General features: G+C 48.8%; 10 protein-coding genes, 1 long non-coding RNA gene and 2 pseudogenes across 29 annotated transcripts in view; 4 read left to right on the top strand and 9 right to left on the bottom strand.

Moving 5' to 3' along the window:
• Window positions 1–827, bottom strand: part of Trappc3 (trafficking protein particle complex subunit 3) — a 13,066-nt gene extending 12,239 nt beyond the window's left edge. Inside the window, exon 1 of the mRNA XM_006980074.4 lies at window positions 659–827. Coding sequence (XP_006980136.1) covers window positions 659–700 — 42 coding nt within the window. The 5' untranslated portion in view covers window positions 701–827. The remainder of the gene's footprint in view (window positions 1–658) is intronic.
• Window positions 828–7,475: 6,648 nt separating this feature from the next.
• On the top strand, window positions 7,476–32,457 carry Map7d1 (MAP7 domain containing 1). Of its 8 annotated transcripts, none has more exons than XM_042271869.2 (18): window positions 7,476–8,019; window positions 22,531–22,881; window positions 23,020–23,088; window positions 23,743–23,906; window positions 24,537–24,642; window positions 25,976–26,086; window positions 27,297–27,419; window positions 27,516–27,679; window positions 27,777–27,931; window positions 29,557–29,885; window positions 30,135–30,312; window positions 30,399–30,537; window positions 30,626–30,730; window positions 30,981–31,034; window positions 31,217–31,259; window positions 31,360–31,450; window positions 31,569–31,762; window positions 31,862–32,457. In XM_042271869.2, the coding sequence occupies exons 1-18, from the start codon at window positions 7,974–7,976 to the stop codon at window positions 31,870–31,872; spliced, it is 2,433 nt and encodes an 810-aa protein (XP_042127803.1). In that variant the 5' UTR covers window positions 7,476–7,973; the 3' UTR covers window positions 31,873–32,457. The 8 variants fall into 8 exon arrangements, with proteins under 8 accessions (XP_042127803.1, XP_015854141.1, XP_006980132.1 ...); XM_006980070.4 differs by having other exon boundaries at window positions 7,581–8,019; window positions 24,537–24,651; XM_015998655.3 differs by lacking the exon at window positions 25,976–26,086 and having other exon boundaries at window positions 24,537–24,651.
• A 3,803-nt stretch (window positions 32,458–36,260) lies between these two features.
• On the bottom strand, window positions 36,261–39,959 carry LOC121827363 (uncharacterized). The gene is made up of 3 exons (XR_013049328.1): window positions 39,721–39,959; window positions 37,620–37,697; window positions 36,261–37,431 (listed from the first exon to the last, which is right to left on the bottom strand). It is a non-coding gene; the product is annotated as an uncharacterized LOC121827363 (long non-coding RNA).
• Window positions 39,960–50,738: 10,779 nt separating this feature from the next.
• On the top strand, window positions 50,739–50,838 carry LOC121827693 (U6 spliceosomal RNA; annotated as a pseudogene).
• Window positions 50,839–54,024: 3,186 nt separating this feature from the next.
• Thrap3 (thyroid hormone receptor associated protein 3) lies at window positions 54,025–100,934 on the top strand. 3 transcript variants are annotated; one of them, XM_042271867.2, is made up of 11 exons: window positions 54,025–54,239; window positions 78,609–78,776; window positions 85,431–86,333; window positions 87,759–88,457; window positions 89,966–90,138; window positions 90,927–91,038; window positions 92,734–92,818; window positions 94,383–94,570; window positions 97,182–97,377; window positions 97,751–97,894; window positions 99,352–100,934. In XM_042271867.2, the coding sequence occupies exons 2-11, from the start codon at window positions 78,640–78,642 to the stop codon at window positions 99,571–99,573; spliced, it is 2,859 nt and encodes a 952-aa protein (XP_042127801.2). In that variant the 5' UTR covers window positions 54,025–54,239; window positions 78,609–78,639; the 3' UTR covers window positions 99,574–100,934. The 3 variants fall into 3 exon arrangements, with proteins under 3 accessions (XP_042127801.2, XP_006980129.3, XP_076421177.1); XM_006980067.4 differs by lacking the exon at window positions 54,025–54,239 and adding an exon at window positions 62,732–62,975; XM_076565062.1 differs by lacking the exon at window positions 54,025–54,239 and adding an exon at window positions 62,776–62,975 and having other exon boundaries at window positions 87,759–87,941.
• Window positions 84,533–84,651, bottom strand: LOC121827672 (5S ribosomal RNA; annotated as a pseudogene).
• A 617-nt stretch (window positions 100,935–101,551) lies between the features above and the next one.
• On the top strand, window positions 101,552–115,855 carry Sh3d21 (SH3 domain containing 21). Of its 4 annotated transcripts, none has more exons than XM_015998652.3 (16): window positions 101,552–101,816; window positions 101,901–102,058; window positions 102,151–102,211; window positions 102,452–102,570; window positions 102,743–102,833; window positions 102,990–103,045; window positions 103,133–103,178; window positions 103,311–103,411; window positions 103,511–103,597; window positions 105,410–105,452; window positions 114,029–114,122; window positions 114,211–114,260; window positions 114,351–114,445; window positions 114,598–115,451; window positions 115,534–115,597; window positions 115,677–115,855. In XM_015998652.3, the coding sequence occupies exons 1-16, from the start codon at window positions 101,813–101,815 to the stop codon at window positions 115,734–115,736; spliced, it is 1,983 nt and encodes a 660-aa protein (XP_015854138.3). In that variant the 5' UTR covers window positions 101,552–101,812; the 3' UTR covers window positions 115,737–115,855. The 4 variants fall into 4 exon arrangements, with proteins under 4 accessions (XP_015854138.3, XP_076421179.1, XP_076421178.1 ...); XM_076565063.1 differs by having other exon boundaries at window positions 101,798–101,816; window positions 101,901–101,977; XM_076565064.1 differs by lacking the exon at window positions 102,743–102,833.
• A 712-nt stretch (window positions 115,856–116,567) lies between these two features.
• Eva1b (eva-1 homolog B) lies at window positions 116,568–117,948 on the bottom strand. The gene is made up of 3 exons (XM_006980066.4): window positions 117,810–117,948; window positions 117,418–117,576; window positions 116,568–117,210 (listed from the first exon to the last, which is right to left on the bottom strand). Exons 2-3 carry the CDS (start codon window positions 117,482–117,484, stop codon window positions 116,780–116,782), a joined length of 498 nt encoding a protein of 165 aa, XP_006980128.1. The 5' UTR covers window positions 117,485–117,576; window positions 117,810–117,948; the 3' UTR covers window positions 116,568–116,779.
• Window positions 117,949–127,660: 9,712 nt separating this feature from the next.
• Window positions 127,661–169,453, bottom strand: Stk40 (serine/threonine kinase 40). The gene is made up of 11 exons (XM_006980065.4): window positions 169,318–169,453; window positions 144,411–144,530; window positions 143,094–143,179; window positions 142,628–142,771; window positions 139,933–140,160; window positions 139,215–139,267; window positions 133,145–133,260; window positions 131,543–131,687; window positions 131,301–131,420; window positions 130,849–130,933; window positions 127,661–129,912 (listed from the first exon to the last, which is right to left on the bottom strand). The coding sequence occupies exons 2-11, from the start codon at window positions 144,520–144,522 to the stop codon at window positions 129,694–129,696; spliced, it is 1,308 nt and encodes a 435-aa protein (XP_006980127.1). The 5' UTR covers window positions 144,523–144,530; window positions 169,318–169,453; the 3' UTR covers window positions 127,661–129,693.
• Window positions 169,454–175,334: 5,881 nt separating this feature from the next.
• On the bottom strand, window positions 175,335–177,679 carry Lsm10 (LSM10, U7 small nuclear RNA associated). Its single transcript, XM_006980061.4, has 2 exons — window positions 177,497–177,679; window positions 175,335–176,100 (listed from the first exon to the last, which is right to left on the bottom strand). The coding sequence occupies exon 2, from the start codon at window positions 176,074–176,076 to the stop codon at window positions 175,708–175,710; it is 369 nt and encodes a 122-aa protein (XP_006980123.1). The 5' UTR covers window positions 176,077–176,100; window positions 177,497–177,679; the 3' UTR covers window positions 175,335–175,707.
• Window positions 177,680–196,172: 18,493 nt separating this feature from the next.
• Oscp1 (organic solute carrier partner 1) lies at window positions 196,173–234,342 on the bottom strand. 2 transcript variants are annotated; one of them, XM_076565060.1, is made up of 11 exons: window positions 234,126–234,342; window positions 227,505–227,534; window positions 215,955–216,109; window positions 211,388–211,555; window positions 210,539–210,619; window positions 202,035–202,138; window positions 201,398–201,526; window positions 200,435–200,504; window positions 198,621–198,760; window positions 197,244–197,307; window positions 196,173–196,555 (listed from the first exon to the last, which is right to left on the bottom strand). In XM_076565060.1, exons 1-11 carry the CDS (start codon window positions 234,235–234,237, stop codon window positions 196,430–196,432), a joined length of 1,179 nt encoding a protein of 392 aa, XP_076421175.1. In that variant the 5' UTR covers window positions 234,238–234,342; the 3' UTR covers window positions 196,173–196,429. The 2 variants fall into 2 exon arrangements, with proteins under 2 accessions (XP_076421175.1, XP_076421174.1); XM_076565059.1 differs by lacking the exon at window positions 227,505–227,534 and having other exon boundaries at window positions 234,126–234,340.
• A 3,250-nt stretch (window positions 234,343–237,592) lies between these two features.
• Window positions 237,593–246,067, bottom strand: Mrps15 (mitochondrial ribosomal protein S15). Its single transcript, XM_006980060.4, has 8 exons — window positions 245,851–246,067; window positions 245,579–245,620; window positions 244,514–244,592; window positions 242,797–242,845; window positions 241,912–241,996; window positions 239,608–239,666; window positions 238,064–238,255; window positions 237,593–237,756 (listed from the first exon to the last, which is right to left on the bottom strand). The coding sequence occupies exons 1-8, from the start codon at window positions 245,978–245,980 to the stop codon at window positions 237,640–237,642; spliced, it is 753 nt and encodes a 250-aa protein (XP_006980122.2). The 5' UTR covers window positions 245,981–246,067; the 3' UTR covers window positions 237,593–237,639.
• A 3,387-nt stretch (window positions 246,068–249,454) lies between these two features.
• Window positions 249,455–271,256, bottom strand: Csf3r (colony stimulating factor 3 receptor). 6 transcript variants are annotated; one of them, XM_076565058.1, is made up of 18 exons: window positions 271,068–271,256; window positions 267,094–267,252; window positions 264,312–264,409; window positions 263,151–263,234; window positions 260,994–261,293; window positions 259,347–259,470; window positions 259,034–259,221; window positions 257,654–257,823; window positions 257,418–257,571; window positions 257,251–257,330; window positions 256,657–256,870; window positions 255,273–255,461; window positions 254,799–254,900; window positions 252,917–253,063; window positions 252,666–252,806; window positions 251,114–251,207; window positions 250,844–250,922; window positions 249,455–250,360 (listed from the first exon to the last, which is right to left on the bottom strand). In XM_076565058.1, exons 4-18 carry the CDS (start codon window positions 263,212–263,214, stop codon window positions 249,884–249,886), a joined length of 2,523 nt encoding a protein of 840 aa, XP_076421173.1. In that variant the 5' UTR covers window positions 263,215–263,234; window positions 264,312–264,409; window positions 267,094–267,252; window positions 271,068–271,256; the 3' UTR covers window positions 249,455–249,883. The 6 variants fall into 6 exon arrangements, with proteins under 6 accessions (XP_076421173.1, XP_076421172.1, XP_006980121.1 ...); XM_076565057.1 differs by lacking the exon at window positions 271,068–271,256 and having other exon boundaries at window positions 250,844–250,925; window positions 267,094–267,232; XM_006980059.4 differs by lacking the exons at window positions 267,094–267,252; window positions 271,068–271,256 and adding an exon at window positions 265,754–266,043 and having other exon boundaries at window positions 250,844–250,925.
• Between the last annotated feature and the right edge of the window lie 9,345 nt (window positions 271,257–280,601).

Here is a 280,601-nt window from a genome sequence, read left to right as displayed (position 1 = left end):
CCCACTACTCCCAGGATGGGAAAGAAACCACAGCAATCCTCCCTTATCCTCTCAACGATTAGAGGGACCGCTGAGTACTCAGGCTGGCTCACCACTTAATGTCGTAGGTGGAAAGTTCCCTTCTGACAAGACCACTATCTAAGCTCACAAAACCCACAGCACAGTGAGAGACTCTGTACTCAGTAGTCTGAAACATTCCCTCTGGAGGTGGAGAGGCATGAGTTCAAATCCTAACTCTTCCTGGGTGTAATATTAGGTATCACATAACCTCCTCCCCGAGCTGTAAAAGGCCATCACATTATCCACCTAGTAGGGTTACCTTGTGGGAATGACATAATGTAAGTAATGCCCTAGTACCAAACACACAGTGAGAGATCAGTAAGTGGTTGTTACTGTTATTGATTACCGTCGCTGTTGTTGGTCTAGTGCAGAGTTGCACCCGACCTCGAGAGACCCCGGCGTAGCGAGCAGGGGAGGAAACTCAGGGGTCCTCCAAGGTGCCCCAGCGCTGGACGCTTAGGGACAGACCCATCACGGGACCTCCCCAGCCCACAGCTCACAGCAGTACTCTTGACAATCACTCGGAGCGCCAGCACCAGGCCCTTTCCCAGGAAGCTTCAATTCCGCCCGGCCCGCCGGGTTACGCGCTCAGAGTTACCATTTTCTTGCTCTCGGTGCCACGGTTCGCCTGCCTCGACATGGTGCCCACCGTGCAATGCCGCCTCGCTTCACCTCTTCGTAGCCCTGGTTCCAGACCCCTGGAGACACCGATTCAACCCAGCCGCGGCCCCTCAGCCTCTGACCGGCCCCGCCTCACCGCGCCTGCGCAGTCTGGCGCGGAGCACCATGGGACGTGTAGTTCGGCCGACCAAAGTCAGACTACAGCACCCGACAGTCCCACCGGAAGTCCCGCCCTTGTTCAGCGAGCGCCGCGGCTCGCCGAGTGCCGCGACCGCCGGCCTGGCTGTGCCACTGTGGCCGCTAGGTGGCACCCGCACCTTGTGATAGCCCTGTATTGTCCACAGTGTCCTTACTTCCTCCCTCCCCCACGACTGGCTCCGAGAGGCTCTGCAAATTCCTCCGTCTCCCGGATTGGTTTTGGAAAGTCCCTGTTTTGAACTGGCTGCTTCTGTTGCGGCAGTTCAGCCCCAGAAGCTCCCAGGACGTCCTGGAAAACTGGCCATGGCCCACACAGAGATCTAAGTTCATCATAAAAAGTTTGAATGACCACATTCTCGGCAGCAGGCTAGTTAATGGCTTTCTCTTTAAACTGCCATCTGTTCCCAAAGCCCAAGCACAGCCAGCCCCTGCATCCCACCACCTGTGGCCTGATGATCCAGTCTTTTAAAATAAATTCCAAGTCGCTGGTCACTTTCTCACCCTCCCTTCTCTGAAACAGCAGACACTGCCTAGTTCCCAGAAAACAAAGATGCCAGCTGTGGTGGCCGTCAGTGCCGAGTTCTAATCCCAGGCCTGCCATCTGAGGGCAGGTGCTGGAGTGCCCTCAGTTGCTGCAAAGATTGATGCGATATTAGCACAGATACTGGGCACAGAAAAGGCACAGAGTAAGTGTGATTCCCTTCTAGCTGCGCTATCAAAACACAGTCTAACAAATCAAAACACAACCCAACAAACGTTGAGGAATGTGCTCGCCGACCAAACCCTCCTCCCCCATCACCCAGGCAAAATCCTATTCGCTGACCACAGACAACCCTTTGGGTTTGGCCCCAGCCACTCTCCTTAGTGGTCAACCCTGAAGGCACTGTGCTGGGGATCACTTCTGCCTGTTTGCCTGACTCCGCAGCAGCTGTATACTATGATGCTCCCCACCAACCGGCCTTCACCATGACAACTGGCCTGTCCAGATACCGAGCAAGCCAGGCTGGGAGAAGGCTGGAGGGGCCCAGGGTTCTTCCAGTGTCTCCTTGAGGGTATGGGGCCAGTCATTATTATACCCTTCTCCCTGTGGCACAGACATTCTGGGGCCTCCCTAGAGGCAGAGATCCCTGACTCTCCATCCTGTGCCAGGACCTCAGGAGGGGCTACAAAGTGAGGATCTGGGGACATGAGGGTCTGTGAACGGGGCAGAGGAAAGCGGGGGTCTCGAGCCTTGGGAGACCAGCACAGCTAGACAAGAGCCTCCTACATTCCCAGGAGAGAGGACAGCTGAGGTGAAGACTGCAGTTGGCCAGCCTGTCTGTTGGTCTGGGCTCCTCCCAGCAGGCTGCCTTGGCTGCCCACAGAAACCTGAGTCACAGTCACGGCCAGCCGCCTGACCCCACCCAGCCTGCTGTCAGGCAGGGCGGTTCTGGACAGGCTGGAGGTGGAGCCTCTCCCTGACTTCTGATTATTCGTCTCTCTGCTTGTGACTCCTGCACTTGGCCTTGCTTTCTCTTTGCCCCTCTTGGGACTCATCTCCTCAGAGTCATTAGTTTTGAATTAAGGGTGGGGGTGGGGCCTGTGTATTGATCTATAAGGTCTCATCTCTGCTCAGACTGAAACCTAAAAACCCCTTGGGAAAGGGGTACGGCTCAGGAGTAGAGTGCATGCTTTGTATGGACAAGGCCCTGGGTCTCATCTCCAGCGCAAACCAAACCAAACCAAACTCCCTACACAGCAGGTCCCAAGTTCTCAGTACCGTTTTCATTATTTTTGACTCCAACCCCTCCCCATCACCTCTAGGGAGTAGGATGTTTAGGAAACCAGATATCTCTTGTTCCCTGTTCCCTAGAAAAGAAGGCATCGGGAACATAAGAAACTCAAGGTCATCCTCAGCTACACAGCGTGTTCAAGGCTAGCCTGGGCTACAAGAGACCCAGTCTCGAAAAAAAAAGAAAAAGAAAAAGAAGAAAGAAAAGAGGAGAAAATAAAAAGAGGAGAAGGCTACAGAGCCGATTTCTCATCCCTAGTAGGCGCTTTGAAGAAAGATTTCCTCCAAGGCACCCAAAAGCTTGACCTCTGTAGTACTGAATGTTAGTTCCTCCTGACTCCAAACCTCTGCCCTTCCTCCTTCTCAAGAGCTGGAGGCAGAGAGGCAGCCAGCTGGTCACCACTACCCCAAGGACATTTCCCAGTCCCAGTCTCAAGCAGTGGGCCCCGGAGGCTAAGGATCCTTTGGAGAGGTCCTCTAAGACACAGCCGCTCCTCTTCTTTGTGCGCTGAGGTGGGGGTGGAGTGGGAGTGAGAATCTGGTAGCTGTTCTTTCCGCTGCCCCCCAAAAGGCTCCTCCCACTTCCTATTTTGTGGGGGTGGAGGCAACGTCCCAGGCCTCCGTCCTGAGATTTGTACTCTGAGTCAAATCTCCCAGCCATTTTCTTCGGTGCTCTCAGTCCTAGGAGATTGGGGGCGCTTTTGCTCCAGCCTCCCTACAAGGACGGACAACCTAGAAGGGGACATCATTCTGGTCTCCAATCAGATTTGCCCCAGCCCAGCCTCCTGGACATACTAATGACTCATTCACACTTGCCTGCTTCCGTGGAGAGGGAGGGGACTGCCCTGGGCAGCAGAGCCGACCAAATTCTCTGCCCCTCACTGATCAGGGTATCGTCCTCTTGGGGCTTCAGCCCCAAATGTTAAGATGTTACACATACCTGTGCTTACACCTTCTCTGAGAAGGCATGTGGAACCCCAAGACACCTAACCCCCAACATAAAGATAGCAGTCTTTGTTTTTGAGACAGACAGGGCTTCTGTTAGCACTGTAGATCAGGCTGGCCTCGGACTCACAGAGATCCACCCGTCTCTGCCTCCCGAGTGCTGGGATTAAAGACAAGTACCACCAAGCCCAGCAAGCCTTTACTTAACAAATAAGGAAATAAATCATTGTTAATCCTCAATTGCTGGGCTTGGGATCCTGGTCAGTTACAGGGAGAAAAGGGAAATGTCTACTCCACCTGCCTACCCCAACTGCACTACAGGACACTGGCACTGCTCCCCCAGGATCCCTATAGGCCCTGCAGACCTGCCAGAACCCTCTAGCTATTGGCTGGCCAGGAAACCTGCCCCTCCCATGGCCTAACTCCCAGATACCCTGCTGGTCTGAAGTACCAGAGATCTGAGGGGCAAGGGTGCCTCAACTTTGGTGCCCTGACATTCTGTGTCTGCTAAGTTTTTGTTGTTGTTGTGAGTGACGGACCATGTGTTGTAGGATTTTAAAGCCATATTCTTTTTTTTTTTAAAGTGATCAGAATTTATTTATATCAAATTATGAGAGAAAACAAGCCCATATCACCATCTTGTTAAGTATAATGGGGGGTGGCTTGTCTTTTTTTTTTTTCCTTTTATTTTATTTTACAATACCATTCAGTTCTACATATCAGCCACAGGTTCCCCTGTTCTCCCCACTCCCACGCCCTCTCTTTACCCCCAGCCCACCCCCCATTCCAATTCCTCCAGGGCAAAGCCTCCCCCGAGGACTGCGATCAACCTGGTAGACTCAGTCCAGGCAGGTCCAGTCCCCTCCTCCCAGGTTGAGCCAAGTGTCCCTGCATAAGCTCCAGGTTTCAAACAGCCAATTCATACAATGAGCACAGGACCCGGTCCCACTGCCTAGTTGCCTCCCAAACTGATCAAGCCAATCAACTGTCTCACTAAAGCCATATTCTTGTATTCCATTCCCTGGGTGCAGTAGCACCCTCAGTTGTTAGCAACCGAAAGTCAATTAAACATTGACAAATGCCCTCGAGAGTGTCTGGGCGTGTGCAGAGCTGCCTTTGGTGGAGGACCATTGATGTCGTCTTAACACGACGCACCCCAGCTGCCCGGTTCAGAGAACTCCCCAAAGTCATTCCTAGATGGTTAGATACAAATGCAGATTTCCAGTTCTCATACCTTCCCCAGCTTAGAGTGTCTTGATCTTCAACAGCTCCCCAGGATCTACCTGCCAGTCAGTGGTATTTACATCCTCCCTCAGTTCAAGTCCATTGCCCCTCATTTATTCTGGAACTCTCCACCGTGGGACTCTCACCACTCTCATCTTTACCCATGCGACAGCCTCAGGACCTGGGCTGAGAGGTAGAAGAAGAACCACCCCAGGGGGCTGGCCCCTTGCTGGGTTCTGCTCCTGAGTTACTCAGTGTAAACTCTTCAGGGCTCAGGCTGGAGAGATGGCTCGGTGGTTAAGAGCACTGTCTGCTTCTCCACAGGGCCTGGGTTCATTTCCCAGCACCCACATGGCAGCTCACAACTGTCTGTAACTTCAGTTCTAGGGGACCCAACACCCTTACAGACACACATGTAGGCAAAATACCAATGCATATTTAAAAACAAAAACACAAAACGAAACTACTCAGGGCCTCAGTGTGGGCTTATGTCCAGCTCCGAATGATGCAGACCTTTAGAACTCCCACCTCACAAAGGAAGTCATGGATTCCATCATCCATATGGTCACCTCCTCCAGCAGATGGGATGACTAACAGCAAATATGGAGGGTTATCCGAATCCTTTTACAGTTGAATTCCCGTCATCATCAAAGCCATCACCATTACCATCATATTTACTCAGCACTTCCTAGATACCAGGCTCTACCTATGTTAAATATTTCATTTGCATTGCCTTATTTAATTTTTACAATGACCCCCCAAAATACCTCATGGCACTCTTTTTAAAATTATTATTTATTTTTGATGAAGCAAGGCTCATGTATCCCAAGTTGCCCTTCAAAGTTGCCCCCTAGCCAAGGATTTTTATTTATTATAATACTCTTTTTTTTTTTTTTTTTTTTTTGAGACAGGGATTCTCTGCATAATCCTGGCTGTTCTGCAACTCACTCTGTAGACCAGGCTGGCCTCAAACTCAGAGATCTGCCTGCCTCTGCCTCTGGAGTGCTGGGATTAAAGGTGTGTGCCACCACTGCCTGCTATTATAATACTTTCTAAAGGAACTCTTCTTTATCATATTCCATACTTTTAAAAAATTGGTGGCATGTGCCTTTAATCCTAGCGCTAGGGGAGGAAGAGGAAGGTGGATCTCTGTGAGTTTGAGGCCAGCCTGGTCTACATAGTGAGTTCCAGGCCAGCCAGGGCTACATAGTGAGATCCTGTCCCCCAAATATATATATATATAATTTTCATTTCCACATACGAGTGTGGAGAACAGAGAACAACTTGCAGAGATTGGTTCTCTTCTTCTACCATGTGGGTCCCAGGGATCCGACTCATCCTCAGGTTTGGCTGAAAGTGCTTTTGCCCACCGGGCCATCTCCCAGAAACAGATCCTGCACTTCTGATCCTCCTGCCTCCACTTCCCAAGGGCTGAGATTACAGGCCTGTGCCGTCCATCATAAATGGTTTATGTGATGCCGGAGGTCAAACCCAGGGCTTTGTGCCTGCTAGGCAGACGCTATCAATAAGCTACACCCCCAAACCCCACTACTACTACTTTCTTGACTTTGGGGTTTCGGGAACCCCAAACAAGCTGTCACTTGTTTCAGATTAGCTCTAGATGCCAGCCTTTTAGCACCATCCTTTGTTAAGGTCACTCTCGGCCTCCAGTCCTCCCAACCCCCCACAGGGTTCAAGGCCCCAGCTACTGCACAGTTGTAGAGGCGACGGCTCCCGGGTTGCCTAAAACCTGTACCCCCTTATTCACCAGCCTCTGAATGAGTGCTCCTCGGAGGAGCTGCTTTAAGGAAGGAGGGTCCAGTGGGGAAGCGGGAGGAGGGGGAGGGAGACTGTGCTTCACTGGTCCTCATCTGTGGACAACTAGAGAGCTCGAGAGCTGACCTCCAGGTCAGGACAAAGAGCAGGGCTGGGATAGGCAGAGCCCCGCTGCCCCTCCTTCCTCCCTCCAGGCTGGTCCTATCTGCAGCAGCACCCCCACTATTGATCCGCTTTCCCAGCAAGCTCCCCGCACCCTGTCCCAGGCCAGGCCTGACTTGGCTTGAGTCCCTCACCTCAGCTGGCATAAACCAGGGGATAGGAGAGCCCACTCCAGCGCGTTGAGCAGGGAGATTTGGGGTGTGTGTGTGTGTGAAGAGAGGCTTACTATTCTTTATTGCAACGTGCCATGGGGGGGGGTCCTTTGGGGGAGATGCAGGGGGCTAAGGGTCTTCTGATGAAGGAAAGGGAAGGGAGGTTCGAGGCTAGGACCACCTAGTTTGGACCAGGGAGGGCCCCAGCAGATTAGAGACCTGAGTAAAGCAGGCGCGCAGGGCTGTAATTAGCCCAGAGAAGACACCAACCCTAGGGTGCAAGCGGAAAGGCGCCTTCGCAGCCATCGCCAGAAAAGAGGAAAAAGGGTAGCTCTTTGAGGGGGTCTCCTTGAAAACCGTTCTTCAGACCTTGCAACGCCCCCCGGCCAGGAAGATTTTGTCTGAAGCGGGCTTGGGGGAGAATTTAGACTTGATGCCGGAGCCTCCAGCATCCAGGGTGGGAATGGGAGATCCCAACCCCTCTCCCCACTCCCCCAGTCCCAGCGGCGGGTGAGTCACCGGAGAGCTCCCTACATAGTCTTCGGGCGCGCGGCGCGTACCAACGTGCGGCCGCAGGGGGAGTCAGCCTAGCCGGCATCGGTGCCCCCGCTCGGCGTCCGCCCTGCGGCGGCTACAGAAGGAGCGGAGTGAGCTTCCCCGCGCTGCGCTGCAGGGCGGAGTCGGAGCCCTCGAGTTGTGCCCGCGGTGGCTCCGTACTCCATCCCGGCGGGGGTGGCCGTCTCCCCCCCGCGCACTTGGTACGTGCGGAGAGGCCAGGCCCAGCCCGGGCTGTACAATAGGGTTGGGCCGCGACCAGGACTGGGCCGGCGCTGGGCAAAGGAGCAGGATCGCGATTGCGGAGGACCGACACCGGGTAGCCGGCAACTCATCGTTTCGCTGGCCGCCGGCCTCGACCTCTCCCACCCCGAGCGCGGCCGCCTCTAGTCGTTGCCCGCCGGGCGGGCCGGGCGGGATGCGCCGCGGGACCCCCGTCCTGGCCTCGGGCCGCCGCCGCCGCCGCTGCCGCTGAGACCCCCAAAAAAACCTCCAGTGACGCCGCAGCCATGGAGAACGGCCCGCGTGCGGAGCCCGGGCCGGGCGCACCCGCAGGTAAGCCGGGAGCCACGCCGGGGCGAGCCCGGAGGGAGGCCGAGCAGCCGCCGGGCGGCCAAGGATGAGGTTGGCGGCTGGGCGGGGACCCCTCCCCCGCCGCGCCCTCTGACCACTTAGAAGTTTAAAAATAAAGGCTGCGGCGGCCGCCGCGGCTCCGGGCCACGGACGCATCTTCTGACAGCTGCCTCCTCCCCCAGCCTCGGCGCTCGGACGCACGGGGCATCGGGATCCGCCGGGACCCGGCTAGGGAACCGATGGGGTGACCCTTCTGCCGCAGCCCTGGGCCATCCTCTTTTCCCCACCCCCACTCTCCTTCGAGATCCACCCAGGCTCTGAAGATCCTCTTTTAACTGAGCTGGAGCCGCTGTCCCTCTCTCCATCCTCCATGGGCACGTGTGACCTTAGCTTGACTGTGTGTGTTGGGGGGCCCCCAGATTCTCTGGCCTGGAACCCTGCATGCCGAAACTAGGCCCTTGTACCCCCACGCCCAGGCCCTGGCCCAGACCTCGCCCCCACCCCATCCGTCCAGCTGCCGCGCAAAGGGCCTGTTGCTGTTGCCGGCCGACCCGGAGGGGAGGGAGACGAGGGGGAGGTCTTTAGCGGTGGCTGCCAAGTAACCCGCCGGATAAAGGCGAGGGGGAGGGGGAGGCGGTATTGTTTGGGGCGCGGGCGGGAGCTGGGGAGTGGGCCGCCTTCTCTGAAGCCAGGCCTACTTCAGAGCCCACCCAGTCCGATCTGGGACAGGAGTGACAGAGGTGGATCCGCTGGCCCTGCCGGGGCCGGCACCGCTTCACTTCTGCGGGCCGGAGTCGCACTGTAGAATGAAGTGGAGGCTCAAGGATGGCACTCCCGACATGCCACATCATTCCCCAGACTGAGGTTTTTGGATGCTTACACACACACACACACACACACACACACACACACACACACACACAATTCCAAATTTCCAGGCCCTGGACCACCGAAGCTCTCCTTTCTACCCCTCACCCCACCAACCACCAGTGCCCTGGACTTCTGCAAATCCCATTCGATCTGGGAGCAGCTGATGAGGGGGTGGGGACAGAATTCTGGTTGGGCCTGGTGTCGGAGGGAGGACTCTTTCTTCCTGGAAGGGGAGGGAAAAGCATGACTACTGAGGACCCGAGTCCTGACCCACTTGACGCAGTGGGGGAGGTGGCCCCATCTCCCACACTCCCAGAGAGTCCCCAGACTAATCCTGCCACCTCCCTGCACCCCTGGGGTGTGGGCCCGGGATGAAAGAGTGTCCGTGGGTGCGGAGTGCGCCCGAGATGAGGTGCGGCTGCTTGGCCGTGGGTGGGTGGGCTCCTCCCCGTGTCAGCGTGGGTGCTTGGAGGGGACCGGGGATGGTGTAAGGGGACACAGGAGAATGGTGGGTTTCTGGAGGTTTAAAGGCTGTGCCGGCAACAAGGGTGGATGGGTTGGTGCTGGCTCCGCGGAGCCTGAGCGGGGACACCTAGGGAGGCCCAGCCTGGTCTAGCCATCTGCTTACTGGTACTCTGCACCTGGGAGTCCTTGGCACTGAGGTGGTGTGCCCAAAAGCCTGAATGGTGACGCAGCCTCGGCAGTGGTTGGTTTATAATTAGGGCACTTGGATGGGGGGCCCAGACTGAGGGTGAGGGCAGGGTGGGAGGCTTGGCTTTACTGAGGGCCTAGGTGAGGGTGGAGGGCCGCCTGCAGAGGCCTGGGTTGGGGAGGTGCTTCTATATGTAGGGGTCTAGATGGAGTTACATGAGAAGCTGGGTCGGGACTGTGACTTGTCCCTACACAGGGAGAGTCTAGAAGTGACCGTAGCAGTGGCTTCCTAGGAGTAAATGATGTGCCCAGAGTGTGTGCCGGGGAGAGTTTGGGGCGGTGGTCTAAGGCTCAGAGCGTGGGTGATATGACCCTGCTGTCTTCAGGTGCCTTTTGTGTACTTGTACCCTGGGCAGTAACCATCAACAGACAGCATGGGGTAGGGGACCAGGGTGGCACCCACTTTAGAGTCAGAAGACCCGGATGGAAATCCCAGGTAGCTGTTTCCTGACTCCTGCCGTGGAGCCCCTGGAAAACAGAGGACCGGGTTTGTGCTGTGAGCCCCATTTGGTTGATGTGAGGGTTAGAGATGATGAACCTGAAGGAACCTGGCACGCAGGCACCAGACACCCTCAATAAAGTGTGATTACCATTATTGTGGTTAGACTCATTAGAACTGGTGCCAGCAGGGAGGCATGAGCTCTGGGGGAGGGCAGGGAGAGAATCGGGAAGCAGTTTAGAGTGTAGACTCCAGAATCAATTTGAGCTCCACATCATAACCTTCACTGTATGATGGGGGCATTTCTTAACCCGAGTCTCAAGTTTTCCCATCTATAAAACAAAAATAATGCCAGAAATGATCCCTGAGAAGCATTAGGCTCTTTAAATGAGATGAACACATACACTCTTAGGCCCTGCTACCAGCCTAGGTTGGTTGGTTTGTTTTGGTTTTTCGAGACAGGATTTCTCTGTGTAGCCTTGGCTGCCCAGGAACTTCCTCTGTAGACCAGACTGGCTTCGAACTCACAGAGATCTGCCTGCCTCTGCCTTCTGAGTGCTAGGATTAAAGGCTGCCAATGCCTGGATTAGGTTTGCTTTTTATTGCTATCATTTCTAATTCTGTCAGAAGTCTGAGGCTCAGAGATGGAGCACCATTAGAATGGTGTGTGTGTGTGTGTGTGTGTGTGTGTGTGTGTGTGTGTGTGTGACAGAGAGAGAGAGAGAGAGAGAGAGAGAGAGAGAGAGAGAGAGAGAGAGAATACCAGGGAAAGGACTTCTAGACAGATGTGAGGCAGCTGAGGTGTGTCTGGAGAAGAGAAGGTGGGCTGCTCTGCTTGATGTAGGGCAGGGGCAGGAGGAGAGAAAACAGGAGTCAGGTCTCACACATTGTCCTCTGGCCCCACCATGTGACAGCAGGGAGCTGGTAGAGCTGAGGTGGTGAATGGTACCTACTGCTGTAGTTGGAGAAGCAGATGTGTTCTCTGAAGGGAGAGCATGGGATTTGTTTGTGGAAGGCCCCACCGAGCAGGAGGAAGCATCGGAGTGGATGGACCTAGAAGGCTGAGTCGAAATTGGGGGTAGTGGCTCCACAGGCCACAGGTGTACATGCAGCAGCCAGCATGGCTGACCCCTCCTGCTGACAGCCCCCCTCACTGGACTGGTGGGCTCAGTAATGAGGCCTCTAATGAGCCTCTAATGTGCAGTCACGCATGTGCAAACGAGGAGTGAGGGCTCCGGGCCAGCTTAGCCCTCTTCCCCCAAGGATGGCCACTAGCCATTAGTGGGACCCAGGGAAGGAGGAGTAGGAAGCTTACAGCAGGGCTCCCGACCAGACTGATGGCACTTGAGGGCTGCTGGGGCAGGCAGGTCTCAAGTCTGACGGAGGAGGAGCTTGACCGGAGGTCAGAAGCAGCTGGGAATCATGTCCTTGGGTCCCCTCTGGGCCAGGGAGGGCGGCAGGCTTGAATAATGCAGCTTTGTTGGCTGGTGGTGGCTCTGCCTGGCACCCCGGGGCACAGCCTCCAGTGTTTCCTCATCCCCTCTCAGCTGCAGCTCTTCCCCAAGGGGAGTGGGAGCTCGGGGCAGGGAACAGGTATTGCTGTTCGTCCCCAGATGTCAGGGGAGAGTGGACCTGGGTGGGGAAGGAAGTGACTCCTTGGCTCTCCAAATTGATTGTTATTGTCCCCAGACCCTCCCATCTGCTCATGACCTTCACTGTGCCGGAGTGTCATGTCTACTCTCTCAGTTGTTTCTTGTGACAATCCCATCAGCGGGGACTAATTTTCTGCCCATTTTATAGATGAGACCCAGAGAGGTGAGGTTGCTTGCCTAAAGCCACACCGCTAGGAACTGGCAGAGGCAAGGCACCAAATCTTTACACAGAATTCTGACCAAGCATGCCAGTGACAGGATCCGGCCCATCACTTTTCCAAAATTTACTTCAGGGGGCATCGTGGTCCAGGGGACCCCTGGCCATTTTTTCTTGCAGACACTGGTAGAACCAGCTAGCTAGCCCTTGGGCTCCCGGGGAATCCAATCAGCTTGGAGACAGAGCAAATTAGACTCGTGGTGATGACAGGCTAGCCAAAAGCCCGTTCTCCAGGCACTGGGTTGGGGCTGAGGGAGGGACGTGGTGGAGCCTGAGCTGCGGGATGGGGTCATTTCCTGCCGCCTAAAATAACAGGAAGTGGGTGCTCCTGATTGGAGGCTAGGAAACAATGGCCGCCGGTCCTGCCAGGGAGGCCTTCAGAGCCGGTCTCACTCAGGAAGCTTCAGCCAGCTTCAGGACCCTGTCTCCTACCTCGGGGGAGGCCGGCCTTTCCCAGCGAATTGCTTCTAACTGCTAAGTTCCTCCAGGCCAGGCCTAACGCTGCTCTGGGGAAACATTTAGAAACACCTGTCCTGGCCAGCCAGGTGTCCCTCAGGCTTTGTCCTTCCTCACCATCCCCACTCTCCCAACCCGGATCTCTCCAGGAGGAGACCGAGGAGACGGCCCCATCTGGTAGCAGAGTGAGGGTCCATGGAGACAGTTAAGCCGAGTCTGTGCAGACCTCACCTTTACCCTTCCTCAGCTGTGTGGCTTTAGCAAGTGTCTTGATCTCTCAGAATCTGTTTTCCTGATTTGTAAAGTGGGGTAACAGTATCCCCCTCTTAGGATCATATCAAAGAATGAATGAACAAATGAGGTTACAGACTTAGCTGGGCCGGCCATGAGCCTTAGCTGCTGTGATTCACCAGACTTCCTCTGGCCCCAGGTAAAGGAATGCCCTGAAGCGGGAGGGCGGAAGCGACAGGGAACAGGCTAGAGAAATGTGCAGGGGAGATTGGCTCGCTACGTGTGGGTTTCTGAGGCTTTGCCTGCGGTTGAGAGGGAGTACCTGGCTGCTTGTGGGCGTGTCTGTGTGGGCACATCTGTGTCTGTCTCAGAGTACGTGTGTGTTTTGTGCATGTGGAGTTATGAATCCAAGTCTGTTTCCTGAGAGAGACACAGGAATGTCCTGTCTCGTCATTGTGCATGCTCTTGTCTATGTTGTCTGCTTTCTCTCTTGGGTGCTCTCTGTCTGTCTGTATCTTTCTGTCTATCTATGTGTATATTTGTCTGTCTCCACGCGTCTTTGCTGTCTGTCTGTCTGTCCTCCTGTCTTCGTCTGGAAGGTCTAATGTTGACACCTCAGAAGCCATCGCGAGAGCAGGAGGTTCTTATCTCCTGTCCCGCCTCCCTTGTCTGCATCATGCCTTCGCTTCCCGGCTGCTCCCCTCAGCTCTCACCTGGACAAAGCTTCGCTCTGCCTTGGAGATGGACCTCCCTTCCCCTCTTTGGTCTGAGACTTCACTTCCGGCCTCCTGTTGGCCAGCCTGGGCAGGAGCCTGCCTATCCTGCATTCCTGAGCTCTTAGCTCAGGGCCTGTCTGCCCCACCTGCACCCTTCACTTTTGTGGGGGCACCTCCCTGGGGGAGCCACCGAATCACTTCCTTCTTAGGGATCAGGTAGGAGCCTGAGGGAATGATGACATGGTACCTGACTGGAACAGTGTGACATAAGATTTTGTCATCAAGCAACACTGGGGTTCAAACCCTGCCCCTGACATGAACAATCCACTTAATATGAGTAACAGTTACCTTACCTATGAAGGAGGCAGGGGATATATGGGACTTTCCCTTTAGGATAGTTATGAGAATTGAGTGACGTAAGAGAACATGGCTTAGGAGTTGGCAGAGGACATCGGGGTCTTGATACAGTCATGACATTTAGAATTTAGAGAAACATCTATGCCTGGGAGCACCTTGGAGTACTGTGTACTCTCTTTTTTAAGACAGAGTTTCATGTAGCCGAGGCTGGCCTTGAACACTTGATTATTCTGGCTTTACCTACCCAGTAGGTAAAGGGACTGGGACTACAGGTGTGTGTCATCATGCCTGGCTTGACTACACACTGTATAGGTGGTTTTCCACATATGTCCATCTGTCCATCTATCCATCCATCTGTTTAGGTGTTCATTGATCAAACACGGGTTCCTATTGTGTGTGATCTGGGCATGTCCTGTATGTGTGTGATCTGGGCATGTCCTGTATGTGTGTGATCTGGGTATGTCCTGTATGTGTGTGATCTGGGCATGTCCTGTATGTGTGTGATCTGGGCATGTCCTGTATGTGTGTGATCTGGGCATGTCCTGTATGTGTGTGATCTGGGTATGTCCTGTATGTGTGTGATCTGGGTATGTCCTGTATGTGTGTGATCTGGGTATGTCCTGTATGTGTGTGATCTGGGCATGTCCTGTATGTGTGTGATCTGGGCATGTCCTGTATGTGTGTGATCTGGGTATGTCCTGTATGTGTGTGATCTGGGCATGTCCTGTATGTGTGTGATCTGGGCATGTCCTGTATGTGTGTGATCTGGGCATGTCCTGTATGTGTGTGATCTGGGCATGTCCTGTATGTGTGTGATCTGGGCATGTCCTGTATGTGTGTGATCTGGGTATGTCCTGTATGTGTGTGATCTGGGTATGTCCTGTATGTGTGTGATCTGGGCATGTCCTGTATGTGTGTGATCTGGGCATGTCCTGTATGTGTGTGATCTGGGCATGTCCTGTATGTGTGTGATCTGGGCATGTCCTGTATGTGTGTGATCTGGGCATGTCCTGTATGTGTGTGATCTGGGCATGTCCTGTATGTGTGTGATCTGGGTATGTCCTGTATGTGTGTGATCTGGGTATGTCCTGTATGTGTGTGATCTGGGTATGTCCTGTATGTGTGTGATCTGGGTATGTCCTGTATGTGTGTGATCTGGGCATGTCCTGTAGGTGCTACAGAGAGGACTAAGGCTCAGTTTCTTCTCTCAGTGAGTTTTTCCACTGATGAGTCGGGCATGGCAGGCAGATACAGAGTGAGGCTGAATTATCAGTGCTGTGAGGGACCATTGGCCCAGTAGGAGCTGGGGTGGCAGAAGAGGGAAACATGCATGAGAGGGCTGCCGGGAGATAGCGCCCGTGTGGCAGGCCCACTTGGAACTTGACCCCTGTCTCTCGCCAGACCCCAGGTGCCAGCCTTTTAAGGGCTCTTGGGAAGACAGGACTGTCTGACACCACCCCATAACCAGTTTCTGCACCTTTGCCCTGCAAATGCTCTTGGTGCCAAGAATTAAATACAAATTATCTACTGCTTATCCAGTTCTTAGCAAATACTTCTGGCAGATAGCAAAATAGCAGGAGAAACCAGCAGTGACCGAAGCCTCCCCGGCTGGCACAGTCCAGAGCAAGATAAAATGAAGTGACCTAAGGATCATGTTTGGTTGAGGTGAATAACCAGAAAAGAATCAACCATATTGTATAGATAATTAACCAAGGAATTAATTTGGATTACCATACATTGTTCCAGATAATGCCATCCTGATGACATTTTGTCAGGGTTGGCGTAATTCTGAGGGAATATTTGTATTCCGGGGGTCAGAAGCCTGCCAGGTCACGAATGTAGTTCCAAGCGTCCTGTTTGCCTCTTGAGACGTTTTTCTTGTTCAGCCACTGGAGTAAACACTCATTATTATTTTTGTTAAAGTCTACCTGAGTACCTTTGTCCAGGGCACCGCCCAAACTCCGTTGAGATGGAGGTCCTTTTCTTCCTTTCAAGTGTTTAGCACTTCAAAATACATTGCCACACTGTTCTGTTCTGTTCTTTCCTTCCTTCTTTCTTTTTGGACAGGATCTCTCTATTATTTAGCTCTGGCTGTCCTGAACATGCTGTGTAGACCAGGCTGGCCTCGAACTCACAGAGATCCTCCTTAGTGCTGAGATGGAAGGCGTGTATCACCACACCCAGCAGATCTGTTCTTTATGAGAGGAAAATTTTCCTTCATATTGCACCTGCTTTAGGCTAGGGTGGCCTCACGGTTTGACATTTTATTGTCATTCAAAGCACATTTTGACTGTGTGAACGTGGCATTGTGGTAGCTGCTGCTGATGCAGCCCTGAGCAAAGCAGAGGTGGCCCAGCCCTTGCAGGGCTGTCTAGAAGGCAGGAAGTACACAAAGAAGCTTGACAATCTATGACAGTGCTCCAAAGAGAAGCTCCTGGAGCCGCAACTGTGTGTAATCATGGATTTTGTGCCGATCAGAGAAGCCAGGGAATGCTTCTCTGAGAGAATGGTGAGTAGAGCAAAGGAGAAGGAAGAGTTAACAAAGAAAAGAAGGGAAAGAGCACATGCAAAGGCCCTGTGGCAAGAGGAGCTTGGATCGTCATCGGAACTTAAAGGAAGACGGTAGAGGCAGAGTTCAGGCGACAAGCAGGGATCAGGGAAGGCAGAGATTTAAGACCGAGTGGTGGAGAGCGATTGGGCCTTTAGACTCTGCCAGACATGGAGACTCAGCTCCAGTGTCTCCTCTTCATCCTCAGAGCAGTGGGACACCATCGAAATTTCCAGTGTTCAGTGGAGAGCAGAGTGGAAATGGGTGTGGCAGAGAAGGACTATGAAGTCCTCCAGGTAAAAATGGCGATGCTCTCTGCCAGGGTGGGGCTTCTTCATTTCCCAAGTACTTACGGGGCATGTATGTCCCCATCTCTGTTGGGGCTAGAGATAAAATGAGACAGACAGACAGTTGTGCCTCTGGGAGCATAGGCTAGCAGCGGCGGGGGTATGTGAGATGGGTTTGTGAACCAAATGTGGTTGCACCCACCTGTCATCCCAGTTTTTCAGGAGACTAAGGCAGGATGGCTGGAGCTCTAGAGGTTGATGCCAGCCTAGGCAACATATCAGGACTCTGTATCTAAAATGAGGCGTTGGTGGTGACCAGTTCTAGAAGGTTCTGCTTTGCCAGGGATGTCAGATCCCATTGGCCTCCACCCCTCTCCAACCTCAAGCCTCGGAACAAGTGATTTTACCACCAAACAATAGACAAATACAAATAAAGAAAGCAAAGGGCTGGAGAGATGGCTCGGGGGAAGATTCCCTTCTAGAGGACCAGAGTTTGGTTCCCAGTACCCATGTCAGCTCGCCCACAATTGCTGGGAACTCCAGCTCCGGAGGACCTAATACCCTCTTCTGGCCTATGGACACATGTGGCGTGCACATGCGTGCTCAAACACACATGCAAATGAAAAAAAAAATCTCAAGAAGGAAAAGAAGAAAAGCTTGGTGTCACCAGTTTGTCAGCCCCGCTACTCAGGACAGGAGGACCAAGATTTCCAGGCCTGCTGGACTCTAGAGTGAGTTCTAAGTCAGGCTGGGCAAGTTACTGAGGCTCTGTCTCAAAGTGCAGAAGTGCAGAAGCTGAGGATACAGCTCGATGTAGAGTAGTCGCTTAGCAGGGCAGCGGCTCTGGGGTCGAACCCCAAGTACTGAAAAACAGACAAAAATGAGGTGGATGCTTGTATAGGGTAAAAGAAAACAGAAACAGAGGAGGGAGAGACTTCAATTATAGTTTTTGGTTTTAAATTTACTTTACGTGTGTGTGTGTGTGTGTGTGTGTGTGTGTGTGTGTGTGTGTGTGTGTGTATGTGTACAGGCGTGCATTGATACAGCATGCTGTGAGATCCAGGGATGAAACTCAGGTGATGCGGCTCACACAGCGGGTGTGTTGACCCACCGGGCCCTCTCACTGGCACTCCAGTTTGTAGTTTTAGATCAAGGCAGGCCTCACTGAGAAATGAGACCACAGAGGGTGGGTGAGGGGGTAAGACTAGCTGAAGCTGGCGACAAAGCTATTCCTCCAGAGGACTTGCACATTGCAGCCCAAGGCAGAGGGACATGAGGGACGGTGGCTGGAGGGGCTGAACTCCCGGAGAAGGGGAAAGGGGAGACGATGTCCAAGAAGGTGACAGGTGGAGAGGGAGGGAGGGTAGGGAGGGCCCTGGAGAGCCTGTGCACCCTTGGGTCCCTTTGGGTTCTCACCTTCATGAGATGGGGGAGATTCCGGGGATTTCAGGAAAGAGTGACGTGATATGACTCATTGTTACTTGATCTCTCCAGCTGTGGTGTTGAGAAAAGAGCAAGGTGATGGGCATGGTGAGGTGGTTGCCGGGCGGTGGTGGCGCACACCTTTAATCCCGCACTCGGGAAGCAGAGGCAGGTGGATCTCTGTGAGTTCAAGGCCAGCCTGGTCTACAGAGCGAGTTCCAGAACAGCCAGAGTTACTCAGAGAAACCCTGTCTTGAAAAACAAACAAACAAACAAAAAGAAATGGAAGTAGTGAAAAGTGATTGGATTTGGAGTATATTATGAAAATTAAACCCAAAAGATGGGCTCGGATTAGACACTCTGAAATGACTCCAAGGTCTGAGAGGCTGTGAGAGCTGGGAAAACCCGAGGTGGGAGGAGTGGTTAGGTTTGTGACCTCGGTGAGGCGTCTGGGGTGTCAGGTCGGGAGTTACAGGAGCGAAACTGGTCCTCCAGGGAGAAGTCCGGGCTGGAGAGACAAATTTGGTTGCTGTCAGCACAGGGATGAGTTTTAAAGCTGTGAGTCTGGATGACATCACCACAGAGTGTGGGGCCAGAGAAGAGGTGAACTCCTGAGGGCCCTGGGGCGCACAGCAGCATGGAGAGGCTAGGAAGCCAGGGAGCGACTGGCAGAGCGGCACAAGTCCCAGCCAGCAAAGCGAAGGAAAGCGTGACCTGAAGTGTGTTGTCGTCTCCACAGCGGAGCCAGACAAGAAGCATCACAGGGCCGACTGGGTCAGTGTGGCTGGTAGATCACGTCAGCGTGAGGCAAATAACCAGCTCTCGGACTTGACATCCTGGAGGTCCCTGCTGACCTTGCAGAGAACAGGGTCAAGGCCCAGGGTGAAGGCCTGGCCTGGAGGAGGTCAGGCAGAGGGGACATGGGTGGCTTCTTCAGGACAGGTGCTGCTTGAGGAGGCCAGAGACAGTGTCCCCAGTAACCGTCTATACCAGCAACTCGGTGAGGACTTGGAGGCTGAGATCCGTTCCCACACAGGATCAGCCTGTCCTCTCTACAGCCAGGCCTTGACCACATCTGAGGCTGTCCACCTCACTCCCCCCAGGTTCTCTTCATCTCCACAGTCGGCCCTACTTACACACTCACCCAGACACTCACCGTCTTACCTGGTGGGTGTGATTTGCCTGGGTGTAGACAAACACCCGCCTACCCGTTTCCTTGCAACACCTGTTAGCACACACAGGTGCTTGAGGAAGGGCACTACACAAGCCTCGCCCTCAGCCTTTATGCTGAGACTTACACACCCAAATTTTGGCCTCAGGCGGCCCTGGGTTCAAATCCTGCTCCACCAAATACTACTTTTATGACCCTGAACAAATCCTTTCATGAAAGGAAGCTTGGCTTCCCTCATCTATGGAATGGGGGAAGACTCTGTGTCCCCCAGTGAGTAGCAAGGCTTCACTGAGTGGGTACCACTAGTGTTGCCTGGTGAAGTTAGTTAAGGAGTTTGCACCTGGCTGGGAAGTGACTAGGCACAGTTCTGGCTGCTATGAAGAGCTGGGTTACCTGTTATGGGGCTGTCAGAGTTGAAGGTTGTTAGGAGGGAAGTCAAGGCCTCGGCTTGGGCTCTTGCCTGTCGCCCAGGAAGCTGGACAGGAAGGACTGAAGGGGAAAACAGAAACCTGGGGTGGTATAATTGCCTAACATCCATACTGTTTTACAGTAATGCTAGAGGTGGGTGGAGAAGGGCCTAGACCATGGTTCTCAGCCTTCCCAACGCTGTGACCCTTTAATACAGTTCCCCATGCTGGGGTGACCCCCAACCATAGCAAGATTCCATTGCTACATGGTAACTGTAATTTTGCTGTTGTTATGAATTGTAATGTAAATATCTGATATGTGACCCCTGCGGGGGTCTTCACTCACATCTTGAGAACCACTAGCCTAGACTCTGCTGGTGACACTGGGTTCCAATCCAGGTGATCTCAAAGCTGGGTGTGGTGGCACATGCTTGGAATCCCAGAACTCACAAGGAGGCAAGAGGACACCAGTTCTCACAAGGCCAGGCTAGCCCTTGCGGTGAGACCTTGTCTCAAAGAAAACAAAAAGGATTCTCCTTTGTCTGTGCTTTATTTTCCTGTCTTTGTGAACACGTCTTTATATGTCTTTTGTAGGTATAAGATGTCTTTATAACAGCTCCTTCATGAACAGTGGGGTTAGAACTAGAGCATGTGAAGAGCATGTAGCTTTATGTGTAGGGAGCACTCAGAAAAATATGAATGTCAGTGGTGGTGCATGCCTTTAGTTTTAGCACTTGGGAGGCAGAGGCAGGTGGGTTTCTTGTCAATTTGGGGCCAGCCTACTCTACACAGCAAGTTCCGTGACAGCCGGGGCTACTTAGAGACCCAGTCTTCATTCATATGTGTGTGAACATCAGTGGCTATATCTAATCTCACAGTGCTGTGACGTAGGTAGTATCCATGCTTTCAGAAGAGCAGCTGTAGCACAGAGCAGGTCTGCAACTATCCAAGGTCACCCACTCTGCAGGGAAAGTGGGGTCCATGCTTTCAGAAGAGCAGCTGTAGCACAGAGCAGGTCTGCCACTATCCAAGGTCACTCAGTCTGCAGGAAAACTGGAGTCCATGCTTGCACTGTCTGGCTTGGAGCCCAAACCATTAGAGACCTTCCTCCCAGAAGAGGGTATTTAGAGAACCAAAGACAGTTCCCTGGGGTGTCTGCTCCCTGCACACAGCTTGTCCCGGGGATGGGGAGTTTACATGTCCTGCGAGAGCCAGAGTTCCCAGAACAGAGGCCTTAGCATGGCAGCGGTCCCCAGGAAGAGTGAAAATGTCACCCATGATACTGCCTGTTCCCATCTGTCAGTGCTCTGTCCTCACTAACTCCCTAAGTGGCCAGAGGTCCCCTGCAGATGGCATAAAGGCTCAACATGAAAAGAATTCTCTCTACAGAGAGAGGGAGGTGGAAGCACTGTGCTAGGTTCTCTCTACCAATTTCACACGTGGGAAAACACAAGTTTGGAGTTTGAGGAGCTTGCCTGTCTTGAGATAGCGAAATTAGAACAGGGCCGTTAGCCTGACGTCTGTTTGTAACCTGTCCTTTGGTGTGAAATGCTCACACGTGCATACACATGTGTATTTAACAAGTTCTCTTTTTTTGAGACAAGCTAGTCTAGAATTCATTGTGGAGCTAGGTTGACCTTGAACTCACAGTGGTCCTTCTCCCTCAGCCTTCCAAGTGCTGGAATTACAGGTGTGTGCCACCATGTATGGGTGAATATTTGTGGGGGGTGGGGGCAGCAAAGGAGAGAGGTTCGGGTCTCACTATTTAGCACAGGCTTACTTCAAACTCATTACATCATCAGGCTGGCCTTGAACTCACAGCAGTCCTCCTGTCTTCGCTGTCCCAGGGCTAAAATTAGAGGTGTGTGCCACCACCATGTTTAGCAATATTCATATCTTTTTTTTTTTAAAGATTTGATTATTTTTATATGTGTGAGTATTTTGTCTGTATATGTGCATCACATACATGCCTGGTGGCGGCGGTGGAGACCAGAAGAGGGTGTCATATCCTCTGGGACTGGCGTTACAGATGGTTGTGAGCCAGCGTGTGAGTGCTGGGAACTGAACCTGGGTCCTCTGCAATAGTATCAAGTGCTCTTAGCCATTGAGGCATCTCTCCAGCCTCTACTGTTCATATCTTTAAAGACTAAACCCAAGGGTTACAAACAGACGTTTCTGTAGCTGGCTGCCGACCCCGTGATGACTTTGGCAGGGCAGATAGCCTACGGCTGCCATGCTTTTCCCTTCCCCTTGGTTGGCCCCATGTGCCCCGCCCTGACGTACTCTGTGAACCAACCAGCCTTTGGGTTGGACAGTGAGAGCCGAGGCAGAGCAGAAACACGACGAAGGGCCAACCAGGTGTCTCAGCGGCTAAATCACCAGCTCAGAGCCTGATGACCCGGGTTCTGTCCCCAGGGTCCACATGGTGAATGGAGAGAGCCGGTTCTCACAAGTTCTCTGACCTGCACATATACACCGTGGCATGTGTCTTCCCGTACACACACACACACCCAATACACATAAGTGAATACATGTCATTTATTTTTAAAGGGAAGAAAGAGAGGTAAGGGAGGCAGACATAGAAACCAGTGGTCACCATTTGGTGCTACAGCTTTGTTCTCGGTCATCCAGCATGTCATGCTCCAGCTGCCCCTTTGCACCCTGCCCCTCCCTGCCAGACCCTTTCTTTGCTTTGCCAACTCCGCTCATCCCTCAGTTGGCACTCGTTCATGTGCAGGTTAATCATGTCAGCTGTGCTGTGCTGTGCTGTGTGTGGCACTTCCTCTCTGCTGCCATTTGCCTGTGCCCTACTGGAGGGTGAGTTCCCTAGAGACAGGGATCCTGGCTAGCCTCTCTCCATAATGTCATTAGTGTCTGGAGTAGAGTAGGCCTGGCGCACGGATGGAGTATCCATGAATGAACGAATAAGTCCCTGGGCAGATTGCTGTGTGAATGGACGGGGCGTGTGTTCAGTCTGACCCTCCCACCTCGCTTTTACTTGTCTTTCAGCTGTGATAGCCAGGATTCCCGCAGAGCCAAGACCTTCTCCAGAAGGCGACCCTTCCCCTCCACCACCACCACCACCGATGTCAGCCTTGGTTCCTGACACTCCCCCAGACACCCCTCCTGCCATGAAGAATGCCGCCGGTCCTAAGCAGCTCCCGCTGGCACCAGAGACTCCCACTGGGCAGATCTCTCCTCGGCCAGCTCCACCCCAGGAAGAATCCCCATCCTCAGAAGCCAAGAGCAGGGGACCCACCCCACCAGCCACGGGCCCCCGGGATGCCAGGCCTTCTCGAAGGAGTAGCCAGCCATCCCCGACAGCAGTGCCGGCCTCGGAGAGCCCTCCCACCAAGCAAGGTATTTGTGACGTGCCCAGTGTTGGGCTGTGGGTTGGTCACATGGAGGATGAGGACAGGAAGCTGGGCTGAGGCTAGAGGGAACACTGAAGCCAGTTGCCCCAGGAGACCTTTTGACCCTCTTCTTCCCTCTCCTCAGATACGAAGAAGGCAGGAGAGAGACACAAGCTTGCCAAAGAGCGACGAGAAGAGCGAGCCAAGTACCTGGGTGAGTGTTTGGGTAACGTTATCATCTTCATTGACATTCCCCAGCCTCTTGTGAATAAATAATACAGACCCTTCTAGAATACTGTGGGTGTGCTGAACTCACTTAATCCTCAGCACATTTTGAGGAGGAATCGGGTTGGAAAATACGACATCACTTGCCTAAGAGCTGGTGAATAGCTGAGATCAGACCCAGACAGACCTCAGATCCAGGCTCTATACTAGTGGTTCTCAACGTGCAGGTCGCGACCTCCACAGGCGCATATCTGATATCCTGCACATCAGATATTTACATTATGATTCATGACAGTAGTAAAAGTACAGTTACGAAGTAGCAACAAAAGGATTTTCTGGTTGGGGGTCACCTCAACGTGAGGAACTGTTTTAAAGGGTCGCAGGATTAGGAAGGTTGAGAACCACCACTCAGTATGTACTGTCATACGTTGAATTCTGTCCAGTAGGCCCCCAAATCAGGAGGGTCTCACCCTAGTGGAGTCACTTGTCCTCCAGCCTGGGAGATGTTAGGTCAGTGGGGCAAACAGGTTCCCCCAGACCTACCTTCAGGAAGCCCTGGAATATGAACGGGGCATATGAGTGGAGGCCTCACAGAGGCCTGCCGCGGAACGCCTCGGGTCATGCCCCCTCATCCCTGTCCCAGCGGCCAAGAAGGCAGTGTGGCTGGAGAAGGAGGAGAAGGCCAAGGCGCTTCGGGAGAAGCAGCTCCAGGAGCGCCGCCGCCGGCTGGAGGAGCAGCGGCTCAAAGCCGAACAGCGCCGGGCTGCCCTGGAGGAGCGGCAGAGGCAGAAGCTTGAGAAAAACAAGGTACATTCTCATCAACCCTGCAGAGTTGACACAGACCTTCAGTCTGCATGCACATGTGCCCACCGCCTGTACAGTAGTGAAGCCATACACACATCCACACATGTCCCGGTGTGCTTCTGTGCCTAGGCAGACCCATCTGCATCCACCCCTGTGGCTCTGTCCCCGTGTGCCCATGCAGATGCCTTTGCTTCACATGTGACAGGTCCCAGGGTCTGTCCTATATATGCAGATACGTGTCTGGACAAACCTCCTTCCATCACATGGATATAGCCTAGTCTGAGCATTGTTGAAGTATGAAAGACACGATAGCCTAGTCCTGTCTGGTAGCCTCAGCCACAAAAGGAAAACAGACCCAAGATCGGGATCCTCAGTGCTAGGAGACATGACCCTGCCCAGGAACCCCAGGCAAGGAGAGTCCCACCCATCCCAGGAAGTGACTCAAGCCCCAGAAAAGCTCTCCAAGAACTGTGGATAGGATCTGTCTATCACACACGGGCTTGAATCACAGCAGACTCAGTAGCTTAGGTTGCCTGCAGTGAGTCAGGAAGAGCTTAGGATGGGAGAGGACCTTCTCCCAGGTATGGTGGCTGACTCTGAGCCCAAACCTCTCTTCTCCCCATGGGCCCCCAGGAGCGCTATGAAGCAGCCATCCAGCGGTCAGTGAAGAAGACATGGGCTGAGATCCGGCAGCAGCGCTGGTCCTGGGCAGGAGCCCTGCACCACAGCTCCCCCGGACGTAAGACCAGTGAGTGGGCTGGAGGTGCTGGTGGGTGGCTGGGCAGGGCTGAGGCCTGCTGAGGTGGGCAAAGAACATTTTACACACAAGGTGCTCGCTAATCCCGGCAGCAGGTATGTCTTGCTTCTTGTATCTTCTGGAATAGTCTGTAAACCAAATCATCCCTTCCTAAGGACTTCCACTACCAAATCAGAGATGGATTCTGTCACTCGGTTTGCGCCTCAAACCTCTGTCGTCTTAGGAGTTGTTTAACATGCTTTCCTCCTGTCAATTACTGTTAGTTGTTGATATGTAGAAAGAGGACTTTAATGCCTTGCAGACCCTGGATGCTTACAGAAAACTGTCATCCTCTGTTTTGGAAAGTAGTTTTTTGTCTGAGTTTTCTTCACCTAGGCACATTATGGACTTTGGTCTGACTTCTTGCTGGCATGTATGTACCACTGTGCTTGGATGTCTTTATGCAATGCAAGGTTCCGTATTTCGTGTACCTCGCCTGGTAGATGTGTTGTGTAGCCCACTCTGTGAGGCCATGTTTGAGGCTTTGTGTGCCTCGGTGAGGGCTCCTAAGTCAGACCTCTGATACCTCGTGTGACCTCTAACTTCTCAAATCTCACTTCCTTCATGTGTAAAATGGGGATAACAGTACTGCTTGCCTCCAAGGTTGTAGGTAGATGTTTGGAGGATCAGGTGAGGTAACATGTATGTGGTGCCCAGCACAGTGCCTGGCCCATGGTAAGCTGTCAAACTGCCATGGCTAGGTTCCTTCATTATGTTTCTGCCTGTGTGCATCTTACTTATGTTCCTCTGTCTGTGCATGTCTACACACACGTTACGTGCATGCCTAAGTATCCACCACCCTGTACGCCCGTGTTTGCATGTCTTTGTGTCTGGAGAAGTCTGTGGATCTGTGCAACCGTGGACTGTGTGGGTCTTCTGTTTAGGAACATCTTTGCCTTGTCCCAGGATGTGGGTGTTGTATCCATAGCGCCTTGGCTGGACAGTGTCAGCAAGTGCCAGTGTTGGGCGGTTGTGGGGAGGGGTTGCAGCCCCCGCCCTAGGCAATGGCTTCCTCTGGGCTGCCCAGGAAGGCTGTAGTTCTAGTTTTCCACCGTTTCTTCCCTCTGCTCCATCTCCATTGGCTCCCGAATCAAGGTTGTTTCCGATCATCTCCCTTGTCCCCTCCCTCTCCCAGGGCCAAGTCAAGGCTCCTCTTCCCCATCCTGCCCGCTCCTTCCTCTCCCACCCTGCCCTCAGAGCATCCTGCATGAAGGCCTCAGTGCCCCCCCTGGCTCCCGTCTGGCCCGGCCCTAATGCCGTGTCTTTTCCCCTCCAGGTGGGAGCAGGTGCTCCGTGTCGGCAGTAAACCTGCCCAAACACGTGGACTCTATAATCAACAAGCGGCTCTCAAAGTCCTCTGCCACGCTCTGGAACTCCCCCAGTAGAAGTAAGAGAAGGCCCAGCCTTCCCCCTCCAGAGCCCCTTGTAGCCAGCCAGCCCCCTCCAGAGCCCAGCAGGAATATTCATCCCTGGAGTCTTCATACTCCAGGTCCGGCCCTCCTCCATCCCACCCAGGGCTCTGTGTCCCTGGCGGGAGCCAGCATTTGGGCCTGGACCCTAGGACATAGTAGTGTCCTGTAGGAGAGAACAGAGACAAAGGACAATGGCCTCAAGAGAAGATTAGGCTAAGGGCTGGGGTGGTAATGGGCAATCAGCTTTTTCTCTAACCACAGCCAGCTGGCCCTGGCAGCCTTAGACAGGTGGTTTTGCCCCCATGTGTCAGGCTAGCCTGGATACTAGGGTGGGGGTATTCTGGCTCCGCCCTGGAGGACCATGCAACCTTGCCATCTCTGCCTCTAGAGCACCTGCTTTGGCCTTGGCTGGGTCCGAAGTTGGGACCAACCAAGGTGGCACAGTCCTGCGTTCCCACCCTGCCCTGGTGCTTACATATGAAAGAACCATGGTTAAAGTTATTTATAAGTTTCTCTAGCTTTTATTTGGTTGCTCTGTTGCCTAGCAACCAAATCAGCTGCTGCACCAACCCCACCTGACTGACGCTTAAAAATAACCCAGCAGCTGAAGGGACAGAGCAGGGTGGCCCAGGGCAGCCAGGCCCTCTAGCAGCCTCTCACACACTCCTAACGGCTGGTTGGAGGAGCACAAGGACCCTCACTACCCAAACCCAGGAAGCATGCCTCCCCCAGGCCAGCATGATGAGAGCAGGAGAGGCAGGCCCTACTTCGGGACCTGGGAGAGGGCAGTTGGGTCTTCCCTAGGTCCTTTTATGGCTCCTTCCTTTGCTCACAGTTTTGAGCCCTGTCACCTGGGGAGACGGGTAGGAGGCACTCCTAACGTGATGCAGGGTGTTGGCCTAGGATTTTTTTTTCCGGTTTTGGGAATTGAACCTAGGGCTTCTTGCATGACAGCCAAGCGCTCTACTTCTGAGATATATTCCCAGTCCCTTGCTCAGTGTGTTGTTGCCTGTGTCTGCAAAAGGAGGACCAGATCTCAGGAAGAAATGTGTGACCCCGCGTGATATGGGGTGGGGGTGGCGGCAACCCTCTGGAGAATTCCTGAGCTCATCGTGGGTTCAGTGCCTAGTCTCCACCCGTGCCTCCGCCTGCCCTGACCTGCTCTGCCTGGTGTTCTCCCCCCAGATCGCAGCCTGCAGCTGAGCGCATGGGAGAGCAGCATTGTGGATCGTCTGATGACGCCCACCCTCTCCTTCCTGGCTCGGAGTCGCAGCGCGGTCACACTGCCCCGAAACGGCCGGGACCAGGGTAGGAGCAGCGGCCCTGGGAGACGCCCCACAAGGGGCCGGGCAGGGGCCAGCCTGGCGCCTGGGCCACACCCCGACCGCACTCATCCCTCTGCAGCCGTGCCCGTGTGCCCGCGCTCAGCCTCCGCCAGCCCACTAACGCCTTGTAGCGCCCCTCGGAGCGCGCACCGCTGCACCCCGTCCGGGGAGCGCGCGGAGCGACGCAAGCCCAGTGCCGGCGGCAGCCCCGCGTTGGCTCGCCGCCGGCTGGAAGCCGCGCCGGTGAGTGGCCGCCGCTCGGGTGGGGACAGGTGCGGCTGGACTGGAGCGCGGGCGCCGCTGACCTCTCCTCCTCCTCGATCCTGTCCCGCGCCTCCAGGTGCAGAAGAAGGAGAAGAAGGACAAGGAACGGGAAAACGAGAAGGAAAAGAGTGCCCTGGCCCGCGAGCGCAGCCTCAAGGAGCGCAGCCTCAAGAAGCGCCAGTCGCTGCCGGCATCCGTGCGGCCCAGGCTCTCCACCGGTGCTGAGCTCAGGTGGGCGGGGCTCCGCGCCTCACCTGGACAGTGGCTGTCAATCATTCCCAAATACTTGAAGTTACTAAAGGGCAGGTTTTCCGTGTCTCTTGTCCCTCCTGTTTCTCCCTTTCTGCTCTTCCCCCACCGCACACTTTTTTTTTTTTTTTTTTTTTTTTTTTTTTTTTGAGACAGAGGCTACAACTCTTGAGCCGCCAGACACTTACTACGTGAGCTCAGTACTGGGAATAGAATCCCCAGCCTCCGGCATGACAGGCAGGCACCCCAGGCAGGCACCCCATCACTGAGCTATATACCCAGTACAGTTTGTATTTTGTTCATTTGTTTAGGATGTTTCACTAAGTTGCCCAACTTTAAACCTGTGATTCTTCTAAATTAGCTGGGTTATAGCAGACCTATGCCACCATACCTTCCCAGTGTGTGTGTGCGTATAGGCCAAAGGACAACTCTTGGAAATCAGTTCTCTCTCAACCATGCAGGTCCCAGGGATTGAACTCAGGTTGACAGACTTGGTGGCAAGCACCTCTACCTGCTGAGCCATCTCACCGGTCCCTTTTTTGTTGTTTGTTGGGCAAGAATGCCATATATCACCGGCCAGTGGTGGCGCACGCCTTTAGTCCCCGCACTTGGGAGGCAGAGGCAGGTGGATCTCAGTGAGTTCAAGGCCAGCCTAGTCTACAAAGCGAGTTACAGGACAGCTAGAACTGAGAAACCCTGTCTCAAAAAACAAACAACAACAACAAAAAAAAGAATGTCATGTAACCTAGACTGACCTTTAATGAGCTCTATAGCCAACGATGACCTTGAATTTGTGGTCCTTCTGCCTCTCAAGTGCTGGCATTTCAGGGCTGTGTGCATGCTCAGCGAGCATTCTGCCAACTAAACGCATCTCTAGCCCTTGTTCTGCTGTTTGGTTTTTGTGAGGCAGGGTCTCCTTAATTAGCTCAGGTGCCCTTGAACCCCAGCTGTCTTCCTGCCCTGGACTTTCACTCTTGGTCTTCTCTTCTCCCCTTCATCCTCCACCCCCTCTTTTTCTCTTTCAGTTTTTGATTATAGACGCCCCTCCCTCAGCTCCTAAAACAGTAACACCTGATAAGCAGCTCAGCACATACTTGATCAGTGAACAACTTGCCCTGTGGTGCTCTGGGTGCTGAGCACACTGGGCTAAGCCAGGCCTAGTTTTTGCTCTACTAAGTGTAGACGCTGTTGGGGAGGCCAATGTGAACCAGAACAACCGCTCACAGGTGAATTTGTAATTGTGAACTGAGATGGATATATGTGCTAAGAGGAAATGATAACGCTTTGTGAGTGAATAGATGGGGATGCCACCAGCCTGCAAAAGGCAACATTGGAGGCCAGTAAGATGGCCCGGGGAGTAGAGGCCTTTGCTATGCAAGCATTATGACCTGAGTTAAATCCCTGGAATCCATGGAAAGAAAGAACCACCTCACACAGTTGTCTTCTGACTTCCACGTGCATGCTCACACATGCACAGCCCACACAATAACAACAAATCTTTTTTTTTTTTTAAGGGAATACTTCTCCAAAGAAGTGACCTGCTTGGGGAGGGGAGTGCCCGCCCAGGTGCTCTGCCCTCCGGTTCTAACGTCTTTCTTCTCTCTCAGCCCTAAGTCCAAGGCCCGGCCATCCTCTCCCTCTACATCTTGGCATAGACCTGCCTCCCCCTGCCCCAGCCCAGGACCAGGCCATGCCCTTCCTCCAAAACCACCATCCCCCCGAGGCACCACTGCGTCACCCAAGGGGCGGGTTCGGAGGAAGGAGGAGGCAAAAGAGAGCCCCAGCCCCTCGGGGCCTGAGGACAAGAGCCACAGCAAGAGCAGAACCATCGAGGAGAAGGAGCCAGCGGCCCCAGCTTCTCCAGCGCCCTCACCAGTGCCCTCACCCACCCCAGCCCAGCCTCAGAAGGAGCAGCCCTCAACAGAGACCCCTGCAGGTGCACAGGAAGTGGGGTGGGCAGGGCAGAGGTGCCGTCTTTTCCTGTGTCTGGGAATCAGACCACCACAGACACTGGTGTTGAGGGACAGATCTCCTGCCCATGACAGGACCAAGTCTCAGACATAGTGATGGCAGCAATTGGGTTGAATGAGTGGGTCATTGAGGTCCTGGACACCCCGGGTGTACAGGGGTGATGGAGGTGCCTGTACCGGTGTGTGCTGACTCCTGGTCTTGGATCTTTCCCCAGACACCGCTGTCCCGACTGCCCCTCCTACCGCTGCTCCCCCGGTGACCCCTAGCAAACCTATGGCCGGCACCACAGACCGAGAAGAAGCCACACGGCTCCTGGCTGAGAAGCGGCGCCAGGCTCGGGAACAGAGGGAACGGGAAGAACAGGAGCGGAAGCTGCAGGCTGAAAGGGACAAGTAAGTGTGACCTCAGGGACTCTGAGGGCCCTTGTAGCCCCTGAAGAAGAGGCACAGACCAAGCTTGAGTTTTCTGCATCCTCCAGGCGAATGCGGGAGGAGCAGCTGGCACGGGAGGCCGAGGCCCGGGCCGAACGAGAGGCCGAGGCCCGGAGGCGGGAGGAGCAGGAGGCTCGAGAGAAGGCGCAGGCTGAGCAGGAGGAGCAGGAGCGGCTGCAGAAGCAGGTGCCCAGGCGGGTGGATGGGCAGATCTTGGCTGGCGCTAAGTGAGTTGACCAGGAGGGAGCCCAAAGCTTATGGAGGTCTTTGGCAGAAAGAGGAAGCCGAAGCTCGGTCCCGGGAAGAAGCTGAGCGCCAGCGCCTGGAGCGGGAAAAGCACTTCCAGAAGGAGGAGCAGGAGAGACAAGAGCGGAGAAAGGTGTGCAGGGCCGGTGGGCTCTGGGGGCGGGGCCTTGGTGGGGCGGGGCCCTGCTGGGGCGGGGCCTGGGTCTGACCCAGTTCCTGCAAAGAGTAGCTGGTGAAGCTGGGCCTGGGCTTGAATCTGTAGAAGATAGAACAAGGAAGTACTGGTGTGGGCTGAGGGGTACAGCTTTAGAATAGGGCCGGCTGGTGAGAAGTTGGGGATTAGGTCTGGGGGTGGGCCTAACTACTGTGGGACCTCCACACAGCGGCTGGAGGAGATAATGAAGAGGACTCGGAAGTCAGAAGCTGCTGAAGCCAAGGTCAGCATTCTCGGGTTGGGGGGGTGGGAGTTGAGGAAAGGAGGTTCCAGAAAAGCCTCCAGAGCCAAGGAAGAGCCTGATGGGGGAGGCTTCTGTGTCTGGGCTGAGAAGGAGGGGTCAGCAGAGCAGTAGACTGGGTCCACGTAGCCCTTGCACCTGATGTCTCTTCCTTTTCAAAACAGAAGCAGGATGGAAAGGAGACCACAGCCAACAATGCCAGCCCAGGTAAAGCCCTACTCCCCTCATTTCCTCTGCCCTGCACCCCTGAGATCCAGCCCCACCCTTAAACAGCCCCTAATTAATGGCGGTTTCTTTGATGTGATAGACCCTGTGAAGGCTGTAGAGACTCGGCCCTCTGGGTTACAGAAGGATTCTGTGCAGAAAGAGGAGCTGGCCCTTCAGGAGCCACAGTGGAGGTACCAGCTCCCAACCCCAGGGACTCTGAGCCAGGCAGGCAGCTGCAGGCTGGAGCTGTGGACTACTCTGGGCTTCTCAGGGAGGTGAGGCGCTAACTCTGAACCCCTGCATCCACAGTCTGCCAAGCAAGGAGATGCCAGGGTCCCTGGTGAATGGCCTGCAGTCCCTCCCAGCACACCAGGAGAACGGCTTCTCCCCAAAGGGAACTGCTGGAGAGAAGAGTTTGGGTCGAGCCCCAGAGGGGCTCCTCCCGTTTGCGGAGGCAGAAGCTTTTCTCAAGAAAGCAGTGGTGCAGCCCCCACAGGTCACAGGTAGGACTGCAGGGACCCTGGCCCTTGGATCCAGCTGCATCCCACCCATCCCTACCTGGGACTGCCCAGCCCTGACATTTTCCCTCTCCTTTTCCTCAGAAGTCCTTTAAGCAATTGCCTTGGACCCGGGTGCAGCTGTGAAGGTTCCTTTGTATCAGCTCTTGGGTGTCTGGAAGAGAAAGAGACGGAACAAAAGTGGAAGTGGCCCGGGCCCTCAGGCATGGGTCCTCTGTTGTTTTTAATCTGCACCTTACAGACTGACGTGTCTTTGGCGGGAAGCAGGCCCTGCCCCTCAGTGCATTTGTGTGCTCACACACTCAGACACCCATCTTCCCCACACACACATACACTCATAGCCTCTCTGGCCTCCCCCTGGGGGAAGGACCACTTGTAGTATTTGCCTTGGTTTGGTGGGGTACAGTGGATGTGAATACTGTAAATAGCTTCTGCTCAGACACCTCTACGTGGAGGAGGCGGGTACAGGAGGCAGTCCCTCCTCCCAGGGCCCCCTGGGAAAATCTTCCTCTATTTAACTGTAACTGAGGGGGAACCCAGGTCTGGGAATGGGGAGGGGGCACCTTGGGCCACAAAATACTGGTTGCTTCAGGGGCGATGCCCCCTGTCCTCGCCTGGAATCAGTGTTATTACATCTGATCAAAGTTCTCCAGAAATAAAGTGAGAATAATTCTGCCAAATTTGTGTGTCCTTGGAGCTGGGGGTGAGGGTAGGGACAGGTGACCTGAGTTCTGAGACTTTCAGGAGCCCTGGACTCCCTGCCCTATGGTCTTCTAGTTTGGTTATGAATTCATCCTTTTATTCTTCCAACAGATATTAGTTGCTGCACATAACCTATACTGGGCGTCACCCTGCCTGGAAGTACAGTAGTAGGAAAAGACATAGCCTTTGTGCTTGTGGAATTTCTGCTCAAACAGTGAGCATCATGGACACTGTGGGCTGTGCCGGGCATCCCTCCTTGTTGCCCCTTCCTCATTCCCGACAGAATCTCTAAATTGCCTAGAAACCTCCAGGTAACCAGGCTCTTCCCAGCACTGACCACGATTCATCAGAGGTGGCTCCTTGCCTCAGGGGCCGTGAATCACAATTGTGATAAGCCAAAAATGATGCTCCTGAGTTCCCTGGGTGATTGATTGGCTAATGTGTGCGCAGGTGGCACAGGTGTGTGGCAGATAGTTTTTGAGGTGACCTCCCAGTGACCCCTGAGTGTTGTAACCGGGTTGGACTGAGTAGCGAGTGGAACACAGGAGAGAGACTGATGTTTCGCTCAGTCCAGGCCTCCGGCTTGGTTGCTCTCTGCCCTTGGACCACTCCAGTGGAGGAAGGCTGGGTAAAAATAAGATCCTTATAAAAGACCTGTGTCTCCAGAAACTGCAGCTTCCTGACAGCAGTTAGGAGACTAAACTTGGAAACGGTGCTTCAGCCCCAGGCCAGCCTTCCGACCACTTTAAGCCTGGCTGACAATGTGACTGTCACCTCATGGGACACCTAGAGCTGGAACCAGCCAGCTTAGCCACCTCCAAAGACTGAGACAATGCTTTAAATTGGCAAGTTTTGTGACCATTTGCCACGCTGCAGTAGTGACAGGAGGAGAGAAACCCTGCTTATGTGATATGAGGTGGCATTGTGATGCCTGGAATTAGCGCACACCCACTAACCAACCTGGAAACAAAGCCCTCGTCAAGAGTGACAGTGTGGAGAACCGAAGCCCTTGAATGCTACGTCTGTTTTTGGTTTTTCTCTTTTGTCGTTGTTGGTTTTTTGTTTTGTTTTGTTTTTGTACTGGGGATTGGATCTGGGGCCTCGTGCATGCGTGTGAGGCAAGTGCTCTACTGCTGAGCTTATAGCCCCCAAAATCTAAGTCCTTGAGTGCGCCTCTAAATTAACCAACCACAAAACAGGCCCGTCTCAGGCTGGTGAAGTAGCTCGCTGGACAAATGTGCTTTCAGAACAAGCTTGACAGGAGAGGATTGACCCTGCAGAGTTGTCCTCCGACCTCCACACGCCCACACCTACAGCAGGCACACTCATAAACAATAATACATTCAAAGCCAAAACATTTTTAAGCAAGCCTGTCTCCAAAGTACTTCCCATATTGTCCAAGCCGATGCAAACTGAGTTTTCTGTGTGGCCCACAGCGTCTAACCCATCTGGGGACACATAACATAAACAAATGCATGAATTTGTTTTCCTTTTGAGAAACAGGAAAGGGAATGAGTTCTGGGCATGTTGGCATGGCCTTAATCCACTTAGGAAAGCAGAAGGAGACTTCAAAGTTCAGGGCAAGCATGGCCTCCCTAGGGGAGAGTTTCAGGTAAGAGTCAACATGTAGGAAGCTCTGAGGGTGCCTGCAGGAGCTGGCTTGTTGGAACTGTGAAAATGCCTCAGAGTAGCTACAAGGGATTGGGGAGGTGGACAGGATGCAAGGTGCAAGTCACAGGCATGTCATGGCCCGGGAGGCCAGGGAGAGGTGAGCCGTTCGGGGCCACAGTTGAAGTTCCTTCACACGCCCTTCCCAGCCCCACAGCTGAGGCAGAGGCACCAACATCTCCCTGAAAGGCAGTGTCCTCTGAGTACTCTTGGGAAAAGCACTTACCCATTTGTTCAGTCAATAAATTGTCTGTGGAGCACCCGCTAAATGCCAGAGGGACACCGTGGTAAACAGAAAGCAAGCTCTGAAGCTCCTGAGCCTCCTGAAAGCGAAGGCGGGCATTAACCACACAAACAAATGTGAGAGTAAAGCTTGTGGTCAGCACCGTGAGAGGTCCGGAGCAGTATGGCGCGTCCCAGGAGTGTGAGCAGGCTGGGAAGCCGGGCCAGGCAGCCTTCACCTGGGGGGTGTTGACTGGGCAAGTTCAGGGAGGTGGGAAGGGGAAAGACACTTGTTAGGCAAGGCCAGGGGAAGGGCTGTGTGGGGAAACAGCTGTGTGCCCATATCCAGAAGACCGGATAAATGTGACGGAGTCTGGGCTTCTGGAATGAAAGCCATGCCCACTGCCCAGCAGAACGGGCACTGGCTATTTGTTGAGTTAGACAAGATCCCTGAGACAGAGTTCCCATGAGGGGAACCCCACAGGCAAAGCCTGGGAAGGCTATGCTTAGGAACTTGGGTTTTATTCTCAGGGCCCTGGGGAACTGAAAGCCGTTAAATAGGGTGGTGATGTGATGAGGTTGGAATCCATTAGAACACTCTTGACTTCTGAGGGGGGACCTCATTGATTGGAGTCAGTTATACATACACTCGGAGGCAAGAAGTGGTTGCCAAGGTTTCCACAAAAAAATGACACAGGCCTAGATGGGAGATAGAGATGAAAAGAGGTGGGTTAATCAATGCAGTCAGTCCTTGAAGGAACAAGTGACTGGACCAGTGTGGTACACACACCTTTAATCCCAGCACTCAGAGGCAAGGCACGTGGACCTCTGAGCTCAGTACTAGCCTGGCATGCAGGAGTTCCAAGCCAACTGGAGCTACACAGTGAGACCCTGTCTCAGAAGATAAACATGGTCACACTGAGAGCTGGGGAGATGGTGTACCTGGTACCATGCAGCCCCAAGTTTGGACCCCAGCACGTGACCCACCAAGTCATTCACCTCACCTGCCCTGGAGATTGTTTTTAAGTGGGCAACACTTGATGTGGTCCTTACCGTAATAGAGGTCTATTAATAACTAAACAGTGTTACAAACACGTAATTACAGCTCTGCCGACCTGTAGGCAGCTAAGTATGTGGTGTTAGAAAGTGAGTAAGGCATCTGACCTGGTCGTGGAGATGAATTAGGACGTCCCTGGGAAAGAAGTGCTGGAGCTGAGATCCCGGAGAGTCCTAAGGCAAAGACATGGGTCCAGATAGAGGAAGCTAACCGTGCAAAGGCCCTGTGGTGAGCTTGGCCAGAGTAAATGGACCCTAGAAAGTGAGGGGAACATGGTCTCACAGAGCTGGGAAGGGCCAGCCCATTCGGGGAACCTGCCATGCAGGAGTCAGATGTTTATTGCAAGCACAATGGAAGCACTGTGTGATGGTTCATACCCGTGATTCCCACAATCCCTGGGCAGTCAGGCAGAAGAATCAGGAACTTGAGGCCAGCCTTGGCTACTTAGTGAGACTGTCTCAAAGAGCCCAAAAAGTAGCTGGTGATGGTGACGCTCGCCTTTAATCCCAGCACTGGGGAGGCAGCAGCAGGTGGATCTCTGTAAGTTTGAAGCCAGCCCTGTCTACAGAGCCGGTTCCGGGACAGCCAAGGCTACACACAGAAAAACCCTGTCTCAAAAAACAAACAAACAAAAAAGAACCAAATGTAAAACCCCTGGGGATGGGGACAGCATGATGACTCCTTGGTGAAGCCCTTGTTATGTGAGCTTGAGAGTTAGATCCACAGAACCCGTGTAAAGGTGCCGGGAAAGAAGAGATTCCAAAGCTGCCTCTGACCTCCCTGACACACACACACACACACACACACACACACACACACACACACACACACAATAATAATAAGTTATTTTTTATTAAAAGGAAACACCAGGAAGCTGCTGGGCAGGTTCAGCAGGTAGGGGACATACCCCGGTTATCAAGACTGCCACTTGGAAAAGGTTTTGGAGGAAGCCACGGTGGAGCTTCAGGCACTAACAGTGATCCTAGTGAAGAGATGCTGGGCACCTGGCCCAGTGCGGGGTGGAAAACCAAGAGGTGGAAACGCTCCCTGGACGTGGGGAGTGAAAAAGGAACGGGGACTAACGGTGAGTCCAAGCTTTTCAGGTTCCACCCTGCAGACGCAGGCGTTCACGAAGAAGGAACTGGAAGAGGACTTAAGGAGACACACTAATGTGTCCCACGGAGAAGCGTTCACTGTGCATGCTTAGAAGATGGATCTGACCCATGGCCAGGGAGAGGGAACCACACCGCAGTACATCTTAGAGGCCGCAGATTCGGGAAACTAAGGGTGGCTTCCCTGGCACAGCGGAGCTTTTCCGGGAAGTCCTGGGGCAAGGGCCTATTCGACAGAACTGGCTGGGCCTGAAAGGAGATTGGCTCAAGATCTGATTTCCTGGTTTCCTTGCCAGAAAACTTAGGAATGTCCGGTCTATTCCAGGCTCTGAACTTCTCTGAGGAGATCTGAGGTGGAGGCAGGGGCCCAGCCCTTTAGAGAACTCTGCTTTTCCCTAGAGCTGCCCTTTTCCCCCAACAGGGCCAGACGAGGCAGAACCAGGAGGCCACAGCATGCCCTCGGCTCCGATTCCAGCCGCCAACGTTCCTGAACCCTGGCTCTCTTACAACACCTCCCCCAACCCTTACACACGCTTTCTGTACCACGACTCCCCAGGCTCGCTGGATGTGCCCTCCCACCCAGTCCCCCAACTGCTCTCAAAAGACCATTCACTGTAGGCCCTTTGCGGGCACCCGCTCCTCCCCATCCACAGGCATCTGGCGCCTCCTGGTGGTCAAATGAGCTCGTACAGATGGAAGAATTGTCAGCGGCAGGCACTGTCCGTCCATCCGGCTTCTTGCCAGGCTCTTTTAGCCTAGCGTCCTGATTTTGTCAGCTTGTTTCCTCACCTGCAGATAGGGGCTTGTGATGGAGCAAAGCCATCCTTGAATTAACACATAGGAATCTTGACAGTCGAGCTGGGCATGGTGGCACATGACTACAACCTCAGAACCTGGAAAGTAAAAGCAGGAGTATTAAGGGCGCAGGGTGATCTGCTGCTGCTCTCGTGAGTTCGAGGCCAGTCTGAGCTATATTCGTCCTTGTTAGTTGTGAAGCCTCTCCCCCCTGTAGGGACTGTGACATCCTCAACCCCCCTGGTTACTACCAACCCCTTCCCCAGATCACTTCGGACAGCCTTACTAGAAATGCCCAGATTGGCCAGAACATTGGGCACGAATCTGGCATCAGTAGGACCAGGTTCTTGACTTCCTTTGCTGGCTAGAAATGGAAAGAAACACATAATTATGCTAGGGTGTGACAAAACGAGGCAAGAGGTGTTCTAGGACCTGAAAGAAAAATAGTTATCCAGGTTCCAGAGAGGAGATGGCACAGGAGGCCTACCACTGAAGCCTGAAAAGGTCCTTAGAACCAAGAGCTGAAGACTTGAATGCTTCCCAGGGGACAAATTCAGCATTCAGTTCTGGTCTACAGTTTCCAGGGCATATTAGATCCCAAACTCTAGGAGGTACCTCCCAAGGATAAGATAATGGGCAAACTCAGTGATAAAAGTCTATTAGCACATATACGGGGCTGGGGAGATGGCTCAGTGGTTAAGAAATCATTACTGCTTGTAACTCCAGCTCCAGGGGATGCCTCTGTCCTCTTCAGGTACATGCACACACACACACACACACACACACACACACACACACACACAAATAATAAAAATATTTTGTAAACAAAACCAGAGAAGCTGGGTGTTGGTGGCCCACGCCTTTAATCCCAGCACTCGGGAGGCAGAGCCAGGTGGATCTCTGTGAGTTCGAGGCCAGCCTGGGCTGCCAAGTGAGCTCCAGGAAAGGCGCAAAACTACACAGAGAAATCCTGTCTCGAAAAAAAAAAAAAAAAAAAAAAAGGGCTGGAGAGATGGCTCAGCAGTTCAGAGCACTGGCTGCTCTTCCAGAGGACCTGAGTTTAATTCCCAGCAACCACATGGTGGCTCACAAACATCTGTAATGAGATCTGGTGCCCTCTTCTGGCCTGCAAAGACACTTGCAGGCAGAACACTGTATACATAATAAATAAAATAAATCTTAAAAAAAATATTTTGTAAAAAAGAACATATATAGGGGATTGGAGAGATGGCTCAGTGGTTAAGAGTACTGACTGCTCTTCCAGAGGACCCGGGTTCAATTCCCAGCACCCACACATCAGCTCACAACTGTCTATAACTCCTGTTCTGGAGGATCCAACAACCTCACACAGACATACATGCAGGCCAAGCACCAATGTCCATAAAATAAAAATAAATAATTAATTAAAAAAGAACATACATAGAAATTACTAAATTTCTGGACAGTGGTGGCACAGGCCTTTTAATCCCAATACCCCATAGGCAGAGGCTGGCAGATCTCTGAGCTGAGTTCAAGGCTAGCCTGGTCTACAAATCGAGTTCCAGGACAGCCAGGGCTAAACAAACAAACAAACAAAAAACAAAACAAAACCCTAAATGTTGCTTTCTTTTTGACAATCACCTTGAACTAGCATGTTAAAAGGTGTCAGTTTTGTTGTTTTGTGTTTGTTTTTTGAGACAGGGTTTCTCTGCATAGCCCTGGCTATCCTGGAACTCCCTTTGTATACCAGGCTAGCCTTAAACTCATAGATCTGTATTTTAAAAATTAAAATAAAATAGCTGGACAGTGGTGTCGCACGCCTTTAATCCCAGCATTTGGGAGGCAGAGCCAGGCAGATCTCTGTGAGTTCAAGGCCTGGTCTGCAGAGCGAGATCCAGGACAGGCTCCAAAACAACACAGAGAAACCCTGTCTCAAAACAAATATAAAATAAAATAAAATAGTTTTAAAATACCTTTCTAAGTTCTGGGGACGTAACTCCCTTGGTAGAGTGTTTGCCTAGTATACATGAAACCCTGGATTTGGTCCCCAACACCACATAAAATGAGTGTGGGGTATACGCCTGTAATCCCAACATTCAGGAGGTAGAGGCAAGAGGATCAGGAATTTAAGATCATCCTTGACTACAAAGCCAGCCTAGGCTATATAGGATTATCTCAAATAAATAAATAAAATAGTAAAACTACATCTCTCTGAAAATAATGTTTTATTGTTCTGAGTTATAAATGGCTCTAGAAATTGGTGTGTGTGTGTGTGTGTGTGTGTGTGTGTGTGTGTGTGTTTGTGTGTGTGTTTCTGTCTGTTATGCACGTCTACACTTTGTGTGTGCAGGTATGAAGGGCAAATGTCACCTCTGGGTGTGGGTCTCTGCAGTGAATGGGGAACTTGCCTTTTGGTCAGTCTGGCCGGCCGGAGGGTCTGTTTGTCTCTGCTTCCCCACCTCTCCGTGCTGGAGTTACTGGTGAGCGCTGCCACTCCCGGCGTCCTGCATGGGTGCTGAGGATGAACTCAGGTCCTCGTCCTTGTGCAGAAAACACCTGTACCTGCTGAGCATCCCCACAGCCTTCCACCCTTGCTCTCAAAGTAATCTCTCTGTAGTTTGGAATCATTTGAGCACTTTGAACTCACCTGGTGTTTCAGAGAAACAGCATGAGGAGGGAAGAGTTAATATGTTCTGATTCTAAAATTCCGTGTGATGTTTGCATTAATTTAAAGCTTACTTATATGTTACTACAGCTTAATAGTAACACATTTTCTGTGAAACCTTTTTGGGAGAGGGGTTTCGAGACAGATTTCTCTGTGTAACAGCTCTGGCTGTCCTGGAACTCACTCTGTAGACCAGGCTGGCCTCAAACTCACAGAGATCTGCCAGTCTTTCCCAAGGGCTAGGATTAAAGGCGTGCATCACCACCACCTGGCTGGTTTGATTTTTTTGAGACAAGGTCTAACTGTGTATGCAGCTCTGGCTGGTCCAGAATTTGCTATGTAGACTAGGCTGGCCTCAAACTCACAGACATCTGTCTGCCTTCCCCCAACCCAAGTGCTGGGCTTAAAGGTATGAGTCACCACAATCTGCTTAAAATCTGCTTAAATAAGTACTTTTTTTTAAAAAAAAGTTGTTATTTGGAGAGAGGGAGAGAGAGAGAGAGAGAGAGAGAGAGAGAGAGAGAGAGAGAGAGAGAATGTGTGTGTGTGTGTGTGTGTCTGTGTGTCTGTGTGTCTGTGTGTGTCTGTTTCTGTGTGTTCTACAACTGAGCTGCATCCCAAGGACAGAATTTAAGTGTGTAGAACTTGGTCTGGGACGTGAAATCTTTCTACCCTCCCAAGCATTGAGCTTACAGATGTGTTCCACTCACACCTATTTTTCCAAATAACGTCTTTAAAATTTAGCTATGTTCTTTGCTACAGTGGTTAACATTTGTAATCCCAGCACTCAGGAGATTGAGCCACAATTGTGAGTTCAAGGCCAGCCTGGACTACATAGCTAGACCTCAAAAATTAATTAAAAAGAACAAAAATTAAGTAAGCTATCTATCTGAGATGTAGATTAGCTGTAGAGTATTTACTCAGCATGAGGTCCTGGTTACCATTTCTAGCACTGCAAATGAAGAAAAATGTACCAGTTTTACCCTTTTATCTCTCACCTCCTTTTAGGATAATATCTTGATATACTGTAGAGTGGGCTGGCCTCAAACTCACAATCCTCCTGCCTTGTGCCTCCTGGGTGCTCGGATTACAGGTATGAAACACTATACTTAGTTCATTTAATTTTTGTTTTTTTATTTTATTAAACGGGATTACATAAATACATAAGGTGTTTTGTTTCAGACAGGTTCCTCTATAGAACAGGTTGGGTTTGAACTCACGATATAGACAAGAATGACCTTTAACCTCTGATCCTTCAGCCTCCCATGACTGAGTACTGTGTGTGTGTGTGTATGCCACCACATCTAGATTTTTTGTTTTTATTTTATTTTATTATTTATTTATTGAGACAGGGTTTCTCTGTGTAGCTTTGGAGCCTGTCCTGGAACTCGCTTTGTAGACCAGGCTGGCCTCAAACTCATAGAGATCTGCCTGCCTCCGCTTCCAAAGTGCTTGGGTTAAAGGCATGCGCCACCACTGCCCAGCTTCATTTAAATTATTTTTGAGTGTACATTTGGTGGCATTAAATGTATTCATATTGTTGTGCAACTATGACCATCATCCAACCTTTCTATATTCCCAAACTGAAAATATCTATTGAACTGTATCTATTACTTTGTGTCTATATAAACCTGACTGATAGCTGGGCGATGGTGGTGCACACCTTTAATCCCAGCACTCTGAAAGCAGAGGCAGGAGGGTCTCTGTGATTTCAAGGCCAGCCTGGTCTACAGAGTGAGTTCCAGGACAGGCTGCAAAGGTACACAGAGAAAGCCTGTCTCATAAACAAACAACAAGCAAACAAACAAACCTGACTGATTTGATGTTGGTGGAGCTGGGGAAATAGCTCAGCTGGTAGAGTGAGGAATCCCTAGGTTTGATTCCCGCTACCACATAAACTAGGCATGGTAATTAATACATGCCTATAATCTCAGCATTTGAGATTATCCTCTGCTACATGGCAAATTTGAGACTAGCCTGGGCTACATAAGACTTGTCTAAAAAGATAGGCAATAGTATCTTTTTTTATTTATTTTATTTTTTTTTATTTTTGGTTTTTCGAGACTATAAATTCCTGGCTGTCCTGGAACTAGCTTTGTAGACCAGGCTGGCCTCAAACTCACAGAGATCCGCCTGGCTCTGCCTCCCGAATGCTGGGATTAAAGGCGTGCGCCACCACCGCCCGGCTCTTTATTTTTTACTTAGTTTTTTTGGGGGCGGGGGAGGCTTTTTCAAGACAGGGTTTTTCTGTGTAACTGTCCTGGCTGTCCTGGAGCTCACTTTGTAGACCAGGCTGGCCTCGAACTCACATAGATCCACCTGTCTCTGCCTCCCCAGAGCTGGGGTTAAAGGTATGCACCACCAACCCAGCTCCATCTTATTTTTTTCAGACTGTCCAGTAACTGAGAGCACACCCTTTCAATTAGAGTAGGTGGCTAGTCCCTGGGTTCCTCATATCTCTGCCCCCAAACTTGGGGTTACAGATGTGTGTCCTGCCGTTATGTCCAGCTTTTCCATGGGTGCTAGGCACCTGAGCTCAGGACCTCACGCTTCACCGTCTGAGCCGTCTTCATAGCCCTGATTGTTTCTGAGGAACTGTTTTTAAAAGTCAAGGTCTCCATGAAGTCTAGGCTAGACTCCAACTTTAAATCCACTAAATACTAGTCTGCCTAAATACTAGGATCACAGGCTTGAGCCATCATGCCTGGTAACTCTGGGTTCCTCCTCCTCTTCTTCTAACACAGGGTTTCACTGTGTAGCCCTGGCTGTTCTGGAACTCACTCTGTAGACCAGGCTGGCCTCGAACTCAGAGATCCCCCTGCCTCTTCCTCTCAAGTGCTGGGTTTAAAGGTGTGTGCACCCCTACCATCTGGCAACTCTGGCTTCTTAGACAAGTAGATTGACACAATATCTCATGACTGTTTAATCTCACTTAGGATAATATGCTCACACTTTGACCGTATTGTGGCTTATGTTGGAATTCCCTTACTTTATTATTATTAGTTTTAGTTTTTCAAGACAGGGTTTCTCCGTGTAGTTTTGGTGCCTGACCTGGATCTTGCTCTGTAGATCAGGCTGGCCTCAAACTCACAGAGATCTGCCTGGCTCTGCCTCCCGAGTGCTGGGATTAAAGGCGTGCGCCAACGCCACCACCACCGGCCTGGCTGGAATTCAGGTATGTGTGAGATAACGTCTTATTTACCCCCTCTGTGCTCCTCCCTTCTGGCTGCTGAGAACATCGATGCTGTGAACATGGGTATCCAAGTCTGTTTGAGTCCTTGGTCTTCAGGTCTTTTGGGCATACATCCAAAAGTGGAATTACCGGATCATATGGCAATACTATTTTTAATGTATTGAGGAACTGCCATACCTTTCTGCACACAGCTGTGCCACTTGATCCTCCTCCTTTGGCAATGGGCAAAGGCACTAACCTTTGCACATCCCTGTAAACACATTTTTTTTAAATATTGACAGATACCCCATTGAGCATGAAGAAGCAACTCACTGTGTTTTGTTTCACTGTGGTTTTTATTTGCATTTGGTGATGTTCAGCATCTATTTCTGCACACATGGATCATATTTTAGAGAAATGTCAAATCCTTTGCCCACTTTTAAATTAGGTTTTATAGCTGGGCATGGTGGCACATGTCTTTAATCACTCAGGAGGCAGAGGCAGGAAGGTTATTGTAAGTTCCAGGTCAGCCAGGGATATATAGCTGAGACTTTGTCTTAAAAAACTATTTACTGGGGCTGGAGAGGTGGCTCAGCAGTTAAGAGCATTGGCTGTTCTTCTAAAGGACCTGGATTTAATTCTCAGCATCCACATGGCTGCTTACAAACTGCCTATAACTCTACTTCCAGGGGATCTGACACCCTCACACAGACATCCATGCATGCAAAACACCAATGCACATAAAATAAAAATAAATAAATCATTAAAAAAAAGTATTTATTAAGCTGGGCAGTGGTGGCATACACCTTTTTTGGGGGGGGTGTTTCGAGACAGGGTTTCTCTGTGTAGCTTTGTGCCTTTCCTGGAACTCACTTGGTAGCCCAGGCTGGCCTCGAACTCACAGAGATCCGCCTGGCTCTGCCTCCCGAGTGCTGGGATTAAAGGTGTGCACCACCACCACCACCACCACCACCACCACCACCACCACCACCACCACCCTGCTTGGCATACACCTTTAACCCCAGCACTCGGGAGGCCGAGGCAGGCAGATCTCTTGTGAGATCAAGACCAGCCCAGTCTACAGAGTGAGTTCCAGGACAGCCAAGGCTACACAGAGAAAGCCTGTCTCAAAACATAACAAAATAAAAATTATTTATTACTCTGTGAGCATGTGTGCATGCATGCCGCATACACATGAGCATTCACATTTGCTAAGACACATGTATGGAGGGCAGAACAACTTCATGGAGAAAACTCTTGCTTCTCATCTTTACATGGGTTCTGAAGATCAAACTGAGGTCACCAGGCTTACTCAGCAAGCATTTTTATCTGCTGAGCCATCTTGCCAGCCCACAAATAGAATCCTGTTGTATAAGAACAGGCCAGACAGGTGTAGTGGCGCACGCCTTTAGTCCCAGCACTCAGGAGGCAGAGGCAGTTGGGTCTCTGTGAGTTTAAGGCCAGCTTGGTCTGTAAAGAGAGTTTCAGGCCACACAGTGAGACTCTGTCTCAACTGCCCCCCTCCCCAACAAAAAAAATACCCAGTCCATATAATAGGTCATCTCTGCCTGCTGGATGTCTGGACTTAAATGTCTCCTCTCCCCTTCTGAAAACAAGGTTTCTCTGTGTAGTCCTGACTGTCCCGGAACTCACTATGTAGACCAGGCTGGCCTTAAATTTAGAGATTGGCCTGCCTCTGCCTCCCAAGTCTGCGATTAAAGGCTAACTTGAATGTTTGGACTTAATTCAAGTCTGAACTTAGAAGTCCCTTCCTGAGCCGGGCGGTGGTGGCGCACGCCTTTAGTCCCAGCACTCGGGAGGCAGAGGCAGGCGGATCTTTGTGAGTTCGAGGCCAGCCTGGGCTACCAAGTGAGTTCCAGGAAAGGCGCAAATCTACACAGAGAAACCCTGTCTCGAAAAACCAAAAAAAAAAAAAAAAAGAAGTCCCTTCCTGAAAACAGGACCAGAAGCCACCAGCTGCCGAAGCCAGGGGGGGTGGGGGGTGGGGGGGCGGTCACCCTTACTCCTGCCTCAGCTCTGAGTCTGTCTCCAGTGTCTTCACTTACTCCAGACTCTCATCACGTCTACCACTCTAGAAAGAGCACTGGGGCTCCACCAGCCCAGCCTCTGCACTGCGCCCACAGGATGCCTGGATGCCCCCTCCTTAGGTCCTTCCCAGAATCCTCACTGCCCTCAGAAGAAAAGGCTGGATCAATGGAGTAGCATCCAGAAGGCTTCTTACCTGTGGCTCTTATGCTCATCCTTGTGTGTTTCCACCACGCTGGACTCAAGATCCCTGGACAGGGACTGGGAAGATAGCTCTGTGGGTAAAGTACTTGCCCTGAAAGTGTCAGATAACAGAGTTCAAACCCCCAGAACCCGTACAAAGGCTGGACACCATAGAGCACCCATCTAAAATCCTATCACTCTTATGGTGAGACTGGAGGCAGACAGGAAGATCCTGGAAACTCATGGCCAGCCAGTTACTCCGGAGTGTGCAGGAATGAACAATGAAGAGACCCTGTCTCAAACAAAGTGAATAGTGAGAACTGACACTTAAAATTGTCGTCTGACCTCCACATGTGCTACAACATGTGTCTGCACACATATGCACACACTGCACATCCTCACAAAGACTCCTCTCCAAGTCTCAGGGCCTTTGACAATCTGTCTGTGTGCCTGGGACACTACCTGCCTGTCCTCTGGTGGTTGGTTCAAATCTTTTTTTTTTTTTTTTTCAAAAACCCCCAGAAATATACTACATAATGCTCTATTAACTTTGAATTTTCTTTCTTTCTTTCTTTCTTTCTTTCTTTTTTTTTTTTTTTTTGGTTTTTCGAGACAGGGTTTCTCTGTGTAGCTTTGCGCCTTTCCTGGAGCTCACTTGGTAGCCCAGGCTGGCCTCGAACTCACAGAGATCCGCCTGGCTCTGCCTCCCGAGTGCTGGGACTAAAGGCGTGCGCCGCCACCACCGCCCGGCTTCTTTTTTTTTTTTTTTAAGATTTATTTATTACGTCTCTTATTACAGATGGTTGTGAGCCACCATGTGGGTGCTGGGAATTGAACTCAGGATCTCTGGAAGAACAGCCAGTGTTCTTAACCTCTGAGCCATCTCTCCAGCCCGGATGGTTCAAATCTTAATTCAGCCTTCTCCAGGAGGCTCCCTCTGACCCCAGCGTTCTGGACCACCCTAGGACTACAAGCACCTCCTTGTCACTGTTTGCCTTATAAGGCTCCTCTGCCAGAATGTGAGTCATAGCAGCCTAACTGATCCAGTCTGGCACTCCACAGCATCCTTCCCAGCCCAGTGTTGGCACGCAGTAGGCTCTGTCCATGTGCAGTAAGGACAGACAGGGCAACAGGAGCAACACAGTGGAAGCCAGAAGAGGCTGTAGAACATGGGCTGCTGGAGTTCCTGCTGTGCGCCGTGAAGAAGGGGAAGATGTTGCCATGTACCCTAGGAGTGAGGCAGGGATCATGGTAAGTCAGGAAGCCTGCTTTCTCTCCCACATGAAAACTACTGCTGTAAAACACTGACCATGGCTAAGGAGAGGTAGAAGCCAGTGTGGACCGGAGGTGGCCAGACTGGAGGCAGGAGGATAGGGAGGAAGCTGTGGCAAGAAAGTTCCCAGGCTCCACCCCAATCTGAAGTAATGCTTACTCCTATGTAAGAGGTTGAATTAAGTCACGATAGGGAGACGGCTCAGCAGGTCGAAGCTCTAGCCACGTGAGCACACCACAGCCTTTGTGTGGAGGTCAGAGAACAACTTTCTCGGTCCCCAGAACCCACATAAAAAGTCCAGTGCTGCTGGGCAGTGGTGGCGCACGCCTTGAATCCCAGCAGTTAGGAGGCAGAGGCAGGCAGATCTCTCTGAGTTCAAGGCCAGCCTGGTTTATAGGGTGAGTTCCAGGACAGTCAGGGCTACACAGAGAAACCCTGTCTCAAAAAACAAAACAAACAGAAAAAGCCAAGTGCAGCTGTGCGTATCTGTAACCTTGTCATTTCAAGGCAAGACTGGAGGCAGAGACACAATTTCCCAGGAGCTTTCAGGCCAGCTAGCCGGGAAAGCACACCACAGCAGCAGAAACACAAGAGGCCCTAGCTTAGCAAGATGCAGGGCGAGAACTGACTTCCACCCCAAACTGTGTAGTGCACCTGCACTCTCTCACACATAGTAAGTGAGTAAGTAAGTAAGCAAGTAAGTAAGTAAATAAATAAATAAATAAATAAATTCTTTTGAGACAGCGTCATACTCCAAGGCTAGCCTAACCCACCTCACAGAGAGAGATACACCTGCCTTTGCCTCACAACTGCTGGGATTAAAGGTGTGTCCCAGCATGCTGGGCACAAATAAATGTTTTTAAAGTAGAAATAAAGCTAATGAGAAGGCTCAGCTGGTAAAGATGAGCCATGAAACCCAGCAATCTGAGTTCTATGGACTCCGTAAGTTGTCCTCTGACCTCCACACACATGCCATGGCAGGCACACTCATGTACACACACGCACAATAATAAATAAAATAAAGGGTAGGGAGATGGCTCAGCAGTTTAGAGTCCTGGCTATGCTTCTAGGGGACCTGAGTTCCTTTCCTGATACCTAATTGGCAGCTCAGACTATCTGTTAACTCCAGTTCCAGAGGATCCAGTGCCCTCTTCTGGCTTCCTCTGGTATTGCATGCATGTGGTGTACAGACATACTTGCAGGCAAAAACATCCCTACACTCAAAAATTAAAAAAAAAAAAAAATTTAAAGTGAAAATGATAAAGGAAAACAGATCCTCTGAAGTTGTCCTTACCCCAATGCGAGCAGTGTTAGACACTTTTCCCGTGTCCACACCTATAGCTACTAGAAAAAAAAAAACATGGAAAGGATTAAGGGTTCCCCAGTGGTGCTGCGGAACTGAACACATTAAAATAAGTGCTCTGCTAGGCCATGGTGGTGTACTCCTTTAATCCCAGTACTCGGGAAGCAGAGCCAGGCAGATTTCTAAGTTTCTGGTCTACAGAGTGAGTTCCAGGACAGCCAGGACTACACAGAGAAGCCTTGTATCAAAAACAAAAACAAAATGAACAATAACACTCCAAGTGCCTCAGGCAGACATGATGGCACATAGAAGTGATCTTGGTAGTCAGAAGGCTGTGGAGAATCTTCAGGACAATTTCAAATTCAAGGCCAGTTTGGGTGTCTCTAGCTAATCTGGAACTCAATTTGTAGACCAGGCTAGCCTCAAACTTATAGAGATCTGCCTGCCTCTCCTTCCCACCTGGGTGCTAGGATAAAAGGTGTGTGCTACCATGCCTGGGCTTTTTTAAAATTTATTTTATTTTAAGATTTATTTATTTATTTTGTATACAGCATATATGACTGCAGGCCAGAAGAGGGCACCAGATCTCATTATGGATGGTTGTGAGCCACCATGTGGTTGCTGGGAATTGAACTCAGGTCCTCTGGAAGAGCAGTCAGTGCTCTTAACCTCTGAGCCATCTCTCCAGCCCCTATTTTATTTTATTTTTAAAATAGGGATTCTTGTGCCTCAGGCTGGCCGTGAATTTTAGATTTTGCCACCTCAGCTTCACAAGTTCGGATGTAGAGGCATACACCAGCATGGGCTGGGGCATACTTGAGCTAAAAAAATCTAAATTGAGCATGGTGCCTCATACCTTTAATACTAGAACTGGGGAGGCACAGGCAGGCTGACCTCTGTGAGTTTGAGGCCAGCCTGGTCTACACTATAAGTTCTGGGTCCAGAAAAGAGTATACACAGTGAGATCCCATCTCAAAAATCATTTGCTACTTTCTTTAAAAGTAAAAATAAATAATAAATAAATTCCTCGCCAAAAAAAGTTAAAAAAAAAAAGCATTTTCCTACTTTTCTGGACCTAGCATCTTATATTTTACTAAGCAACCCTACCCACTCCCAGTCCTCAATCTGCCCCCTCCTGATATATTGTGCACCCCAATAAACTTATCTGGGGACAGAGCCACTAGATAGACATAGAAGCCAGGCATGGTGGCACTCACACCTTTAATCCCAGGACTTGAGATCTCATGTCTTGCTTGGGAAAGACACATGCCTTTAATCCCAGGAAGTGGTGGCAGGAAGCAGAAAGGTATATAAGGCGTGAGGACCAGGAACTTGAGGTCTTTTTAAACTTTAAGGCTTTTGAGCAGCAGTTCAGCTGAGATCCATTTGGGTGAGGACTCAAAGGCTTCCAGTTTGAGGAAACAAGATCAACTGAGAAGTTGGCGAGGTGAGGTTGGATGTAGCTTGTTCTGTTTCTCTGATTTTTCTGTTCACCCCAATACCTGGCTCCAAGTTTTTTTGTTTTTGTTTTTGTTTTTGTTTTGTTTTTCGAGACAGGGTTTCTCTGTGTAGCTTTGCGCCTTTTCCTGGAACTCAAAAGTTTTTTTTTTTTTTTTTTTTTTTTTTAATAAGACCATCCAGTGTAGGGTGATGGTGGCACACGCCTTTAATCCCAGCACTTGGGAGGCAGAGGCAGGTGGATCTCTGTGAGTTTGAGGCCAGCCTGGTCTACAGAGTGAGATCCAGGAAAGGCGCAAAGCTACACAGAGAAACCCTGTCTCGAAAAAACAAAACAAAACAAAAAAGACCATCTAGCGATTCGCGTTACATCCTCCTGTTTACCTCACTAGCCCTTCCCTTCCTGCAGTGTGTACTTTTTATTCTCATTTGACTAAAATTGTACTTCAGAAGTCCTTAGGGGCTAGGGTATGACTCAGTAGTAGCCGGTGTACAGCATTGGCTGTAGGACCCTGGTCTTGCTGAGTACCTGGCCCTGGGCCACACTAGCCTGGCACACAGCAACCTAAGCCATTAGGGCCTGTCAGGTGATCTGAGTGGGAGGCCGAAGCATGCCACTCTGAAGGCAGGCCCTGGTGACAGGGACCAGTTACTAGGCTATGTGGTAAATTCTGAGAGTCAATACTTTGAACCACGTCCTGGCTCTGGACATTGCACTCCGGGTTCTGAAAACTAGGCCCAGGGCAGAGGTCACAGACCTCAGGTCTTTTGACCCTAGAGGGTACTAGGCTTGGTGGCAGTCCTGAGCTTGCTGTCACTTGCTTGAGGACCTACCCAGTTCCCAAACAGCTGTCCTACCCTCCCCAAATAGCTGTTTGTAACAGCTATTGAACTAGCCTAGAGGAGAAATTTAGGGAGCTTGGCAGGAGGGGGTCAATGGGGAGGGCACAGAGGGTCGGACACACAGACTTAGTCCTTGGTCCTGGGGTCATGAGCCTGGCTAGAGCTCCAAGCCTCTCAGGGGGCCCTCACAGTTAGGGAAAGATGGGGTGGGTGGGAAGAGTGGAGACCTTCCAGGTTCCCTGTCTTTTCATCCACCCCCTTGGCCTGCCTCGTGGCTCAGCTCCCCTGCAGAGGTAGCTGGAGTTCCTGTGGGTGAGGAGTACACATGTGCAAGGCTTGGGCTGGACTCAGAACATAAGGATCCTACCAGAACAGATGGCAAGATGCAGAATGAGGAACAGAGACCAGATAAACAGAGGGACAAACAGGGACATCACCAAAGAGACGACCACAGGAGTCGGTCAGAGGCTAAATAAGAGTTGGGTGCTCACTTCGGCAGCACAGATACTAAAACTGGAACGACGCAGAGAAGATTACCATGGCCCCTGCGCAAGGATAACATGCAAATTGGTGAAGCGTTTTTAAAAAAAAAAAAAGCCGGGTGGTGGTGGCACACGCCTTTAATCCCAGCACTCGGAGGCAGAGGCAGGCGGATCTCTGTGAGTTCAAGGCCAGCCTGGGCTACAGAGTGAGTTCCAGGAAAGGTGCAAAGATACACAGAGAAACCCTGTCTCAAAAAACAAAAAACAGGGGTTGGGGATTTAGCTCAGTGGTAGAGCGCTTGCCCAGCAAGCACAAGGCCCTGGGTTCAATCCTCAGCTAAAAAATAAAAAAAAATAAGAGTTGGAAGGCCAGCCAGGCAATGGTGGAGCACACCTTTAATCCCAGCACTCAGGAGGCAGAGGCAGGTGGATTTTTGTGAGTTCGAGACCAGCCTGGTCTACAGAGCTAGTTCCTGGCTGGGCTACACAGAGAAAGCCTGTCTTGAAAAACAAACAAAACCCCAAATTTTTTTTTCTTCTTTCTTTCCAGGACAGGTACACACCACCACTGCCGGGCCAAGTGCCTATTTTCATTCCATCTAGAAAGGATAGCAGTGTGTTCTGTGAGGTACTGGGACATGCTCTTTGAGAGGAGAAAGATGAGCCCTGGGGGGTGTGTGTGTGTACAAGGTACTAATAGCAACAAGCACACATTTAGTTTGTTGGCTTGGTTTTTTGAGACAAAGTATGTAGCCCTGGCTGGCTTAGACTTTACTATGCTTATCAAGCTGGCCTTGAACTTAATGCAATCATCTTGCCTCTGCCTTTCAAGTGCTGGGGTGTATCTCACCATGCCTTGAAAGCAGTTTGGTCCACAGAATTAGATGTAAGAAACGCCTCGTTTCTGGCTGTGGTCACACAGCCTGTAATTCTCAACACTGGGAGCTGGAGGTAAGAGGATGAGACGGTCCTGGTCAGCTTCGGCTGTGTTTTTAGTCTTCTTTAAGCATTCTAAATCAGCTTGTCTGCTGGAAACTGCTCTGCAGGCTGCTGGGAAACTCAGTCCCAGTGAGGTTTGGGGCTCTGCTGGTGGCTGCATACAGATGATGTGGGGGAGGGGTGCTTTCCCGAAGGACGAGGCTTGTAGGATTCTCCAGTTTCCACGGCCAGTGTCAAACTCTCAGGCTGAAGTTACCGAAGGTGGGCTAGGAGAGGTGGACATAGTTCAGGACCTATGTAGGGTTCACACCACCTCCGAGTGAACAACATCAGCAGCTCCGGTAATTCCAGGCTAGTGGTATACACATTATAATCCCTGAGACAGGAAGATCCTGGGTTCAAGGCCAGCCTGGGATATATAAGGAGATCCTGTCAATACAACAATAATTGATGACAGGAAAATCAAGGCGGGCCATTGGGATGGCTCTGGGGAAAGGAGCCCTGCTATTCAAGCCTTACTGCCCGAGTTTGACCCCCAGGACCCACGTGGTGAAAGGAGAGAACTGACTCCTGCACACTGTTCTCTGACCTCCATTCAGGACCTGAGTTCAGTTCCCAGTACCCGTCTTGGAATGGTAACTGGTAACTCCAGCTCCAGGAGATCCAACGCCCTCTTTTGACTTCCACAGGCATGCACACACACACACACACACACACACACACACACACACACCACAACAAACAGCATAGCAAAACTGTGTCAAAAATAAAACAAAATAAAATAGTAAACTAATTAAGAAGTGATGCACCAAATGTTATTATCTTTGGATATGTGTGTGTGTGTGTGTGTGTGTGTGTGTGTATTAGATTCAAGTGCTCTGTCTGCATGTACACCTTTATTCCAGAAGAGGGCACCAGATCTCATTACAGATGGTTGTGAGGCACCATGTGGTTGCTGAAAATTGAACCCAGGACCTCTGGAAGAGCAGCCAGTGCTCTTAACTGCTGAGCTATCTCCCCAGCCCCCTTTTGATATATTTTAATTAAGATTATTAGTTGATTTTTTTTGGTTCGTTGGTTATTTTGTTGTTGTGTTTTGCTTTGTTTTGTTTTGTTTTGAGACAGGGTTTCTTTTCTTTGTGTAATAGCCCTGGCTGTCCTGTAACTCAATCTGTAGACCAGGCTGGCCTCAAACTCAGAGATTTGACTGCCTCTGCCTCCTGAGTGCTGGGATTAAAGGCGTGCGCCACCACCGCCCAGCATGATTATAAGTTTATAATTTATTTACAGGTTTTGGTGTCAGATCTGAGTTTCTATCCATAGCCTTCTTCTCTCCTCATCCTTCTCCTTCCCGTTAGAAATTGAACAAAGCACCTCAAGCATGGCAGACAAGGGCTCCACCAGAGAACGCCCCATCCTCCCTTGACTGCTCTCTGTGTGGCTTCAGAAAGTGACTTTCTTCCTCGTCCTCGTCCTCCTCTTCCTCCTCCTCCTTCTTTTTGGTTTTTCCAGACAGGGTTTCTCTGTGTAGCCCTGGCTGTCCTGGCACTCACTCTGTAGACCAGGCTGGCCTCGAACTCACAGAGATCTGCCTGCTTCTGCCTCCTGGGTTAAAGGCCTGTGTCAACACCGTCCAGCGATCTCAGGCCATCTTTAGCCCCCATTCCTTGCTTACTTCTATGTCTGACCTAATATCCCGTGACTAGCAGATAAAACCTTTAGAAATGTACTAACCTAACAAAGTCTTTCCTTTCACTTATTAAAAGGCTAATAGTGTTAGAAAATAGCACCCGGGGACCTAGAGCCAATATGTCCCCATTTTTCTGTAACTGCCTACATAATATTTCCACCAATGTATTTGAAAAGTCTCTTGATTTGTGACTTTCTTTTGTGTTACTATAAAAACTTCAAACTGTTACCATGTTGGAACATAGAATTCAGGGTGATCTAAATCTTTTCCCTGTCCATGGTCATTTGTATTTGATTCCAGAATAAATAATAGCCATCCCCGTTGAAGAGAGAGCCGTTTCTTTCTCTGACAACGATGCAATGCCTCTATTGTTCAAGGATAGAGACAGTGACCAAGACAGCCAGATTCACGTTGGTTTTCTCAGATGGGTGTACTTAACTTCATACACACACACATACACACACACACACACACACACACACACACACACACACACACACACACCCCAATCTGGAAGCCCTGTGGCTCTGGAATAATCTAGCTCTGAGTCTCTTGGAGTCTGGCCTTAGCAAACAATAGTGCCTAGCTGGTAGAAGTCTTCTGTTGCCTAGCAACTTCTGGTTTTGGCCTGGCAACCCCTAAGCCTTCAGCAACCTCAGTCCCTACCCCGAGACAGGAAGGAGGAAACACCCACACCAAGGAGACCAGCATGCAAATTACAAATTAGAGATCACCCCTGAATGCATGTGCTGGCAACTGGCAGACCAGGCTCTGAACCAAGAAAATAGCTGAGGAGAGGAGAGACACTGGCCCTTAGACCTCAAGAAAGACTTCCTGGCCTACCTGGAGGGAAACCAAGCACAGCACATTGAGGTAAATAAGGAGTCCTGCTCTAGGCTACCCAAGTGACCGCCTCCTCTGAGCTCCTGTAATTTCCCATACTTCTTAACTGCTTTACAGTAAAGTCACTTGAGTAACTGGGGGCCAGGGTCTTGCACAGCAGTTGTTTGTTTGTTTTTTAAGATACGGTTTCCTTTTTTCCAAAACAGGGTTTCTCTGTGTAGTTTTGGAGCCTGTCCTGAAACTCACTCTGTAGACCAGGCTGGCCTTGGATCCTCCTGCCTCTGCCTCGAGTGCTGGGATTAAAGGCGTGCACCACCACCACCACCACCACCACCACCACCACCACCACCACCACCACCACCACCGCCGCCTGGCCATTTATTTATTTTTGAGACAAGGTCTTACTATACAGTCCTGGCTGGCCTGGAAATCACTATGTAGGTTAGGCTAACCTCAAACCTGCTATAACCCTCCTCCTACCTCAGTTTCTTTTCTTTTTTTTTTTCCTCTTTTTTTTTTTTGGGGGGGGGGGACAGTGTTTCTCTGTGTAGCCCTGGCTGTCCTGAGATTCTCTGTAGACCAGGCTTGGCCTTGAACTCACAGATCCCCCTGCCTCTGCCTCCTGAGTGTTAAGATTTAAAGGTGTGGGCCACCACCACCTGGCTGGAAAGTCCTTCTTTAAAAAAATTACTTTTAAACTTTATTTTTAAAAAGTTGACCCTTTTTTCTCTGAGCATCTCACATAAGGCCTGGCTGTGCTGATCTATTTTATGTTAACTTGACATAAGCCGGAGTCATTTGGGAAGAGGAAACCTCACTGGAACAAGTCCCCAGCAGACTGTCCTGTGGTACATTGCTGACTGATGGGGGAGGGCCCAGCTCACTGAGGGTAATACTGCCCCTGGTCAAGCTGTCTGGGAGTTATCAGAAAGCAGGATGAGAGAGCCACTAGGAGCGAGTCAGTAAGCAGCACCCTCCATGACTGTGCTTCAGCTCCTGCCTCCTCATCTCTGTACTGCTTGAGTTCCGATGTTGACTTCCTCACTGATGGAGTGTAACAGGAGTTATAAGTGGAAACAAACCCTTTCCTCCCCAAGTTCGGTTGTGGCCTTTATCACAGCAATAGAAACCCCAAGACACTAGCCCATGACACTTGTTTAAGAAATGAATGGAGCTGGGTGACAAGGTGCAACCTTGTAATCCCATCACTCAGGTGGTCAGGTGAATTCCTTTTTTGTCTGTTTGTTTTTGTTTTTTGAGACAGGGTTTCTCTCTGTAGAACAGGCTGGCCTCAAACTCAGAGGTGGCCACCGCCACCGCCACCACCACCTGGAGGTCGGGTGAATTCTACTTCCAGGTCAGCCTGGACTACATAGTAAGACTGTCTTCATTTTTATTTTATTTTAAGACAGGGTCTTTTGTAGCCCAGGCTTCTCAAACTCACTTTGCAGCTGAGGATGACCTTGAGTTTCTTCTGATCTCCCTGCCCCTAACTCTACCTCCAGAGTGTGTACCACCATGCCCAGGTTATGAGGTACTACACAGAGCTTTGTGCATGCTACCTAGGCACTCTACCAACTGAGCTACATCCCTATCCCTGAGACTCCACCTTTAAAGGAGAGGTGGGGCTAGTGAGAGGGCTCAGTGGTTGAGACCACTGGCTACTATTCCAGAGAACAAAGTTGTAAGTCCCAGTTCTAGGGAATCTCATTCTCTCTTGTGACATCCCCAGGCACTGCAACCCCATGGGGCTCAGACATTCATACACGGTGGAGGCAAAAACACCCAAATACATAAAATAAACGTAATTTAAAAAATTGAAGAGAAGGGTGGGTAGTGAGATGCCTTAGTGGGTAAAGGTGCTTTCTGAGACTGGTTACCTCTGGGAAAGGTCATGACTACCAGAGTTACAGAGAGCTTTATTTAGAAGGAATGAGGGGATAGGAGAGAGGAGAGCCAGGCCTGGAGAGAGAGGTGGCGGGAGCAGAGCAGAGCAGGAACAGAGAGAAAGAACAAAAAAGAGGGTGGGGGTCCGCATCCGGCTTTTTAAGGTGCAGACTGACCACACTGTGCATACATAGCCACACCATGTGTTTGTCGCCAGTGCCCGCTGATGACGTAAGACACAAGACCCTGAGCTGTGCATGTGCAGGAGTGAGGGCCGGATCCTAACATTCCAGGCTTTTTGCTTATTATAAAAAAGCGAGTGAATAGGAATAGAGGTGTCCTTTCTCCTGGAAAAACTGCTTCCAGCTGACTTGGTGGGCGTTGGTTGGCTCTTAGGGGGGTAGGGAAGGGGGCCTTCCAAGGTAGACAGGCGTGCTGGGACGGTGGGCTGCTCTGCTGCCCTGGAATCATCCATCCCTCTTGGCTGGGCACTCTGGCTGCTTTTGTGTCTGACAGGATGCTGGTGAGACAGAGAAAGCCTGAAGTAGATCCAACCTGTCCAGGTGGATTTAAGCTGGTTTTTGGATCTTGGGAAAAAATTTAAACATGTTAAGGAAGAGCCATGAGAAAATCAGTGACCACTGTACTCTGCTTATATTGGTTAGTGTTAATGAGAGATGGAGAGATTGGAACATGTTTTTTTTTTGTTTTTTTTTTTTTTTTGGTTTTTCGAGACAGGGTTTCTCTGCGTAGCTTTGCGCCTTTCCTGGAGCTCACTTGGTAGCCCAGGCTGGCCTCGAACTCACAGAGATCCGCCTGGCTCTGCCTCCCAAGTGCTGGGATTAAAGGCGTGCGCCACCACCGCCCGGCTGGAACATGTTTTTAAGCTTTATCAGAGACAGATTGTTTAAGGCACCTGTTTCCTTTACTAGTTTAGCATCCAGGAGACAGGTGATCAATTGTTGAGAGCATTTAACAGTAATAGATGGTTATATTAAAGTCTGTTTTTGCAGAGCCCAGACACTTTTGGGTCTGGGGGTGTAAATACCTTTTAGCTGTTACAGTTTCTTACTTGATGATCCCTGGATGAACTCTAGTTCTGTGGTGGTCCGAAGCAGCCATTAGTTGATCAGTTAATTAGAAGAGGGAACTGGGAAGAGAAAAGTTTGTGGTGCATGAGAACTTATTTCTTTGGATTTAGGGACAAGGCACAGATCAGGGCACTGTCTGTGTCCTTGCACAGAGTAGGAGAAGCACTTCTGACAGGTCTGCAGTGAGGCACATGGAAGAAGCAATGAAATGAAAGCTCCTACCTTAGCTGGAAAATCTTTTCCCATTAAGGAACCCTGAAAGTACAATTAAATCTGTGAGGTGGGTAAGGCTGTCCTCCCTACCCCAACAATAGGGAAAGGAAGAGAGGTGAGACCCCAAAACTGAGTAAGTGGCTCTGGTGTCCAGAAGGAAAGAAATGGATTGCTTCCATGCTGCATTCTGGGTTCCCTGCAAGCAAGCCTGTGGCCAAGCCGAGGTTTGTCCCCATGCCACTTGAGGCCTGGGTGCAGTCAGTGAGTGGTTGTCTCTCTAGGTGGCACTTTCAACAAGGCTCAACTGATAGCCTGGCAGGGCATGCACTAGCCCGCGTGGCCTTTTTTTTTGGGACCCAGAGGCTTTTGGGAACCAGTTGGACAGCGTGTGCCAGCACTTGGCAATTCTGTTCTTGGGCTTTTTCATCTCTTCCCTGGTACACTTTAAATGCCACAGATGAAACTTCTGCCTGGGGGGTCAGGAGTCTTTCTCTCCAGATGTTTAAGTTTTAGCCCTGATGTCAGGGAGACAAGAGATGGATTTTACTCCGTGTCTTGAATTTTTTTTTGATGTCTGCTGGCTTGGGGACAGCTTAAGGAAGACCCACCAGGAGGCAGGCTATAAACTGATCTCTGGCTAAAGAGACATCCTGATTATTGTAAACGTATTTGCATGGATCCTAGCCCGTCTGTGTTTCTCAGGGCAGCTTGAGAATGAGTGGGAGGAGTTAAGGTGAGTTAAAGCCCGCCCAATTCTGGAGAGCAGAAAGCGGAAGCCAGATAGACAGTAGTGGTTGCACACGGCAGAGAAATAATCAGAGATGGAGAAGGAGAAGGGTTCAGAGCTTCTGTAGAAAGCTTGGGGATAAGGTAACTTTTTTCGTTTGCCTGTTTGCTAGCAGAAGTTAGATAATCCCCTTGAAGCCATTATGTGGCCAGATTTACTGGTATTAGCCCCTATGTCCTATGGCTGCAGTGCTGAGTGAGAAAAATAAAAAATTAAAATAACTAACGGGATCCCAGGCTCCTATTTCAAATATCCTTGAGAATAGGCAGTCTGTGAACTGGCATTAACAGCACAAATTACCTGAACTGTTGTCATGATAAGGGTGAGGGCTGGGGCCCCAGGGGATGCCCCCAGGGGCCCGGACAGCATCCTATATTTCCTCAAGATAGATGTGTCGTGGTATGTAGCAGAGGAACGCCCGGGGGTCCGGTACAAGGAATATAGCTCAGGCTGCAGTCTCGGGAAATGGCAGGGGACTCACCAATCTCAGCAGCACATGTGACAGCGGTGGCAGCTGGGCAAATGCGTCTCATAGCAGGCAGTTGCAGGTCCTCGGTATAGGTTTCCAACAACACTCAGCCCCGGATGCTGAGTGAGCAGAATCTCCTATCCGAGTCCACGGCACCAATGAAAGGATGAACAGAGCTGGTGGTGGCACTGGTTACGGCGGGGAAAGGTCATGAGCCACAGCCACGACTACAGAGTTACAGAGAGCTTTATTAGAGGAAGGAAGGGATAGGAGAGAGAAGAGCCAGGCCTGGGGAGAGAGAAAGGTGGCGAAGCAGAGCAGGAACAGAGACAGAGTAGAGAACAAAAAGAGGGTAGGGGTCTGTGTCCGGCTTTTTAAGGTACAGATTGTGACCACGTCACACATACTAGTCACCAGTGCCCACTGATGACTTAAGACGAAAGATCCCAAGCTGCGCATGTGCAGGAGTGAGGGCAGGATCCTAACACTTTCTGCCAAGTTGATGACCTGAGTTTGATCCCTGGAACCATGTGACGGAAGGAGAGCGCTGTGGAACAATCCTCTTCTACATTATGAATAGGTATTATTCTCATTGGTTAATAAAAAGCTGACAGGCCAGTGGCTGGGCAGGAAGTCAGGCAGGAAAGCCACATTGAGAATGATGGGAAGGATGAGGATGGAGTCAGAAGAGATGCCAGCCAGCCCCCCCAGGAAGCAACATACTAGAGGACAGGTAAAGCCATGAGCCACGTGCCAATACATAGATTAATAGACATGGGTCAATTTAAATGTAAGAGTTAGCTAGGAACAAGCCTAAGCTATCAGCCAAACATTTATAAGTAATATTAAGTCTCTGTGTGGTAATTTGGAAACAGCTACCAGGATGGGGAGTGGACGCTCAGGACGGAAAACTCCGTCTATCGGAGAGAAGTGACTCTGACTCTCACAGGTTGTCCTGACCTCTAATGTGTGCTGTGATATGGGTGCATTTGCTCCATATATAAATACATGTAAATAAAAGGAGTGCTAACTTTTTCTCTCCCTTGTGGGAAGCACAGAACCTAGTAAAGAATACAGACATAAGAGCTGTGTGGTGGCCCATGCCTTAAACTTGGCAGTCGGGGAGGCAGTTCTCTGAATTCAAGGCTGGCCTGGTCAACAGAGTGAGTTTCAGAACATCAGAGCTACACAGAGAAATCCTGTCTTGAAAAACAAAAACAAAATAACAACCACCAACCAACCAAAGAACGCAAACACACAAATAACTACATCAATTAGAAAATGCTCTATTGGGGGGAAAGAGAGCTCAGTAACAGACTGAGTTTGACATTCCTGTAGGAAACCAGGGTGCATGATGGCTCCCAAACATTTAGAGTGAGTTAAATGGCTCAAAGGACTGAGTGATGTAAAGGCCACATGAACTTACTGATCAGTGGAGGAGGAGAGGGGACTCGATGGAACTGACTGGCTGAGAAGAAAGGGTAAAACCTGGACCATGGGATAGTCTCTGGGCTGGAGAGGAGGCAGATGGCACTCATTTAGTTCATCATTGTGTCTGCAGTATTTTGCCCTGGTCATGGCATGATGTAGACGACTTCCGGAAAACCTGTGAACTGGAAATTAAATTGAAACTGAGTGTCTCAAGAGGTATTACATAGTATGCTGCTGGAAGGAAGTACTCCAGGAGGAGGAAGAGAATGTGAGTTAGGTGGAAAAATACTGCTGAGAACAGAGAGCTTCGGTGTTGACTTGTACTTGACATTTCTCTCATGACAAGCAGATTACACGTGTATATTTTGTTTCCTGTGACCTGGTGTGTGCAAAAATCCATCAAAACTCATCTCTGTTCTCAAAGAGTTCACAGTCTGGTGGGGGACAAACACATGCTTTAGTAATTATACGTGATAGGAATTCCACCACGCTCCCATGATCGCGCATGCCCCGGTGGTACACTTAGTCATTTCTGCCTAGTCATTTCCGGGTCCTACGTCCTACATAAACCATGCGCTGCATGGTCATGTAAACTGCACACAGTGTGACCACATGATCTATGCGCATGTGTTGAGTAGCCATGTGGGCCCATGTGTGCATGGGTGTAGTCTTTAGAAGGCAGATCCCATGTTCTCCTCTTCTCTTGTCTTTCCAACAGGTCTGATCTTACCCTGTTCCTTTTTTCCTTTTCTTAATAAACCTCTTGTTAGTGGGTTTTGTTGTGTCCCATGACTTTTCCTCTCAGGGTAGGAGTGCCGCTAAAACCAACATTTGGTGCCTAGAGAGATAACTGGTCAGCTGACTGCCCTGGTGCACCTCGTGGCTTGGGGACATCAGAAAAAGACCTCCAGCAGACCTCCTAGGCTTGGCCACGGGCTCACAGGGAACCAAGGATGCACCATGGGGCGATCTGTTTCCTTCCTGTTGGACACTGAGCCACTTACTCAGTCCTGAGGGAGTTTTGGGATCCCACCTCTCCTTCTGGTTTCCCTATTGTCGGGGAAGGGGGACAGCCTTACTCGCCTACCAGACCCCACCACTTTTTCAGGGGTACCTAATGGGAAGAGATTTCCCAGTTAAGGTAGGAACTTTCATTTGCCTTGCTCCCTCCATGTGCCTCCCTCCAGACCGGTCAGCGGCACTTCTCCTCCTCATGCACAGTGACACACAGACAGGGCCCTGCTCTCTCTCAAGTTCCAGAGGACATCAGGATCCACTGCCTTGTCCCAATTCCAGAAAAATGAGGTCTCACCCCACAAGCTTTTCTCTTCTTGGTTCCCTCTTCTAATTAACTACTCAGCTGTTACAGGATCACCCTAGAGCTGGAGTCCAAGGACCAGCAAGTATATACCCGCTCATCCACCACCTTTTATAAAAACCAACAGTATGCAGAGATTGGAGTAGCTAGTAAATGCACTTCAGAAAAGGCAACATTTGAACTGTTACATGTACAGTGTTCGCTTGGGCAGCAACTGCAGAGGAAACCAGCCTGCTGTAAAACCCAGATCAAACTGGTAGGCAAGATTATGAGAAACAGCTTGGTGGCTAACATCTGAGATCTCAGAAATCAGGAAGCTGAGATAGGAAAGGCTGCCTCAGGTTTAGTGATTTCCAGGATAGACTGGGATATAGAAGAAGATTCTAAAAATAAAAGTTAAAACGGGGTGGCACATGTTTTTAATTCCAGCCCTCGGGAGGCAGAGGCAGGTGGATCTCGGAGTTCAAGGCCATCCTGGTCTACAGAGTGAATTCCAGGACAACCAAGGCTACACAAAGAAACCCTGTCTCGAAAAACAAAACAAAACAAAAATAATCTGAGAGGTTTGTTTGAAACGCACATTCCAGGGGTTCACTTTCCAAGACATTTGTGGTTCAACAGGTACTAACACACTTCCTGGGCTCATGATCTCCTCTCTGGGCCAAACCAGGTGGTGGTTGCACATGCCTTTAATTCCAGCATTGGAACCAGAAGCAGGCAGATTTCTTTTGAGTTCGAGGTGAGCCTGGTTTACAGGGCTAGTTCCAGGCCACCCGGGGCTACACAGAGAAACCCTGCCTTTGAAACAACAAAAAAAAGAAGCCCTCTGGGCTCACACTGTCATGAAACGGGATGGGAGGCGCCTGCTGGGGAGAGCGCTGTGCATCCGGGCTTCTGGGTCCCCCGAGGTCACATTATCAAAACAAGAACTCTTTCTTCCATTTTCCGTTGTGCTTAAGGGATTCCTGGTGCTCCTTAAGTGCCTCCCAACAACTTTGTGAGTTGCAAATTACGAACCTCGCTTTATATATAAACGATTTGCTCAAGGTCACAAAGCGGGAGGAGGGCATGGCGGAGAATGGAAACCAAGCCGCCGGGCGGCCGCCAGCCTGGAGAAGTTCCGAGGACGCAGGAAGGCGGGCGAGTGGGTGGGGCTCAGGGCCTCCTTCAGCCTCCGGAGAAGCCGCTCCAAAATGGTGGGGGCGGCGTCGTCGTCAGCTACGCCCCCGCCCCTTCCGTCCACCTCCCTCCTTCTTCCTCAGGCCACCCAGGCCGGGGGGGAGGGGAGGGGACGCAACGCAGCCGCCCACGTGACCGTCGATCAGCGGGCGCGTGACGCAAGGCGGCGGGCCCAACGTTCGCTTGGCTTTGTGGGAAATAGAGTTCGAGAGGCCGTCCGGTGGGTCAGGAGAGGTGACTCTCGGACTACATTTCCCAGAAGGCAGAGGACCGAGGCGGTAGCCGTCGTCGTCGGAGAGCGGGGACGCGGGGCGCGCTGTCGGGCGGGGGTGAGGTTCGGGCCGGTTGTGCCGTTGCGAGACTGCTGCTGTAGTCGCTTCGGCGGGTCCAGGTGAGTGGACGTAGCCGATGGGAGTTAGGGCATCTCGACTGGTGTGTGTGTTGTTGGGTTTTTTCTCTCTTCTCCGCGGCGGCTGGTCCCCGGCGAGGGTGAGGCCTAGCGTGCGGCGGCTCCCCCGCGCTCTGCTAGGGCCTGCTCCGAGCGGGCCTGCTGGCTCGGCTCCTCCCCCTCCCCGCCCTTCATCGCTTCCCTCCGCTCCGGCCTAGTTCGCCAGGCCCCGGCCGTCTGCTCCCTGGAGCCGCTCGCAAACTTCTTTGCACTCGGCGGGACGGTCGCCTTCCACCGACCCACCTTCCCCCCTCCCCTGGCCGGACGAACCCCATTATTTGAATTGTTTTTTTTTCCGGGAACTCTTAAACGCCCTTCCCCCACCGGGTCTCGATTGGCCTGATTCTGGCTTCTAGGGCGCATGTGGCCCTAGAATACACTAAATATTAATGTTTCCGCTTCTTGTTTTGTTTTTCCCTCCCCTCCTGCCTTCTGGCCCAGAGGCGTAATCCAAATTTATTTCCTGTCGGAAAAAGATTGTTCCCACTTTTTTTCCGTGGGTTGCAAGTGAGGCTGACTTGCATTCCAGTGGTAATTGGCTTGTGTCCTGCTTATGAGAAGCAGTTGTCTTCCACACTTAAGCAGCTTTTCTCTCTTTTCTTTGCCCTTCTGGATCTTAACGGGTGGAGCATGGCGGCCGTAGTTGGCGGCAACACTGGTGGCCCAGAAGTTGGAAGCCATCAGTGTGTGTACAGTGTTAACGGGGTGGGGGGATGGGGGGGGTGTTAAATGCCTTGAAGGAAAAACTGCTGGGAATATGGCAAGGCCGTAGTAGGAGAGAGCCAATAAAGTCGGCTTTACCAGCTTTTGATTTTAAATTTCGGTTTTCACTTCCAGGTACTTATTTTTTTCTTTTTCTAAAATGGCAGCGCGCAGCACTGGCAACGGTAGTGGGTTTTTGTAACATTTTTCAGTGAGATTAACTGAAGATCGCTTCGTCTTTGTTACCCGTGTACAGTTTTCCTGAGTGGAAAGGCATACTGTCGTTTTTCAGATCTTTCCTAGTTTTGTTTGTGGAACTACTGTCGTAGTCGGTCCCGGTCGACATCATGATGTGTATATTCTGTATAACTCTTTGTTAAAGATGGGTGGTGCCTTGAAACTTGTGGAAAAAGGCTTAGTCCTTTGTTTGCAGACGTGTGTCCTGAACTTAAGTGACTGAACTTAGTACTCTTAGTACTTAAGTGACATAAGGTGGGGGGAGAATGCAGTGGTGGCGCTCGCCTTTAATCCCAGCACTCGGGAGGCAGAGGCAGGCTGATCTCGGGATCTCGGTGAGTTCGAGGTCAACCTGGTCTACAGAGTGAGTTTGAGGACAGCCAGGACTCCACAGAGAAACACCGTCCTGAAAAACAAAACAAAACAAAACAAAAAAAGCCGGGCCGTGGTGGCGCAAGCCTTTAATTCCAGCACTCGGGAAGCAAAGGCAGGTGGATCTCTGTGAGTTCGAGGCCAGCCTGGACTACAGAGCGAGATCCAGGAAAGGCGCAAAGCTACACAGAGAAACCATGTCTCGAAAAACCAAAAAAAAAAAAAAAAAAAGCAACCATTTAGTTGTGATCCCTTTTTTTCCCCCAAATTTTGTTTTTGCCTGAGACAAGGTCCAGACTGATCTCTAAACTCTGTAAGTAGTTGAGACTGGCCTTGAACTCCTGACCCTCCTCCCTCTGCTTCAGTGTGGATTTGACAGGACAGGCTTTTGCCACCATGCCCAGCTTGGTTGCTCTTTTAAGACAGGGTCTCTGTGTATCTCTGGCTGGCCTGGGACTGGAGAATAGGCTAGCCTTCCTCTGCCTCCCAAAGGTGAGCTCCATCACCCTGACTTGATTACATTTGTAAAAAGAACTGTTTGAGGGTTACTACATGACTGAGTTGTAGCACTCCAAGACAAGTGGCAGGCAGATCTCTTAAGTTCCAGGCCAGCTAGAACTACATAGTGAAAACCTGTCTCAGAAAAGAGAGAGAGAAAGATACTTATTGAAAATACCATTTCTTTGTTTTTCAATTCTTTTTTTCTGGAGACAGGGTTTTTCTGTGTAGTTTTGTGCCTTTCCTGGATCTCGCTCTCTAGACTAGGCTGGCCTCGAACTCACAGAGATCCGCCTGCCTCTGCCTCCCGAGTGCTGGGATTAAAGACATGCCCGGCTCAGGCAACTGTTTTGAGGACAGTAGAAGACAATGTGAGTGGGTAAATTACAAATTGAGAAAAAGGGCATGGAGGTATTAAGCAGAGTATCTTTCCTGTAGACACTTAAGAAAGACCTAATAACTGTGATCAGAGTGGGGTTTTGTGTGTGTGGTTTTGTTTTTGAGACAGAATCTCACTGTGTCTTTGGCCTGGAATTTGATGTATAGAATAGGCTGCCTTGAATGCAGAGATCCACCTGTCTCTGCCTCTTCTTCCTGAGTGCTGGGACCAGAGGTTTTTTGAGGGAAGTCAGGAACCAGTTTTGGGGGGTATTGGAGAGAGAGTACTCAGGTGGAAGGAATAACAGGTGTGCAACAGGAATTGATTCATCCCTCCCTTCTCTCTCTCTCTCCCTCTCTCTCTCTCTCTGTCTCTCTGTCTCTCTCTCTCTCCCTTTCTAAGAAAGCCAAGTGTGGCTGACAGGCATGACTGTTTAAGGTGAGTTAGAGGTCTGGTAGGTTGGTGAAGGGATTTTTCACTAGTACAAATGAAGATAGGAAAGCCTTGTGACTTTGGTTGGGGGAAGAGGTACATACGTTGGCTGACTTTTGCAGAGCTTGGAAACACTATAGGGGGTGTAATGAACAGGCTAGTGTAGGCTAGAAATGGTCCTGGAGATGTAGAATGATGGATAGAGGTTTACAAAGAAGCTTAGAGTTTGGGGATTAGCTTCCTGCTCTCTAGTCAGGACAGGATTGCTGTATGATTCACAGAGTTCAAGAGGCTCAGGATCTCTGTAATTGTACAGTGTGCACATTTTAAAAAGCTCTGTTACATCCATATAAATGTCAAAAAAAGTTGAGCTGCATAAGAGGCTAAGGCAGTCGGATTTTGAATTCAAGGTGTGCCTGGATACCTCCATCTCAGAGGAAGAAGTCGGGTGTGGTGGCTCATGCTTTTAATCCACTCTCAAGAGACTGAAGCAGGCCTGTATCTATGAGTTTGAGGCCAGTGTGGTCTACAGAGGGATAGTTCCATGTCAGGCAGATAGACACTGTCTGAAAAAAAAGGGGGTGGGTGGGATAGAATAGGGATAGAGCTCAGTGGCAGAATACTAGCCTGTTACGTGCAAGCCCCTGGGTTCAGTCCTTGGTACCACAAAAGATAGTTTAAGAACCATTGCTCTAGGGAAGAGGGGAGGGAGATTAGAAAGGACCATAGAGCGGATTGGATGATCAGAGTTTATTTTTTGTATGTATGAAAAGTCATAATGAGCTGCTGGTGGTGGTGGTGCTCGACTTTAATCCCAGCACTCTGGTGGGAGAGGCAGGTGGATCTCTGCAAGTTTGAGACCAGCCTGGTCTACAGAGCCGGTTCTAGGACAGCCAGGGCTGTTACACAGAAACCCTGTCTTGAAAAACTTAAGGAACACTTTAAGTTTTTTTTTTAACACTTTTTTTTTTTTAATTAAAAGTTTGGTAGCGTAGGGTATATCTGCCTTAACTACCACTGGAATATTCATATCTGTCTTGTTATGGTGGAGGTTGAAAATGTAAGACTAAATCCGGTCTGCAGATTGATTTTGTTTGGTTCACACAGAGTTAAAATTTGAATTAGTTGTCAGTATTTAAAAACGGATATATGGGGTTGGAGAGATGGCTAAGCAGTTAAGAGTACTGACGCTCTTCCCAAAGACCCAGGTTCAATTCCCAGCACCCACATGGTAGCTGACAGCTGTCTGTAATTCCAAGATCTGACACTTACACACAAATGTGCATGCAGGCAAAAACCAATGCAAATGAAATAAAAATAAATACATTTTATATATATATATATGTATATATATATGTAAATTTTCAGACTGCTCTTGAAAAATTAGTTCTGGCAAGCTTTGGATCTGTTTTACAGCAGCCATCTCTTGTGATTGAGATATTTCTTTTCCCGATTGCCACGGACCTTAGCACTTACCAGAGCCTTATTTCTTTTTTTTTTGGTTTTTCGAGACAGGGTTTCTCTGTGTAGTTCTGGTGCCTGTCCTGGATCTTGCTCTGTAGACCAGGCTGGCCTTGAACTCACAGTGATCTGCCTGGCTTTACTTACCTTGTGCTGAGATTAAATGTGTGTGCCACCACCACCCGGCTCTTTGGGTTTTAGTTAGGCTTTTTTTTTTTTCCCTTCAAAATTTTGTTTACTAATCTCCCCCCCCCTTTATTGAAAATATTTTTTTCCTCACATAATATATCCTGACTATGGCTTTTTGAGACAGCGTGTCTACATAGTCCTGGCTGTCCTGGAACTCACTCTGTAGACCAGGCTGGCCTGCTTGTGGAGATCCACTTGCCTCTGCATCCTGAGTGCTGGGATTAAAGGTGTGCATCATTGTGGCTGGCCTGATAAGGAAGGGAGAAGGGGCAGGGACTCCTAGAACATGGAAATAGTTTGCTTTGGAACTGAAGCCCCAGAAGTTTTAAACGGCAGTGCCTTTAAAAAGGTATTGATCTGTCCACTGCCCTTGCCTTTTTCATCTGGCTTAAGTTCAGAGTCTCCATTTTGTTCTGCCTGGTTTACTTTGTAGCATCTGGGATGTTGTAACTGCATAGCTTAGCCTGCCTCAGAGGACAGAAGGCCAAGCAGAAGGGAAAGGCTCAGTACAAGAGTTTGGGCTAGTTGTCTGAGGTATAAGAGTTAACCAGAGTTTGTCACGTGTGGTATCTTCTCTACTAGTTCCAGTGGCTTCCTAAGCCCAGGCAGGAAGATCACATGTTCAAGGATATCTGGGCTCCATAGCATGTCTGAAGTAAGTCCTGGTAGCATAGCAAGACTGCCTCCAAAAAAGATGAGGGGGTTCTGGGGTGTAGGGACCCTACCTAGCATGCAGGAGCTCTAGGTTCAATTTCCAGTACTGCCAGAAAAAAATTCCAGAATTTATTTTTTATTTTTTTGCAGGACTTAGGTTTGAGCCTTACGTATGTTAGGCAAACACTTACCATGGAGCTGTATCTTCAACCATATGTATTTTTAAAGCTTTATTTTATTATTATTATTATTTTTTTTTTCTGGAGCTGAGGACTGAACCCAGGGCCTTGCACTTGCTAGGCAAGCCTTCTACCACTGAGCTAAATCCCAACCCCTAAAACTTTATTTCTATGTATATGAGTATTTTGTCTGCATGTATGTGTTTGTGTGCACCCTATGCATTCCTGGTGCCCTTGAGGCACCATGTCCTACCAGATCCTCTGGAACTGCAGTTAGAGATGGGTTGTAAGCCACCTTGTGGGTGCTGGGAATTGAACTTGCAAGAGCAGCAAGTACTCTAACTTCTGAACCATTTCTTCAAACAGTCCTGCAGAATTTGTATATTTGTTTTGATGATTGAGGACAATTTTGTTAGGGTGTTTTTTTGTTTTTGTTTTTTCTTTTGAGACAGTCTCACTTTAGCTCTGACTGGCCTCCAGTTGACAGATCTACCTGCCTCTGCTGGGATTAAAGGTGTGTATTACCACACGCCATGCTCTTTATTAATACGAGGGAAACAACTCTGCAGGCAAGCTATAAGTCTTGGCAGCTGCCCAAAGGAAGAGGATGGTGAAGGGGAAAAGGGAAAAAATGTCATTTGTAGGCAGCCATGGCAGAAGGGGTGGTTAGCTTCTAAGAAAGAGTGAGAGAGTCTGTGTTAGAAAGATTGTCTGAGAGAGTCTGTGTAGAAAGATTATCTAAGGTTTGAAGAAAAAAGGAAGTTAGCGCTGTTCAGAAAAGTGGGCAAGGCCAAGCAGAGCTGTGTGGTGGTGATTCCATAAGTGACTGCCCAGAAGAATTTTATTTTTAAAATTAATACACATCTGTGAAATCTATTACTTTACGTTTAGTAATTCTTTTTCTTTCTTTTCTTTTTCGTGTGTGTGTGTGTGTGTGTGTGTGTGTGTGTGTGTGTGTGTGTGTGTTGAATAGTTAATACCTGGCTTCCCTCTATTTTAGTGGGAAGGTAGGGTTCATAGAGAATTGATGGAGTAGTTCACTGAGATGAGGGGGTCTCCTAAAATCACTCAGAAAGTTACATTGCCTGAAAGCCAGCATCATCTTCAGTGCCCAGAATAGTAAGACTGTGTAGTAATATCTTGGCTTCCAGACTGTGGGGGTCAGGAAAGAAAAGAAGGATGCTTGCCACTGAGCCTGATGGCTAGAGTTTGATCTCAGCACATATGGTGAAAGGAGAGAACTGACTTCTGAAGTTGTTCTCTGAGGTCAAAGCCTGTAGCTTAGTGGTAGTATACTTGTCTAGCATATACAAATCCCTCATCCTCAGGGCTACAACAAAAACAGTACTTGCTTCCTAAGGAACAAAGGATGAGTACAGAAGTACAGAGATTGAATAGGAGATGATACAATTGGACCAGATAGTAGTATGTTTGAGATGTTACAAGCATAATACATCACGTAGTAGTAAGTTAACATAACAAAATACATTGAGACCAGAGATGGTAGGTAGCACATATCTATTAATCCCAGCATTTGGGAGGTAAATTAGGCAGGATCAAGGCTTTCAAGGCTAGCTTCAGCTACACAGTTAGATTAGACCCTGTCTCAAAGAACCAAAATAAAAATAAATACACTTCAGTGTTTTTCTTCTAAATCCCTGTGGTAAACTTGTAGGAAGAGGACTTGATCTTTAAACCACACCAATGTGTAGTCAGATGTGTTGTGTTCCTCTAATCCCAGCGCCCGGGAAGCTGACTCCCTAAAAACAACAGGAGTGTATAAAAAGATGTGAAACTGCCTGTCTTCTCTATTGCCGTGACAAAACACCACAACAAAGGCAACTTAGAACAGTTGAATTTGGGGTTCACAGGTTCTAGAGAGCTAGGGTATATTAAATGATCATCATGGTGGGGGAACATGGCAGCAAGCACGCAGACTTGGCACTGGAGCAGTAACCGAGAACTCACATCCAGATCCACAGGAGGAAGCAGAGACACAAACACACTGGGCATGGCCCAGGCTTCTGAAACCTCAAAGCTCACCTCAGCTGACACCTCCTCCAGCAAGGCCATATATTCCTAATCCTTCCTAAACAGTTCACCAACTGGGGACCAAATATTCAAACTTGTGCCTATGGTGGCCATTCTCATTCAAACCACATTATCTTTCCTAATAGAGTAGTAAATAAGCTTTGTTATAAAACCCCAGAAAAAATGAATAGCTATGTATCAATAGTGGGGGAATGATTATGAGTTACAGAGACCATGACCTGTTCAGTCTTTGGAATATTCCACTTCAGCCTCCCCAATAGCTGGGACTCCAGGTTTGCACCACTGAGTCTGACTCTGATAATAATTTTAAGAAAATGAGTAAAGCTGGAGAAATGGCTCAGTGGTTAAGAGCACTTGCTGCTCTCCAGAGGACCAACTTTCAACCCAAATTTGGTTCCCAGCACCCACATTGGGCAAACTACTTGTAACTCCTTTTCTAGGGGATCCAATACCCTGTTCTGGCCTCTGTAGCACCCATGCATAAGTGTATGAACACACATGGTGGGGGGTGGTGAATTAATGTTAAAAAACGGATACTATAACAATTGGCTGCTTAGTTAATAATGAGTACTGGAAGGACACTATAGGCCATTAGTTAAGTTAGAAAAGCTCAAAGTTTTTCTAAGAAATGAGAAAATATTCCCAGTGGTAGTGCATACTCATTTAACATGCATACTGAAATTGCCATCACTTTCTCTGAGGGACAAGAGAGGAGCCTCTGGGGTGAGTCAAAGATCTCTGAACTGCCAGCTCTGTTGTTCATTCTCTTTTCCTACTGATGAAACATTAATTGCATAGATGATCATGGGCTTAAATAGACCCTTTGTATTGAGTAAATTCTCAAGAGAAAACATAACAAGTTGCTTACACTGGGGATTTTGTAGGGAAAACGTTTTTTTGTTTTTGGTTTTGTTTGGTTTTTCGAGACAGGGTTTCTCTGTGTAGTTTTGGTGCCTGTCCTGGATCTTGCCCTGTAGACCAGGCTGGCCTTGAACTCACAGAGATCCTCCTGGCTCTGCCTCCTGAGTGCTGGGATTGAAGGCTTGACCACCACCGCCTGGAGGGGGAAAGTTTTAAATGAATGGCCCATCAACTTGCTGTTGAGTTTCTGACCTCCAACAGCATCAAAGACTGAGGTTTCTCTGTGTAGTACTGACTGTCCAGAAACTCACTCTGTAGATCAGGCTGGCCTCAAACTCAGAGATCCGCCTGCTTCTGCCTCCTGAGTGCTGGGATTAAAGGTGTGCGATGCCGCCGCCACCGCCACCGCCACCGCCACCACCGCCACCGCCACCGCCACCTGGCATCAAAGACCTGTCTTGATAATACAGTTTTTTTCTCCTAGTGTATTTCTTCAGTGTAGCACTGGCCAGTTTAGCCAATAAAAGAACATAGCAGTTACTTTGTATGAGAAGATACCCAATCACCTATTACTTAAACAGAAGTAAATCACAATAAAAATAAAATCTGAAATCTGAGGAAGTTTCTAAATATGCCCTCTGGCTATCCAAAGGCTAAACATAATTTTTTTTTTTTTTTTTTTTTTTTTTTTTTGGTTTTTCGAGACAGGGTTTCTCTGTGTAGCTTTGCGCCTTTCCTGGGACTCACTTGGTAGTCCAGGCTGGCCTCGAACTCACAAAGATCCATCTGCCTCTGCCTCCCGAGTGCTGGGATTAAAGGCGTGCGCCACCACCGCCCGGCGGCTAAACATAATTTAAGATATTGTGTACCAGGAGCTGGAGTGTTGTCTCTGTAGTCAACTTACTGAAGCCAGGCTGTGGTGACACACACCTTTAATCCCAGCACTCGGGAGGCAGAGGCAGGCGGATCTCTGTGAGTTCGAGGTCAGCCTGGTCTACAAAGTAAGTTCGAGGACAGGTTCCACAGCTACACAGAGAAACCCTGTCTCAGGAAAACAAAAAAAACAAAATTTACTAGCAACTCGTAACCATCTGTAACTCCAGTTTCAGGAGATCTAATGGCATCTGAGGGCATCAGGCATGCATTTGATGCATAAACATACAGGCAAAATAAACTTTAAAAAATGTACTATGTGCCAGACACTTTGTGTGCAGGTAAATTTTTTTATTTAAATTGAATTTGTTTTGTTTTTGAGACAAGGTCTCACATAGCCCAGCTTTTTCTAGTCTAACTTGTATCAGACCCTGACTTGGACATCCAAATCTTCCTGCCTTAACCTCCCAGTATTAGAATTTACAAGTACATGTTACCACAACTGGCTTTATGGGTACTTTAATTCTCTTGGTCTTCCTGTACAGTGAAGACACATAGAGTCCAGCTAATGATTCACAAGGCCCTTACCCGCTCACCCCCTTTTTTCCTGCCAAAGCTTTTGTTTAGTCAAGACCATGTTATAAAGTGACTCTCTGGGACTCTATCCATTTGGATTGACCATTAAATTTTTCTCTCTCCTCTCTTTTTGTGTATGGGTATTTGCCTACATGTATGTGTGTGTGTGCACCACTTGAGTATCTGTTGCCTTCCCTCAAAGGCCAGAAGTTATTGGATCCTCTGGAATTAGAGAGAGTTACAGATGGTTGTAAGCTGCCATGTGGGTGCTGAGAATCAAATCTGGAACCTGTGGAAGAAGTGCTCTGAATTGCTAAGACATCTTACCAGCCAGTGATTATCCATTTTGGATTACTTAGCTTTAGCATAGTCCTCCCTTAATGCTAACCTTTATGTCTATTTTGAAATAACAGGAAACGTTTTCTTAAAAGTTTTGTTGTTGTTGTTGTTGTTGTTTTAACCAGAAAATTGGGCTGGAGAGATAGCTTAGTGATAAGAGCACTGGCTGCTTTTCCAGAGGATCCAAGTTCAATTCCCAGCACCCACATGGGAGTTCACAATTGTCTGTAACTCCAGTTCTAGAGGATCCAACACCCTCACACAGAAATACATGTAGGCAAAACACCAGTGCACATAAAATCAATCAAAAAATAAATTATAAAACCAACAGAAATAAACAAACTCCCAGAAAATTGTGGGTAGTACAGAGTTATTGGATTTGCTGTGGCTCTTGTAACAAAATGTGATTTAAACAGCATTGTTGTTAGTGTCTGATAGTTCTGTAGGCCAGCAGTTCAAAATCACAGTATTGGCAGGTTGTTGCTTCATTCTGAGAGCCCCAAGGGAATGATTTATTCTTTTCTTGGCTTATGGGTGGTCATTCTTCTCCCTGTGTCTTACATTTCCCTTCTGCATATCTCTCTCCAAATTCTGTTTATGAAGATGTAGTTATATTCCTCAGTAATATCTCTGTCCCCTAATGAAGACACATTCTAGGGTGCTGGAGACTGAGAACTTCTTCATTTGGAATTGGGAGGGTGAGTGGACCACAGTGTTACTGGAGTGTTTTCTCTCTACCTTGAGCCTGGTGTTTTGCTATGGTTAACATCTTTTGTATCAATATGCTATGGCACAATGAACCAATTGGTATGATCCTGAACAGCAAGAAGACTTAAAAAGAAGTGATGCAGTTTCAAAAAGATCTCTGGTGTTTTTAATCACTGTTCATCAAAACAAACCAGAAATTTCCAAAAACAATTTTCTACAGGGATAGGAAACTTGTCAGTTTTATTTTCTGTATTTACAAACACAAGGCATGCATAGGGAGGAAATTGTTCAGTGAGTCTGATAGAATGATGAGAAGAATGTTTAGGTGTATTTTATTTTATATCATGTGTCTGTGTCTGGGTATGTGTACCTGAGTACAGGTGTCCTTGGAGGTCAGAGGCATTGGATCCCCTGGAATTGTAAAGTTTGAGATGTCCAGTGTGGGTGCTGGAAATTGAACCCAGGTCCTCTGCAAGAGCAGTATGCTCTCTTAATGGATGAGCTTTCTCTTTCGCCTCTAATTTAGGTTTTGTTTATCTGTTTGTTTTGGAGACAGTCTTAATATATATAGCTTTGGCTGGCCTGGAGCCGGACATGTAGACCAGCTGGCATTGAACTCACAGAGATCTGCCTGTCTCTGCTTCCTGAGTGCTGGGTCGAAAGGCATGCACCACCATTCTCAGCATAGTTTTTAGTGTGGTTTTTGTTTTTTGAGATAGTCTCTCTGTAGCCCAGGCTGATCTCAAATTGTCCAACACTCCTGCTTTGATCTTGGAAATACAGAGAGAGCAGGACTGGGCATTAGACCATATTTTGCTATACTATCTTTATTTTTGGTAGTACTAGGCATTGAACCTATGGATACTGGACAAGAACTCTACTACTGAGCTGAATCCCCAACCCCAAGAATTCTTATCATTGAGCAATATAGTGTCTCCAGTTTTTTCCGTAGCTAAACAAGAAGCCTGAGTAACACCTGTCATCAGTGGATGACTGATAGTTGAGCTTGAGTTCACATCCCCCATCCATTCACAGACTACTAGCCATCTGGTGGTCTTTGGATATCGAGCTCTGTTAGAAGAGGCTTAAGTTGGAGCCCAGAATAACCACAATGAATCACAGTTCTGTTAGAAAGAAATCAGCTACTCTTCTTAAATTTGAGATGCCAAAGTCTTGAATACCCCCCTTCCACTCCCGTTTTGGTTTTTCGAGACAGGGTTACTCTGTGTAGCCCTGGCTGTCCTGGAACTCACCATGTAGACCAACCAGGCTGGATCTCGAACTCAGAGATCCACCTGTTCTGCCTCCTTCCTCTCTTTTTTTGTTACTTTTGTAGTTTAGCATGGATTTTCTGAGACCAGTTACTTGATGTTCTAGTTTGTCATGTGAAGAGATACCAAGGCTAGAACAGGAAGAACAGGCTGACTGGAGATTGAACCACAGTAAAAAATAACTTGGTTCAATGGCAGTATTGTGACAGGTTTGTTATTGTTTTTTTTTTTTTTTTTTTTCTTTTTTTTTGGTTTTTTCGAGACAGGGTTTCTCTGTGTAGCTTTGCGCCTTTCCTGGAGCTCACTTGGTAGCCCAGGCTGGCCTCGAACTCACAAAGATCCGCCTGCCTCTGCCTCCCGAGTGCTGGGATTAAAGGCGTGCGCCACCACGCCCGGCTCATTTGTTTTGTTTTTTTGAGACAGGGTTGGTTTGTTATTTCTTAATTGTTGTGCTTTAACTTTTTTTTTTTTTTAACTGTTTACTTGTTTCAGACAAAGTTTCTTCCTGTAACCCATGCTGGCCTGGAACTTGGCTATGCAGAGTCTATGTTGCCTTTAAACTTGACTTCTTCATTCTTTCGAAGTGGTGAGGTTTATAGGCAGGTACTGCTATGTCTGGCAGAGGGTCATCGTCCATACCCTGCCTCCCCTCCCCCCACCCCCCAGGGTTTCTTTGTGTAGCCCTGGCTGTCCTAACTTATTCTGTAAACCTCCAACTCATAGACATTATCTGCCTGGGATTAAAAGTGCCACCACCACTGCACAATAATCTTTTTTTTTTAAATTGAGGTTTGTGTGGAAATAAGTTCTTTTGAGACAAGATCTTGTGTATATGTGTAGCCTGGCCTGGATTGTAGTATAGATTGGTCTGGAACTTCAGAAGAATTGTCAGTTGTTCACTGTGTGCATATTTGTGTTTTCAGTTACTTGGGCAGATGCAGGGACTTCTGTCTGGGGTCAGGCATTCAGAGCCAGCCTGGATAACATGAAAAATAAGTAAATAAAATAATTGGTATTTTATTTTGTGGGATGTAGTTTTTTTGAACTGAGGAAATGGCTTACGAAGTTGTTGGCTACAAATAAAGCAGTGAAGAAGTGCCCTTTCTTTCCTCTGCTGCCCTTCCCTGGTCTTTTCCAGGTTTCTTCCCTGTTCTGCAGAGAGAATGGTGTCCCTGTTAACTGTTGGATGCACTTCTTCCTGTAGTTCTTTGTTTTACTTTGAGATTCTGTCTATGTAGTTAAGATTCTGAGGCTGGCCTCAAACCCAGAATCCTGTTGCCTTTAGCTTTATAGGAGCTAACTTGAGCATTCTTTAACTAGGCCCTGTGTTAGAATATTTTAAATATTTATACTTGTATCCATTGGTTATTTGAAAGCAGATCTTAACCAAATTGTATAAAGTTCAAAATTTAAGAAATAGCTATGCGTTTAATCCCAGCACTCTTCAGGAGACAGAGCAGGGAGGTCTTGAGGCAAGATTGGTCTAGATAGTGAATTCCAGGCCAGCCAGGGCCACATAGTAAGACCCTATCTCAAAAACAAACAAAAAAAGTATTTCAATACTTAGTTTCTGAGTAATTTTGTTTTTATAACATGTGGATTAAAACAAATCTTTTTAAGTTGTTTCAGCAGTAAAGTCACCAGAAGAATGACTCCTACCCCTTAGGAAAGTGTTTGATGCAGGTGGAAATATTTTCTATACATTGTAAGACCTTTGAATTAAAATTGTTTACTGATTTTAGTACAAAGTCACATGTGAGCCATTTAATAGCAGAAGTGTCAGAGGTCTGTAACTTGCTTCTTGAATATAGGTGGGATTCAGAGTCGCTGAAAGTGTTCCCTAGAGGTATGGCAGCTGCTCTTAATGTCGTTTCCCCTCTCTCCCCTCTTCCTTTTACTCTGGAGAGTACAGTCTCAGGAGAAAGGAAGAAAATAGTAAACATGTTTAAAGTTTCACCTGAGCTCTGCTTTCCTACTCCAACTACCCTGAGGCAAATAGCACAAACAGGGCATGGTGTTTTAACTTCATAACTGGTGTGTTGTGTTACCCTCCTTTTTCTTTTCATTCCCTCCCTTCATTTTTTAAGATGGGGTCTGGTGTTTTTTAGGTTTGCCCAGAACAGGCCATGTGGTGTGACCTTTGTTTGACCTTTTGCCTGTCTCCTTAGTACTGGGATGACAAGCATACACCACCATACTCAAGTTTAATGTGGTTTGGAGATTGAACCCAGGACCTTGTATATGTTAGGCGGCCATTTTACCAACTGAACTATATATAGCCTTAGGCATGTCTTCAGTTATATCGCTAGTTTGACAGTGTTTATGCACTGCCTTAAGAGTGGCCATTGAAAGTTTCCTTCTCTCTCCTTATTTCTGATATGCCAGGTCATATGATTTGATTGTGTTGACATTAAATGTCTCAGGAGAGGTTGGAGAAATGGCTCAGGGACGAAGAGCACTATTGTTTTTGCAAAAGATTCCAGTTTGGTTCCCTGAACCCACATGGTGCCTCTTCACAGCCATCCATAACTGTAACTCCTGAATTTCAAGGCACCTGACGCCCTTTGCTGACCTACTGGCTATCAGGAATACACCTTGTGCACATATAGACATATATACAAAGCACTCAAGCGCGTTCAGTAAATCATAAAAATATACTGGAGGCCAGGAGGATGCTCACTGGGAAAAGTGTTTGCTGTGCAGGTTTAGCAACCTAAGATTGGTTCCCCAGAACCTATATAAAAACTAGACAAGTTATTTTTTATGTTTTTGATTGACATATTGTCTTTTTCTTTTTTTGGCAAGGGGGCCAGAGAACACAGGGTCTTGTTTGTAGCCCTGGCTAGCCTAGAGCTTGCTATGTAGACCAGGCTGGCATCAAATTCAGAGATCTGTCTCTGCTTCCTGAGTGTAGTGATTAAAGATGTGTACTAGCACACTTGGCCTTGAGACTGCTTACTCAATATGACTCCTAAAGAATATAGTGGTGGTGGTGGTACACATCATTAATCTTATCACTTGGGAGGCAGAGGCAAGTAGATCTCTTTATTTGGGGCCAGCCTGGTCTACAGAGCTAGTTCTAGGATGGGACAGCCAAGGCTATACAAAGAAACCCTGTCTCAAAGAACCAAAAAAAAAAAAAAAATAAGGAGACTAGAAAATCAGTGAATCTGGGGAGACAGCTGAGTCGGTGAAAGGCTTACCGTGGAAGTATAAGGCCTTGATTCTAAAATCTAGTCTTTTAGATTGGGCTAGAGAGATGGCTCAGTGACTGAGAGCTCGTGCTATGGTAAGGGACCTGAGTTCAATTCCCAGTACCTTCATTGGGCACCTCACAATAGTCTACTGTAACTCTTAACTCTGGGGGATTTGACATCCTTTTCTGGACTACATGGACAGACAAACAGAGGGTACACATGGTTGTGAGCCACAATGTGGTAGGAACTGAACTGAGGTTCTCTGCTAGAGCAATAGTCCTCATCCGTCTCGCTGGTCCCAAATCTAAAAATACAAAGTAGAAGAGAGTAAGATTGTTTTGGTTTTTGAGTTAGGGTCTTGTTATGATGCTCTGGCTGCAACTACATAGACCACTCTATCCTTTTGCCTCTCCTCCCAAGTGCTAGGATTATTGGTGTTCATGAACATTCCTAGCTAAGGGTTGTTTTTAGAATAATTTTGTTGTGGTCTGTATCCCATCGTCTGTCTTCCACCCCCCACCCCACCCCCTTTAGAGAAGTTGGGATTTGCAGACTCATGTATTTGTTTGAATGTACCCTCTTCCCTCTTATATTAGGTGTTACTGAACAGCGACCCTCTCTTCCAAGATGTCAAAAACAAACAAATCCAAGTCTGGGTCTCGATCTTCTCGCTCAAGATCTGCATCCAGATCTCGGTCTCGATCGTTTTCCAAGTCTCGGTCCAGAAGCCGATCTGTCTCTCGTTCAAGGAAGCGCAGGCTGAGGTAAGGGGGTGTGGTTTTGTATGTTGAGATGATTGTGTTATTTTGGGTATTGAAGGACTTTGGTTACTGCTTTTCCTGTCACATGGCAGTTAGGATGGGTTTTCATTGTCAGGCTATTAGCTTAATTCCTATTTTTTGACAGTGCGTACTTCTATTCACTTTAGAAAAAAACATTTCATTTGTGTCTAAATTCCTTGCTTGAAATCATCATATATTTGGTTATCTTTACTAATGTGATTTTGAAGGCTTAAAACCAAACTTATTTATCAGCAATGAAAGGACAACTAAGGATTAATAGTATTAATACCATTGCATTGGGGAGAAGCCATAATCCACTAAACTCAGTTAACTTTTAGAATTTTATATATACCCAGAGATCACGGGTATATATTTAATGTGCTGGTCACTAACAAGTTGCATTTACTTTTAACAAAACAGATCTTAAAACTAAAAGTCAGTGTTAAAAACACCAACAGTTTTCTTTTGCTAAATGGGAAAATAAATTTAGTTTTCAAACCTTCAATAAACATCTCCATTTCAGTTGTTGCCAACAGATGCCCAGCATCTTCTCTTGATGGTTTGTTTGTTAAGGCAGGTTTCTCACTCATTGAAAGCATGGTGGTTTTGTTCTCTTAAGACAGATCCTGTAGTCCAGGCTGGCAATGAACTTGAGATCCTTATGTCTTATCTTGAATCCTGGGATTAAAAAGTTTTAAATTTTCTTCTAAGGATTGATTTTAAAAGCTTTTAATGCTTATAATTTTCTTCATGTGAGTATTGGGAAATACTAGTGTAAATACTGAAGGGGATTTTGTGTAGTTCCATTTTTTTTTTCTTTCAAATTGAACTAGCAAGGAACTACATTATCATTTTTCCTCTTAGAAAGTCTCCTGACAAGTGTCTAGAGTCTCTTTCTTGACTTGATTATGACCTTAGAGCTTCTTTAATAACATCAATAAAGTTTTGTTCTGATGACTTCTGTAGCTCTGTAGCACTTAAACATTAAATGTGTTATTGGCTAAAGAAAAAACTTCCCTTTCCTAGCAAAAGTCAGTTCAATCTCAATGAAATCTGCGAAAAGTCAGTCTCAAAATTGAGACCAGAAATTAGACAAAAGGAGAAGTCTGTTGACTGAAGGGGAAACCACTGGTTTTGTGTTTATACCTCAATAGATGAATTAATGTCAAGGCCATGGGGTGGAGCAGAGAGGTTCTCTGTGATCCCTGTCTTGTACCCAGCCTTGATTTAGGTGACTTAAATTTCATTGTCAGCTTATTTTGTTCTGAAAGATAGCATTTAAATTTTAATCCAGTAAATGGAAGCTAAATGATTGGTTCATAGTCAAGCATGACTGGATAGCCAAAGCTAAACAACAAAGCTGAGCTGACACAGACCAGATGGAAACATGACAACCATCTCTGAAACAGCAGGAATTCTGGGCTGGTCTTGTCTCCTGGCCTACAGATTTGGCGTGGAGATTGACTTGAGAAATGAAGAACAGTGTTATAAACAGGCAATTTGTTGGGTAGGTCTAGAGCCAATTTAAGTGCTGTCTTGTTATCTAGGAGACTATTAACTCGGGAAGATTTTTTTTTTTTTTTTGCCCCTAGAAAACATGCTTTTTATCTTGACTGCTGCCTGACTTCTGTTTTTAAGAAACAGATAAGTTTGCTACTGTATGCTCAATTTTTTATTTCTGGCTTATCTGTTTCATGGTTTTGTTTTTGTTGTTTTCTTTTGTTTTCCCTCTCCTACAAGGAAAATATCTATCCTGAGAGTTTGAGAAACCATGCCTTTAAATTAACTAACTGCTGAGTTCTACAGAGTTGGAGAGAGTTCATTGTTTTCCCTTTATTTCACAGACTGGATCCTTTTCAGTGACTTCTGTTTTTTTTGTTTTTTTTCGAGACAGGGTTTCTCTGTGTAGCTTTGCGCCTTTCCTGGAACTCACTTGGTAGCCCAGGCTGGCCTCGAACTCACAGAGATCCACCTGCCTCTGCCTCCCGAGTGCTGGGATTAAAGGTGTGCGCTACCACCGCCCGGCCGGTGACTTCTTAAATAACTTCCATTGCAGTCTGTAGAGCCTCATGTTTCTGCATCCTACAGTGACTGCAGGTTTGGGTACAGGTGGCCACAGGGTCCTCCCTTACTCTAGTAATTGGTAACAGAAGCATCAGTAGGCCTAAATATGGGAACATGAATTACACTCTCTTAGTGCTGGTGATAGATCACCTCCTTCAAACAGAGCCCTTCAATGGGGTACCATTCTGTTTCATAGCCTGCATCTGCCTCTCCTTTCTTTTCTTTTTTTAAGATTTATTTATTATGTATACAGTATGTATGACTGCAGGCCAGAAGAGGGCACCAGATCTCATTACAGATGGTTGTGAGCCACCATGTGGTTGCTGGAAATTGAACTCAGGACCTCTGGAAGAGCAGTCAGTGCTCTTAACCTCTGAGCCATCTCTCCAGCCCCCTCCTTTCTTTTCTTAATTGTTACTGGTTCTGAATGAAAAATATAGAAGATAAGTTTTTATCTTGACTTTAATTTTTGCTTAAATAGCAACCATTAATCAGAAATTAGATGCATCTTTGCTAGTTGTTCTTCATAGTGTAGGTATATCTAAGACCATGAGCAATACTAGGAAACCAATTCTCTTTTACCTTTAGATTAAAGTGAAGGTAAGCTTCTCCTTAAAAGTACTATTTACTTAGTTATTAAGTCCTTAACACAACACTGCCTGCTGGGAGGTGGTGGTGCACGCCTTTAATCCCAGCACTCGGGAGGCAGAGGCAGGTGGATCTCTGAGTTTGAGGCCAGCCTGATCTACAGAGTGAGATCCAGGATGGACACTAAAACTACAGAGAGAAACCCTGTCTCGAGAAACAAAAAAAAAAAAAAAAGAAAGAAAAGAAAGAAAGAAAACAACACTGCCTGCTAAATAGAGTTAAAGTAGTGGCTCCTTATCTTAAGCAATACTGTCCCAAGACTGAGTATATGCCTGGTATTAGATCTGATCCCTCCCTATACACAGAACTGTTTCTTCCTGTATACACATCTATGATAAAGCTTAATTTACAAATTAGCTACAGAAAGAGATTAACCACAGAAAGCACAATGAAGTAGAATGTTAATAACAATTTACCACAGTAAAAACTATTAAAACATGGTAAATACCAAAGAATTAGACTGGCACGGTGGCTCAGAGGATAAAGGAGCTTGGTGCCAATCCTAAGAACATGAGTTTGATCCCAGGGATCCACAAGTAGAAGAAAATCAACTCTTTCAAGTTGTCCTTGATTTCCTATGCATACACTGTGGCATGCACATACCCACACACAAACAAATAACGGGAGGAAGCCACTAAAGAATTGTTTATTTCTGGAATTACCACATAATACTCATTACTCTGAATTGCCATGGGTAAGAGACTTTGCAAAGCAAGACCTTGAATAAAGGTGTGAGTGTTTTGCCTGTCTGTGTGTTTGTGCACCACGTGCATACAGTGACCTTGGGAGTCCAGAAGAGAGGCAGATTCCCTGAAACTAAGCTAACATATAGCTGTGAGCTAGCATGAAAGTCGTCTCTCCAGCTCTGTACTACTTTCTATTATTTTTATTTGCATGTATGTATATGGGCAAGCAATGCCACAGTGAACTTAAGGATGATCAGAGAACACATTGCAGGAGTTGATTCTCTCCTGTTTCATTGAACTTGGTTGAAATGCTTGGTGACAGGCGCCTTTACCTCCTGAGCTATCTGGCCAGCCTCAGGAATTATTTTAAAAGCAAATGTAGCCAGGCATTCTGGCACATGGCTTTAATCCCAGCATTTGGGAGGAAGAGGCAGGCAGATCTCTTGAGTTTGAAGCCATTCAAGGCTACATAGTCAGACCCTGTCTCAAAAACAAAAGAATATAAGCAAACATAGCTCAGTGTCCTCCATGGGAGAGTGCTTGCTGAGAGGTGTAAGGTTCTGTGTTTGGTTACCAGCACCAAAACAAACAAACAATAAACAAAAAACCCAAAAGCCCTTCAGGCAAGTTCATTAACTGGAAAGACCACATTTTTAACTGAAATGCTACCCCTATGTGGTAGGTAAGTTCTCTACCAGTGAACTACATCCCTAGTCCCTTCTCAATTTTGTTTTCAAACTGGGTCTTGCTAAATCACCCAGGCCATCCTCTAGGTTCAATTCTCCTACCTAAGCTTCCCAGGTAACTAGGATTGCACATGTACACTAACATACTTACCTGAAGGTTTTTGTTTTGGGTTTGTGCCTATGCTTGCAGAAGCTAGATGAAGACGTCAAAGCTTTTGGAGTTGAAGTTACAGATGATTGTGAACTTATACTATGGGTGCTGGGAACCAAATTCTGGTCCTCTGAAGGAGTAGCAAATGCTTTTAACCACAGTCTCCTCCATTCCCTAGTTGTTTATTGAGACAGTATCTTCAAACTTGCTGTGTAGCCTTGGGATATTCTTGCCTTCTGATACTCCTGCCTTCACCTCTGAAGTGTTGGGACTATAGGTGTGCTGCTAGGACCATGCCTAGCTCGACTCTTAGTTTAATTAGTACAAAATAATAGATTTCATTATGTTGTTTTCATACATGAATACAATATATTTTGATCATGCTATTGTTCCTGGAGGGATTCCATATTTTTGAGAAAATATTCTTGCAGTATTCCCTAGTAATATTAATATCATAATTGGCAGAATAAATGGTATTTAAGAACCTTATCAAGTGCCCTTAATCCTAGCACTTGGGAGGCAGAGAGGTAATTCTCTTGAGAGTTGGAGGCCAGCCAGGGCTACATGAGACCAAGTCTCTCAAAGGGGAGGGACTCAGTGAATTTGTACAAACCATTTTTTTTTTAAATTTGTGTGTGTTACACATGTGAAAATCAGTTGTGGGAGTTGGTTCTTCCCACCATGGGTCCTTGAGATCAATCAGATCACACTGAAAATAGAGCTCAGGTTGTCAGACTTGACATTGACTGCCCTGATCTTTGACTTACAGGCAGTCTTAGGGTTACTACTGCTGTGATGAAACACCCAAAAGGGTTTATCTGGCTTACACTTCCATATTGCTGTCCACCACTGAAGGGAGTCAGGATAGGAACTCAAACAGACCAGGACCAGGAGCAGGTGCAGAAGCAACGGAGGAGTGCTGCTTACTGGCTCGCTCTGCATGGCTTGGTCAGCACCACTAGCCCAGGGATGGCCCCACTCACAATGGGCTGGGCCCCTTCCCCCATTTATCACTAATTTTAAAAATGCCATACAGGCCTGATCTTATGGAGGTATTTTCTCAATTGAGGCTCCTTCCTCTGATGACTTAAGTGTTTGTCAAGTTGATTTAAAAAAAACCAGCCATTCACTGGCCCTGGCTCTGGCCCTTTTCGTGCTTCTGGTTGTCCATGGCTTTGTGGTCTTGGACATGTTAGATGGTCTCCTATGAGCACCCATGGTTCTGTCAGTGGATCTTGGCTCCTTCCGAGTTCTGTATTAAAATGAACACAGTGCTGCCTTGAGTTAAAAGGACCTTTCCCTAGCTCTCTTGCTCTGGTCCTTGTGCTTGGGTCAGATAGTGCCCTCTTGTGGCGCCTCAGTGAGATCAGGAAGCTCAGCCACAGAATTTTGACCTAAATAGATGATTTCCGGTCTCGAGCACAGAATCAGGGTTTCATGTTTTTCTGATCTGATTTTGGCAGATTCTTTCAAATTTTTTTTTTTTTAATAATTTTGATTTTAAGCCTACAGCACCCAGTATTCCCAGGCTGTTTCCCATCCAAGTACTAACCACGCCCGACCCTGCTTAGCTTCCGAGATCAGACGAGATAGGGCACGTTCAGGGTGGTATGGCCGTAGACTTTTTTTAATAGCTGTGCTTTTTTGTTTGATGGGAAGCTGTTACAATTGTGCTTTTACAAGCTCGGGTCTTTATTTAAGACATTCGTCCTTTACTGAGAGGGGACTAGGATGGGAGTGTTGGAATCAGAGTATGAGAGCCAGAGATCCTGCTACATCTCCTGTGCCTGTGCCTTTAGTTTACAGAATTGAGGGGGGAAATGGATGTTTAAGTTTATACCCTTGCTTTTTTGTGGGCAGAGGGGGGATTTCTTTATTAACTTTTATCTGACAGATGCTGAACATGTACTTTATGTCTAGTGATGCAGCTGCGAGCAAAGAGACAAATGCTTACTCTCAAAAAAGCAAGGGGAGGGTATGAGGGTCTAGTTTTAGAAAAACCAGAAAAGGCCTCCATGGGATGCTGCTGGAGCCTTGACATGGGGGCGGAGCCCATGGGGCTTGAGGCAGAGCCTGTGTAGACCTTACAGAAGGAAGAGTAGACTGGACCTCCTGAGGAGGAGGGTCACAGCCACTGCTGTGTTGTGAGCAAAGTGGCAGGATCTGGCCTGTGGGTTCAGAGGTCACTGGCTGCTGCTTGGAGATTAGATGGAAGGGCAAGAGTGCAGGCCTGGGCCGCTCGTGACTGTGCACGCCTTTAATCCCTACTCTTGCTTTCAAAACAAAGCTGAAAATAAATGATACAGAACAGTAGGAATTACAGTGTTACCTTTGTTGGCAATTGTTTTTTAAATAAAAATGCTGTGTAAAAAAATATTTTCCCCATTCCCTTCCTCTGCAGTTCTAGGTCTCGTTCCAGATCATATTCTCCAGCTCATAACAGAGAAAGGAATCACCCCCGAGTGTATCAGAATCGAGATTTCCGAGGCCACAACAGAGGCTACCGGAGGCCCTATTATTTCCGTGGGCGAAACAGAGGCTTTTATCCATGGGGCCAGTATAACCGAGGCGGCTATGGAAACTATCGGTCCAATTGGCAGAACTACCGACAAGCATACAGCCCTCGTCGGGGCCGTTCCCGATCCCGGTCCCCAAAGAGAAGATCCCCTTCACCACGGTCCAGGAGCCATTCTAGGAACTCTGATAAGTCATCCTCTGACAGGTCAAGGCGCTCCTCATCCTCCCGGTCATCCTCCAACCACAGCAGGGTTGAATCGTCTAAGCGCAAGTCTACAAAAGAGAAAAAGTCCTCTTCCAAGGATAGCAGGCCATCTCAGGCAGCTGGTGATAACCAGGGAGATGAGGCCAAGGAGCAGACATTTTCTGGAGGTGCCTCTCAAGATATAAAAGGGTCTGAGAGCTCAAAGCCATGGCCAGATGCCACCACCTATAGCACTGGTTCTGCATCACGGGCCTCAGTTTCTGATCTGAGCCCCCGGGAGAGAAGCCCAGCTCTTAAAAGCCCTCTCCAGTCTGTGGTGGTTAGGCGAAGGTCACCGCGCCCTAGCCCTGTGCCAAAACCTAGTCCTCCACTTTCTAATACATCCCAGATGGGCTCATCTATGTCAGGTGGTGCTGGATATCAGTCTGGAACACACCAAGGTCAGTTTGACCATGGCTCTGGGTCTTTGAGTCCATCTAAAAAGAGCCCTGTGGGTAAGAGTCCTCCAGCCACTGGCTCTGCATATGGTTCATCTCAGAAAGAGGAGAGCGCTGCTTCAGGAGGAGCAGCATACACAAAAAGGCAAGTATCTCATTTCCCCATCCCCAAGTAGTTATCACTAGCCAGCAGCAGTTCAGCCGTAGTAACACCTGAGTTAGACCTCTGATTAATGGTAATAAAGTAGTTCCTGTTTCCTCAGCTTTTTATTAGCTGACATTAAAGGAGTCACCCAGGGAAACCTTTAGCTTAACTCTGGCTTTCTTGAATTTTTATTGCAGCATAAGTTTCTTTAGTCTGTGGTAATGTTTGCACATTTAAAAACTTGTCTTGGATTCTACCAGCCAGAAAACAGTAGAGGTTTTTGGGTCAGCTGCCAAAAAGCATGTCTTTACCAACATGACTAGCCGTTGGAGCTATAGACCTCTAGGATCCACCATCTGGCATGTTTGGTGTGCATGGGACTGCCATAGTGAAGAGCCACACTCTGAGGAGACTGGCAGAATAGGAAAGCCCAAGGCTTAGTCCAGGAGAACCATTTAAAAAAAAAAAAAAAAAAACACAGGGTGGGTGTTTGCACTTGTAGAAGCTCCCAGGCTTCATCTTAGAAGAGGGTATGCTACTCTGGAAGGGAGCATGGTAAGTTGGATAAGAATTGTTCCTGTGTGGACTGGATGGAGTGGGAGGCTACAGCAAAGGTGCCAGGACCATGTGTTAGAGAGAGACAGCAGGAGGTTCCTCCTTCCGGTCCTGACTCTTGTTAGCACATTCTCTGGTCCCTTGGTTCTTTGTCATGCTCATTCATGCAACTGGTTTGTTTAGCATTGCCCATAATTAGCATATATTCAAATTCTGTGCTTAGCTGCAGTTAGAGAGGTTGCTTTGCAGTGTCTTTTGTTCCTTACCAGGACAGAATGTAGATTTGAGTCTGGTCTCTTCTCTTCCATTAAGGAGAATAATGATTTTGCCACCTCCGTATTCTTTCCCCTATTAACAAGTATTTTGTTTTTATGTGTTCACAGTATATTTCATTATGTAGATCTTCTAGGTGACTTGAAGCAAATTTGAAGTCTCTTTTTGAGACTTGTATTTCCAAATGAGTTGTATATAAAATCAAAACAGTCCAAGGTTGAACATTCTGTTAACTTTGCTGAAAGCAGATTTTAAATGAATGAGTGAAAGTTGGGGTGAGACTGTAGTTGATTTCCCCTTAGACCACATAACAGGTAAGTAAAAAAGTTTTTCAGTATCCTAAATAACTGCTCTTCTAGTTTGTCTGTCTTTGTAAGGCACAGTTCCACTGACTCTTACATGCCAAGTTCAAAATCCATGAAGGATTCTTTTCAGTAATCATTAAACAAAAACCAGGTAGAAAGTTCTGATAAGACTGGAATCTATAGGTATGTTTGCTCAGAGAGTCAAAACCAGAGCGGGAAGAGAAGAAGTGCTGTGGTAGAGCAGGATGCTCAGGAGGCCTCTTGTGTGTCTCCCTTGTGTCTTTATAACTAGGTATCTGGAAGAGCAGAAAACAGAGAATGGGAAAGATAAGGAGCAGAAACAAACAAATACTGATAAAGAGAAGCTGAAAGAGAAGGGGAACTTCTCTGATGCTGATGTAAAAATGAAATCTGATCCATTTGCTCCCAAGACGGACACTGAGAAGCCCTTCCGAGGCAGCCAGTCACCCAAAAGGTATAAGCTCCGTGATGACTTTGAGAAAAAGATGGCTGACTTCCACAAGGAGGAGATGGATGAGCAAGATAAGGACAAAAGTAAGGGAAGGAAGGAACCCGAGTTTGATGATGAGCCCAAATTTATGTCTAAAATCATAGCCGGTGCAAGCAAAAACCAGGAGGAAGAGAAGTCAGGCAAGTGGGAGAGCCTGGTGCATACGGGGAAGGAAAAGCAGAGGAAAGCAGAGGATCTGGAGGATGAGCCTTTCACAGAGAGATCCAGAAAGGAGGAGCGTGGAGGGGCCAAGAGGAGCGAAAGCGGGCACAGGGGCTTTGTGCCAGAAAAGAATTTCCGAGTGACTGCATACAAGGCAGTCCAGGAGAAAAATTCATCACCTCCTCCGAGGAAGACCTCTGAGAGCCGAGACAAGCTGGGAAACAAAGGAGACTTTTCCTCTGGGAAGTCTTCCTTTTCCATTACTCGGGAGGCCCAGGTCAATGTCCGGATGGACTCCTTTGATGAGGACCTTGCACGGTGAGGAACGCTCCTTTTCGATCCTGGCTTCCTTACCCCTTCTTCTTCCTGAGAGTGGAAACGTCCCCTTGCTGCCACCTGTCAGTGTGGATAGCCGTGTCTGTCCCTGAGTAGAGAGGGTGTGTCACCCAGTGATGACAGCTCACAGATTGATTGTGGCCCGTAGGCATTGCTGGGGTAAAGAAGGTCTTCAGCCGCTGCTGGCTGGCTTTGTTTCTGGGAACTTGGAACTGCTATTTGGTCTGTCTTCACCTCCAAGCCAACTCCCACCCATTGTTTCTTTTACCTGTGAAGACCCTTGAGAATCACGTCCCCATTTTACTTGGGTCACCAGAATCTGATATTTTTCCCACCATTAAATAACAGAGAATGTCAAATGGATGGATCTAGCCTCTTCCCTTCCTCCCCTAACTTGAGGAAAGCATGCTGGAGTCTAGACTGCTGGTTTTGACTTAGTCCAGTCTGCCCAGCCAGTTAGAACTCTGCTTCAGTGCCATTCAAGCCGCACTCCACTCTTGGCACTTCTGCTTAATTTAAGAAAGGGACAGTGGCACATGTGGGGGACCACACATGCCACAGCATGCATGTGAAGGTCAGAGGACATCTTTCCGGAGTTTTCTCCTTCTACCATGTTGGTCCTGGGGATCAAGTTCTAGCTTGGAGGCTGTGATCACCTGTACCCACTGAGCCATCTCTCCAGCCCCACTCTTTGCTTCGTTAGGTTGCCTCATTGAATGACCTTGCCTAGCCAAGCTCGTTAATCTTTTACAGGATCTCTGTTTTATGTGTTAAAACAAGCAGCAATAGAAAATAGAGTCACCAAAGTTAACACTTCCCCACTTAAAGATTCTTAGTGATGAAAGAGGTTTTGGGACCCATCTTTCCTTAGCTGTGATGGTAACATTACTTGGACTTTGGTAGAGAAAAGGAGCATTGTGGATAGATTTAAAACTCTTTGGAACTGTCTCAGGAAAAGGAAGGGGTGCTGGCACGATGGTTCATCGGGTAAAGGCGACAGACATCACCAGGCCTGGTGATCTGGAAGGAAAGAACTGACTCCTACAAATTGTGTTCTGACTTTCACTTGTGCGTGCCGCACATGTTCATCCTCTCCCTGGCCCAAAATAATAATAGGAAACCGTGGTTCAGTGTTGGAAGACTCACATAGTTTGTTTGCACAAGGCCCTGGCTTTGGTGCCCAGCATTCTACACCGTCACAGCCAGCCTTGAGTATATAGGGAAAAAACTATCTTGAAAATTAGTATATTTCTATGGTTAAAAATTGTGACTTTCATCCAGGTGGTGGTGGCACACCCCTTCAGTCCCAGCCACTTGGGAGGCAGAGGCAAGCTGATCTCTGATTTTGAGGCCAGCCTGATCTACAGAGCCAGTTCCAGGACAGCCATGGCCACACAGAGAAACCCTGTCTCAAAAAACCCAAAAAGAAAAAAGAATTGTAACTTTGTGTATCTCTTGTTACACTGAATCTCCTTGTATTTGTCTTTCAGACCCAGTGGCTTATTGGCTCAGGAAAGAAAGCTCTGTCGTGACCTAGTCCATAGCAATAAAAAGGAACAGGAATTTCGTTCCATTTTCCAGCACATACAGTCAGCTCAGTCTCAGCGTAGCCCCTCAGAATTGTTTGCTCAGCACATAGTGACAATTGTTCATCATGTTAAAGGTGAGTAGAAACCATTTCCGTACATTAGTCTACTTAAAAAAGGATGACTAGGGAATGAGAAGTCTCTAGTACTTTTGAAGCTAAAGGCTATCTTAAAGGAACATCCTTTAAGGTGCTAGCAATCTGTAATCATGATAATAACCCAAACCCTCTACATGAAGTCTGGGGAGTGTCTTTTTAAAGATTTATTTTATATTGTGTATGTATCTGGGGTAGGAGGTTCCCCTGGAGGCCAGAAGGTGTCAGATCCCTTGGAGCTAGAGTTATATTCGGTTGTGGGCCTTCTGACAAAGGTTCTGGAGAGTGAACTTGTGTCCTCTGGGCAAATAGCAACCTTTAAGAAATCTCTGAGCCATCTTTCCAGCCTCTGGGAAGTGACTTTTCCGTTACTTTTCCTTTGTAGCAATCTCTTGTAGACTTTGTGATGTGAATTTCTTTCCCAAAATGTTCTGTCAACCCCTGGGCAAATGGAGGTGGGCAGGTTGAGAAATGACCAAGAGCAATGATTTAGGAAGCTGAATTGGGCTTGTTACAGGCTAGAGTTAAAGTCAGTAATAATTGGTCCTGTGCCCCACAGGGAGGTAAGCACCAGGATCTTTGTCCTTCCATCATGTCCCTAAGATGAAGGAGCTAACTAGAAACCCAGCATTAATTAGATTGTTTCTGAACCGGCCACTTTCCTTCCCTTCTTTAGTAGATTGTATGGATTTGAATACTAAGTTGTATCTCTATGGCTTCAGGTTCATTGGACATTCATTGTATTCATGTATTTCTTTAAATCTTAACAGAACATCACTTTGGATCCTCTGGAATGACATTGCATGAACGCTTTACAAAATACCTAAAGAGAGGAAATGAACAAGAAGCAGCTAAAAATAAGAAAAGCCCAGAGATACACAGGTGAGGTCCTCAGCCTTACACTGGGGTTGTGATAAAGACTTGTCGTTTGGGGGCTGGAGAGATGGCTCGGTGTTGGAGCACTGACTGTTCTCCCAGAGGACTCGGGGGATTCAATATCCAGCACCCACATAGCAGCTCACCGCTGTCTGTAACTCCAGGGGATCCAACGCCCTCGTATAGACAGACATGTAGGCAGAACACAAATGCATCTGAAATAAAAATAAAGAAATCATTAAAAACTAAACTTGTCATTTGATATTAAACCAACCTTGTTACATTCTCCTGCTAATATACTTTTGATCCAAAATTTAGGGTAACATTATCTAGGACTCTTGGATATCTGGGGACATTGTATTTGAGAACGGAAAGGGTGTTTTGAAGGTTGTAGTACTAACTTCTTTAAGCAATCCTATCTATTTCATGTATTTCATTTAGGAGAATTTGCTAGGAAAGAGGGTTGAGGGAGAAGCTTAAAAGTTACTTATCTCAAGGGGTTTAAAAAAAGTCCAGCAGGAGTTGGGCAGTGGTGGCACACGCCTTAATCCCAGCACTCGGGAGGAAGAGCCAGACAGATCTCTGTGAGTTAGGGGCCACCCTGGTCTACAGAGCGAGATTCAGGACAGGCACCAAAACTACACAGAGAAACCCTGTCTTGGGGGTGGGGGGGGAGGTCCAGCAGGTGTAAAGAATAACCCTTGTAATTGAGGGAATGTGTTAGACACATGGAGATCTTGTCTGGAAACCTGTAATTCCCGAGTATTCAATCAGCTTAGTACCATGGAAGACCAATCTTGTAAAACAGTCATAGTTTTAGCATCTGGTAGAGTCTGTGTCAGTCTAGGTCAGTTTCTCATCTAGAACTAGTATTACAGAGAAATAATGGGCCCATGTGCTTGGACTCAAACTTAAACTACTGTTTAAGTTTAGCAGAGCATATGCATGTATTCAGGGCAGTAGACATGATTATAAGCAAATCTAAGATTGAATCTGCCTTGCTAACTATTAGCACTATCAGGAAAGAACAGAACCTAGGCATAGTGGTACACATCTTTAATCCCAGCACTGGGAGGCAGAGGCAGGCAGGTCTCTGAGTTTGAAAATAGCCAGGTCTGAATAGCAAGTTCCAGGACAGCTAGGACTACTACATAGTGGAAAAAAAGCAAAATAAAACAAACCAGGAAAGAGTAAAGTGCTCGGGGCTGTGGTTCAGTGGTAGAGTGCTTGCCTAGTATATGCAAAGCTCTGAGTTCAGTCCTTAGTACTGCCTACCCCCAAAATAAAATAAAGGAACTTGGGCTGGCAAGGTGGCTCACTGGGTAAAGTTGCATGTTGCCAAGCTTAGTGAGTTTGATCCCTGGGTCCCATATTGTAGGAGTGAGCTGCCTCCATAAGTTGTCCTTGGACCTCCACACATGTGCTGTAGCTTGTGCATTAAAGACACACATATATACACACATGAATAAATGAATATACCTACTTTTTTAATTCTCATAGCAGGAGACATGTTTCTGTTACAGGTCTAGCTCAATTATAGGATGCATGCTAGGCATATACACTAAAAGGGGGAGGATATGACTAATAACAGATAAGCTATGGGAAGTAATTGTCTGTGACTCCATTACCCACCCTAGGATCTAGAATGTTAACCGATATTGTTCTGTAGACTAGTCCACAATCTCTGTGTTTTAATTTTAGGAGGATAGACATTTCCCCCAGTACATTCAGAAAACATGGTTTGACTCACGAGGAAATGAAAAGTCCCCGAGAAGCTGGCTACAAGGTGAACTGTTGCTTTGATAGTAATTCCAACCTAATGAGTGCGTTGGGCATGAACTTGACAGAAATGTGTTTGTTTAAATTACTCTCTACTTAAGTTTGTGTTTTTCTTTTAAGGATGGGCATAATTCTAAAAATGAACTACAAAGGGTTAATTTTTATTAAAATGTATCAACAACCTTTGTGAAGTGGTTAGAATATGGTAAATGACCCCAGAGTCTATTGAGGTGAGCTTGAGAAAAAAAAGAGAGGCGTTTTGGAACAAGTGCCCATGATGAGAGAAGAAACTTTTTGTGATATTTTTCTGCTTGTAAGTATTATCAAATCAACTGTCTACATGCACTATTTCCAACCATGATTTCAGAAAGACATGCATGTCAGAGCAGAGTGAAATATTCATATCTTAACTCAGTAGACTGTGTTCAACAGCTGGTGCGCTTTTTTGTTTTTCCCTAACATTGTACCATACCATCTGTCAATTACTGTTACTTTAAAATGGCCTGGCTACATTTGCAATGATGTGCACATTAAACTGTTACTAAAAGATTAGACTTATGCAGTCTTTCCTGTGAAATATATAGATGGAGTTTTTATGATCTTAATATTTATTGACCATCATTCATATATACAGTTGAAATTTGAAGTAAGATGGCTGTTCTATGCTACTGAAACCTTTTTTAAAATACTGTTTTAAAATTTTCTAAACAAATTTGTCTTTTTGGTTGAAAGTATTGAGAGGCACTCTTGTGCCGTCTCTCATCTTGCACCCCTTTTCCCTGTCTCCACATGCCCTCAGCCTGGCCCTAGTGAAGCAGCAGAAGTCTGTGCTCCATGCCTCTAACAGTCAGCTCCTCAGTGATGCCGTCCAGTGGCCGAGGGAGTGTGGCTGCATTGTCCTTTGTTGTCTTTTATTTGTTTACTTATTGGCTTTGGGAGTCTATAGAGGTCTTAGGCTCTCCGAACAATTGATAAAATAATAAACCCCCTTCCTATCATTCTTGCTACTTAAATCAAATATTACATCAGAAAGTTTGTGGTTCATGTATATGTTGATACAGTGTGGACAGCTTCCTGTTAGCAAGGACTTACTTCCATTAGACAAGTCCTAGTACATGATGTCCCTGAAGCCATCTTAGGCATTTGCCCTCATGAAGTTTGCTGGAGTTATTGAAGGCCATTGCAGAGGTGATCTGGCCAGTGTTGCTTTTTTGTCTTAACTTATTCTTGTACTTTAAGGTGATTCCACACAGTAGTGGGTGGCTACTTTAGATAGGGAGAAGTGAACATTTCCTATAAGCCTAATAACACCTTCCAGAGTTGATTTTGGCCATTTCGGCATATACACCTAGCCAGAGGCATTCCATTGGGACACAGGAAACAAAGTAAGATTCACATACAGCATTTTCAAAAGATAGCACCTTGATTATTCTTTTTTTTAAAAAACACAAACTGGCTGGGGTGAGGCTCTTAGATTCCCAGTGCCTCCATTGATAGAAACCACATTTGAGAGTGAGTAAGTTAGCAGGTCTGGATCCCAAAAACCTTAATTTTGACATCTTTTTCGGCAGGCTGAAGGCAAATACAAAGATGATCCTGTTGATCTCCGCCTTGATATTGAGCGCCGTAAAAAACATAAGGAGAGAGATCTTAAGCGAGGTAAATCAAGAGAGTCGGTGGATTCCCGAGACTCTAGCCACTCAAGAGAAAGATCGACTGAGAAAACAGAGAAAACTCACAAAGGATCAAAGAAACAGAAGTACGTGATACCCCTGCCTTTCACCCTACATTCCAGAGTCAAGTCTCAGTTACTCACACCAGACTGCTTTGTTGGTGGTGGTTTGTCTTCACCTTTTCTCAGAGTGTGAACATGAAACCCTTGCTGGCCTAGAACTTACTATGTAGACCAGGTTGCTCAAACCCTGCCCCTCCAGTGCTGGGATTACGTGAGAGCACACAATACTTGTCCTTTTGGGTACACCAGGTCTTCTCATCCAGAGAACTCCGGGGCTAGGAACTAAAACAACATCTGCAGCATCTTCATTCCTAGCTTGAAAATAGAATTTCTAAGCTGGGCAGTGGTGGCGCACGCCTTTAATCCCAGCACTCAGGAGGCAGAGGCAAGCGGATCTCTGTGAGTTTGAGGCTAGCCTGGTCTACAGAGACAGCCAAGGCTACACAGAAACCCTGTCAAGACAAAGAAAATAAAACTTACATATCTAAGTAAGGTTAGTAAGGTTATCTTTGTCCAAAGAAGGCTTTGTGCAAGAAATGAATGCCTGCAAGGATTTGTGGAGAGTCAATTGGCAAGTTTGTTCGACAGGTCTTTTGGCCATGTTATTTCTCGTTGAACATTTTCTCAGTGTGCTTAGAGTTTAGAAAGTCATTGTTAGAATAAAAATTAGAATAAAATACTGTTACATCTAACACATTAGAATAAAAATACTGGTTAAAGAATCAGTTGAAACTAGATAGGACAGGATTGTTGGTGTTTCACAGACAGTTCAAAAGTGGTGTTCCAAATATTTCTTAAACAAAGCAGGCATTGTTAAATTATATAGGACAACATAACATGCCAATGCCATGACGTTTTTTATTTGCGCCCTTTTTGGGGGGGTGGGGTGCTTGAGAGAACCCTGGGCGCCTTGCACATGATAGGCAAGTGCATTCCAGCTGAGCTGCACCAGCCTTGGCACACACATTGTGGAAGGTTCTTTGGTTTCAGTCTCCTTTCCTTACATGGAGCCGAGTTATAGCTTTCACTGTCTGAAAAAGCAACATTTCTGCTGTTCTGAACTTGAGCTGGCAGGCTATGTCTCAGGCTGGTTTACTCACTCTACAGCAGCTAAGGATGATCTTGAATTCCTGATCATCTTCCATCTCCCAAGTGTTGGGTTTATAAGTGTGTACTACATTGCCACTGGTGGAAAGGGGGTGAATCCCTACACGTACCTTAGAATTGAGTAAATCTGATATTTCTGAAATATGCCCACCCCTGAGTTGCAATGTAACTTCAAAAAGTTCCTTAGAGCAGGTTTCTAGAGGTCAGTGCCAGCCCTACCAGAGGTAGTAGAGAAGGTTACTAAATGACTGAGGTGTCAGGTGCACTCCCAGGAACAGAGACCTCAAGCTATTTCTCTGTTCTTCATTTGTAAAAAGCACCTCAGGGCCGGCGGTGGTGGTGCACACCTTTAATCCCTGTACTCTCGAGGCAGAGCCCAGCCGATTGCTGGAATTAAAGGTGTGCACCACAACTGCCTGGCTTGAGTTGAAACCCCTTGAGAGTGTTATTTCTGAAAACTTCTGCAATAGCACTGAGTAATAGAGTGGTTAGATTTTCACTTTCTGATTATGAAAAGTACAACAATGTGGAGTTTTCCTAAGTAGATACCAAAACAAAACGGGCAGAGTGATTTTTTTTTTTTTTTAATGTGTTTGAATGTTTTCTCATATGTCTGTGTACCATGTGTGCCCCTGATGCCCAAGGAGGCCAAGAGAGGGCATTGGTTCCCAGGACTAGAGTTACAGGTGGTTGTGAGCTGTCGTGTGGGTGTGGAGAGTGAAACAAGTGCTCTTGATAACAGCCCTGAAGTGCTGTCAGTAAAGGGAGACCTCCGGACACCTCAGGGTCATTTAGGAACCTCCTCTGTTACCTCTAGTAGGACCAGCACCAACCTGTAGTGTAGACAATGAGTCATCTTAGTAATCTATGTGTCTAGTCTGTAATTTCCCTCAGATGAAGGGAAAGGAAGAGATCCGACTCCAGGAAGAGTTGCTGCACATTCTAGACTTAACAGTACAACCTGTTTCAGCTCAGTAGGAGGTGTGGTGTAGAGTTAGTGGGCTAATTAGGACTGGCTTTGAGTCCAGACTCTGCTCAGCTCTTATCACCTGTAAACTGAGTAATGTGGAATTCTTTGGTCACCGTTGAATACTTGTTTTACTAGTAAGGTGTTTGGACATTTTATTTCATCTTAGAGTGCCTCCCGCCCCCTTGCACTTGTCTGCAAAACAGCATTTCTTTTGAGTCCCAGGAGTTAGAGCACACTAACAGAAGGAAGGGGTTTGCTGCAGTGTCAGAACCGGCCAGTGTGACGCCCACAGACCTACTTGCCTTCTCTGTTGGGTCACGTGTTAGACTGATGATACTGAAGGCCATGGGTGTCTCATGTTCTTTCTGTTTGCTACATACTCAATGGCAAGCTTAGAAACAGATATGTCACTGAAGATGACTCACAAAACCAGGAGGAAGCCCCAGGTCTGCTGGTTGGGTTGGGGTGAAGAGGTTGGTTGGTGGTAACCTAGTTGCTTGGTAGTTTGTGGGGCTGCCAGGACCAGTCTTGATTTCCTCCTCCTTCTTCTCCATGTAGGAAGCACCGCAGAGCAAGAGACCGGTCTAGGTCCTCTTCTTCCTCTTCCCAGTCGTCTCACTCCTACAAAGCAGAAGAGTACCCCGAGGAAGCTGAGGAGAGGGAGGAGAGCACCACAGGTTTTGACAAATCCAGACTGGGGACCAAAGACTTCGTGGGTCCAAATGAAAGAGGCGGCAGAGCTCGGGGAACCTTTGTAAGGGCCTCCCTCCCTCTTTCTCTAAGCCTCTGGCTCCTTCTAGTCCTGACTGAGCATCAGTAGGGTATCAGTTCTTTTGCCTCTAGGCTAAGCAAGCCAGTTGTCGATTCTTTGGCTCCCTAAGCTTCTGTGTTCACTTGTTGCTTTTTTATAATCACTCCCAAGCCTTTTATAGCTTCCCATCCCAGAACTTTCCCCCATTACCTTGATCTGGCTTGAAGGAAGGCCCTCTCTCTGGCCATGTGTATGTTTCCCCCTGAACTGTCTAGGAAAGAAATGGGTAGAAACTAGTTGAACTGTTTGAACAGAAGGCAGGGGATTTTCTGCTGCTGACATGGACTTGTTCCTTTTGCTTCCTTTATTTCTACAGCAATTTCGAGCAAGAGGGAGAGGTTGGGGCAGAGGAAACTATTCTGGTAACAATAACAACAACAGCAACAATGATTTTCAAAAGAGAAACCGGGAAGAGGAATGGGATCCAGAGTACACACCCAAAAGCAAGAAGTACTACTTGGTATGTGTCTGGGACTAACCAGGAAGGGCCAAGAGAGCCTTGGGCACACAGGAGCTGATTTGAAGGCTTTACTTGGTCTGTCTGGCCGTGTTAAATTTGTGTACAGGCTTAGAGCACTCGGCATGTGTTAGCATAGTGCTAGCTAGATGGCTCTTCCCTGGAGGGATAAGTCAGTTTATCTTCAGAGCTGTATTTGGATTCCAGAAGAAACAAGAAATACTAACGTTGCCTTTCTTGTCCTGTGAACTTTGACTCCTCCTCACTCACTGCCAGCCTCTTGTCAACCTTTACTACTAGATTGACAGGAAAAACAGCTCTAGAACTGTTGGAGGAAAGAAAGTTCTGTTACCATAATGAAATGCCGCTGAGGTTTTTTTCTCTTACCTGAGTTGTAGATCGTTCCCATGCTGGGCTGTTGCCTAGTCAGTAACTCTGTTGGCCTTGGTGTGATTCAGCAGGCCTGTATCCAAGCCCATGTAATTCCTGGGGGTTGTGCCTAATTGTTGGAAGCCAGTTTGAAGCTTCTAGAGGGCCTGAATAGGATTACTGTGAAAGGAAAGGCCCTTCCCTGCTTCTGTTTGCCACTGGAGGGAGGGAGCATTGCCAAGCTGATGTGGTCCTTGTGGCACTGCAGCCTTGCACAGGTGCAGCTGGCAGTCAGCTGAACTGACCTCCAGGAGCCTAAGACTGGCTTAGAATGACTTCTGTAGTGGACTGCCGAGACTGTGGAGTGATTAGAGTCTAAGCATGAGACAGAAGCTGCTCCACTTTCCCCCAAGACGTCAGAACACTGGCTGGGCGGTGGTGGCGCACACCTTTAATCCCAGCACTCTGGAGGCAGGGCCAGGTGGATCTCTGTGAGTTCGAGGCCAGCTTGGTCTACAGAGCGAGATCCAGGACAGGCACCAAGACTACATGGAGAAACCCTGTCTGGAAAAACCGCGGGGGGGGGGGGGGGGGGACGGACCACGAATGAACACTGGCTGCTCTTCCAGAGGATCTGGGTTCAATTCCCAGCACCCACATGGCAGCTCACAGCTGTTTGTAACTCCAGTTCCAGTGGATCTGACTGACACACAGACATACATGCAGGCTTAAAACACTGGTTGATGCATATAAAATTTAAAATAGTAAATTATTTTTAAAAAGCAGAGAAAGTGTTCTAAACAATAGTTTCAAATACATAATATTGATAGTGGCGGGATGGACAGGAGAGTTCAGTGAGCTGACACCTCTGTCTCAATGCTTTGTTAAGGTTTTCTATTACTCTTAACACTTGGTTGTAATGTCCACACTATTGCCTTAGAGTTCCTTAGGTACCCTGTGGGGCTCTTGGATCTGAGTGGCAGTTCTGGAGTAGGAGAGTGGGCGAAGGGCGGAAAAGGAGGCTGGGCACAGGCTCTGGCCTGTGGATGGGTACAGGAGCAGTGGCACTGATGGCGTCTCTTTCCTCGCAGCATGACGACCGGGAAGGTGAAGGCAGTGACAAGTGGGTGAGCCGTGGCCGTGGCCGAGGAGCCTTCCCCCGGGGTCGGGGTCGGTTCATGTTCCGAAAATCCAGCACCAGCCCCAAGTGGGCCCACGACAAGTTCAGTGGGGAGGAAGGAGAGATTGAAGATGACGAGAGTGGGACAGAGAACAGAGAAGAAAAGGACAGTTTACAGCCCACAGCTGAGTAGGGGCCACTCTCGACGGAGCCCTTGCCCAGGGGAGAAAGGCGCTGGGAGAGGCTGGTGGTGTTAAACAGGGAACCTCCAGAAGATCCTGCAAATCCACCCCACAACCCACCAGCCACACAGAACCCTACGACAGCAGAGTACACATCCCTGATGATGTCCCACTGGACAGAGGATACTGGCCACAGCCTAGGATCAGGCCCATGTTTTGAGTGACCCACAATACAGTGGGCTCCTGCCGTTTCTTGTTTGTTGTTGGTGTGTGGGGTGGGGGCAGGGTAGGGAGAATGATGCTGATGCTTGGATTTGGGTTTTTTGTTTTGTTTTTTCCCTATTAGAAACCAAGTTTTCTTAATTTCATTTCATTTGGAGCTAAGAGGATGAACTTGGTTTTCAGTCTTTTCCTGTCCTGATTTTTAAAAATCCTTTATATTTTTTCTTTCCTTTTTTTTTCTTTCTTTTTAAGGCATATGTAGTGATATTAGCAGAAAGATTTAATTTGGGCAACTTTGATTCTTAAGAGAAAACAAAGCATGTGAATAAACATTGAAGTGTTTGCCTCAGTTTGGGACCAAACTGCTTGGATCTTTGTAGAAACCGGTTTTGTATGTCACGGAGGAGTTTAAGGCCTTTCTGACCACCCTGCGTCCCCTTCTGCACAGCCGTGTGTCACGTGGAGTTGCTCCCAGCCTCCCCTTGCACCCTGCTCTTGTCTGGTTTCTCCTGGGCTGGGCTCCCATTGTCCACCAGCAGCCACTATCCTCCACTTTGTAGTCCTGCTGGTCCTCAGCAAAGGGAGGGAACTGGAGGGCAGTTTCTGGTCTGTTTTCTAAGAAACTTCTGAATTCTATTATCTTTACAAATATAAGATGAGAAAAGAATTTTTTCAATATTTTTTATTGATCTTTTTATAAAATGAAAAGAAACTCCTATGATCGATTAAGGATGGTGGTTATGGCTGGGTGGTTTGTGGGGTTGTGTGTTTTTGGTTTGTTTGTTTGTTTTAACCTTAAGTTTTGAGTTGAAACACTTTCAGATGTTTGGGGGGGAACATCCTCATAAAAGGGTCCTTGTGCTTGCCTTCCGGGGAGGCGGTCCCGAGCAGGTGAACACAGCATACGGTCTGTGTGCACGTGGTCTCTGTGCATATGGTCTCTGTGCACGGGGTCTATGCCGACTGCGACTCCTCTTCCCCCAGCCTTTGCTCGTGGGTTGTTACTACTTCCCCTTACTTTGCTAATTTCTATAGTTAAGTTGGTTTTACTTGAATGATTCATGTTTAGGGAAGAAAAGAAAAACACCCTTAAGTTTTTGTTTCAACTCCTCCTGCAAATAAAAACAATAAACGAAGTGACCGATGTGGATGGACTGTGTTCGTTGTCGTCCTCACGCCTGCATGAGCCGCCCTGGGGTGGTAGGGACCTCCCACACGAGTTTCAGGAAACCTACAGTCTGCTCTTCTTTCCCGGGGAGATGCGCTTGTTCTCAGTGGAGTCCCTGCATTCTCTGCTTTTAATAGCCAAGAACCAAACTTCCCTGTAGTGCAAGGAGCAAGGACTTTGGCTTCCTTCCTGTTGAGGCAGGGGTCAAGGTTGCAGTCACCACGTGGCCGCTGTATATTCACCCAGCGGGGAGATTATTTACAGGTGAGCCTGGGCCCTCACCTTCAGACTCTTGCCAGCCCTGGGCTTGACTATACTTGGTTCTTCCTGCCTTCGCTAAAGGAGAATCTGTAACAATTGTCAGAAACCCAACCAGGCCTCAAATAAAAGCTCCACCAGTGGGGTTCTGAAGTTTGGAATATACCGGCCATAGCTTTTCAGAGACGGAGCTACCACTTTCTACTTCTGGAGCGCTTTCTCTGGAATAGCCCCGCCCTGGTATGTACCTATCCCCACCTTCCCCTGCAGCTAAGAACGTGCAAGCCAGTAGAGGGTGGGCCAGGAAATGTATAAAAGACTGGCCTAGGTTGGGAGACTTGGCCAAAGTAGAATTTAGTAGTCGCGGAAGAGCCCTTAGGAGGAGTTGTTAACCTTGCACTGGGCTGAGACCCTGGACGACGACTCGTTCTGAACTGAGGCCCAACCTGCTGAGCCAGGCCGCCCACTCCTAGCACCTGGATCCTGACCTATGACTTGAGTCCCCGCCTCATCCAGTCTACAGCCTGGCGGCGCGGCGCGCCCTCCGAGCTCCCAATACTCGACCGCCAGCCTCAGAGGCTGTGCAGGGGTCCCCAGAAGTCATGGGTATGTGTGCGGGTCTCGGGGTGGCTCTTCTGAAAGTCCCGGGGCGTTCCCCCAGCCTTTCTTAAGCCAGCCCTCCGCCTGCAGAGGTCCTGGTCCTGGCCAGATACCGTGCGCAGACGCAGGACGAGCTGAGCCTGACGCCGGGGGACGTGGTCCGGCAGGTTCGCGCAGGGGCTGCCCGGGGCTGGCTGCATGGGGAGCTGCGGGGCCACCGCGGTGTCTTTCCCAAGAGTCTGGTGCAGGTGAGGCCTGGTGCGGGTGAGGCCGAGCGGGGAGCGGGCCCGGTCCAGCGCCGGGCCTCCCGCTGAATGCCGCCCCCACACGATCTTCCCAGGAGATTCCCGAGGCCCTGCGGGGCATCACTGAGCCCAGACCGCGCTATGCGCGCCGCCGCGGTGAGTCGGGCTTGGGCTGGTAGGTGGGGGGGGGGGGGGGGATCACTGCCCGCGTGAAGCGTGACGACTGTGGGAGGGGCCGCGGAGCTACTAGGCAGCCCCCTGATTGGCCCCAAGTACAATGCTCCGGCCGCTAAAGGGCGGGGCTTGAAGCTACTAAAGGGCGTGCTCGGGAAGCCCGCCCCTTCCCCAGTGGACAGGGCCACCTGCTCCAGCTGCTCCCCTGCTTGTCTGGCCTAGGTCAATCCGTCAACTCTCGGGGCCCCCAAAGATGGTGCAAAGTGAACTTCAACTACAATCCAGAGCAGGCAGACGAGCTGAAGCTTCAAATTGGGGAGATTGTGGAAGTGATAAAGGAGGTGAGGGGATGCGACGGTGAGAGGACCTGCAGAAATGCTAGATCTCTTCACAAACAGAGGAGACTGAAGTGAGGGTGGGGGCGTTGGGAAGGGAGGCAGCTGGGGAGAAGATGATCCTTTCGGTGACTCTTGGACAGAACCAGATGCTCCCACATCCTTCCCCCCTCCCCAGATTGAGGACGGCTGGTGGCTGGGGAAGAAGAACGGGCAGTTGGGAGCCTTCCCATCCAACTTTGTGGAATTGCTGGACAGTGGGCCCCCAAGTGAGACCGTGACCCTGTGATACCCTGGGACCAGACTCTGCAATCTTCAGTGATCTTCCCAGTGACCTTCCTGACCCTGCTGACCCCTTTGGCCCTCTCCCTCCCGGGGACCTAGCTAAATATTAGCACCTCCCTAACCTCATTGTCCCTCTCCAGGCCTTGGAAACACAGACATGCCTTCAATCATTCCTAATCCACCGAGGCCTCCTAAGGTAAAGTGGGTCAGGGTGGACACAGCCAGTGAGTTCTAAAAATGGCTCCAGGCTCATCTCAGTCCTCCTTTGTTCTGCCTCTCCTAGCTGAGCAACTTGACCTATGACAGCCCTCCAGACTACCTGCGGACAGGTGAGCAGCTCGCCAGAGTCCCTCCCACAGTGCCAGGCCACACCCTGCCTTGTGGGCGGGGAATCAGGTAGGTAGTTGGAGGGAGCCCCTGGTTGATGGGGGAGGTTCCACAGTAGAATGTCCTTCCCTCAGTCTCCTGCCCTGAGACCTGCAGGGTCCTGTTTGACTACCAGCCTGAGGCCCCGGATGAGTTGGCGCTGCACAAGGGGGACCTGGTGAAAGTTCTGAGAAAGGTGTGAGAGGATTGGGGCGTACAGAAGGGTAAGGAGGGGGACCCAGGCCAGAGGGACTTGAATGAGGCTCATCTCCCTACTGGCTTGTTTCTCAACCAGACAACAGCGGATAAGGGCTGGTGGGAAGGAGAGTGCCAAGGCCGACGAGGGGTGTTTCCAGACAACTTTGTACTACCACCACCCCCGGTGAGTATGAACCAGACGCTGGCAGGACAGAGAGAAGGCTAGTTTTTAAAAAAATCAGGAAACAGGGTATGGTGGTGCACCCCTTTAGTCCCAGCATTGGGGAGGCAGAGACAAGCGGACCCCTGAGTATGAGGCCAGCCTGGTCTACAGAGCAAGTTCAGGACAGCCAGGGCTACACAGAGAAACCCTGACTCAAAAAATAGGAAAAAGGAGCCGCGGGTTACCGTTCCGACATGGCCAAGTCCAAGAACCACACCACACACAACCAATCTTGAAAATGGCACAGAAATGGTATCAAGAAACCCCAGTCACAAAGATGCGAATCTCTTAAGGGGGTGGACCCCAAGTTCCTGAGGAACATGCGCTTTGCCAAGAAGCACAACAAGAAAGGCCTGAAGAAGATGCGGGCCAGCAATGCAAAGGCAGTGAGTGCGTGTGCAGAGGCCATCAAGGCCCTGGTGAAGCCCAAGGCAGTGAAGCCCAAGATGCCAAAGGGCCCCCAGCCGCAAGCTCAGCCATCTCGCTTTCATCGCTCACCCCAAGCTCGGGAAGTGGATTAGAAGCTACATGGCCAAGGGTCGTAGGCTCTGCCAACCAAAGCCCAAGGCTCAAACCAAGGCAGAGGCTTCCAAAAGTGCCCAGCCCCTGTGAAGGCCCCATAGAAAAGGTTTCTGTCTGCCAGACAGATGGACTGGTGTGACACACCTACACACTATTTGCAGATGATCAGGACCCCATGCTGTTTTTACAAATAAACTTGAGGCAGGATCTGTTTAAAAAAAAAAATAGGAAAAAGGCCAGGCGGCGGTGGCACATGCATTTAATTCCGACACTCAGGAGGCAGAGCCAGGCGAATCTCTGTGAGTTCGAGGCCAGCCTGGTCTACAGAGCGAGATCCAGGACAGGCACCAAAACTACACAGGGAAACTCTGTCTCAAAACCAAACAAAAAAAGATTTAAAGTCGGGGATCATGGCATTTGCTGGATCACTAGATAAAGGGACGCAGAACTCTCTAAAAACATCTAGGGATAAGCTGAAGAGATGTGGCTCAGGCTTAAGTGTTTGTTCAGATCGCCCAGAATCCATGGAAACGGCAAATGGGCATGGCAGCACCTCTGTGTTTCCAGTTTCAGGAAGGTAGTAAGGCAGAGCAAACCATATTGGTGAGCTCTGCATTTGATTGGGAGACTCTACCCTAAAGAATTAGGCAGAGGGTTGGAGAGATGGCTTAGAGGTTAAGAGCACTGGCTGCTCTTCCAAAAGTCCTGAGTTCAATTCCCAACAACCACATGGTGACTCCCAACCATCTATAATGACATCTGGCGTCCTCTTCTGGCATGTAGGCACACATGTAGGCAGAATACTATATACATAATTATGTAATAAATAAATATTTAAAAAATTAGACACACACATCTTTTTTTTTTCTTTCTCTCTTTTTTTTGTGGGTTGTGGTGGTCACACACATCTTTAATCCCAGTGCATGGGAGACAGAGACAGGCAAATCTCCAGGCCAGCCTGGTCTACAGAGTTCCAGGACAGCCAGAGTGACACAGAGAAACCCTGTTTGGCGGGTGGGGGGTGGGGATGGGGGAATGGATATGATTAAGTAGAAGAGGGATCAAGATTCCCTATATCAACCTCTTGCCTACACAATAATGCACACATTATACACACACACAAACAAAAGAAAAAAAATAGAGCAACAGACATTATGGAACTCCTTGAACTCAGAGGGTCACCCCTAAATGAGGCTGGACCTAGAAGTTTTGGGACTTGTCCTTGGATTCTCATATTTCTTTTTTGTCTAGATCAGGAAGCTGATCCCACGGAAAATTATAACTCGGGAGTCAGGTAAGTGAGGAGTCGTCAGTGTCTGGGGAGCACGGGTAGAGGGGCTGTCCTATGGGGGACCCATCAGTTTCTTATTTCATTTTTTATTTTATGAACATTAGTGTTTTGCCTGCATGTATGTCTGTGTGAGGTCAGATCCCCTGGAACTGGAGTTACAGACAGGTTGAGAGTTACCATGTGGGTGCTGGGAATTGAACCCGGGTCCTTTGGAAGAATAGTCGGTGCTCTTAACCTCAGAGCCATCTCTCCAGCCCCGACCCATCAGTTTCTGGTTGTCCATAAAGACTTGTAGTTCTGCACTGGTCCAATACACCATAGGAACGTCCTCCCCTGGGGAGAGGAGGGGTCAAGGCTCTTGTGAGAACTATGTGAATCCTGTGTGAGTCCAGTTGTATGTGTCCATATGCTCATGTTTCTGGTGTGAGTCCAGTTGTATGTGTCCATATGCTCATGTTTCTGGTGTGAGTCCAGTTGTATGTGTCCATATGCTCACGTTTCTGTGTGGATCTTGGCACTGACTGTCACTTAGCCTGGTGTGGTGGTGGTGGTGGTGATAAGGATCAAATCCAGGGCTTTGCACAAAGTAGGCAAGCGCTCTACCACTGAGCTCTATATTACAGCCTTAGATCTATGCATCTAAGTCCATAGGTGAGTAGATGCTTGCTGTTGTTAGATTTCGAAGGGTACCCATAGAGAGGGGAGAGAGAGACTTGGTCTGGTCTTAGGCAGAGTCATGTTTATTCACGACAAGAGGGCATCTTTGTCACCTCATGTGTAGATAGCCAAAATGCCTCCAGAAGATGGGATGTGGCCCCTCATGGAGTCATGAAAATGACTTTAGCAGTCCTCACGGGAAGCTGGGAAATATAGTCTTTTCAGCAGGAAACTATCATTCCTAACTCTGAGAGGATATAAAAAATGTTGGCCAGACAGTGGTGGCACACGCCTTTAATCCCAGCACTTGAGAGGCAAAGACAGGCAGATCTCTTGTGAGTTTGAGGCCAGCCTGGTCTACAGAGCGAGATCCAGGACAGCCAGTGCTACAAAGTGAGACCCTGTCTAGAAAAAAAAAAAAAAAAAAAAAAATTAAAAATTAAAAGGAATAATAAAAGAAGGGCAGGGATGTTATAGTTGTTTTCTGCTGAGGAGGGACAATTTGTCAGAGGGGATCCATGGAAGAGAAAGAAGGGTCCTTTGGGCATGTGGCAGCAGGAAAACTTGATCGTCAGCTTCGATGGTTTGGGCAGTTGTCCTGTATTCCTGAAAAGACTTGGAAAATAATTACTAGAGGGCTGTAAGCAGACAGTTTGGTTACAGCGTAGGATGGAGAGATTTTCTAGGAAAGTTGGGGGAGGGGGAGCTGGGGAGGGAGATGGAGTGGGTCTGTGAGAGAAAGTGGGCATAGAGCTGATTCAAGGTGACAGTGACTGGTCCCATTGCCAAGACTGTCACACTAAAGTAGGAGCAGGGAGCTTCGGAGCGTCAAAGGAGGCAGGGGAAAACAGGACGGATGTCTGGCTGGGGTTGAAGGGATGAGTGTCTCCATGGCGTCTAAGAGGCCTTTTTGCAGATGTTTTGGGTCCAGTGGAGCTGTTTGTAGGGTGAGAACTATTTGGAGAACTCATGCGGAGCATTTTGTTTGGGTATAAGGCGAAGTTTAGTAAATAAAACATTTAAGACACAGGGTACAAACATAAGAATAAGGAGGAAAGAGGGATCCAGAAGCCCAGTCATAGGAGGAGGCTTGTGGTTGAAGTTTTTGTGGTCCCCGTCTCTAGGCTCCATCTCAAACCAGTTGGGGTTTATTAGTGTGGAAGCAGCATTGTTTGTGGAGGAGGGCACAGACCCCATACTATAGCTGCCCAGGAGCTGAAGCTCATCCGAAGTTCTTCAGAGAGCTTTTTTTTTTTCCCCCAGAGCTTTATTAGGAGGAAGATGGGGGACAAAGGAACCAGGCCTGGGGAAGAAGCACATGCAGAGAGCAGAGAAAGAGGGAGCTAGAGATAGCGGGGGCAGGAGAGAACACAGAGGGCGAGAGCCATTATTTAATGAACGGAACCAAAGTATATCAAATAAAACACAATTTTTGGAAAGAAACAATTTGATACGGTAAAGTTTTATAAGCTGGAACTATTACCTTAAATGACCATATCTAGTATTTGAAAACATGACTCAACACTTTGTTGGCTGGTTGGTTTACACTGATTGTGTGTCTATGTACCACATGGATAGTGTCCACAGAGGCCAGAAGAGGGCATTAGATCCCCTGCTGTACTTGAGTTGGGAGCCACCGTGTCGGTGCTGGGAACTGAACGTGGTCCTCTAGAAGAACAGCCAGTGCTCTTAATCACTGCGTCTGTCTCCAGCCCTGAGTGTTCAGTGTTGTAGCCAAAATGCCGAAAAGTGATATGAATGTTCAGCTTCATATCTGAAGGGGTTGAGACAGGGTTTCTCTGTGTCGCCTTGGCTGTCCTGGATCTTGCTCTGTAGACGAGGCTGGCCTAAAACTCACACCTGCCTCTGCCTCCCGAGCATTGGGAGTAAAGGTGTGCGCCAGCGCTGCCTGGCTCAGAACACTTGTTCTTGCGGAAGACTCAGGTTTGGTTCCCATTGTCCACGTGGTGGTCCTGACTCCATCCATAACTCCAGTTCTAGAAACTCTGACCCCCTTCTACCCTCTGCAGTCACTGTGTACACATGTGCACACATATATACATGCACGCAGGCAGAGCACTCATACACATAAGAAAATAAATCGTCAAAAAAAAATTAAAAGAAAAACTCAGCTCCTCGGAACTGGTGATGTCACGCTTGCAATCTTAAGCACTTTTGGAGGCCGAGATAGGAGGATTGCTGCAAGTTTGATGTCAGCTTGGTTTACACAGTGAGTTCCTAGTCAGCTAGAACTACATGACAAGACCCTACCTCCCCAAACCCTCCCCCCAAATCTGTCTTTCTAGGCTTTCTGTTTATGGCTTGCTTCCATCTATTTATTTTTTTCTTAGTTTCTTTTGAGATGGGGTTTCATGGAGCCCCAGGCTGACCTCGAACTCTTAATCTGCCCACTTCCACCTCCCAAATATTAAGATTACAGGTGCATCCCAGCATGCCTGGTTGCAAATGGATGCTTCCCTCTTCCCTTCCAGCAGTAATGTTTTCTCTGTCTCATTCTATTTCTACCTAGGGTTGGTTTTGTTTGAACTCAGGACCTCTTGGGTACTAGGCCATCACTCTGTCACTGAACTGTGTCTCAAGCCTGTATCCTTAGGGATTTTATTAAAAATTGGCATTGAATTTTTCCCAAATTGTTTATCCGAATCTTTTGAAAAGATGCGATGTTTTCCCACTAATTTGCCCATGTTATGAATGAGATCAGTAGAACTTTCTCTCTGTGTATGCAAGTGTTTCAGTGTTAGTGCGGGTGCGTGTGTCCCATGGGGTGGGTGTGGAGGCTTGGGCATCCGTCCTCATCCTCTGTCTTGTTTGAGATGGGGTCACTTGTGCTTCTAGGTAGTCTCCTGTCTCCACCTTCCATCTTGATGTAGGCGTGCTGGTTTTTTTTTAAGCTTTTATTTATTTATTTATTTATTATTTATTTTTTGCTGGAGCTGAAGACCGAACCCAGGGCCTTGCGTTTTGCCTAGCAAGCTCTCTACCACTGAGCTAAATCCCCAACCCCTTATTCTTTTTTATTTATGTGTTTATATGCGTGTTAGCATCTGGTATGGATGCTGGGAATCGAACCCAGGTCCTCTGCAAAGAGCAGTAAGTACACTTAGCCACTGAGCCATCTCTCCAGCCCTTGAGTCCTGGGATTGTAGATGCATGTTGTGTGAGTTCTGGGGATCCAAACTCTGGTCCTCACACTTGCACGGCAGGTGCTTTACCCACTGACCATAGTCCTCAGTAGAAGAGTGTGTGTGTGTGTGTGTGTGTGTGTGTGTATGTGTTGTGTGCCTGTGGCTTGAGGATGTACTCACCCACTTGTGCACATGCAGAGGCCCTGGGTTGACTTTAGTATCTTCCCACTGTCACTCTACCTTTTTTTTTTTCTTTCTCGTTTTTGAGCAGAGTAAGCACAGCTTCATTAATACTTATTAAGGAGAAGTGAGAACTCAGGAGAGTGGGAAAGGTACCATGGGAAGCACCCACCACCTTTGGTTTTGAGGGCAAGGTCTTTAGGATTTGGAGCTTGCTGATGAGACTAGGCTGACTTAGTGAACTCGGGGATCCTGTCTCCATGTCCCAGACTCTGGGATCACAAGCATGCACTGCAATGCCCCAGCTTTTTATGTAGGCTGGGGATATACTGCACGTCCTCAGGCTTCCATAGCAAGCACATTGCTGGCTGGGTTCTCTTTCTTACTCCTCACCCTTTTTTCTTTCTCTCTAAAAACTTAGTTGTTTTGAAGCTGGGCTGTGATGGTGTACACCTTTAACTCCAGCACATGGGAGGCAGAGGCAGGTGGATCTCTAAGTTTGTGACCACCCTGGTCTACAGAGCAAGTTCTAGGACAGGGAGCTACACAGAGAAACCCTGTCTGGAGGGGTGGGGGAGAAAGGCTTCATTATTTTTCTGTGTATGGGTGTTTTACCTGCATGCATGCATGTCTGTGCACCACTGTGCCTGGTGTCTGTGGAGGCCAGAAGAGGGTGTCAGATCATCTGGAACTAGAGTTACAGATGGTTGTGAGTCTCCGTGTAGATGTTGGGTATTGAACCCCAGGCCTCTGCAATGGCAGCCAGTGCTCTTAACCACTCACCATCTCTCCAGCCCCACCACACCTTTATTTCAATGTGGAGACCCAGGGCTTCGTGCATGCTAGACAAGTGCTCTGACATGGCGCTACATCCCCAGGCCTTGGATCTCTGAGACAGGGTCTCAGCAATTAATCCAGGCTAGCCTTGAACTCACGGTCCTCCTCCCAGCAAGTGTATGAAGAGCTCTGGTTCTCCATACTCACATCGATGCTTGTTGAGGTCTTCATTAGAGCCGTGCTGGTGGACCGAAGGGTGGCTTGTGGTTTGGATTTGCCCTCCTCTGGGGCTTCATGGTCCTGAGAAGCTCTTGTTTGTTTGGTTTTGAAGATGGGGTTTTTCTGTGTGGCCCTGGCTGTCCTGGAACTAGCTCTGTAGATCAGGCTGGCCCCTGAACTTACCGCCTGCCTCTGTCTCCAGAGTGCTGGGATTAAAGGTGTGTGCCACCACCACCCGGCACTGAGAAGCTTTTCATGTTTACTGGCTCCGTAGGCACTTTCCAGCTGGGTTGTGCTCCTTACTACTGAGTTTCAGGAGTTCTTTATGTTCTAGATGAAAGGCTAAGCCTGGAGCTATAGCTGTGTGATAGAAGAACCCTTGTCTGGCAAGCATGAGGCAGGCCCTAGCTTCCACCCCCAGTACACCAAAAATGATGATGATGATATCGATAGTAATAATAAGTAAAATAAGTATCATTTTGTAAAATTTTTTCTATCTTCATTTTATTGTCATCACTTTTTTTTTTCCCCCTGTTTTAATGTGTGTGGGTATTTTGCCTGGATGTATGTCTGTGTACTGCATGCATGCAGTACCTACGGAGGCCAGAAGAGGGCATCGGATCCCCTGAAACTGACATTATAGCCTCGCTGAGAACCTTGGTCTGAATCATCCCCCCCTTCTCATTTAGTAATTCTCTCTCTAGCTTTTGGCTGTTTCCTCTGCTGTTTAACTTGTACTTTAAATCCTGTCTGTACACATGTAGGTCATGGGCTTGCACTGTGTATTTTTCCAGGAATGCTGCTGTCATCTGTAGTTACGAAGTTTTCTGTTTGCTTTTCATAGCCGGCTCTTCCTGATAATCCCTGTGTGGCTTATACAGCCTTAACCCCCAGTATTTCTTACCTGGTTGTGCCGTGTTACCCGATGATTCCCGTATGTGTGAGATGACTTGGGTCTGTTGACTGCTCACCGTGGCCGGCCGGCCCTATGGCGTGCTTTTTTGCCTTTTATGAGCTCATGACTTGATGTGAGCTGTGGGAGCCTTGCAAGCCTTCAGAAAGATTTCCAGGAGGATTTGGTTTTGTTTCTGCCAGCAGCCAGAGGACACCAATTCCCATCGGCCACGTGGCTTTCCCAAGGAAAGGTGGCACGGGACGACTGAGCTTTGGGCCTGTTGGTAAGCTATAAGGGAGCAGGGCCTGGGACCCTGCTCCACCTCACAGGCCCCAAGCTCAGGAGCCAGAGCAGAGTCACCCACTTCACCACCTGTGCTGTCTTGATTGTTGACATAGACCCAGTGCATTGTGGGTAGTACTGTTCCTGGGCAGGGAGTCCAGAGCTGCCTAAGAGGAGAAAGCTGGCAGAGACAGCAAGCAGGGAAGGATCTGTGTGTTTACTCTCTCTCTGCTCTTGTCTGCCGATCTGAAGTTTCCTGCTTTGACTTCCTCCCAGTAATAAACTAACCTGGAAGCTGGACAAACCCCTTCCTCCCGATGTTGCTTTTATCAAGAAGACATTGTCGCAGCCACAGAAATAACACTAGGGTGACACTTTCCGGCCTCAGGGCTCCAATTGTCTACTCCCCGCCCCCCCCCCCCCAGACAGGGTTTCTCTGTGTACCCCTGGCTGTCCTGGAACTCACTCTATAGACCAGGCTGGTCTCAAACTCACAGAGATCCGCCTGCCTCTGCCTCCCAAGTCCCGAGTGCTGGGATTAAAGGTGTGCACCTGGCGGTTGAGATTTTTTTTTTTTAAATATTTTTTTTTTTTTAGACAAGGTGTTACGACATAGCCCAGGCTGGCCTCGAACTCCCAGCATTCTAACTCCACATCCTGGAGGAGGCTGGGATTCTGGCATGCACCATGACATCCAGATCACTGCATTTAAGACTGTAGACTGGAGGGCTGGGGAAGTGGCTCAGCAGGTGAAGGTCTCAAGCCTGGTGACCTTGAGTTTGGTCCCGGATACTCACACGTAGGAGAAATGACTCCCTCACTCAGCTGGCCTCTGCCCTACACACCTGTATGCACTGTATGCACATAAGCACACAGATATTTAGAAGGTTTACTTAAAAATTAAAAATTAGCCGGGCGGTGGTGGCGCACGCCTTTAATCCCAGCACTCGGGAGGCAGAGGCAGGCGGATCTCTGTGAGTTCGAGGCCAGCCTGGGCTACCAAGTGAGTCCCAGGAAAGGCGCAAAGCTACACAGAGAAACCCTGTCTCGAAAAACCAAAAAAAAAAAAAAAAAAAAAAAAATTAAAAATTGCGCTGAGAGGTGGTGGCGCATGCCTTTAATCCCAGCACTCAGGAGGAAGAGGCAGGTGGGTCTCTGTGAGTTCAAGGCCAGCCTGGTCTACAGAGTGAGATCCAGGACAGCCAGGGGCTGTTACACAGAGAACCCCTGTCTCAAAATAATTTTTTTTTTATGGAGTTCCAGGATAGCCAGAACTACATAGAAGAAACCTTGTCTCAAAAGACAGAAACAAAATAACAAAAAATTAAAAATGTATACTATTGCTGGCTTTCCTGGTTGTACTTATATTTCTAGCTACTTGTAGGTATCAGGAAGATCACTTGAGCCCAGCCTGGGTAACAATAACTAGTAAGACCCTGTTTCAGAAGGTGTGTATCTATTCTTAGTGGATGTGGTACACACACCTTTAATCCCAGCACTCAGGATGCAGAGGCAGGCTGGGTCTCTGAGTTGAGGCCAGCCTGATCTACAGAGTGAGATCCAGGACAGCCAGGGCTACACAGAGAAAACCTGTCTCAAAAAACAAACAAAAGAAAAGAAAAAGCAAAGCCAGTTCCTCACAGCCTTATCATGAGACTGGAAATGAGGAAGGCTTGGGCTGGGGTACAGGAGACAGGAACTTGCTTCTAAATACCATGTTGTAGGTGCTGAACTGTTTTTTTTTTTTTTTTTTTGAGACCTAGTCTCTGTAATCTCTTCATCCTTTGAGCTCATGACCTTGGTGACAGGGTACCTGGACATGACTGAGAGTTCACAGTGGTCACAGAGATGGAGATTTGGGCATCATCGGTTTATTGATGATGACTAAACCCTGAAGACTGGGTGCGGTCACATAAAGGTGTGAGACAGCAGTGGAAGCCAGTGAGGTTAGAAGGGGGAAATTGAAGCTGGGTATAGCGGAGCGCCTTTAGTCCTGGCATTTGGGGGTCAGAGGCGGATCTCTGCATTTTGAGGCCACCCTGGTCTACATAGTGAGTTCTAGGACAGCCAGAGCTACAAAGTAAGACTCTGTCTTGGGGAAAAAAGGTATGTGGGGGAGGGGGCGGCAGTTCAACAAGAAAGGAAGGCTGAACCAAAGAGAGAACTTGTTATGGGCACCAAGCAGGGGACAGGTCTTCAAAGAGTAGATCAAAACCTGGCAGGATAGAGAGCTATCTCCCCCACAAAGCCTTCCCTGATACCTATCTGCTGTGCTGTGTTCCTTTGGGGTGCTCCACAGTGGGGTGTTCCATCGTTCCCTAAGCCCGAGGTAGTCTCCCAAAGTCAGGCTTCTGTGCACAGCACAAGGCATACAGGACCAAGGACCTAGGCAGGGGGACATACTCCTCTCTCTCTCCTCCCAGCCCCTATTAAGGAACCGAAAAAGCTGATGCCCAAAACATCCTTACCCTCTGTCAAGAGGGTGGCAGCCGCCGCCTCGGCACCTAACAAAACCAAGTAAGGAGGTGGGGCGCTGGGGAGGAGGGGGGTACAGAGGAGAAACCCCTTCCACCCCGTCTTTGTTGCTGATGGAGATATGTTCCAGGATATCTACGCCCAGTGGGGACAGCCAGAAATGCCCTTCCCGAGACACTGGTAAGGGCTCCCTTCCTACAGTGGAAGACCAGGGATGTGTTGAGGGGCAGGGATGGATGAGCTTGGGTCTCTGAAGTCCTACTCTCATAGGCTTCAATGGCAGCTTCCTCAATGGGGGACCCAGGCAACCAGGGAGAAAGCGATCCAGAACCCAGGCTTCCCAACAACATTCTGTATTCAATCAGGTGAGGGGCCGGATATATGGGAGAAAGGATGCCCGGGAGGAGGTGGTTCCCACAGGTGTGTTGTGTAAGGGTGAAAGGTCCCAAGGGGAACCAGGAAGCTCCTTTAAGGAATCCAGCTTCCAACTGAGACCTCATCCCTACCATCACCACAGGAGGATGACCAGAGAAGCCCGGGAAAGGCCTCCTCCACAAATAAAACCCGCACTCCAGATAATAAGACCCTTGGCCCAGAGAAGATCCTGGCTCCCAACAAAGTCTCCACTCCAGAGAACCCCGTTCCAGAGAAAGCCCCAGATTCTGACAAAATTCCCACTGCAGAGAATACCACCGTAGACAAGGCTGCCAGTACAGGGCGTGCCCTTTCTGTGGATGAGGCCCCTGCCCTAGAAGCCCCAGCTAAGGATGAAACCGTTGACCCAAAGGTGGCCCTTCATGCGGACAGTACCCCTGCACTGGTAAAGATCTTGACCCCGGAGCACATGCTCTTTGAAGAGGACCCTGCTAGGGACAACGCTCAGTGCCAGCATTTGCCTCAAGAAGAAACCACACAGGGGTCCGAGTCTCTTGCACCTCCAAATGACATCCAGGTGCCAGGAGAGCACCCTCAACGGTCTAACACCTCAGTGAGATGCTGCTGTATGATCCAACACGGTGACAGTTCCCTAGCCCACTCCAGGGCTAAGGATGAGTCTGCCGTGGAGGAAGCCACCTCTCCTGAGGGACTACCAGGCAAAGATGAAACAACCCCGAAAGAGGCACTCCCCAAAGAAGAGCCGCCTTCTGAAGGGGTGGGTCCCCAAAAGCAGGTGCCCCCGAAAGAGTCAGTCCCCACTCCCCAAGTGCCACACATTATCAAGGAGATTCCGGACCCTGAAGAAGCTCCCACACTTCATCCTGTGGTCCCACTAACTTCTTCCAAAAGCCAGAACGATACGGATGTAGCATCGTTAAAGAAAGAGGTGGGGTCGCTAAAGAACGCGCTGGAGCGTCTGGAGTTGAAGATGGAGTAAGTGGGCAGTAATGCAGAGTGGGGTGGGCGGGAGACCAAGGGGAGGGTCCAGTGTCTCACCTGAACCTGGTATCCACAGACAGAAGTTGAGTGATGTCTGGGAGGAACTGAAGACCGAGAGAGAGAAGCTCCAGTCGCTGGAGGTGGGTGAAATGCGGACCCAGGCGGGGGAGGGCAATAGCCAGTGAGTGGCTCTGGTCCCTCACGCCCTCTCCCGACTAGGTTCAGACGACGCAGAGGACCCCGAAGTCCTTCAAACACGCGCAGACACAGACAGAATGAGGGCGGGCTCAGGCAGAACCTCAGCCCGACCTGGAGGGGACGTCCATCCTGCTCGGGCCACCCCTGTCCTTGCACAAAGCTTTGAGAAACTCCAAGGAAGTAAAAACTCTGAACTCTTAGACCAGCCTGGTCCGTGTGAGGCGGGGCCGCCAGTCAGCACACCTCCCTCCGCATTCCTGGCGCTCTCTCTTGGGCACATCTGGCCAACATGTGGCTCCCATTACCATTCTCAAGGCCTGTGCAAAGCTATTTTTATCCACCGGATGGTTGGGGGCGGGGGTAGTCTTCTTCGGACGCTGGCCCTGTGCTGGATGCGGGGTGGAGGGGCCCAGACCCTCCTGGATTCAGGAACCCAGCTGTGCGCTAGAGGGGTGGAGCCAGCCTTCCCTGGGCCCAGCTCCTCCCAGTTAGCCTCTGCTCTAAGGAACTCCTGTGTCCACTCACTTGGAATGATATTGGGCCCAGAAGCGAACTCCAGGCTCCGCTCAGGCACTAAGTCTAAGAGAATTAGTATCAAGGTCTGAGCCTTAGGCTTCCCTGTGTGACTGCAGTGACATCCCGGGGCAGGTCATAGGGCAGGGAGGGGACTAGGTGACATCTTCCCAAGCGCTGCTGGCTAGTAAGGAACATATTTGTGAGGAATGCCTGTAATACCTGTCCTGTGTGCAAGGGCAAGAGGCGTGTCTCGGTCTGGTTCTCTGGTCTGTGAAGTGAGCACAAGCATGCACTGGATGGATCTCCAGAGGGGGTGCAACCAGCAAAAGCCCTGGGACTCCCCTGCAACGCTGGAGCCCGGGGGGCCGGCTGAATGAGAGACTGAGTCACTGAGACTAGCTTTCATTGGTCATTATTACCAGGAGGAGAAGGTGGGCCCCGGCATTCTTTTCCCACCCACACCTGCCCAGTGAAGAGTGCTTAGCAGGCGGCGATCCACGCTCAATAGCACCAGAGAATCAGGGCAGAGGCAGTTTGAGAACCCTGGGGCAGCATGGGTTCAATCCCATGTCCAGTACGCAGGGACCCATGCTGTGGGGTCGTGTGTGTCAATAATAGTGCATGCGGCCCAGCGTGCCCGTGGCCGTGGCTCCGGGCCCGAGCGTGCCGGTGCCCAGCAGATCTGGCTGCCCGGTGCGCCAGATCTCCCGCAGGATTCGCTCACGTTCCTCCAGCCGCTGCGCGCGCTCCAGCTCTTCTGCGGACGTGAAGACATTGACACTAAGCGGCCCGTCGGGCTCGGTAGACAGCTCCTGGCCCGGGAGTGTGTCATCGGGGCCCAGCCTCGTCATGGTGTCCTCATCCTCGTCATCCTCATCCTCCGGCTCCAGGGTGCTGCCGCGAGGGTCCCGGCGCAGGGCAGGGCCCCGGGGCCTCGGGCGAGGCGCACAGGAGATGCTGATGACTAGCAGGCACAAGGTCAGCAGCAGGCCGAAGCAGACGCCCAGCACGAAGTAGAGGCCGAAGCTCTCAGGGTTAGCTAGGAAGCAGGGAGCGAAGGTCATAGAGGGGCCCGACAAGCTGGAGTCGTCCCATCTGGGAGGGATCCAGGGTCTAAGCTTGGGGCACAGAACGGAAGGGCAGCAGGGGACAGGCATCTGGGGATGGACTGAGGGTGAGCATCTGGGAGCGGAGGGCTGCCTGGGTTATGGTGGACGGGCTCCGAGCTCCCAGGCCTGGCCCTCACCTCGGATGTGTGCATAGGCCGCCAGGCTGTTGCTGAGTAGCTCCATGTCCTTCCTCGGGGCATCCATGCTGCTGGGGCTCAGCTCGCCTGTCGGCCTGGGAGGTCAGCCAGGTCAGGTCCTCCAGGGCCCAGGGCGCTCACTCCTCGGGCAGCTCCACCCTGGGGGAGAGCAGTTCCCCTCATTTGGTCGCAGATCGGGGCTCTGCTAAAAAGTCCTTGCTCCCCTGCAGACGCCCCTTCATCCCGGGGAGCGGCCGCACACGCTCCGCCCCCTCGTGGGGTCCCCAGGAGAGGCCCAGCGCACGGAAGGACGAGGCGGTGCCCCCTCGGGCTCCCCTGCCGCCTCCCTCCTGCACCCCTCCGCCCAAGGGGCCTCGGCCCTGCTCGCTCACCGGTCAGCGTCCGTCCCGCTGCCTGCCCCCCGGCAGTTGCGTCTCCCCGGCGGCTGCATACACCCGGGCGGGGCCGCCCCGTCCGCCTTACTCGGTTCGCACCGTGGTGCGGCCGGACACGCCGATGGACCAGCCGGCGGAAAGTTTCCTCTGAGGAAAGAGGAGGGACGGGACGGGGCGGGGCGGGGAGGAGAGGCGGGAGGAAGAGCGCCTGGAGGAAGGGGAGAGGGGGCGGCCCCTGCTCCCCTACAGGAAGCCGCTGGGGAGGCCGCTCACAGGGGCCGCCCCCGCCAGTACTAACAACAACATCATTAGTTACTAAACATCCCCAAGGCCTGGGCGCCGGAGGTACCCTCCTTCCCCCCAGACGTTCCTCTTTTAAACCTACCAACCCCAGAACGTGGTTGTCATGAAATCTCCAGCTGAAGTGAACTGAGTCATAAAGATCTTGAAGAACTTTGCCACACAGTCAGAACTTGAACTCACAACCCTCTGGCCGTAGGGCGCAGACTCCAAACTACTCCCCCCCGTCCCTGGCTCCTCCTGTGATGGGGCGGGTCCAAACCCCTGCATCCCTCCGGCCCTTTCCTAGCCCCAGGGGAGTCAGCCGGCACCCCCACGTCCTCATTGGCCCTCCTGGGAAGAGAGGCTCGCTCAGCCCCTCCTCCCAGTGGCCTGGCTGAGTGTGTCCAGCTGCTGTGGTCACCCAAGGTTAATGATTGTGAGATTCGGCGGTGAGCCAGGCCCAGCACCCTGCAGACCCCAGCCGGGCCCCTGCCTCTGCAAGCGCCGGGGACATCTTAGCTGCCTTGCCCGCTGGACCTGCCCAGACTCACACGTGTGCTTCCACCTGGGCTCAAGGCTTGCACAGGATTTGGGGGGGGGGGGGCGGGTCCGGTCTGCAGCTGGCCTCTTCTATGCCTAGTCGTCTGGCCACCCCCCCCCCACTTCCCCTCCCTGTGCTGGGGGAGGCCTTCTTGGCGGGAATCTTGGGAAGGAGGAGGGAAAGAATGAGGAGAGGAAATTGCAGGCATAGCTGGAGGCGCTGCCTGAGGCCTGAGGGCCATTAACCCCCTCCCTGTCCAAGCTGCAGGACCCCCCTCCTGGACTCCCCCAGGCCAGCCTGGGTTCAAGTAGGGGGCAAGAGGAGACGGAGAAAGGGGCGAGCTGCCCCGCACCTGGGTGTATTTGTGACTGTTTAGTCTGCTCTGAGCATAGAGAGGCCCCTTGGCTCATGTGTCCTTACCTTCTTGCCTCTAATGCTGCTTCAGCGTTTCAGTGTGGGATGAGAACAGCCCCGCCGCCCCGCCCCCGCCCCCAGTAGATGCCTGGCCCCTCCTAAGAATGGAGATTCAGAATAAAGAGGTTAGAGGCCCTTAGAGGCTGTGAGCTGCTGAGGAGGTGGTGGATGGAGTCCATTAATGCCATGGGGAACATCTTGGGCAGCTCTTACAGGGACACCCCAGGTAAGAACTGAGTCCTGAGGAGAAAGCACCCATGACAAAATCGGGGGAGAGTGTCTAGGCAGGAACAAGGGACAGGAGCATGAGTGGGGTGCCTGGCTTGCAGACAGCTAGCATGCGTGGTGCAAGGGCATGGAGGAGGGTGACTGAGGTGTGAGACCACGCAGGAGCTTTCACAGATCGCTGAGGAGCTTGGCTGTCATTGTGAGTGAATTGACAGCCCCCGGGCTCTTAAGTGAGGGAGTGTCATAACCACTCTACACTTTGGAAAGACTTCCCAATTGGCTCAAGATGGGCTAGGCCACAGCAGGTCAGGAATGGAGGCAGAAAAGACAGGGAGCAGACTGGCAGGTATTGGGGCTTAACCCAGAAGGAGGGGGATGCAGGCTGTGTCCTGAAGAGAGTTCCTTTGTGGAGGTGGTGTGGAGTGAAGAGGAATTTAGCCTTGATCTTGGGCTGTGCAACCGAAGAGGAAAGTCTTGGGGGCAGCGTGTTTTTCTTGTTTGTTTTTCTCCCAGGGGGGGGGGGTGAGAGTTGGATTTTAGATTTCATATTCACGATACCCACTAGATACCTGGGTGTGGGTGTTAGAGAGGCAGGGATAGCCCCAGCGCCCAAATATCATTCTCAGCAAGGAAAGACCATATGAGTAGCATCCTGGGAACAGGTGGGTCACCTAGTTCAAGAGAACAGGGAGGAGGGAGTCTTTCTGGAGCCTGAGCCCTGAACACTGAAACTGAGGGGTCCTCTGGAGGAAGAATCTTCAACAGCAAACCAGAGAGGTTGGAGGAAAACCAGGCATGAGCAAGGATGTGACCCTTTGGGTTATATGGGGCTGAGAGGTAGAGTTAGGACCAGAATCAATACCCAGGCTGGGGCAACATTTCAGTATCGCAAGTGATGCCCGTGGATGACCATGGGCTCATCCCTGCTTCTCTAAGGCATGTGTGTGACTGGCTAGTTGGACACATAGAGAATAACTAGTGTTGGGAATGTATTGAAAACCATGGTCTGCCAACCACGTACGTGTTAGCGTGTGCTGCAGCTTAGCTTGTACAACAGTCTGTACCTAAGTTTGTGGGCACACACCTCTTCTCCGTGAGGGTCCATATGAATAGGCTGTGAGGTTTGAGACAGGCTTCTGCAAAGCAGTCTGCATCACTGTGCCTAGCAGATCTGTGTGTCCCTATCTGGGTTAGACGTGACTCAGCCTTAGGGAAACAGGCTATGCTGGAACAAGGGGAGTGTTGAGATGGTTGCTGGACCCTGCCGAAGGATGCACGCTGCTGGGATGCTCTACCTTCCATGGTGGTTAATCACGAGAAGTGACAAGGTGGCCCTGATGACTCTGAGAAGTAGAGAGCTATTCAAAGTTCTGGAGAAGGTACCGAAAGCCCTTGGCTGAGATGGCTGTCCACAGTGGCCGGCTGCCTGCCTCTGGCAGCCATAGTTCTGTGTGTGCGGCCAACTTGTTTCTCCTCTGTGGCTGGAATGTCTCGTGTCTGCCCATCTAGCCCGCATCCTGCCCATCCACCTGCGGATTCTGCCTGTTTGACCAGGACTCTTCTCCTCGCCTGGCCCTTGGCTTCTGGCTGGCCCATCTCTACCCTCCCATCTGCTTGTGAGATCAGGGATTTGTTGTCTTGGAAGGCCCAGAGAGGAAACAGGAAAGACAGGTCTTGGCAGGTTAGGGGGCTGAGGGATCCAGACTGGAAGAGGCCTGGGGGCCCTAGCTTCTCCAGCAGGGAGTCAGTCACTGCCTACTTCAGCCCATGGAGCTGGCCCTGGTTGCTCCACCCTGTGGTGGTATTGTGTTCCCCAAAATATTGTGCACCCTAATAAACTTATCTGGGGTCAGAGATGGAACAGCCACTAGATACAAAGGCTAGAAAATGGTGACACTCACACCTTTAATCCTAGCATTCCAGAGGTAGAAATCCCTCTGGATCTCTGTGAGTTCAAGGCCACATTGGAAATGGCCAGGCATGGTGACACATGCTTTTAATCCCAAGAAGTGAGCCTTTAATTCCAGGGAGTGATGGCAAAAACAGAAAGATGTATAAGGCATGAAGACCAGAAACTAGAAGCATTTGGTCTGGTTAAGCATTTTGGCTGGTTAAGCTTTCAGGCTTCTAGCAGCAGTTTAGCTGAGATTCATTGTGAATGAGGACTCAGAATCTTCCAGTCTGAGGAAACAGGACCAGCTGAGGAACTGGCGAGGTGAGGTAGCTGTGGCTTGTTCTGCTTCTCTGATCTTCCAGCATTCACCCCAATACCTGGCATCGGTTTGATTTAATTAATAAGACTCTCTAAGATTCCTGCGACACCACCCTCACCCTCAGATGTCCCCCACTAGAAGAGTAGGGTCTTAGAGAGGTGGGAAAAGGGGGTTCACTCAGGGCCTCCTGCAGCTTGTCAAGTGTCTCAGTGTCCCCATGCCCCCAGCGCCTAGTTCACTGGCTAGGAAGGAGATCCCGGAGAAAAGTTTGCTCAGGGAAGGGGAATGGTAATAGGTAGGAAATGCCCGCTGTCCCTGGAATCCCCCATGCAGTTTGTAAGGGGGCTCCCATTTGACAGAGGCTTAGAGGTGTCATGTTGCTTGGAGGGTCACATAGGTGCAAGCAGTGGAGCCCGGCTTTGAACTTGTGTAGAGACAGTGCAACAGAGGAGCCTGTCACAGGAAGACACTCAGCTGCCCTGCTGGCTGCTTCCTACTGGGCTCTTCATGCTCCGGAAATGAAACTCAGCTAGTGCACCAACTTCCATTTTGTCCTAGGCTATAAAGTTGGCATCTATGGGGGCTGGAGAGATGGCTCAGTGGTTAAGAGCACTGGTTGCTCTTCTAGAGGACCCGAGTTCAATTCCCAGCACCCACATGGCAGCTCACAACTGTAACTCCAACACCCTCATACAGGCAATAGCAATGGATACGAAATGAAAAAATACCATTTTTTAAAAAAAATGGCAAGTGGGGCTGGAGAGATGGCTCAGAGGTTAAGAGCACTGGGTGTTCTTCCAGAGGTCCTGAGTTCAATTCCCAGCAACTACATAATGGTTTATAATCATCTGTATTGAAATCTGGTGCCCTCTTCTGGCCTGCAGGGATGCAGGCAGAACACTGTATGCATAATAAATAAATAAATAAATAAATAAATAAATAAATATATATATATATATATATTTTTTAAAAATGGCATGCATTTGTATAGTGGTCTGTTGCTAAGAGAGGGACAGTCATGTGTGTGACTGATGCTGGAACATTGCTGCGGGGGTGATGTGTGTTGTGATTAGTAAAGTTCTGAACAACATGAAGTACAAATTCCTTCTACTTTATGCAGCAGTTAAGATTACCAAGAAATAGCCGGGCGTGGTGGCCTACAATCCATGCACTTGGGATCCAGAGGCAGGCAGATCTCTGTGAGTTTAAGGTCAGTCTAGTCTCAAAGCGAGTTCCAGGACAGCCAGGACTGTTAAACATAGAAAAAGCCTGTCTGAAAAAGTAAAACAAAATTCCCAGAAAACTCACCCTACTGTGTAGACCCAAATTCCTCCAGTTTATCTGTGAAATGGAGTTAGATTCCAGGCCCTGATAAAGTCCTTTCTCCATTGCGCATGATGTAGGATCTGCCTGTCTATGGGTTGCCTGGGGTCCCTGGCCCTCTACTCTGCTAATGGCAACCCCTAACTGGGACAATTTTCCTGATGCCGTTTATGGGTCTTGACATTTGACTTGGGGAGAGATGGTCACTAGTTGAACATGTGGTCGGTGAACAGGGAACCAGGCAGGGTTCCGGGAGAGCAGTGGACATGGAGTGAAGGCTTGGAGGAGGCCCGTTCCGAGTCTTCACCGACATGGGTGGGTGGCAGCAGGACATAGCAGAGAAGCCAAGGGCCAGGCCAGTGGGGAGAAACATTCTTGGCTTGCTGAGAATCAGGAGGAGTGGAGTGGGTGAGGGTAAGGTGGGGAGAATTTAGGGCCCTGCCTCTCATCACGTGTGGGACCACAGCCATTCACGGTTGTGATCACGGAAAAAGATGCACACTTGTTTTCTGTTGTGGTTTTATTTAGTGCTGGGGTTTGAACCCGGGGCCCCTCGTTCTACTACTGAGTAGCGCTGCAGTCCACCTTTCACTTTTGAGAGTTTCACTAGTGGCCCAGGCTTAGCCTTGAATTTGATATCCTCCTGCCTCAGCATCTTGAGACAGTGTCTCACTATGCAGCCCAGACTGGCACTGGGTTCAATATGTAGATCACACTAACCTTGAATTTGTGGCAACCCTCCTGCCTCACCCACCCAAGTTCACTGTGCTAGTTAGTTTTCTGTTGATGCCTCAGAAGCTGGAGTTATCTGAGAAGCGGGAAATGTCAACTGTAAAAACCCCCCTATTAGAGCTGGGCAGTGGTGGCGCACGCCTTTGACCCCAGCACTCGGGAGGCAGAGGCTGGAGGATCTCTGTGAATCTGAGGCCAGCCTCATCTAAAGCGAGAGTTCCAGGACAGCCAGAGCTACACAGTCAAAGCCTGTCTCGAAAAAAAAAAAACAATAACAAAAAATCTGTGATTTTGTTTCGAGGAGAGAGGTAGCTCAGCAGTTAAGAGCAGACTGTGATGTTTCTGAGGAGGTTTGAGAGGCCAGTCCCTCTTCTTGGCTGTTCATGTGCTGAGTGGTTTCTGGTCAGCCGTGATTAACAACTGAACCACTGAAGGGAAACCTTTGTTGTCCTGAGACAATTGGTGCTGCTCGTCTGAGCTGAGAAAAGAGCTGTGATTAGGAAGAAACTGGCAATCCTTTCGGCTGGATCTTCTGGGAAGGAAAGGTTCCTCAGCGTCAGCACACCTGAACTGTGTGTGGTTCAGAGGAGCCCAAGGCTGTACGTGGTGCTGGCAGCTGAACTTCTTGGAGTCTCTCAAGCAGTACTGGATTTGTTTTTTCTTTCCTTTTTTTTTTTTGGTTTTGGTTTTTTTCCAGGTTTCTCTGTGTAGCCCTGACTGTTCTGGAGCTCGCTCTGTAGACCAGGCTTGCAAAACAAAACAAAACAAAAACCAAAAAAACAACCCAATCAAAGAAACAAACAACAAACAAACAAAAAAACTGTGAGTTCAAGGCCAGCCTGGTCTACAGAGCAAGTTCAGGACAGGCTCCAAAGCTACACAAAGAAACCCTGTCTTGAAAAACAACAACAACAAAATTAACTTGAGGTCTCTAGTGATGGCTCAGAGGTTAAGAGCACTGGCTGTTCTTCCAGAGGTCCTGAGTTCAATTCCCAGCAACCACATGGTGGCTCAAAAGCATTTATAATGATATCTGGTGCCCTCTTCTGGCCTGCAAGCAGAATACTGTATACACAATAAATAAATAATCTTTTAAAAGGTTGACTTGAGTTCCTGGAGGTAAACAAGAAAAGGAAGGTCATGGTTTGTGCTGTATTTGTGTGTGAGGTTGACAGGGGGCAATTGCTCTGGCTAGTTTTTTGTTGACATAAGCTAGAGTCCTTTGAGAAGCAGAAACCTCACCTGAGAAATGCCTCCATCAGACTGACCTGCAGGCAAGCCAGGGGGGCCTTTTCTTGATTGATGTGGAGGGGCCCCGCCCACTGTGGGCGGTGCCACTCCTGAGCAGGTAGCCCTTGGGGAGTATAAGAAAGCAATCTGAGCGAGTCAGAAAGCAGCATTCTTCCATGGCTTTGCTTCCCTTTCTGCCTCTAGGTTCCCGCCTTGACTTCCCTTAAGGATGGATTACAGATGAAAGACGACATAAACCCTTTCCCCGAAAGTTGCTTTTGGTCGTGGTCTTTGTTTGTTTGTTTTTCGAGACAGGGCTTCTCTGTGTAGCTTTGGTGCCTTTCCTGGAACTCACTCTGTAGCCCAGACTGGCCTCGAACTTGCAGAGATCCGCCTGCCTCTGCCTCCCGAGTTCTGGGATTAAAGACATGCATGCGCCGCCACCGCCTGGCTTGGTCATGGTCTTTATTAGAGCAATAGAAACCTAACTAACAGTCACTATGGCAGGCCCTACATCTGAGCCTCATTAGTTTATTTTGTGTTTTGCCTGCACGTCTGTGCACCATGAGCCTGCCTGGTGCCCAAAGAGTTCAGAAGAAGAGGGGTCTCATCCCTCTGGAACTGGCGTTTAGACAATTGTGAGTCACCAGGTGGGTGCTGGGAATCAAACCTGAGTCCTAAGAACAAGCGCACTTAACAGCTAAGTCATCTCTTCAGTTCTGTTTTCTCGTTTATGTTTATTTATTTATTTTTGTTTTTTGAGACAGGGTTTCTCTGTGTAACAGCCCTGGCTGTCCTGGAATTGACTCTGTAGACCAGGCTATTCTGGAACTCACAGAGATCCACCTGCCTCTGCCTCCACCTCCCAAGTGCTGGGACTAAAGGCATGTACCACCACTGCTCGGCTTTGGTTTATTTTTTGAAAAACAAATTTATGTATATGTGTCTATGTTTGAAATGTGTGTGCAATGCTTGCAAAGGCCAAAAGACAGGATTGCATCCTCTGGAGCTGGAGTAACAAGCAGCCATGAGCTACCTGATGTGGATGCTGGGAACTGAACTCAGGTTCTCTGCAAGAGCATCAAGAGCTTCTAACTGCTGTGCCATCTCTCTGGCCCCTTCTTTGACATCTTATACATGTCAATATAGTGTATTTTAATCAAAAGCAGTTAAACTTTATGCTTTTGAGACAGTTTCAGGCCTCTGGGGATGACCTTGAACTTTTGATCTCTTGACTCCACTTCCAATGCTGGCATTACAGGGATGGGACCAATTTATGTAGTTCTGAGGATTGAACCCAGGACTTCATGTATGCTAGGCAAGCTACACCCCCAGGCTTCACTATTTTACTGGCCTGAACTCACCATATAGACCAGGCTGGCTTTAAAATCGCAGCGACCAGAGATCTTGGATTATAGGCCGATGCCGCCGCACCTGGCTATACCTAAGTTTTAGATGGTTCCCTCTAGTCCCTGTGGCACCTGACTGTCACGGGGAGGAAAGAGGGAGCTGGGGACCAGAGTGTTGCCACTCACAGTGGAGTTGAAAAGTGGTCTGATTACAGGGCAGAGTGTGAGAGACAGACACGTGCCTCATCCAGCACAGCTCTAAGGACAGACCTAACTGGGGTAGCAAGGGAAGGAAGAAAAGACAGACAGATGGACAGAAAGCTGGGGTCAGGTGCTCTGGGCTCTTAGATGAAGAAACTTCAGCTTGCTTATTATAGAGAGTTGGAAAAACAAAAACAAAACAAAACCTGAAAATTAGTAAAGGATAAACAGTCCCAACAGATCAGTAAACCAGAGAAGGGAGAGATGGCTCAGAGGTTAAGAGCGCTGACTGTTCTTCCAGAGGACCCGGGTTCAATTCTGAGCACCCACATGAAGGCTCACTCACTGTCACCTGTAACTCCCATTCCAGGGATCTGATATCCTCTTCTGGCCTTTGTGGGCACCAGGCATGTAAGTGGTACAGAGAGACACATGCAGGCAAAACAGCCATACGCTTAAGAGATAAAATATATTTAAAAAAGAAAACATAGTATCTGAAGAAATAGGGCTGCTTTTTCTAACTGCTAAAAGCAAAAACAAACGAAGCAGTTCTGGGCACCATTGGGTGTTCAGGGCAATTTTGAGGGCTGAGTTGGGAGACCTAGACAGTGCAGAGACATTTGTACCCAAAGCAAGAGGTTGTGCATGGAGACCAGGTCCAGGGCAGCAGCTGGCAGCTGTAGGCTGAGAAAAAGGGCATCTCATGGTAATGCACCTGGGCAGACAGAGCAGGGGACCACGTAGGGTAGAATGTGTGGGCTTCGGGGAAGGGGCCAGGCAGAGCAGTCACGGGACTCAGGCCCGTCTGGGAAAGGCTTCATTGGCTAGGATGCCTTTTTTCTTCCTTGCCCAGCTAGGGATGGTCTAGCCTACCTCTCCCTTCACCAAGAAGCACTCACTGTTTCTTGGCTTTGCTGGGAAGTACATTCTACAGTCTAAACTTAGGCAACGAGCGGAAGGAAGGAAGGAAGGCAGGCAGGCACCCCGGGACTTCCCAAGGGGGTGAGGGCAGTACAGGAAGGGCCAGCCCTGGCTAGCTCCTTACCCCAGCTCCCTGTGACACAGGACTTTGTAAAGAGAGGGCTCATGGCTTTCTAGCTGACAAGGCCCTGCTACTCTTCTGCCTATAGTGGGCAGAAGCTGGGCCAAACCAAGCTGGCAGCTCCCACTGGGCACTGGCAGGAGGCAGGACACTCCGGCTAGCTTGCAGCAGCAGGGCTTGATTGCCTGCTGGCCAGAGGGGATGGCGCCCCTGAGGCCCCAGAGACACAGGCCCTGCTTTGCTGGGCTAGAGAAGGCGAGCTAGATGGAGGACAAGAACAGAGGAGGCATTGCTGCAGCCACAGTGGCTCCAGATCAGGAAGTTTTATTGCTGACATGCAGGAAGAGTCCCCATGTAGTACAAAAATACGTCTTTATACAAACTTTTTTGTGACTTTTTCCATTGTGGTTTTTTTTGTTGTTTTTTGTTTTTTTCTTTACAATAGGACTTCTCAGTGTGTGACACCAGTGAGGGCAGGCCAAAACTCTTCTCCTCTGCATTGCCAGAATACCATCAGACTGAGGCTTGACCTCGGAAGGAACCAGGCGTCTGATGGGCTCTGCAGACCTGAAGGTATTGCTTTTACAAGGAGGGCTGTGGATGCAGGCCTGAGACACTGGGCAGAGGCTCCGCCCAGGAGGGCCCTAGCCAGGCCTGAGAGCCTCACTGGAGGGCAGTCATGGGCTCGGAGCCCAGGCTGACTGCGTTCCTGCTCCCTCAGGAGACTTTTCATTATCAAATAAATATAGAAAAGAGCCCTCCCCCAACGCAGCAGCACCATGCCCTGACTCTCAGCGGCTGGGTGGCTGAACTCGAGGGGAGTAAGTGCTGGGCTCAGGTGGGCTCCTGCAGACCCAGAGAAACAGAGGCACAGGCGCCCAGGGCGGGGTGGGGATATGGGGAGGGAGGGGCATGGGCAGCCCTGCTACTGCTGGCAAGAGGTGGCCCCATTTTTTCCAGATGGGGAAACTGAGGCACAAGGAGGTTTGGGAACTTGCCCAAGGTCACTCACAGTGAGTCAGTTTTTCAGGGGGTGAGGGGCAGCTCACACTCTAGGAAACATGGTCTCCCCCACTGGAGAGCAAGAGGCAGGAAGGGTCTAGGACTGCCAGAAGGGGGACATGGTCCTCTCTGAGGGTACACAGGGTGTAGGCCTCCAGAGTTGGGGCTTTGCTTGGTACTGGGTGCGCCAAGTCCAGTGCAGGGAGGGGCAGTCTGGAGAGAACAGCATTTCTGGCAAGACGGGCATCCACTTCAAAATTCCGGCTCAAAAAGGATAGCAGGGCTGTTCTCACGTCAGGTAGGTAGGTCCCCGATCCCTACAGGTTTCCCTCCAAGTCTTCTACCCCCAGGTAGGCATCTGCCCAGGGTCTGCTGGGAGAGATACACTTCTGAGGCAGGGTAGGAGGGTCTCTGAGCACAAGTGGCCTGTCCCCAGCAGGCCCAGAGCATCCTCCAAAGTTGGCTGCAGGTCCCTTCACACTCTGTCCATGTTACCTGGGTACCACGTGAAGGATGGAGGAGGCAGGGTTAATGCGCATGTGCAGCACCTCAGAGAAGCGACTGAGACAGAGAAAGAGCCAAGTCTAGAAACAGGGTGGGTTGAGAGCAGAGAAGAACCGGCAAGAGAATCCCTAGGTGCCTGGGGGTGAGAAGGGAGCCTGCATACACATGTGGGCCCCGTTATCCAGCCGGGCTGGGGGGCAGAGTAGCCATGGGCTGAACCTAGAGATGGGAGAGAATTTGGGTTCAGTAAAAAAATAAATATATTTGAATTGGGCGGATGATGAGGTTGAAAGCGTTTCAAAGCTCAGACCGAGGGCAGGCCCCGGGGGAGGGGGCAGCGGGGGACATGGACAGTGGGAAGGGGTGCTTACTGGGGGCCAGTAGCGAGCGGCATGGTCAGCTTATATGGACTGTGGGGAGCAGTGGCCTGGCCAGGCTGTGGCTGTTCCAGAGCCTGGGTGGCCAGCATAGGCTCCCTTCTTTCCTCCCAGCACTCGGTGCAGAGACAGCGTGGTTAGAGACAGAGAGGTAGATTAAAATGTCATGATTAAAAGCAGATCAGGTATCTAGAATTCTCAGATTTAAAAACAAAAAAACAAACAATCACGCAGTCATCCCAAAAGGTAGCTTTGTGGTACCTCTGTTGACCCTGGCTTTGACCTGGGCTGTCCCTATCCCTGCCCTGTCTGTCCCCACTGCAGCCCGGGACTCAGTCCAGCACTGCTGGGCCCAGGCCCAGGCCTGATGGCTGGGCTTCAGGTGGGCCGAGGAGAGGTGTGCCGGGCGGTGCCCTAGCTGGGCGGTGCCCTAGGCGGGGGCACTACTTCCGCAGATAGCGCTGTGCCAGGATGGCTGTGTCCAGGGAGGTCATGGGCTGTGCGTCGTGGCCCAGCCGTCGTACTGGCGGCATGCTGCCGAACTGCCGCTTGGGCACCCACGTCCGGGCCTCGTGGATGGAGCTCTTCTCTTCAGCAAGCAGCAGCTGCTGTCGCATGTAGTTCTCAAACTCATACTGGGAACACTCCTCTGTCACTTTTGCCTGGGGACCGAGAGACCGCGTGAAGGTGAAGACCTGACACAGGGGGCCTCCCTCGCCTCGCTGGCTGATGCGAGTGGCCGCAGGAGGCTCTAGCTGTCTCCTGACTTGATCTCTACCTCCTGGGTGGCATTAGCACCCTCACCCATGGTGGGGGTGTGCAGGTGTATGAGGGTGGGGTGTAGGTGGTCTCTGAACCCTGAGGGTTAAGAAGAGCAGAGCCACTCTCCAGCCCTCAAGCTGAGCTCCCTCCTGGGCAGGCAGGCAGTGCGAGACTGTGGAGGCAAGTCCTGACTGGCGGCAGGCAGGGTTCTGGAACCAAGGCACAGCTCTCCTGCTGTCAAGCTGTGTGACTGTGGACACGTGGGTTTACTTCTCTGATCCTCAGATTCTTCCTTTGTCAATGGGATAAAAATATGACCACAGGCCTTAGGGTGGACTGAAGGGAGCTGGACAGGGCTTCCAGGCATGGCCCCTCCTGGTCCTATCTGCCCACTGCTTGCGAGGGAGCTCCCAGGGAAGGTCACTGTAACAGCTCAGGTCCAACTTCCCTCCCGGGGGCCCCCTGAGACCACCCACAGCTGCTGCCTAGCACTCTTGTCTCTGTCCCCACCCGTCACCCAGCACTTTCTCCAGTAGCTGATTCCATGTCAGCTAGCTGTCTCTTCTCAGGCTGGAAACCTTGGGTGGACAGGACACAGGCTGGGGACTTCAGGTGGACAGGACACAGGCTGGGGACCTCAGGTGGACAGGACACAGGCTGGGGACCTCAGGTGGACAGGACACAGGCTGGGGACCTCAGGTGGACAGGACACAGGATGGGGACCTCAGGTGGACAGGACACAGGCTGGGGGCCTCAGGTGGACAGGACACAGGCTGGGGACCTCAGGTGGACAGGACACAGGCAGGCCAGAACCCGGCCTCCCTCTCCACACTCACCTCCTGGGAGCTGTCAGAGTTGCTTATTTGGTCATCAATGTCTGGAACCACTTGCAAAGGCCCACTCAGAGAGGACAGTGACTGCCTGCAGGGAAAGGGGACATGCCAGATTAGACAGGTCCCTACTGCTCCTGACTTGTCTATAGTCAGTCCAGCTTAGGACCCAGTCAGTACCTGCCTAACATGGCTGACTGCTCTGGGCCTCTATCTTCTGGTCCACAAAGAGTGGACATCCCCCGCTGCAAGGGCTGCGGTGGAATTCAGCAAGGCAATGGCCACCTCACAGTCGGCATGTCATGCAGGCAGGCGATGCCCATCCTGCACTCTGCCTACACCCTCATAGCCCTGCCTTCAGGAGAACCTGAAGCTGGTGGTCGAGCAGAGAAAAGGGCTGCTCGGCCATGCAGGGCGGCAGAGCATCTGAGCCCCAGACCTTGTGCAGACCCACTTACCAAGATGCGATGATGGCACTGAGGGCCTCCAGGACATCAGCAGCAGCCAGGCGTTGCTGGGGGTCAAGGACCAGCAGTTTCCGGATAAGACACACTGTGTTCTCAGAGACCCTCCCATCCCTGGACAGGGAGGAAGAGGAAGAAGCCTCAGCCGGGTGACGGGGGCTGGTCTTTGACACAGGGCCCCAGGACCCCAGCAGTACTGCTGTCCCTTCCCCACCCTCCCAGGAGGCAGGACTCACTCGGGGATGGTGTACTCAGCAGCCTTGATCTTGCGGAAGAGCTCCTGTGGGATGCTGTCGTAGAAGGGGAACTGGCCGTAGAGCATGGTGAAGAGAACCACACCCAGGGCCCACATGTCACTAGGCTTGCCCCGGTATGGCCGGCCTGGGGACAAAGCACACGAACACTCAGTTGGAATGACGTACCTGAGCAGCTACTCACTCCAAATCCCACCTTTGCTTCAGATCCTTTTTCCGTTCTTCCCCTCAGGGCAAGCAAGTGCAGGCCAGAGCTCCTGCTCGCTCGCTGGCCAGTCCCCTGCTCCCAGGATGACGCCTGGGTATGTGCAGCCCACCCACCTTGCCCTGCTCTGCCGGACTCTGTATCATCTTCATCAGCCCAGGAGACTCTGGGAGCTAGCTACCACTCCCACAGCCAGGAAAGCAGCTCAGCGCAGGTGGCCAGTGCCAGTACGTCTGTAGACACAGCTAGCAGCCCCATCCCCCATCCTTCGCCCTCACCCCCCACCCCCACCGCTGCCCCCACCCCCAGTCTCTGTTGCTTCTCAGCTCTCCACTAGATGACGAGCTCCCGGACACAGATGTCAGTTACTGCGCTCCTGCCTGCTCCCAGCCTGGACCTGCACATTTACTCCATCAACCTCTCACTGGCTTCCCCGTCAGTGGTGTGGTCTGCATGTCCCCACCACGGGGGGGGGGGGGGGGGGGGGGGGGGGGAGCGGGGAAGGAGGCTGTAATGGGACATATGGACCACAAAAGCCAGAGGGACCATCTGGAGGGAGCAAGGGGACCAGAGGACCACGGGAGAGGGATGAGAAGGCAAACAGGAAAACAAGAACAGAGCATACTGATATATATGCATAAAAATGAAAATGTCATGTGCGGTGGTGGCGAACGCCTTTAATCCCAGCACTTGGGAAGCAGAACCAGGTGGATCTCTGAGAGTTGAGGCCAGCCTGGTCTACAGAGTGAGTTCCAGGACAGGCACCAAAACAACACAGAGAAACCCTGTCTCAAACCCTCCCCCCCAAAAAAAGAAAACGTCACAGTGAAACCTATTACTAATTTTTGAAGGTATAAAACAAAAAGGTCACCCTAGCCTCAGTGTCCTTATCTGTAAAAAGGGGTTTTGTGAAATTGTCCTCAGGAGAGCAATGTGGCTTTATCTGGGGGTAGGAGTGTTGAGATAGGGTCTTGTTATGTGACCCAGGCTAGCCCAGAACTCAATATCCTCCTACCTCTGCCTCCTGAGTGCTGGGAGGCCGGATGTGTGGTACCATGCTCACGCAACTGGACTTGTAGTTCTTAACACTGCAGTTTAAATGCCACAACCCGGGGAAGATCTTAGTGCCCTTACATGCTCTTTTGGAATGCCCATCTCTCTCTCTCTCTCTCTCTCTCTCTCTCTCTCTCTCTCTCTCTCTCTCTCTCTCTCTCTCTCGTACGTAGCTCTAACCTCATGTGGGCACGTGGCTCATTCCTCCATTAGAGTGGAGATCTGGACAGGGTGGGTCAGGAAAGCCCAGGACCTAGTCCAGGGCCTGCCCTCAGGCTACCATCTGTTCAAGGAGTGTACTGCCACAATGCGGGGACCACACATACCACTGAGCACATCAGGACTGATGTAGGCAGGGCTCCCCCTCTGGTCCTTCAGCAGGTCCCCCTCACTCACAAGATGTTTCCCAAGGCAAAAGTTGGTGATAGTTATCCGATGGGTCCTAAGAATGGGAGGGAGAGAGTGAACACAGAGGCCCCAGAGCCAGGTACCCTGCTGGGGCAGGCTCTTTAGTCTACACAAAAGCATCCAGGCTTCTCTCCAAGACGACAGCAGCTACCTCCCCTGAACCTCTGCTCTGGCTGAATCTCAGGGGTACAGCTTACAGCTGGAACAGTTCCCAGAGATTTTCACCATATTCAAGATTGGGGGCAACCCTCAACGTCAATATGACTCCCCCATTTGCACACGCAGGAAAAAGACCAGCAGACACGACCCTTACTTAACCTCTCACTGTGCTGTGGCCACTGCAGAGAGGACAGTCTGAGGCATCCTCTTGGCAGGAAGTCCAGTATACCACAGTATACCAGGCCTGGGCCTCACGTGGGGACTCTGGTCCCATGGGAACTTTCCACATGTTCTGGTGGAGTATGGAAGCTGATCCTATGTCATACCCTCCGGCTGACAGCTCTGTGTGTGTCCATGTTATGAAGGCCAAATGTCCGCATCTGGCGTCTTTCTCTATTGCTCAATACACTAGGTGTATGGGTGTTTTGCCTGCATGTATTTGTTTGCCCCACCCCATCCCACCTCCCCCTTCCACTCCAAGACAGGGTTTCTCTGTGGAGCCCTGGCTGTCCTGGATCTCACTCTGTAGACCAGCTGGCCTTGAACTCAGAGATCCACGTGCTCTACCTCCCGATGGTGGGATTAAAGGTGTGCGCCACCACCACTCAGCCAGCCTCCGTGTGTGCTTGTACCCCAACTACATAAGTGCTGGTGCCCGTGGAGGCCAGAAGAGGGCAGTGGATCCCCTGGGGCAGGAGTTAGAGATAGTGAACCATCTCTCCAGCCCCCTTTACATAATTTTTTGAGACAAGGTCTTACTGAACCCAGAGCTCACCAATTTGGCAGGGCTACCTGGTCAGCAAGTCGCAGGGATCCTCTTGTTTATTCTTCAACAGGGATGGGGTTAGAGGCTCACGCCACCATTCCAGCTTTTTAAGCTAGGGATCTGAACTCAAATCCTCCATACTTGCCTGGCAAGCACTTAACCAACTGAACTATCTTCCCCGGGGAAGCTGGTCTCTCCAAAGAGCTCTGGCGTCCAATTAGGTGAGTGTGTCATCTCAGGTCTTCCCAGTCCTCACAATCCTCAGGGCCAACAGAACGGGAACGGAGGGCGCCAGCCCAGAGCAATGGTACAATTAACCAATCTCAACCACTCTATCTTTCTAAAACCGCACTGTGGCCAAGCCCTCCGGGAGACTCAGCACTGGAAGGGTGGAGAGCTTTTCCTGCTTCGTGGTAGGGTATGCACACTGCTGCTGATATGAGGTGGCTAGCCATGAGCCCAATAGCTAAGCAGATGGTCAGCAATGCAGGTCTGGGTCTCCACTGGTTCCAGGCCTCAAAGAGAGGGAGTTCCAGAAAGGAAAGGCACTGTGAGCCGGTGATGCTGCCAGGGAAGCTCTGCCACGGTGGGGTTCCCTTTGCTAACAGCTGTGAGCAGGCAGCCTTTCTTCACGAGTTCTGGGGTGCAGCTGCACAGGCTGGAGGAGGCTCAGCATGCAGAACCCACACTGTCTTGTGAAGGAGGCACTGCCCTGAAGTGTAGCAGGTCACTGGGGGCTGTAGCCACGCCGCATGCACACAGGCTTAGGGGGCACATTTTAGAGTCACCATGAGACAATGTATTGTCTGTTTCCAACAACCTTTGTGGCTGTTTCGTTTCCTCAAGTGCTAGGGGTCAAAGCCAGGGCTTGTACACACCAGCCCTATTCCCCAAAATTATGAACCCTAGCACCGTGACTGCCTGTAGCTTCCTGACACTCCTCACTTAGAGCAGCAGGGCCTTTGGGAGGAATGTGGCTCCCATACAGTGGGTAAGGGAGAGCCCTTGGCGTAAGGAGGGAGCCGAGACAAGCAGATATCACTCTGCTGTTACAGAGGAAATGATGGAGGGTGGCACACAGGAAATCCAGAGCTGGCTTTAGGGCCTAGCACTTCTAGCCTTTTGTCAGGACTCAGGTGGACTGTTTTCATTTATTCCCACAGCGGCCTGTGAGGGAGACTTTTCTTTTCTTTTTGGTTTTTCGAGACAGGGTTTCTCTGTGTACCTTTGCGCCTTTCCTGGAACTTGCTTTGGAGACCAGGCTGGCCTCGAACTCACAGAGATCCGCCTGGCTCTGCCTCCGACTTTTCAATTCCTCATCAGAAGGTACAACTAAAGTCTAGAAGTAAAGGGACCCGCCCAATGTCACACAGCTTCGGAGAGCTGGGAGGTAGGTCGAAGCCCAGCTCTGTCAGGCCTCAGAGCCCCCGGAAGAGCCTGGCCCCCAAAGGACTTTTCCTTCTGTTCCATCCAGGCTAACTCATCTCTTGTCTTGAGTTTCAGACTGCCGTGTCCTAGGAAAATAGGCTCTTCTCTGAGAACCGTCAAGCAGGAGGCTCTGGGCTTGGAACCTTTCGAGGAAGCTCATGGTGTGGTCCCCCCACTACAGCTGGGGATGAAAGGGAGGGTGGCCTTTGTCAAGAGGACCAAGGGGAGCACCAGTGAGGAGGGGTGTCTCTTCCCTAACTGCACTGGCTTGTGCTTACTGGCCGAGCAGGGCAGCTGGGGAACAGTGGCGAGATGCTCAAGAAGGGGCCTTGTGCACGTCTTTCTAGAAGAGCCTCCAGGGCAGCGGGAGGGTGGGCTCAAGAGCAGGGCATGTGGCTGTGAGTGGACTTCCCCAGGAGCTGCATCCAAGAGGCTCTGAGAACCCTTCAGCTACCTCAGGGAATTCTGCTGGCAAAGGGCTCGGCACAAACAAAGGCCAGTCTGTCTCCACATTCCCAGGGGACATGTGGGCTCCAGCTCCAGCCCAGGATGCCCTGCAGGATAGAGCCTAAGAATGCGGACAGACGAAGGGTCCCAGCGAGGCTCATCTGCATGCTGGGATGCGGAATGCCCCAGCTGTGAGCCTCCTGACACAGGACTGACTGTAAGGTTTCACACAACAGCACCGGGTTCTGTGCCGGCCACTGCGGCCACAGATGCATCCTGTGGTCTCAGGCGTGGGGTGCTGGGAGGGTAGTCAAGCAGGGGCAGTGGGCCCGATCCCGTCTCTGCCATGCCTTGCCGTGTGAAGCTCCTGCTAAACTCAAATGTCCTTTTCTATGAGGGGGAAAACAGCAAAGCCTGACCCTCAGGATCAGGCTGGACCTGACTGGGTAAGGAGACAGTCTACAGTGGGCACAGAGCTCCAGGCTTGCCAGAAGAAGCTGCCAACAGCCTCTCATTCTCTGCCAGCTGGCATGCCCAGGACAGCCTAGGAAAGCCACTGTCACCGACAGGGGTGACAACCGGCCCTGGAGCACATGCACTGGTGCTGCCCCTCTAGGTCCTGCAGCAGGACGGCCAACTTCCTGCCTGTGGAGGCTGTTCCACCACTGAGGTACCTGGAGTCTCTCCCACAGGAAACGCCATGGTCAGCCCAGAGACCTCCTAAGGCTTGGCAATGCTTGCCTGCCTCGCCACAACCACCCACATTGGCAGGGTGGCATACAGCTCCCCAGGAGTCCCAGACCCCTCAGCTGGTTCTGACAGGAGGGTAAGGGCATCGAGGGGTGGCAGGGGTGGCGGGGTGATGTGCGTCAGCAGGGGCTGCTCTGGGTGAGTCACACTTCAGCTATGGCCTCTGGGCTACCACAGTGTTCTGCTTTTCTAGGAACTGGTATGCAACTTGCCTACCCAAGAGGAAGGAGGAAGAAAGAACCCACAGTCAGCCTCACATAACCCCAAGGACTTCAGATTTCAGCCCTTGCTTTTTCCCATTCCCTTCCCTGGGGGCTCTCAGCCCGTTTGCATTCCACTGGCTAGCACAAGAGGCTGGGCAGGAGGGGTGGGAAAGGGCTGGCATGGCAAGGAGGAACTGGGAATATGAGGGGCTTTCCACGCTATATCTCCTTTTACCTTTCCTGAGTCTGGGTACTCGAGTGAAAGGTAGATGGACTCCGTCTGTCCTAAGAGGTACAGTGCTCTGCACCCAAAAGTTACTTGAGACCGGCTACAGCTGTGCCCAGAGGTGCACTCCAGAGGTGCTCCTTCAGACCACACAGCAGGGGGGTGGGGCTGGGAGAAGGGAGAGAGAGGCAAAACCACCAGTGGAAAAAAGAGGCCACGGCACACTGGTGCGGTTACCAGGCAGGAGCCCCACTGCATGTTTCCATGACAACCCTCAGGATGCTCATTTAGAGAGCCAGCAAGCCAACAAGCAGCTGTTACCAAGAGCCCAGGCTCTCTAGTCCAGCTGGTTGGGACATGGGTTCCTCAGGGTCCCACCAAGGGCCTAGAACAAACAGGACCCAAGTTTTCCTCTTTGTTATTGTTTCTTTTTTTTTCTTTTTTTTTTTTTTTTCTGGTTTTTCGAGACAGGGTTTCTCTGTGTAGCTTTGCGCCTCTCCTGGAACTCACTTGGTAGCCCAGGCTGGCCTCGAACTCACAGAGATTCACCTGGCTCTGCCTCCCGAGTGCTGGGATTAAAGGCGTGCGCCACCACCGCCCGGCCTTGTTATTGTTTCTTAAAGACAGGGTCTTTCTTGCTTATATAGCTCAGGTTGACCTCAAACTTAAGATGCCCCTGCCTTTGGCTTCTGAGTGCTAGGAACCGGTGTAAGCCCTCACACTGATATGCTAAGCCATCTTAAGAGTCTCCACAACTTTAGGCCAAGGTGGCTAGCGCCCTCCAACGCCTGCCTTCCTCTCCTGAGTCCCAGCCAAGCCTGCGGGAACTGCAGGCCCCTCAGCCTCATCTGAGGAGTGGGAGTCTCTTCTGTCTCGCTCAGATTCTCTTAGACTCGACACTGGGGGTGTGTTTAGAAGTGCCGACCCCCACCTGGCAATTTTACATCTATTTGTATTGAGCTGCTTTTTGCAGGAAGATGGGATCACTCCACTTCTGCAGACGAGAAACAAGCTCAGCGTTGGTAACGGGACACATGGATGAATTCACTTAGCAAGTGAAGTGAAGAAGCAGTCTCCAAATAAGAGGCAGCGCAGGGCGGGCTCTGAGCCAGGTCCGACCCCCACATCCTGCCCCTTCATCTTCCCTAACTCCTCACTTAGCCAGATGGGGTCAAAGAAGCCCTGGAATTTCCTGTTTCCTCCCCTCCCCTCTGCAGAGTGTGACACTGAGGTTCTCATCCCTTCATGTTCTCAAGCTGGCAAACCTTTGCTCATCTTTCCTAATCAGCCAGCTCCCATGCTGTCCTTGGTATGTATGTGACATGAACCTTGTTTTCTGGTCAGCACCCCAGAAACAAGCCTGCAGTCCCAACACCAGGGCTGGTGGAGAGGAGGGTAGTTTCGCCCTTGTCCGGTACCACCCGATGGCACATGAGGCTGCAGCTGCCCCTCCTGTGCGGCCCACCTCCCTACAGTTTCTTTCCTCGTGACCATGGGAGCTTTGGCTCCTATACAAGGACAGCGGGGCCCCTCCTGGACTGACCACATCATGGAACAAATCACCACCATGACACTTGTGCTATGAGTATGTGCTGCTGCCCGACCCAGAAGGGAAAGGGAGGGGAGAGGCCCAGGGAAGCAAGTGAGGCGGTCCCTCTTCCCAGGGCTGCCTTTCTAGGACTGTGGCAGCCTGGTAGTCCTTCCTCCCGTGGGTCCTGAAACCTTACACCACTGCCCTAATCATGGCTGAAGGGGCCAGTGCCCAAGAGAGCAATCTGCTGCACCTCCCACATCCCTCCAAGACCCGGGCAGCTCTGCCCACACTGGGAGTGCCAGTGCCTCTTCCTTTCCGTGACTCTGAACCCCTGGTTTCAGCAAGACAGGATTGCTAGTCCTGGGCTGCCTGGATGCTGGGCTGTGCTGAGTCAGACTCCCGCGGACACTGCAGAGAAGTGGGAGCTGCAGCATGGAGCCCAGCCTGAGGGCTTCTCGGAGGAAGGGACACTCACCTTTTATTGAGCACCATGTTCCCAAGCTTCAGGTCCCTGTGCACGATGTTCTTCTGAAAAGCAATGAAATGGGTGGATGGTTTGCACCACAAAGTGACAAGTGGGATGGGGTCCACTTTGAAAGATGGAGGGTCAACAGGGTCTGGGAAGGCAAGAACGCCCTAGGATCTGTCTCTTAGGCCTCATCAAGCATGCATCTCAAGTGGGTAAGAAGTGGCCTAGCAGTCTCCTCGCTACTTCTCACCCCAGAGCAGCAGCTTATGGGAAAAGCCTGCTCCTCCTCCTCCTCCTCCTCCATCAACCATCCCACGGAGAAAACAAGCTGCAGCCTGGAGGTGGGGGCAAAGGGCCAGTGCTTCCCTTCTGCAACTGAGTACTCCAGGCGTGGCCCACAGGGCCCAGGAGGAGGCTCACGCCTTTCTGTCCTCCACCTCGGGGTACCTGACACCAGTCTTTCCAAAGCTCAGCTGGCCTGTGTAACTAACCGTCTCTTATAGTTAGTTACCCCTGAGCTGGGAGGCTCTCATTTAGCTTCTTGACTGACTGGGGGTGACTGCATGGACTCTGCTGGGCTGCCTCACCCAGGGCAGCACAGAGCCTTCCCTCTGGGCACTCCGGCTGCAAAGCACACCCGGGAAGGTCAGAACCAAGCAGCTTTCTGCTAAGCCGAAGCTGAGAAGGACGCTGTTACTGTGGCACGTGGGGTCCTGGGCCTCACCTGGTGCAGGGCTTCCACCACGCGCACCACATCATAGAAAATGACCACAGTCTCCCGTTCACTGAGCCTCTTCTCCTTGATGACATAGTGCTGTAGGTTGATGAGGTCGGCGGTCTTGTCGCTGAAGTCATGTGCACAGAGGCAGTCCAGGACGAGGCAGATGCGTTTCTTCATCTTCTTCACCATCCGGCCGGACTCTGTGTCCTCGACCGCTTCACAGGTGCGGTCCTGGGAGGTGAGGAGAGACAGGGGGTGGGAGGGTGGGTGTGTTAAAGCCCTCCTTTTGAGGTCCAGAGGGAAGTGGCTGAATTCTGCTGCCCTGGGTGAGGCACACCCAGGTGGCTCTTCAAACCTCTGAAACAAACCGGCAGGAGCCAGTGAGCAGAAGACTGAGACCCATACAGCCTGAAGGTAGTGTTCAGCTTCCTGTAGGTCGAGCGACATGCCCAGCACGCTCAAATTCGACCTCTCAGATGAAGGCTTCATCACAGGGCAAGGGCTAGGGTCAGCACTGGGCATTTCAAGTCGAGTGGCTCTCTCAGCCCAGTGTGCGGCAGTGACACTGGCCCCTCATACTCCCAGATTCCAGCTGTCACCAATGTCACTCTCATCTACCTCCAAGACTGCAGATGTTTCTGTTTAGTTTTTTGAGACAGGGTCTCACTATGTAGTAGTGACTGGCCTGGTACTTCATATGTAGACCAGGCTGGCCTCAAACTCACAGAGATCCGTCTGCTGGGATTAAAGTCATGTGCCACCACTCCAGGCATAAGACTGCAGAAGTTTACGAGTGGTCACTCCTGGAAGGCTTCTGGGATTACACAGTATTCCTTCCGTGTGTGACGGCTGATTCTGGCTGTCAACTGCACACGTGACTGCATCTGTAATCAACTAACTGCCAAGTGATGCACTTGTGAGGGATCTTCTTAATCTGATTATTTGAAGAAGGAAGATCAACCTTAAATATGTGTGCTGCATTCTCTGGTGATGGCCCATGTAAAAGGACAAGGAAGAAGGAAACTGAGGGCCAGGCACAGTGCACAAGCCTTTAATCCCAGCACGCAGGAGGCAGAAGCAAGCAGATCTCTATGAGTTCAAGGCCAGTCTAGTCTGCATTTCCAGCTCTAGGTCGGTAAGACGTGATGAGACCTTGTCTCAAAAAACTGGAAAAAGAGGGGGACCCTGCTTTTGCCCGCTTACCCTCACTCCCTGGCAAGTCTATTTACCCCACTACTACAGCACTCCGTCACCAGAATTAGAACTAACTTGGGGCTTCCAGACTGAAGCCCAGCCCTCTCTCCAGGCCTTCAGCACCAGGCTGGGACTTCTCAAGTACCCAGCCTTGTGGACTGAACTACCAGACTCTCTGCTTTCCTATCCTCAGGCAGCCTTTGTTGGATTACCTGGATCCACAGCCTGGGAGCCAGTCAATAAATTCCCCTTAGGTTCTGTTCCTTCACAGAACCCTGACTGTCTCAGATATGGCATGAAGCTCTCTTCATGGCTCCAGGGGCAAGGGATACAGTGCTGGCCTCATAGCTGCATCTCAGGAGTCCAGTTCCTCACTCATAAAGGGGAACTGGCAATCCCTGCCTCCCTCCCTCCCGAGGCCAAGGATAAGTCAGCCAAGCAAACAAAGCCTGCTGCATCCAGGGTCAGCTGCCGACACAGGGACCACAGCCGGTCCCCCTCCATCTCCTTACTGCAAGGGACCCCAAGTGTGACCAAGACAGTGCAACGTGTCTGCTGGGGTCCTGCAGGCCAGAGGAGGCCTGCTCACTGCCAGCAGATAGCCAAAGCCCTCTGGGGAATAGACCCAATAGCAATTTCTCCTAAAAGCAGGGTCAGAGCTGGGCTTTGCTTGCTGCAGGGTCTGGGTCCAGTGTTCAACACACAGATAACCGCTCAAGATACTTTTGGTCACCTCTGTTCTGTCATACAAACAAAGGCCAAGCATACGAAGATACCAAAATTGCATACAAAGATATCAGAATCAAGATACAAAAATGGACTTCATTTCTGTTTAAGGAAAATGCTCCAATTTCTGGAGTTACCTCTAACGGCAAGTCTAAGGATAAGAGCTTGACAGGTGTGGACGTGGGTGGGGATTTTCCTGTTATCCCCGGGCTGGGAAGCTACAGCTCACCCTCATCAGCATGTTCCACTTGTTTTTTGTCAGGGAGCAGACAGGGAACAATGGTGATGATGAACAGGTGTCACAGTGGCCAGGACCACCAGCCTTAGGCAGGTGTAGCCATGATTCTCCCCGTTCTTTAGAACATGGGTCTGGGGCTCAGAGACCTGAGATGCCTGGGCAGGCAAAAGGACTGTGGTATAGTCACACTGTGGGAGCTGACCACAGGTGACCCCGACTCTTGCTCTGTCTTCCAGTCCAGCCTGCCAATCTAGACAACACAGCTGGAAATGGCATGGAGACATTAAATAACTTCCTTTTTTTCCCTCAGAAAAGCAGCTCCTCCAAGCAAGCCTGGCCGCTCTAAGTTGTCATTTGTGATAAATCCTGGTAGGCTGAAATCACACTGGGAGTACTGGAGCAGCCAGCATGGCCCTAGCCAGATTTCCAAACCCCCCCTGGCAGCCAGCAGGGAAGGAATACTACTGGGCGTCACACAGAGCAGATGTGGCTCTAACAACGCCAGGCAAGGCAAGGAGCGCAGAGCGCGGAGCCACTCACCTGGAAGAGGCCGTGGTGATGGACCACCCCGTCCTGAGTGTGCAGCAGGGACAGCAGCGAGTACTCGGTGTGCAGCAGCATCTTGCCCTGCCTTTCCTCCTGGCTCTCTACTCCTTGCTCTCCTCTCTCCTCCAGGGTGAGGATCTTTCGGGAAGCACGAAAAGAAAAAGAGCAAATGCTTTCCTCCCCCAGAACGGCTGGACAGGGGAAGCAGGTTCACGTCTGCCGTGTGATGCCTGTGCCTGACCGCGACCGCACGCAGGCATGCACGGCTGGCAGCTGCGTCCCTGACAGCCTGTAATTCACACAGCGCTCTTTAATCAGGAGCCGAGTGAGACTGTGAACCGGATGGCTTGTTGGGAAGAGATGGGGCTACTTCTGCTCCCGGGAGAGGCAGGGGTGAAGGCAAAGAGGAGACAGCGGCTGGGGCGGCCGGTTCTGAGGGTCCCGGCCTGGGCTTGCTTACCTTCAACTGATAGAAGTCGTCCGTGCCATCTTTCCTCGCCAGACACTGCACGATGCTCGGTACCGGTGAGTTGCCCAAACGGGGACCTACGGCACATAAAGCCATGAGCTTACTTTCCAGAACATCACCACAGGCCTTCTCACCAGATGTTCTCTTTATACCTACTGTGCCCCCCACCCCCAAGTCTTTTGGTGGAGAGTTCTCCATCTTACAAAGCGGAGAGGACCTGTGTGTACCTGCCTGATATCTACCTGGCTTTTGCTGACACATTCCTCCCAAAGGCTTTCCAGTGTCTAGTGTGGTACACGCCTATAACCCTAGCACTCAGGAAGCTCCTGCAGGAGGACGGTCAGCTTGAGGCCAGCCGGGGCTGGACAATAAGGCCTTTCCTGGCGTCCCTATCCACAGGTCTTCTTCACATATGCCCTACCTTGTTCATCTCCTTCGAGTACTCAGCTGAAGTCTTTTTTCCCAAAAAAACATGTTAAATTCTGTGAGAGCAGAAGTGATCCATCTCCAGCACTGTTTACCTCTACACCCTACAAACAGCACAGGACCATTTGCTGGTAGCAGGCGCCGTTAGGAGCTGTTTGCTGGGTATCTGAAGTTGGAACTGGGCTGGGCCTGTAGGTCCCAAAGGCTGTCCTAAAGCAAAGTGCCACCAAGCCCCTGGTGCCAGAGCCCACACTACCTGCAGCCCTAGCCAGCAACAACCTTGACTGGCTAGACCTCAGATACCACGCAGGATGCCCTGCTGTTCCTCAGCCTGATGAAAACATTCAATTCCAAAGGATTTCCACAGTATTCTATAAGAAGTTCAGGGCCAGGCATTGTGGCACTGGCCTTTAATTCCAGCACGTGGGAGGTAGAGGCAGAGGCAGGCAGAGCTCTGTAAGTCCAAGACCAGCTTGGTCTCATAGAGACAGATCCTGTCTCAAAACATCCCTCCCCAAAACTAAATAAATGCAAGAAGTTCATGGAAATTCTATTAAAAAACACTGAAATCAATCATGTCATTCAAGAAAGTCAAATAGTGCCTTAGATGGTGAGTCAAGGGTTCTAATGTAGCTATGTGCTTTTGTGAGCTTGTTGAGACTCTGGAATTCTTATCTCGGGAGTGGGAGGTAAGAGCCTGGCTCTTGATCTAAAGCTGGCATGGTGACAGAAACTGACCACCTTTGCTATGGAGTGACCTCAGCCCTGGGTTTTCCCCTGACAGATCAGGGTCCTTGCTGGGCACATGACTCTGCTGTTCATAGAGCCAATGAGAACCCTTGCGCCCTGGCCACGCCCACTCCCCCGGGGTCAGCCACTTACCCAGGACGAACGGCCCTGCTCTCTTGGCATTATTTCCAGCAATGCCACTCCCTAGAGCCTTGGCCTTGGCCGACGTTTCCCCGGCTCCCCTGTCTGATGCTCTCCGCTTCATTCTCAGTTCTAGACAAGACAGAAAAGATCCTTCTGTTGAGTAAACCAACAACTTCCCTTACATGAACCCAGCCAGGCAGTCTAACCCGAAGATACATCACACAGCCGCCGCCGCCGCCTTCTCCCCGCCAGGAGGAGCACCCAAGGTTCCTGAGGACAAAAGAACCGCAGCTCCTTTACTTGAGAGTCATTCCACACCAATGGCAGATGTCCTTGACGGCAGCAGCCAAACACCATGGAGGAGTAAGGGTGGACACATCTGCTGGAAGGGCTCAGAGGGATCCCAAGAGGAGGACAGGACTGTGTGGGTGCCGAAGACAAACCTCTATGAAGACAACCGAGGCAACCAAGCCCCTGAGCAGCTCTTCTCAGAGTGCCCCCCATCTCCAATGCTCACAGCTCAAAGACCTGTGGTACCCCCCCACCCAGGTTATCTCCAAGGAATGATGGGCTGGGGGACCCTGAGAAATGGCCCCTTATACATGATGCTTAGTACTTCTTGCCCACAAAGTTTGAGGAGTACTGGCCTAAAGTTTGATATGTAGTCAAGAATGACCTTGAATTTCTTTTACTTTTATTTTTTATTATTTATTTATTTATTTATTTTTGGTTTTTTTCTGTGTAGCTTCTGTGTATACAGGGTTTCTCTGTGTAGCTTTGCGCCTTTCCTGGAACTCACTTTGTAGACCAGGCTGGCCTCAAACTCACAGAGATCTGCCTGCCTCTGCCTCCCGAGCGCTGGGATTAAAGGCGTGTGCCACCACTGCCCGGCTTTACTTTTAATTTATAATGAACTATCCATTATGATCACTTGAAAGTATTAGATGCAAGATAAACTTTTTTTTTAAATGAATACTAACTTTTTTTAAAAAAACAGGGTTTCTCTGTGTAGCTCTGGCTGTCCTGGAACTCACCCTGTAGACCAGCCTGGCCTCGAACTCAGAGATCTGCCACTTCTGCCTCCCAAGTGCTGAAATTAAAGGTGTGCACCACCACTGCCCAACATAATGAATACTAACTTAGAGTTTGTGTGGGTGTTTTGCCTGCACGGATGTCTGTGGCAGCACATACGAGTCTGGTGCCTGTGGAGGCCAGCAGAGGGCACTGGATGCCTGGAACTAACAAGACAGTTGTGAGCTGCCATATGGGCGTTGAAAATTGAACCCAGGTCCTCTGGAAGAGCAGCCAGTGCTCTCAACTGCTGAACCATCTCTCTAACTCCAAGATACTATCTTTAAAAAAAAAAAAAAAAAAAAGAACAGAAAAAAGGAAGGAAGGAAGGAAGGAAGGAAGGAAGGAAGGAAGGAAGGAAGGAAGGAAGGAAGGAAGGAAGGAAGGAATAAATTGGGGATAGTGAGAAATGAGGGAGGGTTACTGTCCCTGCCAATCAACGGGGTTGTAGCTTTCCTGATAACCCATCCAACCAACGGGGTTGTAGCTTTCCTGATATCCCATCCAACCAATGGGGTTGTAGCTTTCCTGATAACCCATCCAACCAATGGGGTTGTAGCTTTCCTGATATCCCATCCAACCAATGGGGTTGTAGCTTTCCTGATATCCCATCCAACCAATGGGGTTGTAGCTTTCCTGATATCCCATCCAACCAATGGGGTTGTAGCTTTCCTGATAACCCATCCCCTTTAAGGCTTCAATACAAGGCAAATACGGGGCACTAGGTTCTGCAAGACATTAACCTCATGACGCAGATAACAGAAACACTAAGTTCTTGTTCTCCAAGTCAAACCTCCTTGGGGAGACAGAGCCCTGGTGGAAGGGGAAGGCAGGGGTCACAGAGTGACCAGTGCAGGCTAAAGCTCAGGAAGAAGTTCATAGGGGTGGGCTGAGAAAGCAGTATAAACATTCCTAGGAGAGGGTCTCATGAAAGTAAACCTGCAGAGGCCATCAGCAACAAGTTCCCAAGAGTCTATGCTGCTGAGAGTCCGATGCGGGGCAGGGAGTGGGGAAGGAAGCCGTGTGAGAACTAGGGGCCGTGGCCATCCATTCCCCACAGGCTGAGGGAGAATGCTAAACTTCTCTTAGAATTTTTTTTTCCATACAGAAGGAATTGGCATTCTCTGCACCAACACTGAAAAACAGGCCAACACGAAAACTAAGGACGCTAACCTCACCACCTAGATGCCTGCTCTCCGGACAGGCTTCTGTGTCTCCTCAGCTGTCACTGTCACAAAGTCATATAAATCACTGTAAAAATATGGACCACACTCTGATGCCATTTTGCAGTTTCCTTTCTCCCTATTTTAGGTAGAATTGTATAGTTTGTGAAAGATTTAATAATATCTCATTAAAGCTGTTTAAAAAAAAAAAAAAAGGCTAGGCTTGGTGCATGTCTTTAATCCCAGCACTTAGAAGGCAGAGGCAGACAGGTATCTGTGAGCTCAAGGCTAGCCTGGTTTATATAGAGTTCCAGGACAGCCAGGACTACACAGAAACACTGTCTCAAAATAAAACAAAACAGAGCACTTGCCTGGAGTGTTCAAGGCCTTGGGTTCCATCTTCATCACAGCAAAAAATAGAATAGATTTGTACATGATAAAAGCACCCTGACAATCTTCTCCTGTGGCACCGTGTGAGATACGGTTTACCTCCTACTCTATGGACATCCACTTCCTTCCTTTTCCTCTTTATACATATGCCCGTATATTTTAGCTCTTTTTTCTTTTCTTTAAAGTTTAAACCCCAAGGCAGACCAGCTGTAAATGTCTGCAGCTGGAAGAGGAGGGAATTAGCAGAGGGAAGGACCACTGCCATGGAGGTCGGCCACACTGCCATGGAGGTCAGCCACACTGCCATGGAGGTCAGCCACACTGCCATGGAGGTCAGCCACACTGCCAGCAGCCACCTGGTGGGGAGCGAGGGGGCTGGGAGAGAAGGACAAAGGAGCCCAAAGTCCTAGACAAAGCAAATGTAGGTTCTGGCCAGCACAGAAGGAAAGAGACAAAGAAATAACTATTCCTTTCCGAGTCAGGGCTCAGAAAGGTGGACAGACCCAGAAGACCTCAAGGCTCCTAGGGACTGGTCTTGGCACTCTGTTCTCTCTCAGGTGAATGCCAAGAGGCAAGACTTCAGAACTGTGGGGTCAAATGGGGTAAAGAACTTTATTTTTTATTATTTTCATTAAATTTTTTTTAAAAGAGTCTCACCATAGCTCAATGGTTCTCAATCTTCTTAATGCTGTGACTTTTTAATGATTACGTTGTGGTGACCCAACCATAAAATAATTTTCATTGAGGGCTGGGGAGATGGCTCAGCGCTTAAGAGCACTGACTGCTCTTCCAGAGGACCTGGGTTCAATTCCCAGCACTCACATGGCAGCTCAGAACTGTCTGTAACTCCAAGAGCTGACACCCTCACACAGACATACATGGAGACAAAAACACCATTGCACCAAAAAAAAAAAGTAAAAAAAAATATTTTTGTTGCTACCTTATAACTGTAATTTTTTATTATGAATTATAATGTCAAATCTGTGTTTTCCTGTGGTCTTAAGCCACCACCGTGAAAGGGTCATTCAATCCCCAAAGGGGTTGTGACCCACAGGTTGAAAACCACTGTGTCTAGCCCATGGTGACTAAGAGTTCACTATATAGTCCAAGCTGGCTTCAAACTTGTGGTGATCCTTTCTCAGGCCCCCAAGTGTTTAGCTTATAGCTGTGAGCCATCCTGCCTGGCAGGGTGAACGGTTTTTTTTGTTTTCAAAGTGTTTGACACACAGTGGCAAGCTGTTCCCAGGAAGGCTAAGACAACTGACAGTCCCCATTAGCCAGCCATGGGGGGGAGGGGAACCATACTTCTGTATCTGCAGCTGGACTGTCTCCTTACTCCTACAAATGACCTATTTCATGAGTAATAGAAGGGGTATTATTATTTTTTTAAAAAATTTATTTTTGCTTGGTGGTGGCGGCGGCGGCGGCGGCGGCGGCGGCGGCGGCGGCGCACGCCTTTAATCCCAGCACTCAGGAGGCAGAGCCAGGCGGATCTCTGTGAGTTTGAGGCCAACCTGGGCTACGGAGTGAGTTCCAGGAGAGCCAGGACTGTTTCACAGAGAAACCCTGTCTCGAAAAAAAATTTATTTTTATTTTATGTGCATAAGTTCTTTGCCTGGATGTATGTCCATGTGAGGGTGCCATGTTTCCTGGAACTGGAGTTACAGACAACTGTGAGTCGCCATGTGGGTGCTGGGAACTGAACCCTAGTCCTCTGGAAGAGCAGTCAGTGCTCTTAACTGCTGAGCCATCCCTCCAGCCCTGATACTATTACTTTTAAAGTCATAACTCTTTTTCTTTTCTGTTTTTTTATTTTTTTAATGTTTTTATTTTTTTTATTTTTTTTATTTTTTATTTTCTGGAGCTGAGGACCGAACCCAGGGCCTTGTGCTTGCTAGGCAAGCGCTCTACCACTGAGCTAAATCCCCAACCCCTAACCCCCCCCCCCCCCCCCCGCTTTTTTTTTTTGGTTTTGGTTTTTGAGACAGGGTTTCTCTGTGTAGCCCTGGCTGTCCTTGAACAGATTCACCTGCCTCTGCCTCCCAGTTACTGGGACTAAAGGTGTGTGCCACCACCTGGCAAGTCATAAATCTTTTTTTTTTTTTTTTTTTTTGGTTTTTCGAGACAGGGTTTCTCTGTGTAGCTTTGTGCCTTTCCTGGAACTCACTTGGTAGCCCAGGCTGGCCTCAAACTCACAGAGATCCGCCTGCCTGGCTCTGCCTCCCGAGTGCTGGGACTAAAGGTGTGTACTACCACCACCCGGCGCTTAATTCTTTATGTCTGAGGTTGAGCTTGTTCTACACGCTTACTGGTTATATGTATTTGGCATTGTGGGAATACTTTCTCCCTCCATCACGTGAGCTTCGGGGACTGAACTCAGCGGACCCCTGTCCTCTACTTTTTATTTCCATGTGTATGGAAGCGTCACTGTTTAAACCGCTATCCAGTAAAATATCTGTCTGTTCCTTTAGCCTTTGCTGGTATCCTGGAAAGCTTCCTCATGCTGAGGGTTACAAGTCCTATCATTCGGGCTTCTCCTAACACCCACAGTCCCCAGAGGAGTGGGAGCCTCGGACAGATTTGGCTATGAACTCTACCAAAGAAGTTCATGCTGGAAGCAGTCACCAAGCAGAGAGGAGTGAAACAGCTTTAGAGACACCCTGAGAAGCCAGATGCTAGTGTGTGCCAGCGTCCCTGCTCTCTGCCTGGCTAACTCCTTGGCATCCCCAGTGTGCATATAACTTCCTCAGAGAAGCCAAGCTTGACAGCCCATTGCCAATGGTTCTCTCTCGGCCGGCCTCACACTCACGGTACTTCCCGAATTTGGTAATAATATATTTGTTTTAATGAGTCACCACCACTAGAAAAAGAATCTCGTATACACATATGAACCACTGCACCCTGGCAATGAGTTAGATGCCTTCCCTCCAGTTGGTGACGGTTCTTGCCAGAGCCAGCAGCCTCTGGTAGTAGTTGGTATCACTACACTCCGATCCTGTCCTCCTCTTGGGTGCTGGGCCTCCTCTTTCTTCCACAGTGCCCCAGAGAGCACCAGGAGGCACATCACATCTGTGTAGATGCTGCACACAGTCTTCGCCTACACACAGTCTAGACGCCAGTTTGCTGGGAGCAGCTGCGGCCCAGACAATGAGTGGGCTCAGCCTGACCCCTCCTACCCCACTCAGGATTCTACTCAAGCAAATGGCATGGGAACAGCTCCAAGATGCTGGTAGACAGAAGGATGGGAGCAGATGGGCAGGGAGAGGGAAAGATGCTGGCGGGGAAGAGGTACCCAGAGCTGACTGAAGCGAAGGAAGCTTGTGAAGAGACAGGCCAGGAAAAGTGGAAGACTGGGTGGCTTTCAGACACAGACCTCCTTGCCTCGCCCCTACTCCAGACTGCAGATGCACCGGGAGGCTCCGCCCTGCCCTCAAGCCATCCTGACAGGGATGCCTCCAAGTATATCTCTAAGTGGTCCACAAAAAGGCCTGTTTGAGGGATCCTGAACCTGTGGTAATGCAGTATTGGCTACTACAGTCTCAAAAGGACTTGGGCATTGCCCTGTCTTCAGCCTGGGGTGGAGGCTCCACCCCACCCCTCAGATTTCGCTTAAGGTTTCCTAGGTTGGGGTCCCAGCAGGCCAGAAACTCAACAGTCTCAGCTTTGAAGTTTGTAGAGCTTTGAATCTGTCAACGCTCCCAAGTTCTATCCATGCAAGTTGGTGCCACACCCCTTAGGATCTCAACAGAAAGCTCGGTGAGGTAAAACCAGGAGTTATGGGGTACCCGAGAGGCCAAGAGGAAGGCACTGAAAAAGAACTCAGCCCAGCAGCCCCACCACGTGCAGGCTGTAACGAGAACGGGAACTCTGAAAGCAAGCAGCTCTGCGGGCTCTGCTGGGCGTGGGGAATGTAGGCCAGCCACCAGCAGGTCTGTATAGGGAGGGAGTCTGTGCTCTAGTGTCATCTCCTCTTAGCCACCAGGCCATGTGAGCCTTCAGCCAGAGCTGCAGGGTACAGCAGGTCATATGGCTAAAGATGCCCAGAGCCAGAGTGTGGGCACACACGGCAGGTACAGCGGGGGGGGGGGGGGGGGGGGGGCACACGGGACAGGCAGGTCGGGCACTGATAATGTGGTTAGACTTTGTGAACACACCTCCACATTTCCAAGGGAGTCAGGCTACAAAGACAGACGGTTCTGTGCTAAGAACAGTCTCTGTGGCCTCAGTTCAACACAACTAAAAGGAACTAATGCCTGGCTGTGAAGGATCCAGCCACTCGCACCCAGAAGCATCCACACACCAGTTTGTGGGCTGCACAGACTCAGGGCATACGGACTCCCCTGCTTCAGTAAGCCTGAGGGGCAGCTGTGGGCCTGTATATGGAGAGAAAGCATCACACTCAACCTCTTCAACTTTTGTTGTTTGAGATGGGAATCTTTCCATGTTGCCCAGGCTGGCCTTGAACTCCTGAGTTCAAGCAATTTCCTTGCTTCAGCCTCAGGACATCAGCGTTACAGACATCTCCTGGCTTGGGCCTAGGTTTCCTGAAGCAGCTACTGGGTTTCTGAGGAGTTGGGTGGCCCTGCAAACCAACACAATTAGGAAAAGAGCAGGACAGTCTTCCTGCCAAGGAAAGGAACCATGGGCCTGGGCGGTGAATTACTTACTGTGTGAACACATGTGTGTGTGTGCGCGCGCGCCCATGAACACAGCAGCTGCCAGGGCCACTAGCCTATGCCAAACAACTCTGTCTATTCTGCAGGGTCACGTCAGCCAACAATTCCATACGCAAGCTGTCCCTGTCAGCAGGTCCAATCCCCACCCTCAAGTTCCTGGCTGTCAAAAAAATAAACCTAAGTGCTCCTGAGCTGTGAACCATCGACCCTCTAGTCTTTAACCTCTGGCATTTTCTACTGAAGGCAGGGACCTTACACCTCTACTTACGTCACCTGGCCCTTGAAGTGAGTGAGGGCAGAAAGCCAACCTGCCCTCAGCCTACATCCTATTTGCCAAGCACTGCTTGGGAGTCTTTGTGTCCAGACCCACTCCAGATTCTCCAAGGGCACTGTGGCTAGAACAACATATCTTAGTTGAAAAGGACTCAGGTTCCAGCTGACTCATGCCCTGCCTACTCCTCTGAGCCAGAGAGATCACCATATGCTGGCAACCAAAGAGTTTGGAGTAAGGCAAATGCAGATTCAAACCCAGCACTATCACTGGTGATGAGCTCTTGGGCAAGGGTCTTTTTCTGTCTACATCTACAGAGAATGCCTTCCTTACTCCCACGCTGTCCTCCGAATTAAGTGGGATAACTCACACCAAAGGTTAAGCAGAGGACCTGTTGGGATAGTATAACCATCTGATAAATTATGCTATTAGAAGCTTAACTACAGCTGGGTGTGGGTGTAGTGGCACACGCTTTTAATTCAAACAGAGGCAGGTGGATCTCTGTGAGTGTGAGGCCAGCCTGGCCTACAAGGCAAGTTCTAGGCCAGCCAGGGCTACACAGTGAGACAAAACCAAACCAAACAAACAAACAACCAAACAAACAAAGCTCAACCACTGTAGCACTGACTTTCTCCTGTCCAGGGAAAAGCGGACAGTCACTGAACTGGGAGCTAAAGAGAGCAGAAGTAAGAGGGTACCCTGCTGTGGCCCGACTGGTTGGTAGCTAGTCTGAGAGCAGTGCTCCACCAAGGGGCGGAAGAGGAAGCCTGGGGAGCTGAGGTGTGTGGTGGTAATCTAATTGTATTGAAATATTATTTTGATTTGTACTGAAATATTAATTTGATTGTATGTTAATAAATAAAGTTGTCTGGGGGTCAGAGCTATTAGAGCCATAGCAAGAGTGTGGCGGTGGTGGCACACGCCTTTAATCCCATAAGATCTCTGTGTGTTCAGGGATACAGCCAGCATTGGAGACATATGCCTTTAAGACCTAGGGGGCTGTACATTCAGACAGTGACGAGGCAGTCATGTGTTTGGGTTTACAACCAATGAGAAGGCAGAACAACATACTTTAAAAATACGAACTGAGAGGAAGTAGGGCTCTTTTCGCGAAGCTGGGACAGCAGGAGGAAGGGTGAGATTTTAGCTCTGAGCTCTGACCTCTCGGCTTTCTCTTTTACATTGTTTCTGTGTTTCTTATTTAATAAGACGGTTGGTTACATCTACATCTGGCGCCCAACGTGGGGCACGAACCCACGACCCTGAGATTAAGAGTCTCATGCTCTACCGACTGAGCTATACTTTAAGGATGTGCTGACCTCAGAATGGAAACCAGGGTATGTATTACATTGGGGACGTGGTTTTGCTTTTGTTTCTACAGGAGAAGATAAGCTGTGGGTACCATCAAAATTGATAAAGGTTCGATTTGAACAAGAGAGACCTCTTAATTAGAGGAGGTGATAGTTCATCAACCAGCATGAACATCCAATTTAAACTAACTTGTATCAATAACACATGCCTTTTCATTTAATCAGATAATAACTTGTCAAAAGGAAACATCCCCAAAATTAGTCTTGGGGAAAGGTTTTTGTTTTTGTCTTTTAGGAGAATGAAGGTTAAGGAATCTGAAGAACACTGGACAAATGAGACAACTGAAGAAAAGGGACAAATCATCTATCCCAAGAAACAGAGTGAAACGGTGTATGGGTATATATTATCTGAAAAAATTTTTATGTCTTCCTAAATGTTTGTTTCTGCTTTTCTCTAAAGATTTAACACTATTGGTCTTCTAACAGTCCCAGTTCAATTAAAATTTAAAGCTGACTTTGGAGTTGGAGAATGGCTCTCTCCTTCTTTAAAATCAAGCATGTTGTTAAAAGGAAAATGCAAACTCCCTGTATCATGCCAGAATAAGAGCCATTTCTGCTATGGTACAGGACAAAAGCAAAATTAATTAAGGGACTATTCTATTACTAATCTCAACTCTTTGATTCTATTCTGATTCTTTAAACTGTTCTCAAAGTATAAATTTTATATCAAAATTTACAAGATTAATATATATATATACATTTTAAACTTTGTTAAGATATGAATGGTCACATAGAGTACTAACTAATTCTAGAAAAAAGGCTAGCTGCATATATATGTTTTTGTGTTCGAGTCTCTTATCAGTTTTCTGCAGGAAATCACGGCCAGGCCTAATATCAACTGAAGTCTCCAGAAAGAAGATGGGGCCCCACAACAACAACAATTCCACGTGGACAATAATATCATTAAGCTGACAAACATCATCCACAGATCAGCTTTGAACTACAAGGTGCTCAGAGCAATTTTGAGATGACTAGCTGAGATGATCCAGTCTCAAAGACTACTTGAATAAGGACTTGAGATAAACCCTAAACTTTGGCATTATACACAGACTGGATAATGAAGGATATAGTTACCTCTCCTAGAATTTGACAATTAACCTAAAATTTTTCTTTCAGGATAAAGAAAACTTCGCCCATACCCAGCAGGAAGCAATTTTAAGAATACGACGCCCACATTCCCAAAGAGGTGGTGTGGGGCGGGTGGTTTTTTGGTCTTTTTAATGGGTTTTGGGTCTGGGATAATTTTCAGTATTTAGGGGGGTTGGTTACAAGTTATTGTCAAGGGTTAGGAAAAAGGCTAAGCAAAGGAGATTAGATTTAAGGTTCTTGTTTAAAAAAAAAAAAAGAAAGAAAGAAAGAAGGAAAGAAAGAAAGAAAAAAAAGAGAAAGACAATTACTAGTTTTAAATACTTTACATTGGATTGAATTGTTTTATATTGTACACAAATTTGAAACTGATATTGTTAGAAAATGCTATATGTATATTTCTAATTGTATTTATTCCATCCATTTAACAATGTAATGCAAATTTCTGATCCTTGAATGTTATTATTATCAACTATCAGGATATAAAGAAATGAAAGCTAGTAGTTAGACATTATCATAGAACTTGTAGTCATATTAGATATGTTTTAAAAATTGAGCAGAGATGTTTTAGACAGGTCATCTTCAAACCCTTCAGAGATCTACAGAATATGGCATTTAAAATGTTTTAATAACTTAGAAAATTTTTCTTTTTTGAGACATGTCGGCTCCTGGCAGTACCAATCTACTTTAGAGAAAATATGGGCATTGAAGAGACTGCATATGGAGTCAACTTTCATTCTGGCAAAAGTTAGCCACTGGACAACAAAGTATCCTCGAATCAACAGGACAAAATGGACAGACAGATCACGAAACAAGGGACTACTGATTCTTGCCAAAACAAGTGTGGTTATGGCTTTATCAAAAGGCATCTTCTGAGGCCAGGACAATATGGCCCCATCCCTGAAGTGGCCTTCGCATCCGGAAAAGGTACAGTGCCCTTTTCTTCGAAGGCAGCTTAACAGGCAGAGGGCCGATGGATTCTGTTGTTCAATGGAACAGCAGCTGAAAGCTCATGCCTCTCAAAAGTAGACTGGCATTTAATAGAGGGATGTGGAGAAGAAGGGGATGCTGAGATGAAGCCATATATACACAGCCAAGAAGAATGGACAGCTGAATTAAAAAACTGTCAACAATTTCCAGAATTTAAAATCCTGAATCATGACAGGACACTAGTGGAATTCAGGTGTTTCTGGTACGTGGACTGCTCTCACCCAATGTGAGGTTGAACTGTTGACCTTGTGTACATCCTACTTCACAAATGAGTCTGTCAGATACACTAAGCCTATAGGCTGAAGATGATGCCCCAACACTGCGGAGAAACCTCAGGTGACTGCCCAGGCAGCTGGCTGTTTCTGTCAACTCACAAAATTTTTTTGGAAGTTGCTTGCATGCACTTCCTGTTTTTATTTTTGTTAGCTAATATTATTCCCTTCTTGGGTCTCTGAGGGAGTTGAAGATTAGTTAGTTATGGTTGAAGATTAGTTAGTTATAGTTGAAAATTAATTAGGATAGAAAGTACATTAGATACATCTTGGAATTATCAAAATAGGATAGATAATGGAATTATTTTCTCTGATTCGTCAAATACTTGTTTAGGTATTTATTACTTGTATATATTGTATATAGTTATTGTACTTTTATATATAGTTTTTCTTTTGTTAGTCATAACCTTTTGCTTTTTTTCTTTTTATTAAAATAGAAAAGGGGAAATGTGGTGGTAATCTAATTGTATTGAAATATTATTTTGATTTGTACTGAAATATTAATTTGATTGTATGTTAATAAATAAAGTTGTCTGGGGGTCAGAGCTATTAGAGCCATAGCAAGAGTGTGGCGGTGGTGGCACACGCCTTTAATCCCATAAGATCTCTGTGTGTTCAGGGATACAGCCAGCATTGGAGACATATGCCTTTAAGACCTAGGGGGCTGTACATTCAGACAGTGACGAGGCAGTCATGTGTTTGGGTTTACAACCAATGAGAAGGCAGAACAACATACTTTAAAAATACGAACTGAGAGGAAGTAGGGCTCTTTTCGCGAAGCTGGGACAGCAGGAGGAAGGGTGAGATTTTAGCTCTGAGCTCTGACCTCTCGGCTTTCTCTTTTACATTGTTTCTGTGTTTCTTATTTAATAAGACGGTTGGTTACATCTACAGAGGTGCTGAGGGCCTGGGGCAGAGCTGGGCAGAACAGGCATGTCTGCTGGAGAAGGCTGAGCACAGCTGTGTAGGGTCAACAGAAACACCTGCTCTGTGGAGTGGCGGCAGAGACTCACATCCTCCTGCTCACGGGCCCTCAGAGCAGAGGCACCTGTGTTCTGCAGGCTGGGACTGGCACACCACTCTGCTCAGGCACAGTAAAGGGCCATCCAGAATGATGAAGCCATCTGAGGCAGTTCTGCCATCCTGTTCCCGTTCGGGGACAGTGGGCTAGGGAAGAACACGAAAGGAAGACGCAGTACCTCTGGTCTAAGGCCATTTGGAGCAGGTCTGGGAGAAGCATGGATGCTGGGCTGGGAACCTTTCCACCGCCAGACTTCCTGGAGAGCTAGTTCTAGGCGCACACATTTTTCAAACCAATTGAGAGTCAGAAGTTCTTTGCCGTTCCCTCCAGCTGTCCAAAGCTGCTGTCCCTGACAAGGGAACCAACGTGGGCCTCCTTATGTGGCACATTAAGCAAAGATGATTCCTTACTTATGCTCTTCTTTGGCAAAACTGAACCTAACTGTGACAACCTTGAGTTGAGGTACTTTCAAGATTTATTTATTTTATGTATATATGAGTGTTCTATCTGCATGTACATCTTTACACCAGAAGAGGACATCAGATCCCACTATAGATGGTTGTGAGCCACCATGTGGTTGCTAGGAATTGAACTCAAGACCTCTGGAAGAACAACCAGTGCTCTTAACCCCTGAGCCATCTCTCCAGCCCTGAGTTGAGGTACTTTCAACAAAATGGGTTTATATGCTTCAAAATCACCAATGCCAGCTAAAGAAAAGCTGAGACTACACACAGAGGTGTAGAACTATAACCACAGAACTCAGGAGGTGGCGGGGGAGGAAGATGAACAGGTCAAGATCAGCTATTCGAGGTCATTCTTGGCCACAAGCAAGTTCAAAGCTAGACTGGGGACTTGCGAGACCCACGTCTCCAAGAAAAAAAGAGGTGGGGGGGGGGCAGGCTGAGCTGGGTAGGCTGGTTCATGTCTGTAATCTCAACACTGGGATGGTCAAGGCAGAAGGACTGTTGTGAATCTGAGGCCAAATGCTGAGTTCTAGGCCAAGATGAGCTACAAAGTGAGTCTTTGTTGGGGGTGCACACCTTTAATCCCAGCACTCAGAGACAGAAGCAGGCGGGTCTCTGAGTTTGATCTAGATAGCTGTATTCCAGGCTAGCCACAGTGAGATCTGGTCTCAAACAAAACAGCAAGATAAAAGAAACTAAAAACACCCAGAATCACCCCTTGTATTTATGTGTAAGGGGTGATTCTGGAGAGGAAAGCCATAGAGGACATAGGCAACCAGCAAAGAATAAAGACACTCCCCACCCCACGTGTGTGTGTGTGTGTGTGTGTGTGTGTGTGTGTGTGTGTGTGTGTGTGTGTAAATATACCACAACGGTACTGTGCCATTTACATTTCCTTTCTTAATGTTTTTTTTTTAAATTATATGCATGTGTGTGAGTGTATACCATGTGTGGATGTTCTCAGAAGAGGGCACTGGATCCCCTAGAGCTGGAGTAACAGGCAGTTGTAAGCCCCCTGATGTGGGTGCTGGGAACGAAGCTTGGGTCCTCTGGAAGAGCAGCCAGTGCTCTTAACCACGGAGCCATCTCTCCAGCCCCCGTTCCATCTCCTGGGTTTGAAAAGCATGTGTGGGTTACAGAACAGATGCACAAGTGTTTAGGGACGGACACGAGTCAATGCTGCTTTACGTACTCTCAGAGACAGGACCTAGTCCAGCCTGCTGCAAGAGCTCCTAGACTCAGTCCACAGCTTTAAAGGCCTGGCTTTGGGTGCATAATCCCAGTGGGACAACCTGAAACCTCATCTTGCCAGGCAGAGTGAGCCTGGCATGAACAGATTTAGTCTTATATGGCCAAGAAAGAAGGAGAAAAATGAGGACTCTGCAATCTTCAGGTCCACCACCTGGTGGTGCCTTTCTGCAATGCATCCTTGGTATGTCTGCACCAAGGGCAGGGTAGTGGGCCACTGTTCTCCTTCAGGCTAATGAGAAAGCATGCAGGGACCATTTCAAAGACACGGAAGGCACTGCCTCTGCTAGCTGGGTAATGGACCGGACAGATAAGAGTTCATCAGGTGTCATCCCCAACTATCTGCTGCAGAGGTCCAAGGCTCCCAGGTTTCAGGAAGAAACCCAAGCTCCCCAGTGAGGCTGCCAGACCCAGGCTACCTCCCCCACCTCACTGCTCTTATATGACGCTAAATGTAGCCCATGAGTCATGGGCGCTGTATGTGCCATGAACGGTCTTGCCCTGCCCTTCTCTATGGCCTGCTTGTCCTCAGTCCTCACTGAAGTGTCTGTCACCTGAACAAATACTCAAAGCCATTGCCAGGACTGGGCAATCTTCTGTACCGCCCAGAGCAGCACCTGAGCACACCTCAGCACTCTCTCACTGGGCCGCGACTCCTGATTTGTTTCATCCCCCCCATCCCAGGTTGTAGGCTCCCAGAGAACAAGCCCAACTCCTCTCTTTTTGCTTGAGCCCAGTCCAGTGCCTGCCAAAGGCCAAGAGATCTACATGTATCTACAAGGCACCGAGGCCAATGTTAGGGCAGGGGATAGAGACAGCTGGATACGAAGGCACAAAGTGTGATTCAGTGATTCACAGGTGAACCCTGCCCTCTGCCAGGCCGGGATTGGTATGGGATCAGACGGGAACTAGAACAGGGCAGACTAGGCAGTGTCTACCAGGAAAAAAAAAAATCCCACGACAAACTGGGTGCAGTGGCACATGCCTGATATCCCAGCCCTCAGTTAACAGTCAGGAGGCCAGAGTCCGAGGCAGGACTGGGTCACACAGTGAGCACTACCCTCCTAGCCGGGCGGTGGTGGCACACGCCTTTAATCCCAGCACTCGGGAGGCAGAGGTAGGCCGATCTCTGTGAGTTCAAGGCCAGCCTGGTCTACAAAGTGAGTTCCAGGAAAGGCACAAAAGCTACACAGAGAAACCCTGTCTCGAAAAACCAAAAAAAGAGACAGAGAGACCAGCCCTCCTCCCCAAAAGGAAAGAAAAACAAAAACAAAAAGAAAGCGAAAATGAGAGAGAAAAGTACCCCAGTACTAGTGAGGCTGAGACAAGAGGATCTCTGTGAATTCAAAGCTAGCCTGAGCTACAGTGAGACCTTCCCATGAATAAATAAATAAAATAAATAAATAAATAAATAAATAAATAAATAAATAAATAAATAAATAAAAAGGCTCATATCAGAAACGCATGGGCAGGACAAGGTCCAAACTGGGTAGTTTAGATAGCGGAGACATCTCAACCATGGAATCAAATCTATACATGTGTAGAACCAACCCCCATCCCCCACCCCCGCAATGAGGAAGGGACAGACCAAACCTTGATGCAAGGTCTCTTAGAATCCAAGTGGGCCGGGCGGTGGTGGCGCACGCCTTTAATCCCAGCACTCGGGAGGCAGAGCCAGGTGGATCTCTGTGAGTTCGAGGCCAGCCTGGTCTACAGAGCGAGATCCAGGAAAGGTGCAAAGCTACACAGAGAAACCCTGTCTAGAAAAAAACCAAAAAAAAAAAAAAAAAAAAAAAGAATCCAAGTGGGAGGCCTATATTCTTACATTAACTATCACAAATAATTTTTGCTTACAGCTTTATAGTTTACAAAACAAATACACATTTCTAACTGATCTCCCCAACACACACAGGTGCACACTTTCTAGAAACTGTGATGCTGAGAACCCGCCTACAGTCTAAGAACTAACTGGAAAAGTTGGGACAGAACTACAGGTTTTCCAATGCTAAATCTGTTGCTTCTTTAACAGTCCCCACTACACCCGAGACTGCCAACTTCCCTACAGATCTGCTCTCTACACTCAAGAAAGCAAGAGGAATTCATGGCCCACGAAAAAGGGTTTCAAGCCACCGACCAGTTAGTCAAATGCCAGTTAGGAGAGCAAGACCAATATGAGGTCATGTAAAGCAGGGTTCAGGGTTAGTTCCCATCACTCACTTGCTTTGTGACCCTAAGCGAGTTAAGTACTACCCTTTGTGCGCCCTCTTTTCTCATTTATAAAAAAGGGATTGTAAACCCACCTTTCACAGGATGTCCAAAAGATCAGATGTTATCCTGGGGCTGGCAGGAGACAGACAAGAGTCCCTGCTGTGTGCATAGGTGACCAGGTAGAGAAGCTCTCCAGGCATATGAATTTTCAGCTTATACTTGAAGGGCACCTCCTACTTACTAAGGACCCATTCTTGGGGCTCCCCCCCCCCCCCAATGCAGGGTTTTACTCACTATGCAGATCAGGCTGACCTCAATCTTGTGATCCTCCTGCTGCCTCTGCTGGGATTACAAGCATGTCCTGCCATGTCCCGCCTGGGTTCTTACAACTTTCTCACTGTCCATCTAGTTGTTTGTTACAATGCTGAGGATAGAACCCGGGCCTTATGCATACTCGGCAAGTTCCCTACCACTAAACTACACCTGCGGAGCCAACGTCTGCCTTTTCAGGGCTGAGAAACCAAGGCCTGGTGACCAGGAGCTCCCAGAGGCCTGTGCTCTACTCTTGCCCTGGTTGGAATGAGACTGTTTCAGAGCTATTCCTTTGGATCTGGATGGTGGATATCGCTGAAGGAGGCGAGGATTCTCTCCCAGGATCTCAAAAGAACCACTGGAAACCATTTGCTTTGTGCTCTAGATGGATGCTGGGGGGATGGGGAGGTGAATTAGTAATCCTTTGACTTCAGCCAGGATTCCCTGATGACAAAGATCCTGCATGTGCTGTCTCACTATTCCCAAACAGCGATGATTCCACTCACTTTTTAAAAGCAAGAGGATACACATAGCTCCAGCTTGTTAGGAAAATATAACGCAGCATCATTCTCTACATGCTGCACTGCACTGCCTGGGGGTGACGAGTGAGTGAGAGGGCTGCGGAGAGAAAGTCAGCCTCACCCGCTGCAGCCTCACCCGCTGCAGCCGCTCTGCTCGGGGCTTGTGGGAGACTACCTGCTGCAGCCAGAGAGGAAGTGACTCAGCCAGGGGGAAGTGGGAGGGGTGCTCACAAAGGGCCTGCACAGCTCCCCCAATACATCCGCTGCCGCCGTCAGGCAGCCTTTCCTCAGCACAACTTGGTCCTGCTGAGCACTGCAGGCTGGGGACCAGAAGGGGCCTAAACGCCTTGCTCTGAAGCCTGTCTGTCTCCTCCAGGAGGCAGGCTTTACAAATTAGCCCCACACCAGGAGACTGTGTGATCATTTCAAACCCTCAGGAGTCTCCAGCGGGCTCCACTAGAGGACCAAGGTGCCAGCGGGGTGGACCTGGAACAATTTTAGAAGAAAAGCATAGGGCTGTGCCCAGGAGGCAAACAGGCACTCTATGCGGTCGGTTCCTCTGAGGAAAAGAGAGTGCAGCACCAGTCTCTGTGGATGCTGAGGGGGGCTGGCTGCTGCTGAGGGCAGGTTTCACCAGCAATCTCTCTTAGAAGCCACCAGAACGGGATCCAGGATACTGTGGCCAGTCCAGTCACCAACTGACCCCTCCTCCCTGCCTCCGGAAGCAGCTGATGTGACAACAAGTATCTGTCAGGGCGTGTGGGTGTCAGAGGAAGGGACAGTCTTAAGAGCTCTTTCTCGAGCTTTGCTGGCCCAGCATCTCCCATCAGAAAAGCAGCCAGGCACACTGGCTTGCAGACATGTGTGAGGGGCCTTGGTTTTGCAGGGGGCCTTGTGCCATGTGCAAGGGATATGGGAACAGTCGCTGACAGCTCTCCTGCTCTAGCTCACTGGCTAGAAAAGAAGCTCACAGCAAGGAAGGTCCCAGCATGTGACTCAGAGGCCCTTCAGCTCAAAATATCAGTTACAGCTTTGTGTGGTTGATTCAACCCAAGAACAGGCCTGCCACAGGGTCCCATATGGAGTTCAAGTATTGTCACCCCGAATATCGGAAATCAGGCAAAGAGAAGCAACAAGAGATCAAAGAAGGATGGCTAAGTCTGAGAGTAACCTTCCTGTCCACTGTAGGACCTGAACACTGCTTCCTGTGCTCACAGCCTCCTCACCTGGAGGAGAGGGGTGGCACTACCCCGGGAAGAATGCCCCCCAGAACTGCTTTCAGAGCCAGCGTGCACAAGGTAAATGTCTAGCCCAAATTTTCAGAATGACTCAGGAAAGCCCAGGCTGAGCATGCATGCAGCAATTTCCCCCTTATACCACCTTTCAACAGTTTAAAACAAAACAAAAAACAAAACACGGCTATTACCCTGCAAGAACGGCACTCTGGATCAGAGCCAATAAACTACCTCTTTCAATCTGCCTCTATGAAAAGTTAAGTTAAATTTCACAACTTTGGGCTGAAGATGTAGCTTAGTTGGTAGAGCACTTGCCTAGATTCCCGACACCACAGAAACTAGGCATCGTGGCATATGCCTGTAATCCAGTAGTTAAGAGGTTGAGGCAGGAGACTCACAAGTTCTAGGTTAACTTAAGTGATTTCTAGACTAGCCTGGGCTTTATGAGACCCCATCAAAAAACAAAACAAAAACTAAACCAACAACAACAACGAAAATCTAACTTCAATAGTGAACAACACATTTGGGTTTTCAAGTTTCATGAAATGCTCTTGCCTGTGTGGCCGCCTGCATGGTTAGAGACAGGTAGATGCCAGGCAGGCCCAGTCACTGCAGGGCCCCTCAGATAGGTAGGTATTCAGGGGGATGGGCCCATGTGCTCGGAACCACCAAAAGACTAAACCATGATCCACCACCCAGACACTAACGTGAGCACAAGTCTTGCTTGAGTATATACTGCTTGAGGGGTCTTCACTGCAGGCCATGGCCAAACTCGGTAGCTAGTCAGAAAACCACATGCTGTGTATGTAACCAGAGCCAGCAAAAAGAAAACTCACATGCCTTGGGCAGAGTAATTCCAGTAGTCTAGATATGTGCACACAAGTTCACAAAGATAAATTCACTTTGGGGCCTCTGCATTGCAGAAGAGAAAAGAAACAAGCTACACACATAAACAAATCAAAATACCCACAGAGTCAGACAGGAAGCAATCTAACCACCCACCAAGAAAAAAAAAGCTTAACTATGTTCCAGCTCGACAGTGAAATACTATGCAGCCTTTAAAACTAAGTCCACACCAGCAGAGAAAAATGTCTCTAACACATTATCCTCTCAAAAGGCAGACTGCAAGCCAGGCATGGTGGCACACACCTTTAATTTCAGCGCTTGGGAGGCAGAGGCAAGCAGATCTTTGAGTTCAAGGCCAGCCTGGTCAACAGAGTGACTTCCAGGACAGACAGGGCTACAGAGAAACCCTGCCTCAAAGAAACCAACCAACCAACCAAACTGAAATACTATATGTATACACAATCCTCCTTTGGTTAAAAAAATTAAAAATACCTTTGAATATGCACGGGGAATTTTAGAAGAATCCAAGGAAGGGAAGGGGAACTTTTATATTTCTCATTTATATTCTTCTGCATTATTTGATTATTTACCTATAGATTATTATGATGATATTTTTTTCAAGACAGGGTTTCTCTATATAGCTCTGGCTGTCCTGGAACTCACTCTGTAGACCAGGCTGGCCTGATACTCATAGATCCACCTGCCTCAGCCTCCTGAGTACTGGGATGAAAAGCATGTGCTACCACTGCTCAGCTATAATGATAATTTTTAAGAATCTGAAAATTTTGCTGAATTGATTGGAACTGTTAAGTGCAGTGATGGCATCCAGTGAGGCTGGGCATCTTGCGACATGGTGGCAGGTGGCAGGTAAGGACCCCAGATGTGTGGAGCGGTAGGCAACGGGGTCCCAGGAGCTAAGGATAGAAGGGTGACAACCAATATTCCTGGTAAGTATAAGCTCCTTCAGACAGCTTGCAAACATGACTATGAGGAACTTCCTGCTTGCCACCTGGTAGCCACAGTAGACCACTAATGAAGGCAGTGGTGGGTCACCCCAGCCCAGGCCCGGAGCCTGACAATATGCCAGACACTAATGTTGTTGAATGGGTGTGGGTTCACACGGGTCTGTGGGAAGAAGACATAGAAGACACTTTGAGGATGTCTCTAGCCTTTCCAGCTACAGGGGGACTCAGCCTCTCTTGGACTGAGACCCCTCTCTTAGCCAAGGGCATTTTTATTGCTCTCCAAATTTACACTTTTGGCAAGTTGATTTCCATATCCCAAAAATATCTTAACTAAGCTTGCAAAGGGACAATACCAAATGTAGATACTCGATTAAGGAATATCACAGTGTACTGGATTTTTCCCAACCAAGTTCTGCACTGGCTTTGTACCCTTGGGAAACACGCAGACAAGATTGACATAGGGGGCAACAAGACAGACAAAAGGTAACAAAAGGTGGATTAAGGGGAGGTGCTAACACTCTGGAGCCAGCCCAGGTGTAGCTCAGTGGGAATTCTCCCATCACACTAAGCTAAACTTTATACCACAGTAACCCGGTTCATCTTTTTTTTTTTTTTTTTTTTGGTTTTTCGAGACAGGGTTTCTCTGCATAGCTTTGTGCCTTTCCTGGAGCTCACTTGGTAGCCCGGGCTGGCCTCGAACTCACAGAGATCCGCCTGGCTCTGCCTCCCGAGTGCTGGGATTAAAGGCGTGCGCCACCACCGCCCGGCAACCCGGTTCATCTTAATGCAGGGATGGTTGCTTCTTTTACAGGAGAGGACAGTGGGATCTGAATGACTTGCTCAAGGTCATTTAGCTAGCATGTGACAGAGCTGGGTTCTAAAGCCAGGTCTGATCACTGGCTAACATGGTTTAAAGTGTCCCTACCTACTTCCCACAGGCAGGAAAAAGAGGAACCTGTCTCCAGGCAGTGGCAGTTCCATTGGGGGCCTCTAAGCAAAGGAGGGACTCTAAGCTCTATGACTCCAAGATTCTGAGGACTAGGCTCCCTGGGGCCAGAGCCTGGCCAGGATGGAGAAGGGGTAGGATGGGTTCCAGAGTCACACAAGGATGGATGGAAAGTCCCAGCTCTATTCTCACTGGCTGTTAAACATAGGGCAGATTCCTTAATCCCTTCTGACCCCAGCCAAGCTGTTCAGTAAAGTGGAGACAAGCCCTGCCCTCAGAGGCCATACAGTGTCCAGGGTACTCAACAGGGGATCTCTGGTGATTCAAAGCCTTTTGCTCTTGTTGACTTCGTTCCTATTACTTCAAGAGAAAACACAACCACTACCCATGAGATGCACCCCTAATCCAGGATGCTGCCAGCACCAAACCCAATACAAAAGTGGCAGGACATTTTTGGCCAGACCTGGAAGGTGTCAGCCATGATGTCCAAAGTCTCACAGAATGTTGGACCAAGTCTCCCCAAGAGTCAAGAAATCCTCTCCCTAAAAGCACTGCTATCCCTATAACACACCTCATCATACCAGCTGTGCCCACACACAAAGACAAGTAACTAGCAAGTCGATCCTGCTCTTCCCAATTCCCACTCCTATGCACTCTCTTCCTTCTGAACCCTCGGGCAGCAAACTTCTTAAAGGCTGAAGAGTCTATGTCTGTCCCTGCTGGGGGTAGGTGGCAGTCCGTATGCATATTTAGAGGGGACATCATCTCCAGTTTGCTACCTCTGTTTGTGCTTCCTGACAGCTGGGGTGTCCTTGAAGTCATCAGGCTTGTAGAGAGCTAAGCCCCAAGAAGAATTCACATTCCCACCCACTGATCCCCACATCTGCCACAGGCAGGAGGGAGATGATCTGCTTTATCTGCTCACTCGGGCAGAGCATACTTACTGGGGTTTAGGAAGGCTTGGCATCTAGGAGGCTGAGAAAGGAAGGTGGCAAGTTCAAGGCTGTTCTAAGTCTGAGGACAACCTGGGCTATTATGGAAGGACCCTGTCAAAGAAGAAGCAGAAGCAGCTCTCTGAGGCAGCAGCCCTTCTAGGCATTTGTCCCACAGATACTTAGGGTGGGCTAAAGCATATGTATGAAGAAAGTTGGGATGGAGAAATGGCCTACGGGAGGACCTCAGTCCAGGTCACAGAAGCCGTATTCGGTAGCTCATAACCACCTGTAACTCGAGCTCCAGGAGGTCTGGCACCTTCTGACCTCCACAGACACATGCACTCAGTCAACATACACTCATGCAACCTCACACATACACCAACAACAAATAATTTGAAAGTCAGTCCAGATAAAAGCCTGTTCAATCAGTTACACTCAAGATGGTAGAGGATGTATCCTAGAATGACAGAATGCACCCCATCAATGAAACCATCTCTAAAACAGCAGGTCAACCCACCCATGCAATACTGCCGACCACCCCCCATTTTTTTTCCAGAAAGAATACGATAAAATTCAGTGCTCTCAGAACCCCTCAGGACAGTCCTGACAGCTCAGTGGGCCACCGCTCTAGATCCCGTGAATTGCTTAAAGTCATCCCCAGATCTATCTTCAGCAGCGGGCAATGAAACTATCTTTTATCAAGCATTTACTACCCAGTGCATGCTGAATACTAACCCTGCAACATCTATCTTAATCCTCCCAACTGCCCTTCTGGGGGAAGTAGTCCCACTTTTTCTTTTTACAATGTGAATTCTGGGCATAGAGAGATGATGTAGCCCCTAGAGGCTAGTAGGGCTGGGATCAGAACCAGATCCGTTTGAGCCTCTACAACCTCCTGTCTTATCCATTAAAGGCACGAGTGAAAACGTAGCACCCTCACAACTGGCCTTCTGGGAGGGAAGCCCTTCCTTCCAGCTGTTTAGGCAACCTGCAATCTCAGACAGAAAAGGGCACGTGTGCCAGGCCCTGCAAAGGGTTAGCCACCTAACACTGGTTGCAAATGGTGCCTCCTCAAGGCAGATCCATTATGCCTATAGCAACTCTCCTCTTGGGAAAGGGTGGTGGTCTCTGACGAGGTCTCTGGCTCTTTCATCCTCTTCAGCCCTTCATCTCTCCTGAGCAGAGAAAGCTATCTAAAACATGGATCCAGTCATGTTACTCCCTGGCTGAACGCTTTGTACTAGCCTCTCACTGCACTGGGCATCAAGTCTCAAATTATCAATGAGAGCTTCATTTCCTCATCAACTTCTTTTGCTTCCCTTTGTACTATGTCGGCTTCCAACCACTCTCCTGAGCAAGCTGAGGTTTCTGAATAAACTCTAATGTTCTGCTCTCTGCCTCTGTAATTCTCTCCATACAGCATCTTCCACTTTATTCTCTCCTGACTAAGACCCCCTTCCTCTCCTTCTAGCTGAACTCCGGTCAACACTGTCCACTCTTCCTAAGCCCCCTCCACTCCATGCTTCCAGGTCCCAGACTAAGCTAGCAGCGTCCCTTCCTGGGCCCCCTCTGCATTCAGTTCCTGCTGCTTTTTTGTAGATCACATTACAAGCATCTGCTTGCAGGTCAGTTCCCTCTAACTAGACAGTGAACCAGTTCAGATAAGAATCTCTTATCTGTGCTGTTCGTTAACTTCTTAACTCTCCATAACAATTCTTTTATCATTACCGATGTTTTCCAAATGAGGACACTGAGACAAAGCGTCCAGGGTCACAAAAGCAGAAAGCTGCTGCACCAGAATTTGAACTTAGTGAGTATTGGGAATGGTGACCCACACCTTTAATTCCAGAATTTAGGGAGTATGACTCCAAAGCCTACCAATACTACACAGCACTTACCTCGGTAGGCAAGACCCTTTTGTTATGTGATGAATGAATGAATGAATGAATGAGGGCTATCTCCGGCAGATCTAGGTCTAATCTATAAACTGGCATCACAGTGTCATAAAGGAAGGCAGGAGGAACTCACAGCACTGGACCCGACGGTTTAGCTCTTCCTTATCTCATGCAAAACTACTCAGTCAAGAGGGAAAGGCGCCCAGCCCAGCATGACTACCCTCTTCAATGATTCTCCAAACCAGCAAAGCCAACCGGTTTCCTTCAGTGGCTTAAAACAGAGCAAAGTCTATCCTGCCACTGAAGGCAGGCGGCTGTCATCTCTTCCTTCCGCCAACAACCTGGGGGGTGGGGGTGGACAGAGAAGCCACCGGGAATCCGAAAGCTCCTACCCAATGCTGAAAGGTGGGGCCGAGCAGCGTAGGAATGGGCGGGCCTGACCAGGACGGCAGGTGAAACACTGACCACAGCAGGCTCTCCCACGGTGAAGACCGGCCCAACGTGGATCTGGCAAGCAGGTAGCTGTGACTCGCACCTGAACGCCGCCCAGGATGTGAGAATTCCCCGGCAGCGATGGTGTCGGTGCCAACGGGTGAGGGCTCCGGGAGGAAAGCCTTGGCTGGCTCTCCCTGGGGACTCGTCCTAACTTTCAAGTCACTCGCTAGGTCAGGAGAGAAGCATGGAGAGGCGGAGGGGTGGGTGTCTCTCCAGGGGAAAACTCAGCGTGGGTCCAAAGCCGGCTACTTCAGTGACAGGCTGAGTGGGTCTGGGGCAAGGCGGGCAGTGCCCACTCCCCGGGGTTGCGGCCGAGACCCAGGCTCCCGGCGGTCGCCGCCCCCGCCGCCGCCGCCCCCGCCGGGAAAGACAGACCCCAGCCACCGGCGGCGGCGGAGGGAACATTGGCCAGTGCCGTTCTTGTCGCGCTGGACAGCTTCGGGCTGTCACCGGGGTCCCCCCGCCACGGTCACCGAGGCCCGCCCCACCAGCATTCAGCCCCCACCCGGCTCCGCGTCCCAGGACCCCGGACTCACCTTTCCCGCGGGTTCAGCGCTGTTCGCCCATAGTCCGCAGCCCGGAGCCGGGGCTGCTCGGCACTCCGTCCCGGGGGCCGGGGCCGGGCCGGGGGCGTGGGAGACACTCACCGCCGCCTCCCAGCGCAGCCGCCGGAGCCGCCGCCGCCGCCTCCCTCCATGGCTGCGGCGCCGCCACCTGACAACGGAAGTGACGCATCGTCCCGCGGCCCCACTCCCCGCCCCCTCGCCTGAGTCCGGGGTTGGGGCGCCATCTTGAGGACGGGCGGAAGCCTTCAGGCAGGAGGCCCAGATAAGATCGCCGATTGGTTCTGGGTGGAGTCTGGGTCGGAATCTGTAAAACGACTGGACAGTCAAGGGGCGGTACTTACCTCTAATCTACATCTACGGGGGCTGGAACGGAGGCGCCGCCCAGCCTCGCCTCTGCAGAACCTTGCTAACCCTAGTCTCGCTTTGCTGGGGTTGGGGACGTCTGTAGTGGCTGCAAGAATCGCCGACTGTACTGCATTCTTTAGAAAAGCGGCATTTCCTTGATCCTCGTGTCTCGGCTTCTGGAGATAAAGCGCTTAGGTTGGGTTCAAGAGAAGACAGGAATTGCTGTCGCTACGCTCACAATTCATTTCACTTTAGGCTCTTTAGAAGCCCCGAGGATGGCCAAGTTCACCCTGGACATCCCTAGAGTCTTGTTCAGGGAGATTACAGTGAAGAGTTCCAGTGATCGATCCCAACCGGTTATCTACCTCACTCCCTCCTGCCACAGTTTCCGTCCCTTTCTCCTCCTCCAGCAATCACGCCCTCCATGAATCAGCTTCTTGCACCAGCAGATGAGCCCTTTAAAGGGATTGCATCAGTCTGGTGACTCACTGGGGGCCCTCGGAAAGCCTGGCTTCCCTCCACTGCCATGTAGAAGCAGCCAGAAGGGCTCGGTGGCAGCAATACCAGCAGCCATAGTCCCATTCCTTTGTCTCGGAGCTAACGGGTGCTAGACGACTCTCAGTTTTTTCCTCCCCTCTCCCGGGTCATTCTGTATCCACGAGTAGACACACATAGCCACGCCTATGCACTGCTAGAGGTAAGCGTGCATTTGTCCTCTCACAAGGTATTGCCGGGACATGAAGGCTGGTCTTAATGGAAGTCTAGCTGTCCCAGCCAATATTCCTTTCTTAGTTCCTTTGAATGCTTGGTGGATAAGGCTGAATAACAACAGTAATCAGAGCAGCTCCCAAGGTCGTTTCCTCTCCCCCCCCCCGCCCCCCCCCCCCCCGGTAGCTTTGCGCCTTTTCTGGAACAAACTTGGTAGCCCAGGCTGGCCTCGAACTCATAAAGATCCGCCTGCCTCTGCCTCCCAAGTGCTGGGATTAAAGGCGTGCGCCACCATCTCCTGGCCCAAGGTCGTTTCTTATGCAAAGTGAAGCACTTTAGAGGCTTTAGAGAGTTGCAGAAGCTAGTGCTCGGAGGGGGAGTGACCTTTGCAATGACACTCAGCCAACAAAGGTTGGGTTGTGGTTTGAAGAAAGTTTGGTGGATTCCAAAAAGGTGAGAGTTTGAATCGCTGTTGTATCACTTACAAGCTAGGTAACTAAGTGCAAATGGAGATAACCATCTCTGTGAGGACCCAATAAATTTCAGATCAGCCCATCACACCCTATAAATGCCCACTGATCTCAGTCAGGGAGCCTCTGTGAGGCACATGACCCAAAGGCAGGCATCCAGAAGCCAGGCCCACTCTGCTCCTCTCCCTGACAAGGGAAAGACTCTGACAGGAATGGGTTTTGGCTTTTCCAGATTATCAGTAAGGTGAACGCTGGGTGCCAACACCACCGTCCGTCCCCACTCCCTGTATACCCTCAGCCGACTTGAAATAGAGGATTTCTAACAAAGCAGAGGAGGGAAGGGGGATAAGGAATAGAAACTAAATGTGCCAGCCAGAGGAGATTAAAAAAAAAACTGTCATCAGGACACCAACTCCAGGATCTCTGGGACATACATGTGTGGTGACAGTTTCCTGCTGGCTCGTCTACTCCGGTTCCCTGGCAGATGGTGCTGCCACAACACAGGGACACCTGTCATAACAGTTCAGAATGGCTTCTTGACGAGGTACAGGCAGATTGGACTGTCGCAGGAGGAGGGGAGAAGACCTCAGCCCCAGGAGCTTCTTCAGGATTCAGAACCCCAGCTCTCCTTAGTGGCTGGTTCCAAGCCCTGAGTATGGCAAGGTTTGGTGTTTTTTGGTTTTGCCTTTTTTGGTGCTTAGGACTGAACCTATGGCCTCTTCCATGGTATATAGCTACTTCACCACTGAGCTTTGTCTCCAGTGCTTTTGTTTTTGAGACAGAGTCTCAGTAAGTTGCTCACACTGGCCCCTCCATTCAGTCTATGGTACCAGCTGGCCTTGAACTTGTATCCTGCCTTAATCTGCCCATCCGCCTGGATTATAGGCCCGCACCACCAGATCCAGTGGCGTCACAGTCAAGTCAAGGCCAGCTTATGCTACGTGAGACCGTGTGTTAAAAACAAACACAAAATTTTATGGACTCTGGTACTAGCCGGCCTGATTTCAAATCCCCATTCTGTTGTTCACCTTGAGCACATCGTTTTGTACATCTCTCTGATGAGGCTGAGGCTGCTGATTCACAGGGTGAGACTGCAGCTCTGTCCCTGTGGAGCTCACCAAGCTCCCAACACAGGGCATAGCAGCCGTGACTACTTCTGACCACCATTCTGCAGCACTGATTTAACCTGCCCACGGGCTGGGGAAAGAGTCTCCTCCCTCTCGGAGCCTATTTCTCCAGCCATGACATAATGGAGTGGGCCCATGGTTCTTAGCCTTTCCACCTTTCAAGACTTTTAACTGTTCTTACCTCCAAAGGTCATTTTATCCTTTTCATTAATAACACCTTTCCTCCTGCCCCCACCCCAACTTTGGGGACAGGGTCTTACTATGTATCTCTGGCCTAGAACTCACTGTATAGGCAGACCAGGCTGGCCTTGAACTCAAAATCCACCTGCCTCTGCGCACTAGGGCCAAAGGCATGCCACCGCCACCACCACCACCACCACCCCACCACCCCCCGCTGGGCACTTACACAGTCTTATCTCACAGGCATTAAGTGGGTGGTCAGAGCTAGCTAGTGAGCATGCCCACCTTGCTGTTGGTATAATTCTACCCCCTTGCGGAGTCCAAGCTGCTTTCATCACTCTTCACATACTGTACTGTATCTCTAGGGCCTTCTGGAACATTCATGAAAACTTCAAGGGCCCTGGTTATCCCTGTTGGCCCTTCAGCCAGGGTTGCCCGACTAGAGCTCACTGGACTGGTTTAAGTCCCATCTGCTGAGCCACGCCAAGAGGTGGCAATATCAATGTCCCCTGTATGTCTCGGGCGTGAGCCAACACATAAGCTACATGCCCATCTAGCTCTCGGAGCTTCAGTGGGCTACTCCCTACATACGGCAGCCCCCTCAAATTCTCCCTCCCCTCCCCCACAAATTCTAAGAATGAGAGATGGATATGAACAAAGCTGCTTGAGCATTCACAGTTCTTGGGGGTTCTGCCATCACTGAGACCCTCCCCCCACACACACACTTTGGCTGCAGGAAGGGTGGATGTGAAAGCTTGAGCAAATGCCATGGCATTCTAGACCCCAATGCCATCTTGAAACACACAGCCATCTTTTCCTTGGTGTTCCTGGGTCCCTCTTGTTCACAACTAGGTCACTCCCCATTTGTTACCTCAGGGAATAGAAGACACAACAGAATGCAGAGACTATTTTTAGTTTCTGAATTCCAAAAGCCCAGCCTTCAAGTAGGAATGGAAAGAATTTCTATGGAGAAACAAGTGAATGTGGGAACCTGAGACTAGGGTGTGTGTGTGTGTGTGTGTGTGTGTGTGTGTGTGTGTGTGTGTGTGTGTGTGTGTGTGTGTGTGTGTATAGAGACAGATAGACAGACGAGGGGAGGGAGAATGAGCAAGCAGCTGGGACTCAGGAGCTGCTCAGAGACAGGAGCTGGCTCACTGCCCTCTGTGAGGCAACAAGACTCTCCAGAGATGTAACTCTGGAGCTGTGGGCTGCATTTGACCTAACTGATCTAAGATCCAAGAACTTCTTGGGCCTAACAGGACCTGAGGAAAGCAGAAAAGAACCTGACACCTAAGCTGGCTGCAGTGGTGTACTCCTGTGATACCAGAACTTGGGAGGTGGAAGCAGGAAGACCAAGAGTTCAAGGCCAGGCTAGTACACCTGAGATCCTATCTCAAAAAACAAACAAAAGCCTAACAGTGCTGGGTGTAGTGGATCTCATCTTTAATCCCAGCACTTCAGAGGCAGAAGCTGTGAGTTGGAGGTCGGTCTGATCCACATGAAGGCCAGTTCAGCCATGGCTACAAAGAGAAACTCTTGTCTTTGAAAGAAAGGAGCCAGGCAAACTCCAAGGGTAGATCTCTTGAGTTGAGGCCAGCCTGGTCTGCAGAGCAAGTTCCAAGACAGCCGGCGCTACACAAACGGTCTCGAAAAACAAAAACATAACAAAGAAAAAAAAAATTCCATGCTGGAGAGAAGGCTTAGCAGTTAAGGTTGTCCTTGCACAGGACCCAGATTCCATGCCAGTGCCTACACGACGGGATCACAACTGTCCATGATTCCAGTTCCAGGGTAGCCAATGCCTTCTTCTGACCTCTGAGGACACCAGTTATACACATGGTGCCTGTACATACATGTAGGCAGAACACTCAGACACACATGATGCACGCCTTTGATCTCAGCACTCAAGGGGCAGAGACAGGTGGAGTTGAGTCTGAGGCCAGCCTGGTCTACATGTCAAGTTCCATGACAGTCAGGGCTACATAGTGAGACCTTGCTCCAAAAAAAAAAAAAAAAAAAAAAAGCCTAACATTTGAGTCAGGAGTGACTGATGAAGGGGGGTCTTCTGGTCAGGGAGCAACCTTTGACGGTTGATATCAACCCCAGAATCTCAGTGGATGGCATGCTAATTAGATGACCCCAAATGAGACTCCCTGTCAGGGTAGGGAAGCCCTTAGGATCCAAATTAAGAAAATAAGGGGATTGGTAACACAAGTTTCTGAGGTGGGCAAAACAGAAGGCAGAATGGGTTAAGAAAACAAATTCTACTTTTTTTTTTCTGGGGGCAGGGTCTCAGAAATTGGAACCAGGACCTGAGGAATATTCAGCTGGTAAGACTTTATACTTAACACAGGGCCTGGGTTCGATCTCCAACAAGGCCTCCTCTCGAGGAGTATCCAGCCCTCCTTGCCCACAGCCTCACGTTACTTACCCATCTCTCACTGATCTGCCCACCTGCCCTTCTCACTGTAGACACACAGAACTGCTATTCACCACAAGCTTTCCTACCTCAAGATCTTTGTACGGGTTCCTTTTCTATCTCTGTTTTACTTCCTTGGACCATTTCCTTGCTTCTTGAACTGTTTTGTTTGTTTTGTTTTTTCTAAGACAGGGTTTCTCTGTGTATCCCTGGCTATCCTAGAACTCACTCTGTAGGCCAGTGAACTCAGAGAGATCCACCTGCCTCTGCCTCCCAAATGCTGGGTTTAAAGGTGTGTGCTGTGGCCACCACCACCCGGCTCATTTTTGTGTCTTGAGACAGGATTTCTGTCTCGGCCCATGCTGGTCCTCCTGCCTTAGCCTCCTGAGAGCCAGGATTATACCTGTAAACCACTATGCCTGGCTGGGACTGATGTATTGTTAGCTGAACTCTCAAGCCTGAAGAGAGCGCCCAGGATGCCCCAGACTCTCAGCTTCAGGAAATAACAGTAAGATTACAGCCCCTTCCCCAAGACTCTCAACAGAAAGACCACTTTGCACCTGACTGCATTGAGTATTCCTAGTAGGTTTCTTCATGTTCCCTGGGCAACCTAAACTCCTACTGCTTGGGCCACATTCTAGGTACACCCGGTGTGCTCCCCAGCTTGGACCCTGCACCCTGCTACCTCACAGAGGCTACAAGATGCCCAGTGTACACCAGGCAGCATCAGGCAGAGACTTGTGTATATCCAAGTTGGGTTTTATGAGAAAAGAAACAAACGCCAAGAGAAGTGGAGAGTTAGAGGTGATTCACTCCAAACACAATAATCCTCACTGGCAGAATGGATTACTCCTTGACAGACGTGGTCAGTCCATAAATGGAGATTCCAGATGGAAATGATCAAACAGAGGGATTGTCACCTACCCCAAGGCCACAGACAGAAAGAATTCTGGGTCCCAGAGTGTGTCTGGAAAGTGGAACCCTATGAAAGGCAGCTGTGACCGGTGTCGCTCAAGACACCAGGTCATTGGTAGGGAAGGGTGGCAGGGAGTTGGCTCAGAACACTGGAGGACCCTGAGGTGGTACTGGGGAGTTCAGTGAGGACACAGCTTCACAGCTTTTTGGAGGGGAACTCTCGCCGACCTTGACCCTTGCCACCAAAGTTGCGAACACGATGGATGATCTGCAGCTGCTGCTCGATGGTGGCGGTGATGTCCACGTCATCCGGGATATGGACGTATCGGACGTTACGACCTGTCACAAAGAGGTCATCCAGCTCAACCTGATGTCCCCAGCGGTCGGTATAGGTGACATTGGCCAGGCGGATGTTCATGAAAGCATCCACATTGTCAATGCGTCCTCGGGCTGAACTCTCATCTCGAAGGTCCACGGTGGTTATCTTGCCCTGGAGGCCCTGCAACAGGATGACCAGACTGTTCTCGGAGATGGTTCGCTCCTTCACGGAGTGGCTCAGTGCCATTGTTCCACATTGGCTGGCTGCTCACTGTGGGCAGGAGCACACAGACAGATGTAACTCACCTCTGCCATGCCCTGCAGCTCCACACCAGTGGTCCAGAGGCCTCCCTGTGGACTGGAATCCCCTGTGGAAATTTTTGCCTGGCCTCCACATCCCACACACCCGAGATCTAGATTCATTTGGTTGGGGAGGAGAGGCCCAGGGTTTTTTTATTTGTTTTGTTGTTTTGTTTGCTTGTTTTAGAGGCGGGTTTCTCTGTGCAGCTCTGGCTGTCCTGGAACTCACTCTGTAAACCAGGCTGCCTCCCAAGTGCTGGGATTAAAGGTGTGGGCCACCACAACCAGGTTGTTTTTGTTTTTTTTTTTTTAAGGTCTCATATAGCTCTGACTAGCCCGAATTTGATATGTAAAGCAATCTGGTCTGGAACTCACAAAGATCCACAAGCCTCTTCCTCACATGTGCTGGGATTCAAGATGTGTACCACCACACTCCCGCAAGGTATCCTATTTTTTAATTATTTTGAGATAAGATATCTCTCTATGTAGTCCTGGCTTCCTGGAACTCACTCTGTAGACCAGGCTGGCCTGAAACTCAACGAGATGAGCCTGCCTCGGCCTCTCTAGTGCAGGGATTAAAGGCCTGCCCCACTATGCCCTGTTTATACTACTTTATTTAATTATTTAAATGTTTTTTTTTTCATTTGAAGTTTATACTATTTTTTGTTTTGTTTTTTTCGAGGCATGGTTTCTCTGTGTAGCTTTGGAGCCTTTCCTGGAACTCATCCTGAACTCACAGAGATCCACCTGCCCTCTCTCTGCCTCCCTCATGCTGGGATTAAAGACGTGCACCACCACCACCATCACCACCCCAGCTAAATTTACACTGGTTTTTAAAAGCACCCCAGATAATTCTAATGTGCCAATGAGCTTGAGAACCACTGCTGTAAATTGTAGTTTGTGTTTGTCCTTCTGCCAGGGACCTGTTAATACGTCGTAATCTAGCGAAGCACGGTGGTGCACACTTGTAATACTATCACTCCCCAGATTTAAGAAGTAGGAGCATCCCGAGTTCCAAGCCGGCCTGAACTACATCGTGAGCTCCACATCAACCTGGACTATGAAGTGCGACACTGTTTCAAGACAAAACAAGCCAAGCCTAGCCAAGACGCACGCTTTTAATCCCAGCACTCGGGAGGCAGAGGCAGGCGGATCTCCGAGTTCCAGACCAGTCGGCTCTACAGAGTGACACCCGGCCTTAGCACAAACAAAATCCAAAAGAACAGTCTTTGAGACTTCCAGGCAGGTCCAGACTTTAACTCCGGCTCCGCCACTTCCAGGACGGGAGGCCTGGGGGCTTGCCACTAGCGGTCAAGCTTGTTAGTTCCATCCCGGAAACCGGGTGCCGAGAGCGCCCCTCTCCTCACCGCGCGTAAGGGGTTTGGGAAGAAGAGTCCGCAAGCCAGTGCTCCAGGGGAAGAGGCGGTCCGGGTTCCAGCGCGCCCTGGTCCCCACAGTAGACCGCTCGACCCACCGCGTGATGCCTTCCGCTTTCCGCGCGCGACGCCGCCAAAGCCCGCCCGCGTCTAGCTGCGCCACCCACCTCGGCTCAGGGAAGCCATGGCAACCGCAGGAGCCCTAGCACGTCAGAGCATGCGCCTCGCAGGCCGCGGACTACAAGTCCCAAGAGGCCCCGCGCACCTCACGCCCCACCCCCTCCTCCGTCTCCGCTTTCCCACCTTTGTAGGCTTGGGGCTTGGAGCTGTGGCTCATAATGGCCTGCTGAGCTGATGGTGCTGGGTGGGAGAGAGCATTCGTAAGAAAATAATCCCAAGGGGAAAAAAAAGATGAACGAACGTTCTTCACCTGATTAAAACTGCGGAATTTGGCCGGGCATGGTGGCACACCCCTTGATTCCAACTACTCCAGAGGCAGAGGCAGGTGGATTTCTGTGGGTTCGAGGCCAGTCTGTCTGGTCTACATAGAGAGTTCCAGAACAACAGGGCTGCATCGATAGACCCTTGTCTCAAAAAGGAAAACACAGAGCTATGGAGACATGGTTTAGCTGCTAAGCTTTGGCACTTAAGCTTATACTATTGCAGATGGCCAAAGTTTGGCAAATTTCACAACTGCCTGTAACTAATTAACAATTAAAAATAAAATCTAGTAAGATTTACTTTAATTTTTACATATTTTCTCTTGCTCTCTCTCTCTTTCTCTATTTTATCTTTTGGTTTTTCAAGACAGAGTTTCTCTGTGAAACAGCCCTGGCTGTCCTGGAACTCACTCTGTACAACAACCTGGCCTCGAACTCACAGAGATCCGCCTGCCTCCTGAGTGCTGGGATTAAAGGCGTGCGCCACCACTGCCCAGCGGATTTATTTTAATTTACCTGTTTGTATGTGTCTGTGCGAAGGTCTGCCATGTGTGAGAGGTGACTGACCTCAGTTCAGAAGGCGTCAGTTCCCTGGAACGGCAGGCACGGGTGACTGTGAGCCTTCTGATATGGGTGCTGGAGCCTAAAACTCAGGTCCTCTGAAAGAGCAGGATGTGCTCTTAACAGCTGAGCCGACTCTCCAGATCCTAAAAATAACATCTTTATTTACAAAGTCTGTGTGGCCAGGGGGAGAGTGGGGTGGGGGTGGGGGTGGCATACATCTTTAATCCTAGCACTTGGGAGGCAGAGGCAGGCGGATCTTTGTGAGTTCAAGGCCAGCCTGGTCTACAGAGCGAGTTCCAAGACAGCTAGGGCTGTTACACAGAGAAACCCTGTCTAAAAAAAAAAAAATAAAAAGTCGGGGTCTGGAGAGATGGCTCAGTGGTTAAGAGCACTGGCTGTTCTTCCAGAGGTCCTGAGTTCAATTCCCAGCAACCACATGGTGGCTCCAACCATCTGTAATGAGATCTGGCGCCCTCTTCTGGCCTGCAGGCAGAACACTGTATACATAATAAATAAATCTTTAAAAAAATAAATAAATAATGCCGGGCGGTGGTGGCGCACGCCTTTAATCCCAGCACTTGGGAGGCAGAGCCAGGCGGATCTTTGTGAGTTCGAGGCCAGCCTGGGCTACCAAGTGAGCTCCAGGAAAGGCGCAAAGCTACGCAGAGAAACCCTGCCTCGAAAAACCAAAAAAACAAAAAACAAAAAAATAAAATAAATAAATAAATAAAAAATAAAAAGTGTGTGTGTGTGTGTGTGTGTGTGTGTTGGCTACAGGGGCCAGAAGAGGATGTCTGATCCCCTGGAACTGGAGTTATAGTTGTGAGCCTGTTGTAAATTACTTGATGGATGTGAGTACTTGGAACTCAGGTTCTCTGCAAAAGCAGTGGGTGCACTGCTCTTCTTTCATTTTTTAGGAGGCTGGGTTTGAGACTGGGTCTCTTTATATCATCCTGGCTGTCATGAAACTTGTTCTGTAGACCAGACTGGCCTCAAACTCACAGAGATCTGCCTACCTCTGCCTCCCAAGTGCCAGGATTATAAGAATGCGCTGTTATACCCAGATCTCAGGAACCCCCAAAAGACCACCACCACAGACACCGAATCCTGTATGTAAAAGCACCGACGGGCAGTGGTGGCGCACGCCTTTAGTCCCAGCACTTGGGAGGCAGAGCCAGGCGGATCTCTGGGAGTTAAGGCCAACCTGGTCTCCAAAGAGAGTTCCAGGAAAGGCGCAAAGCTACACAGAGAAACCCTGTATCGAAAAACCAAAAAAAAAAAAAAAAGCAAAGAGCCTTTATTCAAGTAAGTTGAAGCTTGGACCCTCCGTGTGTCCGACACAGTGGTATGATCACTACCGGAGAGTGCCAAGCCCAGGTGCTCATAGTAGAGGTAGGAGGTGAGGGATTTTCAGGTTCAGGACCCTGATTGGCTGACATTTGCCTAGGGGTATAGGTGTGTGCTGAAAATGTTTGGAATGTCAGATATTTCCCCTTAGATGCTGGCCCTCCCTGGATGGGGTCAGCTTATGGCTTTTTCTGGGGACTGGGTGGTACCTGCCAGTAAGCCTGTCATGGCAGCTGTGTCTGGGCCCCTAAGCATGTGGTCAAGCTACTTTGGACCCTCCACAGTGCTACCACTCTTGGCTGAAAAATAACTTTTTAAAAAGTGAGTTATGGCCGGGCAGTGGTGGCGCACACCTTTAATCCCAGCACTCAGGAGGCAGAGACAGGTGGATCTCTGTGAGTTTGAGGCCAGCTTGTGCTACAGAGTGAGTTCCAGGAAAGGCGCAAAGCTACACAGAGAAACCCTGTAAGGGGTTGGGGGGAAAGTGAGTTATTTGGGCTGGAGAGATGTCTCAGTGGTTAAGAGCAATGGCTGTTCTTTCAGAGGTTCTGAGTTCAATTTCCAGCAATCACATGATGGCTCACAACCATCTATAATGAGATCTGACGCCCTCTTCTGGTCTGCAGGCATACATGCAGACAGAATACTATATATGTAATAAATCTTTTTTTAAAAGTGAGTTATTTGTTTTTAGTGAGATTTTTGCTTTGAGACTGGGTCTCCTGTAGCCGATGCTGCCTTGAATTCATTATGGCCCGGAGGACCTTGGATCTGAACCTCTGGCTTCTTCCTCCCAAATACTGGGGAGCACCTTGCTGGCCCTGGTCCTTCTCTATCTGATCATATTGTTACCAAGTAAGGTCTGCTTGACTCACTGTGTGTTATGCCAATCACTGAAATTATGAGTTTTGAAAAAAGAAAAAGCTTATTCATGGGGCATCCAAATATAAGACAGAGCCCCCCACCCCCAAACCTGCCTTCCCTAGACCGGATGGCTTGATCTGTAGAGAAAACAACTGGGGGAAAGATGTGAATGCGTTGTGTTCTGCACAGGGGTTATCAGACTACCCGGATCATCACAGGATACCTGCCCTGAAAATTCCACAGTTTTCCTCTTGTGTGGAGTTTGGTCCAGATTCAAAGGCCGCCCACGGGACACTTGCACAGGCCTAGGGGAAGGACTGGGGGTTTTAACCAGTTTGAGTGGCTTCCGAGTTCCTGAAAAACAAAGAACCAACCAAACAAAAAACCATAGACAACTACTGTTAATATTCTGACCTGCCCCCTTGAAATCCCACCCCTTGGGACCACCCTGTGTCCTGACTTAGAAGCCTCTTCTTAAGGAGAAACTCCACACCTTCCTCTCTCTTTCTGTCTCTCTGTCTCTCTCTCTCCACTCTCATGAGGCGTGTACTCCTCTACCCCCACCTCGTTCTTTCTCTCTTCTCTCCTCTTTCCCTCTTTCCTATCTTCTCTCCGTCTCTCTATTATAATAAACCATTTCCTTGAGGATATAGTATCTGGGTTGTGAATGTCCACCTGCCGCCCCTCTGCCATGCCCGCATGGAGTGGGGCGCCTGCCAGCCCGCCGCTGCATCTGCCCAGCATGCCAGCATGTTTCTCTGCATGCGTGGGATACCCTCGGGGTCCCCACGTAATCTATGGAAACAACATTTCCCATCAGAATCTAGGTCAGAGTGTTACCTGTGCAGGAAAGGGACCGGGGGCAAACTGCTAAGGCTCCCTTTAGACCTGAGGACAACGCTCCACCGGGCTCCCCGGGTCCAGCCCCCATCCATGTTGCCTACTGAGCCACTCTGAGTCCCATGCCCATCACTCAGCCCAGACTGCTCTACAGATGTCCTTTCTCCAGGAATCTCTGTGGCATGTTCTCATGTCCTACTGGTACGTGGAAGTCACCAGGGGACAGATTCACCCAGACCTTACCAAAAGTAGGTTTTCTTATTTTTGTGGCTTGCTACCACTACTTTTTAAACTACCTAAGCTGGGTACCTTCAGTAATCATGGCAATTTCTGTTATTCCCTTTCTCCTTTCCACCTGCCCCTCCCTCCCTCCCTCCCTCCATCCACCCCCTTTTATATTATTGCTTTTATGTGTGTGTGCCTGAGCATATGGAGTACACCCTGCTTGTGCAGTACCGAACGTGGCCAGAAGAGGGTGTTTGTTGTATATCGAGTGTGGGTGTGGGTTCACTCCGGTCTGTGGAATCAAGAGACAGGGGCACCCCGAGAACGAATCTTTAGCCTTTCCCAGCTGTAGGGGGATTCATCCCTAGGGACTGGTCCACTGTAGTTTAGTAAAGGGTCTTTTGTTTGTTTGTTTTTCGAGACAGGGTTTCTCTGTGTAGTTTTGGTGCCTGTCCTGGAACTTACTCTGTAGACCAGGCTGGCCTTGAACTCACAGAGATCCTCCTGGCTCTGTCTCCCAAGTTCTGGGACTAAAGGCATGTGCCACCACCACCACCCACTCCCCCACCCCCATCTTTTAGCAAAGTCACCTTAGTCCCCAACACCTCTCACCTAAGCTTCCCCAAGGGGACAATGCCAAACGCAAATTCTCAGTTAAGGAATATCAGAGTCTTCAGGATTGTTCCTCAACCAAGTCTGCGTAGGCTTTGTACCCTTAGAAACTCTCAGAAGATTCCCTTAGAGAGTAACCAGAGGAACAAAAGGTGGATTGAGACCAGGTGCTAGCCCCGTGGAGCCAGACCAGGTGCAGCTCTGTGGGAATTCTCCCCACAGGCCTCCGATCCCCTAGAACTGGATGAACAGGTGGCTGTGAGCCGCTGTGGGAGTGTTGGGAACCCAACTGGGTCTCTGGAAGAGCATCCAGTATTCAGTACTCTTACCTGCTGGGCCGTCTCCCCCCAGTACCCCGCTCTGCCACTTCTTATTTGATACAGGGAGTCCTGTAGTTCAGGCTGGCTCTAAACTCCAGATCCTCCTGCTTCTGCCCACGAGTACTGGGTGACAGGTCTGTGCCCCTATACCCAGCCTGTCGGTTCTTTTCTCTTTTGTTTTTTCTAGTGCTGCTGTGCCATGCTGCAAACACAGTTGCATGAAGAACAAGAGAGTCTCTGTGAGTTCTAGGCCAGCCAGGGGGACAAAGGAAAACCCTGGGTCCCTCCAGGAGCCGGAGCGGGAGCGGGAGCAGGAACAGGAGCAGGATGCTCTTTGCTGCTGAGCCCTCTTTCCAGAACCCACTCTTGAATTAATTTCTTTCTTTCTTTCTTTCTTCCTTTCTTTCTTTCTTTCTTTCTTTCTTTCTTTCTTTCTTTCTTTCTTTCTTTCTTTCTTTCTTTCTTTCTTTCTTTCTTTCTTTTTAGAAGCATAAATATTTATTTGTAACAAAGGAGTTTGTGTACAGTGTTGAAAATCTACAACTTCTTGTTAAATTCACATTTGCACCTCATCTTTTAAAACAAACATTTATAATCATTATTTTATACAGATATAGATATGTAAAAACAACATCGAGTTCAGTGGTCCTTCAGCATCTTCCACTTAAAGGTTTTTTTTTTTTTGAACATAAAAACAGGTTATAATTCCAAAGTCCAGAGTTATTTGAAACTGGAAAATATTTTCTCTGTAGAAAATAGTAGAAATAATAACATTTCCCAATAAGCCCTTTTAAGCCAAATAATAGCTGAATTATACATATAAATATTGATTAGATTCTGGGATACAGAAGAAACCTATCTTCATCTGTTCAGAGAGCTATGTTTTAGTTAAGTTGTGTAAGTGAGATTCATCTTCATTTTCTTCTTCACTGTTCGATTTATGGCAGACATTTTTCTATAGGCTAATCCATAATCTAAAAAGATTTTAGCCCCCCTCCTGAAAGTATGGCCAGCATTTTCTTTCATCAGCTTGATACAGAACAAATTCTTATCCTAACAGTGAAGTGTTTCACTAAAGCATTCCCAGTGAAACCAAAACTTATTATAACCCACAGTCATCCTAGGGTCCCCCCTGCTAGGTAGCCTCCCTGGATCTGTGGGTTGCAATCTGATTGTCCATTGCTTTATATCTCCACTCTTGAATTTCTGACCCTTCTGTCTCCATCTCTGGAGTTCTGGGATTACAGTCCGGCCCTGCTGCACCCAGCTCAGGCTGGGAGTGTGACCTTGGGGTAGAAGAAAGGTCTGGCTTTGGGTTTCCCTGATGTGCCAGAGGCCTCTCCACCCTTGACCAAGTCAGGGAAGGAAGCCAAGGGCTTCTGCAGGTTACAGAGGAAAGTGTGTGCAAGTCTGTCACCATCCCTTCCAGTATGAGGGGACATTCTGCTGCCCAAAGGACAGATACCGTTTCCGATCCTTGTTAACTACTCTATGGACTTAGTCCTCAGGACTCAGCAGCCTTTAAATCTGGAGCCAGGGACAACCCAGCAGGTGTGTGTTTCAGCTCAGTGCTGGTGTTGATGTCTCATGTTAATGTGCCTAGGCTGACACTGGGCCTATGTAGCTGAGGCTGCTCTTGAACTCCCAATCCTCTGGCCTCTACCTCCCAAGAGCTGAGATTATAGGCAAGTGCCAGTATACCTAAAAATCTTACCTCATTTTTCTATTTTTGGAGTCAGGGTTTGACTATGTAACCCAAGCTGAACTGGAACTCACAACCCTCCCCTCCTCCTGCCTCAGCATTTTAAGTGCTAGGATTAGGGGGCTGGAGAGATGGCTCAGTGGTTAAGAGCATTTGCTCCTCTTCCAGAGGTCCCAGGTTCAATTCCCAGGACCCACAGGCTACCACGTAACTGTCTGTAACTCCAGTTCCAGGGGATCCAAAGTCCTTTTCTGACATCAGTGGGCCATGCCTGCATGTGATACACAGACATACATGCAGGCAAAATACCCATACACATAAAATACAACTGTTAGTACCCTACTCTCACTCTTCTGGGTGTAAAGTCCTATGTCATCAGGGTGTTGTAGGTGACTGCTTACCACCACATGATCCGCAATCTCTGCCTTAAAAAGCCACACGAGCAGGGCGGTGGTGGCGCATGCCTTTAATCCCAGCACTTGGGAGGCAAAGCCAGGCGGATCTCTGTGAGTTTGAGGCCAGCCTGGTCTACAGGGTGAGATCCAGGACAGGCAGCAAAACTACACAGAGAAACCGAAACCTTGTCTCAAAAAAAAAAAAAGTAGAGCTGGGCAGTAGTGGCGCATGCCTTTAATCCCAGCATTTTGGAGGCAGAGGTAGGTGGATTTCTAAGTTTGAGGCCAGCCTGGTCTACAGAGTGAGTTTCAGGACAGCCAGGGTTACATAGTGAGACCCTCTCTGGGTGGGGAAAGTGTTAGGATTAAAGATGTGTGCAACCAAGCCCAGCCAAAGTTTTATCATTTAAAAAATGGTTAGATACTTTTGTGGACAACAAAAACAACAACAACAAAAAAATGACTTTCCTTTGAAACTGAGGGCGAAATAGTTTTTCTCTTTTTTTTTATTCCAGGTTTCTTTGGGCAACTATTGAAGTCTTGTCTTTTTACAACCTTGCCTCATTCACCTCTAACTCGGTAAGAATAAGAGGGGAACAGTTTTATTTTTTATATATTTAATGTACATAGGTGTTTTACCTACATGTTTGTGTAACATGTGTGCACCTGGTGCCTGCGAAGGCCAGAAGAAAGCCCTGGTACTGGAGTTCCAGACGTTCCAGAACGTTGGGAAGCACCATGTGGGTTCTGAGACTCGATCCTGGGTACTCAGGAAGCAGCCGGTGCTCTTGACTACTGAGTCTTCTCTTCAGCCTGTGCAGTTCAGATAGGAAGAGGAAACAGCCACAAAGGAGCTGGAAGGACAATGTGAGGAATGCAGAGTGCAGGCCTTGTGGGGACATTCTAACCCCTGGGTCTCACCTGGGGCAATGCCGAGACTCTGGAGTGTAGCACATTCCTGCTGAGCTCCTGGCCTGGCTCAAGAGAGCAGCACCTAGCCCTAATCCTTCCTTTGTTTAACTACACCTTTTGTTTCTCTTATCACCGGATGTGAATCTTGTCTGAGAGTCAAGGATCAGAGAGTCCCCCAAGGATCTAAGGCCTATGCAAAACTTGGTTCAGGAAACCCAGAAAACCATGGTACCTGATCAAGTAATTTGCACTTGGCATTTGGTCTCTGGGAGCTCCTTTTAGGTTGCTTTGAAGGTATGGGAAGTTAACTGGCTAAACTGTAAATAGAGAGTAAATAAAAATGCCTTAGGTGAAGGGAAGGTTTTTCAGCCCTTGGAGGCTGGACCCCGGCAGCCATGAAAGGCTAGATTCATTCTTAAGATGCCTCTGAGTCTTCTTTCCACGGAGCCTCGTGAACCCACACACCTGTGTCCTGACACACAGTTACACTGGAGATTTAGCACATTCACTTGGGCCGGCTGGATTGGAGTCACTGAACTCAATCTACCTCTCTCTTTCAGTCAGAGTACTGATGCTCGGTGTGGGTAACTGGCCCATGGTGGGTAACTGGCTAACATGGTGAATTTTGGGGCAGAGGCAGGACCAGAGCACAGTGTCCCAACTCCAACCATACTGGGCGTTGTATGAGACCCTGTACCTCTTTGGCACGTTTTTATTTGTTTGTTTGTTTATTGTTTGTGAGTGCATGGTGTGTACATCACATGACACAGTGCACATGTAGAAGGCAGAGGACAACTTTGTGGAGTGGATTCTCTCCTTCCACTTTTACATGAAGTCTGGAATTGAACTCAGGTTCTCAAGGCATGTGTGGCAAGCACCTTTATCTGCTGACCTATATTGCCCACCCTTTGGTCTGATTTTAAATGGAGACTTGTGTATTACTTAGTTAAATTTTTAGGTAGGGTTATTTATTTATTTAATGTTAAGAATGGAGCCTGGGGATTCATATCGTGCTGGGCCACTGAGTCACCTACCAATTCCTATTTTCTCTTTTATTATCCCTTCCTGACTCCCATGCTTTAACTACCATGCCGATAGACTTGTTTTCCTCAATATTTGTGCTGGTCTAGAAGCACAAAACTAAGAGATTGCTTCATCAGCAGAGATGCCTATCTTGTTTATTTACTGAGAAGGCGGGTCTGTTTCAGGTCCTCAGCACCTCTCCAGGACAGGAGGAGGCTGTGGTTTCTGGGCAGCTTGTGGCCCATCTCCTGGATACACTCCCAGACGACAGTGAAGTCTATATCTTTGACTATGTGGAGAGTCATAGAATCTTCCATTCGCCTTCACCCCGTCTGTCCTAGGCTGTGGGCCAGACTGCTTGGAGGCTAAACAGAATGCACCTGGTATTTGTAGCAGGCTGTTCAAGAAGTTTCTCCTCTAGCAGAAACAGGTGGGTCTAACCTGCAGCCCACAGGATACCTGTGCCTCAGGAAGGCCATAACTGCAGCCTGACACAGAATTGTAAATTTAGCTGCGCGTGGTATCGAACATCTTTGTTCTCAGCACTTGGGAGGCAGAGGCGGGCAGATCTCTGTTCAAGGCCAGCCTGGTCACATAGTGAGTACCAGGACAGTCAGAGCTACTGTCTCAAACAAACAAACAAACAAACAAACAAACAAACAGAAAATGTGGGCCCGGCCCCCCACTGTGAGTGGCTGCAGCCTTGCTTGCCGACCTTGACCAGATGTCCTCCCTATTCAGATTCCCTGCCTAACCATCACTGATCACCGGAGAGATCACAGGAGGTTCTTTGTTCCTGTATCCTGCATTTGGTGTAAACAGCTTAGATGCAAGAATGTAGAACATTCGGTAGTGAACTTCTGCCCTCCAGGGATCCTCCATTGTGCTATAAGCCTGTATTTAAGGTTTCCTCCCTCTTTCAATAAATGGCATTTGGCATTCGGCATTTCAGCCATGGCAAATGACTTGCTGTCTCTTGTCTCTTATTTTCTAATCCACAGCCCCTCGCTCGGACATGGTGAACGGGTATTGGTAACGTGGGCGTTACCGCAACAAGAAAACAATAACAAAACTCCCAGAATTGTAAAGTAACTAAAACATTAAGAAAGAGGCCAATGATATGGCTCAGTGGATAAAGGTGCTTCTTCCTAAGCCTGATTACCTGGGTTCAGTCTTTGGGACCCACTGTGGAAGGAGAGAACAGACTCTGAAAGCTGTCCTCTGACCTCCATATTCATGCAGCACACATGTAAAAGAAATAATAAATGGAAAACAAAAACATCATTTGGTTTGGCTTTTGAGTCTTTTCCAGCTCCCCAGCGAAAGTCCTCTCTTATGCTGAAGGGTCCAAGAACATAGGAATAAGATAGAGATATAGGAATGAAAAGTTATAAGCTCGAGAGATGGAAGCCGACAGGCATCAGCTCTGCCAGCAAAGAGGGATTAACCTTTGACTGGGTTAAAGGGCCCTTCCTCGTTTTACGATGGGCAGCTCTGACAGCAACCCAAATGTGAGTTTTTTACTCAAGATTGCTCTCTGCAGACCTGGGGTTAGCTATTCTTGATAACCCCCTACCACTCACTACCGAAACCAAAGTTAACTTTTAATGAGTTCTATGTGACAATCTGCTTTACATTGCTTCGTATTCCCCCTGCTATGGGAGCACAGCGATGTCAGGAAAAGTTGTTGGGGCCAACATCACTTAGCGGTGTCAGGGAGACTGCAGGGAGATACAGATTCTTTCGTCCATGCCTAATGCTTTCCCCTTACTATAAGAAGGGGCTCATAGCCCCTCCAATCGTCACAATTACAGAATCCCAAACTCTGGCCATGGTCTCAGCTCCCTGATAAGCGTTTTTGTGCCCTGCAGTAATTTTTTTGGAATAAAGTTTTGCTTCTGGTTTTAGACTGTGGTTTGCACCCCATTATTTTGCATGTCCCCCTGGATGCGAATGAAAGGGACAAGAGACACAAAGAATGAGAGCAAGACAGGACGTCTGATCAAGCTCCAGAATTTTATTTTACTCTCAAGGCATATATAGGTAGGCAAAGGGGGATGCAAGCAGGAAGGGACTTAACTATGGGCTGTTCGCCCAGCAGGAAATGTGGCTCTGAAGGTTATCTATCTACCCTTGTCTAACTGCCTAATTGCTTAACTGCAGCTCGTTCACCTGATTTCTGAGAAGAGGTTCTGGTATCTGTGGGAAGAGGTTCTGGTGTTATGGAGACTTAAGCAAGGCCTAGATCTAAGAAAAGAGGAGAGAAACCCAAATATGGCAGCATGTATGTCAAGGGTCGCTTAGGCTTACGGCTCCCGTCAATCTGGTGGCTTACCTTTCAGGATCTAAACACCTTGAGCCTGGCCAAGGGCAGGTTCCAAAACTATATCCCCACACTTCCCATGGGGTGTGGACTCAGTGGTCCTTTGAGTTGGTCCCATTTCACACATTGCCTGCTCAGTTGAGTTTCTCTGTCACCCTCTGCCATTCAAATATTCCTCTTGTGAGCACTAATGGACAGTCGACTGGCCCTGAATTTGTGGGTTCCTGGTCCCAAGAGGGAGCATGTGGGACAGGATTCCTGACCTTTCTGAACTATCTCAGGTAGTCCAGAGGTAGTTCACGTGAGTCCCAGGGGAAGGCACACAGCCTAAGGCTCTGAGGTTTGACAGTGATGTAAAGGAGACTGAGGTCACAGCACATCAAGCTGATATCTTTGGTGATAAAGGCAGACTGGGGGAAGAAATGCAAGCACCGAAGAGCCAGCATTTGACCCCCAGGTGTCTTCCCTGGGCCTAGCAGAACCTGCCTTTGCTGCCTGGCTTACTCTGCCTCTCAGAGGTGAAAGGTTTTTTTTTGTTTTTGTTTTGTTTGGCATTTATTATCACAATTATCCTTTTTTATTTTATGTGTATGGTGTTTTGTCTGTGCACCATGCGTGTGCAGTAAGTACCTCCAGAGACCAGAACAGAGCACTGGATCCCATGGAACTGGAGTTGGAGGGAGTTGTGAAGCTGCCATGTGGGTGCTGGGAAGTGAACCTTGGTGCTGGGGATGCGTTTCTGTATGCTGTGAATGTGTTGCTCTGATTGACTGATAAATAGACACTGATTGGCCAGTAGCCAGGCAGGAAGTATAGTATAGGTGTGATAAGCAGAGAGGAGAATTCTGGGAAGTGGAAGGCTGAGTCAGGAGACGCTGCCAGCCTCTCCACTGCCATGAGAAGATATAAAGTACCGGTAAGCCACAAGCTATGTGGCAACTTATAGATTAATAGAAATGGGTTAATTTAACATATAAGAACTGGATAGCAAGGAGCCTGCCATGGCCAAATAGTGTATAAGTAATATAAGTCTCTGTGTGTACATTCGGGTCTGAGCAGCTGCAGGAGCCGGGTAGAACTTCAGCTGAGTTAAGCCAATATGTATATTTTAAAGGTACCTTGGCTGGGTGGTGGTGGCACATGCCTTTAATCCCAGAACTCTGAGGCAGAGCCAGGCGGATCTCTGTGAGTTCGAGGCCAGCCTGGTCTACAGAGTGAGTTCTAGGAAAGGCGCAAAGCTACACAGAGAAACCCTGTCTTGAAAAACAAAAACAAACAAAAAAGGTACCTTGACTTCAAAATTTGGATCTAAGGATATGTTGCTTTGGAAAGGAGGCTCTGCTTTTGTTTCCACAGAAAGCAAGAGACTATGGATTTGTTCCAGATTAAGATACATTAGGTTTGACCAGCCAAGACTCCCAATGACACCATGGCCCAGATGATCCAACATCCAGAATGGTTTTGAGGCAACTGGCTCAGACAATACAGCCTCATGGACTACCCCATAATCCTAAAATTTTCTTTGTGTCCCCATAAGAATACAGTGCCCTCATCCAGCAGGAAGTAGTATGAGAAGCTACGCCCAAATTCCCAAATATACCAAGCTGGCTTTGGAGATGAATTGACTCACTCCTTCTCTAAACCTAAGCATATTTCTTTCTTTTTTTTTCTTTCTTTTCTTTTCTTTTTTTTTTTTTTTTTTTGGTTTTTTCGAGACAGGGTTTCTCTATATAGCTTTGTGCCTTTCCTGGAACTCACTCTGTAGCCCAGGCTGACCTTGAACTCACAGAGATCCACCTACCTCTGCCTCCCGAGTGCTGGGATTAAAGGCGTGTGCCACCACCGCCCGGCTCACCTGCATATTTCTAAAAAAAAAACCGTTAAGAGATTTTTTCTGTCCCATATCAAAATATCCCTCTGGTGTGGGACAGAGGAAAATCAATATTTTTATCTAAAACAGGTTGATTATAAATGCAATATCTTTCTAAAAGAAGAAAGGGGGATATGATATAGATTATAGATATATAGGATATAGATATGATAGGGTAAAAGGGTAGATTAATGAACCTACTTTTAAAGAGCAACAACTTGTTTAGAAATGTTTTACATTGCTATGGATTTTAGTTTATTGATACAAGTTTAAACTTAATTTTGTTATACTGTATATATATTTCTACTCTCACTTGAGGTATTATGTGTATGTAACTCATTTAGGTTGTAATGGATAATTAAAAGATATAGATTAATAATTAGTCTTCTATGATAGTCAAACTTATAGTCATGTTAAGTTTTCTAGGTATACATAGATATGTCAATTAGGTAGGTAATCTTCAAACACTTCAAAGACCTACAGAATATGGCATTTAAAATGTTTTAAAAATTTAGACTTTCTGGACAGTGAGACATGTCTGCTCCTGGCAGAACTGATTAACTTCAGAGAGGAGGATGGGCATTGAAGACACTCTATATGGAGTTTATCTTCTTCTTAGCCAAAATAGCCATTTGGGCAAGAAACTGTTCTTGCCTGGACTGCTTGATCAACTGGACATGCAGGACCCATAGGAAGGTGACCACTGATCTTTGCTTGGCAAAATGGTCCTTCAGGTTCCTGCTTGGTAGAGGAAACTGCCAGACATTCTACAGGACACAAAGAGAAGTGACTGAGAGACTCTAGGCCTGTGGGCTGAAGACAGATACCCCAAATTTTCAGAGAAACTTTGGATGACTGTCTAGGCTGCCAGCTGTCTCTGTCTACTCTCACAAGACTCCTGAAAGTTGCTTGCATCCTTCTCTCCATTTCTCAGGTAATATTATATCCTTCTGAGTTCTTTGATGTAGTTGAAGACTAGATAGTTATAATTTCCTTAGTTATGATAAAAGATAAGTTAGATATGAAACCTTAGACTCACAAATATAGGATAGATAGGATATCTTCTTTAATTTTGCCAAATACAAGTAGACTAGATATTATAACTATAATTCTTGCTTGACAATTGTTTTGTTTTATGTAATTTTACTATGTTAAAGTTAAAACCTTACTTTTTGAAAAAAAGAAAAGGGCAAATCCTGGGGATATCTTTCTGTATGCTGTGAATGTGTTGCTCTGATTGATAAATAAAATGCTGATTGGCCAGTAGTCAGGCAGGAAAGTATAGTATAGGTGGGATAAGAAGAGAGGAGAATTCTGGGAAGTGGAAGGCTGAGTCAGGAGACGCTGCCAGACGCTGCCACCATGAGAAGTTAAGATGTCAAGTACCGGTAAACCACAAGCCATGTGGCAACTTATAGACTAATAGAAATGGGTTAATTTAAGATGTAAGAACTGGATAGCAAGGAGCCTGCCACAGCCAAATAGTATATAAGTAACATAAGTCTCTGTGTATTTACTTGGGTCTGAGTGTCTGCGGCCTCGGCAGGACTGGAGAAATCTGTGGGTACACCCTGGTGCTTTGGGAGGGCAGCAGGTACTCTAAACCACTGAGCCATCTCACCAACACCTGAGGTGACAGCTCTTAATGTACAGGAGGTAGGGTGGGACGCGTAAACTGTGCCATGACAGACTGTCTTAGGGTTTCTCTCTCTTTCTTTCTCTTTTTTTCTCTCTCTTTCTTTCTCTCTCCTTCCTTCCTTCCTTCCTTCCTTCCTTCCTTCCTTTCTTTCTTCCTTCCTTCCTTCCTTCCTTCCTTCTTTCTCTCTCTCTCTTTTCTTTCTTTCTTTCTCTCTCTCTCTCTTTCTTTCTTTCTTTCTTTCTTTCTTTCTTTCTTTCTTTCTTTCTTTCTTTCTTTCTTTCTTTCTTTCTTTCTTTTTTCAAGACAGGATTTCTCTGTGTAACAGTCCTAGCTTGTCCTGGAACTTACTCTGTAAACCAGGCTGGCCTCAAATTCACAAAGATCTGCTGCCTCTGCCTCCAAGTGCCGTCACCCAGCTCAGTCAGGGTGTCTATTGCTCTGATGACACACCGTGACTGAAGCAAGTTGAAGAGGAAAGGGCTTATTTGGCTTACACTTCCACCTCACTATTCATCATCAAAAGGAAGTTGGGACAGGAACTCAAACAGGGCAGGAACCTGGAGGCAGGAGCTGATGCAAAAGCCATGGAGGAGGGCTGCTGACTGGCTTACTCGGCCTGCTTTTCTTTTCTTTTCTTTTTCTTTTTCCTTTGAGACAGGGTTTCTCTGTGTAGTTTTGGTATCTGTCTTGGATCTCGCTCAGTAGACCAGGCTGGCCTCAAACTCACAGAGATCCGCCTGCTTCTGCCTCCCGAGTGCTGGGATTAAAGGCGTGTGCCACCACCACCTGTCAGCCTGCTTTCTTATAGAACCCAGGACCACTGGCCCAGTGATGGCTCCACCCACAATGGACTGGGAGTTCCATCAATCACTAATTAAGAAAACGCCCTCTAGGCTTGCCCACAAGCCCCATCTTAGGGAGGCATTTTTTTTTTTAGTTGAGGTTCTGGCATCTCCAGTGACTCAAGCTAGTGCCACGTTGAGGTAAAACTAGCTGCATATTGAGGTGACTGCCTGTTTCTATGATTTCAAACTTACCTGGAAGACAAGCCAAACAGAACACTCCCCAGAAACTTAGACTTTTTTGGGGGGTGGGGAGGGTTATTTGGTTTTTCAAGACAGGTTTTTCTGTGTAACAGTCCTGCCTGTCCTGGAACTCGCTCTGTAGACTACGCTGGCTTCAAACTCAGAGATCCACCTGCCTCTGCCTTCCAAGTTCTGGGATTAAAGGCATGTGCCACCACCACTTGACTTATTTAATTACATTTAATCTTTGAATTGTGTGTGTGTGTGTGTGTGTGTGTGTGTGTGTGTGTGTGTGTGTATTATAGTTAAGTGCAGGTACGTGTGTGGTGCTGTAAGTGCAGGTACATGTGTGGTGTAGTAAGTGCAGGTACATGTGTGTTGTAATAAGTGCAGGTACATGTGTGGTGTAGTAAGTGCAGGTACATGTGTGTTGTAATAAGTGCAGGTACATGTGTGTTGTATTAAGTGCAGTTACATGTGTGTTGTAATAAGTGCAGGTACATGTGTGTTGTAATAAGTGCAGGTACATGTGTGTTGTAATAAGTGCAGGTACATGTGTGTTGTAATAAGTGCAGGTACATGTGTGGTGGTGTAAGTGCAGGTACATGTGTGTGGTGCTGTAAGTGCAGGTACACGTGTGCTGTGGCACGTGTGAAGTCTGAAGACATCTTCAGATATTGGTTCTTGCCTTCACCTTGAGATGCGGGGTGGGGGTGGGGGGTGTCCCTGGTTTGCTACTGCACATGCCTGGCTAGGTGGCCTGTGAGGCTCCAGGGATTCTCCTCTCTCTCTCTGCTTCGGATCTCCCTGTAGGACACTGAGATTACAGACACTCGCCATAGCATCTGACTTTATGTGGGTTCTGAGATCTGAACTCAGGTCCTTATTCTTGTGTTACGGCACAGCATGCATGGTATCTACAGAGCCATAGTCCCATCCCTGGTTTTTCTCTTCTTTCCTCCCATTTATCTATCATCTATCTATCTACTCATTCATTTATTTTTGAGAGAGGGTCTCATAAAACCTAGGCTGGCCTCAAACTTGTTGCTGAGGCTGGTCTTGAACTCCTGATTCTCTTCCTTCTGCCTGTCAAGTGCTGGGATTACAGGTATGCACCACCATGCCCAGCTGTTTATTTCAGTGTGTGTGGAGGTGGTGGTGGGAGGGGTGGGTGGTGGTGGTGTACATGCCATGGTGTGCATGTGGAGGTCCCAGGATAACATTCAGGAGTGGGCTCTAGAATCTCTGGTTTCTGTTGCTGTGCTACAGACTGCAGGTTATCCGGCCTGCAAACTTCCAGATAATTCTGTCTCCACTACCCATCTTGCAGCAGAGTGGATGTGTGCTACCACATCGGGTTTGTTTTTTTTTTTTTTTTTTTTTTTTTTTTTGGTTTTTCGAGACAGGGTTTCTCTGTGTAGCTTTGTGCCTTTCCTGAAACTCACTTGGAAGTCCAGGCTGGCCTCGAACTCACAGAGATCCGCCTGGCTCCCGAGTGCTGGGATTAAAGGCATGCGCCACCACTGCCCGGCTCGGGTTTGTTTTTTAACTTGTTTATGCAGTTTACATATAAGAGGGCATCAGATCCCATTACAGATGGTTGTGAGCCACCATGTGGTTGCTGGGAATTGAACTCAGGACCTCTGGAAGAGCTGTCAGCGCTCTTAAATGCTGATCCATCTCTCCTGTTCCCACATCAGGTTTTTTTTTTTTTGTTTGTTTGTTTTTTTGTTTTTCGAGACAGGGTTTCTCTGTGTAGCTTTGCGCCTTTCTTGGAACTCACTTTGGAGACCAGGCTGGCCTTGAATTCACAGAGATCCGCCTGTCTCTGCCTCCCAAGTGCTGGGATTAAAGGCTTGTGCCACCACTGCCCAGCCCCCACATCAGGTTTTTTACATAGAGGCTCTAGGGATCAAATTCAGGTCACCAGATTTGAATGGCTAGTGCTTTTTTTTTTTTTTTTTTTTTTTTTTTTTTGGTTTTTCGAGACAGGGTTTCTCTGTGTAGCTTTGTGCCTTTCCTGGGACTCACTTGGTAGCCCAGGCTGGCCTCGAACTCACAGAGATCCACCTGGCTCTGCCTCCCGAGTGCTGGGATTAAAGGCGTGCGCCACCACCGCCCGGCATGGCTAGTGCTTTTACCCACTGAGTCCCGAACCTTTTTGTTTTGTTTTGTCTTGTTTTTTAGACAGTTTCTGTGTAGCCCTGGCTGTCGAGAACTCACTATGTAGCCCAGGCTGGCCTTAAATTCAGAGACCCACCGGCCTCTGCCTCCTGAGTGCTGAGATTAAAGCCATGTATCACCACGGCCCAACTAAAGATATGTCTTGTCATGCAGCCCAGAATGTCCAGGAACTTCCTATCCTCCTGCCTCAGTGCAGGGGTTCCAGGTGTTGCTCTTTCTTTTGTCCTTATCGGGACTTGTGAGATGCATGTCCCTGCAGGAAAGCTGCAGTGGTAAACCCTTGGTGGTAATTAACGGCCATGCCTCCTTCCTGACTTGGGTTCAGCCTCTGGCCTAGGATGCTTGTATGGTCGCCATTGAATTTCAAATAATGGGGAAGATCTGGGTTAAGAGCCAGAATATATTTTGCTGAAAATACATGAATGTGTGTGTGGCGTCAGAAGAGGATGCTCTCTGAGAGATCTTCAGTTTGTTTTTTTTTTTTGTTTGTTTTTTTTATGACATAAAAACGGACTAGAGATGCAGATCTCAGTTGGAGAAACCAACAGGAGCACACTGGATCCCGGGCCATCTGTGCCCAGGGTGGTCCTCAGGCAGTCTCTTGAGGGCGGGTGGGCTAGGGGGTGCCCAACAGTCCTTCTATAGCTTGTCCATCATGGCGAGCAAGTCATCCCCCTTGCTTGTGCTCTGTTCTGTGATCTCCGGCTGGTCTGTGATCTCAAACTCCCCCATGATCCGGGCCAACTCCTCATTCCGTTGCTGGTCCTGTGGAGAAATGGGGGCAGAGGGAGGAAGAGGACATGTCTGCAGGGCTCCTGTGTGGCCAGGAGGTATTTCAATTTCATCCTCAGCTCTTTGCCAGATTAGGGACAAACACAACAGGGGACCGTTGGAGACCAATTTTTTTGTTTTGTTTCTCGAGATAGGGGTTCACTGTGTAGCCCTGGCTGACTTCGAACTCAGAGATCTGCATGCCTCTTCCTCCCAAGTGCTAGCTAGGATAAAGGCGTGTGCCAGCACTACCTAGCTCAATTTTTTTTTTTTTTTGAGACAGGGTTTCTCTGAGTAGCTTTGCGCCTTTCCTGGAGCTCACTTGGTAGCCCAGGCTGGCCTCGAACTCACAGAGATCCGCCTGGCTCTGCCTCCCGAGTGCTGGGATTAAAGGCGTGCGCCACCACCGCCCAGCTAGCTCAAATTTTTTAAAGATTATTTTATTTTTATTTTCTGTGAATGAGTGTTTTGTCTTCATGCATGTATGTGCCTATTGCCCACAGAGGCCAGAAGAGGGCACCAGATCCCCTGGAACCAGAGGAACAGATGGTTGTGAGCTACCATATGGGTGCTGGGAATTGGATTAGCATCCTCTGCAAAAGCAGCCAGGGCTCTTAACCACTGAGCCATCTTCATCCTTGGAGAACAATTTTTTTTACAAGATGATGATGAGGATACGTACCTGTGTAGCCTGTATGTTGATGACATCATAGGATAACTCCTCCGGCCTGGACAGTGCCGCATGTCTGGATGAGGCAAGAAGAAACAGGCCCAGGGGTACAAGGTTAGGGTTTCGTCTTCCTTGCATAGTGAACCCCCTCATGAGAACATGGTAATCTCTTTTCTTTCTTTCCTTTTCTGCAGTTTTCCCTTGCCTTTCCACCTCCCCCTCACATTCCTACATTTCAGAAAGGCATGTGTGTTTGCATCTCTCTGCTCAGCAAGTTCTGAGGCCAGATCACACACGCCAGTCCCTTCGATCTGCAGTGCGGCTCAGCCTTCACTACAGCATTTGTGACCTAGCAGCTAAGATGGCTTGTTCTTCATTCTCCTGCCAGAGCCTCCTGAGGACAGGACAGGCTCAGAGGCTATCACTCTCTATTTGTGTGTGTTCATGAGTGTGTGCACATGTGCCACGGCAAGCATGGAGAAGTCTGAGGACACCTGTGGGTGCCAGTTGTCTCCTTCCAGCATGTAAGTCCCAGGGCTGGAACTCGGGTCTCAGGCTTGAGGCCTTGAGCTGCGGAGCCGCCTCCCCAGCCCAGCCTGGTCATCTTCTTGCTTAGCCGCTCTATGTAGTAAAACACCAGGGCTTCTGGGGAATGACTTGGGGGCTCCATCTGCTTACTCCCCAGGCAGTCTGTAATCAGGTCAGCATGGGTTGCTGGTGTTTCACTTCTGCTTTTCACATCTGTGTTTATGTGTTGGTATGCAGTTGTCTTCTCTGTATTCTTATTACACGTAGGGGTTTATATATGTATTTACACTTCATTCAAGCCATGGGGACAAGAATGTATTACATATCTTTTTTTTAATTTTAATTTAAAAAAAATTCTTTTATTTATTTATATTTTATGTATAAGTGCTCTGCATGTATATCTGCACACCAGAAGAGGGCATCAGATCCCACTATATATGGTTGTGAGCCACCACATGGTTGCTGGGGATTGAACTCAGGACCTCTGGAAGAGCAGTCAGTGCTCTTAACTGCTGAGCCATCTCTCCAGTCCCCTGTATGTATGACATATCTTTAAAGAACAGGTTTAGGGCTGGAGAACTCTCTTGGTTAACAGAGTGCTAGATCCAGCATGTACAAGAGCCCTGGATTTGATTGTGTACAAACTGAGTGTGGTGGCACACACCTGCAATCCCAGTCTTGGGAGGCAGAGGTAGGAGGATCAGGAGTTTAAGGCCATTCTTAGCTACAAAGTGAATGTGAGGCCATCTGGGCTATATGAGACCCTGCCCAAAAAAAGAAAGAAAGAAAGAAAGAAAGAAAGAAAGAAAGAAAGAAAGAAAGAAAGAAAGAAAGGAAGAAAGAAACAGGTTAAAAACATACTCCTCCTCTTCATCGGTCATAAACAGATTCAACCGGAATCCTGGTTCAGGGCCACTCGTTTTCTTGATCTCCATCCCTCCCATTAGCCTGGCCAAGAAATTCAGCTCTTCTTTGGCAAGAGGGTTTGGAGCAATGTTTTCCTGTAGAAACAACTATGTGATTTGTAGTCACACAGGGTGATCACATTTCCTGCCAAGACCCCAGAGATGCAGGGAGGAATTATACAACAAGGCAAAAACAGTAACAGTTTAAATTATTTCTGGGCTCCACTACAGCGCAGAATGCAAGCACAGCCATAATAATAATCCAGTCAGCAGCAGAGGGACGCAAGAAGCAGACCACAGACTTTCAACTTTGAAGCTGAGTGGAATGCCCCAGGGACCCGCACTTCTCAGACTACCTTCCTCCTTGGAGGGGAGGAGAAGGGCCCAGCTTCCTCTTTAGTCGGTCCAGTTCCCTCTGCCAAGTGGTCAAGTCTGCAGGGCAAGCAGCCATCCCCGAGGAACTCCCATACTGCCCTCTGGTGGTCATACCCAGGAACGCAGACTGCAGGCCATTCCCTTCCCTCCCATCCGTTCCACCCTCTGCCCTTCGCCTGCCTACCTGGCTCGGGGCTCTCTCTAACCCAATACACCAGTTACTGAAAACACACTCTCTTATTTCTGTCTTTCTTGAAAGCAAGCCCCCTACCTCCTGCATAAATAAGAAATGGAGTGAAGACCTTCCCTAATCAGACCCCAACGTCCTTGCGTCTGCTGTGGTATGAGGGGGCCATGGAGAGAAGAGCTGTCTCTTTTCCTGTCTGTGTTTGTGCTCACCCTGACGCCTTGACTGACACCCACTTCACTTCTTCTGCTATTTGGTGTCTCGCCCACTCTGGAGCCCTATTTCCATGCCATCTCCTCAGAAAGCCCTTGTGGTCCCTTGTCCCCATGCTCCCCCTCAAGGATGGCGCGCGCAGTCTTCTGGCATCGACTGTCAACACACTCCTTCTAGCTCATGGCTGTTTGTTTCTACCACTCTCCTTCCCAGGGAACCAAAGCTTCTTCAGGATGGGACCACATCTACGCCAAGCTTCTGTACCGGTACCCAACCCATGAACACAGTTCCATAAATACTTAATAACTGAACAGTCCCTGATTTGTTCTGTCACTAGTGTGTGTCTAGTTAGTGAAAATTTGTAGATACAGAACCCAGAGGAACGAAAACCTCATTTTGAAGGTGGTTACCACATCCTTAAAACTAGGAATCAGCTGGGCGGTGGTGGTGCACGCCTATAATCCCAGCACTCAGGAGGCAGAGCCAGGCAGATCTTTGTGAGTTCGAGGCCAGCCTGGTCTACAGAGCGATATCCAGGAAAGGCACAAAGCTACACAGAGAAAACCTGTCTCAAAAAACCAAGAAAAAAAAAAACAAAAACAAAAAAACAAAACAAAAACAAAAACAAAACAAAACAAAAAAAAAACCTAAGAATCATTAAAGAGGGGTGATTTGATCCCTGGATTTGCACACATATTGGACTCAGCAGCCACAGGCTTCATGGCTCTGGTACAAAGCTATTTGCCAAGTCCTGGTATGTGGCTCCTACTTAATGATGGGGTGAACCAATCCCCAAATTACCTAATAATCAGATCACTGGAAGGCTCCCAGCAAAGCTACAGTTAAACCCTGTGTGCTTGTAAGGCTGGAAGGGGAAGTGCAAACAGTGAGGGTCCAGCTGACCTGTTCTGAGTTCCCACCTCCTCCCCATGCAGACTGCTGGATGTAGAAAGAAGCGGGGTGGGGGGTGGTGAATGGGAAGCGCAGAAACTCACCTGTGACCTTAAGGCTAAGTTCTTCGCTGTTGCAGACATATGGGTTTCCACAGGCCGATTCACACTGTACCTGGTGGCAACAGAAAGCGGCGCTGTTTTCCAGCTGCGCTGTTACCCAGCCCGGTTCACCCACTTCCCTCTAACTGGTAAGCATAGTTGTCGTTTATTTTATCGAGGCGTCAAATGGCACCCAGAAAGGGGCTGTGAGTGTAGAACTCACCTGAGTGGTGAACCGCTCACATTTTACTTCTTCCCCAAGAAAAGGCCCCGAAAGAATAGCACCGAGGCCGGGTGGTGGTGGCGCACACCTTTAATCCCCAGCATTTGGGAGGCACAGGCAGGCGGATCTGAGTTCCAGGCCAGCCTGGGCTACAGAGTGAGTTCCAGGCCAGCCAGGGCCACATGGAGAAACCCTGTCTTGAAAAACAAAACAAAAGAATAGCACTGAGGACAGGGGGACTCGGATAATATCACAGGGAGGCTGTGTGGCCTTCCGTGCAGAGACACTGGTTCCTCCTCCTCCAGGGTTACCTAAGACAATGATCTTTTGCCTATGGGATGTTCCTGGGGATCCTCAGCATTTAGATGTCAGGGCTCTGCATGCATTATATCTGGGGGAAATGACTCCAGTGATTAATGGGTTGGGTTTGGTTTTGTCCCCAGACAGGCTCTCATGTACTCTAGGCTGGCCTCATGTTCACCATGTTGCCCAGGATGACCTTGACGACCTTTTCGTCTCTTGCCTCCATATCCCAAATGCTGGGATTATAGGCTCCGACCATTATGCTGGCTTAGGTGGTGCTGGGGAGGGAAGGCAGGGTTTCGTGTGTGCTGGGCAGCGCCCTGTTAGCTGAGCCACATCCTCAGTATAGTCAGCGGGGATTTTTCAGAGCAGAAGTCGGTTTGTTTTTAATGACATGACCTCTGTGGACTCAAGTTCCTCCAGAGGGAGAGTTTGCTTACATGTTAGTTCCCAGCTTCAAGACTCGGTCTCCGTAAAGCTCAAAGGAGCCCTCCTTGTGCGCAGCCACATAGCTTCCACCATGCTTGAATTCTGTCTTCTTTACTTCTTCCCCTTCCTCATTGAACATTCTGGAATACAAAGTATGACATGATGGGAGTTCTCTAAACCTGGACAGTCTCGGAGGCCACCTTAGCATCTGCACACAGCAGGACAAAAAGGAATTTAACCCCTCCCTGGCGATAAAGAAGCTACATTGGAGGTGTAGCTCATCACACTTGCTTAGCGTGTGCAAGACTGTGGGTTCTATTCCCAGGGCCCCTGAAACCAAGCGAACAAAAGATAAAGACAACTGTGCCAGTTGGGCAGAGGCACAGGAGCTGTGTAAGCACTTCAGAGTGTGGCCATTTCTTCTCACAGCAACCGTTTAAGAGACGGGAGATAGAACCAGGAGTGGGTGGCGTGCCCCAAGCATCCTCCGCTCAAGTGGCAAAGCTGGGATCAGTCCTCGACCTCTGTAGAGCTGAGCTTTACTGAAGAAGAGACGGGTAAGCAGAGCCTGAGGGTAGTCGTGGGGTGGGCACGTTCTGTGTTCCTGGCACCTCAAACACTGCTGAGCAGTTACCACTGAGGGTTTACCTGATGACTCCGGGAACTTCAGTTCCCCAGGGAACAGGCCCAGACACTGGCAACACAAAGCGACCGTTAGAATTTTGAACTTTGTCCTTTAGAAATGTGGATACCTGAAAAAAAAAAATATATTTGGTGTCATTTTTCTAGTATGTTTTCTTTTTTTTTTTTTTTTTTTGGTTTTCCTAGACAGGGTTTCTCTGTGTAGCTTTGCGCCTTTCCTGAAACTCACTTGGTAGCCCAGGCTGGCCTCGAACTCACAGAGATCCGCCTGGCTCTGCCTCCCGAGTGCTGGGATTAAAGGCGTGCGCCACCACCGCCCGGCCTAGTATGTTTTCATGGACACAAATGTTCTGAGGATGAACAGTGGTTTGTGAGTGCTACCCAGCCAGCTTGTAACGTGAAGGGAGGGGCATACCATAACGGACATGGAGGTTTAGAGTGGCTTCACCCACAGAATGACTTTGTGTGTGTGTGTGTGTGTGTGTGTGTGTATGTATGTATACACACACACACACACACATACACACACACACACACACACTCATTTAGGTATATGTGTGCATAAGTGTATGTGTGCAGACACATGTTGGTGCCTGTGGAGGCCAGAAGAAGGCCAGGGGTCCCTTGGAGCTGGAGTTATAAGTGGTTATGAGCCACCCAAAATAGGTGCTCCTAACTGCTGAATCACTCACTTCTCCAGCTCCATACAATAGGATGGCTTCTGAGCTCGATCCTAAACCCTTCAAATGTTTTTGTATTTTAAAGATGAGGAAAATTGACAAAAACAGGATCTGGAAACGTGAGTCTGTGGTAGAACCCTGGCTTAGCATGTGTAAGGCCCTGGCATCAAGGACGGGGAGCAGGCAGAACCTATACACACATAGTATATGCTCAATAAACGGTAGCTAAGTCTCTTTATATTAGTCTGCTTGGAGGACTGGGCTGTAGCTTAGGTTAGAGCACTTGCTGAGCATGCTGAGGCCCTGGGTCCACACTCTCGAGCTAGAAAGAAAGACAGTAAAAGGCTCATTTGGACCCACACCACAAGCATACATGTAAACCACCATGTGGTGGTCTGAAGGAGAACGTGCCTAGGCTCGTGTTCTTGAACACTTGGTCCCTGGCTGTTGGAACTGTTTGGGAAGGATCAGGAGGTGTGGCCTTGTTAGAGGACTTGTGGCCGTGTTGGTGGGGCTGTGTCACTGGGGGCGGGCTTTGATGTTTCAAGAGACCTGTGTGATTCTCAGAGCTCGCTCACTCTGCCTTGTGCTTATGGATCAAGATGTGAGCTCTCAGTGGCCCCTGCATCTGCCAGCATAGACTTTAGCCCCCTGAAGCCTTAGGTCCATTTCAATGCTTTCTTTTTGCCTTGGTCGTGGTGTTCCACCGTAGTAACAGAAAAGTGACTAAGACAGACTAGAAAGGCAGGCCTTCCACATAGTATACTTGAGCACAGCAGTTCACTGAACAGAACAGTCACAGGCTGGGGATGCCGGGGGCGGGAGGAAACGAGCGTTGTGTGTGATGCTCCAGAAGTGGAGATGAGCAGGCACAAGTCATGTTCTGAGGAGAATGGGTAAACTGGCTTGGTCAGAGGTGGGTGAATGACCTTTAAGGAATGCTTCACTTTCAGATTCTGTGATGAAGGCATATGAGTTTAGCAGAGAGGAGTATGCTGGGCCCATGGAATGCTTCTCCAACTCACCCTACTCAGAAAAATGCCCACCGTTGCTTTTCCCAGCCTCCCTCACCCTTTAGAATTTCCAATCTCAGTGAGCACCACTACCAGGCCACCGGGCTAGCAGTCTGAGCCACCTGCAGTCACCTTCCTATATCTACTTGGGGGTCAAGCCATGCCAGCGTAACATCCTGTCCCTGGCCTTCCTCTCTACCCTACCTTCTGTTCCTCGCTGCTGACCAGCATCTCCTGCCCTCCGTACCTGTTTTGAGCCTGCTCCCCATCCTACTGATAAAGACATTCTTCTGGACTCCTCGGCAACCATGTACCTTCCTTCAAATCCTTGGCTCTCTGCTGCCTGCCAGAGCAGGTCCAGCTGCAGGCACATTTTTGACTCCTGCGTTTCCCATATGCAGGTGCCGACACCTTCCTTCCCAGGCCTGGCAGCCATATCCTCAGAAAGCTACTGAGCCAGTATCTTTTGCCATCTCTTTTTTTGTTTGTTTTTTTGAGACAGGGTTTCTCTGTGTAACACCCCTGGCTGTCCTGGAACTTGCTTTGTAGACCAGGCTGGTCATAAACTCATAGCCTGCCTCTGCCTCCCGAGTGCTGGGATTAAAGGCGTGCGCCACCACCGCCCGGCCTCCCCTCTCCTTAGGAGCCTAGTGAAAATCTGTCTTGGGGTGGAGGGCAGACAGAGAGAGCGCGAGCTCAGTAGGTGAACTGCCTGCTGTGCAAGCATGAAGACCCAAGTTTCCCCAGAACCCAGGGAAAGCCAGGTGAGGTTGGTTTTACCGCAGGAAAAGTGCTCAGTGTCCCACCTGCAGCTGCTGCTAGAGGGCGCCGTCCATCCCAGGACGGATGCTCGGGACAAATGGATGCTGACCAATGGCCTAAATCTGCCATGCCTATAACCCCAGATGAAGACAGGCAGGTTCCCGGGGCTTGCTAGAGAGTCAGCCTAGTCTAATGAGCAAGCCCCAGGCCCCAGTAGGAATCCCTATCTCAGAAAACAAGGTGGAGCGCTGGGCAAGGTATTCAGGAGGCAGAGGCAGGTGGGTCTCTGTGAATTCAAGGCCATTCTGCTCTACATAGGAAGTTCCAGGCTAGCCAGAATTGTACAGTGAGACCCTGTCTCAAAAACAGAAACAAACAAACAAAAACTCCCAACCAACCAACCAAACAACCAAACAAACAAACAAGCAAAAGAATCAATAACAGAAAACAAGCTGGATGTCTCCTGAGGAACAATACCACATATCCATTTCTGTCCTCTAACTGCACATATATACACAAATGCACTTGCATACACATGAACATACACATATGCACACAAAACATAAACACAAATGTGTGTACATACCCACAAACATTTGTCTTGTGTCTTTTTTGTTATTGTTTGTTTTTTGTTTTTTTTTTTCTTTTCTGACAGGTTTTTTTTCTGTGTAGCCCTGGCTGTCCTGGAACTCACTCTGTGCTGGAATTAAAGGTATTTGTCATCATGCCCTGTAGGTGGAACTTTTCATTGGACCACTGGCTTCCCAATAAATGCTCAGAGACTTAATTTTAATTATAAATGCAGCTGGAGATATGGCTCAGTGGTTAAAAGCACTGGCTGTTCTTCCAGAGGTCCTGAGTTCAATTCCCAGCTCACAACTATCTGTAGAGATCTGGTGCCCTCTTCTGGCCTGCAGGCATACATGCAGAAAGAACACTATATATATATGTGTGTGTGTGTGTGTGTGTGTGTGTGTGTGTGTGTGTGTATACATACATATACATATATACACATACATATATATACACATATACATATGTGTATGTATATATATATATACATAATTAATAAATAAATCTTAATTATAAATGCTTGGCCCATAGCTCAGGCTTGTTACTAGCTAAATCTTACATTTTTAAAAAAGATTTATTATGTATACAGTGTTCTGTCTGCATGCCAGAAGAGGGCACCAGACATCATTACAGGATGGTTGTGTGCCACCATGTGGGTGCTGGGAATTGAACTCAGGACCTCTGGAAGAGCAGCCAGTGCTCTTAACCTCTGAGCCATCTCTCCAGCCCCTAACTCTTACATTTTAAATTAACCCATATTTCTTATCTATCTTCTGCCATGTAACTCTGCCTACAATGCCCAGCCTGAGTTTTATTTTTATTTTATTTTATTTTATTTTAAGATGATATCTCTAGGTAGCCCTGGCTGTCCTGGAGCTCCCTATGTACCAGGCTGGTCTTGAACTCACAGAAATCCCCCTGTCTCTGCCTCCCAAGTGGCTGGGATTAAAGGCCTACACTATCACTCCTAGATCTTTTTGTTTAAGACAGGGTCTCATGTAGCCCTTCAAGGATGGTCTTGCATTCAACATGTAGCTGAGGCTAGCCTAGAACTCCTGCCTCTACCTCCCAAGTGCTGAGATTATAGGCATGTGCTACCACATCATGCTTGAAAGCTTGTTTTTAAAACAGCATTAGGGGCTGTAGAGATGGCTCAGCTGTTAAGAATACTGGCTGCTCTTTCAGAGAACCCCAGTTCGATTCCTAGTACCCATAACCACATGGTGGCTCACAGCTGTCTGTCAGTTCCAGAGGATTCTATTCCCTCTTCTGGCCTCAGGCACTAGGCATGCATGTGATACACAGACACACATAAAGGCAAAACACCCATTTTTTTTTCCTGACATTTTCTTATGGTGCTGGCTTTGGGTTTCCTAAGAGCTGTATGAGTTATCAACAGATCTGACCACCTAACTGAAACTGGCTGCTGGGCAGGAACCTCTGAAAAGAGCTTCAAGTAGGAGTCACACATCTTCAGTAACTCCAGGGAAGTCCAGGCCAAGGGCTGGAGGGAGAGGGAGAGGCATCTTAAAGCTATCACCTCCAGAGTTGCTGAACTTCCTGATGCTAACCATCTTCAGGATCAGAGTTCTACCTCATTTTCCACGTGTCCAGGTGGCCAGATTCTGGAGACTGCTTGCTACCCTGACTGTAACCCTGCCTTCAGAAAGGAGGCCAGGCTTGGGAGTACCAAGTCCTGGAAGTACACAGCAGGGGCTGAATGAGGATAAAGATAATGGACATGCTAGAGTGGACTGGGGGTGGGGTGCAACACGGACCCCGTGAGACCTCAACCCTACACAAAGAACTACAGGAGAAATAAGACTTCCTCAGGGAAGAGCATGCCAATTGGTGATCTACCACCAAAGGGTCAGCCCTGAAAACATACACCCAAGCATCATTATCCAGACTGAGCGAGGTATATTTTGTAATACTATAATCCTATACTTAACCATATATATGTGTAACAAGAATTAGTGAAAAAGAGACCATGAATTGGAAAGAGAGCAATGTGGGGGAAATGGAATGGTTTAGAGGAAGGAAAGGGGGAAATAGTATAATTATATCTCTAAAAATAAAATAAAAATTACTAAAACAACAACAACATCAAAAACTAAAATGATTACAGATTGGCAAGTTGTGGTGGCACACTTATTTAATCCCAGCACTTAGGAGATAGAGGCAGGCAGATCTTTAAGTTCGAAGCCAGCCTGGTCTACAGATTGAGTTCCAGGACAGCCAGGGATACACAGAGAAACCCTGTCTTGAAAAACTAAACAAAATAAAACAATTCTTTTTTTTTTTTTTTTTTTTTGCTGTAAGTGTATTTTTATGTCTTATCTGAGTGTATGTCTCTACACTGTTAGTGCAGTGTCTCAGGGGGCCAACAGAGGGCACAGGATGCCCTGAATTGGTGTTATAGACAGCTGTGAACCACCCTATGGTTGCTGGAAATCAACCCGGGGTCCTCTGAAGGAACAGCCAGCGTTATTAACTGCTGAGCCATCTCTCCAGCCCTCAGAAGACTTTCTTGATCCTCTTAGGGAGAGCTGACCCCACTCTCCTCTGTGTCTTCTCTCTTAACTCTTCTATCCCAGCACAGGTCTAAACATTCTCACCATACAGGGGTTTTATTAGATAGTGCTGACCTAATCCATCCTCCTGCCCTTCATAATCCTCCTCATGACCACTTTCCTAAAAGTCTCAGTTAGGAACAGGATGTATTTGTTCTTGGGGCTTCCTATTAAGATCCTCTTCAACAGGAGCTTGGTCTTGTTCATTTAGGTACCTCAGACACTCACGAGGGAGTCAATAGACATTTGCTAGACTATGTTCCTGGGTAGAAGTCTTTCCCAAGAAGAGTAACGAAGTGGAAGTGTAGGGAACATTCATGGAAAGCTGAGATGGAATGATGCTTCCAATAATGCAGATGATGGGAAGAGCAGGAGAGCCATGATGGAAGAGTGCAAGGATGTGGGGTCATAGGTCAGGGGGAGGGTCCGGAGCAGCTCTGGAGCGTCTCTAGAGGGTTGAAGAGGATTGTGGGGCTGAGACGGTTGTAACTAACTCCTGAGGAGCCTAAATGGCACTGGTCCTAGTGCAGTCTCCGTCAAGGTCCCTGTGCACAGGTCAGGACCTTGACCGTATTCACGATGCCTCATGATAGAGAAAGCTTGGTATGGAACATGCAGTTTTGTATTTGCTTCGGTTAAAAAAGCAAGAGTTCCTGGTGCAGAACTGTGTGTTCTTGATTTAGTTGGTTTTGCTAACAAATTTAAAATCTATCAAGACTATTTTGAAAACAGAAATTTTGTATAGGCAATCACAAGTTGCAGCGGAATAGAAACACCATTAAAGACCAGACATGGGAAGCCAGCCCAGATGTTCAGATCATTGGCAGAGGATTGCCAAGCTGTGTGATTCATCCCCACTCCAAATCAACCCCCCTCCAGGGCTAGATACATAGCTAAGGATGACCTTGAACTCCTGTTCCTCTTGCCTTTACCTCCCCAGTGGAGGATTACAGGCACATGCCGCCATGACTGGATGTGATTTTGATGCTTCCTTCTTTACCCATTTAGCAATTAAAGCCCAATATATTTAGTGGCTTAATACATTTTAATGAGTTCACTGTAGAATTATTATTAGGCATGTCTTTTCATTACAATGAATTTTATCTCCTCACAACTGAGAAATCAATATGGCTGTTTATATTACTGCAATCCTTAAAATATGCTTAAATATGCATGGTCCTAGTAACACTACCAAGTGGAATTTTCAGTCTGTTCAAATTGCTGTTAAATCTGCTGCAAAGCTTAAGCTTGCTTGTACTTTCATATTTTTATATTTTTACCCACAAACATTAGAGATCTTTAGTTTATATTCATGTTGTGTTTGCTTCATCCATAGCTAATACAATGAAATTATTCATGAGGGTTAAAAATAAAAATTGGCATTAGAGCTGAAATCTATTTATCATCCCTCCCCTGGAAGAGAAACACATTCAGGCATGAACCATCCTCTAGTCCTCTTCTTGATTCTGGCTTACATGTGTGCCTAAGTATGAGGTCCCAAAGGTGCAGAAGGGGCTGTGTCCCTCTGTTCTGCTTGTCCTCCACAGCTCCTCACTCCAGGAGGCAGGACTGTGACCAGTTTCTCGCATACCCTTTTTTTTTTTTTTTTTTTTTTTTTGGTTTTTCAAGACAGGGTTTCTCTGTGTAGCTTTGCGCCTTTCCTGGAACTCACGCTGTAATCCAGGCTGGCCTCGAACTCACAGAGATCCGCCTGGCTCTGCCTCCCAGTGCTGCGATTAAAGGCATGCACCACCACCACCTAGTTTCTTGCATATCCTTTGGAGAAGTGTTCTATACCATTCACATGTAAGCACCCACATGTCCATTATGTATGTTCCTTAGGGTTCTTCCAGCGAACACCAAATGACACACTGTCATTTCCACTTTCAGGTAAAGAAGCTGGGATTCAAGAGCAGTGATTGGCTCAGGGTCAAGGGCTCAGTGTGCATGATACTGTCTAACACCAGGGGTTTGCTATCGCGTGCCATCTTTCCCCCTCGGTTGGCTCAACTTTAGGAAGGAACAAGCCCCATCTGGCAGAGTCACGTCCCCCCCCCCCCAAGTTTAGACGTGCGTGTTTGAAAGTTAGGGTACAGAACTGTTTGGAGTAGGCATGGCACAATGAGAGGGGGATATTTAGGAGACAACAGCCAGGAAGAAATGAATGCGGGCTAAGGACTCAGCTCAGTGGCAGGGAGCTTGCTTGGCACACATGGAGACTTGGTCATGGTCCCAGAAACTGTAAAAAAAAAAAAAAAAAAGGATGTGAACCCAAGCCAAAGTGTCAGCAGCCTGGAGAGAAGGGCAGAGCCATAGAAGGGCAAGACCTCTGCACTTCAGAAGCAACAGGACAGATCAAGGATGGAAAATCATAGTGATGTTGTTTCTGAGCCAAGTGAGTGGTGGAAAGAAAGCGTCCTCACCAGGAGCCAGAGAATCAGGCACGCTTGGCTTTTGGGCAATAGTTTAGTTGCAGACATGAAATTATGGGTCCAGTAGGCCTGATCATGATGGATTTCAGCAAGTGGGTGGACGGCAGGGGGAGGGAGGCTTGGAGATAGGTGGAGGGAGAGGGAGAGGAAGACCCAGGGAAGGGGAGCAGGAGGGCAGCCATGCGACAGTGTCTGAAGCAGGGACACTCAAGATGGGAAGCTGGAGAAAAGCCTTGAGGCCAGACTGGCACCTGGCCAGCACAGTTCTTCTGTAGAAGCAGAGGATAAACCCACATTTCAAAGAAGTTCAATGGAGGTGGGGAAAAAATGGCTGAAATCTATCACAAGAATGCTTATAGTCGCAGATTCAAAGCGTAATGGGCATCACTTAGGCGAGCAAAATCCTGCTCCTGGTCTTTCTGGATGACTGGCTTGTGGCCAGGGGAGCAGCCACCCACAGGGGTTCCAGGCACTTACTCGGATGTGCAGGTCTTGGAAGAAGATGAGCAGTGTCTGCCGGATCAGCTGGAACTCCCCAGCAGAGAGACTCCCATAGATCTGCCGAGGCAAGGGGGGGGGGGACAGGAGTGTCAACACCCACCCTCCCAAGTAGAACAGATCCTGCCACGTGTGGAGATATACTGTGCACCCTAATAAACTTGCCTGAGGGTCAGAGGACAGAGCCAGCCACTAGATTAGATATTGAGGCCAGACAGAGGTGGCACACAAAGCCAGGCAGTGGTGGCACACACCTTTAATCCCAGTACTAGGAAGCACACACGCCTTTAATCCCAGGAAGTGACAGCAGGGTGGAGAAAGGTATATAAGGCATGAGGAAACAGGAACTAAAGCAGTTCAGCTGAGACCCTTTCGGGTGAGGACTCAGAGGCTTTCAGTCTGAGGATTCATGGAAACAGGATTGGCTGAGGAGTTGGTGAGGTGAGGTTGGCTGTGGCTTGCTCTGCCTCTCTGATCTTTCAGCATCCACCCCAATATCTGGCTCAGGGTTTGTTTGTTTTTTTTTTTTTTTTTTTTTTTTTTTTAATTAAAAGACCATCTAAGATTTGAACAACAGCCATGCCAAAGGCCTTTCCCCACAATTTAGCAGACGTGTACTTCCAAAACCCTTTCAGACAAGAGGGAAGTTCTTTGTTGTTATTTTCCCTCTACAAAGGCCACAACAGACAGCATGAAACGATAATTGCCCATCATAGTTACAAAATAGGCAGCTGTGGGATTTTAGAATGTTCTAGGAGAGTGCCGGTTCTTACAGCTGGCTGAGAACAGGGAAGTGGCAGTGAGATGACGGGCTGGTGACAGGCTTACTTCTATCAGCTGCCGGAAGGTCTCGTCCACTTGCTGCAGGATGGTGGGGGAGTCCAGGATGAATCCCTTGATGGAGTCTAAATGGTTGAAAGTGACCAGCAGCACATCCTTGGGGCGTGGACATAGCAGCACTTGATATTTGAAAGCCATGGTCATCAGGTCATAGAGCTGTCAACACACACACACAGAACAGATGAGATCACAAAACCAGTTCAGAACCCGAGCAAAGCAGTTGTGGAAAAGCAGGCCACGGGCTTGCCACACAGCTCAGGTGACCACATGGGTTGCTACCCAAGTCAGAGCACTTCTGAGAATACGAGATGTTAGTAACTAAGCTAAGATAACAGGAGTAGCCAGAAAGTCTCTGGGCAAATCATGGTTTCTGGTCATCCTCCGTGTCTTCCTGATGGACACATATGAAACCATATTGGCTGCTGTGAGTTCTGCACTGGGCCCTGGAATTGGGAGGATCTGGAATCCTGATTCAAGTACTTCTTTGTTCAATTTCTTTTCTTTTCTTTTCTTTCTTTTTCTTTTCCAGACAGGGTCTCTCTGAGTAGTTTTGGCGCCTTTCCTGGATCTCACTCTGTAGACCAGGCTGGCCTCAAACTCACAGAGGTCTACCTGCCTCTGCCTCCCAAGTGCTGGGATTAAAGGCATGTGCCACCACCACCCAGCTCAATTTCTTTTTTTTTTTTTTTTTTTTTTGAGACAGGGTTTCTCTGTATAGCTTTGCGCCTTTCCTGGAACTCACTTGGTAGCCCAGGCTGGCCTCGAACTCACAGAGATCCGCCTGGCTCTGCCTCCCGAGTGCTGGGATTAAAGGCATGTGCCACCACCGCCCAGCTCAATTTCTTTTTTATATTTCTTTATGTGTATGCATGTTTGCCTGGGTGTGTGTCTGTGCACCATATAAGCACCTGGTGCATACAGAGGCCAGAAGAGGGTGCTGGATCCTCTGGAATTGAAGTTACAAACAATTGTGAACTACCTTGTATGTGCTGGGAATTGAACCTGGGTCCTCTAGAACAGTAGCCAGTGCTACCCTAACCCTAACCACTTGGCCATCTTTCCAGGCCCTGTAGCTTGCTTTCTGTATGAGTACGGTTCTTTTTTTTTTTTTTTTCTTCCTTGTTTTTTCTTTTTTTTCTTTTTCTTCTCTTTTTGTAGTGCTGGGAACGGAGCCCAGGCTTTGTGTACACTAGGTGTGGTGGTTTGAACAGGAATGGCCCCCATAGGCTCATACATTTAAATGCTTGGTCATTAGGAGTGAGGCCACTTGACAGGGATTAGGAGGTGTGGCCCTGTTGGAGGAGGTGTGGCCTTGTTGGAGGAAGTACGTCACTGGGTGGGCTTTGAGGTTTCAGGTGATCAAGCCAGGACCAGGGTCTCTCTCTCTTCCTGCTGCCTGCTGATCTGGATGTAGAACTCTCATCTACCTCTCCAGCACAGTGCCTGCCTGCGGCCATGCTTCCCACCATGATGATAATGGACGAAACCTCTGAAACTGGAAGCCAGCTTCAATTAAATGTTTTCCTTATAAGAGCTGCCATGGTCATGGTGTCTCTTCATGGCAATAAACATTGATTAAGACACTAGGCAAACATTTTACTAACTAAGCTAAATCCCCAACCCTATCTCCATTTTAATTTTTTTTTTCATTTTTCAAGACAGGGTTTCTCTGTGTCATTTTGGTGTTAATTTTTAATTTTTTTAAATTACAAAAAAATTTAAATTATATGCATGTATCTGTATATAGGGGTGTAAACATGATTGCTGGCCAGAGGCACTGTTTTCCCCTGGAGATGGAATTACAGGTGGCTGTGAGCCACCTGACATGGGAACTTAACTTGGGTCCTCTGCAAGGGCAGTATATGCTCTTAAGCTATACACTTAAGTATATGCTCTGAGCCATCTCTCTAGCCTCCACTCTTATTTTTTAATTAATGAACTGATTAATACAGTTTTGAGACAGGGGACTAAGCTCACTATTAAGCAGAGGCTCACGCTGAACTTCTGATACCCCTGCCTCGACCTCCAAAGTGCTAGGATTATAAGTGTGCTTCACAACACCTGCTTCCTAGCGCCATTTGTAAATGCAGCAGGCGGTTTTTGTTTGGGTCAAATAGAAATAGAAAGTACACATTCAGCCGGGCGGTGGGGGCGCACGCTTTTAATCCCAGCACTCGGGAGGCAGAGGTGAGTTCAAGGCCAGCCTGGTCTACAAAGTGAGTTCCAGGAAAGGTGAAAAGCTACACAGAGAAACCCTGTCTCGAAAAAACCATAAAAAAAAAAGAAAGTACACATTCATTCATTTTCTCCACAGCATAGTATAGTAGAATATTATTTTAAGGTGTGTTACTTTTGTTTATGTTGCATTTGTTTAACTCTGTGAAGCTGTGTTACTGTGGCTGTCCAAAACACCTGATGGTCTAATAAAGAGCTGAATGGCCAATAGCTAGGCAGAAAGAATTAATAGAAGGAGAAATCTGGAAGGAAAAAGGAAGTAGCCAGAGAAGGAGAGGAGGACACCAGAGGCCAGCCACCTAGCTCACAGCAAGCCACAGAGTAAGAGTAAGATTTTTTTTTTCCTCCAAAACAGGGTGTCTCTGTGTAGCTTTGTGCCTTTCCTGGAACTTGCTTTGGAGACCAGGCTGGCCTCGAACTCACAGAGATCCGCCTGCCTCTGCCTCCCGAGTGCTGGGATTAAAGGCGTGTGCCACCACCACCTGGCAAGAGTGAGATTTACAGAAGTAAGAGAACGGGAAAAATCCGGAGGCAAAAGGTAGATGGGATAATTTAAAGTTAAGAAGAGTTGGCTAGCAACAAGCCAAGCCAAGGCTGTGCATTTATAAGTAAGAATAAACCTCTCTGTGTGTGATTTATTTGGGACCTGGGTGGGGGCCCCTCAAAAGAGCAAAAAACAAACAACAACACCCCCTTGTTAGTGAGAAAACAGACTTAGGGATGAAGTAACTTTTCCAAAGGAAGACAATGGGATGTAAAGGCTCATTTAAAGCTAGTGTGTCTCACAGAGGCTTCTAGTACCAGCAACAGACAGATGTTGATTCTGTGTACCCACCACCTAGTGTTAGTCTTCAGGACTTCAAAAAAAAAGTTCATATAAGGGAGCAAGTTGAAAAATAATTATTGTTATTCACGTCTAACTTCATAATTGTCTACAGTCCCAGAACTTGGGGTGTGGGGATGTGGCTCCGTTGGTAGAGTTACCTAGCATGCAGGAAGTCCTGAGTTTGATTCCTAACAACACAACCAGATGAGGTTGTGCAGGCTACCGTTTAGGAGGTGGAGTCAGGAGGATCAGAAGTTCAAGATCATTCTTAGCTTCATCGTGAGCTGGAGGCTAGCCTGGGCTATGTGAGACCCTATCTCATTAGTTTAGTTTCTCCCCTGTGTCCTAGATTTTTATGTGCAAGTGTGTGCCTGTGGAGGCATGACGTTAACCCTCAGTGTCGTCCTTAGGAATGCCATCCTCCAGCTCTTTCCAGACAGATATCTTCCTGTCCACCATGCCCAGCATTTGGTTCTGGGGTCAAACTCATGTTCTCGCGTTTGTGAGGCAAGCACTTGTGACTGAGCCCAATCCTAATGTCCCACTGTGCTACAGGGTCCCCTCCAGAACACAACGGTATGTTTGGCTGCCGGGCTTTCCTGGGTTCCTCTTGGCTGTGATGGTTTCTCTGACTTTGGTCAGGACAATTAAAAAAAAATTATTATTTATTAAGCTGGATGGTGGTGGCATACGCCTTTAATCTCAGCACTTAGGAGGCAGAGGCAGGCAGATCTCTGGGCTCAAGACCAGCCTGGTCTACAGAGTGAGTTGCAGGACAGCCAAAGATACATAGAAAAATCCTGTCTCGAAAAACAAAAACAAACAAAAAATTTATTATTATTATTATTATTATTATTATTATTATTATTATTATTATTTTATTTTTCAAGACAGGCTTTCTCTGTGTAGCCCTGAATGTTCTAGAACACTTTGACAATTTTTTCTCTTCAAGACAGGGTTTCTCTGTGTAGCCTGTCCTGGAATTCTCTCTGTAGACCAGGATGGCCTTGAACTCAGAGATCTACCTGCCTCTGTCTCCTGAGTGCTGAGCTTAAAGGCGTGCACCACTAGCACCCAACTAAAACCTAATTATTAGGATATATTTATTATTTATATTAATGGGCTTCACTGTGACATCTGCATACAGGCACGTCATGCTTTGATCGTATTGGTCTTCCTAGCACTCTCTTAGCCTCTTCCCAGAGGTAAAGCTTGGGGGCTGAGAGCCTGAGCTGGGGCGGCAGGTGCTCATGCCCATGAATAGGGACATGAACAGCAGGGCTGTCTTGGGGCCTGTAGGGCATGACAGAGGGGTTGGCTGCAGACGCCTTCTGAGACCCTCTCAGCCTGACGACTGACTACAGCTCATACTCACGCGTACTTGCTTCTTCCAAGACACCCTGACATTTGGAATCCTGTTCCCGCCTAGGACCACCCACAACGGGTAGGAGACGGGCAGCTGAGCTGAGCTTGATTAAGCGGCTGTCTGCTCACCTTATCCATGCTGGCCTGGTTCAGTCGCATAATGGAGGCATGAGCCAGGCGGTCATACACAGTCCTCAGGGCCTTCTTAGAGTACAGCTCCTGGGGTTTGAACAGCTCCTCCATAAACTTTCTGTTGAACATGGTTGAGATGATGTCATTTAGAACTGTGGAGACAAGAGAGAATCCAGATGAGCAAGGAAGGTACTGTAAGAAGCCCTGTGTAGGAGTCTGTCAGTCTGTGAGTGGGTGGCAGGCACAGACAGCTGAGATACGCAGTGCTTGGTGGGAGCAGCCCCTTGGGGAGACACCCCGGGGTCCAGTAGGAAGCAGGGCTCAGGAGTGCTCTATGACAACCTTCCAGGCAAATGTCCATGACGACAATATTAGAAGACTGGGCTTCAGGTGTCACACATCACTTTCCCCACCATTATATGCTTTGATAAGGAAAATCTTTCTTTTTCTTTTTTTTCAAATTAATTTTTTTATTTAATGTTCAATGGTGGTTTTTTTTTTTTTTCTTGCCTGCATGTATGTCTGTGTGAGGGTGTCAGAAGCCCTGGAACTGGAGTTACAGACAGGTGTGAGCTGCCTCGAGGGTGCTGGGAATTGAACTTGGGTCCTCTAGAAGAGCAGTGCTCTTAACCACTGAGCCATCTCTCCAGCCTCTGAAAAATCTTTCTTTAAAAAAAAAAAAAAAAAAAGTACTGCTTTCTCGGGCTGTGGTGGTGTTGTGGGATGTCTTTCTGTATGCTATGAATATGTGTTGCTCCCATTAGTTAATAAATAAAGCTACCGGGCGGTGGTGGCACACACCTTTAATCCCAGCACTCCGGAGGCAGAGCCAGGCAGATCTCTGTGAGTTCGAGGCCAGCCTGGTATACAGAGTGAGATCCAGGACAGGCACCAAAACTACACAGAGAAACCCTGTCTTGAGAAAACCTAAAATAAAATAAAATAAAACAAAGCTGCACTGGCCTATGACAGGGCAGAATGGAGCCGGGCAGGAAATCCAAGAGAGACAAGGAGAAGAAGGCAGAGTCGGAGGAGACACTGAGCACTGTCAGGGGAGCAAGAGGTAATGGAACAGAGGTAATGCCACAAAGTCACGTGGCAAAACATAGATGGATAGAAACGGGTTAATTTAAGATGAAATGGCTAGCTAGCAAGAAGCCTGAGCCATAGGTCAAACAGTTTGTAATTAATATGCAAGCCTCTGAGTAATTATTTTGTAAGCGGCTGTGGGTCTGTGGGTGGGAGAAGTTTGTTCAGACTGCAGAGCCAGGCGGGACCGAGAAACTTCTGGTTACAGGTGGTGACACACGCATTTAATCCCAGCACTCGGGAGGCAGAGGCAGGTGCAACTCTGAGTTTGAGGTCAGCCTGGTCTACAGAGTTCCAGTGTAGCTAGGACTACACAGAGAAACCCTGTCTCAAACAAACAAACAAACAAACAAACAAACAAACAAATTTAAATAATGAAGAATGCAGGGCTGGAGTGATGGCTCAGCCGTTAAGAGCAGCTGCTGCTCCTGGAAGAGGACTTGTGTTCCGTTCCCAGCACCCACACGGTGGCTCACAACTGTCATTAACTCCAGTTCCATGGGATCCAATGCTCTCTTCTGATCTCTGAGGGCACCAGGCATGCATGCACATGCTTTTCGTGCATACATCTATGCAGGCAAAAAACTCATATACATAAAATAAATAAATCTAAACATTTTCTATTAAAAATAAATAAAAAGACTGTTATATAAAGACTATAAGTTAGAGCACATCCTTAAAAAGAGAGACAGACATTCTTTTTTAATATTTATTTTTAGGTGTATGGATGCTTTGCCTGCCTGTATGACTGCACCATGTATGTGCAGTGCCCACAGAGGAGGGTGTTGGATCCTCTAGGCCTGGAGTTACAGATGGTTGTGAGCCACCATGTGGGTAATGGGAATTGAATCCAGGTCCTTTGGAAGAACAGTCAGTGCTCTTAACCACTGAGCCATCTCTCCAGTCCCCTAGCATACACATTCTTAAAAAAAAAAAAAAAAAATTCAGGCAGGGCATGGTGTTGAATGCCTTTAATCCAGCACATGAGAGGCAAAGGTTGGTCTCTGTGAGGTGGAGACCAGCCTGGTCTACAAAGTGACTTTCAGGCCATTCAGGATTACATGATGAGACTCTGTCTTAGAAAAACAAAAAGAGGGGGCTGGAGAGATGTCTCAGAGGTTAAGAGCACTGGCTGCTCTTCCAGAGGTCCCCAGTTCAATTCCCAGCAACCACATGGTGGCTCACAACCATCTGTAATGAGATCTGGCGCCCTCTTCTGGCCTGCAGGCAGAACACTGTATACGTAATAAATAAATAAATAAAATCTATAAACAAGGACATTAAAATGTCACTATAGTTTGTGTGTGGAGGTGTGGTGGTGGGGCCTGTGGAGGACAGGGGACAACTCTGTGGCTTTGCTTCTTCCTTTCCACCTTTCCAAGGGTTGTAGGGACCGAACTCAGGTTGTCAGGCCGCATGGCAAACATTTTGTCTGCTGAACCACCCCACTGGCCCTTTACAGAAAGTGTTTTACTTCATTATCAGCACATGTGTGTATGATGTGTGCTGTTCTCTTTTAAGCAAGCTAAACCATTTTCACTTAAGATTAAACTTCACAAATGTCAGGCAAACAGTGGTGACTGACTTTTCGTAACAAACGTTTTATGAAAATAGACACAGCTGCCCACTGGTTAGAGATGGTGGTGTTTTTAGAGCGTATACAAAACATGCCCTTCAGATTGCTCCACGTTAGCTTGCCCTGATCCCTCTTTCATCTATGTATCGATTTCACAGCACCGGAATATATCCCATCCGGTTGGGCCAGTGAAAACGTCCACCTGTCGAGAATTAAAGACTTGTGAAAACCAATATAGCCTCAGTTCTAGTCACGTGGATATTTCGCACTGTTCAGGTAAGTGCAGGGAGGGGTAAACCCTGGTGTGAGAACACTAGTGAACACTATTGCAGGGAGGGGTAAGCCCTGGTGTGAGAACACTAGTGAACACTAGTGCAGGGAGGGGTAAGCCCTGGTGTGAGAACACTAGTGAACACTAGTGCAGGGAGGGACAAGCTCTGGTGTGAACACTATTGAACACTAGTGCAGGGAGGGACAAGCTCTGGTGTGAGAACACTAGTGAACACTAGTGCAGGGAGGGGCAAGCTCTGGTGTGAACACTAGTGAACACTAGTGCAGGGAGGGACAAGCTGTGGTGTGAGAACAGCAGCGGGTACAGGTAAGCATAGATTATTCTCAATGTATTTGTATAATGTCGTTGTGTGTTGTGTGTGCAGGTGAGAAGTACATGTGTGTTAAGACGCACATATGGAGGTCACAGGACAACTTCACAGTCAGTTCTCTTCTTGCACAATTACGTGGATTCTGGGGACTGAATCCAGGTTGTCAGGGTTTGCTGGGCGGGTGCCTTTACCTGCTGGGCCATTTGCTGGCCTACATGAGTCTTGAAAAAATTTAAAAGCTGGGTGGTGGTAATGGTAATGGGACTTTAATCCTAGCACTTACACTCAGGAGGCAGAGGCAGAGGCAGGCGGATCTCTGAGTTAGAGACCAGCTTGGTCTACAGATTGAGTTCAAGGATGCCAGGGCTACACAGAGGAATCTTGTCTCCAAAACACTAAAAATAAAAGCCAAAAAAAACCCCAAAATGAAATTGTGTCTGCGTGTGCAGGCGCCCTCAGAGGCAAGAGGACTCAGAGACTGGAGGGGTCTGATTCCCTGGAGCTGGAATCCACCTGACACGGGTCTGGGGACCGAACTTGGATCCTCTGTGACAGCAGTGCATGCTCTAATCACTGGCCCATTCCTCTAGCCCTCCAGATTACTTTTTTTTCTCTTTCTGACAGGGTTTCTCTGTGTAGCTTTGTGCCTGCCTCTGCCTCCCGAGCGCTGGGATTAAAGACGTGCGTCACCACTGCCCGGCCCTCCAGATTATTCTTAAACCAGTTATTTTTAGTGTAAAGATGAACGTATATGGATATCAAGAGTATCTATTCATGCCAGGTGGTGGTGAATATAAAGACGCACGCCTTTAATCCCAGCACTCGGGAGGCAGAGGCAGGCGGATCTCTCAGAGTTCGAGGCCAGCCTGGTCTACAGAGTGAGATCCAGGACAGGCACCAAAACTACACAGAGAAACCCTGTTTTGAAAAACCACACACACACACACACACACAAAAAAAAAAAAAGAAAGAAAAGAAAAGAAAAGAAAAAACCCAATATATATTCATAGACAACTGGGTTATATATTTATATAAAAAACAAATTCCTTTTTAAACGTTTTGTTTGTTTGTTTGTTTATTTATTTATTTATTTATTTATTTATTTTTGAGGCAGGGTTTCACTGTGTTATTTTGGTACCTGTCCTGGATCTCACACTGTAGACCAGGCTGGCCTTGAACTCACAGAGATCCACCTGGCTGTGCCTCCCAAGTGCTGGGATTAAAGGTGTGTGCCACCACCCGCTGGCCTATTTATTTATTTTTTAAAGCTATATTTTTATTATTTTTAATTATGTGTATGTGTGTACGTTTGTGGGTAAGCATGTACATGTGGTATAGGCATGTTCAAAAGTGCAGGCACCCAACAGAGGCCAGAGGAGTGGGGTCCCGCTGGAGATCAGTTACAGGCAGTTGTGATCTGCCTGATGGAGTTGCTGGAGACGGAACGCTGGTCTTCAGGAAGAGCAGCACATATAGGTGTGCTCTTAACTGCTGGACCATCTTTTCAGGCCGTGTTTTTTATTTTTAATTTTATGTGTTGTGTAGCAGGGATCTTAAAAAGTTCTTATTCATAAAATCAAACCTGAGCCAGGTATTGGGGTGAACACTGGATGATCAGAGAAACAGAACAAGCCACAGCCACCTCACCTTGCCGGATCCCCAGCTGGTCTTGTTTCCCCAGACTGGAGGCCTCTGAGTCCTCATCCGGAATGGCTCTCAGCTGAACTGTGCTAGAAGCCTGAATGCTTAACCAGGCCAAATGCTTCTAGTTTCTGGTCCTCACACCTTATATACCTTTCTGCTTTCTACCACCATTCCCTGGGATTAAAGCCTCGCTTTCTGGGATTAAAGGCGTGTGTCACCATGCCTGGCCTTTCCAATGTGGCCTTGAACTCACAGAGATCCAGAGGGATTTCTACCTCTGGAGTGCTAGGATTAAAGGTATGAGTGCCACCATTTTCTAGCCTTTGTATCTAGTGGCTGTTCTGTGCCTTACCCCAGATAAGTTTATTAGGGTGCACAATATTTCAAGGAACACAATACTACCACATTTCCTCTCTTTTTGTCTAAAATTAAAAAAAGCTTATAATTAATACAAGACAAATTATATCCAATAAGTATATACAATATACACAGTCAAGATTACATTAATGATGTCTAGTCCATTAACATTTGACAGATTCAGATAAAAACTCCATTATATATATTAACAATGTCCAGTCCAGTAATATCTGATAAACTCAGATCAAAAAAAATTTTCACTACTTATCTTATTTAAAACAAGTAATTCCTTTTTAAAAGTATTTTTTCTTTTCATAATAGATTCAGTAATCTACCTTTTGTCATTTTTATATCTTCCTATTTTTCTTTTTAGTGTAGATTCAGTGATCTACCCATTTATCCTATTATTCTTTATCTTTTTTCTCAGAATAGATTCAGTGATCTATCTCATATCTATAGTGTTGGATCTGTGTATGGGTGAATTCGGGTTCCCGTGGAGGTCAAAAGAGGGTGTCAGACCCCTGTAGTTAGAGTTACACAGAAGGCAGTGAGCTCTGTGGTGTGGATGCTGTGAGGTCCTCTGTGAGGGCAATACAGACTCTTAACAGCTGAGCCGTCTCTCCAGCCCCTAAAATGAATTCTTTTTTGGTTTTTCAAGACAGGGTTTCTCTGCGTAGCTTTGCGCCTTTCCTGGAGCTCACTTGGTAGCCCAGGCTGGCCTCGAACTCACAGAGATCTGCCTGGCTCTGCCTCCTGAGTGCTGGGATTAAAGGCATGCGCCACCACTGCCCAGCCTAAAATGCATTCTTAACATGAGTGCTTATTTCGGAAAGATACAAACTCTACTTACTTTGTCTTTTCTCCCCCCGCCCCCCGCCTCTTTTTTTTGTTTTGTTTTGTTTTTGAGACAGTTTTTCTGTATAGCCTTGACTGTCCTGGAACTCTGTAGACCAGGCTGGCTTCAAATTCACAGAGATCCGCCTGCCTCTGCCTCCTGAGTGCTGGGATTAAAGGCGTGAGCCACCGCTGCCCAGCTAAACTCCACTTTCTTTTGCTGAGGCAAAGGAAGTGCTGGGTGGCTGGCTCTGGCTGTATGTATACTTTTAAAGAACTAAGGCAACAAAGAGCAGGGAGTTGTTTGTTTGTGTTTCTCTGTGCAGATCTGGCTGTCCTAGAACTCACTCTGTAGACCAGGCTGGCCTAGAATTCAGAGAGCCACCTGCCTCTACCTCCCAGTGCTGGGATTAAAGACATGCACCATCACCCAGGAGTAGGGGTATTTTATTATTATTATTATTATTATTATTATTATTATTATTATAGAGGAAAGGGAAGCTGAGGGCTTTATGTGCTTAAATCCTTTCTTTTTTTTCAAGGTAGAGTTTCACATGGTCCATCCAGGCTGTCTGGAATTAAGGCCTCTACCTAAGGATGGCCTTGAACTTCTGATCCTCCTTGCTTCCACCTTCAGAGTGCTGGGATTAGAGGCAAACACAACCACACTCAGTTTGTACCTAAATCTCAAATGGAATTGCTTCAGAGAGAAGGGGGGGCATATTTTCCTCCCACACTGACTGTGGTGGGTTGAACAAGAAAGGCTCCCATAGGCTCACAGGTTTGAACACTTGGTCCCAAGCTGAAACTGTTTGGGAAGGCTCAAGAGGTGTGGCTCTGTTGGAGGAGCAGTGTAACTCAGTGCAGGCTTTGAGGTTTCAAAGGCCCACACCATTCCCAGGACTTTCTCTCTCTTTCTGCCTTATTGGTCAAGATGTGAGCTCTCAGCTGTTCCTTCATCTGCCACCAAGGCCTCCAACCCTCTGAAGCCACATCCCAGTTAACACTTTCTTTTACCACAGCGACAGAACAGTGGCTAAGACACTGACACACACAGCTGACTCCTTAGAGAACCGTGGATCTCACACTTCACCTTTGGGTCTTACCCTAGACAACACCCTGCTCCTCAGACAGCAAGAATTAGACCCAAGGCCAGCACAGGCGCCCCTCACATCTGAGGACTCCGGCAGGACACAGCCAGCTAACATTCCCTCCTCAGGGATGCTCACGGATACAGGAATCCTTCAGACAGAAACAAGCAAGGACCTGCAATAAATTGGGTTTTCTAACTTTTTTTCCTCACCCTAGCCTTTATATAAAGTGCAGAATCTGCAAAGGACAGATACAAACGAAAGGCCACAGGGTCCTCAGAAAAGAAAAAGGGAAGAGTTTCCAGGAAGGAAGGTGTCCTTCCGTTAAAGCATCCCATGTCAGCTGTGATTGGGTGAAAGTTGACAAGGGGCAGGGTCAATTCTCTAGGGTCTTTGAGCTCACTCAGAATCCAGGAAAGTAGCTAAGCCTCAAGTAAATTGGTTCCAAAAGCAACAAAACCCCAAGGCGATTGTTACTGATTTTGGCAAAGCAAAAAGAAAAATGAAGCTTTTCCCCAGGGACATGAACATAGGTAAGTAACACCACAGCTCCTGCCTCAGACCTAAGCAATGTCCGTCCACTGAGAACTGAGGACAGTGTCTGTCCCTGTGGACTCAGCAGGCCATCCATGAGCCCCCAAAGAAGAAACGGAAGTTTCATGGCTGGGCCCTGGCACCCAGGGATCCCCTGTGACCAGTCATTCTTTGTGAGAGTGTGGAGACACATTTTCCTCTCCCGGTTTGCTTTGTGCGGCACTTGGCCCAGACAACAAGGTGAACCACAGTGCCACAAAGGAGGGCGCTCCACTCTCGAGCTCCACGCTGCACGGATTCCCGTCTGAGCAGTGGATTCAGTCAGACGTGTAGTCCGCCTTAGTTCCCAGGTACTTAGATTTCCCTGTCTTTTTAAACTTAAAAAAATAAAAAAAGAGAGGAAATTCAACTTGGCAATGGCAAATGGATTTATAGTTTGCCTACACCAGGGAGAAAAGTCCACTTTCCTCGTCTCCTCTGAAACACCACAATCTTATAGAAAAGATGAAAAGAAGACCATCGTGTGCGTATACTAATTCAGCTGTGGGGTAAATGGCCCCAACTGTGTGAAGTCTTCCTAGAAGGTAAGCTCCTCCTCTGGCCGAGGCAGGGCTGCATAGTCTTTCCCTCTGCACAGCATGGGACTGGGGGAAATCTGAGTTCTTTGGAGTCCGCTGTTTCCATACACTGACAGTTGATGGCAGGGCACACGTGTCTCCAACCAGAACATCCCTTCTCCTGCCAGGGCCAGGCTTCCACCTCGGTGTTCGTTTTTGACACTTGAGTGAGCTCTGCCTCTTTTTCATGAGGCAGAACAGAGTGGAGTCAGATTTGATCATGAAGGGGGTGAAGCCGGGAGGGGATGAAGCTGGGAGGGGATGAAGCCGGGAGGGGAGGGGTTTCCACACGGACATCAGGAGGGCTGGAAACTGGGCTCTTGACACGAGGCTCCTAGTATGGACTTAGACAGATGATGAAGTCAGTGTCTGCTGATTTTTTGGAACACTTCTGTTAAAATAAGCTCCAGCGCTCTACGTACACACATGAAAAGCCCTCCAGACCCACACTCCACACCTGAAATTCTGCCAGGCATCAAAGGACGGCCAAAACTTGCTCAGGGGAAGTGTCAAAAGATGGTTGTGAAATGGAATGAAAGCAACCCGGCACCTCAGTTGGGCGTCTCTGAACCCAGTCTGAGGAAATAATTATCTCGATGAAAGCAATTCAGTTTCTACCAATTACCCCTGCTCCAAACCTCACTCCTTTATGGAAATACGCACTATGGAGCCAAGGTTATAAGAGAGAAGCCAGGGAATGTTCTGCATGACTACAATGGTTTGAATCTTTACGCAGTTGGGACACTGGGCTTAGAACTTTATGTACAATGGCTCGTTTGAAGTTCAAGGCAACTCTAAATTATCCCCATTCTCACATTCCATTGACGAGGAAAATTTAATCTGAGAGTGTTTAAAATCCAAGCTGACACCACTGATGATGGAGTTGAAATTCGAAAGGGTTCTGTCTCATTGTATTATTATTTTTAAAAGCATTATTTATCTGAGACAGAGTAGGTAGCCCTGGCTAATCTGGAACTCACTATGTAGACAAGGCTGGTCTTGAACCCTCAGACATCTGCCTGCCTCTACCTCTCGAGTACTAGGATTAAAAGTATGCACCAGGAGCTGGAGAGATCATTTAGAGGTTAACAGCATTGGTTGTTCTTACAGAGGACAAAGGTTTGGTACCCGGCACCTACATGGTGGCTCACAGTCATCCATAACTGAGGTTCTAGAGGATAAAACTCCATCTTCTGACCTCTGTGGGCACCAGGCATGAATATGGTACACATACATCCATACAAGAAAGACATTCATACACATAAAAATAAATAAATATATTCAAAACCCCTAAAATATAAAAGTGCACCACCACACCCGGCCTAATTATATAGTTGTGTGTGTGTGTGTGTGTGTGTGTGTGTGTGTGTGTGCGCGCGTGCGCGCGCGCGCGCGCACAAAGATCAAAGCATAATTTGCTAGGGTCAGTCTTTCCTTCTACCATGTAGGTCACAAAGATCAAACTCACGTTGTCAGGTTTAGGAGCAAGTGCCTTTACCTACTAAACTACCAATGGCTTTCCTTTTCCCCTTCGAAAATGGCATCTTACTATGTAGCCCGGATTGGCCTGGAATTATTTAGACCAGACTGGCTTCAAACCCAGAGATCTGCCTGCTTCTGCCTCCTATGTGGTAGGATTACAAGTGTACACCACTATACCTGGATTATATATATATATATACATATATATCCATATATAATATATATACATATATATATATTCATATATAATATATATTATATATGAATAATACACACACACAAAGATTCAGAATGTTGTAATCCAATAACACATCATATTTACATCCATCTATCAAAATTTGCTAGATAGATATTTTATCCTATCTTTGCTTGTAAGTCTTTGCTTATCCTGTTCCAGATTCTTCTTCATTCCCTCTCCTGGCATTGTTTTAAGTTTATTTTCTTTTATAATTGTTTTTGTTTTCTACCATATCACAGTCTAAGTAAATTTCTATCACAATTAGGAATATTTACAGCCGGGCCGTGGTGGTGCATGCCTTTAATCCCAGCACTCAGGAGGCAGAGCCAGATGGATCTCTGTGAGTTTGAGGCCAGCCTGGGCTACCAAGTGAGTTCCAGGAAAAGTGCAAAGTTACACAGGGAAATCCTGTCTTGAAAAACCAAAAAAAAAAAAAAAAAGGAAAAATATTTACAAAGTCAAAAACATTATCTCCCATAATAATAAATATAAAATCTATGTAATTAATTATGCTAAAAATTGTCTTTCAATAATAAAAGAAAACAAACCTACACCTTTAAACTAAAAATCAGAGATATCAAAGTACCTTCAGTGGGCCTTTCATATTTTAAATATACATACATTTTATGCACAAAAATTAAAAAAGTTCATTAGCATATTAGTTATGCATAATAATGGGATTTGTTACACGACATTTTCACACATGTACATAATGTACTTTGATCATATTTACTCTCATTATGCTTTTAAGCATTATAAGTATATAGATCTGGCACATCTGTGTGAGAAGAGAATTTAAAATACTTAGGATGGCTGACGAGAGGCATAAACCATTCCCATGTGTCAAATGAAGGCAGGCACCTATGACATATAAACACTGAGAAAAGCGGAGGTCTCACTCCAAGCAAGCCTCCACCTTCCCAGGTTTGCGGCTGGTTGTGGGTGAGGGGGAAACAAGACTGGACGGGAGGCAACAGTGCATGCATGATCCCATGCCTTCGGCCCACACTCTGGGCAGCCATGCAGCCACATGCTCCCATCTTCCTCCGCTGCTCAACTGGGATCGCCGCCATGTGCCAAGGGGAACATCTCAGGAGGGCCACTCACACTGACGCAGACTCTCTGGTTACGGGATAGTGTAAGAAGGGCCGCTTCGGACTACCAGAGGACAACCTGCCCGGGGGTGGAGCTTCTGCCCCAGCTGTCCCTGAAAGGTTGGACCAACAGAAGGGTGGTGGTCAGGGGAGTCCTCAGATGCAGTGCGGCCCTTCACTGGGGCTGGCTGGGCTCTCATCTTGCACAGTGTGTTTATTCCTTTGGAGTAGAACATTCCAAAGTAAACCCAATGTCTTAGCTGAAGAAACTCACGCCTAGTTCTTACCTAGAAACACTTAAAGTGGTCCTGCTTTTAAAAGTCCACTTACAACGGACTGAGTGAACCTGTAAACGCAGACGGAACGCATGCAGCCCAGAAATAGCATACCTCGTTTTCTGTCCACCTCTGTCCATTCATCTATATGAAGCATACAAAAAGAAAACACCAGTTCAGGAAGCAAGAACATTAGAACATTAGTTGCATGGAGGCTTTACAAATACCATATTCAGTCTCTGGCCAGTCGAATTTTGTTTTTTTATTAATATTTGAATTTCACGTCTTTTTTTGTTTTTGTTTTTTCAGGACAGAGTTTCTTTGTGTAGCCCTGGCTGTCCTGGAACTAGCTCTGTAGACCAGGCTAGCCAACAACTCAAGAGATCTGCCTGCCTCTGCCTCTGGACTGCTGGGATTAAAGGCGTGCGCCACCACTGCCTGGCTCTTTGTCTGTGCATCTCTCTCTCTCTGTGTGTCTGTTTGCCTGCATGTATGTATACCACATGTGTGCCTAGTGCCCTTGGGGACAAGAGGGAGTCATCCTCTAGAGTTACAGACAGTTGTGATCTGCAGTGTGGGTGCTGGGAATTGAACCGGTGCCTTCCAAAAGAGCAGTCCATGCTCTTAACCACTGAGCCATCTCTCCAGTCTGTTGAATTTAATGTCTTATGTGCATGTTTCACCTCCAATTAGAAACTTTTTTTTTTTAAATTAAGAGCTGTAAAAACTAGGTAAATGACTAGTGGAAAAAATAGCCCAAGAGGACGCTCAGGAGGACTAGCTCCCGTGGAGCTCCTCTTAGAAGGCTCCAGAAGTTGTATTTTCCAATGCTGTAAGAACATACATTATGCTGGGCACAGTGGCACACATCTTTAATCCCAGCACTTGAGAAGCAGAGGTAGGCAGATCTCTGTGAGTTCGAGGCCAGCCTGGTCTACAGAGTGAGACACTGCCTCAAAAAAAAAAAAAAAAAAAAGCAAGCATAAAGCAGACTTTCAACACTAGCTCCCCAATGAAGAATAATTCCAAAAACAGACAGAAAAAGGAGTTTTTTTTTGAACAGTCTGATTAAAAAAAAAAAATTATTTAACCTTTGTTTTTTTTTTTTTCCAAGACAGGGTTTCTCTGTGTAGCTTTGGAACCTATCCTGGAACTCCCTTTGTAGATCAAGCTGGCTTTGAACTCAGAGATCTGCCTGCCTCTGCCTCCCCAGTGCTGGGACTAAAGGCGCCACTACTGCCCGGCTATTTAACTTTATTTTATGTGCATTGGTGTGAAGGTGTCAGTTGTGAGCTGCCGTGTGGGTGCTGGGAATTGAACTCGGGTCCTCTGGAAGAACAGTTGGTGTTCTTAACCACTGAGCCATCTCTCCAGCCCTGGACAGTCTGATTTTTTTTTTTCCTCCCTAGAGCTGGGATTGAATCTAGGGTCTTGTGCATTTTAGCAGGTAAGTGTTGTACCTTGAATTTCATGTCTTTTTTTGGTTTTTCGAGACAGATCTCTACCCTAAGCCCTGAAAATCAACTTTTTCCCTTTCTCATGTCATTGGTGGGAACATTTCAGTCCACAGCCTCCCTCCACTTCCACTTTCCCACCCCTTCCAATAAAGAGTTCCACACACATATTCACGTGTGGAAAGCATTTCACAACTAATGGCATTTTGGGAAACACTTGCCACTGTATTGCTTGGGAATGATCTGAAGTACAGTGAAGCGATGCACACCTTCACCGCACACTGGCATGGCCTCCACATACAGTACAAACAGCTCTTCTGAGACTAGCAGGCTCCACTGCGAGGTCAGATTCCCCTCGAAGTCACCGTCTTTCTCAAGAGTCACGGGCTTAGCTGGGCCTGGTGGCACAGGACTGTAGTTCTAGCTACTCAGGTCGCTGAGGCTGGACCAAAAGTTTAAGATCTGCTGGACCTACAGAATGAATCCATGGCAGCTTAGTGGGACGCTATCTCTAAATCAGGTGGGCTGGGAAGCTCAGCGGCAAAGCGCTTGCCTAGTGTGCATGACATGCGCTAGGTCCAGTTCCCAGCACTGGGGGGAGGGTGATAAAGTCTTAGGCTTTTGGAGAGACTGTCACCGGGAAGCAGGCCCTGGTCCGGCCTTCCTAAAGCAGTTATTTGTTTCTTGGGCATTGTATTCACACCTGATGGTTCTCTGTGGTATGAGCCCCATGGACTTGCAGTATTTAGAGATGGAGAGTTTTCATCCTCTTGACGATGTGTCTGGGGACAATGACACTCTGCCTGCTGTGGATAAAACTGGAAAACGCCAGGGAGCATTGTGACTCCAGTCGGCAATGGCACCCAGCACCAGCAGAGGGCTCTAGAGAGCTGCCAGGTCCTCCCCATTTTCCTCTTTAAAGAGGCAGGGTAGGTACCGTGGGCCCCGCCTTCTGCCCTCCAGATGAGTCAGTCTGTGACAGTTCAACTTCAGTTATACTTTGCATGGGATGTAGGCCTATGGGTTTCGGGGCTGGCTGTTAAATTTCATCCAGAAAAATCAGAATAGAACACCACTGCTATTTAGTCCTTCGGTAGGACATGTCTTAGGAAAACAAAACAAAACAAAACAAAACAAAACAAAAACAAGCAAACAAACAAAACAAGAACAAAAAAGCCACTCCACAGTCATGTGGTCATGATCTCAGTTTCTTCTCCTGTAATAAGGAAGGTAAACACGATGTAACAGGGTTTTAGCTCTAGGGCTTTTCTGAGGACAGAAGTGAGGCAAAAGGTAGCTTTTATTGCCCACTCTATTGCTTAAAATGTGAGACAGCATTTAGAATGCAACTCTCACCAGCAGCCTCATTAAGAGCATGCTTCCTTTCTGTTCAACGCTAAACTCTGGCTGCATTGTGGGAGAAACTGCAATGCCTGTGCTGGCCTTGTGGGAACAGGGACGGCCTCCAGGAGACCAATTAGTTGTGTAAGATAATGAAAACAGCTCCAAGAAACACGATTCCCTCAAAGCCTCCATGAGGACTAATTTAGAAAGTCTGTGTTTTTATTGGCCGGTGTATAGGCGTCTGTCACAATGGCCCTGGCTCCAGCTCCTGCAGCGACACCAGCTTTAACAGCAGAAGAGCCTTGCTCTTCTCAGCTTTTCCATCATGCTGTTTGCTTTCCTTCTCTTCTACAAGGCCTCACTGGTCAACTATATCATCATTTCTTTTAGAAACTCGATATGCACACACACACATGCACATTGTGCCCATTTGTGTGTGTGTGTGTGTGTGTGTGTGTGTGTGTGTGTGTGTGTGTATCTCAAAGTCTTCTGTCTCCTCTTGATCCACCAGATCCCACAGAATTCCCATACAGTCCCGTCAGAAAAGGCAACATAGTGCAGGAGTTAAGGACAAGCTGGACAGGAGGAGGAGCTCTGGAGTCTCATGGCCTGGAGTGGTCAAGTCGCTTACTCTTCCCACCACCGTGCGACCCTAGGCAAAGCAGCTTTGGCTTTTCTTGTAGATTTGGCTGGTAGTGTTATCTAATGACAGAAGAGCTGTAGGTATCAATGAAGTATTGATACAGTGGAAAAACTGTTTTCATAGTCAGGAGTGGTGGTTTGCGCCAACAATCCCAGCACTTAGGAGGTTGAGGCAAGAGGACTGTTGAGAATTCCAGGCCAATCCATGCTACTCAGTGAGTTTTGGGACAGCTACAGCATGAACCCTGTTTCAACAATGCAAAATAAATATTTTATTGTTGTTGTTATAGAGATGTGTCTTGAGTTTTAGAATCAGTTATGGATTGGGCTCATCAATTCCACTTCCAGGAGCTGCACAGAAAGGCTTAATCCAGTTATCCCTAAAATCTCACATGGCTTGACATCTGCCAGAAACTGTGGAATGAGTGAGCGTATGAAAATGAATTACTAAAGACGGCTGAAAGTCCATAAACCTGGATCTAGGCAAACCAGAAAGACTACCACTCCTAAACATTTTTTTTCCCTGGATATAATGGCACACAACTGTGATACCAACACTAGGGTGGTGAGAACAGGGGGATCAGAAGTTCAAGGCCAGCCTTTGTTACATGAGACCCTGTCTCAGAAAACCAAAATAGTGAGCTTTCATATATATTGTACTTCTGAGACAGGGTCTCACTATGTGGTGCTGGCTGGCCTGGGATTTACTAGGTAGACCAGGCTGGCCTTGTACTCACTAGGTAGCCCAGGCTGGCCTTGAACTCACTAGGTAGCCCAGGCTAGTCTTGAACTTGCAGTGATCCTCTTGCTTTAGCCATCCAAGTGCCTGGCTTACACACTACAGCTCTTGGTTTTTAAATTTTTATTTTATTTTGTTTATTTATTTATTTAGTTAGTGTGTGTGTGTGTGTGTGTGTGTGTTTTAAGACAGGGTTTCTCTATGTAGCCTTGGCTGTCCTAGTACTCACTCTGTAGGTCAGGCTGGCCTTAAAATCACAGAGATCCGCTTGTCTCTGCTTCCTGAGTCCTGGGATTAAAGGCGTTCGTCACCACACCCAGCTAAATTTTTATTTTTAATTATGTGTATGTGTCTGGGTATGTGCCTGTAAGTACAGATGCTCTGGGAGGCCAGAGCAGGGTGCTGGATTCCCTGGGGTTGGAGTTACAGGTAGCTGTACACTTCCCAGTGGATGCTGGGAATGGAACATTGAAAGTGGAGCAAGTGATCTTAACTGCAGACTCTTTTTCAGCCTGCAACTTTAGTTCTTAAAGACAAAGCCTGGCTCCTATTTACAGAACCTTGCCCAGACCACCTCTGGAAAGACAGTATTAACTACTAACTGTGAACATGAAATGCATGTTCATTCAGTCCTTACAACTTTGCTTTCAGGTGTGTATTATTATTATTATTACTACTACCATTTTATAGAAAAACAGGCTCACAGAAGCTACACCCCAAGATCATACAGCTAGCTAAATGTGGAATCTAGACCTGCATGCCTCCAAAGTGCACACCTTTTTTTTTTTTTTGTTGTTGTTGTTTGTTTGTTTGTCTGTGTAGTTTTGGTGCCTGTCCTGGATCTCACTCTGTAGACCAGGCTGACCTCAAACTCACAGAGATCCTCCCGCCTCTGCCTCCCGAGTGCTGGGATTAAAGGCGTGTGTTACCGCTGCCCTGCTAGGGCACACTCTTAATTGCTAACTTACATTGTCCTCCAAGAGGCAGAATACCTAGAGAAAGCTAGCCTGTCAGTCCCTAGGGTCATTAGCCTGAGTGAAATCACACCACACAGGCAGCAACAAACACGGAAGCCTTCTGAGGAAGGAACAGGATGCTATATAAAACTGCCAAGTTGTTCAGCAAACCTTTCCAGAGCACTGCTTTATTCTGATCTGGTGTTGAATGCTAGATGCTGAAGTCCAAACACGAGTAAGCCAAGTAAGCAGGCAGACACACATAAACAGAAGTGTACCAAACAGCCATGTAGTAAAGTATAGAGAAGCATGGACAGGGTGCTGTGAGCACTTCGGAAGTCCTTTTCCTATAGAAGGAGGCCTCCTGACGGACAATGGTTCCTCAGGTCAGTGGTACAGAAGATCAGGGAAAGGATGGAGAGGCAGAGACCACAAGCATGGAGTCATGAAGGAAGGACACAGTTTGAAGATCTACATACACTCTGGTGTGATTAGAACTCAAAGTGTGAATCAAGCAAGGATGGGAAATCACTGGGAAGAGAGCCAACGTGTCTTGCACAGGACTTGGCCTCCATTTAGACAGGAGTGGGAAGCTGACTGCAGGTTTTAGGGAGAGATGGTACTACACATTTTTGCTTTTTGTAAAGCCCTCTGGTAGCAATGTTCCAAATGAATGGAAGGGAACGACCTAGGGAGTTCTCTTATCTGTCTAGGCATGAACTTACACGCAATCAGACACAACAGTAATTAACCGAGTGTGTACGTTTAACATCAGTTGGGTGAGTGTGCATAAGCTGTTGAGAGAGAACAGTGTTTTCATCAGTGTTCATCACCTCTCCCTAGAAATATAATAGTTCACACTCAATCCCAGGAAATTTGGTGAACAAAGTTTGATGAGAAGAAAAAATGTGACAGTGTTCTGGGTGGTCGTTTCTCTGTGTATCACATATGGCATAATTTTGCATTTACAAGCTTTCCAGTATCTTCACAATCACATTCCCCTCCAACACTTGCAAAGGTAAAGAAATAGGTTTTTACTCTTATCTATATTATTTTAGGCCCCTACATTTCTAGACATCACTTCTGAAATGAGCATGACTAATCTTCAGCGTATGTGTGAGGACAGAAACACGCGGGGGTCAGCATCTGTTCCGTGGGGGTTCGAAGAGGATGGTGATACTAGCCCAAAGCATATTGTCAGGTGAGCAGCAGGGAAACTTTTGGAAGTGGGCAAATTTCAAGAGACCGGGAAATAGAGGTTTCAGGTACTTTGAGTATGTCCAATGCAGGTGTTAGGTTTCTCTGTGGGGAAATGCTCTTTTGGAGAATTAATTTGACTCCCGAGGGCTTCCAACTGCATGGACGCTGCGTCTTGTGAGAAAGGTACCCGGCTGTCAAAGTGAAGTGCGCAGAGGCCTTGGTCTGGCTGTTGGGAAGGGGGCATGGAGGCAGGAATGGGGTGCCGGTCTGGCCTTAGGTATAGGGGGTGGAGGCGGGAGAGCGAGGCGCGCGGGAGAGTTGGGGAGGGCTAGGCTGAGGGTCTGGATGGGGACACTTAGCATCGTGGTGATGAGGGGAGCAGGCTGTGGGGGCCTCTTACCTTTGCGGGCCTTGTCTCCGGGAATGTTCTGAGCCCTCAGCCGCTGGTCCAGGACATAGAGCATCTCCCCGCCCAAGTTCAAAAAGAGCAGCGGCAGAGTCCGCACCGACATGATGGAGGAAACCCGCAGGGCAGGTGAAGGAAGAGCCCCAGGGTTAGATTTAGCAGCCTGGAGGCCCCTCCGCGTCCCATAGTCCGGTTGCTGGGGCAACGCCGCGGACCGGAAAGAAGAACCAATCAGAGGGCGGTTTGATGAGAGGTGGCCCAAGAGCGGGGGCTCATTGGGCTAGGTGACAAAGACCGCTTCAGGGGATTGGTCCGAATGCGTGCGCGACGTTGGCCTCCGGGGAGCGCTGGTTTTGAGTTTTCCATCGGAGCCTTCAAGTGCCACGATCCTTCCCGACAGCCTCGCATGGTGTGTCGCAGCATAGCCAGGCCCCAGTCTTACCGTGGATGAACAAGGAAAGTCAGCCCCAGCTCTGGGAGCCGCCTGCCCGGTCCAGAGTCTCGACCCGCTGTGCTGTTCCGGGCAGATTTGTCAGCATTCTCCCAGAGATGCTCAGAGAAACCTGTGAGATCACGGCAAGCGCCACGAAGACACCCTAAGTTATACCAGTCCCTCATCTCGATGAGTTATATCATTTGTATTTCCTTCCTAAATCCTCCCGGAAGCGATGCCACACCGGATTTCCTACTCAGTGGAGCAACGCGGCCGGGCCCTCCTAGCGGCTTAAGCAGGCTCCGCACACCGTTCTCCACCCTCCGCTCCAGGATTAGGTTTGGCTGGTTCTTTTCAGTGGATCCCAGTAGATTTCAGTGTTTCTGCTAATCATTTCCCCCTCCAGCCACAGCAGTCTTGAGTTTTGGCTCCCGCATCCACCTTTCTGGGTCCTATTAATAATCAGTCACCAAATTCTTTTTCTCATATAATCTTTCTTTTCTCAGGTTTATCCCTTTATTTCCCTTTCTGTATTCCTATGTTCCTTCGAATCACTGCTTTGTGCAGCACTTAAAAATCACTTAAAAACAGCACGTTCCAGACTGAACGGTGGTGGCGCACACCTTTAATCACAGCACTTAGGAGGCAGAGGCAGGCGCATCTTCGTGAGTTCGAGACCATCCTGGTTTACAGAGTTAGTTCTAGGGCAGCCAAGGCTACACAAAGTAAACCCTGTCTCAAAAAGCAAACAAACAAAAATAACAACAAACCCCCTCCCAGCACATTGGTGGCTTCCTCCTTCTGGCATCCTCCTAGTCGGTTTCCTTGCCTCTTAGCAGCCAAGCTTTTTGAAACCATATCGTACAACTTGAGCTTCTGACACCCCAGTCCCACCTGTAATAAACATCTGTATCTTATGCTGAGCCTCCATGCATTGTTATCAGCCCAGCTCCCAAAAGTATTTGAAGTTTTGTCAAAACAGACTCTGTTTCTTTCCCCTCTGTGTTAGGCAGTATATGGACTTTGGAATCAAGACTGAGCTAGGAGCCAGGCTTGGTGACACAGGCCTTTGGTCCCAGCACTTTGTACGTAGAGTCCAGCCTGGTCTACATAGCAAGTTCCAGGACAGTCAGGCCTGTGACTTTGTCTTAAAAAACAAAAAACAACAGCTGGGCGGTGGTGGCACATGCCTATAATCCCAGCACTCGGGAGGCAGAGCCAGGCGGATCTCGGTGAGTTCGAGGCCAGCCTGGTCTACCAAGTGAGTTCCAGGAAAGGCGCAAAGCTACACAAAGAAACCCTGTCTCGAAAAACCAAACAACAACAACAAAAAACAAAACAAAACTAGAGGGAGCTAGGTTTGAACCCTAATTAACTTGTGAATTTGGACACGTTGCCTAAGCTTGCTGAGCCTGTCTTCAATAGGAAGACAAGTAGGTCAGGTGCGGTGGCACACACTTTTAATCCCAGCACACGGGAGACAGTGGCAGGTGGATCTCTGTGAGTTTGAGGACAGCCAGGGCTACACAGAGAAACCCTGTCTCGAAAGACCTAAAAAACGAAACAAAACAAAAAATATGAAGATGAATTGTGTGGTTATCCCCTCCAGGAGCAGTAGGAAGGCCTTAATGAAATGGGCCTGGGGTGGACTAGAGGTCCAGTGCTACAGGACCAAGTGCCAACCTCTCAGGCGACTGAGGGGTAAAGGAGAAGAGGGGCACACTGGGGGATCGGGCCGCAGGAAAGGCAGTTTTAATGTGCCACCCCCACCCGGCTTCATCTTCACTTCTGAGTCTTTCTACCCACTCACCTTCCCCTTCATCTCAAGGGGCTCCTGTGCCCTGGGAGTCGTTTTTCCTGACATGGCCAATTTTCCTTTTACATTGCTTCCTGGTCAATATAAACTCTTGGAGAGGGGCTGGAGAGATGGCTCAGTGGTTAAGAGCATTGGCTGCTCTACCAGAGGACCTGGGTTCAATTTCTATCAACGACATGGCAGCTCACAGCTGTCTTTAACTCCAGTCCCAGGGGATCTGACACCTTCACACCAATGCACATAAAATAAAATTAAATAACTGGTCTCATACTAGCTAGTTATGCAACCAAGGATGACCTTGAAATGATATTCTTGCCTTTCCCAAGTGTTGGAATTGCAGTCATTCAAACGCCACAGCCCAGTATCTCCAGGAAATTACACACCCAAGGCTTCAGCCACCTGGCAGCTCCTAAACTGCTCTGGTTCAGGTCTCAGCCTTCATCTTCCACCTGTTCTTTGGTAGTAGCACTTTAACATATTTTTCTCTTTGTAGGGTTTTCCTTCTCAGAATGAGGTCCAAAGTTCTTTCTTCAGTATGATGAACTCCTAGGCTGAAGCCCTATGTTACAATATTTAATTCTGAGTCCCACTGTCCCTGAATCTAGAAACCTAGATTTCTTTCCCTTTTAACTTGCAGTTCCTTCAGCCTAGATGCCATTTCTCTCTGCCCTGTAAACTCCTCTGCTGTGGAATAATCCTGTACACTGTGTAGATTACGCTGTTGTTGGTTTAATAAAAAAGCTGATGGGCCAATAGCTTTTTTGGCCCAATAAGGTTGGGCAGGAAAACCAGACTACGGACACCAGGAAGAAGGAGGAGGAGGAGAGTCACCAGGAGATGCAGAGGGAACACATGCTGCAGGACAGGTAAAGCCACACACCACATGGCAATATGTAGATTATTGGAAATGGGTTAATTTAAGTTGTAAGAGCTAGTTAGTAACAAGCCTAAGGTATTGGCTGAGCATTTAAAATTAAGTCTCCATGTAGGTTATTTGGGAACTGGTAGGCAGGAAAGAAAGGTCTGTCTACACTCCTCCTCAACCTTTGGGACCCAGTCAGGTAGAGATCTCCTACAGCTGCCCTCCTGCCCTGCCAGCATTACCTCTCTGAAACACACCCCATGACATGTTTTTATGACTGCATCCACTGGGTGATAGGCGGAACTCTGCCTCTGAGATCCCAGGGCCAAATGAAAAGAAGGCATCTTCCATCACTCTCCAAGCAGAACGAACTTTATTAGTTTTCTTTGGTCACCTCTTATAGGGTTTGGGAAGGCTTCTCTGGCACCCCCTGGCTGTTTTGTTTTTTGGCAGCCACTGCAGCAGCTTTTAAGGCCCTTCTTTGCTTCTTCCGCTTCTGCACCTCCTGGAAAACCTGGTGGTTGAAAGGGGATAGGAGGGGTTGGGGATTTAGCAAGTGCAAGGCCCTGGGTTTGGTCCTCAGCTCCGACAAAAAAAAAAAAAAAAAAAAAAGGGGATAGGAAAAGGCTTTCTAATTTTACACAAAACCTCAGGTTTGGCGCAGGTCTGTGGGAACTCTCTGATGGAACCCCATTCTTTCTCCATGTGCTGGTGACCTGGGCCAGTTCTAAGCCATGGTCAGAAACAGACAACTTCTCCCTTCTACTCTTCACCCCGGTCCGGGGAGACCGAACAAAGCAACCGACCCTATTGATTCATACCCGAGTGCACAGGGCCTTCTTGGCAAGGATGCGGCGGTGGACCTTCTGGAAGTGCAGAGGGGGTAAGGTATACTCCACCCCCAGCTCTCTGCACGCCTTCTCGAAGACATCATAGTTGGTCTGCCGGAGGAGTTTGAGCATCTTTTTCCTTTGGTCGATGCTCATCAGCAGATGGCGTTTGTGGGCTTTGTCCTATAGAAGAATCTGCATTACTATTATTATTTGTTGTTTTAAGACAAGGTCTCACTCTGTGGCCCAGGCTGGCCTCAAACACATGGCAATTCTCCTGCCTCAGCATCCTGGTTGCTGGGATGACAGGCCTAGGCCACCATACTCATTACTCTTAATTTTAGTGTTCTATAAGTATTAACAGTGTTTACCGTTAACGAGGTATGGTCATTTCATTGACCCATCCCAACAATCTCGTGCAAACATTACTGCAGTTCTGCAGGAGATGCTGTCAATGTACATAGTTACAGACAGGAAAATAAAGGCTTGAGCTTAGGTAACGTTCAACAGCTCTTCAGACTGTGGGCCCTGAGGTCAAGTCTTCAGTCTGGGTCTATTGGCTGGTCTGACTCCAATCTCACACTCTCCCCTGTACTATCCACTCAGCTTCTCTGGCACTTAGCAGATTGTCAGCTTGAGTAGGGAGAAACAGGACCTTACTCTCTATTCCAGGTCCTGCTCCGTGAGGGGCCTCTGCAGTGGAGCTGGGATTCTACACCTCAAGTGAGCAAAACTGATTTCCGAAGAGCATATTCAACCAGCTCCTGGGAGTACTCAAGGCTAGACCAGTCTGTGTTCATAATTACATACTTATTAAAAACCACAAGCAGTTCGGTGTGATGGCACAGACCCTGTAATTTAGCTCTCAGGCAGCTGAAGCAAAAGGATGGAAATTCAAAGTCAGCCTGGACAGCACAGGGACCAAAACCAATGGCGATTTCCTACTTCTGGCAGCTACTGCATTGAGTGCTTAAGAACATGGGGCCCTTGGCAAGACTGCTTCATTCCAAGTGTCAGGCATCACTTCTAACAGTGTCCCTTGAGGAATAATGTCACTCCATGGCAAGACTGCTCCTCTGGAAGATTCGAAAGACACAGTCCCAGGTTCCCAAGAGATGATGTGAAGAGCCTAGAGAAGTGCTGTGCACCATATTAATTCTTGTAATCCTTGCAATCCTGTGGCAGGAGTCCTACTTTACAGATGTAACAGGCTCACACCAATAAGCTTCCCAAAGTCACAGCGACTTTAAGTAGAAGTAACAGCTAGGATCTGAACAGGTCAACCTGACTATCCATGCATTCAACAGATATTTATTAAGCACCCACTATGTGTCCAATGTGACCATAGTCTACAGTTTGTTTTCTTGACCACTGACGACTCTCAGCAGAGTTCTGTAAGGCTCCCTTTGTCCCTCTAAAGGCAGGAGGGGAGTGTTTTCCTACTGGGGTTGAGATGTCAGTCATTGGCGTCTTACTCCCAGACTCCTCTCCCCCAGGCTACTGTGGTTTGGCTGTGAGTGAAGCCCAGGGCTTACCTTTCGATGTTTCTGCATATGTTCTTCATAACTGCGGATCTTGACAGTCAGGGCAACAACTGAAACCACAAACCACAGAGGATGAGAGCTGGGCACAGAGGAAGGAAGTACCCAGGCCCACCTCATGTTTTAAGAACCAAAGAAACAACAATCACCAATGCTTTTGTATAGCTTTCTAAATTCCAAAGCACTCTGAATTGCAAGATCTCAAAAGACTTGGATTATCTTTCTACTAGAAAAGCAAGCTCAAGAAAAGGAAATGACTTAATTCATAAAGGTCATTATCCACCATAGCAAACAGCATTGTGTATGTGGTGGTGGTGGTGGGTGGTGGTAGGGTAGTGGGAGAAAATGGTTGACACAAAGTCTCACTATGAGGCTCAATCTGACCTTACACTTGCTATGTAGCCCAGACTGAACTTGTAATCCTTCTGCCTCTGCCTACTTTACCTGGAATTGTGGGTGTGTGCCACTATGCCTGGCTGGTAAACAGCACTCTCAATGGCAAAAATTTAGTCCTATTTTTGACACTGTGATACAGTGTTTTCATGTACAAAGCTCATGCCTGAGAACAGTGCCATTCAGCCACAAAAATGACAGAGACACAGGCAGGTGGGTCTCCGTGAGCTGTCGACACCGCAAGTTTCAGGCCAGGTGGGGCTACACAGGAAGACAATGTCTAAAACAATGGCTGTCAATCTGTGGGTCTCAACCCCTTTGGGGGACACCTATCAGATATCCTGCATAGCAGATATTTACATTGCGATCATGTCAGTGGCAGAATCAGTTATGAAGTAGCAACCACAACATGAGGAACTGTAACAGAGGGTTGCAACATTAGGAAGGCTGAGAACCACTGGTCTAAAAGGAAAGAGACAAAGACCCTAAAAACAACAACAAAACCAGAAACCCGTCAATGTTTTCACTAAGCTTATGATTTTGTGTTGAGTTGGGCTGCATTCATAGCTACATGCGGCCTGCAGGCCACAGTTTGAACATACTAGCAAGAGCATTAAATTCAGGAATTAACTCTAGCATACAATCACAGTTAATGACTCACCACTCTACTAGAGATCTCAGCCAGCACATTAAGATAAGATTCTAGGACTGGAGAGATGGCTCAGAGGTTAAGAGCACCGACTGCTCTTCCAGAGGTCCTGAGTTCAATGCCCAGCACCCACATGGTGGCTCACAACCATCTGTAATGAGATCTGGCACCCTCCTCTGTGTACATAATAAATGAATCTTAAAAAAAAGATAAGATTCTAAAACTGTCAAGAGGGTCCAGAAGGTGGCTGAGTGGGTAAAGATGATGTGGCACACACTTGACACCTGAGTTCACTTCCTGGAGTCCATGGTGGGAGAAGGAATGGATTTCTGAAAACTGTCCTCTGATCTCCACACCCTCACAGGTCATATACTTACACACACAATAATAATAATAATAATAATAAATAAACTGAAAATATACTATTTTTCTGTGCTTTCATTATTAAGTTTTTAGAACTAAAACTTCTCAGAGGACTGGAGAGGTGGTGTACGGTTAAGAATAGCTGCTATTCCAGAGGACCCAAGTGCGGTTCCCAGTACATGGTGGCTCATAACCGTCTGTAACTACAGCTCCAGGAGATCTGAAGCCTTTTTCTGACTTCTGCTGACATCAGGCACACACATAGTGTAGACACACATGCAGGCAGACACCCATACACATTAACAAAATAGATTTTTAAAAAGTGAATGGGGCACGAAGAGGGAAGGGGTACTAAACGCTGTAACGTAGGATATGGCTAGGTAAGGAAACATGCAGAGACTTCACTAGGCCACTAATTCACCCCACTGCTGTCCCGTGGTTCAAAAGGCTTTCACTCATGTCTAAGGAGGGCTATTGCCAATTCCATCTGGAAACTAACAGGAACATGGAAATGTTCAAGCCAATGGGCATAACAGCACTCCACAGATGTGAGTCTCACTGTTACTAGCCTAATCTTTTGTTTCCGGAGTGTGTTCATATTCTCTAGATTCTCAAGTCTTGCTACAAAGTAGGACACACAGTCTTCTGCCCTGTCCCCCGCTAGCTTCATCTTCAGAGTGGGAAGCAGGGACCCTAGAGAAGATAGGTGACCTATGTGATTTCACACAGAGCAATGGGCAGAACACAGCGGATGACTCAGCATCACTGTCTTTGGGATCCAGAGTTCCAGTCCATCATATCTCTTCCCTTTCCAAGCCACATCAAGAGCCCTAGACGAGGTACCAGCTAGCAGACTCCTTTGTACCTCCACTTCCAAGGGCCCCTGGACCAACCTCGAGCCTCCAAGGTTCTGGAATCCTCAGGGTTTTCTGAAATCTTGTTCATCCATTGTTCTTGTTTGATTTTCAACTTCTCTTTCTGTTGAAGACAGAAATTGGGAGAAATCTGTGTGGTTTATGATTCTTGAAGGACTAACCTTCCTGACTGGAAGGCTGCAGTTATGTGAGGCCAGAGCTTACTATATTCACTAAGGCCTTGGCCAACCACATGGCTACGCATATCCTCATGTGCCCAAGGTCAAAAATAGAAATAAGAGAAATAGTTTGTTGGCTTAATGTCCTTAAAATCTGCTTACTCATTCATGTACACATCTGGGGTGGTCTGAGTAAGAATGGCCCCCCTAGATCTTGTACTTGAATGCTCGGTCACCAGGGAGTAGCACTACCTGAGAAGGATTAGGAGGCGTGGCCTTGTTGGAGGAAGTGTGTCACTGGGGGTGGACTTTGGACTTTCAAAAGCCAAGCCAGTCCCAGTGTCTCTCTTTGCCTATGGATTGGGATGTAGTTCTCAGCTACTGTTCCAGTGTCTACATGCATGCCACCATGTTTCCTACCGTGACGATAATGGACTAGACCTCTGAAACTGCAAGCCAGCCCCAAATTAAATGCTTACTTTCATAAGAGTTGCCTTGGTCACAGTGTCTCCTCACAAAGACAAACTAAAATAGTGCCTAAGATGACATCTTTACTGTGCACCTATTTATTAGATGTCAGAGGCACAATGGAGGAGCAAAACTCTCTCTTCACGGTGCTTACGTTGGAGAGAGACTGACAGTGGGAGAAACGTTCTAACTGGGGAAGCCTGAGGTGTAGGGATGGAAGGAGCTCCCAGGGGGAAGACTGAGGGAGGCCAAGACTTAGGGTAGCACAAGTACTCACCTTGTTGGCCATTTCTAAAGACAGGATTCTTTTCACAACATCATCAACCCTGCGGAAAAAAGACAGCAATGAGACAAGTACTAGGAAGGGAAAGAAATGTTTTTCTCTTCAAAAATTTATGTATTTGTATGTGTGTAGGTGTCTGTGGAGGCCAGAAGAAGATGTGTGACCCCTGGAGCTCTGAGTTATAGGTGATTTTGAGCTGTCTGGCATGGGTGCTGGGAATAAAACTCCTGTCCTCTGGATGAGCAGCAACACTCACTGCTGAGCCATCCAGCTAGTCTAACCACGAGCCGTTTAAACTAGTTGACAGTAGTTTAAAAGGGAAGAATGGCAGAGTAATACTTTATCTTAAAAGGTGGTGGCCCTGGAGAGATGGCTCAGTAGTTAAGGGCACTTGTAGCTCTTGCAGAAGACCCAAGTTCAGTTTCCAGTCCCCGCTTGGTGGCTTATAATCATACATAACTCCAGTCCCAGGAGATCCAATGCCCTCTTCTGACTGCTGTATGTACCAGGCACACATGTGGCACACAAACATATATGTGGGCAAAACATAGACATAAATAAATCTAAAAAAAAAAAAAAAGGAAACAAAAACCAAAAGTATCACGAACGGGGCTGGTCAGATGTCTAAAGGTGCTGTGTAAGCCTGGGCAAGCCTGAGCACTGGAACCACAAAGCTGTAGAGGAGAACTGACTCCACAGAGTTGTCCTCCGATTTCCATGTGACCTTGGTAGCTATCCTCTCCTCTCCCATCATGTACACACACACACACACACACACACACACACACACACACACACACACACACACACATCATAAATTAAAAAAAAAAAAGCAGGGGGAAGGACTGGAAAGATGGTTCAGTGGTTAAGAGCACTTGATCTAGCAAAGGGTCAGTGCTTGGTTCCTAGTACCCACATCAGTTGGCTCACATACTCCTTGGTTCCAACTCCAGGAAATCCAATGCCACCTTCTGGACCCTGTGGGCACTCACACATATGGACACACATGCTGACACACACATGCACATAAATAAAAATAAATTGTTACGGAGAGTTATAAAGCAAGAACAAATGACAGTTACTTCTACAAGAAATGCAGCTCTCCAGAAGTGGGCAGTCATTTCTCAGGGATTCAAAGGCAACATGGCTCTCTGGTTTGTTGGGCTGAAGACAGCACCAGACAATTGGGTCTGTTGGCTTGAGTGTTCTGGATTTGTCTTGGGGAAGGCAAAGGGAGGATTTGCACCTTAGTTGGACACAGCCAGATTGCACAGTAGGCAAGACAATCTGTCAGCTTGAGATTCAAGTGCTAGCTCTATCTCTTAGATACTTAAAACAGAGCATGTCTAACTCTGTACAAATAGGACACAATTTCTTCTCTCACAGGGCTCGTGTGAGGTCAAGAGAAGAGAGATTTCTATCAAGTAGAATCTACCGGTAGAGCACGTTAGTTCTTTGGCATCTGTTGGTGCAAGGTCTTTACTCAGTGTACCAGGAAGAAAAGGGCAGTTGAGCTCTATGAGCATTGGCTGCCCCAGCTGCCCACCCGAGCCCACCATACCTGGGGTCCTTCCCAGTGCTCACCACACCCAGGGCTCCACATAATCAAGCCTCAAGTACAACAGGCCAAGTCTTTAAGTCACCCTTTCCCCGCTCCCTGCCCATCCTCCCAGGATCCCTGTGTCCTCAAGTAGGGTTTCTTCCTGCTTACTTCTCCATTCTGGGGATGATGTCCTTGTATTCTTTGATGAATGTGGAAGGGGGTGGCTCATCATCTTGGCTGGGCTGGACTGTCAAACACAGGAATGGAATGGAAAACAGGGTTAACTCTCACTCTCCCAGGCTCCCCTCTTCTCATCCACTTACCAAATCTGTGAGAAATGCCTAGGGTCTCAACAAGGTAACAGACGTATCTAAGCCAGTTTCTCCTCTGCAAGCCCTGTGGGCACCCTGCTCTCCTATTTCATGTTGCAAACAGATGGCCTTCAAAGGATGTGTTCTGTGCCTGAACTTCTCACAAACTCACTTGCTTTTTACAGTGATCAGATGCCACAATGGGACAGGTTCTCCCATGGACAGGAGTGAGCTTGGCTTCCTTTGAATCACTTAATTCCCAGTCTGGTCCATGGTCTGGCCTAGAATAAGACTTAACAAAGCTTGTGGGTTGACTACATGAATGAAATAAAGGGGCAGAGAAAATGCAGGTAGCTTTGGGGGAATGCCAGTATCGAGTACCGATGACCAGAAGCTCAGCTTTGGTGTGTGCAGCATCCCTACTGTGTCCGTGGAGTCCAAACCCAGTCCAGCCCAACCAAGATGATTATCCTGTTTAGTCCGACTCTGTTCTGCCACTCTGTAAAGGACACTAGCTGCGGTAAATACTACTGCACCTTACAATTTACTGAGCACAGGGCTAAGGGTGTTTTTCAAACGTGATCATGATTGAATCCTAATAACATTTGTTGGTTGGAGGGCCCTAAGGCATACTAACTTGGGATGGGAAACTACACCCTTCAAGTCAGAATGGCGGATAAAAAGCGCTCCACTCTAGGAAGGTCTGGTGTTGCCAGCCAAGACCTCAATCGTTTCCACTAATATTCCACTACCACCTCCTCGTACACCCTATAAACGAAGACTTCTGGCCTAGGGCTCTATATGACATGGATGTAGGGGGTCTTCTGGCCTGCCCCCTGTGCACCACCTCTGTCCCTTTGTCCACCCCGAGCTTTCCAAGCGGTCTCTCTTCTGCGTCAAGTCTCAGCCCAAGTCCTCCTACCTGGTTTCTGGATGGCGTATGCGCGGACGGCCTGCAGGAGACCTATGCAGAACAGAGAGAGCTGAGACTCATTTCCTCCGCAGCCCAGCAGGACCCGTCTACCACGGACTGTGGGCACCTGCACCTAACTGCGCCCTAGTTCCCTCTCTCCCACTTGGTCACTCCTTTCCTAGCCACCACCCTTTGTTTCTCATCCTGCCACTGCCTTTCTCCGGGTGCCTGGTGTCCTCCATCTTCGCCCAGCCCCAAGGCCCCCCGGCCCGGCGGCTCACTCGGAGGCTGCAGGCCGCAGCGTGCTAAGGCCAGACTGGCGCTTCCTCCGCCCCGCAGCGCAGACACTGGAGCCTGTGCCACTGCATGGGCACGAACGGAGCCTAGCGAGCGCCACGCCGCCCGCAGCATGGTGACTCCTAACCCCGCGGGCCCGCGCCGCCACTGACCCCGCTGCGGTGGCGCTAAGTTACATGGGCGCAGCCATGACGGTTCAGGCTCGACCAATCGAGGTTAGCGCTCGACCAAAGCAACCGAGGCCTGAGCGAATGGATTGGTCGGGAGTGCGGAGGAACTGGGGTGGAGCTGGCAGGTTTGGCCTGGTGGGTGGCCTTGCTCTATGGCTACTGGCATAGCGCTCTGTGTAAACTCTAAAATGCCACTTATTGACCTTGCATCCGGTCTTAATCACTTCCTGAGTTCTTGACCTTAGGTCAGTGGTTCTCAGCCTATGGATAACGGCCCATGGGGTGGGTGTAGAACGACCCTTTCACAGGGGTCGCATATCAGATATCCTGCATATCAGATATTTATATTACGGTTCATGACAGTAGCAAAATTACACTTATGAAGTAGCAGCCAAAATAATTTTATGGTTAGGGTCACCATAGCATGAGGGATTGTATTAAAAGGTTGCAGCATTAGGACGGTTGAGAACAATTGCCTAGGCTCTAGGTTTTTTTTTTTTTTTTTTTTTTTTTTTTTTTTTTTTTTTTTGGGGGGGGGGCGTTCTGTGGAACTGGCCATACCCTTCCCAGAGGTTAATATTCTTTCTCATCCCTCCTTCCCTGGAGTCAGGGGCCCTGTAAGAACCCCCAGGTTCCAGCCTTCTTTGGGCGACTTTGTAGCCCAGTGACTAAGTAAGGATGGAGGTTTTGGAAGGGTACTGAGTGAGCGTTACTATGAGACCCTGTGGGCAAAGTCTACCTCTCTGGGTCACAGTGTTCTCAAACATCAAATGGGATGGTAATGTGTCTTTTAAGTTGTTCAACCTATAAACTGAGCCTATAAATTGTATACAAAACACATGGTTAAATAGTCGGCATTCAGGATTCAGTTAGCTGTGATAATAGGGATGTAAGGACACATATAAAGGAAAAGTTGGGGGTGTAGGGGAAAAGGGCCAAGGAAAGAACACCCTGCCTCTGACTTGACCCCAAACCTGAGACCAGGGCCAGAGGAAAGTAGACATAGACACAGGCAAGGTTTTTCTGAAAAGGACTCCAATAGCACAGGAAATAATCTCAAGAATTGTTGAGAGTGTGGTTACATGAAATTAAAATGACTTTGGGCAACTGGGGATGTAGTTTGGTTAGTAGAGTCTCTGCCTAGAATGCACAGTCCTGGGTTGGATCCTCAGCAGTACGTACAAATTAGGTGTAGTGCCATGTGCCTGTAATCCCAGCACTTTGGATTAGAAGTTGTTCAAGGTCATCTTTGGTGGTGGAGGCCAGCCTGGGCTACATGACACCCTGTCTCAAAAAGGGGTGGGGTCAGGGAAGATGCTTCAGCTGGTAAAGTGCCTGCTGTGCAGCCATGAGGAGCCAAGATCAGATTTTAGCAGTCCTGTAAAAGCCGGGCACACTGCCTATAATTCCAGTGTAGGGGTTCAGGGAGGCAGAGTAGATGAATCCCGGGAGCTCAGTGGCCAGCTAGTCCAGGTGAATCCAGGAGCTCCAGGTTCAGTGAGAGTCCCTGCTTACAAAGTGAGGTGAGGGCTGGAGAGATGAACACTTGTTACTGAAGGGACACAAGCCCACTCGAGCATGTGGCTCTGGCAGGCCTTGCCCTTCTCCCCCATTCCCTCTTCTTGCTAAAAACCGTTAGATTGCATTCCTAAAGCTAGCCTCCAAGGTCCATTCCTTTATTTGGCCACTTCCTCATCCTGAGGCTGACTACCAAGGTCCAGTTATTGGAAGTATTGAAGTTCAGCAATCAGAATCCCCCTTTGGCTCACCTAATTAATATGCCCAATTAAAATGAAACACTGAGCTGGGCAGTGGTGACGCTCGCCTTTAATTCCAGCATTCGGGAGGCAGAGCCAGGTAGATCTCTGTGAGTTTGAGGCCAGCCTAGTCTATAGAGCCAGATCCAGGACAAGAACCAAAACTACACAGAGAAACCCTGTCTTGAAAAACAAAAAACAAACAACCAACAACAACAACAACAACAAAAATTAAACATCTCATCCTAACACAGCATTTCCTATTTTACCTTTATAAACCTCCATTTGGCTATGGGCCATGTCTGTCTCTATTCAGAGGCCGTCCTTTGTCGTCCCCCCTTTCCCTTGTCCCCTTCCCCCTCATCCTCTATCTCTTTTACCACCACATCCCAGCCCATTCTAACACAGGCCTCCCTTCTTCTCCTCTTAATATTACACCTGCGCTGGGTAGCAGTGGCTCACGCCTTTAATCCCAGCACTCGGGAGGCAGAGCCAGGTGATCACTGTTCGAGGCCAGCCTATAGTTTACAGAGCGAGATCCAGGATAGGCACCAAAACTACTCAGAGAAACCCTGTCTTGAAACAAACAAACAAACAAACAAACAAACAAACAAACAAACAAAATTACACTTGCGAGGTCATTTGCTGCTGTTTCCTGCCTGAGTCAGAAAGCACCCACTTTCACTTTTCTTCCCACTTAATGAAGGATCTCTCTGTGAAAACAGGTGTTTGGGTGTGGTTTGTGCCTAATCTGGGGTCTGGAAGGGAGCCCCTGCTGTTTGGGGTCCTCTTCAGTTGCTCTAGCAGAGGACCTGGGTTTGTGTCCTAGCATGTGACAGTTCACAGCCTTCTGTACCTCTCCTTCCAAGGGATCTGACGCTCTATTCTCATCTCTGAAGGCACCAGGTGTGCATGTGGTGGTGCACATACATACATGTAGTCAAAACACTCATACATGTAAAATAAGTACATCTTAAAAAAAGTAAGCTGGATGGGCATGGTGGTGCATACCTTTAGTCACAGCACTTAAGATAGGTGGATTTCTGTGAGTTTGAGGCCAGCCTGGTTTACAAAGCAAGTTTCAGTCCAGCCAGAACTAGTGAGATCCTGTCTCTAAAACAATACAAAACAATAACCATGGAAAACCTGTTTCAGTCTTCCAAGTGTTGGAGCTGTAGGTACCCCCAGGGCTAGTCTCTTCCCATCTCTTCACTGTGTTTCCCAGCACTCCAGCTCCTCCCAAGAAGTCTTGCCTGTTTCCTGATAATCAGTTTCAAGTCTCCACTGCCAGTATGGGAGCTCTCTATGGGGCCCTGAGCTGTCCTTTTTGAATCTCTGATGCTAGTGCAGGACTTAGATGCTAGGCAGGAGCTGGTAGAAAGAAGGAAGGAAGGAAGCAAGGAAGCAAGGAAGGAACAGATGAGTGATTCTGAGAAATATCTTCCTGATTGCTGGGCCCTGAAAAGTAAAGACACTCAGCCATGCCCAAGGGATTCTTTACTAGGACCAATGAGGTGGCTCCATAGGAAAAGGTGCTTGCCACTAAGCTGTGAGTCCAGTTTTCAGGATCCACATGCTGGAAGGACGGAACCAACTCCCAAAAGTTGTCTTCTGACGTCTGTGTGAGAGCCCCCATCCCAACAAAATAAATCAACGTAACAGAAAGTTTATTATTTATTTAGCTTTTGCTTAATTTTTGAGATAGGATCTCCTTATGTAGCCCAGGCTGGCCTGGAACTTGCAATCTTTTTGCTTCTTCTTCCTGTGTTGGAATGATAGGCATGTTGACCACCACATCTAGCAAGAATTTCTGTAAACACCAGCCCTAACTCAAATTCTAAAATCAGTTTAACAGACTGAAATTGTGGGAAACAGAGTGGTGGGCTGGAAGCAGTCTCTGTCTGGATCTTGAGAGTATGAGGGTGTCCTGGGGGTGCAGCCTGTGGAGGCTGGGGTGGAGGAGGGGTACTAGTGGTCAGGGATGGAGCAGATTAGGCCTTTCTGCATCTCTTAGGGCCAGTAGGTTTCAGTGGAGGGCTCTTCTCCTCTGAACTGGCCAAGGCCTCCAAGATTCAAGGACCCAGAAAGTGCTAGAAGCCTTCTTGTTCTTCGACTCCATGGACCTGGAGCCCCTGAAAGCGGGGGAAATCAAACGGTGGCCCAAAGACACAGTCATCTTCCTGGCTTGGAGGTTGAGGCACAAAGGTCTCCTGGTGTCTTGGATGGAACCAGATGTTTTCATAGGACTTAGGGCTGGGTGTGAGGCCCCCCAAAAGGGGCTGAGTAGAATCACAGCGAAGGTACCGCATTACTTCTGGGCTGGTGGGGCTCCCCAGCACCTGACCATAAAGGACCTGGTCATTCGTGCCAGAGGAGGGTTGGAACTGGTTGGAAATTGCTCTTGGATCTCCTTGGAGCACGTAGGCCTGAACCAGGGTAGGGAGGCTGCTAGTCTGAGAGTTGTCACTGGAATCCCAATTGGTCAGCTTCTTATCTTCCTCCAGTACAGTGATCTTGGTGACTGGTGGCATGCCAGCGTCCCAGAGGCTGGGCAGCTGGAAGATTTCCTGAGCACAGGGATACAAAATGAGACATGGTTTATCTCAAATGTCCGCCCCTCCCACTGTACCTTCCTGAAATGAGGCAATTGTGTGATCTCTCTTGCTGCTGTGTGGCAGAGCACAGAGGGATGTACTTGCCTAGCACCTGTACATTCCTGACATGTGTCATGAAAGACCTCCCCCTGCTCCGCGACCCCCCACACACCCCCTAGCCCCCTTGCAGCCCCAGCTGCAGCACCCATGAATCCATTGCATAGTGAGGTGGTGAAGCTTTGAGAGTCAAACTCAGGCCTGCATCTCTTCAAAGCAGCGTGCGTGCGTGCGTGCGTACATGCGTGCGTGCGTGCGTGCGTGCGTGCGTTGGGGGGTGTCTCTGGTTGAAAGTGAGACTTAGGTGCGTGTTCCTCAGAAGGGCATCATATCATCCCTTTAGTGGCTGTGCCTCATCTGCCAGTCATGGAATATATTCCTTTCTGCCTCATGATTTACCTCAGTCATGACGGTGGGCACCCAGGAGCTCAGGCTGCTGTGGGCTGGATCTGGTACATTTGGCCAGAAGAAATTCTTCCTGCTGGAGAAAGGGGCAAGTGAAGTCTGGGTCAAGTGTGCCCCCGCAGCTTGTCATTCTCCGCCCTACTTGGAGAGCTGAAGAGGGGAAGAGGTGGAAGGACAGACTCCCCAGACTGGGGCCCGGAAGTCCAGGAAGGCAGGGAGGCACTTCCCCACCCGAGGGTAACAGGAAGTCTGGGATACACTCACCTGTGCTTACAGCAGAACCAGACGGTCCCACAGAAGCTGACGAATGAAATTAGGAAGACAAGTAGGCCCAGGAAAACTTGTAGCTCAGATGTCTCTGGGGTGAGAGAAGCAAGAAGAGTTTGCTGTGTGGCTTTTCCACTGTGAGTCGTGATCCTACATGAAGGATCCATCACTGAATGTGGGGATGGTACCATTTTGGCCGGAGTAAAAGGTTTTTAAAAGGATAACAACCAAAGATTAATTTTAAAAAACCAAACACATGACGGGTCTAACATGTGTCTGCCAGTGCTCACCTGGGTTGCATCCTGCAAGTTCACTGCAGCCTTGGTTCTAAACACACACGTGCACTTTGCACTGTGCATCCCACCGCATCACACAGTACCACCTGTGTGATGCCTGAAACACCTCGACTCAGATTCAAGACTATCATATGCTACGAACCTCAGAATCTCATTGTGTTTACTGGGAACATAATGGTTTAATTATGGAAATAAAGACTTCCAATATTTCCCTGCTGTCAATCCTCAGCATGTGGACATTAAACCAGTGTATCTTTGGATTGTATCATGTCAGAATGATTAATTTTAAGAATTGCTGTTTGAGTTGAATTTCACAAAAAAGAAAAAAAATTGTTGAATGAATTCTGGCTTGGGATTAGGCCAGAATTTCCCACAATTTCTGAAATGTGGCCCTAAGCACACATCTGCCATTTGGTACTAGATATTTATGCAATGTGTGGTTCTTAGCATCGATGATTGTAAAAATCAAAGTATTGATTAACTCTGAAAATTGCTGAAGATGTTCTTTGCCCCAAGTGTCAAACATCCACCCAACATTTAATTATCCGTGTAAGAGAAGTAAGCACATCCATCTCATTAGTATGCAGGGTTGCTTTAGTCTTTAATAAATGGAAATTGATATGCATACCAAAGAACTGTTTCAAAATAAATCTATTATTTATCTTCAGTAAGTGTTTGATCTGTGTGTTTTACATGTGTACATACTCAGAATTGTGTAAAACTTTCTTGTGTGAAAAGGGTTATACATCCTGGGCAGGGGTATATGTGAGTAAGACTGGTGGGCTGCAGGTCCCCTTCAGATGGACCCTGGTTTCCTCTTCAAGAGTGGCAGATCTGAAGGCAGGTCCCATTACTCTCAAAAATTAAGATTTCTTTTTCCTTTTTATCAGGTTGGCCTGGAAATTTCTATGTAGATCAGAATGGCCTCATACTCACAGAGAGCTCCTTCTGCCTCTGTGTCAGTGTTGAGATTAAAGATGTGTGCCATTAGCCAGGCATCGGTGGCGCACGCCTTTAATCCCAGCACTCAGGAGGCAGAGCCAGGAGGATCTCTGTGAGTTTGAGGCCAGCCTGGTCTATAGAGTGAGATCCAGGACAGTCACCAAAGCTACACAGAGAAACCCTGCCTCGAAACAACAACAACAACAACAACAACAAAGATGTGTGCCAGCACACCTGACAAAATCAGGATTTCTTGAGAGGCAAAGTGGGACACCCCTCCAGCACCCTGCACTGCCAGCCTTCCACCTTACCTAGGGCCAAGGTCATCAGGGTTAGTCCTGTGCTGTTGGAGGACCCTGCCCGGCTGGTGGCCATGAGGTAGACATGATATAAACTGGCCGGTTCCAGGTGGTCCAGGACAAAGCCATGGAAGGAGACGTTCAGGGTGATGGCTGTGGGTGGAGCATATTGGTCAGCTTGGAGTGTTAAAACATTTCAATATCTGCTGAGGAACACCCCTTCCAGGCCTCCCAGGCTCCTGAGGAGCTGAGGATAGACTCACAAAAAGACTGATTCTGATCATTAGTCCAGAAGATGGTGTAGTGGGTGAGGGGTATCATCCCGAGCCAAGGGGTCTCAGGGACCCACTCCACCTGTGCCCAGGTCCTGCCAATGTGCTTTAGATGTAGCTCTGGAGCATGAGGGAGGGCTGTGGAGAGAGAAGGGGGAGGCAGAAGGGTTGACGTGATCAGAGCGAGTGAGTCTGACCGGGCTCCGGTGAGTTTTTGGATCCAGAACCTGGAGTGTGCAGTAGATGATTGAGAAAAGAGAGTTCATGGAGCTGAGTGTGGCTGTGCATGTATAAAATCCTAGTACTCTGGAGACTTGAGGCAGGAGGATTGCTGTGCATTTGAGGCTAGCGTAAGACCCTGTTCTAAAACGAATATAAAAGGAGCCAACAAAATGGCTCAGCAGGCTGGAGACCCGAGTTCAATTCCCTGGACCTTACAGGCTCTGCTTTTCTGTTGCTGTGATATATACCATGCCCAAAAGTGACTTGGGGAGGAAAGTTTATTTCAAGCTTACACGTCTAGTCATGATTCATTGTTGAGGGAAGCCAGAGCACACACTCAAGAAGGAACTGAAGCAGAAACCGTGGAGGAAGGCTACCTACTGGCTAGCTCTCTGGCTTGCTCATCTAACTTTTTTTTTTAAAATATTTATTTATTTATTACATATACAGTGTTCTGCATGTATGCCTGCAGGCCAGAAGAGGGCACCAGATCTCATTACAGATGGTTGTGAGCCACCATGTGGTTGCTGTGAATTGAACTCAGGACCTCTGGAAGAGCAGCCTGTGCTCTTAACCTCTGAGCCATCTCTCCAGGTTCCTCATCTAACTTTCTTATACAGCCCATCCACACTGCCTAACTAGGCATGGTGCTTCCCATAATGGGCTAGGCCCTCCCGCATCAATTAAGATGATTTCTCACTGATGTGATCACAGGCCAATATAATGTGGGCAATTGCTCAATTGAGGTTCCCTAGACCCAGATGACTCTAGATAGCATCAAACTGATAATGGAAGCTATCTAGTACACCACACAAAGGTGGAAGGAGAGAATGAACTCTGCAAAGCTGCCCTCTGACCTCCACAGGCACTTTGGCATGTGTGCATCCATTTGTACACATCATACACACATAATAATAAATGAATTAAAACAGTAGCAGAAACAATAAAAATCAAACTCCAACCCACAAAAGCAAAAGCAAGTGTGTGTGTGTGTGTGTGTGTGTGTGTGTGTGTGTGTGTGTGTCTGTAAGACAGAGACAGAAACACAAAAGAGACATCCCTTCCAAGAGGACACTGTATTTGTTTGAGTTGGAGGTCTCACCACATAGCTCAGGCTGGCCCCTAAATCATAATCCTACCTCATCAGAATCGTTAAGGTCAGAGGTACACACTACTTTGTCCAGAGTCTCCCCCCACCCTCGCCCCCCCACCAACCCCAGGATTTCATCTGAATTCCCTTGCCCTTTATGGTTCACACGTGCAGAGCCTGGGTTTGAAACCAGTTCTGTCTGGTTGCAAATCCTTGCTCTCCGATTTCTGCCATATCTGTTTTTATCTGACTTGGTATCTGATTTTTGCCACTCACCCTCTGAATCATGTCGGGGACTCCATTCAATTCTATCAGATCTGACACTGGATTTCTGCTGGGGCCATGGATTGATTCTGTGAGACTCCCTCCCTCCCCGATTCTCTCACATTCACAGCTTCCTGTCTTCTACCCCATCTCCTGAATTCTGTCCAGCTTCGAGGGGCCCAGTGTAAGCCAGGATAGAGAGCACCCCTCTCAAAAGGCCAGAAGTAAAAGGGTACCATTTCCCCGTTGCTAGGGCCCAGCCAGGGAGAGAGGAGAAGATTCCGATGGTGGACAAACCTCTCTCTCCAGAGTAGGTGTAGACATTTGCAGAGGGTCCAACGATGCCTGGATATAGGGGAGCCACGGTGATTTCATAGAGCTGAAAGGGATTTATGTTTTCTGCAGAGAGAAGATGGGATGATGCTAAGGTTGGGGGCTAACCTCTGCCACCCAGTTTCAGAATCTCCTTTCTGCATGGCCTGATTTGGACTATGGGACTAATGGCAGAAATCTCTTTTAGTTCATTTGATGGAGGTCACAAAGGGAAGGTGGAACAGAGAACTAGGAAAGGAGCAGAGTGTGGGCTAGACAAAGACAGGATCTGGCTAGAGCATAGGAAGAACTTCCCCAAAGCAAGGGTTCAGAAAAGGCTGGGGAGGCTGCCTCTATAGGGGGGTTCCACTGCCCTTGCTCCCTCTAGACAATCACCACCCCCTCTGTTCCCCTTTCTTGTCCCTCAACCCCCCCCCCCCCATCCCAGGCCTGTCTCACCCTGTAACAGAATTCCAGTGATGTTCCCATTGGGCTCCATCCTCCAGGTCTTATTGTTGGAATTGGGGCTGGGGGACTTCCAGCCCCACTCAATCAGATAGCCCTGAGGCGGGGAGCTGGGTGCTTCCCAGTCTACCCAGATGCTATCTGAGTCTTGGGCCATGGCGTGGAGTCTGGTCACAGCTGGACCTGGAAAGAAGATGAAAAATATGGCAGCCTCAATACTAGACACTTGGGTTCCAATCCTGCCTTTGCTACTAACAGACCTGTGATCCAGGGGGCAGCAACATTGGAGCCTCTATCTCATCGGTCAAGTGGAAGTGTTAACAAAAAAAATCACCTTGTAGAGGCTTGGGGTGTGTTAAAGGAGGGTGAACAGAACAAACCTGGCCCTCAGCTTGACGTATGGGATTCACTGCATTTCCTATCAGTCACAGCAGGGAGGTACTGCCTTCGTCTCCTTTTTAATCAATGAGTAAAAAAATGGGAGATACAGAGAGGTCGAGAGGCTTATTAAGATCACACAGCTCTCTGGGCGGTGGTGGCACACATTTTTAATCCCAGCACTTGGGAGGCAGAGCCAGGCAGATCTCTGTGAGTTCAAGGCCAGCCTGGTCTACAGATTGAGATCCAGGAAAGGCGCCAAAACTACACAGAGAAACCCTGTCTTGGGGAAAAACAACAACAACAACAAAAAAAAAAAAAACACCAAAAAACCAAAAAGATACACAGCTCAGAGCTGGGAAGATAATTTAATTGGTAAAGTGTTTGTAGGGTAAGCACAAAGACTTGAATTTGATTCTTAGAATCCACGTGGAAATAACAACAACAACAAGCAAAACAGGCATGTGGCACTTATAATCCCAGCCCTGGGAAGGTAGAGACAGGTAGCTGCCTGGGGCTAACTAGCCTCCATAGAGTAGCTTCTAATCAGTGAATTTCAGACTAGTGAAAGGTCCTGTCTCCAGAAAAAGTGGACAGCACCTGAAGAATGACATCTGAGGTTGTTTGCCAGCTGCTATCTGCATTCACATGCAACTTATAAGTGGGAATTTTATCTGTGTGTGTGTGTGTGTGTGTGTATGTGTGTGTGTGTGTGTGTGTGTGTGTGTGTGCGTGTGCATGAATGCATGCATATTCTCCCAGATAAACCTAGGTCTGGCTAACAATACTGATTTAGAAGTTGGTTCAAAGTTGGCTCCCCCCAGAGGCAATGTTGGTGCATCCACTTGCAGGTTCTGGAGACAACAGGGGCCAGGGAGGGAAGTAACCTGTCCAGGTCACTCTGTTAGCAAGCCGTGGGACTAGACAGGCAGGAGCCTAGGCAGCCCAGCCTTTACATTCCCATGCTGCTCTCTGCTGTCCCGCGGCCAGCCCCCTCTACCTTGGTTCTCTAAGAAAGCCACTGGACTAGGCGGAGAGGTCCCCCCTGTGTTATAGGCCACAAGGGTCACGTTCTGGGCCCCTGAGGGCAGGTGGAAGATACAGCTGAGTTCCGTGGTGTTGCAGAGGTGTCTGTCCGGCCCTTGTTGATCTGAGGGGCTCGAAGAGAGCAGGTACCCCTGGATCTGCCCGCTGTCTTCCTGCATGGGCGTTGGCTGTGATGGGTGAGGAAGAACATGGTGAGGGAGTTGTCTAGCTCAACTGTGAATTGGCTAGTACCTAGGATACGTGGGCCAGCCGTAGGAACTGGGCCCTAAGCCCCGCCTCCCCCTTCCTCGATTTCCCTGTGGCAAAGTCTATAAGGAAGAGGCCAGTTAGTACATGCGGCAGGTGCTGCTTAACTCTTCTCTGCCTGGATCCTTTGGGGCACAGGGGATCCCAGAGCCCAGCATTGCAGTCTCTCCCCATGGCTACTACCCAGCTTCTATGGCTTGTGAAATGCATGCAAACTGCCTCCCAGCCTTCCAGGTACATTGCAGTCTTGAGCCCCACCTTGGGGCTCTGTTGGGGAGGGAGGGGGGTCTCAGAGAGTCACCTTCCAGAACAGTTGCACATTCACAGTCCCAGGCTCCAGTTGCTTCTTCTTCCACCATGTGTCCAGTCTGATGGTAGGGGCTGTAAAAAGGGGGGAGAGGAGAGGGTTTTGTTGGGGAGGGCCCTGGGGACCGGACTAGGCTCTGATGGCTGCTCCTGCCTTCTCACCCTTAAGGCTGGGCCTCAGCTGCAGGCCGGGGCTCCAGCTGCTCCAGAGTCCAGGCAGAGGTGAGCGGATGCATCGAATCTGCAGAGTGTATACTGGCGCCTGGTGGAGCCCGCAGAGCTTGAACTGGTCCTTGCTGGAAGGCAGGTGGGACACCTGTTGTGTGCGAGGTGACACTAAATCCAACGTGTCCTCTCTCAGTCCCCCACCTCCATCTCGAGGTTGCCCTCTGTCTCACCAGCGTCCAGTTGGCTCCCCTAAGCTGTGGCTGGTAGCGGAGTTCGCACTCCTGCTCCATGAAACCACCAGGCTCCCATGGCTTCCAGCTCAGCCACAGGCAGCCGGGCTGGCGTGGGACTAGGTCAGGGTTAATGTCCAGGGCCTGCAGCTCGGGAGGCTCCAGTTTCACTGTAAGGAGTGGGGTTGTCAGACTTTCCCCCCGCCACCGCGTGGGGAGGGCTCTGCCTTAGCGCCTCTTTCCGTGTGCCGTATCTCTACGGGTGTGAGTATCTGTGTTTACTAGGTGAAGGCCTGCCTCAGGGGCTTTGAACTGTTGCGATGTCAGCTTACAGCATTCTCTTTCCAGATACCCAGCGGCTTGCTCCCTCAGTTCCTCCAAGGGTCTACTTACTTAATTGTCAACTTCGAAAGTCATCGGGCATCCCGTTTTAGTTACTTTGCCATGGAAACTGTTGCAATATTCTGGGGGGTAGGACCTCTGAAGTTTTGTTCACTGCCATATCTTTTTTTCGGGGGAGGGTGTTTCGAGACAGGCTTTCTCTATGTAGTTTTGGTGCCTGTCCTGGATCTCGTGCTGTAGACCAGGCTGGCCTCGAACTCACAGAGATCCTCCAGGCTCTGCCTCTCGAGTGCTGAGATTAAAGGCGTGCACTGCCACCACCCAGCTCACTGCTATATCGTTAGGACTGCCACAGCCTAGTAGGTGTGTGTGTGGGGGGGGTGTGCACAGGGGAGGAGGGGAACTTCAAGAAATCACCCGAAGGCTGGGGTGGTGGATCCTTGGGCAAAAGAGCTACTACGCAAACCGGACAACCCAAGAGTTCAACCTCCAGACCATGTCAGAAAGCCTAGTGCAATGGGGGCATATCTGTAATCCCAGCACTACTGTGGTTAACTGGGAGGTGAAGACAGGAGAAACATCCTGACGCTCCCAGGCCATCTTGCCTGGAGCACAAGGGCAGCATCAGAGACAAGAGAGACCCCGCCTTCAAGGTAGGAGGAGAGAACGGTTCCAGAAAGTCCCTCCGGCCACCACATGTGCCCCATGATATTGTATGCGCAGCCCCTATAAAATAAGTAAATAAACAAGATGATCTGGGTGATGGTGGCACATTTTAGGCCAGCCTGGTCTACAGAGCAAGTTCCAGGATAGCAAGGGCTACACAGAGAAACCTTGTTTTGAAAAACCAGCTAATAAATAAATAAATAAGATGAAAGAATGAACCTAGTCTCTGGTCCTTATTTCTCTCTCTTTTTGTTTCTCTCCAGGGCTCCCCAAAACTCCCCATATGTGCCTAGGTCTGTGTTCCCTCCCTAGACCCCTCCAGGTCTCCCAATCTGGAGATTTCTCCCCTTTCTCACACCCAGTATCACTCACCGACATCCATGGGGTCAAGGCACAGTTTTGGGGACTCGCTGGTCCCTAGCACGTTCTCCGCTTGGACCCAGATGACCATATTCTGGTACAGGAGCAAGTGTTTACGGTGGATGGAGCAAGTGTTCTGCCTGTCCCCCGGCACACAGTCCGGGATGGAGTCCTCCTGGTACTGACAGTCAGCACGGCTCCTGCCAAGAGGCTGGGCTTTGGCAGAAGGCAAGTCCCCCGCCCTTTTCCTCGGGCTCCCCCCCCCCAGTGACTCGTGCCCCCACCCAGGATCCGGAGGAAGGGGCTGGCAGGAAACTCTATGTACCTGAAGCTCTTTAGGGTGAAGTTGGTGGGCAGGTGGGTCTCGGGGCCTGGCTCCCACTGGCAGACCAGGCTGTTGGTGGTGAGGTACATGAGGCAGGACAGGTTGGAGGGGCTGGCAGGAGGGTCTGGATGGGGTGGGAAGAACGTTAGGAGCCTTCATGGGCATGGGGGGGGGGTGGACTGGGGGCCTTACTTCCTCGGGCTGGACTATTCCTTCTGCAGTGTGGATCTGTCAGGGCTATGTTACTGTCAGGGGCGAGCATCCCAGACCCTCAGAGACAGCCTGGGTTTCATTCTGGTTTGGTCAATCACTAGCCATTGGATCCTCAAGTGATTGAACTACTCCTGTGCCTCAGTTTCCTTATCTGCAAAGAGGGGCGAGGGTAGCCAACGTCTCTCCTAGGTTTCTTTAAGGGCTGTTGGTGGTTTGATTGACAGTGGGCCCCAAACACTCGTGTTTGAATACTTAGTTCTCGGTTGGTGGAACTGTTTTGGGAGGCTTGTTGGAGAGGGTGCGTCACGGAGGGCGGGCTTTGAGGTTTCAAAAGATTTGTCCCGTTTCCGGTTAGCCTTCCTCGTCTCCTGCTTGCTGCTCAGGATGTAAACTCTCAGCCGTTCCTGTCCCCATGCCTTTGCTCCACCATCGTGGACTCTCACCCTCTGGAGCTGTGAGGCCAAGTCAGTGCTTTCTCTTACAGTGTCCTTGGTCGTGGTGTCTTGTCACAGCAAGGGAAAAGTAACTCCTACGAGTGCTAAGTGACTTCCTATGTACAGGGCACTCACAACTGTCCTTATGCAGGTGGGAGCCGTGGTGAGCACTGCTTTCTTTTCTTTCGGAGACAGGTCTCATGATAATAGTCCACGCTAGTTTCTAATTTGCCTCCATGCCTGGCTCTGTTATTGATTGGTGGGGTGCTAGGGTTGGAACCCAGGGCCTTGTTCATTGTTAAGTATGTATTCTACTATGGGGCTACATCACCAGCCCTAGCACTAATTTCGTTTGGGGGGGGGGTGGTATAGACAGGGTCTCACTGGGTATCCCTAGCTGCCCTGAAACTCAAAACATAGATCAAGCTGTCCTCAAAATCACAGAGATCCTGGGAAGCAGAGGGATCTCTGTGAGTTCAAGGCCAGCCTGGTCTACAGAGCGAGTTCCAGGACAGCCAGGGCTACACAGAGAAACCGTGTCTCACAAAAAACAAAAACAAGAAACAAACAAAAAAATCCACAGAGATCCACCTTCCCCTGCTGGGATTAAAGATGTGCCATTATGCCTTGGTTCTTATGTTCCTTATACCTCAGCATGGCACAAACTCCATGCTGCTCAATTTGGAAAGAACTGGGACTGGGCTTAGGAGGAGGTAGAAGTAAGCCTCTCTTATGGCCAAGGACCTGAGCTTGTCAAACAGCTATGCAGACAAGTATTTCTATAAGGAACACGGTGGAGAGTGGCCTTCCGTAAGTCACTCGCCCTCACCAGCGGTCAGTTTCTCCATCTGGAGAATGGGCTAGATAATAACACCTGATAGGAAGAACCACACCCTCCTCTGTCATACTCACGAAGGGCTACTAGAGCAAGTTCATTGCTCTCCCTGGTTTTGGCAGAGGGGCATTGGAAGCAGATGGGTGGATAGTGGGAGGGACTTACAGCCTGCCCGAATCTCAGCTTGATCCAGGACCTGGAAGCTGTTGGCCCACGGCACTAAGCAGAAGAGAAAGGCCTTGGTGTGGTTCATGTGAGGCAGAGTGATGGTGGATTCCTGGGTCCCATCAGGCAGTCGCCACTGTTTGTCTCCCGGCTGGTTCGGTCCATCTTCCAGTCTCCATAGGATCCGTGGCTCTCTGTCCAATTTGCTGCAGTTTGGGCTGACGGTGCAGGAGGCCATGACAGGATCCCCCAGGCGGACAATGGGGACTGAGATCCTGATGTGCCCGCAGCTCTGCAGACCTGGATCGATAGAGAGTGGGCCCTGGAGGATTCCTCTGCCAGGCCAACCTTTGGACTCCTAGCCTCAGAGCCCTCCTCTGTCTTCTCACCCTCCCACCTGGAAGGACACGGGGACTAAACATGAAGAGTAAGTATGGGGCCTGCAAGATACCCTATAGGGAGAGATAGAGACAATGTGTTCGTAAATGGTTATCAATGAGCTCTGCAGAGAAAAGCAGCTCCGGATTTGTGGTCGTTACTTCCCTTGGCGTGAACCCTCCTTACAGTGTGAACATCCCCCGGAGGTGTGAACACTCCCAGAAGCATGAACACTTCCTGTGTGTGTGGTGTGAATGCTCCCCAGGGTTATGAGCACTTCCTATCATGTGAGCATGCCCCATGGTGTGAATGCTTCCTGTGACGTGAACAAGCCCTGTGGTATAAACACTTCCCACGGTGTGAAGGCCTTCCCCACGATGAGCATACTCCCTGCTGTGTGGACATTTGTATCCCATGCCTTCCCTGAATGCAGTTATGAATGCAGTCTATTCCTCTTAGACAGCTTCAGTTCTTCACCAGGGAGGGACCGCGTAGTGAAAGCCACAGAGTGATAAGAACCCTCAAGGCCACAGCCATCCCTGTCCAGTTCAGATCTGATTGTAAGAGCCCGTCTTGATTGTGACACTTCAAAGGCGTGACTGCCTGCAAAGGCAGGCTGATGTGATGGGTGTGAGCTTAGACACAGTACTAGACTGCCTGCCTGTCTTACTTATTATTAGTGACCCTAGTGTATGTAAGTGGGACTCCCTGGGTCTTACTATTTCCATCTGTGAATGGAGAAAGAAATGGTTCCTACCAGTTAGATCCCAGAGCTGTCCCTGTAGAGTGAACCGGTCAAGCCTTACATCCTATCTAGTACCTTCCCAAAGCTACTAAGATCCTGGCGTGTAACGGCCTCAGGTAGGATGGGATAATCGGGTTAGCTTCCCACTTTATAGCCTTATAGCCTAGTCAGTACTTCCGCTGCTAAACCCAGAGACCCCTATAGTCTAAAGGTATTTCCCCTCTTTCATGGGCTGCTGTGGGGTCTCCGCCACACTCCAGCCTCCTGTGGCTGTGTGGCTGGCATTATTAAGGACCTAATTACTGGCAGTAAGTCTCAATGCCTGTCTATGGTGAATCAGCATCAGGCTTGATTTCCTTCCTTATCTAGCACTACCTTTGTGTCTCTGGAAGACTCTGATTTTTTGTTTTGTTTTGTTTTATTTTGTTCTGTTTTGAGACAGGCTTTTACTGTGTACCCTTGGCTGTCCTGGAACCCACTCTGTAGACCAGGGTGGCCTTGAACTCACAGAGATCCACCTGCGTCTGTCTCCAGAGTGCTGGGATTAAAGGTGTGCGCCACCACCGCCCAGCTAAGAGAATCAGATGTCTTCCCACAGTTGTGCAGAACCCTAGCTGGCAGGTCAGTATGCTCAGTCAAGGGTAGGACGAAGTTTCACACCTTTCACATGGCCCCTGGCCTCACTCTCACTGCTTCAGCTCAGACCGTGGCTTCAGCTAGCAGACACCGGGTCCATCCTTGAAGAAGCAACATGATCGCTCCCATCTGTGGATCTTCGCACCTGCGGTTCCCCCTTCATGGTGCTCCTTTGACCCTCTCCCACCAGGTTGGCATGTGCGCATCTTGGTGAGCAGACTGCATCCTGGAGTCCCTCTACCCCTTGTAATTAGAATCGTGACTGCTCTGCTGCCTCTGAACTCTGTGATGTAGACACCTTGGCTGTTTTGTTCATTGCCACCCTCCTAGGGTCCGGCACATAGCAGCCTGGGGGCCTGTGCCTCCCTTTTAATCCTCCTCCCTAGCCCACAACTTACTTTTAGGGAGTAGCAAGAAGATCAGGGCCGCTCCAGTCAGGGTGCAGGCTCCCAGCCCCACCATTGTGCCAACTTGGTGCTTACCTGGAGGCAGTGAGAGCTGGTTAGAACAAGCTTTGTAGCCAAAGCTGAGGCTACTCCTTGCTCTGCCACAGTTTGGTCAGGTTATTTGACCTCTGAGCCTTAGTGTTTGCAACATGGAGGTAACATTGGACTGCACTCCCTAGGACTTTGAGAGAAAGATGTGAAATGGTTCAAATCATGGACTTTCTCTCAGCTTGACATTAAGGAAATCACTCTGTGTACGTACGTGCGTGTGTGCGTGTGTGTGTGTGTGTGTGTGTGTGTGTGTGTGTGTGTGTATCACCAAAGTGAAACCTGCCACCCAGAAAGAACAAGGATCAGAGTCACTAGGAACACAAGCTTTTCTTCCCTCTTGCCCAGAACATCTCTGTCTATTAATCCTTGTTTGGTAACCATGCTGGCTAGTTTTATGTCAACTTAATACAAGCTAAAGTCATTTGGGAAGAGGCACCCTCAGCTGAGAAAATGCCCTCACCAGATTAGCCTGTGGGCCAGCCTGTGGTGCATTTTCTTGATTGATGTGTGATGTGAGAGGACCCAGATCTCTGTGGGCAGCGCCACCCCTGGACTGGTGGTCTTGGTGCTCTAAGAAGGCAGGCTGAGCAAACTGAGAGCAAGCCAGGAAGAGCAAGCCAGTACTCCTCCATGGCTTCTGCTTCAGTGCCTGCCTCAAGTGCCTGCCCTGACTTCTCTCAGTGAAGGACTGTTGCTTGGAAGTGTGAGCTGAAATAAACCCTTCCCTCTCCAAGTTGCTTTTGGCTAGGCTGTTTTATCACAGCAATAGAACCCTTCACTAAGAAAATAACCTCACATCAGCACACCAGTTTGATCATCTCCCATCACCACGTGCGCACACATGTACACACTGAGTGGGAAAGAGCCCCCAGGACTCAGGGCGCCGGTCAAGAGCAGGCAACTGAATGCAGAAAAGCCTAGGCATTCTCCCTAGGCTGCCTGGGGCTGGCATGTTTGGCATCAGTACAGTCCCCCAGGTGAGTAGGAGCTTGGGCTGGAGCCTATGCCTACTGTATGCAAAGAGGCCGGGAACCCAGTTCTGATCCTGGTTCCAACACTTACCTGCCTGGTGAACTTGGGTGCGTTACTTCACCTTTCTGAGCCTCAGTTTCTTCATTTGCGAAAGGACAATTAGCAGTAACGCTCATGTCTCAGCAGGGCTATAAGGACGAAGTGAGACCATTAAGATTAAATAAAGCCTGTGCTTTTTTGGCACTGTGCTTGAGGAACAAGCTCTCAGAAGCAGTGTGAGCCCTAAAGCAGGAAGTCAGCCAGTGGAACCAGCAGGACTTAGTGCCTGTCCCTACAGCCTCCTGGCACAGGCAGCTTGCCCTGGTCTGTGCCACACTGCACGGCCCCATTTCTGGGTCTACTTCTAGCTCCGAGGTTCTCAGGCTGCTCCCGTCCCTCTCGCTGTCTCTGTTGGGCTCTGCAGCCGCTCTCATTGTGCCCACTGACAGGGCCTTTGCTGCTCCAGCATCCATCCCCTCTTCCCGCTGGCCTCTCCGCTACTCACCATTGCCAACCTTGGCCCTCGGTTCCCTTCTCCTGTCCTGTTCTGTCAGTGGGAAGAGAGTGAGGAAGGGGACATCGGGACTAAACTAAGGGAGAAGGCTTCCAGGTGTGGTAGAGATAAAGGGAGGGGTGGATGGATGGATGGATGGATGATGGAAGGGTAGACGGGATGCAGGAAAGAGATATACAGAAACAGACTGAGGCAGAGCCTGGCCCCGAGGCGTGGGCCTGAGATCCCAGCTGCCTTGGAAGTAGAGGCAAGTGTATTGCATGCACAAGGCCAGCCTGGGCTATCGAAGGAATTCAAATCTAGTTTGAGCGTCTTGGTGAGAACCTATCTCAAAAATATAAAGCAGATGGGGATCTAGCTCAGTTGGTAGGACGCTTGTCTAGCACACACAAAGGGCTAAGCTTGAGCCGCAGTACCACACTGAGAATCAGGCATGGTGGTGCAGGCCTGTAGTCCTAGCGCTCTGAATTCAGGAGGATCAGCAGTTCAAGGTCCTTATCTGCTTACATGGTGACATGCCTCATCTGTGTGAGAGCCACACACTTCAACAACAACAACAACAACAACAACAACAACAACAACAACAACGATAATAGCAACAACAACGGCTGGAGAGATGCAGAGAGAGGTAGAGAGGCAGAGAGGCAGGCAGCAGAAGCTAGAGCCCAGTGGATCTAGAGGGCCAGAGGGGCCTGGCAGGCCCTGTCTTGTATCAGCTGTTTAAAGTTAAGAGGCAAAGGGAACTGGGAGAGGAAAGAAAGGCCCAGAGTCTCGGAGACAGTCGTACTTGCCGAGAAGCAGCAGCCCAAAGGGCTGAAAACGGAGTAGCCAAGAGGAAATCCTTGGTGGATCCGGGCCACTAGAACACATCTGAGGGACAGAGGCCCCGGGAGGGATGTGTTCACCCCTGAGCTCAGCTCCTGTTCCCGAAGAGATCCCGATGCCACACACAGAGAGACTCCCAGTTCCCAAGGATCACCTGTCGAAGGCCCCCTGATGTGGCCCTGGCAATGCTGGGAACGGTCTGGGGCCTCCAGGGCTCCGCCCTCCCCTGGTTATGCCGGGGCCAGGGCGATGCGCCCAGCCTCGGTGGTGCCTGCTCTCTCTTCTCTTGCTCCTCTCTTCTTGGGGCAAGTTCGGGAAACTTCTCTTTCTAGCTCTGTCGTTAATGACAGGCCAGGGGACCCAGGATTGCGACACCTTCCTGGCTTCCCTCCTGCTCTACCCTGAGCCCTCACCCTTGGGGGACATAGGCAGCCCCTTCCTCTCAGGAAGGAGGTTGAGGGAAACTGGTGAGCCAGCGACCTTCCTGCCTCAGGGGTCTTAGAGGGCTGGGCATTGTGGCAACCTGGCTCGAGGCCCCCCTCTCCCTTCTCTCCGGATTTCCTGAGCTCCCCGCTTTGAGTCTGGGCAGGGCACCCAAGACAACACGGGGCCGAGGGAGAGCTGGGGTCTTCAAGGATTCATTCAAAACTGAAGCGGGACAAAAAGACAGGGAAAAGTAAGGGGCGGGGTGGTGGCGGGGGAAACCCTCTCCGCACTGAGTCTGGTTGAAGCCTCTGCCCGAGGAGAATTGGTTCCGGCACAAGTAACGTTTACTTAGGGTTGTCTTCCCTTGTCAGCTGGAAACCTGCTGTTTTCTAGGGCTCTCCTCAGAAAACCCCCTGACAGTAAAAGGTCATGCCCTCCTCACCTGTTTGTGTCATCCTGGTGGCTCCTGGTTTTATCTTGTCAGGTTTTAATCCCTTCCAAGATGCCTCAGAACCCACCCCATGATTTCAATTATCAACAAAGAAAGCCGGGCATGGTGGCGCAGGCATTTAATCCCAGCACTCGAGAGGCAGGTGGATATCTGAGTTCGGGGCCACTCTGGTCTACAGAGTGAGTTCCAGGACAGCCAGGACTGTTACACAGAGAACCCCTGTCTTGAAAAAAATCAAAAAAAGAAAGAACGAAAGAAAAAAAAAACCCACCAAAATAGTATATTAGTGTGTTAGCCAGGGTTCTCTAGAGCAGTGGTTCTCAACGTTCCTAATGCTGTGACCCTTTAATACAGTTCCTCATGTTGTGGTGACCCCCGACCGTAAAATTATTTCCGTTGCTACTTCATTACTGTGATTTTGCTACTGTTATGAATCATAATGTAAATAGCTGTGTTTTCCGATGGTTTTCGGTGACCCCGGCTGAGAACCGGTGCTCTAGAGGATCAGAACCAACAGAGTGAACACACATACCTGCATTAATTAAATTAGCTTATCTATGCAACGCAGTCAAAGTAGGTAGCAACAGCCATCAGCCTTCGTACATCTGAGCACCCACCTGGGAAGTCCTCAGGACATGCTGGGTGCCTCAGCAGCCCCAAGGTGGTTCTGAAGACCCGGAGAGTGTCTGGTCCTCAGTCAACGTTGGAAGCCCAGAAACACGGATTTTTAACTTGAGTGAAGGAATCTTCCGGGTGGTGGCAGCAGGGTAGATTATCTGGCAGCCAGAGGGAAGGTCTGAAGGCGCCACCCACATGTGGGGTGGGTCTTCCCACATTAATTAAGGCAGTCAAGATAATTCGGAGGGATCCTGCTCAGGCAATTCTAAATCATGGCAAGTTGACTTTTAAAATCAAACATCATGATCAGTCCCTTGTCAATGATACACAAACAGATCACTTTAAAAACCATAACCTGGGGTTGGGGATTTAGCTCAGTGGTAGAGCACTTGCCTAGCAAGTGCAAGGCCCTGGGTTCGGTCCTCAGCTCTGGAAAAAAAAAAATAACCTTAGTGTGGTGGTGCATGCCTTTAATCCCAGCACTTGGGAAGCAGAAGCAGGAGGATCTCTGTGAGTTCGAGGCCAGCCTGGTCTACAGAGCGAGATCCAGGACAGCCAGGGCTACTACACAGAAGAACCCTGTCTCAAGAGGAAAAAAACAAGTCTCTAAACTATAAACTTCTTCTCCCCAACCCCCAAGTGCTGGGATTAAAGGTGTGCACCACCCCCGCCTGGCTTCCAGGGTAAACTTCTATGACTATCAAAAGCACATTAGACATTTTCAACATATTATAGCACTAATAAACAAATATCTGTTCCAGCTGCTTTCTGTTGCTGTGATAAGTATCATGACCAAAAGCAATTTAGAGGAGGAAAGGGTTTATTTCAGCTTACACTTCCAGGTTACAATGTAGCTTTGAGAGAAGCTAGGAACAGGAGCAGAGGCAGGAACCATGGAGGAAGACTGCTTCCTGGCTTGCTCACTGGCTCATGCTTAGCCAGCTTTCTTATATAATCCAGGACTTCCTGCCCAAGGATGATACTGATCTGGACAATTCCTCAACTGAGGTTCCCTCTTCTTACCCGACTCTAGGTTGTGTTAGGTGGACAATGGTTCAGGGACGTGGAATGTTTTCCACAGCTGGTGTTTTTGTTGTTGTTGTTGTTGTTGTTGTCCCTCTCCAGGATTCTCTTGCAATTATCCACAGACACTGAGGATTCATGCTGCTCACAGTTAAATACAGTTCACTACCTGATAAAGGTTAGGTACCAGCACACGGGTACCTGCAACATGTTAATCCCATGACTCTTCCTTCACAGTGTACCTAGTACCCCGGGCATGTGGGTGTTCACAGTAAGGTTCAGCTTGGCTCTGTGTCCGGATGTTTTCAGGATCACACTTCGGAACAGTGGCTGTCATGTCGCCCTCTGCCCCAAACCCTCTGATGGCTGCCGCTCACTTGGAGGCAAAGTGAGAGTCTGCTGGGTGAGCTGCCTGGCTTCCTCTGCCTTCCTCAACCCTCTCTCACCATCCTTGCCTCCTTTCACTGGTGTCTTCCAGCTTCTCTCTTTTCCTTGTTTCTTGGGCTTGCTGGACTCTCTAGCACCCCAGGACCTCTGTGTTTGCGGCTTCTTTGGCCGGGACTGTTTCTCCTCAAAGGAGGGAGAAATGTGGGGCCCCTTTCTCCCCTTTTCAGGTCTTTGCTCAAGTATCATCATCCTATTGAAGTCTTCTGGGAACCCTTAAAAAAACCGTCCCTCGTCCCTCATTCCTGTTTTGGTCCTTCCATCCCCATCCCTGCTAGAACTGAACCTCCATGCTGGTAAAACGTTTCGTCTGTTCTGTTCAAAACTGCAGCCCCAGGTGGTCGCATTGGTACATGCTTGTAATCCTAGCACTTGGGACGTGAAGCAGGAGGATAACCATGAGTTTGAGGCCAGCCTGAGCTTTAAAGAGAGATCTAGTTCAGACCCTGACTCAAAACAAACCAAACAGGGCCGGGAGATGGCTCAGTTAAGAGTACTCAGTACTCTTGCAGGGGATCCAGGTTCAGTTCCCAGCATCTGCATGGCAGCTCACAACTGTCTGTAACTCTAGTTCCAGGGGTTCTGATGTCCTTTTCTGGTCTCCTAGGGCGCCAAACACAAGTCTGGTGCACATACATACATGTAGGTGAAATACTCCTACACATAGACAAAATAATTCTTTAAAATAACATAAAAAAGCATACAAATAAAGCCAATGAAAACCAAAAACCAAATGGGCACATCATGGTAGATGCAGTATCTACAACTTGCTCATCACAAGGTAAGTTAGCAACCCATGCTTACTGAGTTATTGAAAGACTGAATGTTCTTCATCAAAACGATCCCTATTCCCATTGACTTGTCTAGGTAACTTGATGACAATTTCCTCCTCTGGGTGGGATCTCTCAAAGACCAGTCGGCGGTGTTGCAAGTGAGCCAAGAAGGAAGTTGGGTTCAACAGGACTGAGACTCAGTAGTTAGTGTGGGTTCAAACTTCGAGAGCCTAAAATTATTTTAGGCATATTTGAAGTATAAAAAGTTTCCTGCCAGGCGGCGGTGGTGGTGCACGCCTTTAATCCCAGCACTCGGGAGGCAGAGCCAGGCAGATCTCTGTGAGTTTGAGGCCAGCCTGGTCTACACAGTGAGATCCAGGACAGGCACCAAAACTACACAGAGAAACCCTGTCTCGAAAAAAACAAAAAAAAAAACCAACCAACCAAACAAAAAGTTTCCTGGTGATGAATACTTCGAAATTCTTTATAAAGACCACGTGACATCGACCATAAAGATGGGTGCTGTAGATTGACTACCCAGGACATCTTAGGGGTCTCCGGGAAGATCTTGTGTGGTCTCAGTTATACAGATATCACCAGGCTATAAACCACCTCCATTCCCAGCCTTCTGGGCAGAAAACAGGTTGTACAGCCCTGCATGTTTAACATTCTTAGTTTTCTAGTGCTTATCTGTGAGTACAGGACCTCCTTTCTTCTATTCCCCTCCTTCCAGGGCTGCCCACACCCATCAGTCTTTCTCTGCCTAGCACCTGGAAGACAGGTTTTTTGATCCAGTCCTTAGCTGGGGATCCAGCCCTGGCTTTTACAGAACACTAAACCCTTGTCTCCCTCCTGCCCCGACCCTGTAGCTCATCTCCTCCTCTGCTTAAAGGCAGAACCCTGTCCTCCTAAATCCCTAGAATAGTGGGCTCTCAACCTTTGCAATGCTGCGACCCTTTAATTCAGTTCCTCATGCTGTGAGGACTCCCAACCATAAAGTTATCCTCATTGCTACTTCATAACTGTAATTTTGCTACTGTTAAGAACGGTAATGTAAATATTTTGGGGAGATAGAAGTTTGCCAAGGGGGTCTTGACCCACAGATTGAAAACCACTGCATTAGAGGTTCTAGCAAGCAGCCCACGTCCCCTCGTGTGGACATGCACTTCCACATGTCTCCCGCTCCGGCCAGGCTGAACGGGTTTGCGTTTTCCAGCCTGCCCAGGCTCTGCGACACTTCTGTGTTTTGGTTCTTGCAGGACAGGGCTGTCATCTCTCTGCCAAGTGAATCCCCTTCCTGATCTAGGCTTTGAGTGGCGTCCAGCGTCCTTCTCCTCGTCCGTCTTGTAACACAGTAGTGGACTGTTGCTGCCTGCTTCCTTCACTAAACTTCAAAGTCTGTTCGGGGCAGAAACTACACCCTGGCCTCAGCTCCTAGCTCAGCCCAGTGTAAAGAAGCCACAGACAGCCCTCTTTCCTTTGGGCTGCAGAATCCTGGTTAGTTCCACCACCACCACCACCTCTGCTTTCCCACCTGCCACAGGGATAGTAGTCACTCTCCCCAAGGGATGATTAAAGGAACTCTCAGAACTGCAGTGATGGATGGAGCCTGGCATGGTGGTGTGTGCCTGTAATCCCAGCACTGGACCTCAAGTCTCAGGCTAGCCTGGGCTACCTATCCAGACCTTGTCTCAAAAGTAAACAAACACAAAAACACCAACACCAGTACTCACCGCCACACCCAAAACAACACAAGCCAAGCAAAGGAAATAAAACAACGGAGGGACGTGCGGTCAATGCTCAGCATGGCAGCCGGCACACAGGCACGCAGCAGGCATTCGGTTGCTCTGCCTTCCCTTTGCCTCTGCCAATTTGATACTTCAGAAAAACACTTTTCTGATCTCCTTGGTCCACTCTCCTCTGAGAACTTACACTAGGAAATGGAACTCTTGGGGCTGAGATGATAATTAGATGGGAGGAAACGAAAGTTGGATTTGCGGAAGCACTTTTCTGGGCAAGACGCGCTAGAGAGTAGGGAGCCTGAGAGCGTAGGATGAAGAGTCACACTGCTTGCTTTTGTCACTTCCTGTGTGACCTAGGCAAGTCATTTAAGGTGTCTGAGCCTCAGTTTTGTCATATTTTGTTTTGTTTTTAAGATTTTATGTATCTCCGTGTGCGCCAGAGTGATTGCCATGTGCCCCACGGGCCTGCAGTGCCTGTAGAGACAGGAAAAGGGCATCCGATCCCCCGGAAGTGGGGTCACGGTAGTTGTGAGCTATCTGATGTGGGTGCTTACAATCGAATCCGGGTGCTCTGCAAGAACAGCAAGCGCTCTTCACTGCGGGGGTGTCTCCCCACCCCTCCCCCATTTTAAAGAATGATTTGTTTTTGTTTTATGTATACCAGTGTTTGCCTGCGTATATGTATATGTACCTTTTGCATGCCTGTTACCTTTGGAGGCCAGAAAGGGTGTTAGATTCCCCTGGAACTGGAGTTACACATAGTTCTGAACCTCTCTATGAGTGCTAGGAACCAAACCTGGGTCCTCAGGAAGAGCAGCCAGTCTCTCATTGTGGTGGTATTGTGTTCACCAAAATATTGTGTACCTTAATAAACTTATCTGGGGTCAGAGAACAGACAGCCACTAGATACAAAGGCTAGAAAATGGTGGCACTCACACCTTTAATCCTAGCATTCCAGAGATAGAAATCCCTCTGGATCTCTGTGAGTTCAAGGCCACATTGGAAACAGCCAAGCATGGTGACACGCCTTTAATCCCAGAAAGCCAGCCTTTAATCCCAAGGAGTGGTGGTAGAAAGTAGAAAGATATATAAGGCGTGAGGACCAGAAACTAGAGGCATTTTGGCTGGTTAAGCATGTGGCTGGTTAAGCATTCAGGCTTTTAAGCAGCAGTTCAGCTGAGATTCATTGGGATGAGGACACAGAGGCCTCCAATCTGAGGAGACAAGACCAGATGAGGATCCGGTGAGGTGAGATAGCTGTGGCTTATTCTGTCTCTCTGATCTACCAGCATGGACCCCAATAACTCGCCTCGGGTTTGATTTTATTAATAAGAACTTTTAAGATTCCTGCTACATCTCATAACTGCTGAGACGTCTCTCCGGCTCCCGAGTTTTGTTTTTGATGTTTTTGTTGTCTCATATGTAGTCCAGGCTGACATGTATGTATCTTACGTAGTGACTTTGAACTTCCTATCCTCCTGCCTCCACCTCCTGAGTGTTACATGTTTTGGGGTCAAACCCAGGAGTTTGTGTACACCGGGCTATTGCTCTTGCAGCTGAGTCACATTCCCAGCCAGTTTTGACAACTTCAAGATGGGGATCATGGTGCTTGCCTCACAGGATCCTTAAGAGAAGTCAGTGAGAAGTAAGGCTCATGGAACAGAGTGAGGCACTAGGCAATCATTTAAGGAGTATTTACTATGGGAGCCCAAGCGCTCAAGGCAACAAGGCATCAACCCTCCACCTGCCTCGGGCATCTGCTGTGAGGGACTTCCTCCTCTTGTCCCCTCCTCCCTCCATCAGATGAGGCCTCTGCGGTTGGAACACTCCCTCCCTTCCAAGCAATGTCCTATTCTCAAAAGGCTGGATACCTAGAGCTGGACCATGAGGGACTGCTGCATGGGCTGGGGAACTGCTGGGTCCAGAGGGGCTCCGTCAGGGACCGCAGGTCCGCCAGGCAGCTGGAGTGTGCAGAAGCACAGACTGTGCTCCTCCGCCAGGGCTTGCTCTGGGTGGAAGAGAGCAGTCGGCTGAGATTGTGCAAGCAGGTCATTGTGCAAACACATCCCCGTGTGTGACCTTGATTGTGCAAATAGGTGTTTACTGGAGACTACCAGGCTTGGGCAGCGTGTTTACAAAAATTGCCAAAGTTGTCAACTCGGAACCAGCATCTGAGCTGGGCGTGTTGGATGTGTCTGTCTTCCCAGTTCTCCAGAGGCTTCGGCAGGAGGATCAAGAGTTGCAGGCCACCCCGGGCTGTGTAGGGAGAGTGTCTCAGAAAACCACCACCACCGCCACCACCTCCAGCAAGCCCTCCAGCAAACAGCATCCTTCTGTCAAGAACTTGATGATTCACTTTTCTTATTTCCAGACTCAGAGACAATGCCCAATGCCCTCCAGGATTTCATCATACACTTCCCCTCATTTGCAAAGTCAAGGCATTTGATACTCAGGATTACTCTTGAAGCTCTTAAATACACACACACACACACACACACACACACATAAATATTTACATATATATATTATTTTTTTCATCTTTAAGAAGCTTATGTGTGCACATCTTCGTGTCCTCTGGAGAAGTCTTCACAACTATAGAGCTGGAGTTCAGGTAGTTGTGAGCCACCAGACAAGGGTCCCGGGTGTGGAATTCTATCCTTTGTGAGAGCAGCAAGTGGTCTTAGCTTCTGAGCCAGCCCCGCAGCCCTCTCAAGGCTGTTTCAAGATGGCAAACTTCACCAGTTCAAGAATCTTTTCTTCTTTGCCTCTGAAACTGAAACTGTCAGGAAACTGAGGCCCAGGGGGGCAAGTGACCTGCTGAGGTCACACAGCTTGAGGGGGAGCTAGTTAGGCCACACCCTCACCTCTTTCAGACCCACTTCTGACCCTGGATCTTGACTCTAGTCCTGGAGTGGAGTGGAACTCCAGCCGGGAATTGAGGAGTGGGTGGGATTCAAGAGGAGGAGAGACTGGGTGGAAGATCATTGGGAACGAAGGCCTAGGGCCTGGATGAGGAGTGTGTGTGTGTGTGTGTGTGTGTGTGTGTGTGTGTGTGTGTGTTCGCCAAACAGGGGAACGGTGGTGGGCTGAGGCCTGCATTCTAGCTTAGATTCTAATTCTGACTCTGTATGACCTTGACTAGCACTTGGCAATCCTGCTTCCTAGGTTCCCACTTATGGGAAGCCCCTCAGACACTCCAATCCCTCACCCCAAACTGAGTTCCTTTGCACTTTCTTTTGAAAACCTACTTCCTGTTCTGTTGAGCGGCTCCTCTGAAGCCCCTTTGCCCTCATCCTCACATCTGGCCTGACATGCCTTCTGGTGGGTTCTGTTCCTTCTCTGTAGCCTCAAGGCCCTTCAGGAGCTGGGAGTCCTGTCTTTTCCAGTTAGCATTAGCTGTCAACTCGACACAGACAAAAGCCGCTCCCTCCCTCCCAAAGAGTCTCAGTTAAGAAGTTTTTCTTCCAGGTTGGTCTGTGAGCATGTCTGTAGGGCGGGATTGTCTTAATTGATGTGGGGGGGTTATTGTGATCGGCACCATTTCCTGGGTAGGTAGTCCGGGGCTGACTAAGAAAGCTGGCTAAGCAGAAACCTGTGGGCAAAGCCAGAGAGAGTCAGCCAGCAGCTTTCCTCCATGGTTCCTGCCCTGACTTCCCTCAATGACAGATTGGGATGTAGAAGTGTAGCCCAAGGAGACCCTCCCACTCTGCTTTGGTCAGAGTTCTTTATCACAGCACCAGGAAGAGAAGATGAACACTGTCCATCAGGTATCTGGATGGCTGTAACTGCTTTCTGCTCGTCTCTGGGTTATTGCCCACAGGATAAAGTTCTAGGTGGCCTTCAGGACCCTGCCTCTCCCAGCCCTGGGGCCTCTTCCCTGGGTTCTTCCTGTCACCTTGCTTCTTTCTTTCTGTGAGCTCAACACTGAGCCATTCCACTTCCATTACTGTCCCACGTGGTCTTTCCACAGCTTCAGGTCTTTCCCGTACCTCCCTTCTGCTCAGAAGGCCGTTTCTCCGATGTCTGCGTCTACAGAAGAATCCCTCATGATTCTAAACTCAGCATCAGCATCATCTCTCCTGGGAGCCCGCTAAGCCTCCCAGGCTTGGTTGGATGCTGCTCTGCTGGCCTCTCAGGGGCCCTGTGAAGCAGGGATAGACCTGTGTGACTCTGGGACCTTCTGGAGCCTGGCAGGGAGCACCTGTCCACCAGAGGCTGATGTGGCAATACCACCCAGTTACAGAGGTGTAGTCTTGTCCACTTTGTGGCAGGCAGCACCACATCCTTCTGCTTCCCTGGCACTCGATAGGCAGGATTCCCTGTCTGCCTTTGATGGGCTTTCCCGGGCAAGCAATGAGAGAAGCGGGACCCATTTGACCCTGAACGACGGTGAGGAAATCACAGGACTGAAGACTGCGATGAAGTTGGACCAGCTGCCCAGGGGCTCTCTTGGGGAAGGAAGTAGGAGTCTAACGTACTCTCCTCTCTTCCTGTGCCCTGAGGTCTGCTGCCCATTGGGGACTCAGCTCTGCATCTCAGGGCCTGGTTGCTCTAGTATGGTTGGAGAAGGGCTGTCCTGGTGAGAACTGCTGTAGAAATCAGAGGCTGAGACTCATACTTGTTTAGATGCCTATCTGGCTTGCAGGAAAACTTTCCCTTAGACGAAGGTATGTGCCCCCAAGCTAGGCTGCTTCTGCCTCATCATGAACTTCTTTGGAAGAAGGCTCTAGATCCATCTGTCTAAAGATGGCCAACTCCTCCTCACCAGACAGCTGGCTTAGGCGCCATTGTTCAGAGTTGCGCAGGTAAAAGTGAGAAGGTGAATGTTTTTGTGTATATTTTTCCTAAAAACATTGTCAGGAGGAGTAGCCAGAAAAAAAAGGACAGGCTGAAGAGAGAGGTGAAGGCAGATCAGAATATCTGGATCATTGTCTCTGTCTGCAAACTCCCTGCTTCTCCAGTCTGGACTGGATCCTGAGAGGGAAGAGGGGTTCTGTTCCCAGGAGGAGCCAGTACTTTGCTCGTCTCTGCCTCTTCAGTCGGGACCCCTGGAGCACAGGGTTGGACACCTGCCCACAGACAAGCCTTTGGGCTGGGAGGCAGGCACAGGGCAGAAAGGCTGGGCCTGTTGTAATCTTGTGGTTGCAGTGTTCTTAGGAGACGTATAGCCTGCAGGGCCACAGCTGGCTTTGTGATCTCTAGCAACTGTCTGGCTTCCTGTGCTGTTCTCCTATGCTTTCTGGAATACCGGTTTATCTAATTTGTTCATTCACTTCCTCACCACACCCATGGTTTATCTCTCTTTCTCCCATTTATTTCTTAGCCATCTATTTATCGATCCATCAATCACACCCATCCACTCATTTGTCTCCCCACCCTTCATCCACCTGTCCTCTAAACCATTTATCCACCTACCTACCCATCTACTTATCCATCCTTGTAGCCACCCATCCATGCATCCATTCATCCTCCATTCCCTCTTTCATTCAGTATATTTGAAGACAATCTCATGTTGTTTTCGTTTTATCAGTGGAATTGATCTTTTGTGACATTAATTGGTCTTTCAGGTTCCACTTTTGAGAAATGCCTGTTCATGTCTGTTGTTCATGGTCTCCTTGGGGCCATCAGTGTGTCTAAGTGACTGTGTCCAGTCAGCGGCTTGTCTTTTCATTTTCTTTAGGATGCCTTGATGCTGAAAAGGTCTAAATTTTAATGTAATTGAACTACTGAATGTTTTCTCCTCCTCCTCCTCCTCCTCCCTCTTCCTCCTCCTCCTCCTGTTCCTCCTCCTCCTCCCTCTTCCTCCTCCTCCTCCTGTTCCTCCTTCTCTCTTTTAATGTTTATAAGAAAGTAATCTGAAGTAACTTTCTTTTGTTACATTTCTTCTGTTGTTTGCTTTTCAAGACAGGGTTTCTCTGTGTAGCAGCCCCGGTTGTCCTGCAACTCACACTGTAGACCAGGCTAGCCTAAAGCTCATAGAGACCCACCTGCCTCCAGAATGCTGGAGATTAAAGGCATGCGCCACCACTACCCAGTACGAATATTTTCTTTATGGTAGATGCTTTTTGTCTTATTGATGGATGGTGATTGAGAATTGAATGCTGGGTCTTTCTTTGCATGCCAGCTAAGCACTCTACCTCTGAGCTATACCCTTAGCTGGTGATTTTCTTTTTCTTTCTTCTTTTTCCTAAAATAAAAGATTTAATTTAGTTTTAACTATATGTGTGTCTATGTGTGAGTATGTGCACATGAATGCGCTTGTACATGGGGGCCAGAAGAAGGCACTGGATTTGCCTGACACCTGCACTGGGAACCCAACACAGGTCCTCTGGAAGAGCAGTGCATGCTATTAACTGCTAAGCCAGCTGGCTTATTATTATTAACTGGCCTCACAGCTTTACATCTTGTTGAAGAAACCATTTCTTTTCTTAGGTCATAGAGACGTTTCACACATACACACACACACACACACACACACATTTTATACATACATATATTTATACTGTTGTATTTGTTTGTGTTTGAGGCAAGATCTCAGTATGTAGTCCTGGTTAACCTTGAACTCACCTTACTCCTTCAGCCTCAGCCCCCTGAATGCTGGGATTACAGATTTACATCGCCACACCTGTCCTTATATTTTGTTGTTGATTTGCTTGTTTTGTAATAAGATTTCCCTGTGTTGCCCAAGCTAGTCTTGAACTCACAATCCTCTTGCCTCAGCTTGTGACATCATAACTAACTATACTTTCCTCTACAAATCTACAAGTGTTGCCTCTGGTATTTAAGTTTCAGATCCACCTGGAACAAGCATTTTAGGGCTTTTGGAAAGTTCCCTATTTGATGTTTCTATCTGTGGATACACACCTATTCATTTATCAAGCCCTCCCCCTTTCTGTAGGATCCATGTCCTGTCTCTATCCATGCCCCAGATCAAGTCCTCACGTGTTGGTGGTTTCTCTGAGGCCCCATTCTGCTCCAGAGATCCACGGGACCCTCTGGTATGTATGCCATCTGTCCCAACGATTTCACTTTTCCCTGTTGGGATATCTGGTAGGGGAAATCCCCCCACCTTTCCCCCCTTTCCAGTGCTGTCGACTTCTGTCTTTGCTTTTCCAAGGCTTTTTAGAGTTCACTTGTCCAGACCCATAGAAGTTCTGCTGTGGTTTTGGTGGAGTCCCATTGACGTTATCAGTTTAGAGGAACTCAAGTCTGCCTTTTCAGTGAAGGATTTGTGTGTGTGACCTGTGTGTGTGTACATGTGTGGGTATGGGCACATGCGTGTGTATATGTGTGTGTGTGTGTGTGTGTGTGTGTGTGTGTGTGCATACAGAGGCTGGAGGACAAACTGGGGTGTCATTCCTTTGGAGCCATGTACATTTTTTTACTTTTTTTTTATTATTTATCTATTTTTATTTTATATGCATTGGTGTTTTTCCCTCCGTATATGTCTGTGTGAGGGTGTCAGATCCCCTGGAACTGGAGTCACAGACAGTTGTGAGCTGCCATGTGGATGCTGGGAATCAAACCTGGGTTCTCTGGAAGAGCAGTCAATGCTCTTAACTGATGAGCCATCTCCCCAGCCCTGCCTGGTTTTTGGGTTTTTGAGACAGGGTTTCTCTGTGTGGCCCTGGCTGTCCTGGAATTCACTCTGTAGACCAGGCTGGTCTTGAACTCACAGAGATGCACCTGCCTCTGCCTCCTGAGTGCTGGGATTAAAGGCATGCAACACCACAGCCTAGTGGTGAATTTTTATTTCTTAATTATTTTATTTTAGTGTGTGAGTGTTTTGCCTGCATGTATGTCTGTGCACCACATGGGTGCATGGCTCTTGAGGAGACCAGAAGAGGGCATCAGATCCTATGGAACTGGAGCTACACATAGCTGTGAACTTCTGTGTGCATGCTGGGAACTGAACCGATTCTCTGGAAGAGCAGGAAGAGCTCGTAACTGCAAGTGCTGAGTCATCTCCCTAACCCCTGCCCTATTTTTGAGATGGGGTCTCTCATTGGCCTGGAGCTTGCCTATTAGGCTGAGCTGGTTGGCTAGAGCTTCAGGGATCTGCCTTTCCTCTTCCCAGTACTGGGGCTGTAAGTGCATGCCCCCCCCCTCCTTATGGGGTTCTGGAATTGGAGGATTAAAAAATATTATTTATGTGGCTAAGAAGATGACTTATTCAGTAAAGTGTCTACTCACAAGCATGAGAACCTGGATTTGGATCCTTCCCACCCATGTAAAATACGATGTGATGGCTGGCACACATCTGTAATCCTAGGGCTGGGTTATGGCACAGCACACATCTGCAACCCTAGGGCTGGTTGTAGGAGTGGATCTCTGGAACTTGCTGGCTAGCCATTCACTCAAGCAGTGAACTCTAGGCTCAGTGAGAGAACTTGCTTCTAAAAGTAAGGTAGAGAGAGCTATAGAAGACACTTGACAGTGATCTCTGGTCACCAGCACATATATGCGCCTAGGCGAGCGCACGCAAGCTACAGCACATGCGCGAGCGCGCGCGCGCGCGCGCGCGCGCGCGCGCGCGCGCACACACACACACACACACACTAAAAATAAAGGTAATGAAAAATCCCAAATTTTCTAGAGGTTTTGAGTAGATACAATCTTTTATTGTTAAGTTTCTCCTCTTAATTTTCCATTCATGATTTTAAAAAAATCACAAGTGTTAAATCATATCAAATACTTCTGTATTTATTAAAAAGATACTAATAATAGTGTATTACACATTTCAAAATAGCTAAGAGAGCAAATTTCAAATGTTCTCACCACAAACAGTGGTATTTGAAGTGATGAATATGCTAATTAGCTCGATTGTGTTCCTAAAACATAACATCACTTTGCACTACATAAACGCTTGAGATTACAAATTGTCAATTTGTTATAAAGTTAGAGAGAGAGAGAGAGAGAAGGGTAATGTATTCTTTCTCATTGAGTCTCTAAATGAGATAGATGAGTTCACTTACAAACTCAAAATATTAAGACATCCTGGCAAGGCCTGGTGAAGCCAGGGCATAGGCCCCACTACTCAGGAGGCTGAGGCTGCAGGATTGTGAGTTCAAGGCCAGCATAGGCAACTTAGAGAGACCCTGTGTCAAAAAGTGACAAGCAGGGCTGAGCATAACATTGTCTAGCATTGCTGAGGCCTTGGATTTGATCCCCAGTATCTGGGGGTGGAGGTGGCGGGGGAGGAAAAGGCATCTCAACAGTTCTAGGGTACTCATCATGTAGGTACTGGCTTCAAGTTATTCTTTTTTTTAAAATGTATTTATTTGTAGTATATGTACATTGGTGTTTTGCCTACATGTATGTCTGGGTGAAGGTGTTGGATCCCCTGGAACAGGAGTTATAGACAGTTATGAGCTGCCATGTGGGTGCTGGGAATTGAACCTAGGTCCTCTAGAAGAGCGGCCAGGGCTCCTAGCCTCTGAGCCATCTCTCCAGCCCCTCAGGTTATTCTTTGCATTGGCTTATGTGTCTGCTTTCTAGATTTTCCCATCTTATAGTCTGCTCGTC

Source organism: Peromyscus maniculatus, chromosome 2 (assembly GCF_049852395.1).
Source record: "Peromyscus maniculatus bairdii isolate BWxNUB_F1_BW_parent chromosome 2, HU_Pman_BW_mat_3.1, whole genome shotgun sequence".
In the NCBI taxonomy this organism is placed as follows: domain Eukaryota; kingdom Metazoa; phylum Chordata; class Mammalia; order Rodentia; family Cricetidae; genus Peromyscus; species Peromyscus maniculatus.
Note: the sequence above shows the minus strand (reverse complement) of the source record. Positions and strands in the feature narration are given on the sequence as shown.

Excerpts from the sequence above, each read along its gene's own strand:
- Map7d1 (XM_006980068.4), top strand. The coding sequence starts at position 7,974 with ATGGAGAACGGCCCGCGTGCGGAGCCCGGGCCGGGCGCACCCGCAG. Across the intron at positions 23,907-24,536 it reads AGAAGCTTGAGAAAAACAAG|GAGCGCTATGAAGCAGCCAT; the intron begins GTACATTCTCAT and ends ATGGGCCCCCAG. Across the intron at positions 30,313-30,398 it reads CTGCAGGCTGAAAGGGACAA|GCGAATGCGGGAGGAGCAGC; the intron begins GTAAGTGTGACC and ends TGCATCCTCCAG.
- Thrap3 (XM_042271867.2), top strand. The coding sequence starts at position 78,640 with ATGTCAAAAACAAACAAATCCAAGTCTGGGTCTCGATCTTCTCGCTCA. Across the intron at positions 90,139-90,926 it reads AATTGTTCATCATGTTAAAG|AACATCACTTTGGATCCTCT; the intron begins GTGAGTAGAAAC and ends AAATCTTAACAG. Across the intron at positions 92,819-94,382 it reads CCCGAGAAGCTGGCTACAAG|GCTGAAGGCAAATACAAAGA; the intron begins GTGAACTGTTGC and ends CTTTTTCGGCAG.
- Sh3d21 (XM_015998652.3), top strand. Across the intron at positions 103,179-103,310 it reads TCCAGACTACCTGCGGACAG|TCTCCTGCCCTGAGACCTGC; the intron begins GTGAGCAGCTCG and ends TCCTTCCCTCAG. Across the intron at positions 115,452-115,533 it reads CGTCTGGAGTTGAAGATGGA|ACAGAAGTTGAGTGATGTCT; the intron begins GTAAGTGGGCAG and ends TGGTATCCACAG.
- Eva1b (XM_006980066.4), bottom strand. The coding sequence starts at position 117,484 with ATGGATGCCCCGAGGAAGGACATGGAGCTACTCAGCAACAGCCTGGCG. Across the intron at positions 117,211-117,417 it reads GGCCTATGCACACATCCGAG|CTAACCCTGAGAGCTTCGGC; the intron begins GTGAGGGCCAGG and ends CCTGCTTCCTAG.
- Stk40 (XM_006980065.4), bottom strand. The coding sequence starts at position 144,522 with ATGAAGCGGAGAGCATCAGACAGGGGAGCCGGGGAAACGTCGGCCAAG. Across the intron at positions 142,772-143,093 it reads ACGACTTCTATCAGTTGAAG|ATCCTCACCCTGGAGGAGAG; the intron begins GTAAGCAAGCCC and ends GCTTCCCGAAAG. Across the intron at positions 133,261-139,214 it reads AACATGGTGCTCAATAAAAG|GACCCATCGGATAACTATCA; the intron begins GTGAGTGTCCCT and ends TCCCATTCTTAG.
- Lsm10 (XM_006980061.4), bottom strand. The coding sequence starts at position 176,076 with ATGGCACTGAGCCACTCCGTGAAGGAGCGAACCATCTCCGAGAACAGT.
- Oscp1 (XM_076565060.1), bottom strand. The coding sequence starts at position 234,237 with ATGTCGGTGCGGACTCTGCCGCTGCTCTTTTTGAACTTGGGCGGGGAG. Across the intron at positions 202,139-210,538 it reads TCCAAGACCTGCACATCCGA|GTATCCACATTTCTAAAGGA; the intron begins GTAAGTGCCTGG and ends TTTTTTTTTCAG. Across the intron at positions 198,761-200,434 it reads ACTTAGCCTTAAGGTCACAG|GAAAACATTGCTCCAAACCC; the intron begins GTGAGTTTCTGC and ends TTGTTTCTACAG.
- Mrps15 (XM_006980060.4), bottom strand. The coding sequence starts at position 245,980 with ATGCTGCGGGCGGCGTGGCGCTCGCTAGGCTCCGTTCGTGCCCATGCA. Across the intron at positions 244,593-245,578 it reads ATACGCCATCCAGAAACCAG|TCCAGCCCAGCCAAGATGAT; the intron begins GTAGGAGGACTT and ends TGTGTTTGACAG. Across the intron at positions 238,256-239,607 it reads ATATGCAGAAACATCGAAAG|GACAAAGCCCACAAACGCCA; the intron begins GTAAGCCCTGGG and ends ATTCTTCTATAG.
- Csf3r (XM_076565057.1), bottom strand. The coding sequence starts at position 263,214 with ATGGTGGGGCTGGGAGCCTGCACCCTGACTGGAGCGGCCCTGATCTTC. Across the intron at positions 253,064-254,798 it reads CACCTACTCTGGAGAGAGAG|CCCTCCCTCATGCTCCAGAG; the intron begins GTTTGTCCACCA and ends CTCTCTCCACAG. Across the intron at positions 251,208-252,665 it reads CCTGATGACCTTGGCCCTAG|AGACATCTGAGCTACAAGTT; the intron begins GTAAGGTGGAAG and ends CTCTCACCCCAG.